Source organism: Pongo abelii, chromosome 6 (assembly GCF_028885655.2).
Source record: "Pongo abelii isolate AG06213 chromosome 6, NHGRI_mPonAbe1-v2.0_pri, whole genome shotgun sequence".
In the NCBI taxonomy this organism is placed as follows: Eukaryota; Metazoa; Chordata; class Mammalia; order Primates; family Hominidae; genus Pongo; species Pongo abelii.
The window spans coordinates 127743850-127987642 of record NC_071991.2 but is presented as its reverse complement, the minus strand read 5'-3'; the positions used below and the strand labels follow the sequence as shown (position 1 = coordinate 127987642).

The 243793-nt window shown below is 40.9% G+C and overlaps 3 protein-coding genes, 1 long non-coding RNA gene and 1 pseudogene across 16 annotated transcripts; 4 read left to right on the top strand and 1 right to left on the bottom strand.

Moving 5' to 3' along the window:
• Positions 1 to 788: 788 nt before the first annotated feature.
• TSGA13 (testis specific 13) lies at positions 789 to 25320 on the top strand. Of its 10 annotated transcripts, none has more exons than XM_054560648.2 (10): positions 815 to 887; positions 1064 to 1158; positions 7949 to 8060; positions 8962 to 9135; positions 10663 to 10741; positions 13303 to 13374; positions 14952 to 15164; positions 21415 to 21557; positions 22477 to 22604; positions 25062 to 25320. In XM_054560648.2, exons 4-10 carry the CDS (start codon positions 9113 to 9115, stop codon positions 25229 to 25231), a joined length of 828 nt encoding a protein of 275 aa, XP_054416623.1. In that variant the 5' UTR covers positions 815 to 887; positions 1064 to 1158; positions 7949 to 8060; positions 8962 to 9112; the 3' UTR covers positions 25232 to 25320. The 10 variants fall into 10 exon arrangements, with proteins under 10 accessions (XP_054416632.1, XP_063582236.1, XP_054416623.1 ...); XM_054560656.1 differs by having other exon boundaries at positions 839 to 887; positions 1033 to 1158; XM_054560657.1 differs by lacking the exon at positions 1064 to 1158 and having other exon boundaries at positions 789 to 887.
• A 158-nt stretch (positions 25321 to 25478) lies between these two features.
• On the top strand, positions 25479 to 188161 carry COPG2 (COPI coat complex subunit gamma 2). Of its 2 annotated transcripts, none has more exons than XM_024249541.3 (24): positions 25479 to 25613; positions 26714 to 26766; positions 27318 to 27398; positions 31248 to 31319; positions 39854 to 39933; positions 76000 to 76075; positions 79428 to 79520; positions 80820 to 80906; positions 81951 to 82108; positions 128619 to 128752; positions 129660 to 129727; positions 131754 to 131942; positions 139575 to 139670; positions 139982 to 140225; positions 142274 to 142349; positions 143356 to 143459; positions 144045 to 144170; positions 145323 to 145385; positions 146137 to 146276; positions 146834 to 147005; positions 185747 to 185844; positions 186582 to 186720; positions 187038 to 187136; positions 187592 to 188161. In XM_024249541.3, the coding sequence occupies exons 1-24, from the start codon at positions 25577 to 25579 to the stop codon at positions 187720 to 187722; spliced, it is 2616 nt and encodes an 871-aa protein (XP_024105309.1). In that variant the 5' UTR covers positions 25479 to 25576; the 3' UTR covers positions 187723 to 188161. The 2 variants fall into 2 exon arrangements, with proteins under 2 accessions (XP_024105309.1, XP_054416609.1); XM_054560634.2 differs by lacking the exon at positions 25479 to 25613 and adding an exon at positions 25935 to 26026.
• Positions 45454 to 61319, top strand: LOC129060680 (glutamyl-tRNA(Gln) amidotransferase subunit C, mitochondrial-like; annotated as a pseudogene).
• Positions 188107 to 208117, bottom strand: MEST (mesoderm specific transcript). 3 transcript variants are annotated; one of them, XM_024249542.3, is made up of 12 exons: positions 208009 to 208117; positions 198907 to 199061; positions 197184 to 197263; positions 196406 to 196483; positions 196146 to 196282; positions 195935 to 195993; positions 194495 to 194535; positions 193879 to 193949; positions 193521 to 193622; positions 191667 to 191743; positions 190397 to 190460; positions 188107 to 189459 (listed from the first exon to the last, which is right to left on the bottom strand). In XM_024249542.3, exons 2-12 carry the CDS (start codon positions 199058 to 199060, stop codon positions 189342 to 189344), a joined length of 981 nt encoding a protein of 326 aa, XP_024105310.1. In that variant the 5' UTR covers position 199061; positions 208009 to 208117; the 3' UTR covers positions 188107 to 189341. The 3 variants fall into 3 exon arrangements, with proteins under 3 accessions (XP_024105310.1, XP_054416619.1, XP_002818499.2); XM_054560644.2 differs by lacking the exon at positions 208009 to 208117 and adding an exon at positions 207885 to 207903; XM_002818453.5 differs by lacking the exon at positions 208009 to 208117 and adding an exon at positions 202081 to 202642.
• Positions 208118 to 215106: 6989 nt separating this feature from the next.
• On the top strand, positions 215107 to 220365 carry LOC129060681 (uncharacterized). The gene is made up of 3 exons (XR_008527587.2): positions 215107 to 215312; positions 216016 to 216225; positions 216610 to 220365. It is a non-coding gene; the product is annotated as an uncharacterized LOC129060681 (long non-coding RNA).
• The last annotated feature ends 23428 nt before the right edge of the window (positions 220366 to 243793 follow it).

Here is a 243793-nt window from a genome sequence, read left to right as displayed (position 1 = left end):
GAGGAGCAAGCCAAACCCATTTATATGAACTTTTAATAGATAGAGACTTCCCCCAAAGAACCAAAGCCCAAATAGTGATAAGAATTTCCTTCTTCAGAGAAAGCAAAGTGGGAGAGTGAGACAGAAGAGACTTCCTGAAGAGCTTCCTTCTCACCCCTAATCCCCATCACCCTAACTGATGTTTTTAAAGCTTTGGCCAGTATTATAATTCAATGTATAGTTTGGTGTGAAATTTTAATATATGGGAAGATATACAAGGTAGTACGATTATGTATGATCCTGTATTGCTATTGCTGGCTATCACATCATGCAGAGTCTGGAGCTATTTGGAAAAACTAGAAGGACCAAGAAAATTTAAAAAATGTGAGGATGATGGGTACAAAAACAATAGTTAGAAAGAATGAATAAGACCTTCTGTTTGCTAGCACAACAGGGTGACTATAGTCACTAATAACTTAATTGTACATTTTTAAATAACTAATAATGTAATTAGATTGTTTGTAACACAAAGGATAAGTGCTTGAGGGGGTGGATACCCCATTCCCCATGATGTGATTACTTACTATGCTTTGCATGCCTGTATCAAAACATTTCATGTACTTCATAAATATATATGCCTACTATGTACCCACAAGAATTAAAAATAAAAAATTTAAAGAAAAAGTATGAGGTTGGGGAGAAGCTTCAAGATCCCAATAAATTAGTGGTAGTTGCCGGGGTCTACCTTTTGTGGATAGACTCAATTATGACATTCAATTGTGACTCAGTTGTGACACTACATCTCCCCTATCAGGGTAGAAACCTGTAATATTAACAAACTGTCTTCTTTGTTAGACAGAGGCATCTGAATTGATCATATCTATTTTCCTAAATCAGTCTGTCTTACAGTTGAGTCCTTGATACTTGAACTTAAAAGCTAAGAATTTGCTACTTTTTTTTTCATATGATTATTGGCCATGTGTATGTTTTCTTTTGTGAAGTGTCTGTTCATGTCCTTTGTCCACCTTTTTTTTTTTTTTTTTTTTTTTTGAGATGGAATCTCGCTCTGTTGCTCTGTTGCCAGGCTGAAGTGCAGTGGCGCGGTCTCGGCTCACAACCTCCGACTCCCTGGTTCAAGCGATTCTCCTGCCTCAGCCTCCCGAGTAGCTGAGATTACAGGCACGTACCACCATGTCCAGCTAATGGGATTGTTTGTTTTTTCTTGTGTATTAAGTTCCTTACAGATTCTGGGTATTATGCCTTTGTCAGATGCATAGTTTGCAAAAATTTTCTCCCATTCTGTAGGTTGTCTGTTTACTAAATTCAACATCACTTAGCATTAGAGAAATGCAAATTAAAACCACAATGAGATATCATCTCACACCAGTCAGAATGGTTATTACTAAAAAGTCACAAAATAACAGATTCTGGCAAGATTGTGGAGAAAAAGGAATGCTTATACACTGTCCTCAAAGACCTAAAAACAGAAATACCATTTGACCCAGCAATGCCATTACCAGGTATATACCCAAAGGAATGTAAATTGTTCTATTATAAAGACACATGCACATACATGTTCATTGCAGCACTATTCATAATAGCAAAGACATGGAACCCACCTAAATGCCCATCAGTGATAGACTGGATAAAGAAAATGTGGTACATATACACCATGGAATATTATGTAGTCATAAAAAAGAATGGGATCATGTCCTTTGCAGGGAAATAGATGAGGCTGGAGGCCATTATCCTCAGGAAACTAACACAGAAACAGGAAACCAAAAACAGCATGTTCTCACTTACGAGTGGGAGCTAAATGATAAAAACACATGGACACACAGAGGTAAACAACACACACTGGGGCCTATCAGAGGGTGGAAGGTGGGAGAAGGGAGAGGATCAGGAAAAATAACTAATGGATACTAGGCTTAATATCTGGGTGATGAAATAATCTGTACAACAAACCCCCATGACACATGTTTACCTATGTAACAAGTCTGCACATCCTGCACATAGAAACTGTGCAGGAACTTCAAATAAAAGTTAAAAAAAAAGAGGAGGAGAAGACATGAGATTTCTCACTGCTGTCTGCAGAGAATGTCTGAATTGGGATGCATATCCACTGCTCCTTCATATATCATCCCACCATGTTGGAAACCTTCAGAAATTTGCCATGTTGGGCATCTTCAGTCCCAGAGTTTTTCCTGAGACCATCTTCTATCCCTTACTGTCCATCTTGTATATTTAAAACCTCATTCCCCACCCCAATTTTGGTTTCTCCTTTGGTCCCCATTTTCCTGACACTCCAGTGCTAAATTGAATGGAAGTACTGAGTGGAGGGACAGCTTCCACTTTCGTAAGTAGATTTCCCCACATTTTTAATAGATAAATCTACAAAAAAATTTCATGGCCTTGATTCCTAATTCCCAGATTCCCAGCCTCCTTCTCTTCTCTGTATTCCTCCACTTCTGGCAGCTTCTTAGCTCCCTATTCTTGCCAGAGCAGCTATTGCTGCTGCTACATTCTACTCCTCATAAAATGCATTAGCCCTAAAAATCATTTTCCATTCATTCATCTCTGAATAATGCTAGCTTTGTTGAGTCTTGGTGTTGGTCAATACATGAGATGAATGAATTTATAAACTCTGGTCCTGCTTTCTTACCAGAGACGGAGGGCAGGTTGCTAGGCAAACCTCCCTGCCCAGTCCACAGTTTCTATCTGGCTTTCATTTTTTGCTTTGCTGGGGAGATAACTTTCTCAAATTCCTACTTACATATTCTCTGGTATCTGAGTCTATGTAGACTATGGAAAATAACAGTTGTAGCATTCACTGTAGCCAGGATGTTGATTTAGGTTGGTGCAAAAGTAATATTTGAGGTGCCAATTACATCTCTTTCCCTTACTGGTTCTGAAGCAGTTAGTAAACACATGCAAAAATCTGGTAAGTTCAAAATATCAGCTTTTTGCTAGAAGTTGGTTTGGAGACTGGCTGGGGCCTGAACATAAATTGGGCTTTCTAACACATCCCCCTGAACTGGAAAGATTTACCCAGCCACTGATAAATAATAGGCCTCTCCTCAAGAAAGCAAGAGCTTCATGTGTTGCCAGCAGGCTGTTTAAGAAAGAAAGAGTGGGCCAGGCACAGTGGTTCATGCCTATAATCCCAGGACTTTGGGAGGCCGAGGAGGGCAGATCACGAGGTCAGGAGATCAAGACCATCCTGGCTAACACGGTGAAACCCCGTCTCTACTAAAAAAAATACAAAAAATTAGCCAGGCGTGGTAGCGGGTGCCTGTAGTCCCAGCTACTTGGGAGGCTGAGACAGGAGAATGGTGTGAACCCGGGAGGCAGAGCTTGCAGTGAGCCGAGATCACGCCACTGCACTCCAGCCTGGGTGACACAGCAAGACTTCATCAAAAAAAAAAAAAAAAGGAAAGAAAGAAAGAAAGAAGGAAAGAAAGAAAGAAAGAAAGAGAAAGAAAGAAAGAAAGAAAAAGAAAGAAAGAAAGAAAGAAAAAAGAAAAGAAGGAAGGAGAGAAAGGGAAGAAGGAAGGAAGAGTGGCTAGGTATAGTAGCTCATGACTGTAATCCCAGCACTTTGGGAGGCTGAGAGAGGAAGACTGTTTGAGGCCAGGATTTCAAGACCAGCCTGGGCAACATAGTGAGACCATGTCTCTTTAAAAAAAAAAAAAAAAAAAAAAAACTGGGCATGGTGGTGCATGCCTTTAGTCCTAGCTACTCAGGAGGCTGAGGTGGGTGGGTGCCTAAGCCCAGGAGTTTGAAGCTGCAGTGACCTATGATGATGCCACTGCACTTCAGCCTGGGTAACAGAATGAGACCCTGTCTCAAAATGCGAGAAAGAAAGACAGAAAGAGAGAGAGAGAGAAAGAGAAAGAAAGAGAGAGAGAGAAGGAAAGAAAGAAAGAAAGAAAAGAAAGAAGGAAAGAAAGAAGAAAGAAAGAAAGAAAGAAGGAGAGAAAGAAAGAAAGAAAGAAAGTAAGAAAGAAAAGAAAGAAAGAAGGAAAGAAAGAAAGAAAGAAAGAAAACAAAATGGGGCAAACTACCCTTGCTCAGCATTCTGTGCCACTACCTTTTTTCGTGAACGGTAGATGCTTCTTTCCACCCTTACCTACTTTCCATACCAATGCTTCCATAAACGTAGCTGTTTCTATTTTATAAACAGTTAGAAATGAGAAAAGAGGACAAAACTGTTCAAAAAAACAGTTCCTCCCATCTTGTACCCTTCCTCCTGCTCTTTGCTCCTGAGGTCACATCTCTCAGAATGCACTGTGTCACCCCAGCACCCTGTCCTCCCCGCCCAGCTGTTACCTGGGGTGTGAAGTCTCCATCTGAATGTGGAAAGTTATGTAGGTGAAGGGATAAGGAGGAGCTGTTCTTAAGCCCTGTCATAGATCAACACCCAAGGAGTGGTAGGAAGGGGGGATCTCCTTGAGTTTTGATCAATGCAGCCCCTGTATCTCTGAAAAAAGAAGACAACCAATGGGGATTCACATTCTCTTTTACCAGATGGTCTCTGTTTCTTCAAGCAAATCTTGGCATTTCCATGAACTCAAGCCTTGTAGGTTTTTTTCAGTCTAGATTTATCTGCCTTATAAATGGCAGCATTGGATTGCTTATTAAGCTTTTGGTCATTTTTGCAAGTTTTAATCTTTTTCTATACCTTCAAAAGTTGCTGCTTGAAGCTAAAAAGTTTGTTTCCTTTTTAATAATAGCATCCCTTCCAGTGATATCGTCCCACCTGTGGCCACTTCCTCCTAGTTCTCTTTCAATCTCTGGCCACTCCTTTTCCGTGTTCTTTACAAAATTCATTTATGATGCTCTTTTTTGGATGTTTGCATAGTCTGGGGCATGGTTCTATGCTTTAGTCTCTTGTTAGTCCACCATTTTTCCTACTTGATCTCATCTAGTCCAGTGGCTTCAATTAGCACATAATACTTGAGGCTGACTTCCAAATGCGTAATTCTACCCAAATGGCTTAGTCTGTTCAGGCTGCTATAACAAAATACCATAAACTGTGTGGCTTATAAACAACAGGAATTTATTTCTCACAGTTCCAGAGGCTGGGAAGTCCAAAATCAAGGTGCTGACACATTCAGTATCTGGTGAGGACTGGCTTTTTGTTTTGTCCTCACATGGCAGAAGGAGTAAAGATGTGCTTTTGAAGCCTCTTCTATAAGCGCACTAATTGCCCCCACAAAGGCTCCACATCCTAATACCCTCATAATTAGGGACTCAGTATCAACATATGAATTTAGGGAGGCAGAGGACATAAACATTCAATTTATAGTACCAAACCTGTCTCTCCTGAGCTCCAGACCCATATTTTAAACCACTTACTAGACAACATCCTCACCTCTGCCTCATACACAACTGACCAGAAACAAAATTCATCATTTATCCCCCAAACTTGCTCCATTCCCTTTGTTCTCTAATTTGGTAACTTGCACCTCCATTAACTCAGGTAACCAAGCTAAAAATGTGATTATATTCCTTATCTCATGTATTCAACTAGTTACCAAGTTCTATTAATTCTACCCTCCTAACATCTTTCAAGTATCCTTTTTTAACCCTCTTCACTGCCACTACCTTGCTTTAGAGCAAGCTTGTCCAACCCATGGCTCATGGGCCACATGTGGCCCAGGATGGCTTTGAATGCAGCCCAACACAAATTCAAAAACTTTCTTAAAACATTATGAGTTTTTTTTTTTTTTTCTGATTTGTTTTAGCTCATCAGCTATTGTTAGTGTTTGAGTATTTTATGTGTGGTCCAACACAATTCTTCCAACGTGGCCCAGGGAAGCCAAAAGATTGGACACCCTGCTTCAGAGCCCATATTAGGTTTTTCTTTTGGTCATAAACTGCAGAAATGAACCCTAAGAAAATAAAGGATTTATTTGAAAGAATATTAGGAAAGCTCACAGAACTGAAGGGAAAATTGTGTAGTCTTGCTTTAGGAAGGACTAGATCTGGGGCAGCTCCGGGGCCCTCAGCAGGTAGAGCTCAGAGCTCAGAGTCTTCCAGCCTGGGACACCACATGAGGTGGCTCAGATGCAATCATCTTTCAGCTCTGTGGGTCATTATCAAACTTTCAAATTCTTAGTATAACCTGGTTGGCCACCTTTGAATCAATCATCCAGGGCTAGGACGCAGGAGTGAATGGCACTAATTGGTGATGGCTATAGACCATTATAATTTCTCAACCCCTCCTCAGTACTGTCATAGACTTCTCAAGGACCTCTTTGCATCTTTCTAATCTATAGTTCTTCTGTCTTTCCAATCTATAGTTCACATATCACTATTTTTGTATTTCTAAAATATATATTGTTCAATAAGGAGATTATATCTCATTTAATATCTCTTGATAGCTCTTCATTACTCAGAATAACCCACAAACTTCCTATCAAATAGTTCATTTTAGGATTTGGATCCTGTCTACCTCTCTAGTCTTACCTCTCACTACCCTTCCTCTAAATCTTATGTTCCTGGCATACTGCAATTACAGTATTTTCAATTCCCCTAAATAAGCCAGGCTTTGTTGAATTCTCATGTTTTGCCTGTGCTTCCCCCTCTTTCTCAAACGTCTGTTCTCTCATCACCTGGTTAATTCACACTCATCTTCCCCAGCTCAGTTTAGGCAGTAGTTTCAAATCTCTCCCAGTCTCTTCTCAGTATGGGTTAAGCCCCCTTCCTCATTGCTTCCATAGTACCCTAAACTTAGATCTAATTTGGCATTCCACTCTGTTGCAATCCACTGTTTCTTTGTCTCTCTTCCTGGCTAAACTGTGAGCTCCTAAAGGAGCTCAAGAATTACATCTGATTTATGCTTTGTTCTCATCACCTAGGAGAGTGTCTAATATGTCATAAATGTTCAGCAAATATATTGAAATAAGCAAATACTAGTTTTGAATGCATAAGATACAAAGCACTTGGAGGGGGGCACAAATATGTTTAAAATTTACATTTCCACTTTTAAGGGACTCACAGCTTAAGAGGCAGACAAGACCCGCACATAAGAAAAGTGAAAACAGAACTACAAGACACTATACAATGACATGCACAAAACCCAGTGACTATAGTCTAGAGTTTGGGATTGCATTAATCTAGAAAATCTTCTCCTTAAAGGAATGACCTGAGTAGCAACATAAAGAAAGAAGATTCAGGGCTGGGCATGGTGGCTCACGCCTGTAATCCCAGCACTTTGGGAGGCTGAGGCGGGTGGATCACGAGGTCAAGAGATCGAGACCATCCTGGCCAACATGGTGAAACCCCGTCTCTACTAAAAATACAAAAATTAGCCGGGCATGGTGGTGGGCGCCTGTAGTCCCAGCTACTGTGGAGGCTGAGGCAGGAGAATCACTTGAACCAGGGAGACAGAGGTTGCAGTGAACTGAGGCTGCGCCACTGCATTCCAGCCTGGCGACAGTGCGAGGCTCCATCAGAAGAAGGAGAAGGAGAAGATTCAAATGGCTGAAGAGATTGGGGACAGCATTTTAAGTATAAGGAATAAGAAAAAATGCTCACTGTATTTGAAGAATGCAGTGAAAACATTGGCTTAGGTAGAGGTAGATTAAGAGATGATGAAGTTTATGTGTGTGTGTGTGTGTGCATGTGTGTGTGTGTGTGTGTGTAGGGAAGTCATTGGCTGACAAAATAAGAGATTGGTAGATTTTGTTTAAATATGCCTTTAAGTTTTGGCCTTTTCATTCTCTGTCTCCAACACAGAACACCTCAGCATTCTAGATTGCCTATTCATCACAAATTCCCTCTGTCTCCTCCAGAATCCAGAAAAGAATAATTAAGATATTTTCAAAATGGAAAGTTCCCATGCCAAAGATTTTGCCTTCTTCACCAAACTATGATTTCCTGATGTTCTTAAAGGTAGTGTACACCAGGTTTTTCCATTCTTATTTTGAAAGTAGTTTTAGTGTTTGTGTGATTTGTTTTTCAGCCTGGCCTGCAGATTAGCAACCCAAGACTTATACTGCCCAATTTGACAGCTCATTTTTATTTTAGTTTCAACATATACATGAACTGGACTTACAATTCCAGAAAAATTAAAGGTGAGAAAAGAGTGAAAAGCTTATTAGTCTATTTCCCTAGAAAGGAAATTTAAGGGTTTAGCTCAGTCTTGTCATAAACTCTAGAAATCATCTTTAGGGTTTGTCTAGACAATCGGGTTAGACATAAACCCTTGTCTATGGGCTTTCCACTAAATCTGTAGGCTTCAAAGGAACTTGGGCTGATGTAGGTCTTTTCAAAGTTCTACTTAATTGTCAAGGCCCCTATAATGTGACTCCATTCTACCTACCTACTTTTATTTCTTCCTACTTAACAACAACAAATAATCTTCCAATTACACTACTCATACACCATCCTGCGAGGTTCTGCTCAAGCTTCACATCCTTTAGGAAACATCCCAAGGCTTATTGACCTTTCTTTTCTCTAAATGATAGGTTCTACCTTATCAGCTTGTATCTTCCATTTCTAATTGTCTATATCAAAAAGTATAGCAATCCTCTCATCCCCAATATATACACAACACTTTTCCCAGCTTCTCAGGCCTAATCTATGAATGAGCATGGCTTTGTTGATAGGAGAAGAAAATTGAAAGATGGCTGCTTCTCCACCTTTAGCCTTCTACGGACATATGTGAATTAATTTTATTTCAGATCTTTTTATAGTTAAATTTCATCACTATCATGGAATTAGAATATCACCTTTAAATCATTTAGTTAATACTTTCCATTTTGCAGATAAGGAAATTGAGACCCCAAGAGATAAAGTGACTTACCTAATATATTAGCATGTATTTGTCATTATTGTTTTACATTGGATAATCGCTTTCTCCCACCTCCCCCGTTTGTCAAATAAACTTAACTTCTAAGAGCAAGCATCATCATGTCTTGTGCACTTTCTACATCTACAATACCACCTATCAGTCTTTTCTTGTTTCCCATACAGGCTCAAGAATGGGGCTTGAGTACACACTGTGTGCTAAGGAAAGAATATTTGGATTGAATTGAACCCCTGCAGAACGTGGACTATTCAGAGACATTGAATTTGGCCTTGGGTGAATACCTGCCTTGGGTTGGCCAAATAGTAGTCAACAGCAATGAGCCAAAAGAGACAAACCAAGTATGTAGTCTTGTTTGCCCAACTAAGTTATAAATACCACTTTATACTAACTTATTGCATAGCCCACAGCATTTTGAATGGTGCTGGTCACAGAGTAGACTCTCATTAAACATATTTTAATTGACTGATTGTCCCTGGATCAAAAACCAGATCTTGGTCTGTATTTCATGCAACAACTAGAGGAGCTTTTGTCAAAAAGAAAGCACCAGCTTGTTCCAGATGGACGCTGTTGGGCTAAAGAAGCGCTTTTCATATAGTTCTATGACTTAAATTGGCCCTGAAGAAGAGTATCTGGGATTCTGTGCTTCCTTTTAGGTATCAAAGAATCATTTTGAAAAGTGCTACAATAAATATTATACTGTATTACTAATTATTAGATAACTTAATGAAAGGGTACAAACTTTAAGAAGTTAAGTTGGGATGAATTTTGGTCTCTCCATCATGGGTCACCTACTCTACTTGGGACCGTTTTTAAGACCTCTGACCTGAGTTAATGGTGCAACTGGTGGCCAGAAACAGATGGAAGGTAGCCATCCTTGAATGGGATTTAATCATGGATTTGGGAATTATTTGTAGCACGCTATAGCCAGTTGACCTACAAACTACATAGCGTGGCTATTTCTACTTTTATTTTGGTCCTTATTCCGCTATCCTCATTTTTAAAGGAGAGAGGTCTAGTTGAGATATTTGCATAATTCTTCTTACTTTGAGCTAATTTAACCCCCCAATGGTACTATCTGCAAAGAAGAAGCAGGCCATTTATCTTAATCATTAACCAGATCTTACTGAGGAGCATTTTACATTATGTTCTGGCAGCAAATGGGTTTAAAAAGAATAGCAAAGAATAGAATCTGCTTCACCCTATTTTCTGCAAAGAGAATTGGTATTAGGGTGAGGGTAAAAGAGCAGAGTACAGAAATATTTGCCATTGTTGATTATTTTTACTACCCTAGTTCTAAGAAGAGAAGTCTTCAGAGATGTGGTTAGGAAGACATGAGAGCCAGTAATCCAAGCAAGGTCAACAAGAATTGGAAACTTAGTTGTGAGGTTCTATTAACTATATTCCTTCTCACAGATTCATTGGCTAATCATTGGCCAATCACTGGCAAAAACAGGGCAATTTCCATGTGGAAGAAGAATAGGCAGGTAAGTATTCAAAATAGCCGGTGGTTTTTAAGGGTATTGAGAGGATCTAACTTCCCAAAATAATTTCCTTAAGCAGTCATTAGAGCACTTCTGTGAATGGTCTAAAATCCTTATTTTAGAAGAAACCAACTCAATGGATGTCACTGAGTCATCCAAAGGTCCCACTTGTTTAACTCTCCAAACTGAAGTCTTGCTTTTCCCTAGCATGCAGGCTGGATAATGAGTCTGATTTTTTTGCTACTTAGTCAATCAGTGATGTGATCACCTAAATTGGACTTGTCTGAGTTAGGCTTCCAAACTTTGTTGAGGGAGACTGACAATACGCAGAAGGCCAGGCCTCTGAGCCAGAAAGTGCAACCAGATGTTATGCCTCTTTTTCAGGTTTCAAAATGGCAAATCAAAGACTTCAGAAAATAGCTCAGCTAAACGTGAGAAAGGAATGGTTGTCAATAGCAAAGAGGTAAGGAGCGTTAGTAAGTGTTCAATGTTTAATTTTTCTTTGGAGCTGCTTAGTGTACTTAATAAGCTGGATATCACAAACTTTCCTATTGAAAAGCAAAAAGGAGTAAAAATGTATATAGAAAACAAGGTTAACTTGTCAAATGTTATTGAAGAGAAATAGAGCACAGAAAAAGAAGGAAAAAGACACATCAGCAACAAATCAGGACATAAAACCCAGGAAGCAGAAACCTATCTTAGGGAGTAAGAGCGTGTCAAACCCTAACTTACGCAGACTTTACAACTACCTCTTGTAGCAAAACTCCATTGGGTATCTTGGTTGTTTTCCCATGTTTACCACATTCAAGTGAATTTTCCAGGCCAACTTTTATTTAATCAGCCACAGATAGTGAAATTCAACATAACAAAACTAAAAACACATTCCAATTTGGACAATCTTGTGGGTTTAGTCAACTGCTAGAGACTAATTTGGAACATATATGCAATACTTCAGAAAACTTCAGGAGTAAAAACATTTTCACCAGGGAATTTCCCCCTAAAATTATTTTTTAAAAAAAACTATAAGAGAAAGAGTCTTCATACCTTTCCCCCAAATAAGTTTTTCCTAACTTCTATGATTCTAAATATGTCATACATTTCATAGTTGTGAAGCAGGTTTTTCATAATATATTTCTGTTTTCAACAAATGAACTTCAGTTTTCCATAAGGTGGTAAAAATTAAATGATTGAGTCTTTGGGTCCATCCCACCATCTCATAGTTCATCCCACCCTCTCTAAAGGAATTTGTGGAGTGGCTTTGCTATGCTTCTTCCTTCTCCTTCTCCAACTGCCAAGAATTGCCAACTTCTGGCCTTTTCTTCCTGGAACATAGCAGGGCCTCCTCTTAACTCATAGTTCTGTCCCATTCTGACTGCTTCCCCCTTCTCCATTAGCCCTCTTGCTTTATTAACTTTTCAGTGCATGTTCCCTTTCCTCTGTACCCACTTTACCATACTGCCTCCTGATGGGGGAGGTATGGAAATCTTTAGAAATGCTGAGCCAGGCTGAGCGTGGTGGCTCATACCTGTAATCCCAGCACTTTGGGAGGCCAAGGTAGGAGGATCACTTGAGCCCAAGAGTTAGTCAACACAGTGAGACCCCCATCTCTACAAAAAATAAAAAATAGGCCAGGCATGGTGGCTCACACCTGTAATCGCAGCACTTTGGGAGGCCAAGGCGGGCGGATCATTGGAGGTCAGGAGCTTGAAACCAGCCTGGCCAATATGGCGAAACCCCATCTCTACTAAAAATACAAAAATTAGCCAGGCGTGGTGGTGGGAGCCTGTAATCCCAGCTACTCGGGAGGCTGAGGCAGGAGAATTGCTTGAACCTGGGAGGCAGAGGTTGCAGTGAGCCAAGATTATGCCATTGCACTCCAGCCTGGGCAACAGAGCGAGGCTCGATAGCAAAAAAAAAAAGAAAAATAAATAAATAAATAATAGCTGGGCACGGTGGCACGTGCCTGTAGACCCAGGTACTCGGGAGGCTGAGGGCGGGAGGATCACTTGAGCTTGGGAGTTCAAGGTTACGGTGACCTATGATTGCGCCAATGCCCTCCAGCCTGGGGGACACAGTGAGACCCTGTCTTTAAAAGAAAAAAGAAAAAAAGAAAAGAAAAAAGAAATGCTGATCCGAACACAGGATTATGATGCACTCTTCTTTTTTTCTGATTTCTGACAATGCCAAGCCAGAAGAAGATAGTTCAGAGCTTTTATCTCCTTGTGTTCCTATGTCCTTGATTCATCCTTAGGCAGGGCTATGCAAGAGGAGAAGCAAGAACACTAGGTCAGCAGAAAGGGAATGGAAAAGGCTCAGCTCCTCTACTTATCAGATACGACACTCAAATAATCCACTAACATCCAGGACTACCACCAGCAAAAAAAAAATAATAATAAAATAAAAAGCAAAGTGGTAGACAGAAGTGTTACCAAAATTCAATAATTTTTTGCAACATTTCTGGAAGAATTTCATACTGCAGAGATGTCCAAAATTGCAACATGCACTGCTCTTCTTCCTTTCTCTGTGAGTAGGTCGGCTCCCAGCTCAATTGGCAGAGTTGACCCTAGGGCCCCCTTGCACCCACAACTTTTAGGTTAATCCCCTTTTGAAACTTGCTTTTCTCCTTAAAGATTTGTCCTCCATGTTGATTTTCACCTCATTTCACTCCTATAGCTATGGAAAAGGCATAAGAAAGAAGTGACTCCTTGGAAAGATTTGTCCCAATCTGAACTGATGCTGCCCTTGTCTACTTCCCCTCCTAACGGCTTTCCCTGACATTTCATAACGCTGGCCCCATTTCCGCTGACAAGTGTCATGTTCAGGAGGTCTTAGAATCCAGGTCTCCTTGCTGGGGCCCTTGTTCCAGAAACCTACAGTACAAAATCTGAAGCACACTGTACTTCTCTAACTTACTTAGTGTAAGTTAGAGACCAGTTCTCCAGTGAGACTAAGGTGAGGTAAGGAATGGAATACTGTTTAGAATAGGTGCAACTTCAGACCACTAACTTTGATTATCCTCTTTAGATTTTTGATGCAGTCGGGCGATCAAAATTTGTTCTAGAGAACCTTCGGCATTACACAGTCCACCCAAATTTGGTAGGTAGAAAAAGCATTCCCCCAAGATCTCTAAGGGGAAGTTTCAGCAGTGGTGCAGATGCCCACTGCGAGTGTCCCTAATGCCTCCAAGTGTCCTCAGCTTCTGTGAGTGTGCGTACTCTTAGGACAGGCAGGCAGAGCTGCCTCTAGGTTATGATGCCAGAGGCAGTGCTGAGGATTGGGGTGGCAAAGTGGGAGACAAGAACTGGGAAGAAAGTGGGTCCCCACAGCTGATTTTTTTCAAGTTGAGAAAATATATTTATGATCAGGAAAAAAATATATTTGTAATCCATTTTCTCCCTTTCACTTCCTTCCCCCCAACCCTCTTCCTTTCTCCTATTGAGAGAGGGGCAAATTTAGTCGGACTGCCCCTTTCTCACCCACACCTTAAGTGACATGCTATCTTTTGTGGCTGCTTTTCCTTTTTTTTTTTTTTCCTGAGACGGAGTCTCGCTCTGTTGCCCAGGCTGGCGTGCAGTGGTGCGATCTCGGCTCACTGCAAGCTCCGCCCCCTGGGCTCATGACATTCTCCTGCCTCAGCTTCCTGAGTAGCTGGGAATATAGGCGCCCGCCACTACGCCCGGCTAATTTTTTGTATATTTAGTAGAGACGGGGTTTTACCATGTTAGCCAGGATGGTCTCGATCTCCTGACCTCGTGATCCACCCGCCTCGGCCTCCCAAAGTGCTGGGATTACAGGTGTGAGCCACCGCACCTGGCCTGCTTTTCCTTTTTTAACATTGTGCTTGTGAGTGCATGTCAATGTGGTTGTGCCTGAGAAATGTTGACGTAAATATGGAACATTACGTGGAAGACGTAAATATGGGAAGGTGTTGCATTTGGCTGTGCCAACTTCTGAAGAATTCCTTAAGCAAGATTTGGTCCCTGGTAGCTTTCCCCCGTACCTTAGAGAGAGTTGTAGAGACAAGGCCAATTAGGTTTAGCCATGTAGAAACTTCTCTGCTTGTCCCATTATATTGGAAGAATTAAGTTACCTGACTCCTTTTACCATGGAAACTTTTCCACCACATTGCCCCAGCCCCTTAGTGTATTTCCAGGGGAATGCACCAAGGGAAGAGAGGGACTGAGAGCTTCAGACAGTTTCTGATAAACACATTTTAGGGCTGCGTGTGATAACTCACTTCTGTAATCTCCACACTTTGGGAGGCTGAGACGGGTGCATCGTTTGAGCCCAGGAGTTTGAAACCAGCCTGGGCAACAAGGCAAAACTCCATCTCTACAAAACAAAAACAAAAAAACCCACAAAAATCAGCTGGACAGGGTGGCATGTGCCTGTAATCCCAGCTACTTAGGAGGCCAAGGTGGGAGAATCACTTGAGCCTGGGAGGTCTAGGTTGCAGTGAGTCATGATCATGCCACTGCGCTCCAACCTGGGCACCAGAGTGATACTCCGTCTCAAGAAAAACAAAAACAAAACCAAAAAACCCTACAGATTTTGCAGCAAGTCTGTCCAGCTTCTGTTCTTACCCCACAGAGGCTAAGTATTAGCCAACTGATTTGTTAACCTGCTCTTGGCCTAATCTCTTTTTCTCTCTGGAAACCTTTCTGTCTGTTCAGGCCCAGTACTATAAGCCTTTGAAGGCCACTGCCCTGCAGAAATTCCTGGCTCAAAACAGGAAAACCACCAGCTTCATGTTAAAAGTAACACAGTATGACCAGGATAAGACATTACTGATTATGACCAACAACCCACCTCCCTGCTCAATCACCCAGCAAGACAAGGAGAGTGCATCAAAATATTTTTCCAAGGAGTTACTGCTCAAGGTCATGGTAAGCAGAAGTCTCCTGGCACCCAAAATGTGAACCCTGAAGAATTAGGAGTTAGCATTGAGAAGGAAGTTAACTTAACATGGAGAATAGCAAACCTCTTAATTTTTTTGTTTGTTTGTTTGAGATAGGGTCTCACTCTGTTACCCAGGCTGGACTGCAGTGGCACAATCATGGTTCACTGCAGCCTCGACCTCTTGGGCTCAAACAATCTTCCCATCTCAGCCTCCTGAGTAGCTGGGGCTACAGGTGTGCACCACCATGCCCGACTAAACTTTTTTTATTATTTTGGTAGAGAAGGGGGGGTTCTCACTATGTTGCCCAGGCTAGTCTCAAACTCATGGCCTCACGTGATTCTCCAGCCTCGGTCTCCCAAAGTGCTGGGATTATAGGTGTGAGCCACTGCACTTGGTCTATCTCTTCCTTCTTATTCCTGATCCTACGCTTCACAAAACAGCATCTGGAGAACCTGGGAATCAGAATTCAATAAGCTTGGGTGCTGAAACTTCATTGCAGGGAGAAAATGGGGTCTTCGTTGGAAAGTGTTCTTCTTTGGCCAAAGATATTTAATTTGTAAGTAACAAAGGGTAGACTAGCTACTGACTTTCTAGTTGAGAATAAAGTCAGGAAATGAGGAATAAAAACAGGGATGAATATCTAAACAGGAAAGGAGTAAAGATGCTTTAGTACACATTACTTTCCAGTTTCAGAAGAGGGAATTTGCCATCACCGTAGCCAAACCTTTTTTTTTTTTTTTTTTTTGAGACGGATTCTCGCTCTGTCGCTCAGGCTGAAGTGCAGTGGCACGATCTCGGCTCACTGCAAGCTCCGCCTTCCGGGTTCATGGCATTCTCCTGCCTCAGCCTCCCGAGCAGCTAGGACTACAGGCGCCCGCCACCAAGCCCGGTTAATTTTTTGTATTTTTTAGTAGAGACAGGGTTTTACCGTGTTAACCAGGATGGTCTCAATCTTCTGACCTTGTGATCCACCCGCCTCGGCCTCCCAAAGTGCTGGGATTACAGGCGTGAGCCACCGCACCTGGCCTACACAGTAGCCAAACCTTTGAAACTCCTTTATAGACTAAGGAAGTTCAAATTCCATTCAACAAGCAATTGCTGAGGATATAGTAAGCTAAAAAACAGAATATAAAGATGATTACAGGACAGTTTCTGTCTTAAAGGAACTTGGAATCTAATAGGAGAAAGATCAATAAATGAGGTATGTTAAAGTAATAGAAGAATATACAAAATACAGAAGTAATGTAGAATACAGTATTTCTGTTGGGAAAAAGGGAGTGAGTAGGGAAGTGACCCATGACAAAAGAACAGGAAAATATCAAATCAGAGGAAAGAGCAAAAGCATGAAGACATGGGAAAATGAGGTACATTCAGGAAGATGTAAGAGAGTAAATGGCAGGGCCAGGCGCGGTGGCTCACGCCTGTAATCCCAGCACTTTGGGAGGCTGAGGCGGGCAGATCACTTGAGATAAGGAGTTTGACACCAGCTTGGCCAACATGGTGAAACCCCATCTCTCCTAAAAATACAAAAATTAGCCATGCGTGGTGGTGCATGCCTGTAGTCCCAGCTACTCAGGAGGCTGAGGGAGGAGAATCGCTTGAACCTGGGAGGTGGAGGTTGCAGTGAGCCAAGATAGCGCTACTGCATTCCAGCGTGGGCGACAGGGCCAGACTCTATCTCAAAAAAAAAAAAAAAAAAAAAGAAAAGAAAAAGAAAATAGAGTAAATGGCAGGAGACAAAAGGATGTAATCAAATTTGCATTTTAGGAAGACTGTTTTGGAGGTTGAAGAAAGGTGCATTAGTAGTTGTGAAAGAGACAAAACCCAGAAAGATAAGTTATAATGTTACTAAAATAGTCAAGGTGAGAGATATTGAAGACTTGAACTAAATCATTAGCGGAGGAAGTAGAGAAAATTGAATTAAGACATATTTAAGAATCAAAATCTGGCCGGGAGCGGTGGCTCACGCCTGTAATCCCATCACTTTGGGAGGCTGAGGCAGGCGGACCACGAGGTCAGGAGATTGAGACCATCCTGGCTAACCTAGTGAAACCCTGTCTCTACTAAAAATACAAAAAATTAGCCGGGCGTGGTAGCGGGCGCCTGTAGTCCCAGCTACTCTGGAGGCTGAGGCAGGAAAATGGCGTGAACGTGGGAGGCGGAGCTTGCAGTGAGCCGAGATCGCGCCACTGCACTCCAACCTGAGCAACAGAGGGAGACTCAGTCTCAAAAAAAAAAAAGAATCAAAATCTAAAAAAGGTCATGATAGCCTCAAGAGCGGGTCTAATCTAACAAGAACAAATTAAATAAATGAGTTAAGTGAAAGTGCAAAGAAACGATTCTAGTAGAAATTTTATGCCGGGCATGGGATTACCCAAGTGAGACCCTTATAATAAAATGTGGTGAATTTGGAGTTAGTGTTTCCATAGTTGCTAGATGGATGACAGTGAGAGATTCTCCTTCAAGTGGAAGATAAAATGCTAATATCCAATGGCATATACTAACAAAGGAGTTAATGAATTTACTGCAAGTGGTCTCTTGGGTCTCAGAATTTGTGCCCTTTGAAGGTAAGCTCAGTGGTAGTTTCTCATGGCAGTGGGTGGACCATACGTTGAGAAAGGGATAAATGCCAGGCCAGGATTGCCCTGCTTAATGTGCAGAAGGAAATACAAAGCTATCATGTAAACTGGGTGCGGGAAGAGCTTTCTTCCAACAGCCTGCACACTTTGTGAACCCTCCAGTTCAGGTGCAGAATCTAATCATATTGATGAGCAAATTGTGGTACCAGTTAAATTGTACTAATGGATAGAGTTAAGGCTCAAAGACTGGCACCATGGTAATTTTATGGGGCTATTGGACTGGAACAAGCCCAAGAAGATTGAAACGTGTGATATCTACAATGCCTCTTTAATATTCATGCAGCATCCTTTCCTTCCCTTGCTGGACAAATGTGATAATCTTTTGTAAACCTAGAATCATATACAAGAAAAGCATTCTTTGCTACGCCCAGGCATGCATCCAAAAAGAGTGTGAGTTCTAGTAGGCAAGTTGTAGAATGTACTAGATATATCTATTACAGTGATTGTCATACTAACAGCCCCTTCTAAGTGAAACTGACCCTACCACAGTCTCCTGAGTAAGGGAATATCCTGAGAAGTTCTATTTTGTACAACAGGACTCTGTCCCCACTCCTAGCTGAGACCAGAGGAGGATATCAGACCCAACAAAGCAAAATTCATAGGCTGGGTAGTGACCTGTGATGTGGATTGGTACCCTAAAACCAAAACAAACAAAAAACAAATCAAAACAAAAACCAACCAACCTACCAACACCCAGAATCCCTGAGCTAATCAGATTCTTGTTTCCAGGCCTCTGAATTGAGAAATGAAAAGATTGAAGCAGTAGGAATGAAAGCTAAAAGGACACATAGAGTAGGGCTAGAAGACTCAAACCGGCCTGGCGCAGTGGCTCAAGCCTGTAAGCCCAGCACTTTGGGAGGCTGAGGCGGGCAGATCACAAGGTCAGGAGATTGAGACCATCCTGGCTAACGTGGTGAAACCCTGTCTCTACTAAAAATACAAAAAATTAGCCAGGCGTGGTGGCACGTGCCTGCAGTCCTAGCTACTCGGGAGGCTAACACAGGAGAATTGCTTGAACCTGGGAGGTGGAGGTTGCAGTGAGTGGAGATTGCGCCACTGCAGTCCAGCCTGGGCAACAGAGTGAGATTCCATCCCCACCACCCCCCCCCCCCACAAAAAAAAAAAAAAGACTCAAACCGTGAGGAAGAAAGGTAGTGAAGAGGCCATGAAGTAGAGTATGGGAAGGCTGAAGTTATAGGGAAGTAGGAAGTAGACGTAAATAAGCAGAAGCTATAGGTAGAAAAAAACCATATATATATATATACGTATATATATATACACACACACACACACACGTTTATGGAGTAAAGGTGAGGAGTGAACAAGGTAGAGGGAGGAGAAGGAAGCAGATATGAAGAAAGTAGGAGAAACATGTGAGTGATATGTTTGCGTTAAGACAGTGGTCCTTCACTAGTGCTGTCTTGGATTCCAAATAACTTTTCAGTTACTGTTTTTCTGATATGAGGTCCAGCTCTCCTAGGGTTTTGCTTTTCTTATGGCTGGATAGTTATCTGTATCTTAGTTATTAGGCACATGTACTCTTACAGTAAAACACCTATTATTTAAGATAACTCAAATGGATTTCTTTTCCTTAAAATTATTAGGTTGGCGCAAAAGTAACTGCAGTTTTTGCCATTATAATTGCAAAACTGCAGTTACTTTTGCACCATCCTAATACAAGAGCTTAAAGAATAAGTTCAGAACTGAAAAGACATGGTTCAGAAGCAGCAAGTATTAAAGGACAAAAAGGCTTTAAGATTCTGATAGCAAAAGCTCAATATGTTAATTAGTTTGGTCATTTATTCATTCAACAAATATTTATTGAACATCTACTATGTGCCAGGCACTAGTAGGGGTGCTAGGGATATATTAATGACTAAGACCCAGTCTTTGCTCTAATGAAGCTTAATTCTAGTGACTTAGACCATAAACAAATGATCACACAGATAATGTATAATGTGATAAATGCCATGACAAAGCAGGATAAGAAGATGGAATGTGATGGATGTGAGGGGCAATGTTAGATAGTGTAGTTAAGAAGGCTTGGCTGGGCATGGCGGCTCGTGCCTGTAATCCCATCGCTTTGGGAGGCCAAGGCGGGAGGATCACGAGGTCAGGAGTTCGAGACCAGCCTGGCCAACATGGTGAAACCCCGTTTCTACTAAAAATACAAAAATTAGCCGGGCGTGGTGACATGCACCTGTAATCCTAGCTACTCGGGAGGCTGAGGCAGGAGAACCGCTAGAACCCAGGAGGCAGAGGTTGCAGTGAGCCGAGATCACGCCATAGCACTCCAGCTCTGGGCGACAGAGCGACTCTATCTCAAAAAAAAGAAGAAGGCTCTCAGAATTGACGACTTTTTGTTGTTGTTGTTGTTTTATTTAGATGGAGTCTCACTCTGCTGCCCAAGCTGGAGTGCAGTGGCGTGATCTCGGCTCATGGCAACCTCTGACTCCTGGGTTCAAGCGATTCTCCTGCCTCAGCCTCCCGAGTAGCTGGGAATATAGGCATGCGCCACCACGCCCAGCTGATTTTTTTGTATTTTTAGTAGAGACGGGGTTTCACCATGTTGGTCAGGCTGGTCTCAAACTCCTGACCTCAAATGATCCATCGCTTCGGCCTTCCAAAGTGCTGGGATTACAGGCATGAGCTACCGCGCCTGGTTGACTTTTGAATAGACACTTCCATGGGGCCAGGGGATATGCCATGCAGTTACTACACCTGGCATATTGTTTTCATTTCAGATTGCTGCACATTAGTTAGAATATGAACTGTAGCTTTCTCAAATGACATTAAAAAAAGAAAAAGGAACCCAACGCCATGTCATAAGAAAAAAAGTTCAAGACATTAGCAATGTTTAGCCTGGAAGAGACAGAGCTTAGGAGGAATGTGATGGATTCCTTCAAAATGTTTAAGGACTCTATGGAAGAAGGACTAGATTTGTTCCTTCTGGACTATAGGGTAAAAGTTACAGGGAGATATCTATTGGCTGATCAAAGGTGAAATCTTTTTTTTTTTAGGTATATAAAGATTGAGCACTTGATAGTGAGATTATGGAGGGTCTAGGAGGGTCAGACAAACAGACTGGATGACTTAAGATTCTTTCTGAAAGACTTTGATTCTATGACCTTTAGTAATGGTATAATTATTACTTCACAACATCCCATTCCATGGCCTTCTCATTAAGGAGAATGGAATGTGGATGAGGCAGCCATCTCCAAGAAAGGAAGGTAAAGTCCCATGGATCTATTTCCCAATTTATTGCCAAATGCTTAGTTTCCCAAGGACTTCTCTGGTTGAATCCTTCCCCAAACTGGGTAACTTTCTCTGCCATTCACTTCCAAGGGCCAGTAGGCAAATTTAATCAATTACTTAGGAAACTGAACAGGTTTTGGACAAGTAATCTGGCAATGAAAAGAGTGTTTTCCCTCCCAGGGAACGGCTTCCTCTGACTCTGGAAGTGGGAACTTCCCCCTCTGACAGGTTTTGTTGCATCATTGTAGGGGAATTGGAACTTAGTCCAGGAACTTGGTCCAAACTTAAAATCCCAAGGGACTCAGCTTACTCCCTCACTCTTCTTCCCTTGTTTCCCTACAGGAAAGTCATCAACAGCACAAACCCACTGAGAACCTCTGGCTGCCCTGCATGCCTCAGAAAAAAAAGTTAAGATCTAAGCTGAAACCAATCTTCCCTTTGATACTGTTGGACGATCCCACATCCAAGCGAGAACAATGGTTTAGGTGAAATCTTGCTTCTTCTTGTACTCGCTTTCTTTTGTATCTTTTCCCTATTCACGTTTCTGGTTCTTTGCCATACAATTTAATGACATACTCTTTGGTTGTACAAAGATAGTAAGACACGACTTTCCCTACATGACCCTAACCTCATTGACACGCGAATCAAAGAGAAACAGTCATGCAAAACTAAGGTTTTGCACTGGCAATGGTTTCAAGATTGAGGGGAAATATTCCAAGGTCTGTGCTTTGAAGAAACAGGAAAAAAAAAAAGTACCCTCAGTACAAGTTAGGCGCTATATCACAGGAACAATGTGCTATGAGAACACATTAGACAAAAGAGGTTTTATGTGAAACTACTTACAAGAGAAGCCTATGTGTAGTTTAAAGAGGAGAGAAGAGATTCTGGAGTTCCTCCAAAGGTTTACAGTTTTAAGTTCAGAAGCATCTCTTGCCACAGAACAATACTCCTACTTGGCACCAATCAACAGCCTCCTATCATTGTCTTGTCTTCTCTGAGAATGTAGCCAACTTTAAAGTGAATGGTGGGGCCGGGCACCGTGGCTCATGCCTGTAACCCCAGCACTTTGGGAGGCCAAGGTGGGCAGATCACTTGAGCTCAGGAGTTCGAGACCAGCCTGGCCAACATGGTGAAAACCGTCTCTACTAAAAATACAAAAATTAGCCAGGAGTGGTGGCAAGTGCCTGTAATCCCAGTTACTTGGGAGGCTGAGGCAGGAGAATCGCTTGAACCTAGGAGGCAGAGGTTGCAGTGAGCCAAGATCATGCCACTGCACTCCAGCTTGGGTGACAGAACAAGACTAGTGTCTTAAAATAAATACATAAAATAAAATAAAATAAAGTGAATGGTTCCACGAATCCCCCTGCCCTAGGATCTACTAAAAAAAGAACTTTCTTTGTTAAGGTTTTCCACTGACAATGATTTCAAGAGCGAAGGGAAGTATTCAAAAGTCTACACTTTGAGGACACAGAAGAAAATGTACCCTCAGCTCACCTTTGCTCCAGTCCATGAGAGAGATATGAGGAAAGATGGTAAGCTCCTCTCTTTCAAAGCAAAAGCTTACTGGACTGAGATTTGGGCTGGAGATACAATCCATGAGGATTATAGATGTGGCAAACTGGCTTCTCTCGTGGTAGTCCTGGAGACTATTTTTCCCTATAGCATGGAAGTTAACAACAAATAGAGGCTCAAAAGGTGCAAAGCTCTGGACCCTGTTTAAATCCTCAAATTTCAAGAAAGCTCTAGCAGTGTTTCCTAAGCTATATCACCCAGCACTTTAATAGTTTTTGCCATATTGATGTATTACTTGCTGTTAATTTACTTAGCATTTTTTAAAAAGGATTTTTAAAAAATCTTGTCCTAATTAATACTATATTATTGATATCATGGTTTTGATGTACAAATTATATGCTTTTCTGAAACACTTAAATCAAATTTATAATAATGAAATTTTAAAATGTTTACCTATGTACCACCTAGAACCACCCAGTGGTATGCATATTATACTTTGAAGAAAAAAACTGCTCTAAAAGGGCCAAAGGGTAAGTCTGTGTGTCTTAGAGGTACAAAAGTCTCTGGGATTAGGGTAGGGAATGGGGTAGAAGGGGCTTGGAATAAGGTTGTATGGCAGAGGGTACAATGAGAATCCTTCTCACATATTATCATTTATTTAACAGTATTTCAAGGGTTCCTATTAAGTGTTTGACACTTATCAAGCACCAAAAATAGCACTTTCAATATGTGAAAGCGATGAAACAGATCATAAAAGGCCTTGAGAGGCTGGGCGTGTCTGTAATCCTAGCAGTTTGGGAGGCCAGGGGCTTGACACTAGCCTGGGCAACATAGTGAGATCCTGTCGCTACAAAAAATAATTTAAAAAAATTTAACAGGGTGTGATGGCATGCACCTGTAGTCTGAGCTACTTGGGGGGCTTGAGGAAGGAGGACTGCTTGAGCCTAGGAGTTCAAGATTGCAGTTAGCTGTGATTATGCCATTGCACTCCAGCCTGGGTAACAGAGTGAGACCTTGTCTGAAAAACAAACAAACAACAACAATAACAAAAAATCAAAAATACCATAATGCCTTAAATATTATTTAAATAAAGGTTTGTGTTTTATCCAGTAGGCAGTTTGGACCCAGTGAAGAATTTCAGGGCACTGAGTACACATTTGTGTATTAGATATATATAATTGGTGGGTCCTCAGACTTCACCAGCTCATGGTTTTAAGATAAGGTCCATTTCTCCCACTGGGTTTCTCTCCTTAAACAATTTCTGAGACTAGGTCCCTAAAGTATCCTTGCCTGTCCCACAAAGCCATTGTAGTGATTGCTCAACCCCTTTGCCAGCCATCCTCAGTCCAAATAGTCCTGATACCAGAGGCTTCGGGTCATATTATACCATCCCTTAACTGGCTTCTTCAGGCTTCTCTGCTCCTGCTATACCTATTTGCCACCACACCCCATCCCATTTCCACCTACTGACACTCTTAACTCCGTAAATACTGCATAGCTAAAAACAACCTGTGGTATCAAACAAAACTTCATAGATATACAGAAAAGCTGAAGAACAGCAGAGAATGATTGATCTTGCTTTACAAGGGGCTAGTCTTAGGGTCAGCCCCAAATCTGAACTCAGGTCCTTCTACTTCCCAGCAGGTCTCCGGGGCATTACCCATCTTGGGAACCTCTGGGCCTATTATCTACACTGTCTCTGCTTAGGTTCCCAATACGCTTGGGCCAAGGAAGAGGAAGAGGATGTTTCCTTCCCTAAAGCCTGTTTATTTTCACCCCCAGAATAAATGAGTGCAGACTTCCATTTCCTTCAAGGAAAACTCCACCTACAAAGTATGACTTGAACTTTACAAGCCATATAAAGCAAACATAGTAGTTAATAGTACATTTAGTCAAGTCGGAGTTAAATCTTAAATGATACCATATGTAGGACATCAACAGTTCATCTTAAATCTATATTTCAGGGAAAGAATTTCTCTAGGATGTAGAATGTAATCTAGGTTAGAATTTCTCTAATTTTTCAGGGGCACAATCCTGTTGAGTATAGACCCAATTTACATTTCTAAACAAGTTATGCCAGTGAAGCCAAAGGCAGACAAAGTTTCTCAGCCACACTCTTAGACAAGAGAACAGAAAGCCAGCATACACTCTGAGAAAAAGAGGAACATGAGTTAGGAATGAATGCAGGTTAGTGAGTTTCTTAAGTGTCAATATGGTTTCAGATGGAATCATTGAAAGAAGTAGGCTTGAACAAGAAGACTCTAAACTGGCAATGAGTTTTCCACTGGGTTTGGATGAAATGAAGGAATCCAAAAATTATAAAATAGGTTGGGAATGGTATTACACGGTCCAAAATCTACCCTCTAAAGACCAGCCTCTGGTCCCTCCAAAGTGGGTCTCCTTCACGTCTCACATTAAGCATCCTTCGAGTACTTCTGAAAAGCCACATTCACCAGGGTGCCTGTGCTTTGTCGTAGCTTCCAAGAAGTCAGCGAGTGAAAGGCCGATTTCCAAAGTGATTCGGGAACCACTGACACTCGCATCGCTCTTGGAAGACATGCCCACCAGAACCGCGCCCGGGGAGAGCGCCTTCCGCAACGGGAGGGCCCCGCAGTGGATTATCAAAAAGGCCACGGTCATCGGGTGAACACAGATCCCTCAGTCCTCCTGCCTCGCTCTCCTGAGACTGAGGGGTCCGCAGAAGTCGCCAACCAAATAAAATCACATTCCTGCTGCTGCAGGCGTGGGCTCCCGGGTCGCAGGCCGGGAGGGTCGAGCCGAAACCTCCGGCGGGCCGCGGGAGGAGGAGAGGGCGTGGCTGCGTCCCGGGGGCCGAGGGCGGCCGGGGAGGGCGGGCCTTGGCCCCGAGTGACGGCGCGGCGGCCCAACCGGCGTGAGAGCGCGGGGCCGGCCTTCCTGCAGCCTCTTCCGCTCGCCGGCTGCGGCGCCTGGGACGGTTGCGGTGGGTCTGGGCGCTGGGAAGTCGTCCAAGATGATTAAAAAATTCGACAAGAAGGACGAGGAGTCTGGTACGCGCGGGGCTGCCGAGGCCCACCCTCAGCCGCGGGACGCCCCTTCCCCCGCCCGCCGCCACCTGCTTTCGGGCCGGCGGGGCTGGGGGCGTGGGCGCCGGCGTGCAAGGGGGCCGGAGCTGGAGCCGGCCCCTCCCCTCCCCTCCCCTCGCGGCCGCCGGTGGCCTGCCCGTAGCCCCTCCCCCGGGCGCCGGAGCCTCCCTTCGGGCCGCGCGCTCCCGCCCCGGCGCCCGCGCGCGCCCCGTTCCCGCCCCTCTTGCGGCGCAGCCCCTCCGAGCCGCCTGCGCCTCTGCGCGCGGGCCTCCGGCGGGGGCCGAGGGCGTGCGCGCGTCTCCGCGTCCAGGGGTGCTGGTAGGGTCGGACCCCGAGTGGGAGCACCCTGTTCCCGGGGCTGGGGTCGACGCCACAGGGTGTGTATGGAGGAACGTTCAGGTGCCTGGTACCTTATCGTTTTCCTGGGGGCCCCGGCTCTGTCCGGGTCCCCGGGGGCAAGACTGTCCCGTGGGACACAGCTCGTTGAATGCTCAGGCGTCCAGAAGTGACCTGCGTCTTGATACCCGTCTTTGGTCCAGAGCAAATGGGGAAGATGCCAAGCATCCTCAAAAAGAAAAAAATTCTCAGTGTTTGGTAGCATCTCCCACAGTGTGAGAGGGGATTGGGTTAGTCAGCCTTCATGGCCTCTTGCAGCTTTACGCCTGCATGATTCTCTGGGAAACTTCGTTTCTGCCTCTCCTTAAGTGTTAGAAACACATAAAATAGTGCTTACCTAAGGAAATCAAAAGCACCCTACCACAATCTCATTAATCTTCGTTGTTGTGGAAATGACACATTTTTAACATTCATGGAAAAAGAGGGCAGGGAAAGAAGACACTCATTTTGGAGAGGGTGGCTGCAAAAGAGAAGTCTCAGCTCTTCAAGTATGGCAGTGACAGAGCTGGGATCAAAATGATTTCATTCAGTTTGTATGCATATTAGCAATGATTATCACTGTGCCATCCAAGTGTTCACTTCCCAAGCATTCAGTACCCTTCTCTGGAAAGTATATAAGTTTGTGTAGAACAGCTATTCAGAACATTTTTTTTTTGTTTTATAAATAGGTAGTGGCTCCAATCCTTTCCAGCATCTGGAGAAGAGTGCTGTTTTACAGGAGGTATGACTGGGAAGTATCTTGTGCCCTTTCTTTTCTATTCTGTTTTAGAGTGATGAGCAGAGAATCCTTGGGCTACTGTGATCACGACATCCAAAACAAGAAACGTAACAGAGTTTAGGGAATACAGATTTGAGGGAAAAGAAAGAGGGGTTATTTGTCACAGGAGAATTTAGAGCTTATAGAAATGCAAAGACAAGACTGTCACAGGTTGGGAATTTTAAATGTAAGAACAGGTGTTTAGTGCAAGGTTATTGAAATCAGTTATCTGTATTAATCTCATTGTATTAGTATGATATAGATAAGTATTGTGATCCTTATTTAACTGGTATAGCCCATAAATCGAAGTAGTCAACCTAAGAGAATGAGTTAGAAAGTATAGGATGGGAAATCAAGGCCACATGTAATAATTTATCAGATACCTTAGTAAATTGAGAACTATAGACAGGTTCTTTGGATACCGTGATTAAAAATAGTCTGTATTAAAGTTGATTTGCTGTAATCTGTGATAGAAAAGGTAGAAAAGTAACAATGTTTTTTATGTTGTTTCATAGGCTCGTATATTCAATGAAACTCCAATCAATCCAAGAAGATGTTTGCATATTCTTACAAAGATTCTTTACTTACTGAACCAGGTAAATTATTTTTATTTTCCTCAGATAAGTGTGTTGTGGAATAGAAATACTGAAGATTCAATGAAATACTTTCTGGAAAGTATATTTATTTATTTTAAATTCACTTAATTTTAACATATACAACGTTTGGTTAACAAAATAATGTGTAAAACTTGAGTATGAGGACTATAACATATACAGGTTGAGTATACCTTATTTGCAATGCTCGGAATCAGAAGTGTTTTGGATTTCGGATTTTTTTGGATTTTGGAATATTTGCAGAATACATACTCACTGACTATTCCTAATCTGAGTATCTGAAATCCAGAATGCTCTGATGAGTGTCTACACTGAGTGTTATATTGGCACTCAAAAAGTTTCTGATTTTGGAGCATTTCAGATTTTGGATTTTGAGATTAGAGATGTTTAACCACCTGTACTTCTTTTTTATTCATGAGGTCCTAAACCAATGATGCGCATAGTAGATTCTCAATAAATCCTTTGGTTTCAATTTAATGAGTACTAGTTAGAACATGTTTACATGTGTTTGGAGATCTTCATGTTTTTCTGAAAATACAGTGCAAGATCAGGCAAATTCCAGATGTTTTCTTTTTTGTTTGTGTAATAATGATGTTTTAAAGCTTTGATTGTTAATATTCAGATTTTATATTTATTATCCCTATCCTACCATTACTAGCAAAATAATTCTGGGCAGTAGCTTAACCATTTTATGTGCCTTGATGTCCTTTTCTCTACATGGGGATTATGATAATACCTGTCACAGAGTTGTAATGACTAAATGAGATAATTAGTGTAAAGCACTGAGAATAGTACTGAACATACAGTAAGCATTCAGGGATAGTTTTCCTTCCGTCATTCAGCAAATATTTATTGCGTAGCTGCTGTGTGCTGTGCACTGTTTTAGGTGTTGGGGATATAGCAGACAAACCAGCACAAATATTGGCACTCATGAAATGTAGATTCTGTTTGCTGCTATTGTTATTAATTTTCCTTTTCTTTTTCTTTTTTTTTTTGCCCCAGTCTTAAAAAAAACTCATGAAATGTCTAGGGCCTTAGAAAATATGATTTTGTTTCATGGATTCATATTCCCTCAGTATCAGTGGGGAATTGGTTCCAGGACCTCCATTGGATACTGAAGTCCATAGATGCTCAAGTCCCTCATACAAATGGTGTAGTATTTGCATATAACCTACACATATCCTCCCGTATATGTTAAGTCATCTCTGTGATTATAATACCTAGATTATAATCTCTAGATTATAATACCTGGTGCAATGTTAGTGCTGTGTAAATAGTTATTGTGCTGTATTGTTTAGGGAATAATGACAAAAAACCATCTGTAAGTGTTCAGTACAAACACAGTTTTTTTTTTCCTTGAATATTTTCAATCCGAGGCTGGTTGAATCCACAGATTCAGAACTCATGGTTATGGAGGGCTGACTATATATGTCTATACACATACAGACAGACACATAAAACATACATATATACCATATACCTCAGGTGGTTTACATATGGTGTTAAGATAACCATGGTTTCCAATTTGAATTGTAAGAGAATATATTATCTTTGTTTTGTGACTGAAGACCTCATTCAGAGATTTAATAAAGTTTTCTTGTTTACAAATGAAGACTAAGCAACAAGCACATAGTTTTTTTTTTATTTTTTGAGATGGAGTCTCGCTCTGTCACCAGGCTGGAGTGCAGTGGCACGATCTCGGTTCACTACAACCTCCACCTCCCTGGTTCAAGCAATTCTACTTTAGCCTCCTGAGTAGCTGGGATTACAGGTGCGTGCCACCACGCCTGGCTAATTTTTATATTTTTAGTAGAGATGGGGTTTCACCGTATTGGCCAGTTGGGTCTCAAACTCCTGACCTTGGGTAATCCGCCCACCTCAGCTTCCCAAAGTCCTGGGATTACAGATGTGAGCTACTGTGCCCGATCATCAAGCACATAGCTTTAAATAAAATATATCTCTTCACAAGCAACATAATCCCTCTGTGTCAGCATATGAGAAATATTTAAAGCATAGTCAATTGGGTTTAACTTTTCATAGCATACATTGTGTCCAAGTTGGCTAAATCCATTGTATAAACAAAAGTTTTGAATAGTCAAAGTTGATTGAGAGTAACGTGTATTTTTATGTTGGTCATTACCTCTTCAATGAGGCAACTCATGTTGAAACATTTAATTATCTTGATAAGGAAATTACCAAGCACAGCATAAACACAATTAACTATATAAACAGGTTTGGGAACATAAATTTTATCTCTTTGCCTAGAACTTGGTAGAGCTTTATAGAAAGATACTTTTGAGTTTCTATGAGAGTTGACATATCCATGTGTTATCTGAGTTTCAAGTAAAAAAGTAGGATGTAAGGTTTTCCTGTATAACTAAAAAGCACACAGACTTCTGGGTATTCAGTAAATAGTTGTGAAAGAAAGAGAGGTAAATCTCTTGCTGATGAGCAGGCTGGATACGCTGATTTAAGTAAGTATAAACTTATTGTACTTTGTCTTTCATCCTAAACTGTCAGTATTTTTCACCAAAATTTATTCTTATACCTATGGCAAATAGATTGAAGACTAGTTATATTTTATGTGGAATCTGAAGCTCTGAAAAGTGATTGAGTGTAACATATTATATAGGATTGCTTTTAGTGAAGACATTAAATATTGAAATGGTAATATTTGAGGTAATCTATGATTTGAGATGTTTTGAAATACGTTATCTAACACTTTTTCACTGCTCAGAAAATGTAGTTCCCAGATCAGCAGCATTTGCATCACTTGTTAGAATCACTTGTTAGAAATGCCAAATCTCAGGCCAGGCGCAGTGTCTCAAGCCTGTAATCCCAGCATTTTGGGAGGCCGAGGCAGGTGAAATATATCTGAAACAGATATATTTCAGAGGTCAGGAGTTCAAGACCAGCCTGGCCAACATGGTGAAACCCTGTCTCTACTAAAGATAACAAAAAATTAGTTGGGCGTGGTAATGCACACCTGTAATTGCGGCTACTTGGGAGGCTGAGGCAGGAGAATCACTTGAACCCAGGAAGTGGAGGTTGCAGTGAGCCAAGATTGTGCCATTGCACTCCAACCTGGGCGACAGGGTGAGACTCCGTCTCAAAAAAAAAAAAAAAAAAAAAAAGAAAAGAAATGCAAAATCTCAGGCTTTACCCCAGAGCCACTGAATCAGACTCTGCATTTTGTCAAGATCCCAGGATGAATTGTCATGCACATTAAAGCGTTTGAAGCTCTGATCCAGAGCATGTTTTTAGGGGCTTGAACCAATATTGAGCTACATAGCAGCCCCTTAAGCCTAGTTTTTTAATATGATGAATCTGGTTCCTGCCCTTTTGGTTGGTCCCCTTCTTGCCATTTTGCTGAGATTCCTAATAGATAGTTCCTTATATTTTAAAATTTATTGTGCTCCTATGACATGTTAGGCATTGTGCTGGGCATTAGATTATAGATATGATTTCTGCTCTTAGGCAGTGTAATAATAATGTCCTATTGTGAGTGCTGTAATTTTCTGCCTCCTTGTAAACTACAGTACTTCAGGGAAATTTCAAATACTTTGTACTAAAAGGTTAGAGATCACCATGCCAGAACTTTTAAGCATGGTATGCAATACTGAATTATTTTAAATAAGGGGGGATAAATGGCTATGTGGGTTTATACATTGAAAGCCAGAAAAATTGCAGAGGCAGAATGTTTACAAAGAGATTCTTTTTTCTTGAGTTCTAAAGGATTTTTGCAGAAATAGAAAATCCTGTGTGTGTATATGTACATATATATGAATATATATTTTTTAAAGCTTAAAAATTGTTTTAAATTTTACTTAGGGTGAACACTTCGGAACAACGGAAGCTACAGAAGCCTTCTTTGCAATGACGCGATTGTTTCAATCTAATGATGTAAGTCTTTTTAAATTTTTTTAACGATGAAAAACCTCCTTTTATTTATTTTCCCCAGGGAACTAAGAGTGTTCTAAATTAGGGAGCATTGCTTGAAATATTTTAAATTATTTAACTGCTTATAAAACTTACAAATGTTCATTATAAGACGTGAAAATGGAAGAATTAAAGTATGCAGTATAAAACTTTTCCCTGCAGATCTACCGTGAAGTCATAAAGACTGTTAATACCTAGCTTCTGGCATGACACTGTGAAGGTGGACTGATAAAGAAGTCAGTGCACATAGCTACCACATTTGTCAGTTCTTAGTCAAGTTTCTGGTGGGCCTGGGATTGCTGTTAGTCAGCAGGGCTGGCAGTTGAGAAGAAGAGCTGGATGTGGAGTGGGGAAGGGGAATAAGGAATAGAATAAGGAAAAAGAAGTGGAATAAGGAAAAAGAAAAATGAGTACAAACTAAACCTGCCTCTCATTACCTTAGACCACCCTGACCTTCAGAACATATGGCTGCTGCTTTTTGTCTGTCTTCTAAGTGTTGTGTACATTTTTCTTTTGCCTAGCTCTAAGGCAGAACCATACAGGGAAGGCAATTCTGGGATATGTATTTTCCAGCTTTCCATTAACATAAATTGGCCAAATCTTGCAGTTTTTTGGTATGTATTGCATATCATCACATGTCACATTTTGTGTCAACCCCCAGAACCTCTTGAGATTTGAGTCTTGTTATGGATCTAAATAATGAGAGGTTTTAGGAGCAGATCTTCAGGAAGATCAGCAGCCCCCTGTAATGCAGCTGTTTCAGGGGAGGCCATTATATACTCTACAGGCAAAGGAAGACCAATTTCCTCACATATGGGATAAAGGACTGACACTTCTACTAGCAAAAGATGTCACAGAATTTAGGAGTTCGGGGTACTTGGCTTCATCAGAGTCTGCCCATATATCTTCATTCTACTTTTCAGGGCCCCATTCCTTGCCAGTCAAGGTCCTAACTTTAACGTAAGATGTCCTGCAAGAGTATGAATTGAATTTGCATTGTAACTGAGCCACCTGCAGGATATGCTTTGTAGAAATCTCAGCCCTGTAGCCACATGATATAAGGCTTTCTATGAAGGCAGTTATAGATTTCTGGCCCCCTTACCCAGATTTGAGTGGTGCTTTTAAAACTCTGAGCTCATAATTTTCTTTTCCTGAGAAAAGAATTCTCCAGTGTACCTAGAAACAACTAATTAACCCATTATACAACTTATTTTTACTAAAATCTTCTATGGCATCAACTACTTAGTTACCCAAAGCTTTGTCTTCTGTAGGTCCTTGTCTGCAGATGATGATTTTAAATATTTTGCCACTGCATGCCATGGACTACTAGTAGCCCCTTTACCATTGGAAACTGGTCTATTAATACCTTCAATCAAATCAGCGAAGCAACTTCAGGTTCATATCTTTAAGGTCTTCTTTCCTTTTAACCACTTCCTGTACCAGAAATTCAGGGTTCAAACAGGGAAACAGAACCACTATGAGTATTGTGGAATTAGGTGTTTATTAGAGGAATTAGACTAGAAAACTAGGCAGGTTGAGCTGCTGGAGTGGGGTTCAGAGGGTGGCTGTTACATAAGTCATGGAAGGCTATTGCCTCTTTTGTGGCTTTGTTTTTGCAGCCAGGTGTCTTCCCAAGGCTGCTGTTACTCAGAGGGCTGACAGTTGGGAAGAAAAGCTGGACATGTAGTGGAGAAAAGGAAGCAGAGTAAGAAAGAAACAGGATGAGGACAAACTTTTGAAGCCTGTAGCACAGAGGTTTATATTAAGAAAAGAAGATATGAAATTGTCTTCTAGGAAGTGGATTAGGGAAATGTAGGATTGTTCGATAGGACTAATAGCCTGTTGAAATTAGTGCTCATGAATTTAAAGTATTAGCAAGTAGCATGGTGAATGTTTTTCTTCAGCTACAGCCTGCAGGTTAAAGCACTGAAGGCTTAGAGATAGGATTTAATCAGGATTGAAGTTTTGCCAGGTTAGTGAACAGAGGGAGAAGCAAAAAAGTTGAGTGGTTGGAACATCGACTGTGGAATCTTCGGTTAGGAGGGAAGCAAGAACATGGGCTGACAGGGACGGCAAAAAGTTGGTAGGACCAGTGGATTGTAGGTAAAGAGAGAGTGAAAAGAATTTTGGAGTCAGGAGTGTGAGTGCTTGGAAATGAAATTAGAAAGGGATGCTGTTACTGATAGAGGCTGTGGCAGTGGGTGATCATTGTAGGAGGATGGCATCATTGGAGAAGAGGAGGTCGAGGAATGAAGAGGTCAGAGGTTTAGAGATACCATCTGTATGGATATTAAAATCACCAATACTTATTACTGGGATTGCATTGGAGAGACAGTGAACAAGGTACTGGTATTTTTTAAAAATAAGGAAGTGACATGGGGTTTAATGGACAACCAGCAATGGTAGCAGGTGACACAGTATAAAGGCATAAGCTTCCCCACCTGTAGGCCTGGTGGTATGAGGGTTATGGGAGAGAAAACAGCTGCTATTTCAGAGGGTTGCAGGAGGATCCCTGGGAGAGAGCCAGGTTTCAGTTAGAGAAAAAGATGGGAACATTCAGGGAAGAGTTTGAGAATATAGGGGATTTTGCTGATGAAAGTGTCAGAAAATATAATGGCGCTGATTAGAAGGGTGGAAAATGGAGTCAGACGAGGTGCTGTACCCAGATGCAAGGAATAAGTCTGCAGGTTATGAATAATGACCAGAATATTTTAGGCTTTTTGTAGTGACTGAGGTAAGTAGCCATGTACAGCATGATGTGATTAGTTTTAATGATTCCTTAGGCAAAAATACGGAATTGAGGGAGTGATTGTTTTGGGGCAAAGAGAGGTAGAGATTTTGCCAGAAATATGTGGAGCTCCTTCCATTACCAGCATTCCTTTACCAGAAGGTAATTACTGTCTTGAAGTTGGTATTCTTCTATCCTTGTTTATATTAATATATGAGGGTTACATAGTTTACATCTGTAATCAATACTTTGCATTTTTGTGTGTCTTAAAATATAAAAATAACATCATCTTCTTACTTTGCAATGTTGTTGTTGTTTTTGAGTTGTCGCCCAGGCTGAAGTGCAGTGGCGCGATCTTGGCTCACTGCAGCCTCCGCCTCCCGGGTTCGAGCGATTCTCCTGCCTCAGCCTCTGGAGTAGCTGGGACTATGGGCACGTGCCACCATGCCTGGCTAATTTTTGTATTTTTAGTAGAGACGGGGTTTCATCATGTTGGCCAGGATGGTCTCAATTTCCTGACCTCCTTATCTGCCCGCCTTGGTCTCCCAAAGTGCTGGGATTATAGGCCTGAGCCACCACACCCGGCCTGCAGTGTTTATAATTAATACATTTTTAAGATTTACTGGCTTGTTACATGTACTTCTACTTTATTTACTTTCACTACTATATGGAATTCCAATATGTGAATATACAGTAATTCTATTTATCCATTCTCCCATTGGTAGATATAAGTTGTTCCCACATTTTACCTATTACAAGTAATACTGCACATAATGTTTATGTACACAGTGAGGCTTTTTCTGGAGTAGATACCTACAAGTGGATTTCTAGATAATGCTTGTTTGTTGGTTTTTTTTTTTTTTTTTTTGAGACGGAGTCTCGCTCTGTCGCTCGGGCTGGAGTGCAATGGCATGATCTCGGCTCACTGCAACCTTTGCCTCCCAGGTTCACGCCATTCTCTTGCCTCAGCCTCCTGAGTAGCTTGGACTACAGGCGCCCGCCACCACACCTGGATAATTTTTTGTATTTTTAGTAGAGCCGGGGTTTCACCGTGTTAGCCAGGATGGTCTCGATCTCCTGACCTCATGATCCGCCCGTCTCAGCCTCCCAAAGTGCTGGGATTGCAGGCGTAAGCTACCGCTCCTGGCCTAAGCATATTTTCATGTACTTATTTGCCATCTGTATATCTGCTTTGATGAAGTGTCTGTTAAAATTTGTTACCACTTAAAAAAATCGGGTTGTCAGCTGGGTCCGGTGGCTCACGCCTGTAATCTCAGTGCTTTGGGAGGCTGAGGTGGGCAGATCATGAGGTCAAGAGTTTTAGACCAGCCTGGTCAACATAGTGAAACCCTGTCTCTACTAAAAATACAAAAAATTAGCTGGGTGTGCTGGCAGGCACCTGTAATCCCAGCTACTTGGGAGGCTGAGGCGGGAGAATCACTTGAACCCAGGAGGCGGAGATTGCAGTGAGCTGAGATCGTGCCACTGCACTCTATCCCAGGTAACAGTACAAGACTCCGTCTCAAAAAAAAAAAAAAAAAATCAGGTTGTCATGTTATTGAGTTATAAGTTTCTTTATATATTCTGGTTAGAAGTCCTTTATCAGACAGGTGTTTTGTAAATATTTCCTCCCCCTCTGTGGCTTGCCTTTTCATTTACTGGACTATTATTTTTTTTAAAGTGTAGTTTTTACATGCAGTAAAATTCATCCTTTTTAGGGTATCGTTCTATGAGCTTTGACAAACACATACAGTGGTGTTATCACCACCACAATTGAGGTTTAGAACGTTTCCATCTCCTTAAAAAGTTCCCTTGTGTCTTTATCATCTATTTTCTCCTTGCCTCCCTCAGCCCCTGGCAATCCGTTATCTCCTTTCTGTCCTTATAAATTTGCCTTTTCCAGGAAGTCACATGAATGATATCATACTGTATGAAGCCTTTTTTGAGTTTCTTTTCAGTTACTTAGCATAATGCATGTGAGATTCATCCATATTATTGTTTGTATCAGTAGTATTTTTATTTTGTCGTCGTATTCCATTGAATGGATGTACCTCTGTTTATCTGTTTGCCAGTTGAAGGATATTTGGCTTGTTACCAGTTTTTGGTGGTTATAAGCAACATTGCTATAAACATTCATGTTTTGATTTTTGGATGAACATACATTTTTATTTCTTTTGGATAAATGCCTGGGAGTGGGATTGCTGGGCCATATGTAGGTGTGGTATGTTTAACTTTGTGAGAAACTACCAACCCATTTTTCTAAAATATTTGTAATCATTCCCACCATCACTGTATGAGAGCGGCAGTTTGCTCTGCATTCTGGCACTTTGTATTGTCGTTTTTATTTTTGTTTTTAATTTTAGCCATTCTGATAGTGTATAATGGTATCCCTTTGTGGCTTAAATTTGCATTTTTCTAATGACTGATGATCTCAAACATCTTTTCATTTGTATTTTTACCTTCCATATATCTTCTGTTGGTGAAGGATTTGTTAATATCTTTTGTCCATTAAAAAAATTGGATTGTTTATTTTCTTATTATTGAGTTTTAAGAGGTCTTTACGCATTCTGGATACAAATCCTTTATCAGATATGTTTCACAAATATTGTCTCTCAGTATGTGGCTTATGTTTTTATTTTGTTAAAGTCTTTCAAAGGGCAGAAGTTTTAAATTTTGATGAAGTCCAGTTTATCAAATTTTTTTCTGTTACGGGTGATGCTTTTTATGTCATATCATAGAAATCTTTGCTTAACCGAAGGTGACAACGATTTTCTCCTGTGCTTTTTTTCTGGGTGTTTGTAGTTTCATATCAATTACCTTATGATCCATTTCATATTAATTTTTGTATATGGTATAAAGTAATGGTTGGTTTCTTTTCACCTCTTTTCTCTTCCTCCATCCACTGCCTCTTCCTTTTCTTCTTTCTTCATTTTCTCAACACATGATTCTGGAACAATTGAATATCCATATGGAAGGAGAAAGGGGAGGAGGGGGAGGAGATGATGAAGATGATTGAGTTACATTGGCACATTGGAACATTATTTTGTTTCATTGACCTATATGTCTGTTCTTACTTTAGCTCTATGCTGTCTTGATTAACTATAGGTTTAAAATCTATAGTAAGTTTTATAGTGCAAATCTTTCTATTTTTCAAAATTGTTTTGGCTCTTTTGGGCCCTTTGCATTTCCATATGGATTTTAAATATCTATATTATATATAGATAATATAGAAATATGTAGATATCTAGAAATAGACAAGGTTATATTATATATAATATAATCTTTTTATATAGATATAAAAATCCTGCTGGAACTTTGGTGGGGCTTGCATTAAATCTAAAGAGCAATTTTAGGAGAATGGATATTGTAGCACTATTGAGTTTTCTGCTTCACAAACATGGTATGTATCCCTTTATTCAAGTCTCTCTAACTTCTGTCTGCAGTATTTTATAATTTTCAGTGTACAAGTCTTGCACATATTTTGTGAAATTTATCCCTAAAGTAGATAGTATGTTTTGATGCTCTTGTATTTGTATTGTTTATTGGTAGTCTCTAGAATTAAATGAACTTTTATATATTGACCTTTTTCTTGTGATCTCCTTAAATGTTTGTTAGAGTTCACTATTGCAGCTGTCTTCTTAGTGGGAAGGCTTTTCGGGGTTAATTAACTTCATTAAAAAAATGTATATATGATGCCATTCAGGTTATTTGTCTTCTTGAGTGTACTCTGGTAGTTTGTATCTTTCAAGGAATTTCAGTTAAATTGTTGAACTTGGCATAAAGCTTTTCATAATATTCCTCCATTCTTTTAATGTCTGCAGAATCCTTAGTGGTGTCTCTTCCTTCATTCTGATACTGGTTAATTGTGTCTTCTCTCTTTTATTCCTAGGAAGCTTGTCTAGGGATTTATAAACTTGATTGATCTTGTCATAGAACCAGCTTTCTGTTTCATTGATTTTTAAAAAATTAATTATTTTTCTCTTCCAATCTAATTGTGCAAAAAGAAAAAAAAGCTAAAAAATCAAACCAAAAGAAGGGGAAAAAAAGAGGAGGAGAAACATAGACCAAAGAGGACAAACATAAATCTTATAATGACCTGGTAGATATAGACCCAAATATATGATTATCCACATTAAATGTAAATGAAGAGCACAAAGATCCTTTACAAAAAGTCGATTGTATATTGAGCCATAAAGCAAGACACAACAAATTTCAAAGGATTGAAATCATATAGACTGTGTTCTTTATTTACAATGGGATAGTGTTGGAAATTAATAATAAAAGAATAACTAGATAAATTGCCATTTATTTTGATAGTAAGAACATTTTTCTGTTTTGTTTACAGCCATGATAAAGTAAATGGGCTGGATTTACCCTGCTACTATAAATACCTAGAAAATCAAACAAAATTTATGACATAACAGTTTTCAGACGCTGGATAATAGGCATCCCAGGACTGTGATCTGAAGAAGGGAAACCCTAGGATTGTCAGCCCTAGGATTGTACTAGATCGTGGCCCAGAAAGAGATTACAGGCCTAGTTCTCTCTCAGAGTTGAGAAAACAAATGGAGGTTGGGAGCCAAGAAAGCTCGAATTTGTGAAGCAGAATACCAAAGAAGAAGGAGCCGGAGAGAAAAAGAGGGGCGGGGAGAGAAGGAAGGAGGAGAGGGAGGGATTCCATGATCTGTTGAGGACTATCCCTGGAGTCTTTGGTTAAGTAAAAACTGATCTGTGTGTGTAAAAAAGGAAACTACTCAAAGCTAAGGAAAGAATCCGAAAAACACGGAACTCAGAATAGTTTGTATTCCCACCAGTGAGAGCGGAAAGTGCAAACTCTGCACTTTCCTCAGTTCAATGTATACCAATGTTTCCTCCTGAACCCTAAATGAGATTTCTAGATGAATACCTGGATCCAAGTAAGAACTAAGCTAACAATGCTCCACCTACTCTCCCCGACTCAACTGGATCTCTGATTTATTCATACACTATGGATAAATGGGCAGCAGCCAGACACCAGGTTCCTCTAGTCTGTCCAGCCTCATCCCTTACTGAGTAACCTCAAATTTCTTTTAAGTAGAGAAACCCAAATACATCAGACGCAGCTCCAGAGTCCAAGCTATGGAGAAAACCTTGATACTACTGAACCCATTAAGGAAAGAGAAGAGAGTGAGGATCCTCGTGGTGATTAAACACAGGAAAAAAAAAAAAAACACACAGAAAAGAACTTAAAAAATATGTTTTCCAGGAATGAGCCTTTAATTAACACTGTACGCCATCTCTACTAAAAATACAAAAATTAGCCAGGCGTGGTGGCCAGCGCCTGTAATTCCAGCTACCTGGGAGGCTGAGGCAGGAGAATTGCTTGAACCCGGGAGGCGGAGGGTGTGGTGAGCCGTGATTGCGCCATTGCACTCCAGTCTAGGCAACAGAGCGTAACTCTTGTCTCAAAAAAACAAAACAAGACAAAACAAAAAACCTTTGTCTTTGGACTCAAGCTATCAGAGTCTAAGTTTGTATCTCTCAGTAGAAAGATCCATATAATTGAATTTTTAAGTTTTTACCTATTGTGTCAATGCATCAGTTGTGTTTAGGAAATACTAGTATTCTGAATAGTTTCTCACCCAGATATTAATTTTTTTTTTTTGGTAGATGAGACTCTTTTAAAGAATATCTTTCTAAAATATATATCTACTTGGGGTCCTCACTTCAAATAATTTAAAAAACCATTTCCTTATGAATAATCTGTTACCTTTTATAAATGATTTTTCAGCAAACATTGAGGAGAATGTGCTACCTTACCATCAAAGAAATGGCTACCATCTCTGAGGATGTGATAATTGTCACAAGCAGGTATGTGAATGGTCAAAATCTAGGATGAGATACTTATATATTTGCTGTTTGCTTTCTGTTGATTTCATTTTTTGACCATAAGAAAGCCAATAGGAATTTAAAAGAATATAATATCTTAAAGCATTCTTTTCTAAAATGAAGTTTTCATCAGTGAAAGCCATCCGTATCTGATAAAGCAAAGGAAGAAGTTACAAAAGATAATACTGATAGATTTGAGTGCATCAAAATTTTCATAAAAATGGATAAAACTAAAAAGTAAAAGATAACGTGCACTGAAATAAAATATTTACAACAAATACGTCAAAGGCTAGCATCTGTAATATATAAAGAACTTTTAAAAAGAAACAAGTGATAATTCATCAAATAACCAATATAAAGGATCTAAATGTCTTTAGATAGTCGTTCTCAATAGTAACCAAGAAACATAAATTAAAAATTCAAGAATGAGGTATAATATTTTTTACTCATCAAACTGGCAAAAAAGCAAAAAGGCAGCATTCAGTACTTGTGTAAGGGAGACATACTCTTGTACAAAGGAGACAGTAATAAATTGATTCAATTTTTCAATAGAAAGTAATTTAGCAACATTTGTTGAATAATTGAAAGGCTTTATCCCTTTGACCTAGTAAGGCCACAACTGTGGAACTATCCTTGGAAAATAATCAGACATAACACAGAAAAACTTATATATATTGATGTTTGTTGCAACACCATTTACAGTAGAAAAAAGGACCCACAACTTACGTGTCTACCATTGATAAAATTATTTAATTAACCATATCATCATATTATAAAATATTTTAAAATTTGGAGATATTTTTGAAACATCTGATATAAATAAGTCTTCATAAAGTGCTAAATGGGGGTTGGAGTCAATCTACGTATTCCATATAGTCTCACTTCAAAGAACATTTTATATGCCAGACGTGGTGGCTCACGCCTGTAATCCCAGCACTTTGGGAGGCCGACGCAGGTGGATCATCTGAGGTCAGCACAAGACCAACCTGGCCAACATGGTGAAACCCCATCTCTACTAAAAATACAAAAAAATTAGCCAGGCATTGGTGGCACGCTCCTGTAATTCCAGCTACTTGGGAGGCTGAGGCGGGAGAATCGCTGGAGCCTGGGAGGTGGAGATTGTGGTGAGCTGAGATTGTGCCACTGCACTCCAGCCTGGGTGATAGAGCGAGACTCAGTCTCAGAAAAAAAAAAAAGAACATTTTATGTATATATATAAAAAATACGGATAGAAGTTACACAGACTTATCTCTGGATGGTTGGGATTGTGGCTGATAGTTATTTTCTTTAAACTTTTTATAATTTGCAAATGTCCTAGAATAAGTATATATAATTTATAGTTATAATAAACATTTTAAAAATAGTTGCCTTTTTAATTACTGTAACTCATTGAAGTGAATCTGGTTTTGTATAACATAATAAATGTTTAGAGGAGGGTGCTTGTGTTTAACCAGTAGTAGTGTGGAATGTAGTTTCAATTAGGAAAGCTTTCAGCTGAAAATAACAGAAAAGCAGATGTAAACAGTGACATAAACAAGATGGGAGTTTATTTTTTCTCATATAACCGTAAGTCTAGAGGCTTAGAGTAGCTGGTGTTGGCTCAGTCATTCAGCAGTGTCAGGGTAGTGTCGCTTGAATTCTTTGGACATTTTCCATTATTGCAAAATAGATGCCCAAATTACTGGCAATGTACCACATTCAAGGCTAGAGGGGTACTGGGAAGGAAGCCAGGGAAGGCCACACCATCTGCCTCTTTTATCAGGAATGCAATATCTTTTCCCAAGGCAATTTTTAGATTTCACTTGGTACAACTGTGTTATATGACTACCCTTAGGAAGCCAGGAAAGTGAGTATTTAGTATTTTATAGCCCAAGTATTAGGGACAGAAAAAGGAGAAGGGGTTGAAAATGGGTGTTGGATTAGTTAACTAATGGTATCTACCACAAGTTAAAAAAATAAAAATAAAAAAAAACCCAGAAAACCTTCAGTTAGATTGCTAGATTCACTAATATTTTGAAAATTTTAAAATAAATTAGTCGTTGACTGAGAGTTTTTTGTTTGTTTCTTTTAGCTGTCAATACTTGCCTCTGAGTTTTGCTAGGCTACCTTGAATTATGGTGTATTTCTATTAATAGTTCATTTTAAGTGATTAGTAGTTGTGGTAGGCAGGATAATAGTGACCCAAAGATGTCCATGTCCCAATTCCTAGGACCTGTGAATATGTACATTACATGGCAAAAGGGAATTAAGATTGCTAAACAGCTGATAGGGAGATTATTCTGGATCATTCAGGTGGGCCCTTTAAGGACTACACTTCTTAAAAATGGAAGTGGGATGCAGAAAAGGTGTCAGTAAGAGATGTGATGATGGAAACAAGGTCAGAGATGCAGTGTTGCTGGATTTGGAGATGGGGGAAGAGGGCCATGAGTCAAGGAATGTGGTAACCTCTAGAAACTGGAAAAAGCAAGGATTCACCCTTCTAGCCTCCGGAAAGGACTGTAGCCCTACCGATATCTTGATTTTAGCCCAGTGAGACCAGTGTTGGACTTCTAACTTTTATAACTGTAAGATAAAGAAATGAATGTTGTATTTTCCTCTAAGTTTGTGGTACTTTGTTACAGCAGCAATAGAAGACTAATGCAGATTTTGGTACCTGGAAGTGGGGTGCTGCTGTAACAAATACCTAAAAATGTGGAAGTAGCTTTGGAATTATGCAGTGAGCACATCTGGAAGAATTTTGAGGTGCATGATAGAAAACACCTAGATTGCTATGACATTAGAAATATGGGTGTTAATGACTCTATTAGACTTAGAAAAAAGTGAGGCGCAGGATAGAGAAAACATTTATCATCTTAGAGAATACCTAAATCATTGTGAACAGATGGTGGAAATGCATTAAAGGTGCCGGCTCAGAGGAAAATGTTGGGAATTAGAGGAAAAGGGATCCCTGTTATAGTGGCAGAAAGCTCAGCAGGCTTGTGTACTACAATTACGTGGAAAGGAGGACTTACAAACAGTGAACTTGGATGTTTAACTGAAGAGATTTCCAAGCAAAGTGTTGAAGTTATGGCCTAGTTTCTTTTTGCCACTAATAGTAAAATTGAAAGTAGAGAAATAAATCAAAAAGAGACCTGTTAAACAAAAAGGAACCAGGGCTCGATGATTTTGGAAATTCTTAGTCTACCTAAGTGGCAAAGGGTGCTAAAGTCAGGAGTTTTACCGTCAGGAAAATGTGCTCTAAAGAAAAAGCCAAAGGAGTCACTGCGCAACCTTTTGCTGAAACCTCAGAAAGATAAAAAGGTCAGAGCATTCACTCACACAAAACACTGAAGAGATCAAGGGGTGTGACTCATAGATTCCCTTAGCATCCAAGTAGAAGCCAGAAATAGAGATGGGATTATCTAGGCAAGATCTGTGGAGGAGCCTCTTGTCTAATGGAGGGAGTCTCTGTACTTACACAGTAGACCCACAAGGTTTTTGAGAATTCTACGTCAGCAGCAACTCAGAGGGAGTGAGAGAGGATGAGGTGAAAGACTCAAAGAGGAGACAAAATTCCTCTTCATCTGTGGACCTGTGGAATTAGAAAAGAAATGAAAGGATGAAGTGAAAGAAGGCTGTCAGAGCCCCAAATTCTACAGGCAGGAAACAAGCTGATGAAACTACTCAGCTTTAAATACACTCTGGTTACCCTTTATGAAAAAGGAAGGAAGACTCTGAGGGCAAAAGGGCAGTCCTGTAGGGTGGAACTGAGAGCTTTACAGAATTCTGCCCATGCAGAGACCTATTCCAGGTTGCCTAACTGGATTTCAAAATTGCTTGCGACCAATGATGTCTTCCCTTTCACTTTCTTTCATTTTGAATGGGAATATCTGTAACTATATTCTATGGCAGTCCTGTCCTTGTATTTTGGGAGCAGGAGATTTCTTTTCTAATTCCGTAGGTCCAAAGATGGAGAGGAATTTTGCCTCAGGATGGATTATACCAAGAGTCTCACCCACACCAAATTTAGATTTTGATAAGATTGAGATTTTTGAGTCCATGAGATTTAGATGAGATTTTGGACTTTGAATTGATGCTGCAGTGTGTTGAGACTTTGGGGGGATCTTGGAAGGGGGTGAATGAATGTATTTTGCTTGTGCAATGGACACAGCCCTAATGACACAGTGATTTTAGCCCAGTGAGACTTATGTTGGACTTCTAATCTACAGAACTGAAAATAATAAATTCATGTTGTTTTAAGCCACTAATTGTGGTAATTTGTTACAGCAGGAATAGAAAACTAATATTATAGATGACCTTTCTGTATGCATAGAAAATTTGTTGGCTTGGCAAGAAACCATGGAGATTAAAAAAATCTGAAGGCACATACTTCACAAAAGAATATATGCAAATGGCCGGTAAGCACAATGTTCTCAACATTATTAGTCATCAGGGAAATGCAAATTAAAATCTTAATGAGATAGGCTGGGCGCGGTGGCTCATGCGTGTAATCCCAGCACTTTGGGAGGCCGAGGTGGGTGGATCACGAGGTCAGGAGATCAAGACCGTCCTGGCTAACACGGTGAAACCCTATCTCTACTAAAAATACAAAAAATTAGCTGGGCATGGTGGCAGGCACCTGTAGTCCCAGCTACTCAGGAGGCTGAGGCAGGAGAATTGCTTGAACCCAGGAGGCAGAGATTGCGGTAAGCCAAGATCATGCCACTGCACTCCAGCCTGGGTGACCGAGTGAGACTTCGTCTCAAAAAAAAAAAAAAAAAAATCTTAATGAGATACAGCATACCCACTAGAATGGTTAATACAAAAAAGCTTGACAATACCAAAATAAAAAAGCCTATTCCAATACTGAACATTTGGAACAATTGAAACTCCCATACACTGTAGATAGGAATGTAGAATGATACAACCACCTTAGAAAAGCTTTGGCAGTTTCTTATAAAGTTAATTATATACCTGCCCTGTGACCAGTAACACCTCTTCTAGGTATTTACTCAAGGAAAATGAATACATATATGGCCACAAAAAAGACTGTACAAGAATGTCATAACAGCCTTATGAGGGTTCTTCAAAAAGTTTATGGGAAATATGTGTTATGAAAAAATATCCATGGAGTTTGTATTAGTCCATTTTCATACTGCTCTAAAGATACTACCTGAGGCCGGGCACAGTGTCTCACACCTATAATCCCAGTACTTTGGGAGGCTGAGGTGGGGCAGATCACTTTAGGTCAGGAGTTCGAGACCAGCCTGGCCAACATGGGGAAACCCCATATAAAAATACAAAAATTAGCTTGATATGGTGGCACACACCTGTAGTCTCAGCTACTCAGGAAGCTGTGACAGGAGAATCGCTTGAACCTGGGAGGCAGAGATTGCAGTGAGCCAAGATCACACCACTGCACTCCAGCCTGGGCGACAGAGTGAGACTCCATCTTAAAAAAACACACACACACACACACACACACACACACACACACACACACAATCCAAGACTGGGTACACACACACACACACACACACACACACACACACACACACACACACACACACACACACACACACACACACACACACACACACACACACACACACACACACACACACACACACACACACACACACACACACACACACACACAATCCAAGACTGGGTAATTTATAAAGGAAAGGGGTGTAATTGACTCACAGTTCCTCCTGGCTGGGGAGGCCTCAGGAAACTTACAATCATGGCAGAAGGGGAAGCAGGCACATCTTACATGGCGGCAAGAGAGCGAAAACAGTGAAAGCACAGCAAAAGCTGCCATTTATAAAACTATCAGATCTCATGAGAACTCACTCACTATCACAAAAACAGCATGGGAGAAACTGCCCCCATGATCCAATCACCTACCTCCCTCAACACGTGGGGATTGCAATTCGAGATGAGATTTCGGTGGAGACAACAGAGCCAAACCATATCAGAGTTCAAAATTTTTTTGCACTAAAATATAAACTCATGACTAACTTGTTAATAACATGTCCGAACAGTATCTAGCTTGAGACACTAATACATCCGTTTGAAAATAATCCATTTCAGAGCAACATCAATTCTGCTAAAATTGAAACAAGAACAAACATTACATTTATGATGAACTTTGGGTAGAAGAATGGTGAAATTACAAAAAAACATGGCAATAGTGACCCAAAGAAATCAGCAGTTTACAAATGGATAAGTTGTATTAAGAAGGGATGAGACAGTGTTGACCATGAAGTCCTTCATCTTCAGCAGCAGACCATCTACATCAATTTGTAAAACTGATGATTAACAGCAGCAATAGCCAATGTATAGACACCTCATTTGGTTCAGCCTTACCCAATTCTGACTAATAAAATTAAAGTTGAGCAAACTATTTAATGGATGTCAAAATTATTGCATCTAGATTGGCTGCAGGCAAGAGCAGAGCTTTTAAGTGGAAGTTTTAAACAAATGAGATCAAGATTCTTAGATATTACCTTGAGGAATTGTAACGGGAGAAGAAATGTGGTTAGCAGTCCAATCCTGAAGACAAAGTATGATCAAAGCAATAGCTACCAAGAGGTGGAAGTAGTCCAGTCAAAGCAAAAGTGGACCTGTCAAAAACAGAAGTCATGGCAACAGTTTTTTGAGATGCTTGAGGGATTTTGCTTGTTGACTTTCTGGAGGGCCAAGTAATGATAATAGCTTATTATGAGAGTATTTAGAGAAAGTTGGCCAAAGCTTTAGTGGAAAAACACTTGGGAAAGTTTCACCAGAGAGTCCTTCTCCACCACGACAGTGTGTCTGTTCATTCCTGTCATCAAACAAGGGCAATTTTGCAAGAGTGTCCATAGCCTCCACCTTAGAGTTCTTATCTGGCTGCTTCTTTCTTTTGCTTCCTAATCTTGAAAAAAATCTCTAAAGGGTACCCATTTTTCTTCAGTTAATAATGGAAAAATGGTTGAGCGTGGGTGATGATGTGGCTGGGTGGGCGCCAGGGTTTCACCTTCAAGCCAGTGGCCGGATCATGACTGAGGTGATTGAGCCCCTGGAGCCTCTAGTGCCTGTGGACTTTGGCAGTCACGAGGCAGTGGTGCGGCTGGAGAGAGCCATCGTCTTCGCCCATGGGCTCCACCCCATGGACACCGACAGGTGGAGCCGATGGAGTCGGTCCTGGAGGGCAGATGTCTATACCTGAGATCTAACAATGTAGTAGAAGGCAACTGTGCTGAAGAATTACTACAAAACTCCCACTGCGTCGTGAAGGAGTATTTTGTGGCTCCCCAGGTAATATCTCTTTGCCAAAGCTGAATGAACAAGAGCCTTTCTCACACAGCCGAGTAGCTCATTCTGGAAAGGGGGTACTCTCTGAATACGTGGAAGCATGATGACAATATTTTCTTACTGTGAACACTAATTTTCCTGCTTTTTCCAGTCACCTGAAAAAATGGATGCTTAAACATTTCTTTTCTTTTCTTTTTTTTTTTTTTTTTTTTTGAGTTGAAGTCTCGCTCTTGTCCCCCAGGCTGGAGTGCAATGGTGCAATCTCGTCTCACTGCAGTTTCCGCCTCCTGGGTTCAAGCGATTCTCTTGCCTCAGCCTCCTGAGTAGCTGGGATTACAGGCACCTGCCACCATGCCGGGCTAATTTTTGTATTTTTAGTAGAGAAGGGCTTTTACCATATTGACCAGGTTGGTCTCGAACTTGTGACCTAAGGTGATCCGCCCGCCTCGGCCTCCCAAAGTGCTGGGATTACAGGCATGAGCCACTGCGCCTGGCCAGCATTTCTTAATAGCAGACTCTTCTGAAGACAGAATTGGGAAATATCTGACGCCAACAAGGCAGTGAGTTCCTGATGCTAACTGAAGTAAAAGGAAAGCAAAAGTCACCTTCCAAGGAAATAGCTTCCAAGGTATTCACTTAACAGGCCTGTTCAGTATGGAAGACACTATTTATCCCCCTTTAACTCTCTCCAAAGGACTATACCAACTGCATGAAAGTGAACTTTTACATCTACTTAAATGGTAGATGGAGCATCTTGATCACTATGTGACAACCTTGGTTGTCATTTTTAGTTGCTATTTGAATTGATTTGAGCAACCCTATCTTCACCGGACATACCTGAATTTGTTCCTAGTTACCCACTTTGTTCCTAGAAAAGGGCTAACTTTCTGCTATGGTCTGAAGAGTGTTCAAAGTAGACTAGAGCTTGGGAACTCCTAACCTAGAACCATCTGCCATCCCACAAAGTGATTAAATGCAAAAGGGATACTAGTCATACCTAGTGTTTCTCTTTCTGAAAAGAGAACTTATCCTAAAAGTAGCCGTGGGCCTGGGACAAAGTAGCCCTTCTCACCCCCAAAATGATTATTAAATTGACATGAGTCCAAGATTGTGGAGTTTTTTGTTTTAAAACAGATACCAAGGATAAATGAAACCTATTCAGGGATTCATTCTCTAATTAATAGATTCTAAGTAATAGAATCAGAGAGAGACTTTTTCCTCTAACCAAACTGCCAGAGTTGGTTTTGGCTAAGAATTTCCCAATGATCTTTGCGCTGCTGCTCATTTCTTTTATTTTTCTGAGATAGGGTCTCTGTCTGTCACCCAGGCTGGAGTGCAGTGGTGTGATCAGAGATCACTGCAGCCTCCAACTTATGGGCTCAAGTGATCCTCCCATCTCAGCCTCATAAGTAGCCAGGACTACAGGTGTGTATCACCACGTCCAGTTAATTTGTGTGTGTGTGTTTTTTTTAAGTAGAGATGGGATCTTGTTATGTTGCCTGTCTGGTCCTGAACTCCTGGCCTCAGAGGATCCTCTGACATGCTTTGGCCTCCCAAAGTGCTGGGATCACAGGTGTAAACCACAATGCCTAGCTTGTTGCTCATTCTTAAAAGTCTGTGTTTATTTTTCCCATTCCCTTCTTTTATCTGCAGTGCTTCTTTTTTCTTTAAGGCAGCTTAATTTACAAAGCTTGGCCTTGAATTAAAAGAGAACCCCGAACCTTGGAGTTGAAGTTCTCAAACCAATATCAGAGCAACTATCTTAATCCCCATATAAACAAAGTTATCTACTCCTGGCTCCTTAAAAAAAAAATAATAATGTAAAAATGACTGCATTGACATGCTTACATTCCCAGCAACTTAAGTTGTTTAGGGATGGACTAAATGACTGGTATCATCACTTTAAAATGTGTCTTGAACTTGATGGAGCTCTTTCGATAAATAAAATTTATAGTTTTTATGGGTTTTTTTTTTTTTTCCAGACAGAGTCTTGCTCTGTCGCCCAGACTGGAGTGCAGTGGCGCGATCTCGGCTCACTGCAAGCTCTGCCTCCCGGGTTCACGCCATCCTACTGCCTCAGCCTCCCGAGTAGCTGAGACTACAGGCGCCTGCCACCACGCCTGGCTAATATCTGTATTTTTAGTAGAGACGGGGTTTCACCATGTTAGCCAGGATGGTCTCGATCTCCTGACCTCGTGATCCGCCCGCCTCGGCCTCCCAAAGTGCTGGGAGCCACCGCGCCCGTTCTGTGGTTTTTGTTTTTGTTTTGAGACGGAGTCTTGTTCTGTCACACAGGCTGGAGTGGAATGGTGTGCTCTTGGCTCACTGCAGCCTCCGCCTCCCAGGCTTAAGCCTCCCAAGTAGCTGGGATTACAGTTGTGTGCCACGACGCCCAGCTAATTTTTGTACTTTTAGTAGAGATGCGCTTTCACCATGTTGGCCGGGCTGGTCTCAAACTCCTGACCTCAAGTGATCTGCCCATCTTGGCCTCCCAAAGTGCTAGGATTACAGGCGTGAGCTACTGTGCTCAGCCGTTAGGTTTATTTTTTAATTCCATTTTTCCACAGATTTTTTGAAGTCCCCTCGTATTTGTGATAGCCCTAAACTGGAAACAACCCAAATGCTCATCAAAGAAGAAGGAACAAATTGTGATATATTCATGCAATAGACTATTACTCAGCAATAAAAGGAAAATGCTGATTCAGGCAACAACATGGATAAACTTCTAAAACATTTATGTTGGAAAGAAAACAGACACAAAAGAATATTTTCTGGATGATTCTCTTCATATAAACTCCAAGAACAGCCCCCAAACTCATCTGTGGTGATAGAAGTCAGAAGTCTGCTGGGTTAGAGGAAATTGATTGGAAATGGACATGGGGGAACTTTCTGGGGTGATGGAAATGTTCAGTATTTTTATTTTGGATGGAGGTTACATAGATGATCACAATTGCCAAAACTGATTTAATGTAATATTTAAGTTGTCCATTTTATTGTATAAATTACAACTCAGTGAAAAAAAAGAGATTTAGTTAGTGTCTTAACTAACTAAATGTATATTGACAACCTGATTATACTGTTCTACTCGTTACAAGAAGGCATACCCTTATGTGATGGCACCCACCCAGTGAAAGTCTGGAATTGAGTCCTGAGAGAATTGAGGAATTGAGGAATTGAGAATTGAGAGAATTGAGAGAATTGAGGAATTGAGAATTGAGAGAATTGAGAATTCTGGAATTGAGTCCTGAGGAATGATCCATCAGTCACATTAGGGAGTACTCTGGGGAGTGGGCATCAGTATGTGATAAGTTACGTCCTGGTTTCAGAAAATCAAATGAAAAATTCAAAGACCTTGGTTTAGGAAGAAATAAATGGGTTGTAGAAACTGTTATCAGCCAGGCAGTTTTGAAATCAATTGTGGGGATAATGTGTGGATTCGGGTAGAGGGAGAAAAATACTTTGTGCTTCCTAAGGAAACTAAATGCTAAGTTCATCCACTTAGTAAGAAATATACAAGCCCGAAACAGCTTTTCTATTTGAATGGTGCAGCTGTTGCTGAATAATTACTTCTGAAGATTTACTGCCAGGACATGGTTTAGAACAAGAAAATGAGATACTATTATGACTTAACCACCACTGTAGTGAAACTCCTCTCAAAGATTTCCAGTAACTTCTTACTTAGTTAATTTTCAAAGTTAATTTTCTGTCCACATTTTACTGGACCTCTCTCCCAGTTTTAACATGGTTAAGTACTTCCTGGAGTTGTACCATCTTTGGCTTTCAGAAACCATAGTCCTGGATTTCCTCTCCTCTTTGATTTCTCCATTTTATTCTATGATACCTCAGAAGTGTCTGGTTTTCTTCTGCCTGTCATCTAAATATTGGTATTCCCTGGGGTTCATATCAGTGCTGTAGCTGTTTCCCAAACTCATCATGCTCTTTGATACCCTTTATATTTGTACATGCTTCTCCCTGTGCCTGGAATTATTCTGTTTCCTTTTCCACATAGCTCAAATACATGTCATTATAGGTACTGACTTCCTGCTTCTTCTTTCTTGACAGATTAGTCATTGTCTTCTCTGTTGTTCTTTTTTTTTTTTTTTTTTTTTTTTAAGAGATAGGGTCTTGCTATGTTGATTAGGATGGTCTTGAACTCCTGAACTCAAGCAGTCCTCTTAGCCTCCCAAAGTGCTGGAATTACAGGTGAGAGCCACTACACCCAGCCTCGGTTGTTCTAACGCTTCATTTTTTTTTAACCTCTGTTCTGGTATTTTAATATATTGTACTATAATTATTTGCATAGTTTTTCTGCCCTCTGAATTATTAATTCTTTGAGAGAAAGAAACACATATAACTTTGTATCATCAATACCTGGAAAAGTGCTTTGTATTATTAGACATGCAATAAAAGTGTTGCATGAGTTAAAAGATAATCCATTTTCTCTCTTCAAGCAAGGGAATTGGAATCAAAAGGATTATTTGTTTCCCTCTCTACCTCAGGAAAGCGCTGACATAGGCAGAAGTGGAGAAAGGTGTGTTAATGCATATTGAGAAACCTTTCTGTCTCCTACTTCCCTTCTCTTTTTCCTGCCCAGTGTGCAAGCCAACTTTCCTGGTTTATTTGGATTAACACTTATTTTATTTTAAAATGAAATCGTGGCAGACTTTTCAGGAAAGATGATGAAGTGATGCCAGGTCATAAAACTTCCTTCTCCAAAGCCTAGTGAAATGAACAACAGTGAATAAAAGTGAAAGCCAGGATACTTCTAATTCTAGCCAAGATAAAATAAAGCTACTGGAGCCCATCTTTCCCAGTGATTACAAATAATAATAATAATAATAATAATAATAATAATAAATAACAACAACCCTGGACAAAAAACCAAAAACAATTACCTGAAGCCTCCAAATAGTAAGTATAGTAGGTGAATTAGGGAGAGAAAACAATACTTAATGAACGACCAATATAGCAACAGTGAGTTTCATGGTTAATTTTCATCTTTATACCTTGAGTTTGACCCAAGGGCAGTCTGAATCAGGGAACTATATAGTAGGTGTGGTCAATAGAGACTCAGAAAGGAGCCCATCTCTCTGGCCTGAGCACAGTTTACAAAAAAAAAAAAAAAAAGGTTGGTGGTGACTGCAAGCTGGAGAGCTAGGGGAGAATCCTTGTTTGTTTGTTTGTGTTTTTCTCGTTTTCTTTCCCATCCTGAGGTCAGCCCTAGTTGTGGAACAACTTTACTAGGATACGACAGCAATGTTGTGAGCACTTAAAACCCTGAGAAGAAACCTACCACTGAGAAAAGGAACGGCTGTTGGGTGAAGAGTGGGGGAAAAGCCACATTATTATTTTTTCTTTCTATCTTTTCTTACCTCTTCATCATGAAGGTGGGCCCACTTGCATAGTACAGGGAACTGAAACTCTGAGAGAACCCAATATTTCTGGCTGACGACCTGGGAAAGGTGTCTTTGACAGCCGGATGGTATGGGAAAAAAGACATGAGGAAAGACATGGAGGAATGGATAACTTACCAAAGCACTACATGTATGGACTATTCCTAAAGAAGCATAGCAAAAGCTTTGAAGTATAAACTGACATTGGAACCAATATGCACAGAAGGCCAGGCAGAACTTGTAATCTGAAACTAACTGGGTTGATTCCTTGCTAAAACAAAAAAGTCAATAGTCCCCAGAGGCTTTTAATAGGATCCAGAGTCCCATGACATAATCAAAATGTCCAGGATACAATCCAAAACCAGTCAACCAGGAAAGGAAATCGGTTCCCTTGAACCAATGTTAATCCCTACAGCCGCGTCATTTTGGGGTTGGTATCTATTGATTAGAAAAAACTTGGAAATTTTCAAGGGAAAAGATAATTAATAGATACCCCCAAAATGACTCAGTTGTAGGGATTCTTAAATACTTTAAAGCAGCTAGTGCAACCGTGTACCATAAAGGTAGACACTCTTGAAATGAATGGAAAGAGGAATTCTCAGCAGTGAGCTATATATACAAAACCAAATGAAAATTCTAGAAATGACAGACTATAATCTGTAAAATAAAAAGATTCATTGGCTCAGACGTGGAGGTGTGGCTGGCAAGATGGCTGAATAGGAACAGCTCTGGTCTGCAGCTCCCAGCGAGATCAACATGGAAGGCGGGTGATTTCTGCATTTCTAACTGAGGTACCCAGCTCGTCTCACTGGGACTGGTTAGACAGTGGGTGCAGCCCCTGGAGGGCCAGTTCAAGCAGGGTGGGGTGTTAACTCACCGGGGAAGTGCAAGGGGTTGGGGAACTCCCTCCCCTAGTCAAGGGAAGCCGTAAGGGACTGTACCTTGAGGAATGGTGCACTCAAGCCCAGATACTACACTTTTCCCATGGTCTTCAAACCTGCAGCGACCAGGGCCCTGGGTTTCAGGGACAAAACTGAGCAGCCGTTTGGGCAGACACCAAGGTAGCTGCAGGAGTTTTTTTTCATACCTCAGTGGCACCTGGAATGCCAGCGAGATAGAACTGTTCACTCTTCTGGAAAGGGGGCTGAAGCCAGGGAGCCAAGTGGTTTAGCTCAGTGGATCTCACCCCCACGGAGCCCAGCAAGCTAAGATCCACTGGCTTGAAATTCTTGCTGCCAGTACAGCAGTCTGAAGTCCACCTGGGACACTTGAGCTTGGTGCGGGGGGAGGGGTGTCTGCCATTACTGAGACTTGAGTAGGTGGTTTTCTCCCCTCACATTATACACAAAGCTGCCCAGAAGTTCGAACCGGGCAGAGCCCACTGCAGCTCAGCAAAGCCTCTGTAGCCAGACTGCCTCTCTAGATTCCTCTTCTCTGGGCAGGGCATCTCTGAAAGAAAGGCAGCATCCCCAGTTAGGGGCTTATGGATAAAACTCCCATCTCCCTGGGACAGAGCACCTGGGGGAAGGGGCGGCTGTGGGTGCAGCTTCAGCAGACTTGAACATTCCTGCCTGCTGGCTCTGAAGAGAGTAGCAAATCTCCCAGAACAGCGCTCAAGCTCTCCTAAGGGTCAGACTACTTCCTCAAGTGGGTCCCTGACCCCTGTGCCTCCTGACTGGGAGATACCTCCCAGCAGGGGTCAACAGACACCTCATACAGGAGAGCTCCAGCTGGCATCTGGCGGGAGCCCCTCTGAGACAAAGCTTCCAGAGGAAGGAACAGGCAGCGATCTTTGCTGTTCTGCAGCCTCCGCTGGTGATACCCAGGCAAACAGGGTCTGGAGTGGACCTCCAGCAAACTCCAGCAGACCTGCAACAGAAGGGCCTGTTAGAAGGAAAACTAACAAACAGAAAGGAATAGCATCAACATCAACAAAAAGGACATCCACACAGAAACCCCATCTGAAGGTCACCAACATCAAAGACCAAAGATAGGTAAATCCACAAAGATGAGGAAAAACCAGTGCAAAAAGGCTGAAAATTCCAAAAACCAGAATGCCTCTTCTCCTCCAAAGGATCACAACTCCTTGCCAACAAGGGAACAAAACTGGACAGAGAACGAGTTTGACGAATTGACAGAAGTAGGCTTCAGAGGGTGGGTAATAACAAACTCCTCAGAGCTAAAGGAGCATGTTCTAACCCAATGCAAGGAAACTGAGAACCTTGAAAAAAGGTTAGAGGAATTGCTAACTAGAATAACCAGCTTAGAAAGAAAATAAATGACCTGATGTAGCTGAAAAACACAGCACAAGAACATCGTGAAGCATACACAAGTATCAATAGCCAAATTGATCAGGTGGAAGAAAGGATATCAGAGATTGAAGATAAATGTAATGAAATAAAGTGTGAAGACAAGATTAGAGAAAAAAGAATGAAAAGGAATGAAAAAAGCCTCCAAGAAATATGGGACTATGTGAAAAGACCAAACCTATGTTTGATTGGTGTACCTGAAAGTAATGGGGAGAATGGAACCAAGTTGGAAAACACACTTCAGGATATTATCCAGAAGAACTTCCCCAACCTAGCAAGACAGACCAACATTCAAATTCAGGAAACACAGAGAACGTCACAAAGATAATCCTCGAGAAGAGGAACCCCACGACACATAATCGTCAGATTCACCAACATGGAAATGAAGGAAAAAATGTTAAGGGCAGCCAGAGAGAAAGGTCGGGTTACTCACAAATGGAAGCCCATCAGACTAACAGCAGATCTCTCTGCAGAAACCCTACAAGCCAGAAGAGAGTGGGGGTCAATTTTCAACATTCTTAAAGAAAAGAATTTTCAACCCAGAATTTTATATCCAGACAAACTAAGCGTCATAAGTGAAGGAGAAATAAAATCCTTTACAGAGAAACAAATCCTGAGAGATTTTGTCACCACCAGGCCTACCTTTCAAGAGCTCCTGAAGGGAGCACCAAATATGGAAAGGAAAAACAAGTATCAGCCACTGCAAAAATATACCAAATGGTAAAGACTATTGACACTACGAAGAAACTACATCAACTAATGGGCAAAATAGCCAGCTAGCAGCATCATAATGAAAGGATGAAATGCACGTATAACAATACCAACCTTAAATGTAAACTGGCTAAATGCCCCAAATAAAAGGCACAGACTGGCAAATTGGATAAAGAGTCAAGACCTATTGGTGTACTGTGTTCAGGAGACCGATCTCACACGCAGAGACACATATAGGCTTAAAATAAAGGGATGGAAGAATATTTACCAAGCAAATGAAAGCAAAAAAAAAAAAAAAAAAAAGCAGGGGTTGCAATCCTAGTCTCTGATGAAACAGACTTTAAACCAACAAAGATCAAAAGAGACGAAGAAGGGCATTACATAATGGTAAAGGGATCAATGCAACAAGAAGAGCTAACTATCCTAAATATATGAAATATAAATACACCCAATACAGGAGCACCCAGATTCATAAAGCAAGTTCTTAGAGACCTACAAAGAGACCTAGACTCCCACACAATAATGACTCCCACACAATAATAGTAGGAGACTTTTAACACCCCACTGTCAGACAGATCAACGAGACAGAAAATTAACTAGGATATTCAGTACTTGAACTCAGCTCTGGACCAAGCAGACGATAGAAATCTACAGAACTCTCCACCCCAAATCAACAGAATATACATTCTTCTCCACACCACATTGGACTTATTCTAAAATTGACCACATAATTGGAAGTAAGACACTCCTCAGCAAATGCAAAAGAACAGAAATCATAAGAAACAGTTGCTCAGACCACAGTGCAATCCAATTAGAATTCAGGATTAAGAAACTCACTCAAACCACACAACTACATGGAAACTGAACAACCTGCCCCTGAATGATTACTGGGCAAATAATGAAATTAAGGCAGAAATAAATAAGTTCTTTGAAACCAATCAGATCAAAGACAGCGTAACATAATCTCTGGGACACAGCTAAAGCAGTGTTTAGAGGGAAATTTATAGCACTAAAATGCCCACAGGAGAAAGCAGGAAAGATCTAAAATCTACACCCTAACATCACAATTAAAAGAACTAGAGAAGCTAGAGCAAACAAATTCAAAAGCTAGCAGAAGACAAGAAATAACAGATCAGAGCAGAACTGAAGGAGATAGAGACACAAAAAACTCTTCAAAAAGTCAATGAATCCAGGAGCTGATTTTTTGAAAAGATTAACAAAATAGACTGCTAGACAGACTAATAAAGAAGAGAGAAGAATCAAATAGACACAATAAAAAATGATAAAAGAGATATCACCACTGATCCCACAGAAATACAAACTACCGTAACAGAATACTATAAACACCTCTATGCAAATAAACTAGAAAACCTAGAAGAAATGGATAAATTCCTGGACACATACACCCTCCCGAGACTAAATCAGGAAGAAGTCGAATCCCTGAATAGACCAATAACGAGTTCTGAAATTGTGGCAGTAATTAATAGCCTACCAACCAAAAAAAAGCCCAGGACCAGACAGATTCACAGCCAAATTCTACCAGAGGTACAAAAAGCAGCTGGTACTATTCCTTCTAAAACTACTACAACAATACAAAAAGAGGGACTCCTCCCTAACTCATTTTATGAGGCCAGCATCATCCTGATGCCAAAACCTGGCAGAGAGACAATAAAAAAAGAAAATTTCAGGCCAATAACCCTGATGAACATTGATGCGAAAATCCTCAATAAAATACGGACAAACCAAATCCAGCAGCACATCAAAAAGCTTATCTAGCACGATCAAGTTGGCTTCATCCCTGGGATGCAAGGCTGGTTCAGCATACACAAATCAGTAAGTGTAATCCATCACATAAACAAAGCCAATGACAAAAACCACATGATTATTTCAATAGATGCAGAAAAAGGCCTTCGATTAAATTAAACACCCCTTCATGCTAAAAATTCTCAAAAAACTAGGTGTTGTTGGAACGTATCTCAAAATAATAAGAGCTATTTACGACAAACCCACAGCCAATGTCGTACTGAATGGGCAAAAGCTGGCAGCATTCCCTTTGAAAACAGGCACAAGACAAGGATGCCCTCTCTCACCACTCCTATTCAGCATATTATTGGAAGTTCTGGCTAGGGCTATCAGGCAAGAGAAAGCAATAACGGGTATTCAGATAGGAAGAGAGGAAGTCAAATTTTCTCTGTTTGCAGATGACATGATTGTATATTTAGAAAACCCCATCATCTCAGCCCAAAATCTCCTTAAGCTGATAAGCAACTTCAGCAAAGTCTCAGGATATAAAATCAGTGTGCAAAAAATCACAGGCATTCCTATATACCAATAATAGACAAACAGAGAGCCAAATCATGAGTGAACTCCCATTCACAATTGCTACAGAGAATAAAATACCTAGGAATTCAACTTATAAGGGATGGGAAGGACCTCTTCAAGGAGAACTGTAAACCACTTCTCAAGGAAATAAGAGAGGACACAAACAAATGGAAAAACATTCCATGCTCATGGATAGGAAGAAACAATATTGTGAAAATGGCCATTCTGCCCAAATTAATTTATAGAATCAGTGCTATCCCCATCAAGCTCCCATTGGCTTTCTTCACATAATTAGAAAAAAACTACTTTAAATTTCATATGGAACCAAAAAAGATCCCACATAGCCAAAACAATCCTAAGCAAAAAGAACAAAGCTGGAGGCATCACACTACCTGACTTCAAACTATACTATAAGGATACAGTAACCAAAACAGCATGGTACTGGTACCAAAACAGATGTGTAGACCAATGGAAAAGAACAGAGGCCTCAGAAATAACACCACACATCTACAACCATCTGATATTTGACAAACGTGACAAAAACAAGCAATGGGGAAAGGATCCCCTATTTAATAAATGATGTTGGGAAAACTGTCTAGCTATATGCAGAAAACTCAGACTGGACCCCTTCCTTACACCTCATACAAAAATTAACTCAAGGTGGATTAAAGACTTAAACGTAAGACCTAAAACCATAAAAACCCTAGAAGAAAACCTAGGTAATACCATTCAGGACATAGGCATGGGCAAAGACTTCATGACTAAAACACCAAAAGCAATGGCAACAAAAGCCAAAATAGACAAATGAGATCTAATTAAACTAAAGAGCTTCTGCACAGTGAAAGAAAGTATCATCAGAGTGAACAGGCAACCTACAGAATGGGAGAAAATTTTTGCAGTCTATCCATCTGACAAAGGGCTGATATCTAGAATCTACAAACAACTTAAAATTGCAAGAAAAAAGCCACCCCATCAAAAACTGGGTGAAGGATATGAACAGACACTTCTCAAAAGAAGAGATTATGAAATAAAGCTCATCATCACTGGTCATTAGAGAAATGCAAATCAAAACCACCGTGAGATACCATCTCATGCCAGTTAGAATGGCGATCATTAAAAAGTCAAGAAACAGATGCTGGAGAGGATGTGGAGAAATAGGAATGCTTTTACACTGTTGGTGAGAGTGTAAATTAGTTCAACCATTGTGGAAGACAGTGTGGTGATTCCTCAAGGATCTAGAACCAGAAATACCTTTAGACCCAGTAATCCCATTACTGGGTATATATCCAAAGGATTATAAATCATTCTGCTATAAAGACACATGCACATGTATGTTTATTGCAGCACTGTTCACAATAGCAAACACTTGGAACCAGCCCAAATACCTGTCAATGATAGATTAGATAAAGAAAATGTGGCACATATACACCATGTAATACTATGCAGCCATAAAAAAGGATGAGTTCATGTCCTTTGCAGGGACATGGATAAAGCTGGAAACCATCATTCTCAGCAAGCTAACAGAAACAGAAAACCAAACGCTACATGTTCTCACTCATAAGTGGCAGTTGAACGATGAGAACACATGGACACAGGGAGAGGAACATCACACACCGGGGCCTGTCTTGGGGTGGGGGCTAGAGGAGGGATATCATTAGGAGAAATACCTAATGTAAATGACAGGTTGATGGGTGCAGCACGTGTATACCTGTGTAACAAACCTGCACGTTCCACACGTGTATCCCAGAACTTAAAGTATAATAATAATAAAAAAAACATTGGTTCATCTCAGTAGCAGAATGGAGATGTCAGAGGAACAGGTTAGTGAATTTAAAGATAAACCAGTAGAAATAATCCCAACTGAAAAGAGAGAGAGAAAAAAGAAAACAAAAATAAACAGCCTCACTGGCCTGTGAGACTATATCAAAGGGCCTAACATTCATGTCATTGAAGTCCCTGAAGAAGAGGAGAAAGGTATTGGTGTGAAAAAAAAATTTGGGAAAACAATAACTGAAAACTTCCAAATTTGGAGAAAGATAAATTTACAGATTCAAGAAAGTAAGTGAAATTTAGACAAGGTAAATTCAAAGGACTCTACTCTCAGACACTTAATGAAACTGCTGAGCACCAAAGATGAGGAAAACTGTTGAAAGCACCAAGAGGAACATGATTGATTACATATACACATCACTGTGGGTTTCTCATCAGAAAATCTGGAAGTCAAAACAGTGGAACACCATCTTTAAAGTCCTGAAAGAAAGGAGGTGATGACTCAGAATACCATATCCACTGAAAATATCTTCCAGGAATGAAGGTGAAATAAAACTTCCTCAGATGAAGGTAAACTAAAAGGTATTTGTCCCCATCAGACCTGCTGTACGGTAAATATTATAGTAAATGAAGTTTTTTCAGGCTGAAAGGAGATGACACTAGATTGATCCCACCAAAACAACATATGGATAGTACTTAAAGAAAACAACAGCTGAAAACAACTGTCAATCCAGAATTCGATACCCAGTGAAAATAACTTACAAAAGTGAAGGTGATAAAAAGGCAATTTCAGACTTAACGCTGAAAGAATGTATCTCTGACAGAGTCACATGTAATTATAAAAGGGATTTTTTCACCAGGATGAAAATGATAATGAAAATATGGATCTATGCAAAGAAATGAAGAATACTGGAAATGTTAAACTGAGTAGATAAACAAGAAAATTTTCTTGTTTAAGTAATTTTAAAAGTTAATTGACTGCTTAAAGAAAAATCTTAATTTAGTATGGGGGTTATAACATATGTAAAAATAAAATCTGTGACAAAAATAGCGTGAGGCAAAGAAGAGAAATAGTACTTTATTACTATAAAGTTTGTACCCTCTTTATGAAGTGTTTTAGCACTTGAAGAAAATCTAGTAAAAGATTTACAGTATAAAGCCACCACTAAAATAACAATGCAGAGTTATAGCTAATAAGCCAACGAAAGAGTTAAATAGAATTGTAACATATATTCCACCCAAAGGAAGGTTGGGGAGGAAAAGGGAACAAAATCCAGGCCAGGTACAGTGGCTCACACCTGTAATCCAAGCACATTGGGAGACTGAGGCAGGTGGATTGCCTGAGGTCAGCAGTTGGAGACCAGCCCGGCCAACATGGCGAAACCCCATCTCTGCTAAGAATACAAAAATTAGCCAGGTGTGGTGGCATGTGCCTGTAATCCCAGCTACTCGGAGAATCGTTTGAACCTGGGAGGTGGAGGTTGCAGTGAGCCCAGATGATGCCACTGCACTCCAGCCTGGGTGACAGAGCAAGTCTCCATCTCAAAAAAAAAAAAAAAGAAAAGAAAAGAAAAAGAAAAGGGAACAAAAACCAGATGAGATGAATAGAAAAGGAATAGCAAGATGACAGACTCCAACCCAACCATATCAATAATTACATTAAAGGCACCTATTCTAAACACTTCAATTAAAAGGCGAAGATGGCTAGATTGGATTTTTTAAAGAGATGGGGTCACTCAGTGCAGTGACATGATCATAGCTCACTGCATCCTCAAACCCCTGGGCTCAAGCGGTCCTTCCAAGTAGTTGGAACTACAGGCATTAGCCACTATGCCCAGCTCAGTTTGGATTTCTTAAAAAAGCCAAATCCAACTTTATGCTGCCTATAAAAACATACCTTAAATATAAAGAAACAAGTAGAATTAAAAAGATGAAGCAAGATATACCATGCTAACTGTAATCACAAGAAGCTGTATTCTTGTTAACATCAGATAATGTAGACTCCAGAATAAATAATATTACTAGGGATAAAGGGGTCAACTTACCAAGAGGACAAAGTAATACTAATTGTTTATGGAGCTAATAACAGAATTTCACAATGCTTGAAACAAAACTTGGTAGAATTGAAAGGAGAAATCAACAGATCCACAGTTAAAGCTGGAAATTTCAGTACCCATCTCTCAAAAACATAGAGCAAGTATACAGAAAAATTATTAAGGAAAAGCAATTTGAACAAGAAAACTGAGACTCTTTGTTTGCTGATGACATTGTCTGTGTAGGAAATCTGTGGAATCCAACAAAAGCTACAAGAAGTAATAAGTGAGCTTAGTAAATTTGCAGAATACAAGATCAATATGCAAAAATAAATTATGTTGTATATACTTGCCAAGAGCAGTTGTAAATTGCAATTAATCCTGTTTACAGTAGCATCAAAATATGAAATACTTTGGGGTAAATCTGATGAAAGATGTATAAGATATGTAGACTAAAAACTACAAAACATTGGTGATAGAAATTAAGACCTAAATAGGGGCCGGGTACAGTGGCTCACACCTGTAATCCCAGCACTTTGGGAGATCAAGGCAGGTGGATCATGAGGTCAAGAGAGCGAGACCATCCTGGCCAACCAACATGGTGAAACCCCATCTCTACTAAAAATACAAAAATTAGGCATGGTGGCGTGTGTCTGTAATCCCACTACTCGGGAGGCTGAGGCGACAGAATCACTTGAACCCAGGAGGCAGAGGTTGCTGTGAGCTGAGATTGCGCCATTGCACTACAGCCTGGGTGACAAGAGTGAAACTGTCTTTTTTTAAAAAAAAAGGAAAGAAAAGAAAGAAACAAATGGAAATGCTAGTAATTAAAAACAGTAGCAGAGATGAAGTTTGCTTTCAGATTCATTCGTAGACTTACCACAACCAAAGAAAGAATAAATGTACCTGAAGATAGGTCTATAAAAATGCCTAAACTGACCCACAAAAAGAATTCCTAAAAAAGAATTCCAAGAGCTGAGAGAATATCAAACAGATTAGCATATGTAGAATTCCAGGAGAAGGGCTAGGTGTGGTGGCGCACATTTGTAATCCCAGCACTTTGGGAGGCCGAGGTGGGTGGATCACCTGAGGTCAGGAGTTTGAGACCAGCCTGGCCAACTTGGCAAAACCCCCTCTCTACTAAAGATACAAAAAATTAGCCAGGCATGGTGGCATGTGTCTGTAGTCCCAGCTACTCGGAAGGCTGAGGCAGGAGAATTGCTTGAACCCAGGAGGCGGAGGTTGCAGTGAGCCGAGATCATGCCACTGCATTCCAGCCTGTATGACAGAGTGAGACTCTGTCTCAAAAAAAAAAATAAAAATAAAAAAATAATAATAATAAAATTCCAGAAGGAGAAAGGAGAGAGAAAGCATTTGAGGTAATAATGGCCATTTTTTTTCCAAAATCAATTACAGACAGCAAAATGCATGTCCAGAAAGCTCAAAGAACACCACATGGGACACACACACACACCTCTAGGCATATCAATGAAACTGCCAAAAAGAAAATTTAAAGAGAAAATTTTAAAAGTACCACCCCCCCCCACCAAAAAAAGACAAAACGTTATACAGATAGAAACAGATTATAGTAGACTTTTTTTCAGAAAACATGCAAGCTAGAAGACAATGGTGTGTCAACCGATAATTTTATACCCAGTGAGAATATCTTTAAAAGGTGATAGAAAAGTAAAGACTTACTAGTTTATGAGACAGCATCTTGCTCTGTTGTCCAGGCTGGAGTGCAGTGGCATGACTCCTGTGCTCAAGCAGTCTTCCTATCTCAGCCTCCTGAGTAGCTGGGACTACAGGCACACACTACTATGCCTGACAAATTTTTTATTTTTGTTTTTGTAGAGAGAGGTCTCATTACGATGCTCAGACTGGCCTTGAACTTTTGGCATCAAGTGATCCTCCTGCCTCGGCCTCCCAGAGTGCTGGGATTACTGGGATGAGCCACTGTGCCCAGCCTAAAGACTTTCTTACACAACAAAAACTGATAATTTATTGGTAGCTGTCTTACGCTGCAAGAAATGTTAAAGGATATTCTTCAGATAGAAGAATGTGATACCAAGCAGAAACTTGGAGCTACACAAAAAGAACACTGGAATCAAGCCAAGGCAAAATCACATTCACTTTTTTCTTTTTGAAAAATTATTCTGGAAAATAACTGTATGTCTAAAACAAAAAATAGTAGTGTAATGTGTTTAAAGCATATATAAAAGTAAAATATATTAGAACAATTGCACAAAGAATAGAAGGAAAGTATTGGGAATGTACTCTTGTGAGGTTCTTATTCTAGCCGTGAAGTGATACTCTGTTAGTTATTAAGTAAAGATATAAATTATAAACACGGGGGCAACAACTAAAAAAAGTTTAAAGAAGTATAAACAATAAACTAGTAAAGGAAATAAAATGGAATAATAAAAATAGTTGGTACCAAAGTTATTAAAAGAAAAAACTGTTCAGTTAACCCAAACTCAGGGAGAAAGGGGGCAGGGGCAGAGGAGGTGGGCAGAGAAACAAAGACCAGATGGAACAAATATAAAACTAACAAGACCACAGACTGATTTGAGTAATAATAAAACTCTAGTCTCCTGCAAAAAAACAACAATAAAAACAAAAAACAAACTAGCAAGACCACAGATTTCAATACAGTCATAGTCAGTAATTATATTAATAATGAATTGTCTAAGCACACCAGTTAAATGACATATGTGGATTTCTAGTTAGTTGAAGACAATGAAGGCTGTTGTATACTAATCAATGACTCAAAATCTCCCTAAATGATAAGAAACAATTTTACAACTATAGTTGTTCTTGGTAAAACTACACCCTCAGAGTTATTTCAATTCAGAGAATGCTCAAAAGTACAAAACCACTTTGAGTAAAAGAAAAACTGACAAATGCCAGTATGGTAATTCCTTATCTCTCCCCTGAACTGCACCCCCCGCTGCACCCCCAAAGTCTTTGGGGCAAGCAGTGGCCAACCACTGAAGTTGTAGATAGATAGAAGAGGGAGGTTAGCAACCACCAGGTGGGAACAACAACTAGAAAGATTAAAGTTGTTGCTGTGGGTAGTGACTATCTGGGGCTGGTGTCACAAAGACGGTAAAAAGAATTGACTAAGACAGTTGGAGGTAAAGAAAGACAGATTCTTTAAAAAAGTGAAAACATGTCGCTAGGGTGCAATGGCCCAGTCAGCAAGAGCGGAGCTGACTTCAGGGAGACAAAGGCTTGCCAGGGATTTTATAGGTTGGTGCTCTTGCTGTGCTGAAGAGGGCTTTGTGCAGTACTGGTAACGCCAAGGTTGCAGTTAGCTAACTTGCATTTTTCTATTAGCTGATGGTCTAGTGATAAGTTGGGCATAGGAAGATTGTGAGTTATTTGTGCAGGAGGGCTGTGTGTCCTAGACCATGAAGAAAGGCTGACTTAGAGCTTATCTATGTTCTCTTTTTGTTTTTCCTTGGTCCTGCCAGCCTGACCTCTTTTCCCTGATTAGGACTCCACAGTTGTAATTCAGAAAATACTAAAAAGTTAGTGGGGAAGATAAGAGCATTTACTATAGGAAACGGATTTCAAAGTATACTTGATTTTTTTTGTTGTTGTTTTGTTTTGTTTTTTTAAAAAATTTTTTATTATTATTATACTTTAAGTTTTAGGGTACATGTGCACAATGTGCAGGTTTGTTACATATGTATACATGTGCCATGTTGGTGTGCTGCATCCATTAACTCGTCATTTAGCATTAGGTATATCTCCTAATGCTATCCCTCCCCCCTCCCCCCACCCCACAACAGTCCCCAGAGTGTGATGTTCCCCTTCCTGTGTCCATGTGTTCTCATTGTTCAATTCCCACCTATGAGTGAGAACATGCGGTATTTGGTTTTTTGTCCTTGTGATATTTTGCTGAGAATGATGGTTTCCAGTTTCATCCATGTCCCTACAAAGGACATGAACTCATCTTTTTTTATGGCTGCATAGTATTCCATGGTGTATATGTGCCACATTTTCTTAATCCAGTCTATTGTTGTTGGACATTTAGGTTGGTCCCAAGTCTTTGCTATTGTGAATAGTGCTGCAATAAACATACGTGTGCATGTGTCTTTATAGCGGCATGATTTATAATCCTTTGGGTATATACCCAGTAATGGGATGGCTGGGTAAGTATACTTGATTTAAAGATTTAAGCACAATAGAAAAGCCTGGGCAACATGGTGAAACCCCATCTCTACCGAACAAGGAAAATACGTAAATTACGTGGGCATGGTGGGTGTGCTTGTGGTCCCAGCTACTCAGGAGGCTGAGATGAGAGAATTGCTTGAGCCTGGGAGGTGGAGGTTGCCATGAGCCAGTATCGTGCTACTGCACTGCAGCCTTGACAACAGAGCTACCCTGTCTCAGAGTCTAGACACACAGTTTAAAGAGAAATACTCAACATAAAAGGGCAAGTGTAATTTAAAAGGACCAGCACAACATAAAGGGACAACAGTGTTCCAAACATACACTTCTCCAGGAGAAAAAAGGCAAAAAGGAAAAAAGAAGTGCCTTTTGGCAATCAGGTGGTCAATGGGAAAAGGAAGGAAAGGTGGTTATTTAGGGTCCTTCAAGGTCTAAGTGTAAGAGTTAAAGAAAGAGGAAAGAAACATGAAAAGCAGCTCAACAGTCAAAGATAGGTTTATTTTGGAGAATAAACATGAGAGGGGCTTCTGGCTGATTTCGTTCAGGAGCACTCTCTCTTACAGACTAAGAGTATTTATTAGCCAGGCATGGTGGCTCACGCCTGTAATGCCAGCACTTTGGGAGGCCGAGTTGGGTGCATCATGAGGTCAGGCATTCGAGACCAGCCTGGCTAACAAAGTGAAACCCCGTCTCTACTAAAAAAAAAAAAAAAAATTAGCCGGGTGTGGTGGCAGGCGCCTGTAGTCGCAGCTACTTGGGAGGCTGACATCTCTCCGGCCGGAGGGGAGGTTGTCTTGGGGCTGGCATGTCTCTGGTCAGGGAGGGGTTTATTTTATGGTTGGAATGTTTCTGGTTGGAGATGTCATTTGTGATTTATGGTCATGCTGAATTTGGGGGAAAAAAAGGCAAATCACTACATAACTACATATCAGAATCTATAGACTGTATAGCTCTGCAAGGTGACTGTAGTTAACAATTATTTATTATGTATTTTCAAATAGCTCAGAGAGGATTTTGAATGTTCCCAGTAAAAGAAATGATAAATGTTTGAGGAGATGGATATGCTAATTACCCTTATGTGATAACTATGCATTGTATGTGTCAAAACATCACTGTGTACCCCATCAGTATATACAATTATTATGTCAATTAAAAATAAATTAATAAATCTACATGGTGAATTAAAGCAGTGATCAAAGAAAAACTCATTGCAGTAAATACCTTTTATCAATGAAAAGGAAGGAATAAAAAATTAATTAAATTCTTAGCTCAAAAAAACTAGGTAAAGAACAACAAAGTAATTCAAAAGAAAGCACATGATAGGAATTAGTATAGATAAAACAAATTAATGAGGAAAAAATAGAAAAACATACCTAATTATTAAATCAAAATCCTATTTTTGAAAAAATTAACAATATAAATAAACTCATAAGCTAAGTTGGTGAAAAAAAAGGAGAAAGCATAAATATGCAAAATAAATGACAAGAGAGAAACGGAAGAAATGTAAAAATCAAAAGACAAATTTGTAGTCTTTGAAATAAATTTGAAACCTAGATTTAACGGATAATTTTTTAGGCAAATACAGGTTGTCAAAAATGACCCTTTTTTTTTTTTTTAAATGGGGAAACACTAGAGGTATTTCCACTAAGATCAGGAACCATGGCAAGGATGTTCATTATCTTCACTGCTATTCAGCATTGTTCTGGAGGTATTTAACAATGCAGTTAGACAAGAGAAACCAAGTTGAAACATAAGAATGAGTTAACAAAGAAGTAAAGCTATCTGTTTTTAGATGATGTGATTGAATACCTAGGAACCCCAGATAATCAGTGATAAAATGAACTCAATAATTTAGTGGGACAGCAGGATATAAAATTCATATATAATAATCAATAGTCTTATTTCTCAAAAGAAGATATACAGACAGCCAACAAACATATGAAAAAATGCCCAACATCACTAATCATCTGGGAAAAGCAAATTAAAACCACAATGAGATACCACTTTATTTCTGCCAGAATGACCGTAATTAAAAAGTCAAAAAAAAATAGATGTTGGCATAGATGTGATAAAAAGGGAACATTGTTACACTGCTGATGGGAATGTAAATTAGTACAACCACTATGGAAACAGTATAGAGATTCTTTAAAGAATTAAAAGTACAGCTGCCATTCGACCCAGCAATTCCGCTACTGGGTATCTACTTGAAGGAAAAGAAGTCATTATATGAAAAAGACACATGCACATGCATGTTTATAGCAGCACAGTTCACAATAGCAAAGACGTGGAACCAACCTAAGTGCCCATCAGTCAACAGGTGGATAAAGAAAATGTGGTATGTATATACACCATGGAATACAGCCATAAAAAGGAACGAAAGAATGTCTTTTGCAGCAACTTGGATGGAACTGGAGGCCATTATTCTAAGTCAAGTAACTTGAATGGAAAACCAAGTATCATATGTTTTAACTTATAAGTGGGAACTAAGCTACAAGGACACAGAGGCAAAAGAATGACATAATGGACTTTGGGGCTTGGAAGAGGGGAAGGTTGGGAGGGGGTGAGGGATAAAAGACTACATATTGGGTACAGTGTACACTGCTTGGGTGATGGGTGCACTAAAAATCTCAGAAATCACCACTAGAGAACTTATCTATGTAACCAAAAACCACCTGTACCCCAAAAACTATTGAAATAAAAAAGTAAAAAAAATCAATAGTCTTTATAGAAACAGCACATAGAGGACATAATAGTAGACAGACAGAACCCCATTTACAATAACAACCAAAAAGATTAAACACTTAGGAATATATTTGACAATAAATGTACAAAACTTAGAAAAAATATTAAGCCCCTTACTCTTGTCTGAATGTTTGTGTCCCCCCAAGTATGTATTTTGAATTCCTAACCTCCAAGTTCATGGTGTTGGGAAATGGGGCCTTTGGGGGTGATTAGATTATGAGGATGGAGCCCTTGGGATTGGAATTAGTGCCCTTATGAAAAGACTGCAGAGAGCTACCTAGTCTCTTCTACCATGTGAAGACACAGCTAGAAGAGATGCCATCTGAACCAGGGAACAGGACCTTGCCAGTCACCACATTTGCCAGTATCTTGATCTGGGACTTCCTAGACTCCAGAATTGTGAAAAATAAATGTTTATTGTTTATAAGAAACCTAGTCTGTAATATTTTGTTATAGCAGCCCAAGTAGACTAAGATACTCCTGAAAGACTCAAAATATACTTAAACAAATGTAAAGATATCTTGTTTTTTGAAAAAAAAAAAATCGTTTTATTTTTCAATTTTTTTCCTTGAGACAAGGTCTCATTATGTTGCCCAGGCTGTCCTCAAACTCCTGGCTCAAGCAATCCTCCCACCTCAGCCTTCTGAGTAGCTGGGGCTGTAAGCATGCACCACCATGCCCAGAGTTATTGCCTGTTTTTTAATAGGCCAACTCAATGTTATAAAAATTTTATTCCTCCCTAAACTAATTTATAAATTCAATGGAATCCCAATGAAAATACCAACAGACCATATTATGGAGTTAGGCAGGTTAGTACTAAAGTTCACGTGGAAAATATAATGTAAGAATAGCTGGGAAATCACTGAAAAAGGAAAACCATGAGGGATGGGGTAGAGGGGAGAGGAAGCTAGCTCTACTAGTCAGTAAATCTAAGGCGTGTACAATTAAAACAGCATGGTACTGGCACATGAACAGACTGACAGACCGTGGAATAAAATTGTGTGGTGACTTTGTAATGTGGTCACCTTGGTCAGACTGATCTGCGTTTTTCAGATACAGTCTGATACAGATGGAAAGTACAGAATTAGACCCATGGAATAGACTAAGACAGCATCCCATCTGTACCCCAAATGTGAATTAGGCACCCTGGTTCCTGGGGCCAGTGTTTTTCAGGTGTGAAAAGACAGAAGCATTTAACTCATTGGCTCTTGATTCCTGTTGGTTGAGGATTATCTTTAGCACAGAAATACCCCACACTTCAGGATTATATATGTCTGAGTGACACGTTGGCAACCACAGGCAGCTGACACTCGCATGTCAGAGAAGTCAGGGCCACAAACTGAGCCAGTTTGCATATTTGGAATGATGATCACTGTTAGGTCACTTTGGATTCTTCATTCTAGTGAAGGTAAGGAAAGTGCTACCGTCCTCATAGAGGTCATTGACCTTGATTCCTATCAGGAGCTAGGATCATTTCTGTATAATGGTGGCAGAAAGGACTCTGTCTAGAATTCATGGTATTCACTTGAGTATATTTTGGTGCTTTCTTGCCTCTGACAGTGGTGGTAGGGATAGAGAACAATTAGTGGTTCAATCAGGGTACACCCAACACGGGGCTTACATCCTTTGGGATAAAGGTTTGAGTCAACTATTGGAGAAGTAGCCAAAACTAGATGAAGTGCTGGCCAGTGGGGAGGGAAATGTGGAATGGGTGGTTTTAGGAAGGAGATGATGAATATCAACTATGGCTTTGGAATTAGTTGTAGCAGCAAGGATTGAACTATGTTCCACTCACCTTCCTTTATTTAGTCTTTTGTAGAAATAGTGATTGCTACCGTCTTGAAGCCTCCATGATAGATTAGACTTAATGGAGGACATGAACAAATTTGAGGGATGGACAGGGTAGACTGTATTGGACACCTCTTTTGAGCCACTTCACATGGTCTCAGGTCTTATCTTTGATTCCAGCTGTGGCATCATGAGCAATTCTTTTGGGGCTCAGCTCACTGGCATTGTTACTGCCTTACTTCAAGTATGCACTGAGTGTTTTTTGCCTACTCAGATTCACTTGCAGCTCACATGTGTACTCCCCAGAAGTATGGGGGAATTAATACTCTGGGGTTAACATTCAGCCAGGCGCTAACAGTTAGTGGTTCTGAGATGTATTTCATAAGGCTCCTCAGAAGATTGCTCATTAAATAACCAGTTGCCAGCATCAGTGACCCACTCAAGGAAAGGTCTTTATATTGTTTTTACCTCCTTCCCTGTTCATTTCCCTGTCATTCACTTCTCCCTCTGAACACCTTCCTAAATAAACTACCTTTATGCAAGCCTTTGCTGTCAGGACAGCCAAAGCTATGACAGAGGTATAGAACATGGGTTGACAAGCTATGGTACATGGCCAAAACCATGTAAATAAAGTTTTTTTGTTGTCTTTTTTTTTTTTTTTTTTTGAGATGGAGTCTTGCTCTGTCTCCCAGGGTGGAGTATAGTAGCATGATCTTGGCTCCCTGCAACCGCCATCTCCTGGGTTCCAGTGATTCTCCCACCTCAGCCTCCCGAGTAGCTGGGATTACAGGTGTGCGCTGCCACACCCAGCTAATTTTTTGTATTTTTAGTTGGCCAGGCTGGTCGCGAACTCCTGACCTTGTGATACACCCGCTTCGGCCTCCCAAAGTGCTGGGATTACAGGTGTGAGCCACCGCGTCTGGCCAGTTTTTTGTATTTTTAGTAGAGACGAGGTTTCACCACGTTGGTCAGGCTGGTCTTGAACCCCTGACCTCAAGTGATCCGCCTGCCTTGGCCTCCCAAAATGCTGGGATTACAGGCGTGAGCACTGTTGCCCAGCTGTAAATAAAGTTTTGTTGGAACACAGCCACACTATTTCTTAGTGTATTGTGTATAACTGCCTTTGTGCTGCAGCTACAGAATTGAGTAGTTGTGAGGAGATCATATAACCTGTAAAGTCTAAAATATTTACAGAATAAATGTGCCATTCCTGTGCATTGATTTCCCAGTGCTGCTGGAACAAGTTACCACAAACTTAGTAACTTAACAAATCTAGTGGCCTAAAACAACACAAATTCTTTTACAGTTCTGGAGACTAGAAGTCTAAAATCAGTTTCACCAGTTTGATGTCAGAAGTATAGGCAGAGCAGGTTCCTTCTGCAGGCTCTAGGGCAAAATCTGTTTTCTTGCCTTTTTTAGCTTCTTGAGACTATCTGCATTCCTTGAATCCTAACTCCCCCTTCCCATCATTCCAGTCTCTTGATTCGTTGTCACATATGCTTCCTGTGTCAAATCTCCCTCTGCCTTGCTCTTATGGGGACACTTGTGATTACATTTAGGACTCACCCAAATAATTCAATATAATTTCCCCATCTCAGTGTCTTTAACTTAATCACATCTGCAAAGTACCTTTTGCCATATAAGGTGCATTTAAGGATCTAGGGAGTAGGACTTTGATGTCTTTGGGGGCTGCTATTTAGCTTACCACAGGCTTCCGTCTGGTCCCTAAAGATTCACATCCATCCTACATGCAAAACACATTCACCATATTGTAAAAATCTTCCAAAATCTAAACCCATTGCATTAACTCAGGTCTAAAATCTCATTAAATATTATAACTCAAAACTCCCAAATCTCATCATCTAATCATCTAACTCCAGTATAGGTGAGTTTCTGGGTATGATTCATCCCAAGACAGAATTCCTCTTTATCTATGGACCTGTGAAACTAGCAAACAAGTTATGTGCTGCTAAAATACTGTGGTGGGACAGGCATAGAATAACGATTATATACATTCCCATTCAGAAAGGGAGACAATGAGAGAAAGAAAAGAGTCACTAGCACCAGACAATTTTTAAATTTAATCAGGCAAACTTTTAGGTTTCAAGGGTTGGGAATAATCCCTGTGGCACCCAGCTCCACTCTATGGGCCAGAGGGTTGTGTATGTATTGGGTATGGCTGCTTTTATGTTACAGCAACCAAATCAAGTGGTTGTGGGGTAGTCATATAGCCTGCAAAGCCTGAAATATTTACTAGATTGTTCCCTGTCAGAATGTATGCTTGTTGAGGGCAGGAGTCTTTGTGTCTTTTGCTTGCTAAAGTATACTAAGTGTCTGGAACAGTGTCTGACACTTAACAGACACTCATTGAAATGCTGAACTGAAAGAAAAAAATGTAAGCAATTTAATACAGATGAGAGGGCAAAACTTTTGACATTGCTGAAGTAGTAACCCTATTTATAGATAAAACATTAAAAAAGAGAACTTTTAAAAACATAGCTACATATTAAAATAAATCTACATATTAAAATAGCATACTGTATTCCAACAAAAATTGTAACAGAATGACTGACACTAACATACATCTTGGTTAACTTGTACTGTGGAGAGAAACAAGTAATTTTTAAGACTTCTGGCAGAAAAAGCTAGTCATTTAAAAGTGAGAAAAACTAAGTCCAACTTCAGCCATTCATGGCAGTTTTCAGTGTCAGAAAAGAATGGGGACAGTGTCTGCAAAGTTTTAAGAAACAGAACATGTGATACAAGAATGATACAGCTAAGCGAATTGTCATTCAAGTACAGGGACAACAAGCAGACTTCCACACTGGAAAGAATTCAGGGACCATAACACCTGTGAGCTTTTCTTGAAAAATAAAATTAAGCATTGAAGTTATATTAAATCAAAAGAGTGAATTCTGTAATAGAGGGGCTACAGGAAATGAATTACCAGTGAGCATTGAATTTATTCAATTATAGAAGTAGGGTTAAACTACTATAGAAATTATGATTAAAGATAGAATATAAATGTTATAATCCATGGTAATACAAAAAGAATAATACTAACAAAAATTTAGAGATACACGGGAGGGCAGATGAGAGAGGAGAAAGCTTATGTGCATTAATTTTTTTGCTTTCATAGCTTAACTCTTTTATCTAAAGTTTTATGGCAGCGACAAAAAGAACTAGAATGTAAATCTCCCATATTTCAGGAGAAAACACACTCACTTAGGAAAACAAAAGACACTCTTACATCTGTATTGTCCAGTAAGATAGCCATTAGATACATATGGCTGTTATAGCGAACATTAATTGAACTTTTGTAAAATTAAAAATTCAGTTCATTAGTCACACTAGCTATATTTCAAGTGCTCATTAGACATATTTAGCTTGTGGCTACCATATTGAATGATGGAACATTTTCCATCATTGAAAAAAGTTCTGTTGGATAACACTGCCTTATAGGAAACAAAGAAAGTACTAAAAATAGAGATGTAACACAAAACAAATTGACAGAATTAACACCAGACATTGCCTATTAAAAGAAAATACAGATTAGTTTAAAAATAAAATACAACTAACTGTATGCTACATATTGTGATGTATATAAAACAAGGCAAAGCAAAATTTGAATGTAAAAGGAGGGGTGAAAGTATATAAGGCAAACACTAATGAAAGGAACCTTGGGTGAATGTATTAATAATTAGAAAATTGAATTAAATGCAAAAAGTTTTGAATGAGACAAGAATGAGGTACTTTATCCAAAATGAGGGGGAACTATCATGAATTATTTATTAATGTAACACCAAAGTACATAAGCCAAAAATCACAAAAAATGTAAATAGAAACAAAATAGTATCAGCCCTTGTTTTAAAAAGAAGGAAAAACCTAAGGGTAAAAAAGATATGAATAATATACTTGATACAGATTAATTAATTCTTATGAAAATCTTACCTTTATAATAGAAAAGTCATCTTTACAAGTATTCATGGAACACTTAACAAATTATTCTGCATTCAGCCCCTGAAAACCTGTTATTTCTAGAATGCGGAAATATAGTAGAGACTTATTCTGTCATTACAATACAATCAAATGATACATTTATTTTGAGAAGAAAATGAACAGATAGTACCCAGATATGTCAAAATGGAAAAATAAAAAGAAAACCTCAACTTTTGGGCCAGTATATAAGTAAAAATTGAAATTACAGAATATTTTTAAAATCTAATGATGAAAACCTATGATTTCAACTAAAGCTATGCTCAGAGGAAAATTCATAGTCCTTGGCACTTAAATTACTGAATGAGTGTATTGTTCAGGGCTCCCCATTGCTGACAGTAGAATCTAGTTCATAGATCCTCTTGGAAATCCGGAAAACCAAGCTTGCATCTGACAGAGCCAGAAAGAGTGCATCAGGGAAAAACACCCACACTACAAAATTTTTTAAGTGCAGGACACTTCCAAAAAAATGTCTTTTTTTTTTTTTTTTTGAGACAGGGTCTCACTCTGTCACCCAGGTTGGCGTACAGTGGTGCCATCTCAGCTCACTGCAACCTCTGCCTCCTGGGTTCAAGCAGTCCTCCCACCTCAACCTCCCAAGTAGCCGAGACTACAGGCACACCCCACCACACCAGTCTAATTTTTGTATTATCTGTAGAGGCGGGGTTTAGCCATGTTTCCCAGGCTGGTCTTACACTCCTGAGCTCAAGTGATCCTCCCCCCTTGACCTCCCAAAGTGCTGGGATTACAGACATGAGCCACCACACCCAGCCAAATTACTTTTTCAATTGAAAAAGAAATGAAGGACTATCAGTCAAAACTTCTTCCTCTTGGTTTCCTGATGGAAGAAGTCAGAGTTGTAGGTCATTTTGGATTATGTGAGAGGAGCTGAGGAAGTGGAGAGATTGATAGCGGTAGTATAAATGCATGGGGAGCTAAAGAGGGGAGGGTAAAAGGTTAAAAACCTCTTTAAAGCATGGACATGGAATTTTGTAGCTCAGTTCACACCTCTGCCTGTTTTTGAAGCTCAGCAGAAAGGTCTGAAGCCATTGATAATTTTAGAAAACCATGCCAAAGAGAGATACCTCATGAGTTAATTATTTTTGTTAACTTATTTTAAAAAGTTATGTCTAGTCTGATGAAATTTTAGGATTTGGGGGTATGTCAGACTAGGACTCTTTATACCATTGTCCTTAGTCTATTTTTTATGCCAATTATCAGTATCTAAAATTATGGGGAAGGGGTTGTTTTGTTTACGTGATTATCTTTCTTCCTCCTAGAATGGTAAGTTCCATGAAGGCAAAGGACTTTTTGCTTTTTACTAATTTTGCTCATTGCTTTATTCTTGAATTAGAACAGTCTTCTACTCAGTAGTCTTAGCACATATACAAACAATATGCTCCATAAATATTTGTTGAATTAGTAGCTGCATTAAGATAATTATGGGACAATTGGAAATTGGCTAGGGGTGAACTCCACGGGAGAGATTTTAATTGATCTTATGTTAACCAATTTGATTTTTCTTAGTCTGACTAAAGACATGACTGGAAAAGAGGATGTATACCGAGGCCCGGCCATCAGAGCTCTCTGCAGAATCACCGATGTAAGTTCTGTGTTTCACTGAGTTATCAAATGGAACACTATGTTTATCTGCAGGTGGCCACGTAGATTTAGTAGGATTTCCTAGTCTGACTTTGTGAATTTTCAGTATAAGAGAAACATGATCACCAGAAAGGCTTTTGTGGCTCCAGGCTTTCTTTTTTCTTCAGATTTTTTTCTTTTAATTTATTTATGTTAGTCCATTTTCTCTCTTTATTTGCCCTCTTGAACTGTTGTAGTGAGGGTACATTGCTTGCAGGAAACAAAAACCCATTCAAATTTATCTTAAAAGGCTTTATTATAGGACACAAATCTCTCAGAATTTGAGATGAGGCTTATAGGTAGACACCATGGCAAGAAATTGGGCAGCTTTAAGAATTCAACAGCAGATTTTTTTTCTTTTTTGAGTTGGAGTCTCGTGCTTTCGCCCAGGCCGGAGTGCAGTGGCATGATCTTGGCTCACTGCAACCTCCGCCTCCTGGGTTCAAGTAATTCTCCTGCCTCAGCCTCCTGAGTAGCTGGGATTTCAGGCACCCACCACCACACCTGGCTAATTTTTTTTTTGGTACCAGTTTGAACAAACTGAAAACTTTATTCTTCTGTGTGAGCTGAACTCAAGTTTCAGAATAATCATCACCATGTGGGAGGCTTTTTGTTAAAATGCAGAAGAAATCTCAAAATACTGTATCTATATCTGCCTTCCGCTGCTGCCAATATAGTAAGCATCTCCTAAACAATCAACAATAAACAGCAAATGATGCAGTTCATAGGGTATTTTGCACTTGGAAAAAATATATATATCTGAATTGTAAAAAGAAATGTTTGGATTTTGTATGTCTTTTTTATTATTGTTAAAATACTAAATGAAACTCCTCAGCCTGGCATCTTTTCCTCGTATCTCAATAGCTTATCCTAGAGCCAGAAAAAGCCTTGAGGAGACAATGTCTTCTGGCTTCAAGATAAAACTTATCCAAATTTTTTGGCAAGTCATCCTTAATGATTTTAAAATTTGAAAAGGCTTGTCTTTTTGTGTATCCTTAAAAGCAATATCAAGTATTATCTCCTAAGGGGGATCTAAGGAGTGGGGGAAATTCATTGTTCCTCCTCACCACAGTACAGTCCACAACCGCTGGCTGGCCCACAGGTGGCTCAGCACCTCCCTAATCAGGGTGTCCCACCTCTAGGAAAGCACCAGCACTGAAGGTCACCCAGTGTCATTCTTTGTATGCAGTACACTCTTGGCCACCAAATAGTATTGTGAAATACAGATCATTCAGCCGCTACCACCATCACTACTTCTACAGGGCACAAGAAAGCAATCTCCAATCTCTTTTATAAATGGACAGTCCTATCTTCTAGGCTCAGAGATGGTAGATAAAACTTAGCTGTTGCAATTATATAATTCCCTGACATGAAATTTTATTGGATTTAATATCTACATGATATAGCCATTTAAGAGTATAACTTGAGGAAAAAGGAAAAATCTACCTGATCAAAAAACATGTTGGGGTGGCCTATCAGAATCTTAAACTTCCCCTTTAGCATCTATAATGAAGATATAGATGAAGTGCATTCATTCCATAATTACTGAGCTCCTATTATATGCCAGGCAGTGAGCACCTGCTCATCAGCTTATTGACAATAGCCATGCTCAAGATCCACATTCCTCATGTAACTTTGTGATTATAATTGATCTTCCCAGATAAGATTTCCCCAACAGGAGCGATAATCCAGTTCACTTGGTGGCTATAAGTATAAAAGAATGCACTGGCATTCTGTTATGTACATAACTTCTTATGAGTTTGATTTAATGTGACAAAGCATGAATGCCTTTGTGAGAACTGACAAAATCCACTTCTAGAACTGCAAAGCCAAGGACCGTATCCATGACCTTCACACTGCACCAACTTGGAGCCATCCTTTTTGACTTCTCTCATAACTCACTTCTATTCCGAGAACAAGAAGTCTTCCTCCTTATTTCCTAGGACATTTGCTTTGGTGTCTCAAAATAATGGATAGTCAGGGACATTGGAGTTTGGATATGCCTATATTAAGAAGTCTTTCAAGTGGGGTAAATGAAGATTTTCCTAGTGTATGGTAAGACTGCAAGGAATACCCAGGCAATATCCTCAAATCTGTCTGAGGAGAGTTTTAAAGGAATAAATTTCCAGATCTTCAACTTCCCTATGAAATATTTTCTAAAACCAGGCCGATGCCCAGCTAATTTTTGTATTTTTAGTAGAAACAGGGTTTCACCATGTTGGCCAGGCTATTCACTGTGGTGATCCATCATGTACTAGACACAGGCCCTCTTGTTGAAACATTTAAGAGAGAGAATCTGATCAGCCAGCAATAGGCCAGTAGCTTGTATCCACCTGTGTCTGAGTCAGGTGTTTAACATTGATACAGTTCGTTATATCTGGAGGGATGAGATCATGTAGTATGTTAGGCTGTCTCTTTCTGGGAACTCTGAGTAGGAAGGGTAGGCCAGGCATTACCAAGCAAATTGAATAATAGCTATATACCCATGCTTGGGTATATTTTAGGTGTTTGTAACCTTCTTAAGTTGTAAAGGTTGAGCAGGACCAAATTATACATCTGATAAATCTGGATCCTAGAAGGAGTAATAGAAATGCTTTAATATTTTTTGGTGCATTGTTGTTCTGTTGTGATTGTTTTTTATTTTTTGTATTACATTGGTAGCAGCGTGAGACTTGACCATGCTAGTGCTAGCAATAAAACTCTTTTTTTCATCTGAATATTGTTCTCAGTCTTTTTACTCATCTTTATCTGCTACCACCTTCCCAGTGCTTTTTCCCAGTTAAAGTTAAAAAGAACTGTATTTCCAGAGGATTTTATGTTGAGGGCTCACTATAGTAGTACACTACACATTTAATTCTTTATGTATCTCAGATAATCAGGGATTACATTTGATTTCTAGGACTCTCTGGGATCTGTATATAATATGTGCGCTTCACGTAGAGGAATCTTCATAACTTCAAAAGCAGGCTTCATCTCCATATAGGAATTTCTTTATAACTTTCCTGATGGGTTCAGCCTCTACTTGTGTATTTCTTCCAAACTGAGATTCTCCATTTTGAGACAGTTTATTTCATTGTTGAACAGTTATTCTTCTTTATATATAATCTTAAATATTCTTTCTTAAAGCTTCAACTTCGTTGTTTGGGTTCTGCCCTTTGGGATATTATTACTATATTATCATCCTTTTAGTGCATTCTAAATATTTGCACAGAAACAAATATAAGATTGGTTTTTGAAAATTATTTTGAAGCATAAGAGTAATTTTGCATAAACTTGTTTTTCCTTAACAATGTTTTCTTTTTGAATGTTATTAGGGAACAATGTTGCAAGCCATTGAAAGATACATGAAGCAGGCCATTGTGGATAAAGTTTCCAGTGTATCCAGTTCAGCACTGGTGTCTTCCCTGGTAAGTGAACAAGCAGCTTCCTAGTTCTTAAGCATGATACAGTTTTGAGTTGCGAAAGCAAAGTATCACTATGATTCTCTCACAAATGAAACAGTTAAAAATATGTATACACCTCTATTACTTTATCCAAGTGTGTTTTATTTAGAGCAGGGGTCCCCACCCCAGGGCTTCAGACCAGTACTGGTCTGTGGCCTGTTAGGAACTGGGCTGCACAGCAGATGGTGAGTGGCAGGCAAGCGAGCATTACTGCCTGAGCTCCGCCTCCTGCCAGACCAGCAGCAGTGTTAGATTCTCATAGGAGTTCAAACCCTATTGTGAGTTGCGCATGCAGGGATCTACGTTGCCGGCCTCATATGAGAATCTAATGCCTAATGATCTGAGGTGGAACAGTTTCATCCAAAAACTATCCCCCTGCCCTCTGTCCATGGGAAAATTGTCTTCTGTAAAACCAATCCCTAATGCCAAAATGGTTGGAGATTGCTGATCTATAGGATCATTGAGCAATTAAAAACATAAAATTTTTGTATGTTTGAAAGGTTTTGGAAATCTGAAAGTTATGTTGTACACATAATAAAAGAGGGGTAAGTGTGGGGTATGGGACAGGGAAGAAACCTAGGGCCATTTTCTTTCATTTAATATCTTCTTTATGACCTGCCTTTATGACTTCTACTACTTGTCTCTTCGTCCTCTGCTTTTTCTGGTGCCCTTTGTCTACGTGTATCCTTCAATCCAAAGTTTCCTGTCCCACTTCTGAATTTCCTCCCAGGAAGTGGTCTTTTTTTAGTAATATATTTTTCTTTCTGTTTTTCAGCAGAACACAATTTATACATTAAAACCTATCACATTGCATTTGATTAACATCAGTTACCTATGTGTGAATGTGTAAGACATCTAAATACAAGAGTTCCTGATTCTGGAATATAATTGGCTGAGTTTTATAGCAGAGAATATACTAGTACTCTCTTTCTTCCAGGGGAGTTTCCTGGAAGTAAAGCTTGTTATGATAACGTTATTTAAACACCATTCTGTTGACTGTCCATCCCCATCCTGTTCTTCCTCTTTGATTACTTCCTTTTACACACCTCTCCTAGCTTACATATACTCACCTTTGTAACAGGTATGGGAGAAAATACTTCTGGTTTATCAGTTGCTCCAGGAGTAGAGACACAAAATAGACCAAGAGCTACATAGTTTTCTTCCTCTTGGGAAATGTCTGTGATTTTCAAAGAAAACTAACTCATGTTTCTAAGCTTCTAGTGACCATGCATTATTTATTCGCATTTTTTTTTCTGTATTTAGCACATGATGAAGATAAGCTATGATGTGGTTAAGCGCTGGATCAATGAAGCCCAAGAAGCTGCATCAAGTGATAATATTATGGTCCAGGTACTGTCATTGAATCACATTAGCTTGTCTCAGGATCAGCATTCTTTAAACCTGTATTGTAGGGGCAGTGTATTGATTCCCTACATAAACATTAACTACACGCAAATTAAGCAGCTACTAGTACGTATTCTGAAGTAGGAATCTTACTAATTATGATTACTGCCATTTGAATACTGCCCTTCAAGTGTTTCATAGAAGCTAGATGACCCTTTGTAGGAATATTTGGGAAAGATTGTTATATTCAGTAGTAGATTGAGATGCTCATTGCAGTCTTTTATTTGAAAAATAATTTGTGTAAAAAGATAATTCCAAGTTCTGAGGCCTTGATTATAGGCATTATAAAAATCATACAGAGCAGCTTTTACTTCATGAAACTTTGAAACCATTTTGTCAAAAAAGAGCTTCTTTTGATATTTATTAGGTTATTCTTAAGAGGAACAAGATTAAATTCTTCACTGGGAATTGTATGTAAAGTACCCCATTTTATTTGAGAGGGTGTTTATGCCCTTTTGTTGTTTATAACTTCTATGGTAGCATATTCAGTTATTAGGAAACAGAGTAGTCATTTTTCCCTTGGGAAACACTCTCGTTCTCCTGACTCTGATCATGTGTTTTTATACGAAGTGTCAAGATAATGACACTCTTGTAGCCTGCTTTAGGAGATTAATCCTTTAATTACTAAGGTGGCCACAGATGATGTAAAGCCACTCGTAGAGACATATAGCACCAGTAAAGCCCTGGACTTGAGAGCGTGTGTACTGAGGATGTGTGAGCCAGTGTTGAGCCTGCTAAAGCCATCTTCAGATTGTATGTCACCTCACTTATACCTGCCAGTCTGAATTGACAGCTTCTGGGGGGTAAATTAGAAATGTTTAATCTTTTTAGTCTTGCCTGTGTTTAGTTCAGTGTGAAAAAAATATTTGTTTACATGTGACCTGGGTATTTTAAAGAAATCTTTAATCTAGTTCCATGTAATTCTATTTTTGTGTAAATATTTTGACGTCTTTCTAATCCGTGTGCTACCTTCTTTTTCATGTTCTTTAGTACCATGCATTGGGAGTCCTGTATCACCTTAGAAAGAATGATCGACTTGCTGTTTCCAAGATGTTGAATAAGTTTACTAAATCTGGTCTCAAGTCACAGTTTGCTTACTGCATGCTGATCCGAATTGCCAGTCGCTTACTAAAAGAAACTGAGGATGGGTAAGTGTCTTCACCTAAAACTGGGTTGTTTTCCATTTGCAAAGTTAATATACCTTACAGTTTATTTCCTTTATGAATTTTTTTAGGGCAGTGCTGACTTTACAGATGACTTCGATGTTTTTCAATTTTTTTTAAAAATTATGGAATTTCAAGTCACACTTTTTTTTAACCTTAATGTATGCTCTTGTATATGTACTTAATTATTAATAGCACATTAACAAACTGATATTGAACAAAAAATGTATGCATTGATCATAAGATATATAGATAATTAAATATGAAAGTTGGCAGGGACATTAAGAATTATCCTATCTATCCCTTTTATTTTTATAAAAGAGAATGTTGAAGTACTGCATTTAGTGATTTGCCCAAGATCATTCCGCAAGTCTGAGGCACATAAGATGTGACCAGATATACTTTAGCAGTCTTTTGAAGGCTAGGGAAGGGCAGGAAAGAGAGATCTTTTGAGGTATAGTAAGCTGGGCATAGATCTAGGGAGCAAAGAAGACCCCTTCTGCAGCCTGAAGGCTTATGGCTGAGCTCTAAAACAAAGATTTCTTATGTGGCCTGGGAAACTGAGGTGTAACACAGAGAAAGATCTCTAGAATCTGCCACTACTACTAATGCCCTGCTGAAAGGGGAAGCCTGATCTGTTCCTTAGATCATTTGTAAACAGCAGATAACTGAATTTAATTAAAGCTGCAGCAAAGTCCTGACCCAGATCAACTTTAGCTGCTAAAAATGAAAAGCACTTTTCTAATGATAAGTATTATTTACATCAGTCTCTACTGCACCTTTATAAGCAGTGTCTAGCAAACAATCAAAAAACACAAAGAGGCAGGGACATGTAACCCATAAACAAAAGGAAAAAAAACAGTCAGTAGAAGCTGACTTACAGATGACCCACATACAGAAATTAGGAGGCAGTGACTTTAGAAATTACTAGGCAGTGACTTCTAAACAACTTTTGTAAAGTGAACACCAAAGGAGTTTTGTAAAGTGAACTTTTGTAACTTTTGTAAATTACGTCTTTCCACTAAAGAGTGGAAAAGATGGACAAAATGTGTAAATGGGTAAGGAATTCAATAGATAAATAGAAACTAGAAAAAAAAATCTTGAACCAAGAAATACAATATCAAAAATAAAAATTTATTTGAAGCACTTAATAGCAGATTGGACACAGTGGAAAAAAGATTAGAGAACTTAAAGACAAGTCAATAGAAATTGTCCAAACTGAAGCATAGGGAGAAAAATAAGAAAATAAAATAAAAGAATAGAACGTCTGAAGCCTAGGGAATATATCAAAAAGCCTAATACTTGTGTAACGAGTCTCAGAAGGAAAGGAAACAGAATGGAGCAGAATAAATCTTTGAAGAGATAATGGATATGTTAGTCTGTTTTCATGCTGCTGATAAAGACATACCCGAGACTGGGCAATTTACAAAAGGAAGAAGTTTAATGGACTTACAATTCCATGTGGCTGGGGAAGCCTCACAATCATGGTGGAAGGCAAGGAGGAACAAGTCACGTCTTGAATGGATGGCAGCAGGCAAAGAGAGAGAGCGCTTGTGCAGGGAAACTCCCATTTTTAAAACCATCAGATCTCATGAGACTTACTATCATGAGAACAGCACGGGAAGGACTTGCCCCCATGATTCAATTACCTCCCACTTGGTCCCTCCGATAACACGTGGAAATTCAAGATGAGATTTGGATGGGGACACAGGCAAATCATATCAATGGATGAGAATTTTCCAAAATGAATGAAAGGGGCTGGGTGCGGTGGCTCACGGCTGTAATCCTAGCACTTTGGGAGGCTGAGGCAGGTGAATTGCTTGAGCTCAGGAGTTCGAGACAAGCCTGAGTAACATGGCGAAACCCCATCTCTATCAGAAGAAAATACAAAAATTAGCCAGGCATGGTGACACAGGCCTGTGGTCCCAGCTACTCAGGAGGCTGAGGTGGGAGGATCGGTTGAGCATGGGAGGCTGGGAGGCGGAGGTTACAGTGACTTGAGATGTCACCACTGCACTCCAACCCAGGTGACAGAGTGAGATCCCCATCTCAAAAAATAACAACAAACCCAAAATGAATCCAAGATGGCCAGTGACACTCAAGTAGGATAAATAAAAGCCACACCTAATCATAACCTAGTCATATATATCACAAGTAAAAATTTGAAACCAAAAGAGAAAGAATCAAAGAAAAGCTTGAAAGTTGCCGTTTTTTTTAAAAAAGGCACATTAGATTCATTAGATTCAGGGAAACAAAAATAAGAATGGTTGACTTCTCATTAGAAAAATGGATACGAGAGGATAATGGACATCTTAAAATTGTTGAAACAAATAACTGAAAATCTAGAGTTCTGTACTCTAAAAGTATTCTTCCAAATGAAGGTGAAATTAAAACATTTTCAACCAGGAAGAAACAAAAACCCGAAAGGATTTGTGTCCGCATACCTGCATCATGAAGGATGCTAAAAGGAGTTTTTCCAGCTAAAAAGAAATGATAGTAGGTGGATGCCTGGATCTTCAGGAGGAATGAAGAACAAGAGAAAGGGTAAATGTGTAGGTAAATTAAAAGGTAAATATGTAGGTAAATTATAAATATATACAATTTTTACTAAAACCAGCAGCAAATTGTGGGGCTTATATATATGTAGAAGTGAAATATATGAAAATAGTAGTATAAAGGGCACGAGGGAGAAAAATGGACATTTGTAAAGTTTTTGTATCATTCATGCAGTAGTATATTGTTTGATGATACACTGTGATAAGGATGAATGTTGTAATCTCTTGAGGATGAATATTATAACTAACAAAAATCTTTGTAAAACGTATAGATCTTAAATGTCAACAGAGAAGATAAAATGGAATATTTAAAAATATTTGGTTGAGCTTCCTCCTTCCAATAATGGTGTAGCTTGGCCAGCTTAATCCTCCTGCAAATAATATTTGTCATTAGTACAAAGCTATGCCTTCCCAAAATGAAGATAACCCACAACAGTATGAAAATATTGGGGAGTGGTGAAAAGCAAGCAAAAACTGGAGGGAAGCAGTTGATGCCTGAAAGACAAAAGCTATACTGGGTGAAATTTGTGTTTTTTTTTTGCTATTCTCCTGAGGGCATTCTATAATTCCTCAGTGTAGGATGACAGAAAGCTACAGTATTTCTGGACAGAGTGGTCAAGACAGTTTGAGGTTGGAAGAGTAACTGAAAACTTAGAATGGAAAACCTGGAAAAGAGGGAGCCATAAAAGGAATGAGTCTCAAAATGAATTTTAAGCTCTGCAAAAATCACTGGCTGACCAACTGAACTTACATATATATAGGAGAATACTCTAGGAGACCTGCCAAAAGCAGTAGTTGTAAGATGAAAGAACTGAATGGAGAATTCAGCTGCAACTCACTATGGAGGAAATAAAGTTTGGAGTTTGATCCCAGCCAAGCTTCGTGCTAAAGAAACTCCATAAGTTCTAGAGTCTTTACAGTATATCATTACAAGGTTTAATGATGGTAAAAATTACCAGAAGTACAAAGAATTTGGAAAATGTGACTAGTAGCCAAGAGAAAAAGCAATCAATAGAAACTGACCCTGATATGATCCAGACATTGGAATTAGCAAACAAAAACTTTGTAGCATCTATTATAAATTTGTCCATGACTTTATTTATTTATTTATTTATTTATTTATTTATTTATTTATTTATTTATGACAGAGTCTCTCACTCTGTTGTGAAGCCTGGACTGCAGTGGCGTGATCCTGGCTCACTGCAACCTCTGCCTTCCACGTTCAAGCAATCCTCTCACCTCAGCCTCCCAAATAGCTGGGACTACAGGGATGCACCACCACACCTGGCTAATTTTTGTGCTTTTTGTAGAGATGGGGTTTCGCAGTGTTGCCTAGGCTGGTCTCAAACTCCTGAGCTCAAGCAATCAATCTGCCTCAGCCTCCCAAAGTGCTGGTATTATAGGTGTGCACCACTGCACCCAGCCTTGTCCATGACTTTAATGGTAAATAGTTATCATGAATGAACAGGGGAAATGGAAACTACAAAAAGAGCTAAGTAGAAATTCTAGAGCTTAAAAATACTCTGTCAGGATTCAACCAGAGAAGTAGAACCTGGAGGATATAAATAGTAGAGATTTGTTTATTGATTATGTAATTTGGGGGCCAGCTAAGCAAATCTAAAATTCATAGGATAGGCTGTCAGGAAGGGAAGATTGCAGGGAGGCTGGAACTCAGGGGCACAGGCCAAAGTTGCTCTCCATGGGTGAACTTTGTCATTTCACATTTTACTGTAAACAGCAAGATAAAACTGGGTCACATCTTCATTTTTGGAATTTTCCTCGAGTAAATATCCAACTTCGTCATTTACAAGTTCTGCTTCACAAATAACTACAGGGCACAAATTCACTAAACTCTCTGCCAATACATAATAACAAGGATCTACCTTACTCAAGTTTACATTAACATGTTTTTCACTTCCTTCTGAGCCCTCACTACAGCGTCTTTTAAGTCCAGATTTCTGTAGGCAGTTCATAAGCCCTGATCAGCAGTGTCCTTAAAAACCAGATCGATCGATCTTTCTTTCTCCTTCCTTCCTTCCTTCTCTTTCTTTTCTCTCCTCCTTTCTTTTCTTTTCTTTCTCTGTCTCTCTTTCTTTCTTTTTCTTTCTTTCTCTTTCTCTTTCTTTCTCTCTCTCTCTCTTTCTTTCTTTTTTTTTTTTCTTTTTTTATTTTAAAGTCTTCCTCTGCTGCCCAGGCTGGAGTACAGTGGCACAGTCTCAGCTCACTACAACCTCCGCTTCCTGGGTTCAAGCCATTCATATGCCTCAGCCTCCTGAGTAGCTGGGACTATAGGCATCCCAGCACTTTGGGAGGCTGAGGTTAAGATCAGATTTCTTATAAGTCTCTTCAAAACTAGGCTTTCTCCATCATGCTCCTCAAAATTCTTCCAAGCTTCCACCCAGTGCCTAATTCCAGTCAGTTCTACGATTTGAGGTATTTGTTGCAGTAACACTTCACTTACAGGTACCAAAATCTGTTAGTTTTTTTTATTGCTGCCATAACAAATTACCATTAAATGTAATGGCTTACAACAAGATCCATTTATTATCTCAGATCTGTAGATTAGAAGTCTGACACAGGCCTCATGGGGCTAAAGTGAAGATGTTGGTGGAGTGCTGTTGCTTACTGGAGGCTTTGAGGAAGAATCCACTTCCAATCTCGTTTAAGTCGTTGGCCAAATTCATTTCCTTGAGACTGTAGGTTGTAGGTCTCTGTTTCCTTGCTGGCTTTCAGCTGGAGGTTAGTCTGTGCCTCTAGAGGTTGCCTGTATTCCTTCTCATGCTTTCAGTGAACAACTAAAGGCCTCTCTTGAGTCCCTTGCATGTTGATTCATACATGTCAGAGCCAGCAATGGTGTGTTGAGCTGCACTTTGAATCTCTCTGATTTGCCTTTCTGCCACATTTCTTCTGCCGCCTCTTTCAGCACATCTGCTTTAAAGTGCTCATGTGATTAGATTGCACCTACCTGGGTAGTTTAGGTGACAGTTTTAATTATATCAGCACAGTTCCTTTGCCATGTTGTAACGTAACATATTCATCAGTTCTAGGAATGAAGACATAGACATCTCTGGGGGGGCCATTCTGCCCCAGCAAGTGCAATAACTGAATCAGATAATTTGTTGAATGGACTTAACAGCAGATTAGAGATGGCTGATGAGAGAGTCAAAGAGAGTTAGTGAGTTTGAAGATAGAGCAAGAGAAAGTAGCTAATTTGAAGAACAGAGAGAAAACAGATTAAAGAAAATAAAGAGCCTTGAAGAACTGTGTGATAAGATCAAGTGGCCTAACACATATGTAATTGGAATCCGGAAGCAAAGATGATAGAATGGAGCAAAAAAGATATATGAAGAAATAATGACCAATTTTTCCCAGTATGGGTTTATTCTAGTAGTATAAGGTTGATCTAACAGTAAAACATAGCATAATATACCTCATTTTAAAAATACAGAAGAGTCTTAATGCCTTAATGGGTGCAGAAAAAAGCAGTTGATAAAATTTAATGGCAATTCATGATTGAAATCTCTGTCACCAGGACTGGAAGGGAACATGATTATTCTGACAACAGTACAAAAAAACTCCATTAAACTTTATACTTATTGGTGGACTATTAAGAGCTTTCCCCTTGAGATTGTGGATGAGAGAGACAAAAATGCCTGCTATTTTTATTTTTTAAATAGTATTTTGCTAGAAGCCTTACTTTGTGCAATAAGTGAAGAAAATAAAATATCTAAAAATTTGAAAGGAGGACGTAACACTGTATTTGGAGACAATATGGCTGTATATATAGGAAATGCAAAATAACCTGTACATTATCTATTAGAGCTCATATGTAAATTTACCAGTGTTGCTGGTCAATATCCAAAGTCGTTTTATTTCTTATTCCAGCAACCCATCAAAAAGATGGTACAATTTATAATTATATTGAAATCAAATCCTTGGGAATGTATCTACTAAAATTTGTGTATATTTCTACACAGAAAATTACACAATATTAAAGTATGACCTAAGTAAATGAGGTATATAACATTTATGGAATATTCAATGTTGTAAAGATACATCTTCTTAAATTGACCTATAAATTCCACAAACCCCTAATTACAATCCCAATTGGCTTCTTATAAATAACCAAACAGAAATGCATACATTTGTGTGTTAAAAGACATACAGTTGAGATCCTTGAACAACATGGGTTTGAACTGCATGGGTCCACTTACACATGGATTTTCTTCCACCTCTGCCACCCTTGAGACATCAAGACCTCCTCTTCCATGCCATCCTACTCAATGTAAGATGATGAGGATGAAGACCTTTATGATGATCGACTTTCACTTAATGAATAGTTATATCTTCTCTTCCTTATGATTTTCTTAATATTTTCTTTTCTCTAGCTTACTTTATTGTAAGAATACAATATATATTACATATAACATAAAACGTGTTAATGAACTATTTTTGTTATCAACAAGATGATTAATAGTAGGTTATTAGTGATGTTTTGGGGGAGTCAAAAGTTACATGTGAATTTGCAGCTACATGGGGATTGGCATTGTTAACCCCATGTTGTTCGAGGATCAACTGTACAAGATGCCTACAGTACTGTTATTCATAATTGCCGCAAAATTTTTTTTTTTTTTTTTGAGACTGAGTTTTGCTCCTGTTGCCCAGGCCAGAGTGTAATGGTGCCATCTTGGCTTACTGCAACCTCTGCCTCCCAGGTTCAAGTGATTCTCCTGCCTCAGTCTCCCCAGCAGCTGGTATTGCAGGCATGCGCCACCAAGCCCTGCTAATTTTTTGTATTTTTAGTAGAGACGGAGTGTGACCATGTTTGCCAGGCTGGTCTTGAACTCCTGACCTCAGGTGATCCACCTGCCTCGGCCTCCCAAAGTGCTGGGATTACAGGCGTGAGCCACCATGCCCAGATTGCCACAAAATGGAAGCAGTCCAAATGTCTATCAGTGCTAGAATCAAAAAATAAATTGTGGTATATTCATATAGTCAAATAGTATACAATAATGGAAATGAACAATTACTGTTAAATATAATCACATAAATACATCTCACCAAGAAGTCATACACAAATGAATACATTTTATATAGTTCCATTTATGTTTATTTTAGACTTAACATAGGCACAACTAACCTATGTTATTGAAAGTTAGTATAATGATTATCTCTGAGGTAGGAGCACATTAATTTTGTAGTAATTCACGTATGATTTTCATACTGTCATGTGTAACACCAGATTAAAGGAATAGTAAATATTTATTTTTCCATATAATTTTTGCAGGTCAGGGGTTTGAGAGTGTCTTAGCTGGATGGTTCTTATTTGGGGTAGAAAAGTTGATAATTCTGAACTGATGTTTAAAAATAATTTTTTTTAAATTAGTAACAAGCTCTAAAATTCCAGAGGATGACAACATGATAAATAATGGTGTAGAAGATGGTATTAGTTTATGGCCATACCACCTTAAACAAGCCAGGTTTCATCTGATCTTGGAAGCTAAGCAAGGTTGGGCCTGGTTAGTACTTGGATGCGAGACTGTCTGGTAACACTGGATGCTGTAGGCTTTAAAAAAAAAAAAGGAAAGTGGTTGGCCGGGTGCAGTGGCTCACAGCTGTAGTCCCAGCACTTTGGGAGGCCGAGGCAGGAGGATCACTTGAGGTCAGGAGTTCGAGACCAGCCTGGCAAATATGGTGAAACCCCCGTCTCTACTGAAAATACAAAAATTAGCTGGGTGTGATGGTGTGTGCCTGTAATCCCAGCTATTCAGGAGGCTGAGCAGGAGAATTGCTTGAAACCAGGAGGCAGAGGTTGCAGTGAGCTGAGACTGTGCCACTATACTCCAGCCTGGGCAACAGAGCGAGACTTTGTCTCAACAAAAGTAAAAAAAGGAAGGTGGTATTAGATGGAAGTAAAAGTATGCTGTGTATGTGTGTTGTCATCTTGTATGGGAGGAAAATATGGTAATAATATAAAACTTTATTGTAATATTATAGATATAGCTAATATAATATTTAATTATATAAAGAACGTAAATTGAATGTAAAGCTTTCAAAATGTCAAAGAAAATGGAGTGAGGAAAAGTTGATTGAAAATTGATAAGGAGGGGGTGGAGCGAAGATGGCTGAATAGGAACAGCTCCGGTCTACAGCTCCCAGCCTGAGCGACGCAGAAGACAGATGATTTCTGCATTTCCATCTGAGGTACCGGGTTCATCTCACTAGGGGGTGCCAGACAGTGGGTGCAGGACAGTGGATGCAGCACACCGTGCGTGAGCTGAAGCAGGGCAAGGCATTGCCTCACTCGGGAAGTGCAAGGGGTCAGGGAGTTCCCTTTCCTAGTCAAAGAAAGGGGTGACAGACAGCACCTGGAAAATCAGGTCACTCCCACCCTAATACTGCGCTTTTCCAACGGGCTTATAAAACGGCGCACCAGGAGATTCTATCCCGCACCTGGCTCGGAGGGTCCTACGCCCACGGAGTCTCGCTGATTGCTAGCACAGCAGTCTGAGATCAAACTGCAAGGTGGCAGCAAGGCTGGGGGAGGGGCGCCTGCCATTGCCCAAGCTTGATTAGGTAAACAAAGCAGCTGGGAAGCTCGAACTGGGTGGAGCCCACCACAGCTCAAGGAGGCCTGCCTGCCTCTGTAGGCTCCACCTCTGGGGGCAGGGCATAGACAAACAAAAAGACAGCAGTAACCTCTGCAGACTTAAATGTCCCTGTCTGACAGCTTTGAAGAGAGTAGTGGTTCTCCCAGCACGCAGCTGGAGATCTGAGAACGGGCAGACTGCCTCCTCAAGTGGGTCCTTGACCCCCGAGCAGCCTAACTGGGAGGCACCCCCCAGTAGGGGCAGACTGACACCTCACACGGCTGGGTACTCCTCTGAGACAAAACTTCCAGAGGATTGATCAGGCAGCAGCATTTGCGGTTCACCAAGATCCGCTGTTCTACAGCCACCGCTGCTGCTACCCAGGCAAACAGGGTCTGGAGTGGACCTCTAGCAAACTCCAACAGACCTGCAGCTGAGGGTCCTGTCTGTTAGAAGGAAAACTAACAAACAGAAAGGCCATCCACACCAAAAACCCTTCTGTACGTCACCATCGTCAAAGACCAAAAGTAGATAAAACCACAAAGATGGGGAAAAAACAGAGCAGAAAAACTGGAAACTCTAAAAAGCAGGGCACCTCTCCTCCTCCAGAGGAACGCAGCTCCTCACCAGCAACGGAACAAAGCTGGACAGAAAATGACTTTGACAAGCTGAGAGAAGAAGGCTTCAGACAATCAAACTACTGTGAGCTGCAGAAGGAAATTGAAACCAATGGCAAAGAAGTTAAAAACTTTGAAAAAAAATTAGACGAATGGATAACTAGAATAACCAATGCAGGGAAGTCCTTAAAGGAGCTAATGGAGCTGAAAGCCAAGGCTCGAGAACTACGTGAAGAATGCAGAAGCCTCAGGAGCTGATGTGATCAACTGGAAGAAAGGGTATCAGTGATGGAACACGAAATGAATGAAATGAAGCGAGAAGGGAAGTTTAGAGAAAAAAGAATAAAAGCAAATGAACAAAGCCTCCAAGAAATATGGGACTGTGTGAAAAGACCAAATCTACATCTGATTGGTGTACCTGAAAATGACGGGGAGAATGGAACCAAGTTGGAAAACACTCTGCAGGATATTATCCAGGAGAACTTCCCCAATCTAGCAAGGCAGGCCAACATTCAGATTCAGGAAATACAGAGAACGCCACAAAGATACTCCTCGAGAAGAGCAACTCCAAGACACATAATTGTCAGATTCACCAAAGTTGAAATGAAGGCAAAAATGTTAAGGGCAGCCAGAGAGAAAGGTCGGGTTACCCACAAAGGGAAGCCCATCATATAACAGTGGATCTCTCAGCAGAAACTCTACAAGCCAGAAGAGAGTGGGGGCCAATATTCAACATTCTTAAAGAAAAGAATTTTCAACCCAGAATTTCATATCCAGCCAAACTAAGCTTCATAAGTGAAGGAGAAATAAAATCCTTTACAGACAAGCAAATGCTGAGAGATTTTGTCACCACCAGGCCTGCCCTAAAAGAGCTCCTGAAGGAAGCACTAAACATGGAAAGGAACAACTGGTACCAGCCACTGCAAAAACATGCCAAAATGTAAAGACCATCAAGGCTAGGAAGAAACTGCATCAACTAACGAGCAAAATAACCAGCTAACATCATAATGACAGGACCAAATACACACATAACAATATTAACTTTAAATGTAAATGGGCTAAATGCGCCAATTAAAAAGACACAGACTGGCAAATTGGATAAAGAGTCAAGACCCATCAGTGTGCAGTGTTCAGGAGACGCATCTCACGTGCAGAGACACACATAGGCTCAAAATAAAGGGATGGAGGAAGATGTACCAAGCAAATGGAAAACAAAAAAAAGGCAGGGGTTGCAATCCTAGTCTCTGATGAAACAGACTTTAAACCAACAAAGATGAAAAGAGACAAAGAAGGCCATTACATAATGGTAAAGGGATCAATTCAACAAGAAGAGTTAACTGTCCTAAATATATATGCACCCAATACAGGAGCACCCAGATTCATAAAGCAAGTCCTTAGAGACCTACAAAGAGACTTAGACTCCCACACAATAATAATGGGAGATTTTAACACCCCACTGTCAACATTAGACAGATCAATGAGACAGAAAGTCAACAAGGATACCCAGGAATTGAACTCAGCTCTGCACCAAGCGGATCTAATAGACATCTACAGAACTCTCCACCCCAAATCAACAGAATATACATTTTTTTCAGCACCACACCACACCTATTCCAAAATGGACCACAGAGTTGGAAGTAAAGCACACCTCAGCAAATGTAAAAGAACAGAAATTGTAACAAACTGTCTCTCAGACCACAGTGCAATCAAACTAGAACTCAGGACTAAGAAACTCACTCAAAACTGCTCAACTACGTGGAAACTGAACAACCTGCTCCTGAATGACTACTGGCTACATAACGAAGTGAAGGCAGAAATAAAGATGTTCTTTGAAACCAACAAGAAAAAAGACACAACATACCAGAATCTCTGGGACACATTCAAAGCAGTGTGTAGAGGGAAATTTATAGCACTAAATGCCCACAAGAGAAAGCAGGAAAGAATCCAAAATTGACACCCTAATGTCACAATTAAAAGAACTAGGAAAGCAAGAGCAAACACATTCAAAAGCTAGCAGAAGGCAAGAAATAACTAAAATCAGAGCAGAACTGAAGGAAATAGAGACACAAAAAACCCTTCAAAAAATTAATGAATCCAGGAGCTGGTTTTTTGAAAAGATCAACAAAATTGATAGACCGCTAGCAAGACTAATAAAGAAGAAAAGAGAGAAGAATCAAATAGATGCAATAAAAAATGATAAAGGGGATATCACCACCGATCCCACAGAAATACAAACTACCATCAGAGAATACTACAAACACCTCTATGCAAATAAACTAGAAAATCTAGAAGAAATGGATACATTCCTCGACACGTACACTTTCCCAAGACTAAACCAGGAAGAAGTTGAATCTCTGAATAGACCAATAACAGGCTCTGAAATTGTGGCAATAATCAGTAGCTTACCAACCAAAAAAAGTCCAGGACCAGATGGATGCACAGCCGAATTCTACCAGAGGTACAAGGAGGAGCTGGTACCATTCCTTCTGAAACTATTCCAATCAATAGAAAAAGAGGGAATCCTCCCTAACTCATATTATGAGGCCAGCATCATCCTGATATCAAAGCCTGGTAGAGACACAACCAAAAAAGAGAATTTTAGACCAATATCCTTGATGAACATTGATGCAAAAATCCTCAATAAAATACTGGCAAACCGAATCCAGCAGCACATCAAAAAGCTTATCCAGCATGATCAATTGGGCTTCATCCCTCGGATGCAAGGCTGGTTCAACATATGCAAATCAATAAATGTAATCCAGCATATAAACGGAACCAAAGACAAAAACCACATGATTATCTCAATAGATGCAGAAAAGGCCTTTGACAAAATTCAACGCTTCATGCTAAAAACTCTCAATAAATTAGGTATTGATGGGATGTATATCAAAATAATAAGAGCTATCTATGACAAACCCACAGCCAATATCATACTGAATGGGCAAAAACTGGAAGCATTCCCTTTGAAAACTGGCACAAGACAGGGATGCCCTCTCTCACCACTCCTATTCAACATAGTGTTGGAAGTTCTGGCCAGGGCAATTAGGCAGGAGAAGGAAATAAAGGGCATTCAATTAGGAAAAGAGGCAGTCAAATTGTCCCTGTTTGCAGATGACATGATTGTATATCTGGAAAACTCCATTGTCTCAGCCCAAAATCTCCTTAAGCTGATAAGCAACTTCAGCAAAGTCTCAGGATACAAAATCAGTGTACAAAAATCACAAGCATTCTTATACACCAATAACAGACAAACAGAGAGCCAAATCATGAGTGAACTCCCATTCACAATTGCTTCAAAGAGAATAAAATACCTAGGAATCCAACTTACAAGGGATGTGAAGGACCTCTTCAAGGAGAACTACAAACCACTGCTCAAGGAAATAAAAGAGGATACAAACAAATGGAAGAACATTCCATGCTCATGGGTAGGAAGAATCAATATCGTGAAAATGGCCATACTGCCCAAAGTAATTTATAGATCCAGTGCCATCCCCATCAAGCTACCAATGACTTTCTTCACGGAATTGGAAAAGACTACTTTAAAGTTCATATGGAACCAAAAAAGAGCTCGCATCGCCAAGTCAATCCTAAACCAAAAGAACAAAGCTGGAGGCATCACGCTACCTGACTTCAAACTATACTACAAGGCTACAGTAACCAAAACAGCATGGTACTGGTACCAAAACAGAGATATAGATCAATGGAACAGAACAGAGCCCTCAGAAATAATGCCACATATCTACAACCATCTGATCTTTGACAAACCTGACAAAAACAAGCAATGGGGAAAGGATTCCCTATTTAATAAATGGTGCTGGGAATACTGGCTAACCATATGTAGAAAGCTGAAACTGGATCCCTTCCTTACACCTTATACAAAAATTAATTCAAGATGGATTAAAGACTTAAATGTTAGACCTAAAACCATAAAAACCCTAGAAGAAAACCTAGGCAATACCATTCAGGACATAGGCATGGGCAAGGACTTCATGTCTAAAACACCAAAAGCAATGGCAACAAAAGCCAAAATTGACAAATGGGATCTAATTAAACTAAAGAGCTTCTGCACAGCAAAAGAAACTGCCATCAGAGTGAACAGGCAGCCTACAAAATGGGAGAAAATTTTCGCAACCTACTCATCTGACAAAGGGCTAATATCCAGAATCACAATGAACTCAAACAAATTTACAAGAAAAAAAACAACCCCATCAAAAAGTGGGCGAAGGATATGAACAGACACTTCTCAAGACATTCATGCAGCCAAAAAACACATGAATAAATGCTCATCATCACTGGGCATCTGAGAAATGCAAATCAAAACTGCAATGAGATACCATCTCACACCAGTTAGAATGGCGATCATTAAAAAGTCAGGAAACAACAGGTGCTGGAGAGGATGTGGAGAAATAGGAACACTTTTACACTGTTGGTGGGACTGTAAACTAGTTCAACCATTGTGGAAGTCAGTGTGGCGATTCCTCAGGGATCTAGAACTAGAAATTCCATTTGACCCAGCCATCCCATTACTGGGTATATACCCAAAGGATTATAAATCATGCTACTATAAAGACACATGCACACGTATGTTTATTGCGGCACTATTCACAATAGCAAAGACTTGGAACCAACCCAAATGTCCAACAATGATAGACTGGATTAAGAAAATGTGGCACATATACACCATGGAATACTATGCAGCCGTAAAAAAATGAAGAGTTCATGTCCTTTGTAGGGACATAGATGAAACTGGAAACCATCATTCTTAGCAAACTGTCGCAAGGACAAAAAACCAAACACTGCATGTTCTCACTCATAGGTGGGAATTAAACAATGAGAACACATGGACACAGGAAGGGAAACATCACACTCCGGGGACTGTTGTGGGGTGGAGGGAAGGGGGAGGGATAGCATTAGGAGATATACCTAATGCTAAATGACGAGTTAATGGGTGCAGCACACCAACATGGCACATGTATACATAGGTAACAAACCTGCACGTTGTGCACATGTACCCTAAAACTTAAAGTATAATAATAATTAAAAAATAAAGGAAAAAAAAAAGAAAATTGATCAGGAAAAAATTGATTGAGGTAAAGCCTTCAAATAGACAACAGGAAAGAAATCATGTAGAAGTAAGTGTAACTGTATGTGTTATCTCTTGCTATGTGGTATATTGGACCAAAAATTCACAGCTTATAAGTAATACTTATTATTCTCCAGTTGCTATGGTCAGGGATCTGAGAATCTGTCCAGTTTGATTCAAGGTCCCTCCCTCATATGAGTTTATAATCAAGTCGTTGGCCAAGCCTGCAGTCATCTGGGCCTGGAAGAACCACTTAGAATTTTACTTATATAGTTGTTGACAAGCCTCAGTTTCTCCCTGGCTGTTGGCCAGATGCTTTAGTTTCTCACTTTGAGAGCCTTCCCTCCTTCCTTTCCTTCCTTCCTTCCTTCTTTCCTTCCTTCCTTTTTTTATTATACTTTAAGTTCTGGGGTACATGTGCAGAATGTGTAGAACGTGCAGTTTTGTTGCATAGGTATACATGTGCCATGGTGGTTTGCTGCACCCATCAACCTGTCATCTACATTAGGTATTTCTCCTAATGCTATCCCTCCCCTGGCTTCCCACCCGCGACAGGCCCCGGTGTGTGATGTTCCTCTCCTTGTGTCCATGGGTTCTCATTGTTCAACTCCCACTTATGAGTGAGAACATGTGCGGTGTTTGGTTTTCTGTTCTTGTGTTAGTTTGTTGAGAATGATGGTTTCCAGTTTCATCCATGTCCCTGCAAAGGACATGAACTCATCCTTTTTTATGGCTGCATAGTATTCCATGGTGTATATGTGCCACATTATCTTTACCCAGTCTATCATTGATGGGCATTTGGGTTGGTTCCAAGTTTTTGCTATTGTGAATAGTGCCACAATAAACATACGTGTGCATGTGTCTTTATAGTAGAATGATTTATAATCCTTTGGGTATATACCCAATAATGGGATTGTTGGGTCAAATGGTATTTCTGGTTTAAATCCTTGAGGAATTGCCACACTGTCTTCCACAATGGTTGAACTAATTTACACTCCCACCAACAGTATAAAAGCGTTCCTATTTCTCCACATCCTCTCCAGCATCTGTTTCCTGACTTTTTAATGATTGACATTCTGAGTGGCGTGAGATGGTATCTCATTGTGGTTTTGATTTGCATTTCTCTAATGACCAGTTATGATGAGCTTTTTTCCTGCCTGAATGTTCTCACAGCATGGCAGCTGGCTTCTCCCAAAGCAAGGGAATTGAAAGAGTGAGCCATATATGGAAGTTGCAGTGTTTATAACCGAATCTCAAAAGTGACAGGCTATCACCTCTCATGTATTCCTTTGGTCACACACACTCTGGTGTATATAATGTCTACACAAGGATGTGGAATTGTAGAAGTGGATATTTTGGGGAGCCATCTTGGAGGCTGGCTAGAACACAAAATATAACATTTATCATAATGAATGTAATTGAATTTACATATTAAAAGAGGCTCAGATTGGGTAAACAAAATGAAACAAGAGACCTTTATGCCTTTGCAAAAGACACTTATAAACAAAATGACAGGAAACATTGAAAATAAATATATAAAAAATATATACTAACTATACACTCACACACATAAAAAATGCCATGTAACAATATTAATATAAGCCAAAATAGGAATCAGTGTGTAGAGCACTAAAAATGACAAAATGGGCCAGGCATAGTGGCTCACGCCTGTAATCCTAGCACTTTGGGAGGCCAAGGTGAGTGCATTGCCTGAGCCCAGGAGTTCGAGACCAGCCTGGGTAACATGGAAAAACCCTGTCTCTACTAAAAATACAAAAAAATTAGCCAGGTGTGGTGGCACGTTCCTGTAGTCCCAGCTACTTGGGAGGCTAAGGCATGAGAATCTCTTGAACCCGGGAGGCGGAGGTTGCAGTGAGCCAAGATTGTGCCACAACACTCCAGCCTGGGCGACAGCATCTCTGTCTCAAAAAGTAAATAAATAAATAAAAATGACAAAATGGAATTTTGTATTTTGACAAAAGTAATGGTCTAAAAAAATATAGCAGGAACGAACTTGTATACACTTAATATTAACAATATATAGTTTCAAAATATGCACATCAAAATCTTAATAGAGGAAACTAAGTCCTCTTGATCTCTTCATGGAGACTTTAACACAGCTATCTCAGAAACTGAGAAATCAAATATAACAATGTAAGACTGTAACTGATTTGCATGTTACTGATAACAAAATTGACCTCCTATTTAGAACCCTGCATCTAAGAGAGAATATACAGTATTAATTCTTTCTAAAATTTTAAATTGAAAACTGTACTTATAGAAAACTGCATAAAACTTAATAGGTGTGTGTCCAATATATACAGTTGCTATGAAACGCCCTTATAATGACCACATGCATTAGGAAGTAGCACATTTCTTTGTACCCCAGAAATGCTTTACATATCCTCCTTGATCATGATTATTTACCCCCAGAGGAAATTACTATCCTAATTTCATATCAAATTTTTCCTGGGTATGCATCCCAAAACAGTAAAGTTTAGTTTTGCCTTGTTTTGAACGCTCTGTCAATAGAATCATGTTATATTTTGTGTCGTCTTCTTTTTTCTTCTAGTGAAAGTATAGAGATTTACTGCAAAGAGAAATGTACAAACTCAAGAAAGGGGAGTGTGGGCATACTCAAGAGAGAGTTCCATACAAGGGGGGTTTGGGGCTGCTACCTTTATGGGTCGCTTTAACTAAGGGATAGAATATTTATGAAAATCTCTAGGAAAAGGTGGCGATGTCTCTGAACTGTAGTGCCACCCACTCATACCCAATGCGGGTGTTCTTGGAACTGTCATGGTGCCAATGGGTGTGTGACTTAGTATGTTAATGAGCATATAATGAGGTCCTAGGTGAAATCTAGGTCAAATCCAGTGCCATATTGGGTCTGGTTGGTCTTAGCCAGCTCTGTTCACCTGCTGTTTTTCAGGGACTTACCAGCCCATAGCCTCCAGTCATGTGAAACTGCTGCCTGGAGTTTTCTATACTCAGGTGACCACCCAGTATTATTCCTGTCTCATTTTATCCCCCTCAGAGACTTCCATCCCTTATTCTTTAGGGTTGATGAGGGAGGAGGACAGTTTTCTATACCTGCTTCCTGCTGATTAGGGGCTTTGGCCCTGCCTGGCACCAGCATGGAAACCTCTGGCTGCCTGCTCTAAGGGTCCCAAGGGTGGGTCATCAGAAGAGTCTGCATCTGAGGCAGGGATTGCTTGGAATCCTTGTATGACCATCATTTTGATGTGGAACTTTTGCAACCTAGAAGACATAACTTTACAAAGAGGTTAAACAAGCAAGGACTAAAAACCAATAATAAGAGGATAGCTACTAGAAGTCCTAGGGAAGGTAGGAACCGTGTCACACTAGGTAGGTAGCCTTTGATGGGGTCCCAGATGGCTTGCATGGTAGAGTTATTGAAATTGTTTAGCTGGATAGCCTGTTGGTAAATCTTTTGAACTTGTAGTTCAGCTAATACTGAATTGTTAGTATAAGAACAGAAGATGGGGTTTATTGCAGTGCAAGCCACTCCAAGCAGTTGATGCTTTGGCCCAGTTAGGGCCTCATGCAGTGGCTTAGTAATGAGCTGAAATCCTGGGATCCAAATCGTGCCATACCTGGGAAAGTTACGAGTTGCTTCTTCATTTGTGAAGGTCTCGTCTTTAAGATAGCCTCCTTTTGTTTGACAGACAAGATCCGGTTTCCTGGGCTCAGGATGTACCCCGGATATTTTATTTCCATTTTAGAAATCTGGGCCTTAGATGGAGAGACCTGATAATCTTCTTTCTCCCAGGAAGTTTAGGACTTGAATGGTATTCTTATCTGAGTTCTCTTTAGTGGAACTATATACAAGGATGTCATCCATATATTGGAGTACGGCTTCCCTTTCTAGCTCTAGCCCTTAATTCTCATGCCAAGGCATTGCTGAACAAGTAAGGGCTGTCCCTAAAGCCCTGAGGCAGTACTGTGCAGGTGTACTGCTGGGTAATAATAGTTTCAGGATTAGTCCACTCAAAAGCAAACAAATATTGAGAGTCAGTGCGCAGAGGGATTAAAAAAAAAAAAAAAGCATCCTTGAGATCTTATACCATGAACCAGCCCTTGCTCTAATGTCCCAGCTTCCTACACTAGAAGCGGCAACCATTTCCTCCTACAGGTTTGCTGTTAGGGCTGTTTGGTCCTTGGGCGAAGAATCCCCCTGTGTGTCATTTGGGCCTGCTGTCTGTCCCATTGTTTGCCGTGCTGAGTCCTTTCAGCCTCTTCAGCCCTATCCCTATTATTGAATACCCTAAAAGCTACATGAAACATGTGATTAATAGGCATTTGGGATCCCAAAGCCAATTTCTGCACTTTCCTCCTCATGTTCCTTCTGATGTCAGATGCTGATAGACTAATAAAAGTATGTCCTTAGAAAAATTTGGCCAGCATCAATATTGGGGTCAATGTTAGTATATATTTTTTAGGGCCTTCACAAGCCTCCCCTGGAACACAGCAGGGTTCTCATCTTTTCTTTGAGTTATTTCCCTTATTTTATCATAGCTCACAGGCTTAGTGGTACATTTTTTTCATTCCTTTCACTAAACAAGTCATCACGTGATTTTTTTTTTTCTTAGATAAGCCTGGCCCTGTTGATAATTCCAATTAGGGCCACTGTTAGGCACAGACATGGCCTTTACAGTATATTGTTCGGGGTCCCAAGCCAACAAGTTGTCAGCATAAGCCTGGGCCTGTGCCCAAATACACTGCTTTTCCTCAGGGGTACAACACGTGGACAAGATAATATGAATATGTCCCCAGGTTAACTCAGATGAGAGTGAAAGAGCCCAAAACCCCTCCATAACTTTAGTTAGGTCCTCTGAAAATTGGCCCAACCTCTGTCTGCAGTAGGCTAGATCAGACATCGAAAAAGGTATACACACCCAGATAGTCCCAGTGCCCCCACTGGCCACTACCCTAAGTGAGCATAACTTAGAATGGTCAAGAAGGTGGGAAATGCACTGTGGGCAACCCCAGCAGGGCTCTGCTCCTTCTGTAGAGAAGGGTGTGAAGGTTGGTAAGGAGATGGACTAGCAGGAGTCTGGGGGTACGTTTCCCAAAAGGGGGATCATGCAGGGTATCTGGTGTCCCATTTGGTTCCGCTGAAGGGCTATGAGCATAACAAAGGCAGCAATTCCTGCGAGGGTCAAGGTTCTCTGATAAAGAGCCATGAAGGCTTGTATTAATACATATACTATTTCAGTCCACTTCTTCTGGTGTTTACAAAAAAGATTTAATTCCAAGATGGTATTGCATTTTAGGGTCCTAGACTCTGACCATGGCACCCCATTTTCTAAAAGAGAGTTACCCATAGCCTTGACTTGTCCTCGGCACGACCTGAAAGAGAAAAGAACAGTATAGTTCCCTCTTCGGAGGGACTAGTTCCAGCATTTACAAAATGCCGGGTGAATGAGCTGGTGGTTCTAATGTGGCTGCTGATGCTCTGGGCTAGGTGGCCATAAAGATGATACTGGTGGACTGCAGTGGAGTCCCCAGATGCCAGTGGGACCTCAGCCCCAGCCAGTGTCCAGGCTCTTGACACCAGCTCCATGGTTAGGCCGGGGAGACAGTTGTCCATGTTCCCTTGGCTGGCTGCCTTGGTGTCCAGGTGTCCCTGGAGCCCTAATGTTGCCCAGGTGTCCATGGTCCCTGGGGCTTTGCTTTCAAGGTTGAGTAGGATGAGTGTGGACCTGGTTTGAAAGTAGCAAGCCTGCCAAAATCCATCTGAATATTTATTACCAAGTAAAACTTTGGAGTAGAGATAATTCAGCATGGCCAATTAATAGCCACCTTGAAGGGCCCCCTTAAAACAATAGGCCTAGATTTGGCATTCCAGCGGACCTATTTTGCTGTGTCCAGAGTTCACTAAACTTTTGTGTGAAGTATGAGAAAGAAGCATGAGAAGAGAAAACAGCAAAAGCAGGGTTTAAAGAGAGATGGGAAAGGGAAAACAGTTCCCAACCAAGGTCAGTGTCTTAACGTAGCTGGTCCCTTGGGAGAACAGAAGACTTCCCAGGAAAAAGTCATAATGCTCCTTGGCAGCTGTCCAGCCACTGGGACATGGGATTTTACCCTACTCACCCTCATTAGCCTCTTGTCCAGGAGGACCATGGCACCTCAGAGCTCAGGTGTAGGTCAAAGCCTTCCCACCTCCATTTGTCACTGTCATGGCGAACTGCGTTTTCCAGCTGGAGGGAGCAGAGGCGCTACAGCTGAGGGGAGTCAGGCTGTAGGAACAAGGAAGAAAGTAGCAGTAACTCCAGAGAACGAGAAGACTCCAATTAAGGCCCCAGTGGAACTTACCAACTGCTGATGGTTCTAATGTGGCTGATGATGCTCTGGGCTGGATGGCCATAAAGATGATACTGGTAGGCTGGAGGGGTGGTCCCCAAATGCCGATGGGACCTCAGCGCCAGCCGGTGTCCAGACTCTTGACACCATCATAAGAAGGAATTCAAGGATGAGTCAGAAAATAGTGAAAGTACAGAGATTTTATTTCAAAGCAAAAAGTGCACACTGAAGGGAGTGTGGAGGTACTCAAGAGAGTTGCATCTTGTTTTGTTCATTTAGTATTTTCTTCTAAGATTTCACCCTTGTTTTTGCTTATAGCTTTTGTTCACTTAAATTCTATTTTATATTTCCTTGATAATTTCCCAGCTTATAACTTTCGAGATATAACTCATAAACCATAAAACTCACCTTTTAAAAGTATATAGTTAATTTTTAGTATAGTCACAAAGCTGTGTAACCACCACCACTAATTCCAGACCATTTGCATCACCTCACAAAGAAAGCACCCAACCCATTAACAGTCACTCTTCATTCTCCTTTTCCATCTCCCCCTGGAAAATACAAATCCATTTTTTGTCTCTGGATTTGCCTATTCTGGACATCTCATATAAATGGAATCGCACAATATGTGGCCTTTTGTTTCTGGCTTCTTTCACTTAGTATAATGTTTTCAAGATTCATTTATATTGGAGAAGTATCAGTACTTCTCTTTATGACTGAATAATATTACATTGTATAAATATACCATATTTTATTTATCCATTCATCTGTAGATGGACATTTGGCTTGTATTCATTTTTTGGCTATTAATGAATAATGCTGCTATAAATGGTCATGCGTAATTTTTTATGTGACAATACATTTCAGTTCTTCGGGGTACATACCTAGGAGTAGAACTGCTAGGTCATAATATAACTCTGTGTTTAGCTTTTTGAGGACCTGCCAAACTGTTTTCCAAGGGGGCTGCACCATTTTCCATTTTATCAGCAGTGTTTGAGAGCCCAATTTCTCCACATCCTTACCAACACTTGTCATTGTCTGTCTTTTTTATTATGTCCACCCCAGTAGGTGTAAAGAGGTTGTGTGAATCTAATTGTAGTTTCGATTTGCATTACCCTAGTGACCAGTGATGTTGAACATCTTTTCATGTGTTTATTGCCAATCTCCATATCTTCTTTGGAGAGATGCCTATTTAAAATCTTTGCCCATTTAAAAAATTAGGTTGTCTTTTATTGTTCAATTGTATTAGTTCTTTGTGTATGTTGGATACTAAACCCTTATCAGATACATAATTTATAAATGTTTCCTCCGATTCTTTGGGTCGTCTCTTCACTTTCTTGATATAGTGTTCTTTCAAACACGAAAGTTTTACATTTTGATAAAGTCTAATTTATCTGTGTTTTATTTGCTTGTGCTTTTGGTATTACACCTAAGAAACCATTGCCTAATTCAAGATCACAAAGATTTACACCTGTTTTCTTCAAAGAGTTTATTATAGTTTTACATTTTACATTTGGGTCTTTGATCCATTTTGAGATCATTTTTGTATATGCTGTGGGATAGGGATTCAACTTAATTCTTTGCATTTGGCTATCCAGTTGTCTCAGCACCATTTCATGAAAAACGATTTGTTCTCCATTGAATTGTCTTGGTGTGCTTGTCAAATAATTGTGATTTTCATTTGTAGTTTCCTAATTACTAATGAGTTTGACACCTTTTTTGTATGTTTACTATCCATTTGGATATCCTTTCTATTGAAATACCTGTTTGAGTTTTACCCAGTTTTTAACTTGGTTTTCTGCGTCATTCCCATTGATTTTCTAGGAGTTCTTTATGTCTTCTAAATGTGAGTCCGATGTTGATTGTATGTGTTGCAAGTAGCTTTTCCCATACTCTAGCTTGTCTCTTCCCTTTCTTGGTGTCTTTTGATGAACAGAGCTCCGTAAGTGTAAGGTAGTCACATTTATCAATCTTTTACTTTAGAAATAATGTGTTTGGTGTCTTCCTTCTTTGGTAAGATAATGTGTTTGGTGTCTTTCCTTCTTTGGTAAGAAACATTTTCTTACCCCAAATTCACAAATATATCCTCTGTACTATTTTCCATAAGCATTATAGCTTCAACTTTCATATTTTAGGTTTGTAATCTACCTGGAATTGTTTCATTTTGTTTTTCTTTTTTGGATATGGTATAAGGTAGCAATTTAATTTCTTTGTTCTCCATATGAATACCCAATCATCTCAGCACCATTAGTTGAAATATGTGTCTATACCCACTACTGTGCAATATTAGCTTTGTTATAAATCAGGTGTCTTTATGTGGATTTGTCTATTTCTGGACTCATATTCACCACTGCTTTTTATTGCTGTTTATGTGCCAGCAACACTCCACCTTATTATAATAGCTTTCTTTATGTTAGTGTAGATGTATGCTAGAGAAAATCTTCCTCCCTTACTTTTCTGTAAGAGTATTTTCCAGCTCTTGTTTTGCATCATTACTTCTCTGTGTGTGTCTATATAATTTCATCAGGGATTACTTAACCTTCCCTTCAGTGGAGTTTGCCTCTTCCTAGGAGATTCTCACCAAGGCCATTAATAACAACCAAGGAGTTCCAACCTGGCCAGTCTTATTTTCCAGATATTTTATTCATTGGGACTTCAGGGCTATTTCCCAGTTGCAGTTAGTGATTAGCCATCCTGATGACTGGGCATGCTGCCAAAATGCCAAAATGAGTCTTTCACCTCTGGCCGTTTGCTTTACTTCCAGAAAACTGCAGTAGAAACCTGACCTGATGTCCAATTTTCTGTGACAGTTTTTATGTAATTAAGCACAAATGGCCAAGCAGAATTCATACAAGGCCTACTAGAGTAATATTCATTGGAGGAAAACTTACAGAGCCTGGAGTAATACCAGATGCACTTGTCCCCTCATTGCCCATTCTTGCTGTGTCAGTGTATAGAAGTCTAATGGCATTTTCATACTATGAGATAGGGCTTACAACCTTGGGCTCTATAGTTTTTAAACTGCATTAAGTACAGAAGCTGCAGCTACTCACTGTTGTGGTCAGGTGGGATACAAGAGCAGCATAATGTGGCATAGTTTTGGTGTAAGCCCAGTTTTGACAACCTAGCATAAATTTTGGAGGGAAGTAGCCCTTCCCTGGTATAATCAGAGACTGTGACCCAGATCTTACAGGTATATGACATGGCATGCCAGTAGCAGGAATCTTTGCCAGCATTCATGGTTAGGGAAGTATTTAATATCAGCCCTTCCCTTGGCATGATAAAAAGTCTGGCATGTTTGCTATATTTTTTTAAAAAGATATCGCTTATCAAATCATAAAAGTTCTTTTTATTCCTAGTTTATTGATTTTTTATGATGAATAGATTTTTTTTAATTTTATCATGCTTTTCCTGCCATTATGGAAAGAATCATTTGATTTTTCTTCTTTATTATTATAATATTGTTTAATTTTAATCTGTTCATGTTATTTTCTAGTTTTGTACTACCTTGAGAAATTTGGACTTTTACATTCATAAAAATAGGTTATAGATGGGGTAAAGGCTTAAATAAACAGAACCTCAAATTTTCATCTAGTTAAAACTAAACATAAGAAAAATACAGTCTTTTGATAGGAAAAAGAAAATATTGATAGTTTTTACAACAAAAATTTAACATCTTTTATGATTAAAAAACACATAAAGTTAGACAAAAATAGACTGGGAGAAAAATATTTGCTACACATATATTTGCTACTCATGGAGGACCAGTATCCAAATATACAAAGAACTCCTACAAATCAGGAGAAAAGATATCCTGATGGAAAAATTTGGGATTAACATACAGCTCCAGATGAGGAAATGCACCTGCCAATAAACAAAAACAAGCACCACCTCACTATTGATTAGAGAAATGCAGACTAAAACAAGATGACATTATTTTTTCATCTATCAGGTTGAAAAAATTTAAAATATTTTGTAGTATCTAATGTTGGCTAGAACATGGGTATTCTCGTACCACATTGCTGAGAGTATAAATTGGTAGAAATACTTTGTAAGGTAATTTGGTAGTGTCTATTAAAAAGTAAATATGGCCAGGTGCGGTGGCACACACCTATAGTTCCAGCTACTGGGGAGGCTGAAGTGGAAGGATTGCATGAGGCCAGGAGTTCAAGACTAGCCTGGCCAACATAGCAAGACCCTGTCTCTAAATTTTTTTTTTTAAGTTAGCCAGGTGTGGTGGTGAGCACCTATAGTACCAGCTACTTGGGAGCCTAAGGTGGGAGGATCACAGAAGGCCCTCGAGGTTGCAGTGAGTTGTGATCACATCTGTAAATTGCTACCGCACTGTAGCCTGGGTGACACAGTGAGACCCGACTCTTAAAAAAAAAAAACAAAAAACCTGTACAGTGTTTGGAATCCAGCAGTTTCTCCCCTGCATATCTGCTGCAGAGAAACACTTATACACTTTCTCAAGGAAACGTACACAGATATTTCAATTCCAATATTACTTGTAATATCAAAATATTGAGAGATGTCTTTAACATCCTTTGAATTAACGATTGGACAAAATGTTTAGTTGTATTATGGGATGTTATAAAATGTAATCAGGAATTAATCATTGTTTCATGAAAAAAAAAAACTATGTGAGGTAAATATACAGCCAATGCCATTTCTGTAAAAGAAAAAACTACACACTGAATATAGTTTCTCCTTGTGTGTATATGTGTGTGGCGGGGGTAAATATTTTTTTAAAGATCGGGAAAGATAAATAACAAATTCTCATTATAGTGATTATCTTTAGGGAGCTGGGAGAAGAGGACTGTCTCCATGTTCTAAGTTTTTTTTTTTTTATTATACTTTAAGTTTTAGGGTACACGTGCACAACATGCAGGTTTGTTACATATGTATACATGTGCCATGTTGGTGTGCTGCACCCATTAACTCGTCATTTAGCGTTAGGTATATCTCCTAATGCTATCCCTCCCCCCTCCCCCCACCCCACAACAGTCCCCAGTGTGTGATGTTCCCCTTCCTGTGTCCATGTGTTCTCATTGTTCAATTCCCACCTATGAGCGAGAACATGCGGTGTTTGGTTTTTTGTCCTTGCGATATTTTGCTGAGAATGATGGTTTCCACCTTCATCCATGTCCCTACAAAGGACATGAACTCATCATTTTTTATGGCTGCATAGTATTCCATGGTGTATATGTGCCACATTTTCTTAATCCAGTCTATCATTGTTGGACATTTGGGTTGGTTCCAAGTCTTTGCTATTGTGAATAGTGCCGCAATAAACATACGTGTGCATGTGTCTTTATAGTAGCATGATTTATAATCCTTTGGGTATATACCCAGTAATGGGATGGCTGGGTCAAATGGTATTTCTAGTTCTAGATCCCTGAGGAATCGCCACACTGACTTCCACAATGGTTGAACTAGTTTACAGTCGCACCAGCAGTGTAAAAGTGTTTCTATTTCTCCACATCCTCTCCAGCACCTGTTGTTTCCTGACTTTTTAATGATCGCCATTCTAACTGGTGTGAGATGGTATCTCATTGCAGTTTTGATTTGCATTTCTCTGATGTCCAGTGATGATGAGCATTTTTTCATGTGTTTTTTGGCTGCATAAATGTCTTCTTTTGAGAAGTGTCTGTTCATATCCTTTGCCAAATTTTTGATGGGGTTGTTTGTTTTTTTCTTGTAAATTTGTTTGAGTTCATTGTAGATTCTGGATATTAGCCCTTTGTCAGATGAGTAGGTTGCAAAAATTTTCTCCCAATTCTGTAGGTTGCCTATTCACTCCGATGGTGGTTTCTTTTGCTGTGCAGAAGCTCTTTAGTTTAATTAGATCCCATTTGTCAATTTTGGCTTTTGTTGCCATTGCTTTTGGTGTTTTAGACATGAAGTCCTTGCCCATGCCTATGTCCTGAATGGTATTGCCTAGGTTTTCTTCTAGGGTTTTTATGGTTTTAGGTCTAACATTTAAGTCTTTAATCCATCTTGAATTAATTTTTGTATAAGGTGCATGGAAGGGATCCAGTTTCAGCTTTCTCCATATGGCTAGCCAGTTTTCCCAGCACCATTTATTAAATAGGGAATCCATGTTCTAAGTTTTAAAAGAGGAATTTAAATTTAAAAATTTAAAGGTGAATATTGTGCAATTAAAATTTTTATTCAAAAGCAAGTATTATATTTTCATTTGCATTTAACATTAACAGAATGATTTTTGTAGTAACAATATCCAACTGGATATTGGAAAGCATTTTAGGACTATAGAGAATAGAGCCTTCTCTTAGTTTCTTGAATAGTATTTTTCTTTTCTTTTTCTTTTTCTTTTTTTTTTGAGATGGAGTCTCACTCTGTCGTCCAGGCTGGAGTGCAGTGGTGCCATCTTGGCTCACTGCAGCCTCTGCCTCCCGTGTTCCAGCGATTCTCCTTCCTTAGCCTCCCAGGTAGCTGGGATTGCAGGCATGTGCCACCATGCCTGGCTAATTTTTGTATTTTCAGTAGAGACGGGGTTTCATCATGCTGGCCAGGCTGTTCTCAAACTCCTGACCTCAGGCGATCTGCCTGCCTCGGCCTCCTAAAGTGCTAGGATTACAAGCGTGAGCCACCACGCCCGGCTGAGTGGTATTTTTTAATATAATAGAATTTATGATGGGTTAATATTAAAGTATAGGAATTATATGTAATTTATAAACTGCTGTTAAAATGCAAGAGTTTTTTAGTACTGTTAGAGTGTTGGCTAATAGCTATGGTTCTAATCAATCATAGTTTGTTGATTGGAATTGAAAGAAGTTACTTTTGGTGCCACTTAGGAAGGAAAAGATTCACATTTAGGATGCTGTAAATACTTATTTTTTAGAAAATTTTTCCATAAGTTGGCTGGGCGCGGTGACTCACGCCTGTAATCCCAGCACTTTGGGAGGCTGAGGCGGGCAGATGACGACGTCAGGAGATAGAGACCATCCTGGCTAACATGGTGAAACCCTGTCTCTACTAAAAATACAAAAAATTAGCCCGGTGTGGTGGTGGGTACCTGTAGTCCCAGCTACGCAGGAGGCTGAGGCAAGAGAATGGCATGAACCCGGAAGGCAGAGCTTACAGTGAGCCGAGATAGCGCCACTGCATTCCAGCCTGGGCAACACAGCGAGACTCTGTCTCAAAAAAAAAAAATTTTTTTTCCATAAATTATTGGGGTACAGGTGGTATTTGGTTACACCAGTAAGTTCTTTAGTGGTGATTTGTGAGATGTTGGTGCACCCATCACCTGAGCAGTATACACTCCACCATATTTGAAGCCTTTAACCCTTGCCCGCTTCCCACTCTTCCCCCAAGTCCCCAAAGTCCATTGTATCTTTCTCATGCCTTTGAGTCCTCGTAGCTTAGCTCCTAATTTAAGTGAGAGCATACAATGTTTGGTTTTCAATTCCTGAGTTACTTCACTTAGAATAATAGTCTCCAATCTCATCCAGGTCGCTGTGAATGCCGTTAATTCATTCCTTTTTTATGACTGAGTAGTATTCCATCATATAAATATACCACAGTTTCCTTATCCACTTGTTGATTGATGGGCATTTGGGTTGGTTTCATGATTTTGCAGTTGCAAATTGTACTGCTGTAAACATGTGTGTGAAGTATCTTTTTCATATAATGACTTCTTTTCCTCGAGTAGATACTGCATAGTGGGATTGCTGGATCAAATGGTAGTTCTACTTTTAGTTCTTTAAGGAATCTCCACACTGTTTTTCTATAGTGGTTGTACTAGTTTACATTCCCACCAGCAGTGTAGAAGTATTCCCTGTATACTTCTACAGGGATGCGGTAGAAGTATACCACATCCATGCCAGCATGTACTGTTTTTTGATTTTTTTGATTGTGGCCGTTCTTGCAGGAGTAAGGTGGTATCACATTGTGGTTTTGATTTGCATTTCCCTGATCATTAGTGATGTTGAGCATTTTTTTATATGTTCGTTGCCCGTTTGTATATCTTCTTTTGAGAATTGTCTATTCAGTTCCTTAGCCCACTTTTTGATGGAATTGTTTTTTTCTTACTGATTTGTTAGAGTTTGTTGTAGATTCTAGATATTAGTCCTTTGTCAGATGTATAGATTATGAAGATTTTCTCCCACTCTGCGGCGTTTTCTCTTTGCTCTGCTGACTGTTCCTTTTGCCGTGCAAAAGCTCTTTAGTTTAATAAAGTCCCAACTATTTAATCTCTGTTTTTATTGCATTTGCTTTTGGGTTCTTGATCATTAAATCCTTGCCTAAGCCAATGTGTAGAAGGGTTTTTCCAATGTTATCTTCTAGGATTTTTATAGTTTCAGGTCTTAGATTTAAGTCCTTAATCCTTCTTGAGTTGATTTTTGTATAAGGTGAGAGATGAGGATCCAGTTTCATTCTCCTACATGTGGCTAGCCAATTATCACAGCAACATTAGTTGAAAAGGGTGTCCTTTCTCAGCTTTATAGTTTTGCTTGCTTTGTCAAAGATCAGTTGGCTGTAACTATTTGGGTATATTTCTGGGTTCTCTATTCTGTTACATTGGCCTATGTGCCTGTTTTTATACCAGTACCATGCTGTTTTGGTGACTGTGGCCTTGTAGTGTAATTTGAAATCAGGTAATGTGGTGCCTCCAGATTTGTTCTTTTTGCTTAGTCTTGCTTTGGCTATGGGCTCTTTTTTGGTTCCATATGAATTTTAGAATTGTTTTTTCTAATTCTGTGAAGAATGATGGTGGTGTTTTGATGGTTTTGATGGGGATTGCATTGAATTTGTAGATTGCTTTTGGCAGTATGGTCATTTTCACAGTATTGATTCTACCCATCCATGAGCATGGGATGTGTTTCCATTTGTTTGTGTCATGTATGATTTCTTTCAGCAGTGTTTTGTAGTTTTCCTTGTAGAGGTCTTTCACCTCCTTGGTTAGATATATTCCTAAGTATTTTTTTTTTTTTGCAGCTATTGTAAAAGGGGTTGAGTTCTTTATTTGATTCTCCGCTTAGTTGCTATTGGTGTATACAAGAGCTACTGATTTGTGAACATTAATCTTGTATTCGGAAACTTTGCTGAATTCTTTTATCAGTTCTAAGAGATTTCTGGAGGAGTCTTTAGGGTTTTCAAGGTAAATGATCATATCGTCAGCAAACAGTGACAGTTTGACTTCCTCTTTATCGATTTGGATGCCCTTTATTTCTTGGGCATCCTTATCTGATTGCTCTGGCTACAACTTCTATGTTGAAGAGGCATGGTGAGAGTGGGCATCGTTGTCTTGTTTCAGTTCTCAGAGGGAATGCTTTCAACTTTTCCCCCATTCAATATAATGTTGGCTGTGGGTTTGTCATAGATGGCTTTTGTTACATTGAGGTATGTCCCTTGTATACCAATTTTGCTGAAAGTTTTAATCATAAAGGGATGCTGGATTTTGTCAAATGCTTTTTCTGCATCTATTGCGATGATCATGTGACTTTTGTTTTTAATTCTGTTTATGTGATGTATCACATTTATTGACTTGTGTGTGTTAAACCATCCCTGCATCCCTGGTATGAAACCCACTTGATCATGGTGGATTATCCTTGATATCTTGTTGGATTCAGTTAGCTAGTATTTTGTTAAGGATTTTAGCATCTATGTTCATCAAGGATATCAGTCTGTAGTTTTCTTTTTTTGTTATGTCCTTTCCTGGTTTTGGTATTAGGGCAATGCTGGCTTCATAGAATGAATTAGGGAGGGTTGCTTCTTTCTCTGTCTTGTGGAATAGTTTCAAAAGGATTGGTACCAATTCTTCGAATGTCTGGTAGAATTCTTCTGTGAATCCGTCTGGTCCTGGACTTTTTTTTTTTTTTTTTTTTTTTTGAGATGGAGTCTCGGTCTGTCGCCAGTCTGGAGTGCAGTGGTGCGATCTTGGCTCACTGCAACCTCTGCCTCCTGGGGGTTCAAGCGATTCCCTTGCCTCAGCCTCCCAAGTAGCTGGGACTACAGGCGTGCGCCAGCACGCCTGGCTAATTTTTTGTATTTTAGTAGAGACAAAGCTTCACCATGTTGGCCAGGATGGTCTCAATCTCCTGAACTCATGATCCGCCCGCCTCAGCCTACCAAAGTGCTGGGATTACAGGCGTGAGCCACCTTACCAGGCCTGGACTTTTTTTTTTGTTGGTAATTTTTAAATTACCATTTCAGTCTCACTGCTTGTTATTGGTCTGTTCAGGGGATCTAATTCTTCCTGATTTTAGCTAGGAGAGTTGTATTTTTCCAGCAATTTATTAATCTCTTCCAGGTTTTCTAGTTTATGTGTGTAAAGATGTTCATCGTAGCTTTGAATGATCATTTGTATTTCAGTGGTGTCAGTTGTAATATCTTCTGTTTCGTTTCTTAATGAAGTTATTTGGATTTTCTCTCTTCTTTTCTTGGTTAATCTTGCTAATGGTCTATCAGTTTTATTTATCTTTTTGAAGAACCAGCTTTTTGTTTTATTTACCTTTGGTATTTGTTTGTTTGTTTGTTTGTTTCAATTTCATTTAGTTTTGCTCTGATCTTAGTTATTTCCTTTCTTCTGCTAGGTTTGGGTTTGGTTTGTTCTTGTTTTTCTAGTTCCTTCAGGTGTATCCTTATAATGTCAGTTTGTGCTCTTTCAGTCTTTTTGATGTAGGCACTTGAACTTTTTGAGCTTTTGAACTTTTGAGCTTTTGATGTAGGGCTATGAACTTTCCTCTTAGCACTGCCTTTGCTGTATTCCAGAGGTTCTGATAGGTTCTGTCATTATTGTTCAGTTCGAAGAATTCTTTGATTTCCATCTTGATTTCGTTTTTGACCCAATGCTTACTCAGGAGCAGGTTATTTAATTTCCATGTATTTGCACGGTTTTGAAGGTTCCTTTTGGAGTTGATTTCCAGTTTTATTTAACTGTGGTCTCAGAGAGTTCTTGATATAATTTCAATTTTCTTAAATTTATTGAGGCTCGTTTTATGGCCTGTCATATGGCCTGTCTTGGAGAAAGTTCCATACACTGTTGAATAGAATGTGTATTCGGTGGTTGTTGGATGAGATGTTCTATATATTTGTTAAGTCCATTTGTTCCAAGGTATAGTTTAAATCCATTATTTCTTTGTTGACTTTCTGTCTTGATGACCTGTCTAGTGCTGTCAGTGGAGTATTGAAGTCCCCCACTATTATTGTGTTGCCATCTATCTCATTTCTTAGGTCTAGTAATAATTGTTTTATAAATTTGGGAGCTCAGGTGTTAGGTGGATATATGTTTAGGATTGTGATATTTTCCTGTTGGACAAGGCCTTTTACTGTTATCTAATGTACCCCTTTGTCTCTTTTAACTGCTGTTGCTTTAAAGTTTGTTTTGTCTGATATAAGAATAGCTACCCCTCCTTGCTTTTGGTGTCCATTTGCATGAGGCATTTCATAAAGGCACTCCTGTACTTTATGAGAGTCTTTATGTGTTAGGTGAGTCTTCTGAAGGCAGCAGATAGTTGGTTGGTGAGTTGTTATCCATTTTGCAGTTCTGTATCTTTTAAGTGGAGCATTTAAGCTATTTACACTCAGTATTGAGGTGTGAGGTACTGTTGCATTCATCATGCTATTTGTTGCCTGTGTACTTTGGTTTTTTTGTTTTTTGTTTTTGCTTTTTAACTTATATTTTTGTTTTATAGGTCCTTTGTGATTTATGCTTTAAAGAGGTTCTGTTTTGATGTATTTCCAGGATTTGTTTCAAGATTTAGGGCTCCTTTTAGTAGTCCTTGTGGTGGTGGCTTGGTAGTGGCAAATTCTCTCAGCATTTGTTTGTCTGAAAAAGACTGTATCTTTCCTTTATATATGATGCTTAGTTTCGCTGGATACCAAGTTCTTGGCTGGTAATTGTTTTGTTTGAGGAGACCGAAGATAGGACCCAATCCCTTCTAGCTTGTAGGGTTTCTGCTGAGAAATCTGCTGTTAATCTGATAAGTTTTCCTTGATAGGTTATCTGGTGCATCTGTCTCACAACTCTTAAGATTCTTTCCTTTGTCTTAACTTTAGATAACCTGATGACAGTGTGCCTAGGTGATGATCTTTTTGCGATGAATTTCCCAGGTGTTCTTTGTGCTTCTTGTATTTGGATGTCTAGGTCTCTTGCAAGGCCGGGGAAGTTTTCCTTAGTTATTCCCCCAAATACATTTTCCAAACTTTCAGATTTCTCTTCTTCCTCAGGAACATCAATGATTCTTAGGTTTGGTCGTTTAACATAATCCCAGACTACTTGGAGTCTTTGTTCATATTTTCTTATTCCTTTTTCTTGTCTTTATTGGATTGGGTTAATTTGAAGGCCTTGTCTTTGAGCTCTGAATTTCTTTCTTCTACTTGTTCAATTCTGTTGGTGAGACTTTCCAGAGCATTTTGCATTTCTGTAAGTGTGTCCAATGCTTCCTGAATTTTTGATTGTTTTTTTCTTTAAGCAGTCTATTTCCTTGAATATTTCTCCCTTCACTTCTTGTATCATTTTTTGGATTTCCTTGTGTTGGGCTTTGCCTTTCTCTGGTGCCTCTCTGATTAGCTTAATACCTAACCTCCTGAATTCTTTTACAGGTAAATCAAGGATTTCTTCTTGGCTTAGATCCATTGCTGGTGAACTAGTGTGATTTTTTGGGTGGGGGGTGTTAAAGAGCCTTGTTTTGTCATATTACCAGAGTTGGTTTTCTGGTTCCTTCTCATTTGGGTAGGCTCTGTCAGAGGGAAGGTCTAGGCGGAAGGCTGTTGCTCTGATTCTTTTGTCTCATTGGGTGTTCCTTGGATGTAGTACTCTCCCCCTTTTCCTATGGACGTGGCTTCCTATGAGCCAAACTGCAGTGATTGTTGTCTCTCTTCTGGGTCTAGACACCCAGCAAGTCTACCCAGCTCCAAGCTGGTACCAGGGATTGTCTGCAGAGTCCTGTGATGTGAACTCCTGATCCCAGGTGATCCACCTGCCTCAGCCTTCCAAAGTGCTGGGATTACAGGCATGAGCCACTGTACCTTGCCTCACTTCTTTAACTTTATGCTCTTTCACTTAATATAATATTTTTGAGGTTCACTGTGTTGTAGCATGCATCAGTACTTCATTCCTTTTTATGACTGAATACTCTTCTATGGTATGGCTAGACCAAATTTTGTTTACTTGTTCATTAATTGATGGGCACTTGGTTTTTTCATTAATTGATGGGCACTTGTTTTTTTTTCCCATTTTTATCTATTATGAATAATGCTGCTGTGAACATTCATGTATAAAGCTTTATGTGTACATATATTTTTCCATTTTCTTGCAAAGATTTCTATAAATAGAATAACGGGGTCATATGATAAGTTTATATTTAACTTTTAAAGAAATTGCCAAACTGTTTTCCAAAATAGCCATACTATTTCTATTATGTATGAGAATTTCAGTTTTCTATGTCTTTATCAACACACTTATACATTGTTGGTGTGAGTGTAAATTAGTTCAACCATTGTGGTTGAACTTACCTATGTAACATGTACCATTACCTATGAACAAACCTTCACATGTACCCCTGAACCTAAAATTAAAAGTTTTTTAAAAATCATGCATGGGTGTTAAATTTTGTCAATTGATTTTTGTTCATCTATGAAGATGATTATGTTGTTTTTGTCCTTTATATTATTAATGTAATATATAATGTGATTTTCTGGTGTTAAACCACCTTTACGTTCCTGTGATTAATACCACTTAATTATGTATATAATTCTTTTTACATATTACTGGATTCAGTTTGCTGATATTTGTTAAGAATTTTTGTTTTTGGTAGAAGAGATTGTACTGTAATTTTCTTGTGAAATATTTGTCATGCTTTTTTATCTGAGTAGTACTAGCTTCATAGAATTAGTTGGGTAGTAAATGTTCTTTTCTCATTTATTTTCTGAAAGAGTTGTGAGGAATTGGTATTATTATTATTTTAAATATCTGATAAAATTAACTGGTGAGACCATCTGGATCTGTGTGTTTTTTTTTTTTTTTTGAGGTGTGATTTTTAATAACCAACTCATTAGAAATTATTTAGATTTTCTGTTTCTTTTTGAGTCAGTTTTAGTAGTTTGGTATTTCTAGGAATTTTTCCATTTCATCTAAGTTATCTAATTTGTTGTCATACAATTGTTCGTAATAGTTCCTCATAATTCTTTTCATTTCTTTAGTGTCAATAGTGATGTGTTCCCTTTTTCATCCCTGGTTTTGGTAATTTGTGTCTTTCCTCTTTTTTTCTTGGTTACTTTAGATGAAGGTTTGTGAATTTTGTTGATCTTTTCAAAGAACCAACTTTGGGTGTCACTGATTTTTTTTATTATTATTTTTCTGTATTCTAGTCAATTAACCTGTGCTCTAATATTTATTATTTCCTTTCTTTTGCTTGCTGCAGGCTTAGTTTACTCTTCCTAATTTCTTCATGTGGAAGCCTAGGTTATTGATTTGAGACCCTTTTTTGTTTTTGATATAGGTTTCTAAAATAAATTTTTCTCCAAGCATTGCTTTAGTTGAGTCCTATACATTTTGATTTGTTGTGTTTTCATTTTCATTCAACTTCAAATATTTTCTCATTTCCCATTTGATTTCTTCTTGATCCCTGAGTTACTTGGAAGTGTGGTGTTTAATTTAGAAATATTTAAGGATTTCCCTGGTTTCTTTTCTTTTGTTGATTTATAATTTAATACAGTTCTGGTTGAAAAACATACTTTGTATGATTTCTGTCATTTTAAATGTATTGAGATTTGTTTTGTGACTTGGTATTTAATTTGTTCTTGGAAGTGATTAGCACTGAAAAAGAATTTGTATTTTTACAGTTACTGGGTTGAATGTTTTCTATAATCAGTTAGCTTGAGTTGGTTGATCATGTTGTTCAAGTCTTCTACATCCTTGATGATTTTCTGCTTAGTTGTTCTATCAGTTATTGGGTGGGACTAGACATCTCCAACTATTATTTTTATTTTTATTTATTTTATTTCAATAGGCTTTTGGGGAACAGGTGGTGTTTGGTTACATGGATAAGTTCTTCAGAGGTGATTTCTGAGATTTTGGTGTACCCATCACCAAAGTAGTGTACACTATACCCAATGTGTAGTCTTTTATCCCTTACTCCCCTCCCTCTCTTCCCCCCAAGTCCCCAAAATCCATTGTATCATTCTTATGCCTTTGTGTCCTCATAGCTTAGCTCCCACCTTTAAGTGAGAACATGTGATGTTTGGTTTTCCTTTCCTGAGTTACTTCACTTAGAATAATGGTCTCCAACTGCACCCTGGTTGCTGCAAATGCCATTATTTCATTCCTTTTAATGGCTGAGTAGTATTCCATGGTGTATATACGTGCACACGCATGTGTGTGTGTGTATATATATATATAGAGAGAGAGAGAGAGAGCGCATTTTCTTTATTCACTTATTGATTGATGGGCATTTGGGCCGGTTCCATATTTTTGCAATTGTGAACTGTGCTGCTATAAACATGCGTGTGCAAGTGCCTTTTTCATATAATGACTTCTTTTCCTCTGGGTAGATACCCAGTAGTGGGTTTGCTGGATGATGGTAGATCTACTTTTAGTTCTTTAAGTAATCTCCACACTGTTTTCCATAGTGGTTGTCCTAGTTCACATTCCCACCAGCAGTGTAGAAGTGTTCCCTTTTCACCATCTCCACACCAACATCTATCTTTTTATTTTTTAATTATGGCCATTCTTGCAGGAGTAAGGTGGTACCACATTGTGGTTTTAATTTGCATTTCCCTGATCATTAGTGATGTTGAGCATTTTTTTCATATGTTTGTTGGCCATTTTTATATCTTCTTTTGAGAATTGTCTATTCATGTCCTTAACCCACTTTTTGATGGGATTATTTGTTTTTTTCTTGCTGATTTGTTTGAGGTCCTTGTAGTTTCTGGGTATCAGTCCTTTATTAGATGCACCGTTTGCAAAGCTTTTCTCCCGCTCTGTGGGTTGTCTGTTTACTATGCCGATTATTTCTTTCGCTGTACAGAAGCTTTTTAGTTTAATTAAGTCCCATCTATTTATCTTTGCTTTTCTTGCATTTGCTTTTGGGTTCTTGGTCATGAAGTCTTTGCCTAAGCAAATGTGTAGAAGGGTTTTTCCAGTGTTCTAGGATTTTAATGGTTTCAGGTCTTAGATTTAAGTCTTTGATCCATCTTGAGTTGATTTTTATATAAGGCGAGAGATGAGGATCCAATTTCATTCTGCTACGCATGGCTAGCCAATTATCCCAGCATCATTTGTTGAGTAGGATGTCCTTTCCCCGCTTTATGTTTTGCTTTCTTTGTTGAAGATCAGTTGGCTATAAGTAGTTGGGTTTATTTCTGGGTTCTCTATTCTGTTACATTGGTCTGTTTGCCTATTTTTATACCAGTGCCATGCTGTTTTGGTGACTGTGGCCTTATAGTATAGTTTGAAGTCAGGTAATGTGATGCCTCCAGATTTGTTCTTTTTGCTTAGTCTTGCTTTGGCTATGTGGGCTCTTTTTTTGGTTCCATATGAATTTTAAGATTTTTGTGTGTGTGTGGTTCTGTGAAGAATGATGGTGGTATTTTGATGGGAATTATGTTGAATTTGTAGATTTCTTTTGGCATTGTGATCATTTCACAATATTGATTCTACTCATCCATGAGCGTGGGAGGTGTTTCCATTTGTTTGCGTTGTGTATGATTTCTTTCAGCAGTGTTTTGCAGTTTTCCTTGTAGAAGTCTTTCACCTCCTTGGTTAGATATATTCCTAAGTATTTTATTTTATTGCAGCTATTGTAAAAGGGGTTGAGTTCTTGATTTGATTCTCTGCTGGCTCACTGTTGCTGTATAGCAGTGCTACTGATTTGTGTACATTGATTTTGTAACCTGAAACTACTGAATTCATTTATCAGATCTAGGAGCTTTTTGGATGAGTTTTTAGGGTTTTCTAGGTAGACAATCATATCATCAGTGAACAGCAACAGTTTAACTTCCTCTTTACCAATTTGGATGCCCTTTATTTCTTTCTCTTGTCTGATTGCTCTGGTTAGGACTTCCAGCACTATGTTGAATAGAAGTGATGAAAGTGGGCATCCTTGTCTTGTTCCAGTTCTCGGGGAATGCTTTCAACTTTTTCCTATTCAGTATAATGCCGACTGTGGGTTTCTCATAGATGGCTTTTATTACTTTAAGGCACATCCCCTCTGTGCTGGTTTTGCTGAGGGTTTTAATCATAAAGGTATGCTGGATTTTGTCGAATGCTTTTTTGGCATCCATTGAGATGATGATGTGATTTTTGTTTTTAATTCTGTTTATGTGGTGTATCACATTTATTGACTTGCATATGTTAAACCATCCCTGCATCACTGGTATGAAACCCACTTGGTCATGGTGGATTATCTTTTTGATATGCTGTTGAATTTGGTTAGCTATATTTTGTTGAGGATTTTTGTGTGTGTGTTCATCAGGGATATTGGTCTGTAGTTTTCTTTTTTTGTTATGTCCTTTCCTGGTTTTGGTATTAGGGTTATACTGGCTTCTTAGAATGATTTAGGGAGGATTCACTCTTTCTCTATCTTTTGGAATAGTTTCAATAAGATTAGTACCAATTCTTCTTTGAATGTCTGATATAATTCAGCTGTGAGTTTATCTGGTCAGACTTTTTTTTGTTGGAAACTTTTTATTACCATTTCAATCTTGCTGCTTGTTATTGGTCTGTTCAGAGTTTCTGTTTCCTCCTGGTTTGATCTAGGAGGGTTTGTATATTTCCAGGAATTTATCCATCACCTCTAGATTTTCTAGTTTGTGTGTAAAAAGGTGTTCATAGTAGCCTTGAATGATCTTTTATATTTCTGTATTATTGGTTTTAATATCTCCCGATTCCTTTTTAATTGAGCTTACTTGGATCTTCTCTCTTCTTGGTTAATCTTGCTAATGGTCTATCAGTTTTGTTTATCTTCAAAGAACTAGCTTTTTGTTTCATTTATCTTTTGTATTTTTGTTGTTGTTTCGGTTTCATTTAATTGTGCTCTGATCTTGGTTATTTCATTTCTCTTGCTGAGTTTAGGTTTGGTTTGTTCTTGTTTCTCTAGTTCCTGGAGGTTTGACCTTAGATTATCTATTTGTGCTCTTTCAGACATTTTGGTGTAGGCATTTAGTAGTATGAACTTGCCTCTTAGCACCTTTTTTGCTGTATCTCAGAGGTCTGTATACACTATTATTGTTCAGTTCAAAGAATTTTTTAATTTCCATCTTGATTTCATTGATGACCCGACAGTCATTCAGGAGCAGATTATTTAATTTCCATGTATTTGCCTGGTTTTCAAGGTTCCTTTTGGAGTTGATTTCCAATTTTATTCTACTGTGGTCTGAGAGCATACTTGGTATAATTTTAATTTTCTTAAATTTATTGAGACTTGTTTTGTGGCCTGTCATATGGTTTATCTTGGAGAATGTTCCATGTGCTAATGAATAGAATGTATATTCTGCAGTTGTTGGGTAGAACGTTCTGTAAATATCTGTTAAGTCCATGTGTTGTAGGGTATAGTTTAAGTCCATCGTTTCTTTGTTGACTTTCTGTCTTGATGACCTGTCTCGTGCTGTCAGTGGAGTATTGAAGTCCCCCACTATTATTGTGTTGCCGTCTATCTCATTTCTTAGGTCTAGTAGTAATTGTTTTATAAATTTGGGAGCTCCAGTGTTAGGTGCATATATATTTAGGATTGTGATATTTTCCTGTTGGACTAATGCTTTTATCATTATATAATGTCCATCTTTGTTTTTTAAACTATTGTTGCTTTAAAGTCCGTTTTGTCTGATATAATAGCTACTCCTGCTCACTTTTGGTGTCCATTTGCATGGAATACCTTTTTCCGCCCCTTTACCTTAAGTTCATGTGAGTCCTTATGTGTTAGATGAGTCTCTTTAAGACAGCAGACTTGGTTGGTGGATTCTTTTTTTTGAGACTTTGCTCTTGTTGCCCAGGCTGGAGTGCAATGGCGCGATCTCGGCTCACCACAACGTCCGTCTCCCAGGTTCAAGTGATTCTCCTGTGTCAGCCTCCCGAGTAGCTGGGACTACAGGCACCCGCCACCATGTCCAGCTAATTTTTGTATTTTTAGTAGAGACGGGGCACCATGTTGGCCAGGCTGGTCTCAAACTCCTGACCTCGTGATCTGCCTGCCTCGGCCTCCCAAAGTGCTGGGATTACAGATGTGAGTCATCTCACCTGGCCCTTTTACATTCAGTGTTATTACTGAGATGTGAGTGAGGTACTATTCTATTCATCATGCTAGTTGTAGCCTGAATGCCTTGTTTTTTTTCATTGTGTTATTGTTTTATAGGCCCTGTGAGATTTTTTTCTTTAAGGAGGTTCTGTTTTGGTGTATTTCAACGTTTCGTTTCAAGATTTAGAACTCTTTCTAGCAGTTATTGTAGTGCTGGCTTGGTGGTGGCGAATTCTCTCAGCATCTGTTTATCTGAAAAGAACTTTATCTTTCCTTCATTTATGAAGCTTAGTTTCATAGCTTCATTTATGAAGCTTCATTTATGAAGCTTAGATACAAAATTCTTGGCTGATAATTATTTTTTTTAAGGAGGCTATCGATAGGACCCCAATCCCTTCTAGTTTGTAGGGTTTCTGCTGAGAAATCTGCTGTTAATCTGGTAGGTTTTCCTTTATAGCTTACCTGATGCTTGTGCCTCACAGCTCTTAAGATTCTTTCCTTCATCTTGACTTTAGATAATCTAATGACTAAATGCCTAGGTGATGATCTTTTTGTGATGAATTTTCCGGCTGTTCTTTGAGCTTCTTGTATTTGGATGTCTAGGTCTCTTGCGAGGCCGGGGAAGTTTTCCTTGATTATTCCTTCAAATAAGTTTTCCAAACTTTTAGATTTATCTTCTTCCTTGGGAACACCAGTTCTTCTTAGGTTTGGTCATTTAGCATAATCCCAAACTTCTTGGAGGCTTTATTCATTTCTTTTGTTGTGTTTTGTTTTTTTAAGATTCTTTTTTCTTTGTCCTTGTTGGATTGGGTTAATTTGAAAGCCTCATCTTTGAGTGCTGAAGTTTTTTTCTTCTACTTGTTCGATGCTATTATTGAAACTTTCCAGTGTATTTGTCATTTCTCTAAATGTGTCTTTCATTTCCAGAAGTTGTGAAGGGAGTGAAGAGGACTCTGTGAGGGTCCTTGGTTGTAGTTTTGTTTAGTGCGCTGGTTTTCTCAAATGCTGGTTGTGCTAGCAGTGAAGTTGTCATGTGTACTGACTCTGGACCTCTGGTTAGCCAGGATGTTACAAGCAGTTGAATTAGCTGTTGTTTTCTGTTTTCTTGGATCAAGGTTGTTCTTTCATTAGTTGCTGCAGTGGCTTGAATTGGTTGGCCTCCAGCCAGTAGGTGGCGCCTTCAAGAGAGCATCAGCTGCAGTAGTATGGGGGGATACAAGCTTGCTCTGAGGTCACTTGGGTAAGTATTTGGGTTTCTCAAGGGACGGTTGGGGCCAAAGAGCACCCAAGAGATTATGCTTTTTGTCTTCAGCTACCAGGGCAGGTAGGGAAAGACCATCAGCAGGGGGCAGGGTTAGGCATGTCTGAGCTCAGACTGTCCTTGGGTGGGGCTTGCTTGCAGCTGGTGTGGGAGATGGGGGTATGGTTCTCAGGCCCGTGGAGTTATGTACCCAGGGGGATTATGGTGCTTCTGCTGCAACATACAGGTTACCATGAAAGTGGGGGAAAGCTGCCAGTGACAGGTCTAACCCAGCTACCACACAGCCAACAAGGCAAGTCTCTCTCCCACCGTGCCCCACTAATACCACCGAGTTTATATCCAGGCAGCTGGTGAGCAGGGCTGAGATCTTGTCCCCCAACAATTATTTTTGTTTATTTTGAGACGGAGTCTCACGTTGTCGCCCAGACTGGAGTGCAGTGGTGAGATCTCAGCTCACGGCAACCTCCACCTCCCAGGTTCAAGCAGTTCTCCTGCCTCTGCCTCCCGAGTAGCAGGGATTACAGGCACGTGCCACCATGCCTGGCTAATTTTTGTATTTTTAGTAGAAACGGGGTTTTGCCACGTTGGCCAGGCTGGTCTCGAACTCCTGGCCTCAGGTGATCCGCCTGCCTCAGCCTCCCAAAGTGCTGGGATTACAGTCGTGAGCCACAGCTCCTGGCCTGTTGTTTTTAAATTATATATTTCTCTTTCTTTTTGTCAAGTTTTGCCTTATGTATTTTGTGGTTCTATTTTATGAGTATGTTTATCATTGTTAAATCTTCCTGATGCATTCACCTCTTTAACATTGTGTAATGTCTCTCCTTGTTGCATAACATTTTTGTCTTAAACTCTTATTTTGTCTGCTATTAATATAGCCGTTCATGATCTCTTACACTTACTGTTTGTATGGCATGCATTTTCCTGTCTTTTTAATTTCATCCTATTTGTGTCTTTGAATCTAAAGTGTATCTCTTAGACATCATGTAGTTGGATCTTGCTTTTTAAACCTGTCTAGCAGTTTGTCTTTTAGTTAGAGTATTTAGTATATTCAAATGTAATATAATTATTGTTGGGTTTACCTTTGCCATTTTGCTATTTGTTCTGTGTTAATTTCCTGTCTTTTTTGTTTCTCTCTTCTTCTTTGATTGCTTTTGAGTTAAAAAATGTTTAGTATATTATTTTAATACCTTCATCTATATTTTAACTTTAAAAAAAGTTTTTTCATAGGTGTTCCTCTAGGAATCATAATAAGCATTTTAATTTACCACAGTCTACTTCAGATAATACTAACTTAATTTCAGTAAAATTTAGAATCTTTGCTCCAATATAGTTCTGTTCCTTCTCTCCTATTTGCTATTATTGGCATGTGTGTTATCTGTGTATATGTTAAGAACTCGACAATATAGTGTTACAATTATTGCTTTATACAATTTTATGTTCTTCACAGTAGTTAAGAAATGAGAAAAATTGTAGACTCTTTCATATCAATTAATATATTTACACTTTGTGATGCTCTTTATTTCTCCCTGATGATTCATGTCACTGTCTACAGTCAGTCTTTCAGTCTATTCTTTTAGTATTTTTACAAGGCAAGTCTGTTAGCAATGAATTCTCTCAGTCTTTGCTTATCTGGGAATGTCATTTTTAGCTTTCAGTTTTGGAGGAGAGTTTTGTTGGATTATAGAATTCTTGTTTTTTCATTTTAGCACTTTGAATATGACATTTTACTGTCTCTGTCTTCCATTGTTTCAGATGAGAAATCAGCCATTAATCATACTGATTTTTTCCCTGTACAGTGTGATAAGTAGTTTTTTTCTTGCTGCTGTCAAGATTTTATCTTTATCTTATGCTTTCTTTGTTGTTGTTTATATATTTATTTATTATTTTTTCTTTCCAACTTTTATTTTAGGTTCGGGGTGCATGTGCAGGTTTGTTATACAGGTAAATTGCATGTCATGGGGGTTTGGTGTACAGATTATTTTGTCACCCAGGTGATGAGCGTCGTACCACCCAGTTGGTAGTTTTTTTATCCTCATCCTCTCCCACCCTACACCCTCAAGTAGGCTCCAGTGCCTATTGTTCCCTTCTTTGTGCCTGTGTGCACTCAATGTTTAGCTTCCCTTATAAGTGAAAACATGCAGTATTTGGTTTTCTGTCCCTGTGTTAATTTGCTTAGGATAATGGCCTCCAGCTCCATCCATGTGGCTGCAATGGACATAATCTCATTCTTTTTTATGGCTGCATAGTATTCCATGGTGTATATGTACTACGTTTTCTTCATCCAGTCCACTGTTGTTGGGTATCTAGGTTGACTCCATGTCTTTGCTATTGTGTGTAGTGGTGCAATGAACATATGAGGGCATGTGTCTTTATGGTAGAACTGTTAGTCCAAACTGTACCATTTTGTAAGCCCCTTGTCATTTCACAGACCTTGATCAAAGTGAAACATTCCTTGGGGGACTGGGCCGTGAGAAACATCCTGCCCGACTGCCTGACTTTCTTATCACATTCTGCTGGGAAAAAGTCCACTGTCACATCCTGCCAGAACAAGGGCCAAACCACCTCATCATGGGAACGTCTTATCAATATCCTCCCGGGCAGCAAGCCATAACCCTCAGACCCCTCCCTCCCAGGCCTAAAATTGCCCCAGCCTGTAAGCAGAGGTGGGCCCTGGCATTAAGCTGGTGCCCCGCCTCTGCAGGTCTTATGCTGGACATAAAACCTGCATTGCTGTAGAGCCGCCAACTCTCTCTCAGTCTTTCTTTAATCCTCGCCTTCTCATCAAAACCTAAGAAGAACAGTTCATATTCCTTTGGGTTTGTATTTAGTAATGGGATTGCTGGATTGAATGGTAGTTCTAAGTTCTTTGAGAAATCTCCAAACTGCTTTCCACAGTGGCTGAACTAATTTGCATTCCCAACAGCAGTGTGTAAGCATTCCCTTTTCTCTGCAACCTCACCAGTATCTGTTATTTTTTGACTTTTTAATAATAGCTATTCTGACTGGTACAAAATGGTATCAAGCATATGAAAAAATGGTCAACATCACTAATCATTAGAGAAATGCAAATCAAAACCACAATGAGATACAATTTCACACCAGTCAGAATGACTATTTTTATGCTTTCAACAGTTTCACTCTGATGTGTATATATGTGAATATTTTTGTATTTATTCTGCTTGAGACTTTTTGAGCCTCTTGGGTACATAAATTAATGTTTTTTTTAAAATCAGACTTATGAGGTTTTCGGCCATGGTTTCTTCTTATGTTCTTTTTCCCCTTTGTGCATCCAAAATGTTGGTACCCTTGGTCATGTTACACAGGTCTCCAAAGCACTGTTCATTTTTCTTCCTTCTTTTTTTATTTTCATCAGCTGGTTTATCTCAGTAGATCTACCAGTTTTCTTATTCTTTCATCTGCCTGTGCAAGTCTGCTATTGAACTTTTTCTGGTGAATTTTTCATTCCAGTCATTGCACTTTGCAAATCTAGAATTTCTATTTGGTTTCTTAAAAAAAAAAATCATTTCTGTCACTTTATTGGTAGTCTCTCTTTCATGAGACATCTTGTTGTACTTCCCTTTAATTTAAATGTTTTAGTTTCCTTTAGTTCTTTGAACATATTTATATTAGCTGATTTACAGTTTTTGCCTAGTAAGTTCAACATCTGGGCTTCCTCAGGAATAAATTCTATTGACTACTTTTTTTTCCCCATAGATGGGTCATACTTAAGTATTTCTTTGTGTGTCTCATAATTATTTTGTCAAAAACATTATATTTTAAATATCATAATGTGACAACACTGGTAATCAGACTTTCCCTTTCCCTATCCCTGGGGTTTGTTATTTTTGTTGTTGTTTGTGACCTTCCTGGACTATTTCTGTAGTCTTTATTCTGTATCTTGTATAGACACTGAAGTCTTTGTTTGATTAGCTGACCCACAAATAATGATTTGACAGATTTTCTTAAATGCTTTAAACCATCATTTTCCAATGGGTGCTGTGTATGTTGGGGCATGCTTTCCATGCCCCGGGAGTTCACAGCTCTGCCTTAGCCTTCACTTCCTGCTTTGTGCAGAGCCTCAGAATCAAGCAAAGGTTAGAGAGTGGAGCTCTGTCAGGTCTTTAGTAGCTGTTTGCTTAGCCCTGCACATGCACATGACCTTCTGTATCCCCAGAAGTATTTTAGAAATTTTCAAAGCCCCCTAAGGACATCTCATTTCCCAAATTTTCCTTTTAAGTTTTTTGGCCAGCCTCTTGTTTGCCCCTGCTAAAATTGCTTCTTCTGGCAGCTGCAAGATTAACCAAATACTACTGATTTTTTTGGACAAACTCCCTGGGCATAGGGCTTTTCACGCTGAATGAGCTCTTGAGTCAGGTGAAATAAAGATTAGCCTGTGAATAGGGCTTTTCTAGGAGCACCAGACAGGTCACATAGTGACAGTTCTCTGGGGATGAGGTTTTGGCCCAGAGCTGCTTTTGTAGCTAGGCTGCTGGCATTCACAGTTACTGTGGTTCTGAGGCTGCTGGTTTCCAAGGCTACTATGGAACTGGGAAGAGGTGCATGGAAATTGAGAATGAGTAGGTTAAAACACCAGAAAGCTCACCATTTTTACTAAGATTCAGCTACTTTTCTTAAATAGATGTTGGGATTGTTGCAAATCTTTGATTAATTTCTTAGAATTCTGCAAAAGTTGATTTTGACAATTTTGCCAGTGTTCTAATTGCTTTGTGATGAAATGAAGTTTTAGAAATCCCTCATCCACCATTCCAGAAGTGCCTCTCAATCTGCCTGTGCTTTTAATCTCTATGCATATTGCCTCTCTATTTGATATCTAAATAATGGCCTATAAATATTTATTGGCAGCCATGAAAGTCCACTGTTTGATTTCATTGAGAGCTGCTTGCGAAATAAACATGAAATGGTTATTTATGAAGCTGCTTCAGCTATCATCCATCTTCCTAACTGCACTGCAAGAGAGTTGGCACCTGCTGTTTCAGGTTTGTTTTATATTTGATGGCTGGCTTTTATGTTCCTAAGTTTTTGCTTTAAGTTTCATAGATCTGCAAAATAGGTATTAAGAATGTTTTTTGAACACTAGCTCTGTGTATAAATAGCCTTTGCATTCTGATAGCTTATATGTAGATAGTTTATTTTAGTTGTTCCTTACTTTATTACTTTTTTTAATGTTTCTATTTCTCTATATAAAACTTTTGAAAGAATTTTATTTATATGTACATAGTTTATTAATAATAGTTCTTTATTGCTTTTTTTTAAAGTTTCTGTTTCCTCGTATGAAACTTTTGAAAACATTTTACAGTTTTCATTGGTGTTTAAAAAGCCCATTTGTTTTCAGAACTGTCAATATTTCTACCATTTAGTTCAGGTATTAATGGATATTCTGATTTTTTTTAAAAAAGAGCAAACTTTGTTTCCTATTTAAGTTTTTATAACTGACCAAAAGTGCTTTTTCTTTTTTTTTTTTTTTTTTGAGATGGAGTCTCGCTCTGTCACTGAGGCAGGAGTGCAGTGGCGCGATAGCTCGGCTTACTGCAAGCTCTGCCTCCTGGGTTCATGCCATTCTTCTGCCTCAGCCTCCCGAGTAGCTGGGACTACAGGCGCCCCAAAAGTGCTTTTTCTATTTTGATGTTACATTTTTCATGTAAATTTTTGATGCTGTGATGAAATTTATGCATGTTTTGAATGTGATTCATTATGTACTGTATTTTCAGCTATATGGTATATGATGAGATGAGGAATATTCACAGCATATATAGGTAATATTCACTGTATCTATATCTGTATTTTACTTCTTCAACTTTTCTGTAGTTCTCCTAAGCCAGGCGTATTCACAGTATGTATATGTAATATTACTTAATGTTACATATTATTATTATTATTTTTTAGTTCTTCAACTTTTCTGTAGTTCTCCTAAGCCAGCCTTGAGATATGCAGCTGTGAGGACCTTGAACAAGGTAGGTGTTTCTTTGCTAACTATTGACTTATATCAATATTTAATTGAGAAACATTAAATGTGAAGTATTTGGTTTTCTCTCCAAGGTTAGTATATATGATTTATGGGCTTCACCTCTACAACACTTCACTTGTATTTGTGGCCTTGGGTGTGCTCATTTTTATTATTATTTAGCTGAAGATTATAACTCATTTCTGACTTCTAAGCATTTTATATTCAAGAGCCACACTGTCCAATATGGTGGCCATTAGCCACCAGTGGCTATTTCAATTTAAATTAATTAAAATAAAAAATTCAGCCCTCAGTCACATGAGTCACACTTCTTGTACTCACAGCCACATGTGGTCAGTGGCTATTGGACAGTGCAGATCTTGAACATTTCTGTCATTGAAGAAAGTTCTCTTGCTCAGTGCTGGTCTACAGCAGCCCTGTCCAGTAGAAACCCAATGTGAATCACATATATAATTTTAAATTTTATAATAACCACATTAAAATTTTTAAGGTAAAATTAATTTTAATAGTATATTTTATCATAATACATATGTCATCTCAACATGTAATAGATATTTTTACATATCTCAAGTTTTTGACATCCAGTACATTTACATTTACAGCGTACTCAGTTTAGATTAACCACCTTTCAAATGCCTGGTAGTCACATGTTGCTGTTGGCTACGTTATTAGACAGTATAGATTTAGAGGATATAATACAGAAACACAGAATAAATTAAATAAGCATAGAAAATGTAAATGAAAGTTAAATGTAATAGAAGACTTGTCATAGGCAATACATAATTATAAATTAATTGTGTAAACAGTTGAAGAAAAGAGAAGTTTAGAGCAGCCATGGAAGAAATCTTTATAGAACAACAATTTAAATTGTTTTTTATTTATTTATTTTTTTTGGAGACAGAGTCTCACATTGTCTCCCAGGCTGGAGTGCAGTGGCGCGATCTCGGCACACTGCAACCTCCGCCTCCCGGGTTCAAGCGATTCTCATGCCTCAGCCTCTGAAATAGCAGGGATCACAGGCACCTGCCACCATGCCCGGCTAACTTTTGTATTTTTAGTAGAGACAGGGTTTCGCCATGTTGGCCAGGCTGGTCTCAAACTCGTGACCTCAGGTAATCTGCCCACCTTGGCCTCCCAGAGTGCTGGGATTACAGGTATGAGCCACCAGGCCCAGCCTAAATTGTTTTTAAAGAGTTGATACAGGTCTACAATCCCTCATCTCTAATCTTGGGGCCAGGTGTGTCTCAGAATTTGCTTTTAGTTAAATTTTAGGAAGGTTATATGGTGTTATCTCTTATTTACTAACCCCAGTGGGCCTGGGGCAGCATCCCACCATTAAAAAACATTAATATTTTTGCACAAAACATATGACTATCCTTGTCAAGTGGTATAAATTAAGAATTAAAGAGTTTTGCATTAGTTTGTGTCATATTTTGCTGTTAAATGGATTTTCATCCCAATGCTTTGCTTTCCAGAGTGTTTTCGGATTTTCCAAATTGTGGGTAAGGGATTCCATACCAATATTGGGATAGACAAAGAGGTGGGACAACATCAACAAAAACAAGGATGCAGGAGAATGGCAGACCATGTAGTAACCATAGATAATGCAGTTTGGCTGGAGTTTGCATCTTGAAATGCAGCAGTATTTTTTAACTGATAAGTCTTTGTCGAGCACTGTCTACTATGCTAGATCCTGTTGTCAGTGCTGCTAACATCTAATAGAATAGACATATATGAACACATGTACTATAAAGAAATACAGGCCAATTATAATTTTTTTAAAATGGTAATGTTAGAAAGGTTAGAGGAACCTAACAAAAGAGAGTACGATGCTATACTCTGGCCATTGATCATTTATTAAAAGATATACCTTGTTAACTGGAGCCATTCTTTTTGAAACAATTACTTTTAACTTATCCTGTCCTCTTTGGATTGCCACTTACCTCAATTAAAATTTAAGTTCTGGCCTTTATCAAAAGCAATTTGCTTAATTTTTTTTCTTGCCCTTCCACAAGGTGGCAATGAAGCACCCCTCTGCTGTTACTGCCTGCAATCTGGACTTAGAAAACTTAATCACAGACTCAAACAGAAGCATTGCTACCTTAGCCATTACCACACTCCTCAAAACAGGAAGTGAGAGCAGTGTGGACAGGCTCATGAAGCAGATATCTTCTTTTGTGTCTGAAATCTCAGATGAGTTCAAGGTAAGAGTTTAAACATGATCATATTTTCTCCCAGTCTGTTGGGTGCCTATTTATTTTCTTAACAGTGTCATTTGAGAAGCAGAAGTTTTAAATTTTTGTGAAGTCTAATTTATCAGTTTTTTTCTTTCATGGTTATTACTGTCCCCTAAGAAACCTTTATCTACTTATTTTCTCATGCTTTAGGCTAAATGCTTTATGGTTTTAGATTTTACATTTTAGGCAATGATCCAACTTGAATTACTGTTTGTTGAGTTCAGTATTTTTTCCATACTGATATCTACTGTATTCCACCATAATTTGTTGGAAATACTTCTTTTTCCCTGTTGGAGTGCTTTGGCACCTTTGTCTACAAAGCAAATACCCATATAATTTTAGGTATATTTTTGGGCTTTGTATTATGTTACTAAACTGTTTGTCAATCCAGTACCAGTACCACACTAATATTGGTTAATGTAGCATTATGGTACATCTTAAGTAGTGTGGTCTTCCAACTTCTTCTTTTTTAATATTCTGGTTCCTTTGCATTTCCTATGAAATTTAGGACCAATTTATCCATTTCTACTAAACAAGCCTGCTAGGATTATGACTGGGATTGTGTTGAATCTGTAAATCAATTTGGGGAGAACTGACATCTTAACATTATTTTTCTATTTCATGAATATGGTATATCTCTCCCTTTAGATCTTCTTTAATTTCTCTGAGCAGTGTTTTGTAGGGTTTAGAGGTCTTGCAAATCTCTTGTTAAATTTATATCTAAATATTTTATGCTTTTGATATTTTATTAAAATTTTTATTTTATTGTTTACTACTAATGAAAAACTTTTAAAAAATACTTTTCCATATTGACTTTGTATCCTGTAACCTTGCTGAGTACCTTTACTGGTTCTAGTCATCATTATACATATTCCTTGAGATTATCTATATAAATAATTGTGCCATTTGTGAATAGAGACAGTTTTACTTCTTTATATCCAATCCAAATGCCTTTCCTTTCTTTTTCTTGCCTAATTAAAAAAGTACTTCCAGAATGGGGTTGAATAGAACTGGTGAGAGTATGTCAGAGATGATTTTAAAAAATAAATAAATAAATTTCAGTTAAAAGAATAAAAGTAGAAACATTTTATTGCTTCATTCTTTCTTTATACTCAGTCAAGTAATATAACTAACCCTATTTACTCTCTACTTAGTATGCATCCAGACTTTTAAAAAACAAACTTTACCCGTGTATTCAAGCAGACAGTTTTGTGCATCTGGTGTAGCAGTTGCTGTTCTAGTTTTTTCAAATTGCATTTGTAGGAGTGAGTTTTTTCCTAAAGACGTGTATTTGTTATTAAGATACCTTGGCTTTGATTTTGAGTGCCTGTGGTAGTGAGATCTTTGTATGACCTCTTGAGCAGTACACAGGATCAGTGGTCTCTGTGATTCCTCAGTGACTTAGGGTACAGGCATTAATTGAGGTTGTGGTGAAGTTTAGCTGGGGATCTGGACACATAGTCAGTCTTTGGGCTCCAGTGGCAGCAGCACACCAAGTGTGCCTATTTTTAGGCCCAGCTTACACTGGCTCCAGTGTTTGTGGGTACTAGAGGGCTATGCTTGGACCTCCAGGTGGCTTGCTAGAAAGAGATACTGAGAGCAGTGAGCTCAGTGTGTGAGTGGGTTCTCCGGCCCCTGGCAGCTGGGGTGATGTGGGTGATGGGCCGTAGTGGTGTTGGAGCAACCCACAGGGACACAAGCAGTCTATGTTGGTGTTGGCAGAAGCTGTGATGGGTTGGGTAGGCTAGGCCCCAGTCCCACAGCTGCCTGTAGCAGGGTGGTGGGTATTATGCTGAGTGTGTTCAGGAGAGCTTGTTATCCCATGTCCCTCCCCCAGTTGGATGACAGCTGCTGCCACATCACCTCAAACTCAGCCTGAGGGTGGGGCATAGCCCAGCTTTAAACTCTCAAAATGGTGCCAGCTGTGGGCTTGTGGCCAGAGACGATGGGGACCCTTCAGGTGAGCAGCATGGGGAAGAAGCTGTGAGGAGTGTGGTTCCCTTGGGTCTGAGTCTCACAGCAGCCCATTGGAGAGCACTGGATATTGTCCTAAGTATGTGTAGGGGAACCTGGCTTCCCTGTCCCTCCTTGACCAAGTGGTGGCTGCAGCCACATCATCTTGAACTCAACCCAGGGTGGGGCACAGCCCAGCATTAAACCCTCAAAATGGTGCCATGGACCTGGGAGCAGAGAGGGAGGGGTCCCTCCCAGGTTTGCAGTATGGGCAAGAAGCCGTGAGAAGTGTGGTCTGGTCACATGTCAGTCTGACAGCTCCCTGCTGCGGAGCAGTGGGTATGATCCTAGATATGTGTAGGATAGCCTGGTGTCCCTGCCCTCCTTGGCCAGGTAGCAGCTGCAACTGCATCATCCCTAACTCAGGTTGAGAGCAGGGCACAGCCCAGTGTTAAACTCTCAAAATGGCACCTTGGGGCTGGGACCAGAGAGGGTAGGGCACCTCCCAGGCAACCAGTATGGGCAAGAAACCATGAAGAGAGCAGCCTGCTCATGTCTCAGTCTCACGGCATCCTGCTGCAGGGCAGTAGGTATTGTCCTAATGATGCATAGGATAGCAGATTTATCCTAATGCGTATCCTAATTTATCCTATGCATATCCTAATGATGCACAGGATGGCATATTTAGGACAATACCTACTGTCCTGCAGCAGGATGCTGTGAGACTGAGATCTCCCTGTCCCTCCTTGGCCAGGCAGTGGTTGCAGCTGTGCACAAGACTAATTAAAAATGTCAGGCGAAGGAGTTAGAAGTTTTGGAGGCAGTCTTTGTGGTGGTGAAGAGAATGACCTTTAGAATCAAAATCCCTGGGTTTAAATCCTGATTCTACCACTTATTAGATATGTGACCTCAGGTGGGTCACATAAATTCTTACTGCCTCAGCTTCCTTAGCTGTACAATGGAGATAATAATAGTACTTACCTCATAGAGTTATTGTGAAGTATAAATGAAATAATAGTTAAGAATAATATATGTGTCTGTTATTACTGTTGTTTTATGTATGTATAGTATGGAAAGAACTGCTAGTTTATAATTGATCTTTTAACATCTGCACACAGAATAGTTGAATATTGACTAAGTGGGTTATTTCTTCTTTTTTTTCAGTGCAGTTATATAAATCTCTTGAAATACAGATAGATTCATTTCAGTTTGCTTTCAGTTTTGTATTTTACCCCTTCCCATCTTTTTTTTTTTTTTTTTTTTTTTTTTGAGACAGGATCTCACCCTGTCACTCAGGCTGGAGTACAGTTGCATAATCATAGCTCATTGCAGCCTCAACCTTCCTGGGCTCAGGTGATCTTCCTGCCTTAGCCTCCCAAGTAGCTGAGACTACAGGCATAAGCCACCATGCCTGACTAATTTTGCTTTTTTTGTAGAGAGAGGGTTTCACCATTGGGAGAAAGGCAAAAGGATTGATTGCCCAGGCTGGTCTTGAACTCCTGAGCTCAGGCAGTTCACCCACCTCAGCCTCCGAAAGTGCTGGGATTATAGGCATGAGCCACCATGCCCACCTGCATTTTCCCCATTTTCTTTAGGATTTTTAGTCTTTTGTTTCCTTAATTTTTTTGTATATTCAGGATATTAGCTCTTTATCTGTGAAAGATATTATGAATATTTTCTCCCAGTTTGTCATTTGTCTTTTGACTTTTCTTATGATGTCTTTTGACATGCAAAAGTGTTATTTTTTTTAGGTAGTCATATTTGCCAACCTTTTATTTTATTTGACTTTGAGTCATAATTAAAAATTATATTCCCTTCAAATTTTAGAGTAATTCACTCATGTTCTCTTCTAATACATTTATAGTTTCATATTTTACACTTAGATCTCTGGTCCGTTGAATTTTTTTATTATATATGCTATAAACAGATTCAATCTTATCCTTTTCCATTGACTACACAGTTAGTTGCCCCCCAGAATTTTATTTAAGGCCAGGTGTGGTAGCTCACACCTTTAATCCCAGCACTTTGGGACGCCGAGGCAGAGGCCTCGCTTGAGTCCAGGAGTTCAAGACCAGCCTGGGCAACATAGTGAGACCCTGTCTCTACAAAAAAATACAAAAATTAGTCAGACATGGTGGTGCACACCTATAATCCCAGTTACTTGGGAGGCTGAAGTGGGAGGATCACTTGAGCCTGGGAGGTTGGGGCTGCAGTGAGCTGTGATCATGCCACTGCACTCTGTCCTGGGCAACAGAGCAAGATCTTGTGTATTAGTCTGTTGTCACACTACTATAAAGAAACACCTGAGACTGGGTAATTTATAAAGAAAAGAGGTTTAATTGGCTCACAGTTCTGCAGGCTGAACAGGAAGCATGGCAGCATCTGCTTCTGGGGCAGCCTTTTACTCACAGTGGAAGGCAAAACAGGAGCAGACGTCTTACATGGCAGGAGCATGACCAAGGGGGGTGCAGAGCAGTGTCACACACTTTTAAATGACCAGGTCTCACAAGAACTTACTATCACAAGAACAGCACCAGCAGGGAAATCTGCCCCCATGATCCAGTCACCTCCCACCAGGCCCCACCTCCAACACTGGCGATTACAATTCAACATGAGATTTGGGTGGGGGCACAGATCCAAACCACATTACCTTATCTAAAAAAAAAATTATTTTAATTTTTTCTATAGACGGGAAAGCTGAAAGAAAATTTTTAAGACCATCTTTGCCCCAATAATTTGAGACATCATCTTTATCATATGTACTTGAGTTTGTATGTTCATACAAACTCAAAAAAGTTGCATATATACTTGAGTCTGTTTCTGGAGTGTCTTTTCTACTTATACATTGGTCTGTTTATTCATATACTACTGCTACACTCTGTTCTAAATATAGAAGCTTTGTAGGATGCTTAGCCCTCCATCATAGTTCTTTATTTTCATTGTTTTCCTGGCTATTCTTGCATGTTTCTTTTTTTTTTGAGATGGAATTTCATTCTTGCTGCCCAGGCTGGAGTGCAATGGCGTGATCTCGGCTCACTCTGCAACCTCCCCCTCCCAGGTTCAAGCGATTATCCTGCCTCAGCCTCCCAAGTAGCTGGGATTACAGGCACCCGCCACCACGCCCAGCTAATTTTTTGTATCTTTAGTGGAGACGAGGTTTCACCATGTTGGCCAGGCTGTTCTCGAGCTCCTGACCTCAGGTGATCCACCCGCCTCGACCTCCCAAAGTGCTGGGATTACAGGTGTGAGCCACCATGCCCAGCCACATGTTTATTTTTCTAATGAACTTTAGTATCAAGTTGTCTAGCTTCATAAAAAACCTTGTTGACATTTTCTGTTGGGATCACATTAAATTCATAAGTTAGGGGAGAATACATATCCTGATGATGTTGGAACATCCTAAGAACAAGGATGTCTTAATTTGTTCAAATCTGCTTTTATGCCTTTCAAGAATGTTTTTTAAAAAATATTTTTATATTAGTTTTGAATGGCTTTAAAATGCTTATTTCTAAATGACTTACCTTTTTCATTGCTATTATAAATGTTTTTTATTCCATTTTATCTTCTACCTGGTTATCATTTATGTATATGAATATTACTGGTTTTGCATGTTAATTTTATATCCTGCTGCCTTGGTGAATTATCAAGTTAGTTTTATTATTCATTCTCTAGGGTTTTCATATATACCATCATGTCATCTAAAAATAAAGATATTTTTGTTTGTTTTGTCTTCTCCAATTCTTGTTTCTTTGTTTTCCCTTATCTAACTGCATTGGCTAATATCTCCAGAATAATGCTAAATAATTGTGGAGATAGTGGCATCCTTGCAACACTTCTGACCTCAATGGGAATGCCTCTCAGGGTTCCATATTAAGTAATATGCTGGCATTAGGATTGAAGTATATATGTTTATGTTATGGACATATCCATCTATTCCTTTTTTTTTTCAAGAATGTTTATTAGGAATGGATGTTGGATTTTGTCAAAGGCTTTTCAGCATTTTGGATATAATCCTTTGACTCATGAATGTGATGTTATTTTATCAATTTTCTAATGCCGAACCATCTTTACATTCTTGATAAACCCCATTTCATCACGGTGCATTATTTCTTTAATGTAGTGTTAGAATCTATTAACTAATATTATTTCTTAGAATTTTTACATCAGTATTTATAAATGATTTTAGTCTGTAATTTTTCTTTCTGTATATATATACCATCTTTATTAGGCTTAAGTATCATTGCTTCATACAAACATTATGGAGATTTTCTTTCATTTTCTATGCTCTGAAACTGTATATATGGATTTGGGGTTATCCGATTGTTGGTAGACAATTCTAAATTCTACATGAGTCTCTTCTCATTTCTGCACATCTTGCAAGTTAGGCGCTAACTGCCCTCTGTTTCCTGCTACCATAACTGTATTCCCTTTCTATAATACAAGACATCTTCTGGCCTTAGAAGATAAGAGATCTTGTCTCCCTCTAAAGGAAAGGGAAGATTTCCTTGCAGCCCCAGGAAATACTAATAGTATTTGGGCAAAAATCCCTCTGGGGCAAAAAAGCAAACATGTTTATGGTCCAATGTAATAATGTTTTCCTTCAGAAAAAAGGACAGGCGTGCTTACTCCTCACTGTAAAATGTTCAAGTTCCATCCTTAGGGTTCTTATTTGGTAATGCAGCCTACTGCAAGACCAGGTATTATCTGGCTCTCTTTGCATTGCACTTTGGGAATTGGGGCTCAGGAGACCCACCCCAAAATGCTCATCCTCTGGCTACTGCTACTGCTGTGAGTAGTTAACTGTCTTTCATCGCTGAGCCAGGAGTCTCGTGTTTTCTACCAGCATCCATGAAATTGTGACAGGTTAACTTGTTAGCCACAAGTATCACATTCTTCACACATCTTGACACTGGTCTTTTATTTTATTTTATTTTATTTATTTTTTGAGACAGAGTCTCTCTCTGTCACCCAGGCTGGAGTGCAGTGGTGCAATCTCAGCTCACTGCAACCTCCGCCTCCTAGGTTCAAGCAATTCTCATGTCTCAGCCTCTCCGAGTAGCTGGGACTGCAGGCCCACGCCACCACACCCGGCTAATATTTGTATTTTTTTAATAGAGACGGTTTTTCAGCATATAGGTCAGGCTGGTCTCGAACTCCTGACCTTTGGTGATCCACCCACCTTAGCGTCCCAAAGTGCTGGGATTACAGGCATGAGCCACCATGCCTGGCTGACACTGGTCTTTAAAATTGTGGTAAAATTCCCCTAGAAACCATTTTGTGAAGTAGTTCCTTGATAGCTTTCTCTATTCTTCTATGGAAATCAGTCTGTTCAAGCTTTTTATCTTTATGGTTCACTTTAAAATCTTTGATGTGATTATTTGTTTGAGGCAGAGGGAAGGGATCTCTTGAATGAACTTTATTTTTACATTGCTTTGTATTTTCCTTTGTGGTCTCCTTGGTTATCTTCCATGAGGAACAATTATTGTCATTTTAGGCAACTACAGTATCTTCTTAGCTTGTAGTGAGTAAGTAGGAAAATATGTTTAGTAGCCAAAGTTATAAAGATGAATGTCTTTTCTGTGTTTGCTTTTTATAGGTGGTGGTTGTACAGTCATAAAAGTGAATATTCTTTTTGTTTTTCTACAGGTGGTGGTTGTACAGGCAATTAGTGCTCTCTGTCAGAAATACCCTCGAAAGCACAGTGTCATGATGACTTTCCTCTCCAACATGCTCCGAGATGATGTAGGTAGACTACTTTTTAATCATAGGAAGTTGCTGTCTTAAATTCTTAGGATTGCCATGAAATACCATAGTGTTTTAAGATTTCTTTATCATCTCAGTATGCCTCTCAAGTAGTACACTAAGTCTGGTTACCGTCTTATTACTAAACATGCCATTGCTTTGCTTTCCCCACTTGGAGAAAAAACACTTTTGTTTCTCTCATAAAAGGTGGGAAATGAAATTTGAATATTATAAGCATAAACCTTGGAGTGTAAGCATTTCTCCAAAATGTGTCCCTAGAATGAATGGCATTTTATCTTCTTTTTTGCCAGGGAGGCTTTGAGTACAAGCGGGCCATTGTGGACTGCATAATCAGCATTGTGGAAGAGAACCCTGAGAGTAAAGAAGCAGGCCTAGCCCACCTTTGTGAATTCATTGAGGACTGTGAACACACTGTTCTGGCTACTAAGATTCTACACTTGTTGGGCAAAGAGGGCCCTAGAACGCCTGTCCCCTCCAAATATATCCGCTTTATTTTTAATAGGGTTGTCCTGGAGAATGAGGCTGTCAGAGCTGGTGAGTCATTGGGACATTGATATTGACGATGCTGATCTTTTGAAATACTTAAGAGAGTGATAATGAAATTGGAAAATGAAGGTGCAGGATTTGTTGGATGGTGGGATTTTAGAGCATGCTTAGGGCCCAGATATCTTTCTTTGTACTCAGTTTCCATCCTCATTTTTGCCTTAGATTAGACAAATAACCTTTTGCTTTCAGTATGATAGGAATACTATGATGGCTCATCCGTTTTTTCAGTTATAGCCGTAAGTATGAATGTTTGTAGAATTTGTTTATATGTTTCTATATATATATTTTTAAGTGACTTTTCCTCCCTAATCTTTCTTTCCCTTAGCATATGAATAGATCCAAATCTCTCCCATTAAAGATGTAAACTATCTATGAGCCTTTCACTAGCTACTGACTATACTTTCCTTCCCCTCGGAGATAAACTTGAAGTAGCCATTATTAGCTGCCTGCATGAATTCATTATTCATTTTTCTCTTTAACTCAGTATAATGTAGCTCTCCCTTAAAAATCCTCTGAAGTAATTTTATTGAAAATTACTTATAAACTAGTTGTAAAATCAAGTTAGATACTTTAATGTTCTTACCTTTGTTTACACTCAGTCCACTTGATGTGCTATTGACTGAACACTTCGTGAAACCCCGTAGCGTTGGTTTCCACAATAGCCTACATGTTTCCATCACTCGTCACTCTTATTTATAGAGCTCCTCTTTCCAGCCTCATTCCTTAAAATATTAGTTCTCTGTAAGATTTTGACTTCTGAACATCTGCATTCCTCTTGGTGATCATTTTCAGAGCTCTACTGATAGGCTGTGACATTCCAATCATGTCTCTTTCCTGAACTTGTTTGTCCAAATAACTTAAAGCACTTCAAACTCAACCTGAAATTCAAACTAACCTCACATTCATCATCCACTCAGTTATCAAGATAGAATCTTGTTCTGCTGCCTTACAGCCCCTATCTGTTCTTTAGCAAAGTGCTTTCAATTGTGTCTCCTTAATATTTCTTCATTCTCTCTTCTATTTTCATGGTGCTGATTAAGGATCTCATCCATTTCAGATGCCTAGCTATCTGACTGCTTCTAGACTCGCATATATCCAGCCTATTCTTTACACTCTGCTAAAAAAAAAAAGGTGGGGGGGACTTTCAAATATACAAATTTGTCTCATATTTAATATCCTTTAATAATAATGTTGAGATTAAACCATACCCTAATTTTGTTTTATTGCCAGTCTCTCCCTTGTCTCTTCTTGCTCTCCAGCATGGGTCCTATGCTCAGCCTTGCCCAACTGTCCAGTAATATACCACACTTTCTTCTCTGGGCAGGGGCCATTCGAACTTGTTATTTTCTCTGCCTCTAATACTCTTATCCTGCCTCTTTCCTCTGGCTAACAGTACTTGTTCTTCAGATTTTAGCTCAAGTAATATGTGTTAACTCTTTGTCTTAGTTTTCCACCACCAATTCGGATTTAGTTCCTTTCTGTGTATTCACATAGCGTCCTGGATATATTTCTTCCATGGACTTACTTATGATGTGTTGTAATTCTTTCTCTACATACCTATCTTTCCCACTAGAGTGTAGCTCCTTGAGATCAGGGACATGTCTTTTATCTGTCCCAGTACCTGGCACAATTCCTGACAAAAGTTTGGTGAACAATGAATCTTTGTTGAATGAGAGGAATTTTAATAATAGAATTTCTTTTTATGCTTGGGGCTGGTTGTTTGAGATTAGAGCTTAATCACATCAGTGTGATATATAAGGGGTTGTGGTGGGGTGGAGATACAGCTCCTACAGAAAATCTGTATGAATCTTTTTCCTCAATTTTTGGAAGATTTTCCTATTCAGAGCTCTCTTGGGCTTGCAGAATTCTATTTATGCTTAACAGTATCAAAGAAATAAGATCAAGAAACACTCAATAAAACAAGAGAGTTTATCTCCATTGAACATGGGGACACTTTTCTATTTTTTTTTCAAATGGTTATTGGTTAACTCTGAGAAACCAATATTTATGTAGCATAATTGTATGCTTCATTATAGCTGCTGTGAGTGCTTTGGCTAAATTTGGGGCTCAGAATGAGAGTCTTCTCCCAAGCATCCTTGTACTCTTACAGAGGTAAGTTAAATAATGTCTTTTTTAAAAAAAATAAGAATTTTATATCGTTAAATAGTGAAATCCTCATTCTACCATAGGGCGGATGCACTCTAAGCCCTAAGAGTAGAGCTATTGGAGCAAGTCAGGAGCAAATGGCAATTCCTTTCTCTTTTTAGTAATTTTGTATACCTCTCAATCAATTTGATGTACTATTGACTGATCACTTCATGAAAGCCCCTAGCCTTGGTTTACACAATAGCCTACATGTTTCCATCACTCCTCACTCTTATTTATAGAGCTTCTCTTCCCAGCCCCATTCCCTAAAATATTAGTTCTCCATAGGGTTTTATTTGCTAGGTACATGTCACATTTGATTTTGGCTTTCTCTCACATGATTTTGAGAAAGTGACTTAAATACATGTGCCTCAATTTGTACAACAGGGGCTTACTTAAAAAAACTATTAGGTAATTCACTATGCAGAGTTAAAAATAATAGTTTTTCATTGTCTTCATGACTCTATTTGATGAGGAAAAGACTTGCTTTAGCAAACTGTGATTGCATCTTATAATTGAAGCAGATAAATTACAAGCCAAAGGTTGGCTAGTTTACGTAAAACAAATTGTCATTTGAGCAATAACAATGGCTGGATTTTGAATTTATCTTTTTAGTATCCTTGGAAAGTATAATACTCCCATTTCCTAATTACAGAGAAGTCTAAGTCTTCAACAGGGTCATGTGGTTACAGATGGAAGAAAAGACTCCAGACTGGTATTTCATGTTCTTGTGCTCGTTATTTTAATGCCTACTTATGTAGTGCTTGTGATTCACAGTAACAGTATTTCTTTAGTAATTCAGAGCAGTACCCAAGGTTTGTGGAGACTTTAGGAGCCACTGTTGGCTATTGTTGAGCACTTTTTTAAAGATAGTATCAAATGACGACCTGAGCTGTGTCCTTTAGATTTGGTAGTAGAGCTATTGGAAGTCTTTGGGGTACTGTGACATGACTATTCTGTTTCCCCTGGACAGGTGTATGATGGATACTGATGATGAGGTACGAGACAGAGCTACCTTCTATCTGAATGTGCTGCAGCAGAGGCAGATGGCACTAAATGCCACATATATCTTTAATGGTCAGTGAAAGCCAAGGATGTACACTTTTGTTCCTCAAATGGTGTCTTGGAAGCATATTTCATGATTTGCATATGAGCTAACTTCACTAGGCAAATGCTTGGTTTTTGTCTTTGAGTGCACTTCCATTTCTAGAGAAACCTGTGTTTATAGGATATTTTCTAATTTGGTGATGGTAATTCCTATGCAACAATCTATAAGAATATAGATTGGGCCCTTACATTTTTTAAGAACGTTGCTCACTTATTCCTGGTTCTCCTTGAACTCTCTCTTGGATGGGTTTACGTTTTTCCCGTTTTCTTATGCTATCATTATTCCCATATAGCTAAGTTGCTTTCTTTTCTGGGAGGTACATACATTTTGTTGAAAATGTGTATGCTATGCTCCCATGTTTCCTGGAATGAAATAAGTCAGTTTATAAGTTTATAAGGTAATTTCAAGAATATCCTTTATATTTAGGTTATAAAGCTTTTGGTTATATTTTTCTCTTCCTTCAGAAAGCTTACATAAATATTACAAACCTGGGCCTATTTGGATTCGAGGATTGGCAAGAGGTTATAATGCTGAGATTTCTCTGTGTTTCACAGGTTTGACGGTCTCTGTACCAGGGATGGAAAAAGCCTTACACCAGTACACGTTGGAGCCTTCAGAAAAACCATTTGACATGAAATCAATTCCTCTTGCTATGGCTCCTGTCTTCGAACAGAAAGCAGGTTAACTCTATTCGTTTTTCTGTGTATAAGTAGTTTTGCAAAACTAAAAAATATTAGCATATTTTCTCTAATACTCATTTAATTGTCACTCTTTTTTTTTTTTTTTTTTTTTTTTTTTGAGATCGAGTCTCGCTCCCGTCACACAGGCTGGAGCACAGCGGTGCGATCTCTAGTCGCCACAACCTTTACCTCCCGGGTTCAAGCGAGTCTGCTTCCTCAGCCTCCCGAGTAGGTGGGATTACAGGCATGCGCCACCACGCCTGGCTAATTTTTCTATTTTTAGTAGAGACTGGATTTCACCATGTTGGCCAGGTTGGTCTTGAACTCCTGACCTCAGGTGATCCACCCGCCTCGGCCTCCCACAGTGCTAGGATTACAGGCGGGAGCCACCGTGCTCGGCCAATTGTCACCCCTTCTAAATCTTTTAGATTTAAGACATATTTTTATTAGAGTTTAAAAAAAACTCCTGGTTTTTACGTAAAAGCAGTAATATGAAATGCACTCCAAGATGAAGGGTTTTTTTTTTAATGCAAAGCATTACAGTATCTGAAGTCAGTTGCCACTGTGCATCTCAGAGCAGTAATAGTGCTGTCGCCTCCTATTTTTATTTTCTGAAGTTGATAATCTCTAAGTTAATTGATTTTGTTATTGGAGGTTCGTCTTAAAAGAATTTATGGGACACAATCATAAAAAATATTCCCAAAGAAAATCTAACTTTAAAACTTAAAAAAAAAACCAAAAACAAAAGAAGACATAAATGTTTAGTGGTGAGAACACAAAACTGGGAAGAAACAATTTTATGCTTCTTTTCAACATTTTCAGTTTTTCTGTTGATATAATTTTTCCTATTTTGATCATGAGAAGATTTTTAAAATAAATTGTTTTTCCTTTTATGAGTAATTTTTGTACATTCCAGTCCATTTAAATCAAATTCTATATTTTTAGGGCTTACTTTATGATTCCACAACATATGTTCACTAAATACATTTTGAGTGTCCCCCCACCAGAAGTGATAGATAACCTATAAGTATGATTTAGTAATAGCTCATTATACATCTGCTAGAAATGTCTGCTCTCCTGTCTTTCTGTCTGCATTGCTAGCTTGATAGTAGGGGGAGAAGTTCACTTACTTGCTCATATCTGTCTTTATAGAAATCACACTTGTGGCTACTAAGCCAGAGAAGTTGGCTCCTTCCAGGCAAGACATTTTCCAAGGTATGATGATTTGATGATTAGATGTAATAATCTTGCCCCTAGGTGTTGTAAATATAATAAAGTCCACCAGTCTTACTCAAATTGATCAGTTCTCAGTATAGGAAATCTTCGTGTGGCTGAACACCATAGGGTATAGTTGCTGAGGCTACCCGGAGTCCATGAACTTTCCAGTTTGTGATTGCTAATTGGGAATGTTTTTCTTTTCTGTATCTCGTTGGTTAACAGGGAACTCATTGTAAAATAAGTATTTACTTTCTTTTTTTTTTTTTGCTTTTTGCTTTCATTAATGTATAAGCTCACTTACTTGAAAGATCACTAAAACTTGGGGACATATTAGTTGAATGTTCAACTATTAGTAAGGCTATGGAAACTAAAGCATTTTTTTTTTTTTGAGACAGAGTCTCGCTCTGTCACCCAGGCTGGAGTGCAGTGGTGCGATATCGGCTCGCTGCAAGCTCTGCCTCCTGGGTTCACACCATTCTCCTGCCTCAGCCTCCCGAGTAGCTGGGAGTACAGGCGTCCGCCACCATGCCTGACTAATTTTTTTTTATTTTTAGTAGAGGCGAGGTTTCACAATGTTAGCCAGGATGGTCTCGATCTCCTGACCTCGTGATCCGCCCGCCTCAGCCTCCCAAAGTGCTGGGATTACAGGCGTGAGCCACTGCACCTGGCCAACTAAAGCATTTTTTAAGCATCCAGACTAAAGTCTTTCCCTGTCTTCTTCATAGCCTACGTTCTTTTTTCTTGATAGAACAATTGGCTGCCATTCCTGAGTTTCTGAATATAGGACCCTTGTTCAAGTCTTCTGAGCCTGTTCAACTTACAGAAGCAGAGACAGAATATTTTGTTCGATGTATCAAGCACATGTTTACCAATCACATCGTGTTCCAGGTAAGATAATGCCCTTGACTCCTGTAGAGATTTAGTATAAACTGGTATGCTTTGAGACAAATACCCTTTACCTATAATTCTAGTTTCTTTTATAGAGAATTAATTTGGCAGAATTTCTGGTTTTCTTGCTTAACACCAGAGCTATAGAGATCCCTTCATGTGATGGGTAACTTTTGATGGTTAAAATCTAAAGGACATAAAACTGAAATGTGTGAAGAAGTTGGACAACATAAAGTATAACCAATTTTCTAAAATCATCATTTAACATCAGGGTAGATTAAGTGGGCTATTCTGAGAACTTAGATTTGACAGCCATCAGACTTCTGCCATCTTGTTTGGTACAGCAGTCTCAGGAAAGAGAAAAAACTGATGAATAATATAAACAAAAGACCTCAAGAATAAGGCTCTCCCTGTTGCCAAAAGAAGAATCTTAGGAGGAGACCTACCCTGCTCTTTAGAGATAGAAGGTATAGTGGGTTCCAGAGCTGAGTAGTGGGTTATGAGTAGGAAGGATAACTTGTTATCCTTCACAACTTTTCCATTTACTGACTTTTCAGTTTGACTGCACCAACACTCTCAATGACCAGCTGCTGGAAAAAGTGACAGTGCAGATGGAGCCATCAGATTCCTATGAAGTGCTGTCTTGTATCCCAGCCCCCAGCCTTCCTTATAACCAACCAGGAATATGTTACACTCTTGTTCGTTTGCCTGATGATGACCCTACAGCAGGTACTAACCCTCAGAAGGGAGGAGATACGTGATTCAGAATGCATTTCCTTGTGAGCTCTTCAACTCTTCAAATGCTCAGTTTAAGAATGTGGTGCTTTTCTAGAATTTAATGTAATGATAATGAGTGTGTGTGTGTATGTGTTTGTGTGTGTGTGAATATATATTTATAAAATTGGTTACTGCTGCAGAAATATTAATTTTAAAACTAAATCTCTGAGTAAAATTTGCTGAACACTTAAAAGAGAAACTGAGTGTGTATAGCAGTAGCACAAAAAGGAACTCAAGCTTTCTGTTCGAATAATGTGACCACTTGTGAGAGTTCATATACCTGATGTCTCCTGTGAAGAATCTTGACCTGCTTCTCCTCGAAGTTTCTATCTAGTTAGATAGAACTTGGTTATGTAGTAGATTGTTGGCATTTTAAAATACATCATTTTCGAAGGTCCTGTAGCATAAGGTTGCTGTCTGAGAGCATGTCTCAGCCTAGTGAGTGGCTTAGCCAACCATATGTGTCCACATTAAGAGGGGCTTTTAATTCCCTGCTTGACCCATATGCAGTCTTTGCAGGGCGGAAAAATAGCCCCTAAAAGACAGCCAACTAGTGCCAATAGTAGTATTTACTTATTTGGAGACTTGAGAAGGTGAATGTCAAGTATTTATTCTACTTGATTCCCCCCCCCACTGTCATTTTCCTCCTTGATTTCTTCTCTTCTCATGTTCAGTGCACAATATTTGTAACTGTTACCCAGTTTTCACAGAAATAAGCACACACATCACATTTATGTTTTGAACAAATTTTACTGCTCGTAAGTACAGGAGAAACAGAAGTTAAAAAATTAACAAATACTGGGAAAGTTATAGAGTTACAAGAAATCATAAAAGCACTAGTAAATAGTTATCCCTGGTCATCATTCAGTTACATTTGGGGCTTAACCTGCTTTCTTTTAGCCCCTCTCCAAACTCCCTTCTTAGATGTTGGTTCCTGGGAGCCCCTGTCCAGTCTTATCTGTGTTGGGTGATAGACCAGGCTAATCAGACTCTAGCACGAGGTAGATTCACGTTGGCACCACTGCTGTGTCTGAATCCCAGATTGTTCCCTCTGACCCTGGGTGGAACTCTACCTCTATTCTTTAGCCACCCTGGATCCATAACCCCCTGAGTAGGAAGGCACTTTCCTATCTGGCCTCCAATATTTCTCCTTTGAGCTCAAGGCTATCTGGCTTTAACCTTTAATACCTCCTTTATCCCTTTGTGAGGTTTCTCTAGTTCCATTTCCTTATAACTTCGCTTTCTCTCCTGGTCTGTTTTTCTCTCCAGTTAGATTTGTCTGAAATATGTCCACTAGCCAGTAATTAAGCTGGCTGTACTCTTAAGTAAAGCTAGTTTTATTTACCTTTTTCTAAACTAGTATTTGGGCCCAATCTTAATGTAGTCCTGCGGTTTCTACCATTGTCTGGGGAGACTCTGCACTTCATCAGTTCTTTTCCAGTAGCCATCCCTCCATGTTTCAAAATTCCTCCCACTATTCTGCCTCTCACCAACGTTCTGTTTTTTAAGGGATGCTATCACTTTGCCACTTAATTTCAGAGGGAAGTGAAATGCTGAACCCATTGAAGAATCAATCCCTTGCCAATTGAGAATACTAGCTCTTCCCACTTCCCCAGGTTCATTTTGCTAACTGATAACTCAGGTGGCTCACACCCCAGGAAGTATTCTTAACAGAATCTAAGAAGTACAATTTTATAATACCAAAATACACAAAACAACAATATACAAATTACATATAGTATAGGAAGAAACCAACAACAACAACAGAAAACATTTCCACCAAGAGAGGAAAAAGAGGAGAGGTTTTCTTGCCCCTCTTCACTAAGGAGTTTTAAAACATAGATCTTACAAATTAGCCCAGAGATTTCAACATTTGGTCTGCTGGCTATGGACTCTTTTGCTTGATGGTTTGTTTGATTTTTGTTTATAAAAGTTTGGCATTTAGGGAATTGTTTAAAGTTTTGTTAGTAGTAAGTTTATATTTGACCTATCATATACCTACTTAAAAAACAAACTCCTTTCTATTTAGTTTTTTGTCACAATTCTCAAATTTTTAATCCATGGCCAATCTAAAGTCTATGCTGTGCAATGGAAGAAGTGAAATACCAGGGCATAGATGGTAATAGGTATCTTTTACCCATTCCTTCCTTTTTGCATTTTCCCATCACAGATATTCCAAATTTTACCTATCACCTCAAGGTCTTAAACATCAATATGTCTCATTTCAGAAAAATAATATTTTTCCTTATAATCACAGTGAAAAAACAGAAATTCTTGGTTTGATTTCCTTCAACTTGAAAACAGTATAGCATAATAGAAAGGAATATGGGTTTGATAGACAGATGAGGATTTGAATTCTGGCCCTGCTGCATACTGACTGTGTGATCTTGGACAAATTATTTGATCTCTTAGGACTGTGAATAGGATGAAATTAAATGAAATGAAATAATAGGTAAGTTGCTTCACATTGTGCCAGACACATAGAACCTTTTGGTGTTTAATTCTAGAATTATCCACTTTCTTCCTTTATCCTCTCTAAAATCAAGTCTTCCAGAGTTCAAAAGACACATACCCTCTAATCTCTTCCAGAAAGTTGTTCCATCAATTATTCCTTTCTTTGATCTATCTTTAATCTTTCCTACTCCCCTTTACTTTATAAATGTATAAAAATCTACCCTATCTGAAAAAATTTGCTTTAACCTAACATCAATATATTACAACATAACACTTTCTTGCAAAGGTTGGGCAATTTCTTGAAAGACTATGGACATCCTAAGTCTCTATGTAACTAGTCCTACTTATTATCTTTCATCCTCCCAGAATTTGTCCTTTACCTAAAAAGTTTTAGAAAAGCCTTTAAGGCAACATTCCTTCTAAGCATTCATTCTCTTTCAGCAGCTCTGTTTCCCCTGAATATTTATTGCACCCGTTAACAGTATATATTATATACACCCAACATTCTACCAATTATTCCCAATGTTGGACCTTTTTAATGCCGCTACCAACTTAACTTTTTATTCCACTACCTATTCAGAACCATTCTAATCTTTATATTGCTTTTATTTATCAGGTTTTATTGCATCATATTTCTTGTTATCTGGAACCATTTCAACAAATATTAATAACTTATTTTAAAACAGTCTTTAATAGAAAATATTCGTACTAAGATCAGCTGTAACAGTACATGTATGTGAGTTTATTTTCTCTGATTTTCATTGGAAATATTGCCTGCCATATAATGATTCATAATTATTTTAATTTCTTGACTTTCTGCCTACATTTCCTTAAAGTGCCAGCTTAAGCTACTGTAGTCGCCCTTCCATTATTTTTTGTTCGGTATTAACCATATTCACTTGGCATTCTGTACTAAAAACACAACTTCAGTTAAGTAAGATTTGCCTCAGAGTTTTTTACTTTAACTCACCTCCACTCACCCACTGGGATCCATATTAATGAGGCTCAGTGAAACTTTGCATTCTTCTAAGCCAAGCATTTAATCTGAATTTTAACTCAAATACTAAAAAAAGCAGGATTGGTAGAACATTATGATTCAGCCACCCTTTCCCCTTCCTTTATCACTAGAATTTGCTTCAGCCTGGCTTTAAAATCAATATTCCTGCAGTCTAACCCATTGAAAGATCTGCCAGGATTCTCAGTCTGAGATCTCCTTATTTACCCACTCATTTGTCACATACCCAGTCTGCCATTCCTCAAACTCACTGAAATTTCCCTCATTTCCTTTCAAGCCATCTTTCTAACCTATTTGATATCCCTTTTCTACCCCATCATCTTCAATGTCTCTAATTTTTGTTGCTGACTTTACTTAAATGATCCTATCTCTACAGAATGCAGTTTAATCATGGTATACCCACTCATTTCTGCCTTTTGCCTTAGGGGAAAAACAAAACAAAACCCTGTTCTATTGGTACCGCCCAGTCTTTGTTCATCTGTCCTTGAAATTGATTCACAATGTGAATATGTATAAGCTTCCTCATGACCCACCTCCAGTGTTCAAAACATTTCCTTCCTGTTCTCTTGTTGTCCACCATACTTACCTGCATCCTTGGCTAGTAGAACTGATGTTCTGAGGATTGCTGATGAAGCTCATCCTTCAGACTCCACTTCATAAACCCATCTCTATATGGGACCATTTATTCTCCTGACTCTAAGCATTCATCAAGTGTTTCCCTCAAGGAGCTTTAAGGAAGCCACCAAATTCCCTAATGACAAGTTCTTTCTATATACTTTTCCTCTTTGCCATTATTCCATACTGTGGATCAAGGGGCAACAATACCCACCCTACCAACTCTGACATTCCTAAATCCCAAAGTGGTTTAAACTGTATACTGTCCCCTTAATTTCAATCTTGTTAAACAGAGTAATACTTCCTTCTCATTTTGGCTCTACTAATTTTGTTGGAGACCACGTTAAACACATAGTAACCTATGTCCAACCCCCACACTTGCAAATTTTACATTGTTAATTGTTTGCTTTCAAAATCCTGACCTTCAGTGATTGCCAACACTGCCTTCCATATCGGTTGGGGTTGCTTTACCATCACCGTCTATAAGGTTTCTTCTTTTTCTGTTATCCTATTCAATGAAGTAGTTACCATGACAGGTAAAGTGTTGTTACCCCACTCCCTTGTCGTCTAGGATTTAACTTCTATTCCCTAAAATGCTCCTACACTCAGCCATGATACCGAACATACCACCGACTTGCCCCTGAGATTTGCCAGTGCCCCCACTTTGGGAACTCTGCATTCCACCTTCCCCTATTCCATGTCGGCCCTTTTACTGATGCTAAGCCCTGCACAAATTCATAAGGTTATCTCCCCTCCTACCTGCCTCCTGTCCCTTCTTTTACCATAAACTTCCGTCATCCAATTTACATCCCAATAACTGCCTTAGAATGGCTGCCAGACTCTCTCATTCCATGCGGTATGCCAACGTAAATTTGCACAGTCTACACACAGTGTTGCCTCCCACTGTCATCTTCCAGAAACTCCTTTTCATCTTCAACATCCAGTCCTGCGTGCCCTGCCACTTCCAAGTCAATCCACAGACTCAGGAATCTTTCCTGAACTCTGACCGCTTCCTGCCCTGCCCCAACTGATGACACCACTGCCAGCTTCCATGTCCTCAACCTGCTGTACTGAGTCCATCTGCTGTCTCAGTTCACCCCTAACCATCCTATATTCTCAGCTCTGCCTCTAAGGAACAGCGGTTTCCTCTCTCTGTTGTGTCCTCTGGCCTTTCATCATCTCGCCATGCCCTTTATTGACACACGGTCCTCAATGTTTCCAAGGTGCCAACACCTCTACACCCTGTTTCTGTGGCCTCATCTCACCTCTCCTTCATTCCTCCCTTGTCTTACCCACACCATGCTTTCTCCTCCATGACCTGCATCAAACACTTTGCCCCTTTTGGGCAAAAAGGAGGATTCTCTACATTCACACCCACACTCTTGCTCTTGGCATGCCTCCCTTGCTGCAACACATTCCCTGATCCTTTCAACAAGCTCACCTCTGTAAGCTGCTGGCCTCCATAACCTGCTCCAACTCATTCTTCTTGCCCATTGGGGAACACCTCTCCTCTGTCCTGCTCTCCCATATGCTGCAAACTCACCTTCTGCTCTCCCAGCTCCTGGGCCAGGTTGGTCGTTTCTCCTGTTTTCCTCCTCTAGTGCATAGCACGGTACTGTCCCACCTGCACCATCCTGCGTTCTCTAAGCACCACCTGTGATTCTGCCACTGGCCTAATTCGTGTTCTCAGGTGTGTCCTCCCTTCTTGACCTGGCCCCGCACCCACTGCACCACCAGATGCAGTCCTCTCTGTGTCACACGTACTGCACTGAATCCACATGCTCTGCTGTCCAAGCTCACGTCCCAGTGGCCCAGGCTATGAGTCCTTTCCAGGGCCCCACAACCCTGACTCCCTTAAACCTTCATGATTCCTTTCACGTTCTTTCTTTCACACTGTGTAAAAACACTCTGGGGAACATCTGCCTCTGAATCTCCTACCTTGTTCCTATCACCATAGCAGTTTTGTCTTTGTCACTCACTCGTGTCTCGCTCTCTGCCCATCCTCATCCCCCCCCATACACACCCAGTCTCAACCTGACTCTCCTGCCCTGCCTGAGACCCAGCTCCTCCGCTCCTCCTGGGTGCTGCTATCAGTCCCACCCTCCTCCTGCCTCCTCCCTCCTTAGCACCCATGTCTTCAAGACGCTCTTCTTCCACACTGTCTCCATTTCCCTTTGCACCTTCCCTCCCCGTGACAACAGATCCCCTGCTCTCTGCTCTCACCCACACAGCCCACATCCTCTTTGTCACTAGGCCCTTCTCTAGGCCTCACTCCTCCACCTGAGTCCTTGAGTCTGGGACCGAGGCATTGGAAATCCCAGCTCCACCACCAGGGTACCCGGTGCCTTTTCGGCTACATCCATTTGCTCGCTGTCATCTTTGTCCTGATCTGTCGGGGACTGTGTTCCCACACCTGACAGTCTTGACCCTGATGCCTCCATCAGCCCCACTGCACGTGCGTCTTCCCCTCGCACTCCACGTGTCTGCCCGGCTCTCTATCCTCCCGCATCCACCAGTGATTCTCACCCGAGAATGCAGGACCCCAAGGCGGCCTATCAGAAGCATCTTTTGGGCTTGGTTTCTTCTTTTGCTATTATCTGTGTTCCTTTTAAAGACTGCTTTTTTTTCCCCCTTACTTTTACTGAGCTGAACACTGCTCACCCCTCGGATGATTGGATAGCCCTGCCTGGGATTCCATGTCCAGAGACCTCCCTCCAGGTGAAATTTACCCCCTACCCCAGATAAGAATCACTGCTATGGACGGCCACCTTGACTCCCTGACATTACTCCCTCATTTCACACCTAGACCATTGTAGTGCTTGCCATTTAACTTCCCACTCAACACATCTCATCTTTTGCCTCCCCACCCCCATTAGGCCTGGAACTCTCTGCTTGGAACCACCTCATTCCTTCCCTGTTTGCCCTTTAACACACCTCTGACCCCAAACACCAGTCTGCATTGGAAACTTGTTCTTCTAATGCCTCCCCACCTGATACTTCTTGTCCTCCCACCTGATAGGACTCTTAGGCACTGTGTCAGTATCTTCGGCCTCAACCTGTTTCTTATGGGTGCTTACTATTGTCAGTTTTCCTTAATCCCCACCCCTTTGTTCAGATCCCTTACAAGATCGGCCTGCAGAAACTTCCCCCTTTGTTTCCTGAGTTCTCAGTTGTTTCCTAAAAACCAGCCATTTACCTTGACCTTTCAACCTACAACAAACCACTTTCATGTACTTCTTTCGGTGGATTTAGATGGCTTCCCCAGCCTGTATTCATCACCCGCAACATTAGATATGTAACCCACCAGCTCAGTTAAGTAAGAAAGTTTCCTCCAACTAGAACTTGGCTCGATTCTCCCCATCTGGTTCCCTACCTCCTCTCCCACTCACACCCCACTTTTCCCAATCCTTCCCTCCTTTCCAACCCAGTCAATCCCAGCCCAAATCCATCCCAAACTCCATCCCCTTCACCCAACCCACCCTTCCCCACTGCATCCATAGCAAAGACCCTGGCCCAAGATTCACACTTTTGCAACAAAGTTCAAGGCTTTAAGAGCAGCCATTCCTTCCTGCCCATTGCTGTCCACCCCTTTTACACTTTCCCTTCCCCATGCCGAACCTTGCAGGCTTCCCTGAGCACTCCAAATTCCTTTGTTCCTACTCTGGGACTTCCCCTTTCACCTCGTTCCACCTATAGCTGTCCTGCCTGTGGCTGTCCTGCCCAGCTCCCTTCCACCACACTTTCTGCCTTCCATCCTTCCCTGGGGGCCCCTCCACCCTGTCTTCTGTAGGTGACTCCCCCATTGCGCTGCCTCATCGTCCCACTTCCACATTCTTTCTTGCAGCCTTTCCCCTTGTGATATATTTCTTCTCTTTGCTTCCTTGGCCAAAGGAAGACATTTACCTCTCTGTGGCCCATATTTCTCTCAATCACCCAGGGCCTGTCACTTCATCAGACTCAGTCATCTCTTCTCCATAGGGATGTGCTCACTACTTTGACCTGCTCTCCTCACCACTCAAACTTTTCCATCCTCTCTCTATCCCACCTTCTCTTCAAGAACTGTTTTCTGTTGCTCCTCCGGATCTTCCACTGATTCAGGCCAGTGCCTTCCCTCAGGCTGCCTTTTCCTTCCCCTCTTCCACTCCAGCCTTGTTTCCTCTTTTCTCTTTCTGTTCCATGAAGTGAGTTCCTACAAAACTCTACAGCCAGTCCCGCCACTTCCTCCTCTCTTCATCTCCATTATTTCCATTTACCTTGGATAGGGCCCCAGTGAGCCCATGTACCCCTGCCCATCATGCCTGATCTTGCAGTACCCATTGAAGCTATCTGGATCCACCATTTCTTCTTTCCCTCTTGGCCACACTACCTTTACTATACCCTTGTTTAGAATTTAAGACCTTCTTCTTACACAGGTCCTGCCATCCCATCCTGTTCTGCCTTTCCTCCTCTCTGCCCTCTGGAAAAAGTTTCCAAAAATGAAGCCCCCGTATCAGCACCCAAACCTTCATCCTAGCCAACCTCTGGGCATGCCCACTGTGCCCATTTACTACTGACCTAATCTCCCACTAAATCTAAGATGCTACCTGTGTTTGAAGGCCCCCGCCTCCTACTTCACTGCACCTCTGTAGTGAAGTGTGGTGTAGTGCATATTTTCAGTTGCAAGCTACACCTCCATCCTCTCAGGCTCCCTTGACAACAGAAGTTCAGACTCAGTGGTCACTGGGAATTGTCTTCTCTCCATTAGTTCCCTCTAACACTTGCAAGTATCTTTCTGCCCACATACTAGACTCAAAACACATGAGTCCATCCCCAGGCCCCCAGCCCCCAAGTTTTACCTGCCAGTACGTTCCATGCAGGTGCAGTCTGAATGTGCAGTGATGCCCCATTTCCTCCATTTACCCTGAGTGACTTAGGCACCTTCCCCCTACTTTCCTTTCCTAAGGATCCACTTCGGAAACGCCTGGGATTTTGCCTCCCTACCGTAGTCCTACGGGTTGGCCTTGGTAAGAGGCATGATACCAACTTGCCTGAGATCTGATAAAACCCCATTTGGGGAACTCTGATTTCCTCCTTCCCCTTTTCTGCATTGGACCCTGTACGGGCACTAAGCTCCCCACAAGTTCATGATGTTCTTTCCCCTCCTGCACCACAAATCTCTTTCTTTTCCCATCAACTTCCCTGACCCCACTCACATCACACCACCTCCATGTGGCTGCTCCACTCCAATGTCTCACTTTTTCCACACAAGGTTCACACTTAATTCCTGCACCACTGTTTCCTCCTACTTTCATCTTCCAGACACGCTCTACCTCCTCTTCAACATCCAGTCCTGTGTGCCCTGCCACCGCCAGGTCAATCCACAGACTCAGGAATCTTTCCTGAACTCTGACCCCTTCCTGCCCTGCCCCAACTGATGACACCACTGCCAGCTTCCATGTCCTCAACCTGCTGTACTGAGTCCATCTGCTGTCTCAGTTCACCCCTAACCATCCTATATTCTCAGTTCTGCCTCTAAGGAACAGCGGTTTCCTCTCTCTGTTGTGTCCTCTGGCTTTTCGTCGTCTCGCCATGCCCTTTATTGACACACGGTCCTCAATGTTTCCAAGGTGCCAACACCTCTACACCCTGTTTCTGTGGCCTCATCTCACCTCTCCTTCATTCCTCCCTTGTCTTACCCACACCATGCTTTCTCCTCCATGACCTGCATCAAACACTTTGCCCCTTTTGGGCAAAAAGGAGGATTCTCTACATTCACACCCACACTCTTGCTCTTGGCATGCCTCCCTTGCTGCAACACATTCCCTGATCCTTTCAACAAGCTCACCTCTGTAAGCTGCTGGCCTCCATAACCTGCTCCAACTCATTCTTCTTGCCCATTGGGGAACACCTCTCCTCTGTCCTGCTCTCCCATATGCTGCAAACTCACCCTCTGCTCTCCCAGCTCCTGGGCCAGGTTGGTCGTTTCTCCTGTTTTCCTCCTCTAGTGCATAGCACGGTACTGTCCCACCTGCACCATCCTGCGTTCTCTAAGCACCACCTGTGATTCTGCCACTGGCCTAATTCGTGTTCTCAGGTGTGTCCTCCCTTCTTGACCTGGCCCCGCACCCACTGCTCCACCAGATGCAGTCCTCTCTGTGTCACACGTACTGCACTGAATCCACATGCTCTGCTGTCCAAGCTCACGTCCCAGTGGCCCAGGCTATGAGTCCTTTCCAGGGCCCCACAACCCTGACTCCCTTAAACCTTCATGATTCCTTTCACGTTCTTTCTTTCACACTGTGTAAAAACACTCTGGGGAACATCTGCCTCTGAATCTCCTACCTTGTTCCTATCACCATAGCAGTTTTGTCTTTGTCACTCACTCGTGTCTCGCTCTCTGCCCATCCTCATCCCCCCCCATACACACCCAGTCTCAACCTGACTCTCCTGCCCTGCCTGAGACCCAGCTCCTCCGCTCCTCCTGGGTGCTCCTGTCAGTCCCACCCTCCTCCTGCCTCCTCCCTCCTTAAGGCCCATGTCTTCAAGATGTTCTCCTTCCACACTGTCTCCATTTCCCTTTGCATCTTCCCTCCCTGTGACAACAGATCCCCTGCTCTCTGCTCTCACCCGCACAGCCCACTTCCTCTGTGTCACTGGGCCCCTGTCTTGGCCTCACTCCTCCACCTGAGTCCTCAAGTCTCGGACCGAGGCGCTGGAAATCCCAGCTCCACCACCATGGTCCCGGTGCCTTTTCGGCTACATCCATTTGCTCGCTGTCATCCTTGTCCTGGTCTGTCGGGAACTGTGTTTCCACACCTAACAGTCTTGACCCTGATGCCTCCATCAGCCCTGCTGCACGTGCATCTTCCCCTCACATTCTACATGTCTGCCTGGCTCTCCATCCTCCCGCGTCCACCAGTGATTCTCACCCAAGGATGCAGGACCCCGAGGAAGCCTATCAGAAGCATCTTTTGGGCTGGGTTTCTTCTTTTGCTATTATCTGTGTTCCTTTTAGAGATTGGTTTTTTTCCCCTTACTTTTTCTGAGCTGAACACTGCTCACCCCTCTGATGATTGGATAGGTCTGTCTGGGGGTCCATGTCCCCAGCCCTCCCTCGGGTGAAACCGACCCCTCAACCCCAGATAAGAATCACTGCTGTGGACGGCCACCTTGACTCCCTGGCCTTTACTCTCCCATTTCTAGCATTTAGTATTTTGGTATTTCCAGATACACTTCCTACTCATAAAGACCAGCATTTCCCTCCCCCTGCCCAACAGTCCTGGCACTCTCCACTTGGAACCACCTCATTGTCTTCCCCATTTACCCCTTAACACACATGGTGCCCAAAAGCCCAGTCTGCATGAGAGAGTTGGGCTTCTGACACCTTCACACCCTACCCTTTATGCCCTGACCCATCTAATAAGACTCCCAGGCACTCAGTTAATACCTTTGGCCTCAATCTAATTTTCGTAGGCCCTTACTACTGACATTTTTCCTTCATCATCCCTCCTCTTTTCAGATCAATGACAGGGTGCCCCCAGAGAGACTTCCCATTTGGTGGTCATCATCCTGTTTGTTTCCCAGAAACCAGCCCTTTACCTTAACCTTTTACCCTTCCTGAGCTACTCTGTTTGTTCTTCTTTTGCCGGACTCAGATGTCTTCTCTAGCCTGTATTCATCAACCTCAACACTCAACATGTAATTGTCCACCAGCTCAGATGAATAAGATGGTGTTCTCAATGCCTACAGCTTGGCTCACTTCACCCCACCCCAACCCCTCCCCCAGTCCCAGTCCCACTGCCCCTAACCCTGCCCCACCCATTCATCCCCTACCCAAACCCCACCCCAAACCCCATCCCCTCCACCCAGCCCACCCTTCCCCGCCGGATCCGTAGTAAAGAGCCTGGCCCAAGATTCACACCTTTGCAACAAAGTTCAAGGCTTTAAGAGCAGCCATTCCTTCCTGCCCATTGCTGTCCACCCCTTTTACACTCTCCCTTCCCCATGCCGAACCTTGCAGGCTGCCCTGAGCACTCCAAATTCCTTTGTTCCTACTCTGGGACCTCCCCCTTCACCTCACTTCACCTGTGGCTGTCCTGCCTGTGGCTGTCCTGCCCAGCTCCCTTCCACCACGCTGTCTGCCCTCCATCCTTCCCTGGGGGCCCCTCCACCCTGTCTTCTGTAGGTGACTCCCCTGTTGCGCTGCCTCATCGTCCCACTTCCACATTCTTTCTTGCAGCCTTTCCCCTTGTGATACATTTCTTCTCTTTGCTTCCTTGGCCAAGGGAAGGTACCTGCCTGTCTGTGGCCCATATTTCTCTCAGCCACCCAGGGCCTGTCGCTTCATCGGACTCAGTCATCTCTTCTCCATAGGGATGTGCTCACTACTTTGACCTGCTCTCCTCACCACTCAAACTTTTCCATCCTCTCTCTATCCCACCTTCTCTTCAAGAACTGTTTTCTGTTGCTCCTCTGGATCTTCCACTGATTCAGGCCAGCGCCTTCCCTTAGGCTGCCTTTTCCTTCCCCTCTTCCACTCCAGCCTTGTTTTCTCTTTTCTCTTTCTGTTCCATGAAGTGAGTTCCTACAAAACTCTACAGCCAGTCCCACCACTTCCTCCTCTTCCTCCTTTCTTCATCTCCATTATTTCCATTTACCTTGGATAGAGCCCCAGTGAGCCCATGCACCCCTGCCCATATTGCTTGCTATTGCAGCTGTCCAGATCCACAGTTTCCTCTTTCCCTCTTGGCCACACTACCTTCACTACACCTGTGTTTAGGATTTAAGACCTTCTTACACAGGTTCTGGCCTCTGTCCTGTTCTACCTTTCCTCCACTCTTGCCTCCCAAGAAAGAATTACCCTTGCCTCTACCCATCTCTGCCACCCTGACTACCACTGGCTTTACTCTGTATTGCTGCATCCCCATTTGCTACCGACCTACTTTTCCCACTAATCCTATGATGCTCCACTAGGTATGAAGCCTGTGCCCCCCACCCCCATTGGAGCCTCATGACAACTGTGGATATTTTGCTTCGAAAGCTGCACCTCCATATCTTTCTCCCACTCTTGGATAGCAAAACCAAGGATTAAGTGATCACTGCAAATTGTCTCCTGTGCATTGCTTAGCAGTCCCTCCTCTGCCATTTTATAAGCATCTTTCTGCACACATACTGGACTCAAACCACATGAGTCCATCACCGAGTTCCTGAGTTCCCTGCCAGTGGTTTCTGTGGAGGTGCTGTCTTCATGTGCAGTGTTTCCTGATGCCCTTTCTGTAACCCCAGTTACTTTGGCCCTTTCCCCCATTTTCTCCTAAGGGCTTCAATTTGCAAAAATGCCCAGGCTCTTGCTTCTTCGATCTGCTCTGCTCTTATGGTCTGGCTTTAATACTGCTTATTTCAACAATTTGCACCATGAGGTCTGGCGCAGCCCCCATTTTAGGAATTCTTTGTTCCATCTTCCTGTTTTCCATGTTGGCTCCTCTATCAAAGCTCAACTCTGCTCCACCACCCCCCCCGCCCCCACAAATTCATGAGGTTATTTCTCCTCTTACGCCCCTCCTGTCCCTTTCTTTTTCCATCAACATCACTGACCCATCTCACGACCCACATAGTGCCTTATGACTCCAGACTGGATAAAGTGTGGACCCTTTCACCAGCCATCCTCTGCCTTTTCTTACACTGTTGTCTTTCTGAAACCCTCTGATTGGTCTTCAGCATCTAGTCTACGTTCCCTACCACCTCAGGATCAGTCAATGCACTCAGGAGTCTTTTCCTTAAGGTCTGCTCCCAGCCTGACCTGCCCTCACTGTTGTTGCCACTGCCAGCTTCTTTGTCCCTAACATGCTGTATTCATTCATCTGCTGTCTGATTTGAGCTCTGATCATTCTACCTTCTCCGTTCTGCCACTAGGGAGACACTGGTTTCCTCTCTAGATGGCATCCGCCCGACCTTCCTTCCTCTCACCTTCTCCCTCACTGATAACATTGTCCCAACATTTCTGAGGTGCCAAAACCGCTGCACCCTCCTTCCACTTTGGTCTCCTCCCACCTCTCTTTCATTCTTTGCTTGTCTTTCCTGTACCATGATTTCTCCTCCATGGGCTTCTTCATAGACTTTGTAAAGTCTATGGATTTCCCATGTCTCTCCCTCCTTATTGGTCCTTGGCATAGGACCCCCCACCCCCACCCTTGTGCCCCAACCCCTACACCTTAGAGCTTCAGGCTGTCTCTTTCTCCTTGTGAATATTTTGCTTCACAAGCTACACCTCCATTCATTTCTGCCACTCCTAAACAGCAAAACCAAGGATTTTGATGCAAATTCTCCCTTGCTGGAACATATTCCCTGATCCTCTCAACAAGCTCACCTCTCTAAGCTGCTCGGCTCCATAACCTGCTCCAACTCATTCTTCCTGCTCATTGGGAAACACCTCTCTTCTGTCCTGCTTTTCCACATGCTGCAAACTCACCCTCTGCTCTCCAAGCTCCCAGCTCCTGGGCCTAGGTTGGTCATTTCTCCTGCTTTCCTCCTCTACTGCATAGCACGGTACTGTCCCACCTGCATCATCCTGCATTCTCTCAGCACGATCTGTGATTCTGCCACTGGCCTAATTCGTGTTCTCAGGTGTGTCCTCCCTTCTTGACCTGGCCCCGCACCCACTGCTCCGCCAGATGCAGTCATCTCTGTATCACACGTACTGCATCGAATCCACCTCCTCTGCTGTCCATGCTCACGTCTCAGTGGCCAAGGCTATGGGACTTTTCCAGCACCCCACAACCCTGACTCCCAGAAGCCTTCCCAATTCCTTTCACACCCTTTTCTCTCACACCATGTGAAAACATTCTGGGGAGCCTCTGCCTCTGAATCCCCTGCCTTCTTCCTGTCACCACAGCAGTTTTGTCATCAGCACTCACTCTTATCTCCCCCCACCCTCCTCCTTACATCCACACAAATGCACCCAGTCTCAACCTGACTCTCCTGCCCTGCCTGAGACCCGGCTCCTCCGCTCCTCCTGGGTGCTGCTGCCAGTCCCACCCTCCTCCTGCCTCCTCCCTCCATAGCGCCCATGTCTTCAAGATGCTCTCCTTCCACGCTGTCTCCATTCCCCTTTGTGCCTTCCCTCCCCATGACAACAGATCCCCTGCTCTCTGCTCTCACCCGCACAGCCCACATCCTCTGTGTCACTGGGCCCTGCTCTGGGCCTCACTCCTCCACCTGAGTCCTCGAGTCTGGGACCGAGGCATTGGAAACCCCAGCTCCATCACCATGGTCCCGGTGGCTTTTCTGCTACATCCATTTGCTCGCTGTCATCCTTGTCCTGGTCTGTCGGGAACTGTGTTCCCACACCTGACACTCCTGATCCTGATGCCTCCATCAGCCCTGCTGCATGTGCATCTTCCCCTCACTCCACATGTCTGCCCAGCTCTCCATCCTCCCGCATCCACCAGTGATTCTCACCCGAGGATGCAGGACCCCAAGGCGGCCTATCAGAAGCATCTTTTGGGCTCGGTTTTCTCTTTTGCTATTGTCTGCATTCATTTTAGAGATTGCTTTTTTTCCTTACTTTTTCTGAGCTGAACACTGCTCACTGTTCAGATGACTGGATAGGCCTGCCTGGGGGTCCATGCCCCCAGCCCTCCCTCGGGTGAAACCCACCCCCCACCCCAGATAAGAATCACTGCTGTGGACGGCCACCTTGACTCCCTGTGATCACCTTGGTTCCCTGCACTTCAGTCTCTCCAGTTTCAGGCCTGGAGCATTCTAGTGCTTTCCTTTAACTTCTTAATCAAAGATCTCAGCATTTCCTCCTCTGACCCTCTCAAATAGGCCTGGCACTCTCCACGTGGAACTACCCCATTCCCTTCCTTATTTTCTCTCTGAAATACAACATAGGTGGAATCCCACTCTCTGTGAGAGTTGTTCTTTCAATGCCTCCCACCCCACCCTTTGTGCCCCTCCCTGCCACCTGATAGGACTCTCGGGTACTCTGTCCTTACCTTTGGCCTCCATCTGTTCTTCTGGGTGTTGACTATTGTCCCTTTTCCTTAATCACCACTTTTGTGGTAAGGTGCCCCCCTCCAAGAGACTTCCCTTTTGATCCACATAATCCTTTTTGTTTGTAAGAATCCAGCCCCTTACCTTGACCTTGCACCCTACGTGAGGCTACTTTCTTTTTTCCCTGGATTCAGGGTCTTCCCTAGCCTGAATTCATCACCCTCAACCCTGAACATATATCATCTATCAGTTAAATACAGTGGTGTTCTCAATGCTGGGAGCTTGGCTCAACATACCCCACCCTCCACCCCCCACCCACCCCGATTCCCTCTCCCCATGCCCTGCCCCACTCCCACCATTCCCAACCCTGCCCTCCCATGCAACCCCCACCCAAACCCCATCCCCAACCCAGACCCAAACCCCACCCCGAACCCCATCCCCACCACCCACCCTTCCCCGCCGGATCCGTAGTAAAGAGCCTGGCCCAAGATTCACACCTTTGCAACAAAGTTCAAGGCTTTAAAAACAGCCATTCCTTCCTGTCTATTGCTGTCCACCCCTTTTACACTTTCCGTTCCCTATGCCGAACCTCGCAGGCTGCTCTGAGCACTCCAGGTTCCTTTGTTCCTACTCTGGGACCTGCCCCTTCACCTCACTTCACCTGTGGCTGTCCTGCCCAGCTCCCTTCCATCACGCTCTCTGCCCTCCATCCTTCCCTGGGGGCCCCTCCACCCTGTCTTCTGTAGGTGACTCCCCTGTTGCGCTGCCTCATCATCCCACTTCCACATTCTTTCTTGAAGCCTTTCCCCTTGCGTCCACATTTCTTCTCTTTGCTTCCTTGGCCAAGGGAAGGTACCTGCCTGTCTGTGGCCCATATTTCTCTCAGCCACCCAGGGCCTGTTGCTTCATCTGACTCAGTCATCTCTTCTCCATAGGGATGTGCTCACTACTTTGACCTGCTGTCCTCACCGCTCAAACTTTTCCATTCTCTCTATCCCACCTTCTCTTCAAGAACTGTTTTCTCTTGCTCCTCCGGATCTTCCACTGATTCAGGCCAGCGCCTTCCCTTAGGCTGCCTTTTCCTTCCCTTCTTCCACTCCAGCCTTTTCTCCTCTTCTTTCTTTCTGTTCCATCAAGAAGGCTCCCACAAAACTCCACAGCCAGTCCCGCCACTTCCTTCTTTTCCTCATTTCCTCACCTCCTTTATTTCCATTTACCTCGGATGCAGCCCCAGTGAGCCGATGCACCCCTGCCATCGTGCCTGCCCATCTGCTCCCCATCAAGCCCATCTGGATCCATTTCCTCTTAGCCACACTACCCTCACTACACCCGTGTTTACAGTTTAAGACTTCTTCTTACACAGGTCCTGCCCTCCATCCTGTTCTACCTTTCCTCCTCTCTTGCTCTCTACCTTGAGCTTCCAAACATGAAGCCCTCATCCCAGCACCCAACACCCTGACCCTCTCCAAACCCTGGGCGTACTCTCTCCCGCTGGGCCCATTTGCTACTAACCTAAACATATCCCACTTAACTTTTGAAGGCCCTCCTCCTCAGCTTCACTATGAACCTCTGCGTATATTTTGCATTACAAGCTATACCTCCATCCTTTCAGCCACCCTTAAACAGCAGAAACGTGGATTCTGTGATTGTTGCAAATTGTCTCCTTCGCATTGTTTCCTAACAGCTCCTCTGGCCTTTGCAAACACACTTCTACCTACAATCTGGGATCAGTCTGCTTGAGTCCACTGTGAAGTCCCTAAAGTTACCTGTCTGTGGTTTTTATGCAGGTGCCATGTTAGTGTGCAGTGCTGACCAGCTTCCTTTGTTTAACCAATCACTTTGGCCCTTAACCCACTTTCTCCTAAAGGCTGCCGGAGCTATTGCTTCATTCTGCCTCTGTGGTCTGGTCTTAATACCAGGCATACCACCAACGTATCCTGAGATCTGCGGACACTCCAGTTTGGGACTCTGAATTCTGCCTCCCGTCTATTCACTTGGCCCCTTTACCAATGTTGAGACCTTCAAATTCATGAGATTCTCCCCCTATCATGTACCTTCTGTCCTTTTTTATGTCCATCAACTTCCTGGACCCATCTTGAGTCCGACATCATGCCTTGAGGACTTGAGAGCAGTTTCTGTTTTTCTAGTTAAGATGTACTGCACATCCCCCTACTGTTATTTTCCAGAGACCCTCAGCTTCATCTTCAGCATCCACTCCCTCCTCTGCCACTTCTAAGTCAATGACTGCACGCTGCAGTCATTTCCTTGATGTCAGCTCCCTTCCTGCCCTGCCCTTGCTACTGCCAACATTGCCATCCTTGCTGCATTGGATCCATCTGCTATCTAAAGTCACCCTTAAACGTCCTACATTTTTCGTTCTACCATGCTGGAGACAGCTGTTTCCTGTCTCAAAGTCAATCCACCTGACCTTTCATCAATTCCCATGCCCTTCATTGACACTGTGGTGTCCAGCTTTTCCAAGGTGCCAGCATCTTCTACATCCTCCTTTTCTCTTGCCATCCTCCCTCCTGTCCTTTATTCCTTGCTTGTCTTACCCACACTATGCTTCGTCATCCATGAACTGCTTCACACACTTTGCCCCATCTGGGGTAAATTCCCTGGATTCTCTGCATCCGCTCCCTCCCTCTTGGCACCTGGCATGCCCCTTTACTGCAGCGCATCCCTCCTGCTTTCAACAAGCTCTCCTCTCTTAGCTGCTGGGCTCCATTGCCTGCTCCGACTCATTCTTCTTGCCCATTAGGGAACGCCTCTCCTCTATCCTCCTCTCCCATGTGTTGCATACTCATCCCCTGATGTCCCAGCAGTCAACCCCTGGGGCGCAGGTTGGTCGTTTCTCCTGCTTTCCTCCTCTACTGCATAGCACGGTACTGTCCCACCTGCACCCTCCTGCATTCTCTCAGCACGATCTGTGATTCCCACACTGGCCTAATTCGTGATCTCAGGTGCCTCCTCCCTTCTTGACCTGGCCCCGCACCCGCTGCTCTGCCAGATGCAGTCATCTCTGCGTCACACGTACTGCACTGAATCCACCTGCTCTGCCCAGCTCTCAGTGTCCACATCCCAGTGGCCCAGGCTATGGGTACCTTCCAGCACCCCACAACCCTGACTCCCCAAAACCTTCTCAATTCCCTTTGCATCCTTTCTTTCACATTCTTGTGAAAACACTCTGGGGAACATGCACCTCTGAATTTCCTACCTTCTTCCTGTCACCACAGCAGTTTTGTCATCAGCGCTCACTCCTGTCCCCACTCCACCCGCCCACCCTCGTCCCCCACATCCCACGGGTACAAACGCACCCAGTCTCAACCTGACTCTCCTGCCCTGCCTGAAACCCGGCTCCTCCACTCCTCCTGGGTGCTCCTGTCAGTCCCACCCTCCTCCTGCCTCCTCCCTCCTTAGCACCCAGGCGTTGGAAAACCCAGCTGCACCACCGTGGTCCCGGTGCCTTTTCAGCTACATCCATTTGCTCGCTGTCATCCTTGTCCTGGTCTGTCGGGAACTGTGTTCCCACAGCTGACAGTCCTGACCCTGATGCCTCCATCAGCCCCACCACACGTCCATCTTCCCCTCTAACTCCACATGTCTGCCCGACTCTCCATCCTCCCGCGTCCACCAGTGATTCTCACCCGAGGATGCAGGACCCCAAGGCGGCCTATCAGAAGCATCTTTTGGGCTCGGTTTCTTCTTTTGCTATTGTCTATGTTCCTTTTAGAGATTGCTTTTTTTTTCCCTTACTTTTTCTGAGCTGAACACTGCTCACCGTTCAGATGATTGGATAGGCCTGCCTGGGGGTCCATGCCCCCAGCCCTCCCTCGGGTGAAACCCACCCCCCCACCCCAGATAAGAATCACTGCTGTGGACGGCCACCTTGACTCCCTGGCCTTTACTCTGCCATCTCCAGCATTTATTACTTTGCAGTTCCAGCTACACTTCCTACTCAAAGACCTTAGCATTTCCCTCCCTCACCCCCATGTATGCCAGGCACACTCTGCTTGAAATCACCTTGTTCTCCTCCCTGTCTACTCATTGAAACACACATGTCTCAAAATCCACTCTGTATGAGAGATTTGTTCTTTAAAATCCCTACAGACACACTTGTGGCCCCACTTACCCATATGACCGTTAGGTGTTATGGACACCCATCAGGTCCTTCCAGGGGCTTCCTGTTTGCTTGTTTCCTTAATCACTCCTCCTATTTTCAGATCCTTAACAGGGTAGTCCTGCAGAGACTTCCCTCTTTGTGTCTCATGTACCTGTTTGTTTCCCAAAAACCATCTCTTTACTTTGAACTTCCACCCTACCTGAAGCTACTCTACTGGATTCAGAGGTCTTCTCCAGCCAGTATCCATCACCCCCAGTAGTCAACATGTAATAGTCCACCAGCTCAATTAAGTAAGATGGTTTTTCAAATGCCTAGAGTTTGGTTTGCCTCCCCCTACCCCCATTCCCACCCCCACCCATATCCCCACCCCTTTCCCACTTGCAATCCCACTGCTCCCAACCCAGTCAACCCCCACCCAACCCCCACCCAAACCCCACCCAAACCCAATCCCAAACCCAATCCCAAATCCCACCCCGAACCCCATCCCCACCACCCACCCTTCCCCGCCGGATCCGTAGTAAAGAGCCTGGCCCAAGATTCACACCTTTGCAACAAAGTTCAAGGCTTTAAGAACAGTCATTCCTTCCTGCCCATTGCTGTCCACCCCTTTTACACTTTCCCTTCCCCATGCCGAACCTTGCAGGCTGCTCTGGGCACTCCAGATTCCTTTATTCATACTCTGGGACCTGCCCCTTCACCTCACTTCACCTGTGGCTGTCCTGCCTGTGGCTGTCCTGCCCAGCTCCCTTCCATCACGCTCTCTGCCCTCCATCCTTCCCTGGGGGCCCCTCCACCCTGTCTTCTGTAGGTGACTCCCCCGTTGCGCTGCCTCATTGTCCCACTTCCACATTCTTTCTTGAAGCCTTTCCCCTTGTGATACATTTCTTCTCTTTGCTTCCTTGGCCAAGGGAAGGTACCTGCCTGTCTGTGGCCCATATTTCTGTCAACCACCCAGGGCCTATTGCTTCATCGGACTCAGTCATCTCTTCTCCATAGGGATGTGCTCACTACTTTGACCTGCTGTCCTCACCGCTCAAACTTTTCCATCCTCTCTCTATCCCACCTTCTCTTCAAGAACTGTTTTCTGTTGCTCCTCCGGATCTTCCACTGATTCAGGCCAGCGCCTTCCCTTAGGCTGCCTTTTCCTTCCCCTCTTCCACTCCAGCCTTTTCTCCTCTTTTTTCTTTCTGTTCCATGAAGAAGGCTCCCACAAAACTCCACAGCCAGTCCTGCCACTTCCTTCTCTTCCTCCTTTCCTCACCTCCTTTATTTCCATTTACCTCAGATGAAGCCCCAATGAGCTGATGCATCCCTGCCCATCACATCTACCCTTTCGTTACCCATTCAGGCTGTCCAGGTCACTCATTTCTTCTTTCCCTCTTGGTTGCACTACCTTCACAACACCCGTGTGTAGAATTTAAGACCTTCTTACATAGGTCCCACTCTCTGTCCTCCTCTGCTTTTCCTCCTGTTTTCCTCTAGATGAAGTTTTCCATAAATGAAGTCCACATTCCAGCACCAAACACCCCAGCTCTCTCCAGTCCTTGGCCATACTCTGTCCCATGTACCCAGCTGATACTGATCTAAACTCCCATTACAACTACAAGACCCGCTGTGTCTGAGACTCTCCCTTGCCTACTTTATTTCATCTCTATGTACATACTTTCAGCTGTAAGCTATACCTCTATCCTTTTAGCCTTCCGTGACAGCAGAAGCTCAGATTCAGTGATCATTCTGAATTGCTTCCTCTGTATTGGTTCCTAACTACTCCTCCACTATTTGCAAGCATCTTTCTACCTACACAGTAGACTCAAACCACGAGTCCATTGCCAAGTCCCTGAGGTTACCATGCCTAGTGCCATCTTACCATGCAGTGATGCTATTTCCTTCATTTAACCTGAGTCATTTGTCCCCATCCCCCACATTCTCCTGTGGACCTAGTTCTGCATATTCCTGGGCTCTTGCGTCTGCTCTGATCCTACAGTCTGGCCTTGATGACGGTCATGAAACCAACTTTCCACATGAGATCTGTCAATGCCCCAGTTTGAGAACTCTGCATTCCCCTTCACCTTTCCACCTTGGCCCCTTGACCAGCATTCGTCACCGCCACAGATTTGTGAGGTTGTCTCCTGTTACATGCTTTCAGTCCCTTTCTTTTCCTATTCACTTACCTGACCCAACATGCATCCCATACGCCACCTCACATGGCTGCCCCACTCCCACGTCTCTCTTTTTCTCCTCAGGATTCACATTAAAACCTTGCATCACTCATCCACGCATTTTCTCCCACTGTTGTCTTCCAGATACTCTCCACTTCATCTTCAGCATCCAATCCTTCCTTCCCTACCCTCACTGCTGCCACCATTGCCACAGCCTCTTTATCCCCAGCATGCTGTACTGAGTCCATCTGCTGTCTGAAACCATCCTACCTTGTCTGTTCCACCATGTCGGACACAGTCCTTTCCTCTGTCGAACTCAATCCACCTGATCTTTCATCATCTCACCACACCATTCATTGACACGTGGTCCCCTGTGTTTCCAAGGTGGCAGCACTTATGCCCTGCTTCTCCCTTGGCCTCCTCGCACCTCTCTTTCATTCCTTGCTTGTCTTACCCACACTATGCTTCGTCATCCATGAACTGTGTCACACACTTTGCCCCATCTGGGGTAAGTTCCCTGGATTCTCTGCATCTGCTTCCTCCCTCTTGGCGCCTGGCATGCCTCCTTTACTGCAGCGCATCCCTCCTGCTCTCAACAAGCTCTCCTCTCTTAGCTGCTGGGCTCCATTGCCTGCTCCGACTCATTCTTCTTGCCCATTAGGGAACACCTCTCCTCTATCCTCCTCTCCCACGTGTTGCAAACTCATCCCCTGATGTCCCAGCAGTCAGCCCCTGGGGCGCAGGTTGGTCGTTTCTCCTGCTTTCCTCCTCTACGGCATAGCACGGTACTATCCCACCTGCACCCTCCTGCATTCTCTCAGCACGATCTGTGATTCCCACACTGGCCTAATTCGTGATCTCAGGTGCCTCCTCCCTTCTTGACCCGGCCCCGCACCCGCTGCTCTGCCAGATGCAGTCATCTCTGCGTCACACGTACTGCACTGAATCCACCTGCTCTGCCCAGCTCTCAGTGTCCACATCCCAGTGGCCCAGGCTATGGGTACCTTCCAGCACCCCACAACCCTGACTCCCCAAAACCTTCTCAATTCCCTTTGCATCCTTTCTTTCACATTCTTGTGAAAACACTCTGGGGAACATGCACCTCTGAATTTCCTACCTTCTTCCTGTCACCACAGCAGTTTTGTCATCAGTGCTCACTCCTGTCCCCACTCCACCCGCCCACCCTCGTCCCCCACATCCCACGGGTACAAACGCACCCAGTCTCAACCTGACTCTCCTGCCCTGCCTGAAACCCGGCTCCTCCACTCCTCCTGGGTGCTCCTGTCAGTCCCACCCTCCTCCTGCCTCCTCCCTCCTTAGCACCCATGTCTTCAAGATGCTTTCTTTTCCATGCCGTCTCCATTCCCCTTTGTGCCTTCCCTCCCCGTGACAACAGATCCCCTGCACTCTGCTCTCACCCACACAGCCCACTTCCTCTGAGTCACTGGGCCCTTCTCTGGGCCTCACTCCTCCACCTAGTCCTTGGGTCTGGGACCGAGGCATTGGAAACCCCAGCTGCACCACCATGGTCCCGGTGCCTTTTCAGCTACATCCATTTGCTCGCTGTCATCCTTGTCCTGGTCTGTCGGGAACTGTGTTCCCACAGCTGACAGTCTTGACCCTGATGCCTCCATCAGCCCCGCCACACGTCCATCTTCCCCTCTAACTCCACATGTCTGCCCGACTCTCCATCCTCCCGCGTCCACCAGTGATTCTCACCCGAGGATGCAGGACCCCAAGGCGGCCTATCAGAAGCATCTTTTGGGCTCGGTTTCTTCTTTTGCTATTGTCTATGTTCCTTTTAGAGATTGCTTTTTTCTTCCCTCACTTTTTCTGAGCTGAACACTGCTCACCCTTCAGATGATTGGATAGGCCTGCCTGGGGGTCCATGCCCCCAGCCCTCCCTCGGGTGAAACCCACCCCCCACCTCAGATAAGAATCACTGATGTGGACGGCCACCTTGACTCCCTATGGCCACCGGGACTCCCTGCACTTCAGTCTCCCGAGTTTGAGGCCTGGAGTCTTCTTTTTTTTTTTTGTGAGACAAGAGTTTCACTCTGTCGCCCGAGGCTGGAGTGCAGTGGTGCGATCTCGGCTCACTGCACCCTCACCTCTGGAGTTCAAGCAATTCTCCTGCCTCAGCCTCCCGAGTAGCTGGGATTACAGGCATCCACCACCATGTCCAGCTAATTTTTTTCTTTTTAAGTAGAGACAGGGTTTCGCCATGTTGGCCAGGCTGGTCTCGAACTCCTGTCCTCAAGCGATCCACCCACCTTGGCCTCCCAAGCCTGGAGCCTTCTTATGCTTGCATTTACTGTTGAAGATCATTGTTTTGAAGGGCCAGAATGCCCCTTTCTACCTGTTTCTGTTTGTTCGTTTTTTTACTACTTCTTTCATGTGCTTTTTATACTTCTTTCTTAGCATTTTTCGTGTTTTTTGCATTCTAACTAACCTGGTAGTCTTCCCATGGAAGCACTTTCTTTTGCACATTTCCTTTTCTTCCTTTGGCATCCTTCCACCCCATTCTTCCCACCCCTTGTTTCTCTACTCCATACTCACCCTCCAGCTCTTAAAAGGATTTCTCTTAAAGATCTACATTGAAACTTTGACCCTTCAGTACATGAAAGCGACCTATACTCTAAACCCCCTTCATATCGGCCTGATAGCTTCCACACCCGTACAATATTTTCTGTTCTTATTTTAATATTTCCTATCCTTGAAGTTTACCTACTGTGACACAGGTGGCAAGATTCCACCTTTAGGACTGCCTCCAGTTACTCCCCACTCCTCTTATCCCCATCATGCATTCTTTTTACTGTACTATAGTATTTTCATTATCTTCATTCATACTGTTAATCCATGCATCTTTCCTGTCTTTTCATTATTATTCAGGATGTTTTCATCTCATTTTTGGATTTTCTTAAAGACTCTTTTAGTCCTACCTGGAAGCTCATTTGGCAATCCATTCTGCACCTCTTTTTCTCTTCTTTGACACTTTGAAGCCCCTGTGCCACTATAATCTGTTTACCACTGTCTTTCTGGTGCAGTGAGCAGCCCTTTCCAGATGTGGATGTGCACCCTTCAATTCCATTTCCTGGTGCCCTTTCCCCTGTCTCAGCTCAGTTCCTCTTTACTCATTTCTGAACTTCTTTCCTCCTTTTTGGAATCACATTTAAGTATACTACTCAATCTACGGTGCCTCTCCACCTTTTTTGTTTTTTGCCTTTTTCTAATATTCTACTCTGATGCATATAGTTGTCTTCTGACTTGCTTCTTTTCTACTTCACCCTTTTTCCCTTCCGTATCTTTGGTCCATCTTTAATCACATAACTCTTTTCTTAATTTATGCTCTTGTTCTTCTGACCTCATTGTTTCTGGGTTTCCTTATTGTGAAGCTGATTTGCCCTGTGTTTACTTAAGTTACTCTGAAATGTTGCCAAATCCATGCAGTGCTCTTTTTATTTAGTGTCCATCACTTGTTTTCTTCCTTATTCCATATGATATGATTATAGTGGCAAATCTTATTTTTTAGTATGTCATCCCTCGCATGACTTTCCCATCCTAAGGTAAATTTTAAATGCCTTTTCCCTTTATTTTGTTGTTTTTCTTTTTCTGCCTTGGAAGAGCACATTGTTAATCACTCATACACTGTGTGTCACTCCTGTGCATTCACTAAGATCTTGCTGTCAGGCACCTCCTTCTGTTCGCCATTCACTGCTCAGTCCCTTTCGGTATTTCTTCTTTCCAGCATACTATGCTGAACTGCTTTAGTTCTCTGTTTGTTCCTTGGTAGGATCCCTGCCACTTGCCTTGTTTTATGTCCACTTCACTGAATGTGTCGCTAATCTTTCTGTCAATTGCACTTTTTAATGCAAATGTACTTTCCTGGACACTGTCTCTCTTATGTCCAATTTTTAGTTATCATTTTATCTTGTCCCTTTCTTTCTCCCTTTAAGAACTGCCTACACAGTCTTCTTCCTGACTCGACTTTTTAAGTACAAGCAATTTTCATTATCCTGTGTGCTTGAATAATAATTTTTGGTAGCAAACACTTATATTGCATTATCTTAAATTTGAAAAAGCTCTTATCCATCTCCCTTTAAAAAAACTCAACCTATTTTCTCAATCATCACTAAAACACTATGATAAAAAAAAAACTTTTAAGTATTTTTCATAATATACACCATTTTAAAGGATAATGACCTAATTATTTAACATATCATCAGTTCATTAGCAGACATGTTTGTGTGTAGTACAAAATGGTCTCATACTGTAATAAAGACTATAATTGCATTTGCGTTTTATACTGCAAGGAACAATGGAATGTTTTCAATATAAATAACAAATGCATATACATTTTTAAATAAAATATAAAAACAAGAAGTTTTTTGGAAATATTTACTTACCACCTGATGAGTTGCTTGAATTGTCCCACTCATATCATGGGGAAGATGACAGGAATAATGCATAACACATTTAACATCCTTCAGCATAGGGAATGAGCCTATCAGCACAAGAGCCACGGCAAAAATATGCCATCTCAAGTAGGCTTGGGTGCAAGCTAAAAGTTTTTGTTAGCACAAGAATGCTAACTCACTGTACCAGATTTTCTAAGTACATGGTGAGAGGTATATATAATCTAAATCTTTTCATATTAACAAGTATTTAGTCTGTATGAGCAGATAGCTGGTGATATCTGAATTCCTCATTCCGGTCTCAATAATATTTGCTGTTTCATACCTTGCATATTCCAAACCCAGACTAATTCATACATTTTTTTCCTCCAACCAAGCATCTTCTCCTCTCCCTTTTCCTTTTTCTTTTTTATATACACAAGTCTTCTCAGTTGCTTAACTTTCAGCCAATCCTAACATTATTTCTTAACTTCTTGGCCAATTTAACATCATACTTACTGCTATGTCCTTTTGTAACTCCCTTTGAATATCTGCCCTGCCATATCGTAAATATTGTACAAATCATTTACCCACTGACTCTATAATAAGTGAATGCTGGATTATTCTCTGGATGTTAACCTTATCATGATTCCCAACCAGTCCTCAAGCAATAGCATTCATTTGTTCTACAAAGAATCCCGATCTATACCTGTCAATCCTCATGTTTTTAAGGTTTCCACCAATGGCTTCTTATCAGGGTTTATCTTAATTCATCTGCTTCTAACCTTCCCTAGCAAGCAGTCACTTAAGAAATAAATTTCCCACTAAGACTTCAAGTGCCAGCCTATCCAACTTCTATTCTTTTTCAGACTCCTGATCTTTTTTCATTCTGTATACGGTTCTTCTGCAATCTGACAGTTCTGTTTCTTTAATTTATACTTAATCTGTCTTCTTGTTTTTCCACCTACTCAAAACTGCTTTCTAATTCATACAACGTCCCATTTATTGACTTGCTATCCTCTGTTTCTTTTTTCTATCATGAGCTTTGGCTTAAGTATAGAGCAACAGCCATTTTTCCTATCAATATCTGTGACTATTCAAATAATGTCTTTCCATTTACAAACAACCTGAACATTTCCCTTCTACTCCTTTTCTCCTTTTTCTCTTTCTCCTTTGGCTGCAAACTCCTTACATTTTCTCCAGCATTCTTTCTTCATTCAGCTGTATCATTTAGTGGATATAACCATCTCTTTTGGATGATATGTACACTCTTGATATTCAGCACTATTCAACCATCTTCCATCTTCCTCACTTTGTACTTAATCTCTTTCCACCCTCCATTCAGTCTAGACATCCTGGGATCCCTGCTCTGACCCATTTTAAGTCCATCACATTAATCTTTCTCTAACCTCCCATTCTGTTGACTCCACCAATTGCTTCAAATCTTTTTCCAACAAAGCTTTCTGGGCAGCAACATATACTCCAGTTCTTATTTGCTATGTTCTCACTCCCTTCTTTTCTCCCATGGTTGGTATCTAGCTTAACATACAACTCCACTGAACTTGTAATTCTGATTCTTAGTGCTCCTCATCCCGGCCCTCCTTATACCCTTCCCTGTTTAACATTTTGCAAAATTGCATTGCATGCTCAGCACCCCAACCTAAATCTAACATGCCTTCTCCTTCCTTAATTTTAGCTTCAATTTTTCTTCACTTTTTCCTTCTCTACTCTTTTTTTTTGTTTTTGTTTTTGGAGACAGAGTCTTGCTCTGTTGCCCAGGCTGGAGTGCAGTGGTGCCATGTCGGCTCACTGCAGCCTCCACCTCCCGGGTTCAAGCAATTCTCCTGCCTCAGCCTCCCGAGTAGCCGGGATTACAGGCATGTGCCACCACGCCCGGCTAATTTTTTTGTATTTTTAGTAGAGACAGGGTTTCTCCATGTTGGCCAGGCTGGTCTTGAACTGACCTCAGGTGATCTGCCCCCCTCGGCCTCCCAGAGTGTTGGGATTACAGGCATGAGCCACTGTGCCCAGCCTACTCACTCTTTTTTATACATATCTTAATAGTTGCTCTTATAGCCAGTTCTAACATAATATTTCTTTTCTGAACAAATCTTAATATCCTGCTTCAGCAAGTTCTTCCTAATTTCTTTTATTTGCACTGTCATATATATTAACATCAGTATTATCAGCCTCCATCGATAATCACAGTGATGGCTACATCATTCTTCTCAAGGTATACTCTTGAGGTATACTCCCTCAATGCCACCCACCTGCTCCATACCAAATACAGATCATCTTCTCACCAAATAAACCACTCACCCATGCTCTCCAGTTGCTCTCTCAAACCAGTCTTTCAGGTGCTATCAGTGGCTTTGAATCAAGATTCACCCTGATCTTCCCCCTCTACTCTTTCTTATCAACAAAGCTCTTTAATTAAAACTTTTCATTCCCCTAAAATTAATACACCCACTTCTTCCTATCTTGATGTTGTATTTGTTTCAGATCTTTTTTAAAGAAACCAAATATTGCACATATAGTTGAGATTCCTCGGTATCACTCCCCAAAATCATTTACCTCTCTCCCTTCCAAGAGAAAATCACTACATGAATCTGATACTTATCCTCATACATATTTTCATAATTTTACTACATATCCATAAATAATATGTAGTGCTGTGTTTGCAATGCTGTATAAATGTATGTGTGTGTTCTCAATAGAAAAAACTTCCCATCAAGACTTGAAGAGCTAGTCTGCTTTCTGGCTCCTGCTCGTATTCAGGCCTTCGCTGCTCTTCACCATCTACACCACTCATTGCAATCTTCAACAACACACATTTAACCCATTAGACCCCTTCTGAGATTTGACAGATTTCTCCATTCCAGTTCTTTTTAGTCCACAGCTTATTTGTCTTTTTGCAACTTGACCACTCAGAACCCTGCTCTAATTAACACAGTGCTCCCATTACTTAGATGAAAACTCCTTTCTTCTTATTCTGTTATGCTCTATCATATCTTACCTATCCATTTTGGCTACTAGCGCTCTATCATATCTTACCTATCCATTTTGGCTACTAGCGCTCTGTCATATCTTACCTATCCATTTTGGCTACTAGCATTAAATTATCATAGCAATGGATATAGCATTATACTCTTGAGGTTTACTTCCCTCAAGATTCCCTACCAGTCCTCAAGAAATACAATTAATTTCCTCTACAGACAAACTACTCACCCACCCTCCCTAAATGGTCAATACCGATGTATTTAAAAGTTGCTAGCAGTACCTTTTTAGGAGAATTCATCTTAATAAAACTCCCTTAAACTTTCTTATTAACCAAGTTTTTAACCAAAAATGTCTACCTACAGCATCAAGAGCTAATCTACTAATTCCCATTCCTGCCTGGGTCCCTGAAGCTCTGTTAGATGCACCATTCATTACCATTGGGCCTTCCCACCCAATTTGACCACTTGGGCCCATTTTGAGATCTTAGCAGTTTCCCCTTTTAAAAATACATCTGATCTGCCTAGTTGCCACTCCATCTACTCTTAACTTTTGTCTGTTTTATACGATGGTCCTTTACTCAGCTAGCCAGCTCTCTCTTCCTTCTTATTCCATCATAACCTTGGTCCAAGAATGATTCCTTTACCCCCCAGTCAATATCTGCCATTCCTTCAGTCATCCCCTCACATCAGCAGGAACTCTTCACTTTCTTCTTCCATTCCTTTCTTCCTCATTTTGCCCCAGAGAATCATGCTGCTGTATCTTCTATGTCCCTCCTTCTTTCAGCTGTCACCTGTGTGTCATTCTTATGGACTCAATGGGTTCTTCTGGATACTCCCCTCCCCTTGGGCACTCGCTGCTCAGCCCACTGCCCTCTGGCCTGTGCCACATTCTCCACTGCATTTGTCTGTGCTCTCAGATCTGCCTACACTTTCATAGGATTCTTGCCACTGGCCTGCCTTTTATGCCCATCCCACTTAGCCTCTCTCACCTCTCACCATACTGACCAAACCCATTACTTCTAACATTTTTCCAACAAAGCTTCCTGGACAGCAAAACCTTATACCCTGGTTCTTACTTTGCCACCGTCTTACCTTATTCTCTCCTTGTTAATACACAACTCTGACAAATTTCCAACTCTCATTTCCTAATATTCCCATTTAGCCCTCTTTAATGCCCTTCCATATCTGTTGTTTTTCTGCACTGCATGTTCTGCCCCCTACCTCATTCACACGTTCTCTCTATTTAGCATCCAGCCTCCATCTTTTGTTCTCTCCTTCTTTGCGATTTTTGCATATAAGTCTCCTCAGTTGCTTCTCTCACTTTTGGCAAGTCCTAATATGTTTTCTTAATTTCTGAGTACATCCTTAATGTCCCTCTCAGAACATTTTTCCAAATTTCCCTTTGGAGGCTTCCCCTGTATAGCCTAACCTTTCATAGTGATGGATACATATTCTTTTTGAGGTTTCCTCCCCTCATATCCCCACTCTCTCCCTCATTCAAAACCAGTTTTCTACTCTTCAGATAAGCCTTCCCTTCCCCTTAGATAGCATCTAACCTAGCTTCTTTCTTTTTCATCATGACCTTTCGCCCAAGTATGGTGCCAAATACCTCCAGTTAGTATCATTGACACTTTTTTTGGTCAATACTAAGTGATGCCTTCTCGTCTGGAAGCAATTTTAACTTCACTATTGTACACCTTTTTATTTTGCCTTATAAAAACTATATTCAGTATCCCTTCTTCATTCAGAGACTCTGTATATGTCAGTTCCATAGATTCAGTACTGTCTTTGGATAAACAGACCCCTCACACTCAACACTCACTGTTCAGACCGCACACTGGATCTGAGGTCCAAAGCTTCCTGAACAGTGACCCCTCATAACCTCAATTCTTACCTAGCCACATTCTCTCCTTCTTCTGTCTTCTTGAGTGGCTGTGACTGGATTAACATAAAATCACTCTACCAGAGTGGCTACTCTCCCCGTCCCAGTATTCCTCATCCCGTCATGCTTCAGTGCCCTTCCTCACTGGCCCGCTTACTGTGCTGCAAGTTCAGCCTCCAGTCTCATTCATTTATCCCTTCCCTTTTGTACCCTCCATCACCTCCATTCTCTCCATCTCTTCTCTCCTTTCATTTAAGTCTCTTCAGTTGCTTCTTTTAATTTTCAGCTAACCCTAACACGACAGTTGCTAGAAGAGGCTCTTTATCAGAATTGTTCCTAGCCTGCCTTTGTCTAAAGCAGTGGTTCTCCAACTGCAGCTGGTTAAAACAAGCTGCAGGGCCTTACCCCATGATGTGGTTTGGATCTGTGTCCCCACTCAAATCTCATGTCGAATTGTCATCCACAGTGTTGGAGGTAGGGCCTAGTGGGAGGTGATTGGATGATGAGGCCAGTTTCTCATAAATGGTTTAGCACCATCCCCTTGGTGCTGTTCTTGTGATAGAGTTCTTACACGATCTGACTGTTTTAAGTGTGTCGTACCTCCTCCCACTCTCTATCTTTCTCCTGTGAACTGCTGGCTCCCCACCATTCACCTGCCGCCATGATTGTAAGTTTCCTGAGGCTTCCTCAGCCATGCTTCCTGTACAGCCTGTGGAACCTTGAGCCAATTAGACTTCTTTTCTTTATAAGTTACCCAGTCCCAGGTATTTCTTTATAGCAATGTGAGAACAGATTAATGCACCCTGAGTTTCTGACTAGGTCTGGGGGAGGGGAGAAGAATTCATATTTCTAACAGATTCCTAGATAGTGCCATGTAACACATTCTAAGAAGCATTGCTCTCAACTTCTCCCTCAACCAAGCCCTTTAATTAAAAATCTCCCACTAAGGCATCAAGAGCAAGTCTACTGACTCATTCCTATTCAGGTCTTTCCTTCTCTCCCATATACTAGTCACTGCAATCTGGCCTTACACCCACTGAATTTGGCCAGCTGGGCCCATTCTGAGATCTGGCAGGATTCTCTGGGCATCTTTATGGCGCTGTGGTCTTTCTTATTACCACGCTACCTTTTCAGAATCATTATCTAGTTTATATAATGCTCCCCTTAGCTTTAACCCCTCTTCATGTCTTTTGGCCCAAATATGGGACTGTCTCTCCAGTCAGTCCTGCCATTCTTCAAATGACCTTTTCATCTGGAGGCAACTTTAATGTTTTCTCCTATTCCTTTTCTCCTTGTTACCTATCTTGCCCTAAAGATGTACACTACCTTATCTTCAGCCTCCCTTCTTTTAGCTGCCATCCATATTTCATTCAGATGGACTCTGTCTCCTCCTGAATGGCACTTCCTAGCCAGATTCTCTCTAGTGTCTGTCTCTCATCTGTAGAAAATCTTCACATGACAGAGTAACTTCTAAGAGTAACTTTAATACAGCACTTACATGATATTCATTTGTTTTTCCCCTTTGGTGATTTGCCCTCCCTTAATTATATAGAGTATAATTTCATCTACCATCTGTACCTGGAAACAAAGAAGTTTTACCCTTGAGATGTGTTTCCAACACGATCTCCAGCCACTCCTCTTCCAATATTAGTCGTCCATTCTACAAACTACTCAAAGATCTATCCTGGTGTCTTTAAGTGCTGCCCTATTAGGGCTCATCTTAATCCATCTCCTTCTAATCCTTCTCATTAAACTTCTCACAAAAGCTTCCCATTACTTTTCAAGCACTTGTTCTTCTTCCATTGTATCTACTGCTTTTCAAAGTCTGCAATTAAGAGCCAACATTTGACCAAATAAACCCACATTTTAAGGGTTTACAAGATTTCCCATTCTGGGAAACGATTTTCCTCATTTTACCTGTCCATGCCACTCCACCTACGCTTACCTACTCTTTGTATAGTTCTCCCTTTACACAGTTTTCAGTCTCTCCTTATTTAATCTTACACTTATGGGGCCATATCCCTCCTGTCAATACCTGCCAATCTTCAAATGACTCCGTCTCTTCTGTCTGTTCTGCAGGCTCTTCCATTATTTTCCCCAGTTGGCCCTAGTAAAACAACTGTTACTTAGTCACTTGTTTTTTCAGCTATCATCTTGTGTATCATTCTCATGGATTTAGTCTTTTCTTCCTCGTCACCTCCACACTACTCTGAAAACACTTGCACTTTCAGTTCATTCCAGACCTTCATAGGGTTCATGCCACTGCCTATGGCAAGACTCCATCTCATTTAAACTCCTTGACCTTTCACTCTATTGGTCACACTTGTTGCTTCAAACATCATTCAAGCAAAGATTCCCAGATGGCACTTCCTCATGACACCAGTTCTTATTTATCTGCTTACTCTTTGCATTCTCTTTTCTTCTTTGGTTGTAACCCAGCTTAACTCATATCTCTACTGCATATGCAGCTCTGCCATCTTCTGGTGTTCCTCATTCTGGCCCTCTTTAATGCCCTTCCCTACCCATACTTATATATATAATTTTTTTTTTTTTTTTTGGAGACAGAATTTCACTCTTGTCACCCAGGCTGGAGTACAGTGTGGCCTGATCTCGGCTCACTGCATCCTCCATCTCCCGGGCTCAAGTGATTCTGCTGCCTCAGCCTCCCAAGTAGCTGGGATCACAGGCACCTGCCACCACGCCCGGCTACTTTTTGCATTTTTAGTAGAGACGGGGTTTCACCATGTTGGCCAGGCTGGTCTCGAACTCCTGACCTCAAATGATCCACCTGTCTCAGACCCCCAAAGTGCTGGGATTACAGGCGTGAGCCACCGTGCCCAGCCCCTACCCACACTTTATATTCCACACTCCATCCTAAATCCTACATCTTCTCGTCTTTTAGCTTCCAGCCTCCATCTTCTCTTTTTTTTCCCCTGTGATATTTTCATTCATGTTTCCCTAGGAAATGTCTGTCACTTTTAGCCAATCCTCACATAGCAGAGTAAGTTCTAGGCAACTTCAGTGGAACACTATGCAATAGTCTACGATATCTTAACTGTCAGTCAACCTTTCACTTGCCATCTCTCTTTCTTTTTGTGAGATGGAGTCTCACTCTGTCACCCAGGTTAGGGTGCAGTGGCATGATTTTGGCTCACTGAAACCTCCAGGATTACAGGCATGTGCCACTACGCCCAGCTAATTTTTGTATTTTACAAAAAGTTTTAGTAGAGACAGGGTTTCACCATCTTGGCCAGGCTGGTCTCAAACTCCTGACCTCAAGTGATCTGCCAGCCTTGGCCTCCCAAAATGCTGGAATTACAAGCGTGAGCCGCTGCACCCGGCCCTACCGTCTCTACAGAAATAGATACAGACTTTTTTACTTCACTCTTCATTATCACCCATTCCCCATCTAGTAGCAATAATCCATTCTCTGGACAAACTACATGTTCACACTCTCTTGATAAATCAAGCCTAATATTTCTAAAGTTGCCATGTATAGCTTTTTTTTTTTTTTTTTGAGATGGAGTTTTGCTCTTGTTGCCCAGGCTGGAGTGCAGTGGTGCGATCTCGGCTCACCACAACCTCCGCCTCCTGGGTTCAAGTGATTCTCCTACCTCAGCCTCCCAAGTAGCTGGGATTACAAGCGTGAGCCACCACGCCTGGCTAATTTTTTTTTTTTTTTTTTTTTTTTAGAAGAGACAGTGTTTCACCATGTTGGCCAGGCTGGTCTTGAACTCCCAACCTCAGGTGATCCACCCGCCTCAGCCTCCCAAAGTGCTGGGAGTACAGGCGTGAGCCACCGCACCTGGCCCATCTATAGCTTTTTATCAGCATTCATCAGTTTATAACTTTCCTATCAAGCAAGTCCTTTAATTAGCCATTCCCTCAAAAGCTTCAAGAGCTAGTCTGCTGCTGCCTCCTACTGAATTCCTTGCTCCTTAACCCTTTCTGTGTATTTCCCATCCAGCCGACCATTTAGACCTAGACAGGATACCCCATTCTAAATCTTTATTCCACACCTGCTCTGCCAGTAGGCCCTTCCTTATGTAATATTTTCTTTCCTTTGCTTCCAGTCTCTTATTTCATACTCTCTTATGACGTTTGGCCCAGCAATGCTGTCTTACCTTCCTGTTGATGTGTGTCATTCCTTAGTGACCAACTCCTTTTCATCTGAGGACAACTCTAATGTTGCTTTCCAGTACCATTCCTCCTTCCCTTTCTGACTTTGTCCTAGAGAAAAACCCTCCCACCATTTGTACAGCATTCCAAGAGACTCAACACGATTTTCCAGGTAGGTGTGTACTGCTTATTTTGGCAGTCACTGCCCAGCTTTCCTCGATGTCCTACACGCTATGCTGCACCCATTCCTTCTCAGTTCAGTCCAGACCTGCATAGACTGCTGCAATTAGCCTGTACAGATCCATCTCTTTTGCCCCCTTTCTAATCTTTTGCCCTAGTGACATACCCTTTTCTTTAATTATTATTCTAACAAAGCTTTCTGGAAATACCTCGTAAGTGTCTCTTACTTTGTCATGGTCTCCCCCAGGTGGTTGAGACCTGGCAGCTCCCTCCCACCTTTCCCACCCTGCCCTTTGCCATACTGCATGTTCTGTACCCTGGCCCAACTCACATGTCCCTCTCCTGTCTTAGCTGCCAGCATCCATCTTTTCTCTAATTCGCTGGGTTCTTTTCATACAAATCTCCTTAGTGGCTGACTCTCATTTTCAGTGAATCCTCACAAGACAAGCCTAATTTCAGAGAACAGTTTTAATGCAGATCTTCAGGGCATTCTTTCCTGATTCCCTTTGGTAATTTGCCTTGCTTTGTCTGTGTAACTCTCATATTTACATTATGGCAGTGCATTCAATATTTTCTTGCCATGGAAAGGCCCCCCCCCCTTTGCCTCCTCGCCCCACTTCTTCATCCTCTCTAGCAGCTTCGATAGATTACTGCCTGGACTTCCTTAGATCCCTGTAACCTCTCATTGTATCAATCAAACCATTTAAGTAAAAAAATTCCCACTAAGGTGTCAGGAACATTATCTCTACTAACACCATTCCTATTTACTTCGTTAATCTCTTTCTCTGTATCAGGTCCTTATATGTAAGTGTCTTCTGTCTTTACCTCCACATAAAACCCAGCCCCTGTGCCCAGTCTGTGATCTGCCTTCATACTTGATGTTGTCTCTTTGTCCTCCTCATTTGCTGTAGCCTCTCTGCTTAATTGGAACCGCACTGGGTTGCTATAATCTACTGCTTAATGTCTCTCCTGACTCTTCATTCTAACTTGATCATGACCTTTTCCCCTACCATATCCTGTATCTCTTTCATGGTTTCAAAAAAATGCCTCACCTGACCTGTTCTGGCCTTGTGTTAACTTTCACTTCTTTCCCCTTCTCTCTGAAGAAAATCCTATCTTAATTAAACCACAGTCGTTCTTTCCTCAACTCCTAATGGCATTGAAATGGATTCTGCAGGCTTGATAGGTTCATTCTTTCCTATATGGGTCAACCCGCTGCCATCGTTTGTTTTCAGCATATTGTGTTGAATCCATCTGCTCTCTGAATTCAGACCCATTCTTCATAGTCCCCACCAGTGGCTTAAATTAGGCACATCTTATCTAGCTTATCTCTAACCTTTCAATCTCTTGACTGCCTCAGCTCACCAGAGCCTGTTGGAAAATCATTTGAAATACAAGGTATTTTACAATTTATTCCTAAACAAATTATCTTCTCAGCACCTAGGCATTAGCATGCCGCTTACTGTTCCCAGCTGCCCCGTGGACTTTCTGGCCTCTTTCGTACATCTTCCTCTGCTTGCCAAACCTCTTTTGCATCTTTTGAGAGCCAGTTAAACTATTGTATCGTTTCACATTTTTTGCAGTTTTTCCAGGCTGTTTGTTAATCCTGCACCCTCACATGGCACTCACTTAAAACTTAGAGGATCTGTGGCATTGAGTTGTAAAGTCATAGATAGATCGCACACACACAGCCCACACACTTATTTAACTCCTAGACAGCTCCTAGAGACAGAGATCATGTCTCAGTCATCTTTTTATCCAAGTGTCTGGCACATAAGCTTATACCTTTACATGTAATATCAACATGTATTGACAGTCACTACATGTGTGGATGGATGAATGGATGGAATTTAAAGTCAAGACTGAGCAGATGAAAGTCTTATTACCCAATCTGTCATATAAGGTCTTCACATCTGAGCCTGTTCTTTCCTCTCCTTGCCTATCCCCCAAATAACTTTTTAACTCTCCCAATATCTAATATTTTTTGTACCTATAAGCTTTTTCCAGACCACAGACAAGATCCTAAATGCCTTTTCTTCATCCCTGCTTGCTAAATCCCCTCCTTCAAAAATTTCAGAAAATCCTGTCTTTACTTTATAAAGACTTCACTTTCCAAAAATGTACCCCCACCTCCATTTCTTATTACTTAACACCACTTGTGTGAAAACATACAACTGCCCACTTGCTTTTCCATTTAAGACACTGACTTCACCAATACTAGAAACTCATTACTGACCTACTCACTTTAGGCTGAAGGTTGACCAATAAAGCAAGTTCTCTCTGGTGATCTGTGGACCCGCCATCAGTCCACAATCTAAAGATGGTATTGAGATGCTGATGAGATTGGTCAATGTTAATCTGATGATCTGTATGCTTTTTACCATCAGTATTTTTTTTTTGGTCAGGTCCTACAGCAGTGGTTCTCAAAATATTTATTTTTCAACATTTAGGCCCCTTTGATAGGCATGGCAAAAAGCCCCCAAAAGTACCTCTCTGCTGCTTTCTTCATACCAATAGAGAAACAGTCTGCCCATGTTATCATTTCTGTACTGGTGTAACCCACAGTGTTGAATAGACTTTACATTCATGCTTTGTGAGACTGCCTTTCTGACCCGCTTGTAGGCTGCTTTTGAGAACCACTACCCTAGAAAACAGGGCATGTGTGTTTAACTGGAAAATGTGGAACACAGTGCTGAGTACAGATGGCACTTCCTAAGAAATGATGGAAACGTCTCGCTTGCACTCCCCACTGATGCAGGTTTGCCTTCCTTCTCCTCCAGTTGCAGGCACCTTTAGCTGCACCATGAAGTTTACAGTCCGGGACTGTGACCCTAACACTGGAGTTCCAGATGAGGATGGGTATGATGATGAGTATGTGGTGAGTCTTCCCAGCATAGAGACTTTCTTTGACACCTTCAAAACACTAAGTGACTTCTGCCTTGAGAGAACATTTTTCTAGGAGCATCTGACATAAACTTAAGGGATTTCTATTCTTCTGAAACAGATGACAACTTAGGAGGACCTGGACTAACCCTCTTCTGTAACTGGACAGCATCAGGCCAGAGAGAATTGAGATTTACCACTTCATCATTAAAACAAACTCACCCTTTTTTTCTTTATAATAGGGATAATTAAGAGATGAAAATAATGACATGATTTTCATTGAGATCAGTTTTGTTTAAAATGATTTGGGGAGGGGGGTTGGTTTTGTTTTTTGTTTTGTTTTTGCTTCAGCAGCTGTTAGTTTATAGCCAGATCATGGATTTAAAAACCTTCACAGAATGGAGGGAAAACTTTTTAAGAAATACCAACCTCTTAGTGAATGATCAGAGGGTACCGTGTGCCCAGAACTCAGTGGTCAAGTGTGGGTGCAACATGACTACTCTGTACCTCAGGGCTACAGATGTTGATCTGAGGCTCTTGCCAGATGTTCTGTTTTCTTGCTTTCCTTTGCTAAGGGCTACAACATTAGATTTATCCAGACTACAGAACTTAAACTATTTTGGTGGTAGAGTTTTCTCTAGGCTCCAGAGGACCATATTGATTAGTTCCTTTATCTTTGCCCTATAACAGAAAGGACTTTTCTTTACTGACTGCTTGCTTGTCACCCACTAGCTGGAAGATCTCGAAGTGACTGTGTCTGACCATATTCAGAAAGTACTGAAGCCTAACTTTGCTGCTGCTTGGGAAGAGGTGGGAGATACCTTTGAGAAAGAGGAAACCTTTGCCCTCAGTTCTACCAAAACCCTTGAAGGTGAGACCGATTTTGCTATCAGTATATCGCCTGATAACAGTATAACACCTAACAGGCATATTTGTTACTCCAGAAGAACTGCTTTAAAAAAAAAAAAAAACAACTTCATAAATCTCTTACTTAAAAGGCCAGCACCCTGTCTTCATCATCTAATTGATCAGCCATTTTCTAGTCCAGTAGTAGCCTCCCTCTGCACATCACCAACAACCCCTTTCACCAACAGCCCCTTCCACCCCAGCTCCCAGCATACACTGGTGCAGAGGGAGATCCCTGTGCTTTACTTTCCTAATACTGTCTCATACATCATCTCAACACAGAGGCTGTCAACAATATCATCACATTTCTGGGCATGCAGCCATGTGAGAGGTCCGATAAAGTACCTGAGAACAAGAATTCCCATTCGCTCTATCTGGCAGGTAAGAAGATTCCATCAGATTTTCCTTCCATTTTCTTGCAAAGCTTAATAGGATGTAGAGGGGCATCTTATGCTTTGCTGTTGTGCCATCATCCCATTATATGAGTAACAATTTGATACCCAGTCAAAATGAATAACTTGTTTTGCATGCTATTCTTAGTTTTTCTTTTAAGATGTACATTTGGCCTAAAACAAATCTCTCCAACAGATACCAAGGCCACCACCAACATTCCTTTTGAGTACTCCAAGTTGGTATTTTTGAATACCTTCTATGTACCTGGTTTCATGGGAATATAAAAATATACATATTTGGAATTTATGCGTAGGATTCAATTTCCACAAGTCTCTGGAAAAGCTAAACTAATAGAAAGGAGATGCAGGAACAGCATGATAAATTTCATTATCCAGTGCTTGTTTTCGGTTCTTAATATGGTTTTCCTCACTTTTTTCTCTCAGGTATATTCAGAGGTGGCTATGATTTATTGGTGAGGTCCAGGCTGGCCTTAGCCGATGGAGTGACCATGCAGGTGACTGTCAGAAGCAAAGAGAGAACACCTGTAGATGTTATCTTAGCTTCTGTTGGATAAATGCTTACTGGACAAGAGGAAACTGATGCACACTTCATGGTCAGTGGGCTTTTAGGCTAGTGGCATCAGTTTCCCAGAATCAGACTTTTGAAGATGAATGACTTTGGAGAAGCAAATTAAACATTTGGCCCTGAGCCAGCAGATCAAGCAAATGTCTATCTTTGCGCATGGGTTGTTTTTTTTTTCTTTTTATTCTACTTGGTCAGCTTTGGGACGATAGGTGCAGCTTCGGGTGATCTTGAAAATCAAATACTATCCTATACTGCAGCTGCTTAACTTCATTTTATTCTTTAATGTGTACCTGAAAGCTCCTGGCAATGCTGGAAAATTTTTATCCCAGAGGGGTGGGGTGGGGGGGGGGGAGGGGGGGAAGCCAGAGTCCACTTTTGTCACAATTCATTTTTATTAATAGAAAATAAACACTTAATCCAGTTTCAAAGTTGTTATACTTGAAGTTGCTAATTTAAAAAAAAGTGAATTTTAAATAATCACTTAATAATCCTGCTTTGACTAAGACAATGAAATGTGGCTTTAAAAAAAAGAGTATTCAGCACCATTTGCTCATAGGTCTTTCAGAGTTTGTTCTTAAAGTTTTTGGAACTTTCCTGTCTGTAAAGTACAGGAATTACTGAGCTACATTGGAAAGCCTCTCTGGGACAGGCAGTGGGGAGTTAAGCAGTCATCATAAAGGAATCAGTGTACATTCAGCATGGTGACTTGGACTACACAACAATCCTTTCCCCTCTACAGTAGCTCAAGAGAGACATGCTTCTAACCACTGAGGTATGAGGAGTCTCAGACTGTTATTTGCTGTTAGAATTGGTCTTCCCAGCTAATAACAGTACATTTCTGGCACAGATGCTATTGGTCCTTAATGTCCTGTGATTTTAGGAAATAGTTTGGATTTAGTTCAATTTATTCAGAAATCAAACATGTTTAATTAGCTTCACTACTCTGGCAGAGTAAGGGTATGCTGGTTTAGTATCTTTATAAAATATATATAATGTATAGGTAAATCATAGTCTTAAATCATACCTAAAATACTATGTCATTTAAACCAATATCTATTTTAACAAAATGTTTATAACTAAAAACAGCTGATGAAACACTAAATCCAAAGGTATGACAAAGAGGACTCAGCTCTGTGTTGCTTAAAGAACTTTTAAAAGGCATGTGCCCATAACGTCATTCAAGGAGAGGGAAGGAGGCCCCCTTCTCCTCCTCCTTACTATAGAATTCCTGTTGGGGGTGGGCCAGAAATTAGCACTTCTAAATATTTCAGAGAAGTCCAAAGTGTTAAAAAAGTCTTTTTGCAAAAGAACGTCTTTCTGCATCAGTGAATAGTAATGCTCATCAGAATTTCCTAATAGCACAAAAACAAAGCCAAGTCTATACATTTGATCAGATGTCAAAGTAATGGGAGGTGGACTATTATGTCAACCTTAGTCAGAGCTCCTGCTGGCTTCTTCCTATGCACTGTTCACCAATTTGAGTAAAGTGGACTTTGTGAGAGAATAATGTTTGATGGCCAGGACCTCTTTTGGGCATTTCTTCCTAAGTGGAATACACAACAGATAAGGGAGTAGGGGAGGTAATACAGGGAAGCTACTCTTTCCAGCTCAGAAGGAGTTGATGAAGCCCATATATGCATTCAAGAAGCCCATGGGATCCTCTAGCTGTGGATAGTGGCTAATGTGGTCATCCAGAATCGACACTGTGGACCGCGGCAGCGTTTTCCTAGTGGAAGAGAACAGCACGCAGGTGAACTTGAGGCTGGAGGGGGAGGGATGTAAGCCAGTGGGAAGCCCCAGTAAATGACCCTGTGGACACACCACACTGGAAGGAGCCACCAAAGAGCTTATTCACCTTCTACTCTGAAATTGTATCTTAGGCAGATAAACTTGCCAATTCCATTTATACAAACTAGTTTTTAAATGTTCATAATCCAACAAACAGCAGCTTGAAAATATAACACTTTTGCAACGATTGTCAAAGCAAGATGACTTTCAGCTCCTTAGAGAAGGATGAAGCATCAAACAAGTGGATCACACAGCAACTCACTGCCCAAGCAGAGATAACCAAGGATCTTCCCTTAATCCCAGGAGGAGATGAGAGGGGGTATTTTATTTAAAATTATATGCAAGCTGTTTACTACTAGCTTGTATCCAGTAGGCCACAGGAAGGTATGGAACATTCTTATGTGACATAATCAAGATTTCATATTCTGATACCTTCCAAATAAGTACCTAGAGAGAATAGCAACCAATGAGAAGGCACTTTTCCACAATGAGCTCTTCTCAATCTCTCCTTGCCATCTGCTCAGCCTAAATCAATGAATTGGCTTTACAATCAGACTAAAACAAACACTTCGTAGGATATATCCACTTTCAACCTTTGACTCACATGAGAGCTTTTTGTACACCAAGGAATATGTAGCAGTCATGACAGTAAAAACAGACTATGTATAAATCAAGAGAATGTATAACTGAATGTCTTGATACTACAATTATGTTAGAATAAGATTCCTCAACTCAATATTTTTATTGTTTCCTGGATGAACAGCCAGTGAGGTTAGAGACAATGGCTAGAGCCAATAGCCCTCAACAGGCAATTCTGTTTACCACTGTCAGGATGAGATACTAACGAAACATAGACCTCTCTCGGGGAGACTCACCTGTACAGCTCCAAAAACTCTGGATAGGGATTTACAGGATCCAATGGCCCATAGATAAAATGAACTAGAAAAGAGAAAAGGAATGAAATACTTAACAGCTCTCACATCTGTCCTACTCCCACCCTAAAATTAACTCCTCTCCAAAAAAAAATGTTTTCTTCTTCCTTTTTTTATTATAATAGGCAAGGTCTCTCTCTGTTGCTCAGGCTGGAGTGCAGTGGTGCAGTCATAGCTCACTGTAACCTCAAACTCGTTGGCCCAAGTGATCCTCCCACCTCAGTGTCCTCAGTAGCTGAGACTACATACAGGTGTGCAACACCACACTTGGCTAACTTTTAAATTTATCTGTAGAGAAAAATTGTTCTCACTGTGTTGCCCAGAGTGGTGCCAAACTCCTGGGCTCAAGCAGTCCTCCCGCCTCAGCCTCCCAAAGAGCTAGGATTACAGACGTGAGCCTCCTCACCCAGCCGAAGAAAATATTTTCTATAAATAATTTTTTGTGTGATAGAAAACCTAGCTTGTTTTATTAGGTAACCTCTAAAGAACTGCTAGGCACGCACCAGTTCATTCATTGGACACATCTCCTCCTACAGACAACCATTTGGTCCCTCATCCAGCTCTCCTGCACCCTGGACCAAATGGAATATGCCCAACTTTCAACATTCTCTAAGTCCAGGATACTATCATTCTTTAAGGCTCTCTTCAGTTATAACAGACCCTTGACATTTGAAATCAACCAATAATTTCCTGAGCACTATCACTATGTGTGAAACACTAATTTTTTTTTTAATCTGTAAGACTGAAAAGACAAATAAGCACAAACCACCTATAGCCTCTTGATTAGTAATCCAAACAGCCTTCCATCCGAGCAATTCAGCATGTAATGTGGCAGTCACTGACAATGCACACCACAGAAATCAGTAATACCGACTACCTTTACAGTAATGTCTCAGCTTTTTATATACTTCACTCTACACACACATCACTGTTCCAGATGTCATGAGTACAGTCGCCAGTAAAATAAAGGATACCCAGATAAATTTGAATTTCAGATGAAAAATGATTTTTTTTGGTGTAAGTAGGTCCCAAATATTGTACAACATATACTTAAATACTAAAAAAGCATTTGTTGTTCATCTAAAATTCAAATTTAACTGGATATCTTATATTTTTATTTGCTAAATCTGGTAACCCTAATTGTATAAAGGAGTTGCAATTATTTTAACCCTATAGTCCTTCAGTTTCCTATCAATAATATAAAAATACTCACTGGGGATAGTTACAGAGGCAAGAGCTCCCACCCAGCGCCTTCTGAACTTCTTCCTCTGATTGATGTACTGTAAGAGACTGTAGGACAGGTAAGTCAGCATGTGCAGAACAAGAAACCTTTACTGTTACAGGGATTCAAGGGCATAACAACAGCCACAAGGAACACAAGATACAATTTCTTAATCCAGAAGCAGTTTAGCATTCCTGGAAATCTCCCACTTAATCTATCCATTTCTGTTAACCTCTAGAGTTAACCACCATGTAGCTCTAGTAGTGATTATGCCTACTATCAATATAAGAATTAGTGGTTTTGTGTATTTATTAAGCAGGGAATGAGATCTAGAAAGGCTGATAGTTGGTTTGGATTTTATGTAACTAAAAAGCCCAGGTCTAAGGTTCCAATTTAGGCTCCACCACTACCTACCTCTCTGACTCAAATATATAACACAGATATTTCAACTCGGTTTCCTCATTTGTTGGTTTGTTTTTTAAAAGACAGGGTCTCCCTATGTTACCCAGGCTGGAGTGCAGTGGCTATTCACAGGTGCAATCATAGCTCACTACAGCTATAACTCCTGACCTCAAGAGATCCTCCCACCTCAGCCTCCCAAGTAGCTGGGAGTATAGGCATGTGCCAAAGGACCTGACTAGCCTCCCCATTTTTAAAATAAGAGGATTGTAACACATGATCTTCTGTGTTAACATCTTCTACTTTTTTTTTTTTTTTTTCTTTTTTTTTTTTGAGACGGAGCCTCACTCTGTGCCCAGGCTGAAGTGCAGTGGCATGATCTCAGTTCACTGCAACCTCCGCTTCCTGGGCTCAAGCAATTCTTGTGCCTCAGCCTCCTGAGTAGCTGGAATTACAGACGTGTGCCACCACACCTGGCTAATTTTTGTATTTTTAGTAGACACGGGGTTTCATGATGTTGGCCAGGCTGGTCTCGAACTCCTGACCTCATGTGATCCGTCCACCTTGGCCTCCCAAAGTGCTCAAATTACAGGCGTGAGCCACTGTGGCCAGCCAACATCTACTTCAAAATTCTAAGTGTAGATGTTGATGAGCACAAAGCTTCATCTGACCACAGATAAAATGGAGAGGATTCCTCTTTCTCCAGTGTAAGACACCACTGCCACATTTTAGAACTCAAACTCATGTATTCTTCTCATTCTGCCTGGCAACTCCAGGACAGTTATTTTTGTGAACCTCAAATATCTCATCTTAGAAATAGTATTTACTTTTTGGAAAGGAAAATATAATTTTAAAAGACAGTCTTAATTGTTCTTCAGTTTTTTAATACTAAAATGAAATGTTCAGGGATCCCGTTGGGGGTTAGGAGAGGGTGGGAGGATTGGCTCCCTCTGACACACAATTCCCAGCAAAGCCATCAGTAAAAACACTGGAACCTACACTGAGCCAGGTGGCTAGAAGACAGAGCCTTATCCCAAGTAGTTACAGCTATCACCACCTCTGGGTCCCTTGTGAAAGTGTCTACATTCTCATTTGAACCAAGGCATGGGAATTCTTTGTACAAGACAGAGAAAGAGAAGTCTGCCCTCTTACTCCCCGTTGCTGCAGAAAGACAGGCAAAAGGAAGAGCCTTGTACCTTGAGGGAGGCACTAGGCTACTTTCACGACCATGATTCAATACTTTGAAGCATTTAATACTAACAAGGAGTCCAGTTTCACTCTGTTTTCTATTTCTTTCTTCATATAGACCATGACTTTTTGGTTTGCCCCATAGGTTATCATCAGCCTTCCTGTGATAGGGAATAAGCCAGCAAGGAACAGAACAAGCAATCCCCACTCTCCACAAAAACACTTCTCTGGAAACCAAAGCAAAGGGTAATTTCTTACCTGTCAATGACTAAGTTCCCGTCATTGTTGCGGATCCCTGCCCACATGTCCCACAGCTCACTCTCAGAGGGCCGAGTATACGGCCCAAAGACTGGGGTGAGACTGAAAGAGTCCAAAACACAGGAAGGTAAGTGTGAGGAGAACTCAGAATGTTCAATATGGCTGGAACCTCAGAGGCCATGCAGTCTGGGCCATGCAGTCTGACCCATAAGTGATTTATGAATTCCTTCTACTTCCCTGGCAAGCGGCCAACACCTTTGCTGTAAAATATCAAGCCTTAGGATTTGGCCCAGAACTGTAATGGCAGCGACTTTTCACAACATTGCTCTAGGCCACAATCTTTGACAGTGACACTTACCCTCGGGAGAATACAAAGAAGTTCATCAGTCGTGTGAGGATAGGTGACAGCACACCTCCATCTTTGAGTAGCTGGAGGGGAATAAGTGGAAGTAAAGCTCAAGAACCCAGAGGAAGATCCTCACCGGGGCAAAAGGTTTTATACTAGGAACTAAATCTTTAGCCAAATCTCCTGCTACTGAATGGTTTGGTACTTGGCATTTTGTTTTGCCTACCCGCATTCTTCTCTCAAAGAAGACAAATCTATTTCTAATTCCATCTAAGATTACTTTTCTACAATTCACTAAATCCCTAAAACTTTAACTCTGATATATTCAAGTTTAGAGTAGGATCCTAATTTGTTCAAACATCAAGCTTGTGAACACAGATCTTTCCATAGCTGTTATTTCTCCAAATATTTGTTGATCTCTTATCTTAGGATTGGTTTTGGGTTTATGTAGGGGCCACTGCCTCTGCTTTAGTTGCCTAAGAAGGGAAAAAGTAACTTCATTAATATAAATTCACAAGGAAGAGGATTTCACTACTGCCGATTACAGGAGCTATGGCCCTTAAAAGGTCCCAGCATTATTTACGTCAGTACAAATCCTAAAACTAAAGTCTATCAGTGAAGTACCAACCTTTTGGAGAAGGAGTGGACGGTGAGTCTCAGGAAAGATACCTGTAGAAGAGACTTATCTTAGTCATTTACCTACAGCTTTAATTTTTTTTCTTTTTTTAGAGAGACGGGATCTCACTGGGTTGCCCAGCTGGTCTCGAGCTCAAGCAGTCCTCCCACCTCAGCCTCCCAAAGTGCTGGGATTACAGGTGCAAGCCACCTCGCCCAGCCTACCTACATTTAGGTCAAAGGCAAGCCCATTATCAGAAACTACCCACCCTATTCACCATCACCTCTGCAACCTTTACTACCAAAACAGAATTACAAATAACAATTTAAAACTGTCATCTAATTACTTCTCCAGGAATTCTGTGTTTAACTGGTCACAATAAATCCCACTGGAATTACTTTTCCCATCTTAAAGATAGTGAAACAGGGAGAAAATATATGGTCATCCAAAATGCTGATAACCAGGCTCTGACTCCCCTTAGCATTTCCCCCTATCACTCAGAACACAAGGGTTAATGATTTGGGCTGCAAGAATAAAACAAGAAGTTTTTAAATAAGTATAGGTCCTTTAAAAAAACCTAGAGTTTTTCCTTTTCCCTTTCTCTTCAGAGTCAGTGGAAGAAAGCCATGAGCATAAGTGATAAAGGGAGAGACGGATTTCTCTCCCAGTCTGCTCTTAAGGCATTCAGGAGACATTTGGGTATACATGAACTTGCAAGCTGGCTGCCCAGAAAGTCTAATCAGGGGTTCGGTATTTTCTAACTGAAACTTGGCACTGCCATCAGTTAGGAGTTGGGGAATCTCATACAATTAAGTCCTCACTTAACATCAGGATAGGTTCTTGGAAACTTCGGCTTTAAGCAGAATGAGGTACAGCAGGTCCTTGAATAACATCCTTTCTTTAAAACATTGATGAGAAAAAAAATTGGTTCCATTATAACGTTTCATTTAAAGTCACAGTTTCCAAGAACCCTTGATGACATTAAGTAAGGATTTTCTACACTAACATCATAGTAGTATAGAAACACTTGTGGCTTTTTTCTGTATCTTCAGTCCTATACTCTCATAACCTATTGCAGTTGTTTCAGATATGGCAAACAGTCTTTACACTCCTCATTCCTTCTGATATAGCTGTTACTAGGTCCTCCACTAGAACTTGCTATCTAATGCATTGAAAAAGCACATATGACTATAATGCAGCTTTTTATTGACTATGTAAGTAAAGTCACTATCCTTTGTAATGCTGTTTGTTTCTTTATGTAAAAACATTCAGAGAAAGGGTCCATAAATCTTGTCAGACCACCAAAGGAGTTGATGGCACAGAAGAGGTAGAGATCCCATAGTTTAATTATGTCTACTTGAAACATTATCAGATTACCATTTAGGTGCCGCTGTATCTAAAGATGGCCCTTCTAGACTACACCCACTTTCTACCTACCGCCAAGGCAATTACCTCCATTTGACAGACAGAGACTCTTTATGGTAAGCCGACCAGATCGATTCTGCTTGTACCTAGAAGGGAGATGAGGGAACACACATGTAGCTGAGCAGACTTAAACCAGTGCACCGCTGAAGACAACTCCCAAGAGAGAAAAAGGATACAAAGAGTCCAGAAACAATGTACTCTCCTAGCATCATAAGCTGAAGTCTGAAGCTCCACTGACCTGTAGAGAAGCTCCTGAGCAACAATATCTCCATAGTCATGAGAAAGAAGGTTGATCCTGCGGTTCTGGAGCCCCAGATGCCGCAAAAGCGCTTCCACGATGCTGGCCTGCTCAAATATGGAATAGTGATGTGGTCTCTGAGGAAAGGAAAGCCCACATACACAGGATGAAGTCATGAGGACAGCTCTCTGCCAGCCTGACCCTCACAGTCTGCGTCTGCCCCCACACCCCATCACCAGCCCCAGATAGGTGCCGCTTACCGGTTTGTCACTGAAGCCAAAGCCTAAGAAATCAAGGGCAATCACCCGATGAAACCTCAAGGTCAGACCTTCCCAAATCTACAAGAAAGAAAGGATGATTTGGGCTTTCTGCTCCTGCCCCTCCCTTTCACCAGACCTACAGTAGCACAGGCGCTTCAGCCCTATCTTGGCTTAACAGACTTCCATAAAGAGAAAATGCCATGAAACTACCACAGGTCCCACAGATGATCCTCTTGGAAAATGCTTTATTCCTGGTGATTAATCCCTGTTGAGGGAGGGTAACTTGGCAGTGATCCCTTCCAGAGTGCCAAGGAGTTTATTATTCCCTTCAGTAAATAAGGAACAGTTCAACATTTAATATTCTTTTAAAAGCAATTCAAATGTGCAAGAGCCTTCTAGTGCTGACAACAAAATCCTTGAGGTCATTTTAATTTTTATTAAAAAAAATTTTTTTTTTGATGCAGACTCTCGCTCTGTCACCCAGGCCGAAGTGCAGTGGTGCAATCTCGGCTCACTGCAACCTCTGCCTCCCGGGTTCAAGTGATTCTCCTGCCTCAGCCTCCCAAGTAGCTGGGATTACAGGCTTGTGCCACTATGCCTGGCTAATTTTTATACTTTTAGTAGAGATGGGGTTTTGCCATGTTGGCCTGGCTGGTCTCAAACTCCTGACCTCAGGTCATCCTCCCACCTCAGCCTCCCAAAGTGCTAGGATTTGAGCCACCGCGCCTGGCCGAGGTTTTTTAAGACATAGTAGGACGTAGAAGTCTGACTTCATTACCTTGTACCAATCGTAGCTGGATGTTGGAAAACCGTGTAAAAGCACAACTATCTCTGGACTTCCAACCACACCCACAGAGTCTAGGAAGAAGGAAAGTACAATCAATTATGCCAAATCCCTATAAAAATAACCTCGAAGATGTTAAAATCTAAGTAATCTGATACAAAGGACAAGAAACTGTGACCAAATTGACATTAAAATGACACAATTATTTTTAAAATGTAAGCTTAACTGCGTTAGGTGAGAACAGGCCTTTTCTCCTTTTAATCTGTATATTAAAACACTGTAAAAATCATGCTATGTGAAAATACTTGAAGGCACCTTGTTTACTTTCACCTCGGTGTTTTTAAAAAGCATCTCCCCATTTCTCCTTTTGTTCTGTAATATGCAAATTTTTTCACAGCAAAAAGTAAATTTTCACAGTTAAAAGCATATGATCACAACACATAAACTACAAATTCTTTGTACTTTACCATGAATGGCCTCACAGAAATTTTCTAAGATATAGCAACTATTCCCAAGGAACACCTTTAGCTTATGCTGTTTGCTCAGCACTTTTTATTCAGCAGGAGACCCAATCTAACATCAAAAACATAATAAACTATTACAAAATCCTGTCAGCTATATAAAGGGCTTAATCAACATAAACATGAACTTTTTTAATGCATATGACAATATGGAAGCATTCAGCATCATCTAAATTAGGTAAATATTTAGACAATATTAACCTTGCTAATAGTATTGGATTAAAACTGGTATATTCATGTACTGCCAGTGACATGAAAATTTGGTAATAAGGTTTTCAAAAATAATTTAGAAGCAGTTAAAAATTGTATATACTTTAGCCTAAGAGTTTTGTTCTTGAGAATCTGTGCAAATAAAATCATTCCATTTATACAAGTAATATAGTTTGAAAATGTAAGGAAAAAATAAACTGTACGGACATGAAGCTTTTCCTTCAACAATAGTTTTTTAAAACAGTAAAACTGGAAATAACCCAAGCCAACATAATAAAAATTGTATACTTACTTAATTGAATATAGCAAATGAGAGGAGGTCAGGAGCAATAATGAAAAACGGTTTATGACAAACATTTTTCGTTATTGCTCTTGACCCCCGCTCAAAATAAATCATTTCCAATCTGTTTCTCAGTTTCTTCACCTATAAAATGAGGTTAATGGCACCTATCTCCAAATGCTGTTGTGAAGATTAAACAATGAAGGTTGAAAACATAACTCAGTGCCTGGCATATGGTAATTACTTGATAAGTAGTGGTCATAATAATCACTAGCAAATTAATTTATATAATGGTATTAAGACTTAAATCACAGTTACACTACAAATAATCTACAGAAAAAGATAAAATGAAATCAGGGATGGTAAGGAGAGAGAACCAATGGTGGTTACATCTATTAATATTTTACATATTACCTGACACTAAGGTTGCTCAAAAAAAAAAAAAAAACTAATATTGGAATATATATCAAGCTACAAAGAAAACTTATACTAAAAGGTAAGGTCTGCAGGTTGGAATCTCAGTCCCAACCCCCATTCTCCCAGCAGTTTTCTGCGCTTCTCTGTAAGCACACTACACAGAAAAAGAGAGAGAGATACTCTTCTCCATCATTAAGGGGCAACAAGAGACCAATAGCCACAAAATAAATACCTCAGCTGGGACTTATGTGACCGATACACGCAGGTGTTCCAATAGTCCACTTCTTACCTTGGTAGAAGATACGCAGTCCCTTGTAAGTGAAAAACTTGCCTGAAGACTTCCATGAGTGAAGCGCAGGGGAGAGCTGAGGGGGTGGGATGTGCAGGTACGCAGCAAGCAGGGGAACGGCCAGCAGCCCCACCTGGACCCACCACTCCCTCATCCTGTAGGAAAAGCAGAGACCCACTGTAAGCAGTCAGGTAACATTGTCCACTCATCTACAAACCAAAACCTGGTAAGATGGGGTGGGAGATTGCTGTTACTATGCAATGATTACATTGCCCTTCACATAGGCACAAAGCTGACCGAGACTATAATCAAACCTCTGTCTGCCATAGCACTCGCCATATTTGTTCATCATTCTAATCTTAAGGACAAAAAATACATTATTTCAACATATAATCTTCTGCCTCTGCTCCCTGACTTTAACCCCTTAGCCCCTGCCCTTGTGGTCTTCCCAATACCTGCTGAAGAGGACTTCATATAAATAAAAGGGACATGACTTAAATGCTGGACACTCTTTCATTGACTTTTATCAAGGCTTCCCAGGAAAAAAATAACTTCTTTCTTATTTACTCCAAAAGCTCTACCATCTACCCACTAGCCCCCACCAGTAAAATGTTCAAAAAATATATATGTGCTATATCTCAGGTTTTAAAGAGTGTGTGTGTGTAGTAACTTATCACATGTCCTCAAGCAGAGAGCTGCTCCTGATTTTCAGCCCTCCTGCCTAAATGAAGCCCCATTTAGTACTCCTTTCTGGATTTGGGCTGAGAAACTGCTCAGGGTAAACAGTCTGTGAAAGTAAGATAGCTGCACTGTGTATTCCAACATAAGCAGCTTTGTCATGACCCTGAATATCTAATCTCTTGAGAGGTCAAGGCGGTAGATTACATTTCTGCTTTTCTTAGCAGACTCTTTAAGTTTCCATTTAATTTCCTAAGACGCTCCCCCACCCCCAGATAAGGCATAACTCATACCCAGCGTGTAAGAATTGATTTTGTCTTTGGAAAAAGAGCACTGGTTGGTACACCCAACCCTCCCATGCCCAGGACTTCAAAGGCACAAGTCAGTTTATCCACATTGACAAGGAGTGCCAAACAGGAATTATCAACAGTTCTGTCTCAAGTCTATGACTTCTGATGGTCAACAGATCAAGAATTGTCAGTAGAATGGAAGTTCTCTCAAAACAGCCAGAATGGAAAAAATACCCTCCAAAACTAAAATTAGAGTTGTCATAGAGCTGAAATAAATTAATTGCTAAAGCCCTGGGGGAAATGGCTTTCCGTCTGTACACACATTCTTCCCTATTGCCTGTAATCTACCTACCCGTTCGCTAACTTCAACTTACAAGATACTTTTTCCCCCCAAATCCCCGATACTTTTTGCTAAACTCTAAAAACAAGCCTGTGGTTTTACAGTGGTAAAATAACCATGTTTCTTAAAGAATGTCAGCTCCCCAGGCTATTTTTTAGGCATTACTAGGGCAGTCATTTCCTTTTTTCTCCAAAGTACCTGTCCATAAGACGGAGAGAACCATTTGGTCCTACTTCTCAAGATAATACTAGAAATGGTTCAAAAAAGTGCCAGAACATGATGGTTATATCACAGTTTTCACCCCACAACAATAGCAGGCTATATCCCAATATCCTTGAAAGGTCAGATGACAAAAAGCATTAGGTTTTGACGATTATTTGCCCAGCCCTATCTGTCCTGTACTTTAATGTATACATTTTCATGTGCGGATTTCATTACTCCCTTCCCCCAGTGCTTCTCATCGCATTCATCCACCGGGTTCCCTGAATCTCTGCAGTGACTCAGCAGAGAGCCCCGGGAGGGGCGGCCAGAGCGGCAAATGGGGATGCTTCCCCGCCGGTGCTTAGGAAAGTGGGGGTTAAAAAACGAAGCGATCGACCAACATACTCCACTCCTGGACACCCCCCTCCACACCCTCCTCCTCTTACTCCAAGAAAGCAAAGAGGCAACCTCTCAGGGGGCCGTTTTTTTGTCTTATTACCTCAGTAAAAATGCCCCCATGACCTTTTAGGATTTTTAGAAGTGAAGCAACCTAGCAGTCAGTAGGCAAAATGGGTTAAGCAAACATTTTTTGGCCAAAATCCCAACTATTTGATGAGCCATGAGCGGACACAATAAGCAAACTCCAGTAACAAACTTTCCAGAAATTTCTGAGCCTTGATTTCTTCATCTTGTAAACAGAAAAACACACTCCCGTAAAAATACCACCCAACCTGCCGCCCACCTGATGGCGTCGCCGCGAGACGAACCACTTTGAAAACCCGCGAAACCAAGGTGAACAATCCCTGCGCAACATGAGTTTGGTCACATCGCCGTTCTCACTCGCGCTTGTTACTGAAATCTGAAAAATACTTAAGGCGGCTGACGGGCACTGCGAGTTCTAGTCACTCTGCGGTGACTCCCGCCACCGTGATATCTGGGTCTTGAAATCCTAAGCTGCACCACGGCGATCTCGGCACTGCGATTATCCTGTTCTTGAAATCCTAAGGTGCGCCACGGAGATACCGGGGTTCTAAAAATTCTAAATCGCACCAGGGCGATGCTGGGGTCTATCCTTTAAGTCGCACCACGGCAATGGCGGGGTCTAAAAATCCTACATTGCACCAGGGTTTTGCCGGGATCTATAAATCCTAAATCGCGCCACGGCAACGGCGGAGTCTAAAAATCCTGAATCGCACCAGAGGGAAGCCGGAGTCTAAATATCCTAAATCAAACCAGGGCGATGCTGGGGTTTAGAAATCCTAAATCATGCTGCAGCAATGGCTGAGTATAAAAATCCTAAATCGCGCCAGGGTGATGCCAGGATCTAAAAATCCCAATTCGCATCAGGGTGAGACCAGGGTCATTATGGATCCTAAGTCATATCAAGATGACGCTGGGGTCCAGAAGTCCTAAATCTCACCAAGGCGATCCCGGGGTCTAGAAATCCTAACCCAAGGAGGTCCCGCGTTCTGAACATTCCATTGCGGACAGGAGTGACACCCCCTCCTCAAGTACGCAGAGCGGGCGCGGAATGCGTGCCGCCTGTCGGTAGAGTGTTCGCCCAGAGGCAGCCCCAGCTCGGACACGGGCACACAGTCCTCGGCTCGCCCGCGCCCTAGTCCCAGGGCGGCCAGCCACACCCCCTCGTTCCCACCGCACACCCACCTGCGGAGGCGATCTCGGCGCACCATGGCCGCGTTATCCCATGCCGCCCGCCGCAGCGTTGCAGAGCACCGGGCGCCGCGGAGCCCGCAGCCGTGCAGGGCCGGCCGCCAGCGGGGGCGCAGCCCGCAGCCCACAGCCCGCGCAGGGCGGCGCCGCGCCGGGCAGCTACAGCCACTCCGGCGTGCGCTGCGGCACTGCGCTTGCGAGGCGCAGCTGCCGCAGAGGAGGTGCCGGGGTGTGCTGGTTGCCGCGGCAGCGCAGAGCGAGTGGGCACCGACTTTTAGAGCCCACCCGCGCCCCGCCCCTAGCCCGCCCATCGCCGCAGAACCCCTACCGCCTGCTCCCCTGCTCGCCGCAGAGCCCCTCCCAGCCGCTCTACCACCGCCATGGCCACAGAGATGGGGTGCTCCTCTAACAGTGGCTCCTTTAGGGGGCACCTTCAGGGGTGTCGAGCCCCCTCCCCAAGACCCCGCTGCTCCTTCGTGAACCGCCAACCCTGAGCCCGAGATTCTGCTGCAGAAACCCTCCCCGAGTTAGGCCATGGGCAAAAACAGCAGAGCCCTGAGTGCCCCAACTCTTTCCTTAGACCACCACAAACCCCACAGGCCGCCCACAAACCCCACAGGCTGCCCACAAGCCCCACAGGAGGATGGCCGCTCAAACTAAGGGGCAGCAGGGCTCTGGGGTGCCGTCCGTGGCGCCTGCTCCCATCCCTCGTTTGAAGCGTGGGTACTGAACCGTGAGAGGTGGCGAGCCACGAGGGCCCTATGCGCCCTCAGCTTAACTACCGGTAACCACCAAGGGCACGAGCAAGCGGCTAGGGAGCAACAAGCTCTGTTGGACCCACCACCAAGCTAGTAAACAGATTCATGGGATGGCCACTATGGCCAAAGTTGCACAAAGTCCGGTTTCTCCCACTCCAGCCACCGCCACTGCGCGGGACAGGTTTCCTTTACAGCAGCGCGACGTGGTCAGCATGCCAGACGCCTGGCCACAGCAGCGCCCTCGCGGCCCCGCTCTCTGCATGCGCCGGTCCGCGCTGCCCAGAACAGTGGGCACAATTAGGAGAGCAAAGCCCCCTTTATTTACGTAAGATAGAATCACAATGCAAGGGCCCAGAGGCACAAGAAAGAGGGAGGAATTTTTCTAATCCATAATCCTTTAAAAGGCATCCCTTACGCCTTTGAAAAGTGTAGAGTATCACGAAGTGTCTGTGTTCATTTTCTGACCGTAAACTGAAATACTGGTGAACAAACGTGGGGTGCGAGCGGGTGAGCGGGGCGGCCGGCCGGTGCCCGCTGCATCCAGAGGGGGCGCTGCAGGACTCCCTTCGGTTGCGCACGGCCCAGGCCCTCCGCGGCTCTGCAACTCTGCACCCCGAAAGGTTCGGCGCTGGACCGCGGGGCATCCAACCCGGGACCGGGGGCGACCCACGGACACTGAGGAAACTACCGCCTATGAGCCTATCATCAGAACCTGTGGCACAACACAGGTACACTTCTGCAGGGGTCTGGTTGCCCCCAGTAAAAGCACTCATGAAACAAATGCTGATTTAGCACCTACAGGGCGCTGAGAACCGGGGGTGCGAAATAAATGAGAAATAGCCGCGACCCGAGAGCAAGACATGGGCCATCTGGAGGGGAAGACAGACAAGAACTGCCACTTTTTAAAATTTTCCTTTTAATTTCCTAGCAACGTTTGTGGCAGTTGACCCACTCCTCCCTAACGTGTAAGGCCCTCAGAGGCCGAGCCCAAGTATTATTCACCTTTTGTATCCCCAGAGCCCGCCACGGTGCCGGCCACAAAGCTGGCCCCTAATAAATACTGCTTGAATGAGTACAAGAATTTGAGGGCGCACAGGGGAGGAAGTAATTAAGGGGAGGGGGAAGGGTGGTCTTGAATGATGAATAGACATTTACCAAAGAGACAAAGAACATTCCAGCCGGAGGGGACGGCTTTCGCAAAGCACCGGAGGCTCAGGGCCGCGTGTTTGGGGAAAACGGGAAGTCCTTTTAGCCGGCAAAAAATTAGGCTAGCAAGAGAATTTCATCGTAGGGAATTAGGAATTTGTTCTAGAGAAAATGAGAAGCCACAGATGGATTTAAACTCTTTATGGCCTTAATTGGTTACTTAACAAAATTTAAATTAGTCTCTTTACAAGTCAAAGATTACCTATTTTAACTACCACTACCTTTTAAAGACTGAATTACTCTGCAAAATCTAAATCGGTTCTTCCAAAAAGGTAAAGACTTTCCTATTTTAATAATAACAATAACAAAAGCCTTTGTATTATATATTTTTCATATTTATTGTTCATGGAAACTTTGAGTCCTACAAACAATTCCACACTTTCATTCTCACCAGGCCAGAAACACCAGCACCCAAGATGAAGGCAATTTTCTGTTTATGGACTGAGTGCCCCATAAAGGACCTTATTCTGAAGGCCATGGAATATGTCTACCCACATGGATCAAGTGGGCAGACTGGAGGAGGAACAGTTTAAAGGCCCTGGGGGAAGCGGGGGGCGCCACGGAGAGCTCCTGAAGACAACAGGAATTCCAAGTCTGGCACTCGGGAAAAATCCTCCCTTCAGACATTATTGATGTCTGGCCGAGTAGTTAGGAAAAACTTCCTTGAAGGAGGGATTGAGGTTGAGATGGGCATGGAACCCAGGTCTTAGGCAGAGAAAGCATATTCCTGTTTGGAAGAACCCTGAGTACAGAAGTCAGCTCAAAGATATCAGCTTGGCCCAACCAGGAATTCGCTGTGGGAAGTCTAAGAGAGAAAATGCTGGCCATAATCCCCCAGCAGCCAAAGAGTTAACAAATCTTCTAAATGTGCCTGATTTACTTCCAGAAAGGAGCTTCCTCCGCAGGGGGAGAATTTGACCCAAGGTATAAAACACTCGGAGCCCTGAGAAAACACACAGCCACACATAAATTCAAAGTCGACTCTGGCTTGCTCGAAGTTGCACCCTTTCAGTTCCTCTGGACAGATGCTATCCTGGACTGTGCAGGATATCTCATGCAGTAGTACTCCCTCACCCAGTGGCTTATCACACATTCTTGTCACATTCCAAGTCTAACACAGTTCCGCCTCATGATAAGACCTCAGATTTGTGCAAAAATTCATGTAGAAAGCTCTGCATTTATTATCTCGCTGATTCACAACAGTGGTATGGGATCAGCAGAGATGGTACCACAGATTCAAGAACCATATTTTTCTAACCCCAGTTTGAGATCCATAATATGACAAGTGCAGGATATTTATGGAGACAGCAAGACACAACCAGGACTGCCACTTTCAAAAGCCATCATTGTAGATTCAAATCAACTAAAACACTTCATAATGGGAGAAACTTGGTTGAACAGCAGCACATGTTAACGAAGGGGTTTTGGTTGAGAAACTTACCGAATCAGTAAGACAGGACCCTAAAAAAGGCTACTGTGACTGCAGACTGAGGGGAAGTACCAAAAATAAGCTAATCCTACTCTATTCTGCTGGTTAGAACTCACAGAAAGCATTTTATTCTGTTCTACATAGCAGATAGATATTGAAACAGACACAAATAGGAATGTATTCAGAGAAGATCAACTAAATGAACTGCAAACTGAAGGTGTAACAGCTCTCGTATTTTAAGCTCCTACCATGAGCATGGATCTTCACCCAACATATCCCTGATCCTCACAGTAGCCTGGCTAGATGAGTATTTTCACTCACAGATTTCAGAGAGAGATACGGCAGCTCGGAACGCTAAGTGTTAGGATGTGAAGGGGCTGGGAACTGAACGCAGATGTGCCTGGCTCCAAAGTTGGCCTTCTTTCCACTACTCCACACTGCCTCCCTGTTTGAAATAGCTGGGCATGTTTAGTTTGAAGAAAAGAAGCCTTGTGGAGTAAGTAGAAGAAGGAAATGTGTTAGCAGTCCTCAAATATTTGTGGAAGCAGCATTAGACATTTTATTCTGTATGGCTCCAATGAGTGCAAATTGTAGAGAAACAGATGTCCATTCAACATAAAGAATTTTCCAACAGTAGGGGCTGTCTAGAGGGATTGGATGGCTCAGCCATTTTGGGATGGGACAAATTCTCTGTTCACTGGGGGCTGGGTAACCCTGTGGCAGGTATGCAAGCTCTGCATGTAAGACTGAATGAATGACCTGCAAGGTCTTTTCCCATCTGATGTAAAATAAGGCTCTAAGACGAACTGGAATTTGGCCAGGGTGATCCTCTACTGACGGGACAAATCCACAACTCAGTCTTCCCTAGTTATGTCCCTCAGCCCAGAACCCTTAGTACAACAGGCTGCTTCGTACTGAGGGCAAAGCAAATTGAAGACATTATCATCAATAAAATCACATCGACCTCGCTCTCAACCAAATTAACCAATGTGGCCGGGCGCAGTGGCTCACGCCTGTAATCCCAGCACTTTGAGAGGCTGAAGCAGGTGGATCACTTCAGGTCAGGAGTTCGAGACCAGCCTGGCCAACATGGTGAAACCCCGTCTCTACCAAAAATACAAAAATTAGCTATGTGTAGTGGTGTGTGCCTGTAGTCCCAGCTCCTCGGAAGGCTAAGGCAGGAGAATAGCTTGAGCCCCGGAGGCGGAAGTTGCAGTGAGATGAGATGGCGCCACTGCACTCCAGCCTGGGCAACAGAGCGAGACTTCATCTCAAAAACAAAACAAAACAACAACAAATTAACCAATATATCCCTGAAGCGACTGGTGTGTTCCTCTTCAGGCCCATTTTTGAGTAAAAGTGTTTGGCTGTAAAAAGCTCAAAAGATGAGTGGTAGACGAGGGAAGCAGTGGAACTGAATAATCTCTTACCCAAATAAGATGACCCTAAATGACAGACGGTTGTTTCTCCAGGTGACAGTATTAGTGGGCACCCCTAAACTATCTTCACACACCCTCTGCATTACTCCACACATCCCATTATCCCACAGCTGGTACTTCTTTACCAGGTACTCCTGCCCCACTATCCCGCACCTAGAGGACATTTTATCCACTCAAACAGATAAATAGGCTGAAGGATTCTAATTAAGTAACAGAATCTTGCATTTTTATAGCTCTTTACCCTTTCACATATATCATCTCATTTGTCGCTCACCACAGTCCCCTAAGGAAAACAGCTACTTTCTTTCAGACAGGCAATTTCCTAGCTGCCTGGGGAGGAAAGGGCTTCAGCACAAGCACAGTCGCTCTTTCTCGTTTTTGTTTTTTTTTTTCCTTTTACTACTTTACCACATTAGATTATGCCTCCAGCCAGAATGAGTCAACCAGGAGCAGGTGCTTCCGTTTTCCTCGATTGCTCTCCTCACCTCACACCTTCTTCAGCTGTCCCCCTCCCTGAACCAGGCCCCCAGCCGCGCCACTACTGCCGCTCTCCGCCCTGGTGACCCCAGCGCCTGGACCGGCACCTGCAGCTCCGACCCCGAACAGCCGCGCCCTCTACCACTCGGTCACACCCGTGTGCCTGCGACCTTTCCTACCTCCAAGGCTGGCTGTCCCACAAGTAGGAAGGCGCAGCCTCCCAAGAAATCGAGTCCCCACGCCCAGGAGGGCGGGTGGAGCCAGCTAACGGAATGACTAAACGCTGTCGCGGGGGTCAAGCCTCGGCAAGGGTTGTGTGACTTTTGTGTTCTCTACGACCCCGAGGTGCTGGGAGACGACGACCGAGGCTCTCGCCCACGTGGCCCTCTTCTGGACCCGCGGCGGCGCACCTCGTGCGGGGACCCACGCGCCCCGGGAGCCCTTCCCTCGCCAGCACAGCCTCACGCCTCCTGGGCCACGCGCACTTACCTGCCCCCAAGACTGGTGTGGCCCACGCACACGAGCCACACCCCCAAGGAGGACTAGTCCCACTCCTGGAGCGGGCTGCGAGGGTGCACGTGGAGGCTCCACTCCTTCCCCGCCCGCCTCTTACCTGATTCAGGTAAGACCTGGGCTACAGGACTCCATGTTTGGGAGAACCGGTTGCGCATGCGCTTCCTGAGGCCAGAGGTTCTCGGCCTTCACCCTGTTCCCAAGGAGGACCCGGCCACGAATACGCGGCTCGGGGCTAGAGCGTCGCCAGGTCCGCGCACAAGCCCATCGCCCCCGAGCCCAGCATGTGCTGCCGCCTTCTCCCTGCCAGGCGTCAGCGCCACCTATTGCAAAGGGTATGAAATGGCAGGCCGTGGCTTCGACAATAGCCTCCGGCATTGGATAGAGAATAAAATTGTATTCGGCCTGATCTGAGTACTTTTACATAATAAAAGTGAAGGCCAAAGAAGTGACATTTTGATAGTTATTAGCTACCTAGAGATCTTTGGCGAGCCTTCCGTATTTCAGCCATTCCCCTAATTTCGCAATTACCCTAAAGATGGTCTCCATCGCCAGCCCTCCCTCTACCCCGTGCTCTAGATCCTTATATTTGCCTGCTTTCTGCTGTTCACATGGCGAACACAGACATCACATACTCAACAAGGGCTAGGTGAAATTCACTACCCTTTCTCTACCTCCTCTTTCCCACACTACAAACTGACCCCTGTCCTAAGAACTGATGCTTCCTTTTCTAGTCTGTATCTTGGTTAATGCACTTCCATCCACCCCTGCCTCCCACACACTGTCACCAACCGCTGTGGAACAGAGGAATGAGGCCAAGGGGTCGGGTACCCTTGGATACAGATCCCAACAAGTTCCCTCCTCCCCATCCTTTTCATCTTACCTCCCAAGGGTCTCTTGAATTCATCTTGCTCCCCTCCATTCCTAATGCCATTTGCCCTTGTTCGGGGCATTATTTCTCACCTGGACTACTGCCTCCTAATTGGCTTCCAAGTCTCCACCATCACACCTTTCTGGTCCATCATTCACAAACCTGCCAAAGTGATTTTTCTAAAATGCAAATCTGATCACATCTCTCTTCTAAAACTCTTTACTGATACCCTATTGCTGGTGCTAAATTCAAGCTCTTTAGCTCTGCATGCAAAACACTTCAAAATCTGGTCCTTGCCTTGACTTCCTCTAGAATCTTCTATCTTACCACCTCCATCTTACCCACCCCCACCAAAACCTCATGATCTGACCAAACATTACTAATTATACTTCCTCCCAAAACACCATGCGGTTTCCTTTCTCCGTGCCTTTACACATGTTCTCCAGGACCAGCTATGTCCTGTCCCACTTGGGCTACCTAAAAAATTCCTCTTCATTCTTTAAAAATCAATGTAATTTTCACATCCTCTTGCAAGCCTTCCATGAAACTTTCCTATGGAAATGATCCCTCCCTCCTCTGTGCTTTCCCTGTCCCTCAGTTGCCTTATCACATTGTTTTGTGATGATGTTTGCAGACCTGTCTTGTCTCTCCTACCACAGAGCTGAGCTTCTTGAGGACAAGGACAGCATCTTACTCATTTCTATGTCCCTTTTGCCAACCCAACATTTTAATTTTCTTTTTATAGACAAGAGATCTCACCCTGTCTCCCAGGTTGGAGTGCAGTGGTGTGATCATAGCTTGCTGCAGCCTCAAACTCCTGAGCTCAAGAAATCCTCCTGCTTCAGCCTCTCGAATAGCTGGTATTACAGGCATGCACCATCATGCCCAGCTCAACCCAACATTTTATAATAATGATGATAAGAATGAATAACAGCAAACATTTGTTCATTGCTTTGTGCCAGACGCTGTGCTGAATTTCTCATATGTACATTTTTAACTTCTGATGATTACCCTATGAAGAACTATTATTATCCTAATTTTACTAATGAGAAAACAGGCTTTGAAAGATTAAGGAGCTTCCCATGGTTGCAGAGCTGGTAAATTGTGGAATCAAGATTTAAATCCAGATCTATCTGCTCATGTTTATCTATTCATCAGTTTGATAGAACTAAAATATTTGAAAAACCACTAGTCATTTTTTAAAGTATTAATGCTTACAGAGTTAATTTATCTTTTAAAGGGAAAACACATAGCTATTCTACTCTAGTGGATGGAAATAGAGTGTTCTAATTTAAACTAATGGTATAGAAAGCCAAATAAATACTCTTGATGTCAGGCTAAATGAGAAAATTATCCTACTTTTATCCCATATAATCCATTCTTATTATATGAATGTTATGAGTATTTTTGCTTAGAGATTGATATATTACAAACCAGTAATAGATTTTTCTCAAAAACTCCTTTTGAAGAAGAGAGATCTAAATTGAAAGACAACCATAGAATGTTTAATGAGTTGTGAGAGATGAAGATACCAAGATATTGTGAGGGACATGTGAGGTCTAAAGGAGTTAATATGTGTAAAGCACTTGGTGGAGTGCCTGGCACAGAGGAAGCACTGTGTTATTGCTGCCGCTGTTCTTATTAAGAACTTCAAGTAGCTTGCAATCCAGTGGTAGAGATAAACGCATAAGCTGACAACAAGTAATGTGATAAATGATGTAATTCAGCTATGATCAAAATTCTGTGGGCGTTCCAAGGGGACAGGGTCTGCCAGGGAATAGGGAGAGTGGCAGGAAAACAAGATGGCATCCAGAGATCCCACAACTGCAGAGTGAGCACGTTGCTAGAACTAGAGCAATGCAACCTTTTTCAGAAACACTTTATTTGTTGGCAAATATTTTACTACTAAAGGCTTTACTTCTTAGAATCCACAATGTTTAAAGTTTCCACAGTTTCAAGCACTCCTTTGCCTCTGGTGGTTGGGGGAAGGGGGCCACTGGGCGGAAGAGCAAGGCTTTCACCAAGATGATATGAGAATGGGGAACAGGGGGAAGAGGTCTCTGAAGCTTATGAAGATGTGGCCCAGTACTCAAAGGAAGTTCTGGCCTCACCTAGAAGTCCAACTAGGATGTTCAGACTCCAGGAGGGGAAGACAGATTCCCATCCCCCAGGCTCCTGTCCCTTTCTAGCAGAGGAGAAACAGTGGAGCACAGACTTGATGATGTGTATATTGAGCAAGAGGGAAGGGGTAGGCGGTGGAGCTGTGGCCCAACTTGGCAGGCATTGCCCGAGAAAGCCCACCTTTTTCCTCCAAACCCATGCCAGGTGTCTAGCACACTAACTCAGTGTTTCCTAAGCCAAATGACATGGAAGGCTGCTTAAAAGTCTACATTCTTTACTACAGGCCATTAACTTTATGTAGGCAAAACATATTTATGTTCCTCCGGTTCTTCAATAAACAGAGTAAAGAAACTTTCTGTGGGTAGTTCACTCTGGACCGGTGAAAAGAGGGCAGCTGTTCTGATGTGAATAACTAATAAAACATATACAGAGAAAAAAAGTTCAAAATTAAACAGCGGAACACTGTTGGTAGAATTAAATAGATACAACTTTTTGGGAAGGCATTTTGGCAATAGCTATCAAACTTGACCCAGCTATTCCACTGTTTCACATTTATACTTTATGTATACTCCCTGACACATGTCTAAGAACAAACAATGCTGTATTATTTGGAAAAAAAAATTCAAACTGGAAACAAATGTCCATCTGCAGGGTGCTAGTTATGAGGTTGTCTAACGTGTAAAGCTTCCCAATGTTACATGAAAGAGCAAAGTTCAAAATAGTGTGTATATTGTAATCCTAGTTGTCTAACATATATGTACCATGTATCTAAACATCTATAGTTACATTTATAATATTGGTATAGATGTATATGTATTAGAAATGCTGGAAAGATCTAGGTGGGGCAAATTGGCAGCACAGGAACAAATTTAATCTGCAGGAAGATTTGTTTGTTGGTTGTTGTTGTTTTTTCACTTAAATTAGAATGCCTTTAGGAGAGGCTCCCATATCAGTTCCTATTTATTCCTCAATGTATTCCCTGTTATCTTACACTGTCTGCTTCCCTCAGTTCCTTCTGGCCCTCAGAGGCAAATGAGGAAAGAAATCATGGTGGTGGGGGCAGCTGAAGGGATGCTTTAGTCTTTCCTTTCCGTTTCAACACTAAGCAAACATTACTTCATAACTTAAGGGAGGGTAGACTAGGAACTGCCATCATTTCACATCCATGAGAAGAAGGAATAGAGGAAAATAAGGATTCTGGAAGAAGAGGCACTGAGTGGGAAGTGATTGCTATAGTCTAGATAAGGAGCAAGGAGAGTTCGAACTAGCCAGTGACAGCAAGGATAAATTGTGAAACCCAGGTTTAAAGCCTCTTTCTGAATCCCTTCTTGGCTACTACAGTTAAAGGAATGCACAAGCTCCCTCATTCCTTCTTTCTCCACCATGAAAAATTGCAGCCTGTGGTTGATCACATGGGCTGCTGGGCAGAGCTTGATCACATGGGCTGTTGTGCTCTATGGGAGTCTAACTCTGCCCATAGCACACCCAGAAAGTCTCATTCTCCTGCCCCTGCAAGTTAAGTTCTCACTCTTCACAGTGCTGGCACCAGCTGTGTAGGAAGCAGGAGCTGTCAGCACCAAAGGTACTATGGAAATCAAACCCGAATGTACCGGAGCCAAGGTCTACCAGAGAGTACTGTCCTGACCCATGTCTACAACATGGGATCGGTGGTTTCCCCAGTTAACATCAAGATAATATTGAAAACTCTACAGTCTGCAAAGTAAAGATTTACCTTAAAAGAAGAACAAGGAACGCTTCCAAGTGAAACATTCTTTTGTTTTTGGCAGCAGCTAAAAGTCAGACTGGTGCAAGAGTCCTGGAGGCCATATTTTATCTATTTTATCTACTGAAAATTCTTCAGTTGAATGAAATTATTTATTTAGAAAGGTTTCACTGAATTTAGGCTGGTATTTCAGAGACTTTCTCCTCTGTGATCTAAGCAGTGGGGAATGGAATATGGTACTAAAGTGGGGAGATTGAACCATGAATAAAGTCAGATCCATAAATTACTCCTCTCTTTGGCCTGTTCATTTCTCAAAAAAAAAAAAAAAAAAGAACAAAGAAAGGAACAAAACCCAGAATTTCTAAAACCATAGATGGGGTGCCTTCCCATCTGTAACCCACCTACCCCCATTTCCACTATCTCCATCCTACAACACTCTGCTTATCATAGTTGTTCAAGCACTTTAAGGCAAATCCACTGAGTTCACACAAGTATCCCAAATGTCCATCAACTGATGAAGGGATAAAAATAAAATGTGGCATATCTGTACAATGGAATATTATTAATCAATAAAAGGGATTGAAGGACTAATCCATGCTACAACATGGGTGAACCTTGAAAAGTAAAAGAAACCAGTCACAAAAGAACATATATTGTATGATTCCATTTATATAAAATGTCCAGAATAGGCAAATCTATAAAGACACAAAGTAGATTAGTGGTTGCCTAGGACTGGAATGGGGAACAGTGAAGGGGAGTGATTGCTAATGGGTACAGGGTTTTCTAGGGAGGTGATGAAAATATTCTAAAATTGGTAGTCGTGATGGTTACACAACTCTGTAAATAACAGAAAGCCATATGATTGTATACTTTAAGTAGGTGAGTTATATGGCATGTAAATTATATCTCAATAAAGTTATTTAAAAAGATGTATACCAAGAAAATATTAATTTAAAAAGCTGAAGTGGCATAATTTTGATGCTACTTCAATAATGATACATTCCTTCTTCTAAAAAAATTTAGAACAAAGATTATATCATGAGTAAAGAAAGACTTCACAATGAAAAAGGGATCAATTTATCAAAACAATAAAAAAATCCTAAAAGCATATGCATATGATAGTAAAGCTTCAAAATAACTGAAGCAAAAACTGATGATAATTTGTGGAGAAATAGACACATCCACAATTATAACTGGGGATAAATACTCTTTTCTCAATAACATAAAGGGGAAGTAGAGAGAATCAGGATATAGAATGCTTGAGCAACATAATAATCAACTTGAACTAATTGCTATAAAGAAAGCTTCACACAACAAAAGTAGAACACATTCTTTTCAACTACACATGAAATATTCACCAAGATAGATCATATTATGAACCATAAAATAGGTCTCAACAAATTTTGAATTCATATGACATATGTTCTCTAACCACAGTAGAATTAAATTATAAATCAGTAACAGAAAAATACATGGAAGTCCTCAAATATTTGAAAATTAAACAATAGACTTATATGGGTGGGCATGGTGGCCCATGCCTGTAATCCCAGCACTTTGGGAAGCCAAGGTGGGTGGATCACTTGGGTCCAGGAGTTTGAGACCAGCCTGGGCAACATGGCAAGACCTCGTCTCTACAAAAAATAAACAAAACAAAAAAAAAGTAGCCAGGCACGATGGCACATGCCTGTAGTTCCAGCTACTTGGGTAGCTGAGGTGGGAGCATTGCTTGAGCCTGGGAGGTCAAGCCTGCAGTAAGCTGTGATGGCACCACTGCACTCCAGTCTGGGTGACAGAGTGAGACCCTGTTTAAAAAAAAAAAAAAGAAAGAAAAAAAAAGTCTCCAAGCCTAGATGACTTTACTTGGTAGCTCTTCCAAACATTTCAGGAAAAAATGATCCCAATTTTTCATAAAATCTTCTAGAAATAGAAGAAGCAGGACATTTCCCAACTTATGAGGCCAGCATTATTCACTTGCCAAAAGCAGACAAAGGCATTACAAGAAGAAAAAAACTACACACTAGTATCGTCATGAACACAGATGCAGGAATTCTCAGCAAATTTGTGGCAAGTTGAATCTAGCAATATATAAATGGATGACCTATTATAAACAAATGGTGTTCATCCCAGGGATCTTGAAATTGTTTTAACATTCAAAAATCAATTAATATAGCTCACCATATTAACAGACCGAAAAAGAAAAAGCAATCTCAATAGATTCAGGAAAGCATTTGGCAAAATTCAAACTCCATTCTTGATCAAAACTCTCAGGTGATGCATATACAAAAAGCCCAGACTTCACCCCTACACAATATATTCATGTAAGAACACTGCACTTTACCCCCTTTATTTATAAAAATTAAAAAAAATTTTAAACTCTCAGCAAACTGAAAATAGAAGAAATCTTCCTCAATCTGATAAAGGACATGTATTAAAAACCTACAACTAACATTATTCTTGATACCTTCTCCCCTAATACAGAGAACATGGCAAGAATTGAATCTGAATAGAATCTTCACAATTCTATTCAGCATTGTACTGGAGGCCTTAGCCAATGGAATAGTGCAAGACAAAGAAATAAAAGGCATACACACTGGAAAGGAAGAAGTAAAACTCCTCCTGCTTACATACGACAAGATTGCATATGTTGAAAATCCTAAGGAACTTACAAAAAAGCCACCAGAACCAATAAGTAAGTTTGGCAAGATTGTAGAACACAAGGTTAATATACAAAATCAATTGTATCTCTATTTACTAACAATGAATAATTAGAAATTGTATTTTAAACAATACCACTTACAATAACATCAAAAAATATGCAATACTTATAGAAAAATTAAATAAAATGTTACAAAATCTGTACACTGAGAACATTACTGAGAAAAATCAAAGAAGATCTAAATAAGTGAAGAGTTACACCATGTTCATGGATTGGAAAGCTCAATACTGTTAAAATATCCATTCTTTCAAAATTGATCTGTAGATTCAACATAATCACAATGAAAATCTGGGCAGGCTTTTTTTGTAGAAAATAACAAGCTGAGTCTAAAGTTTATGTGAAAATGCAAATGAGTAGGTGGGACTATAGGCTCAGACCACCATGTCCAGATAATTCTGGACTGACTCTAAATGGACTTGCTTGGACATATACCCTTCCCTGAACACTGGAACTCTAATGACTAGGCCTGGGTCACAGGAACCATGCTTGGAGCTGAGTAGCAACAGGGTGGTATCAGCTTCACACTGAATAGTGGTTCCTAAAAAGAGAAAAGAAAAAGGAGAAAAAAAAAGAGGGCCTGATAGAATAAAGGCACTGACAAGCAAACACAGCTGATGACTATTATGATGCACTACTTTGGGAATCAGGACAAAAATATGTTTTTTTAAATCTTTAGAATAACTGAGCCCAAGGCAACATGCTTTGGTGCTCTTTTAACAGAGCATAACATAAAGGAAGAGAGATGCATTCCTTGGTCCACATATCAGTGTCCTCTGAGATGGACTGGAGAAGAGCTAAGAAGATGCTACCCAAGAGCTAAGAAGAGCTACAAAGATGCCACTCCTTCCTTGCCAAAACAGAACGTAACCTGTAGAATGAGGTGGAGGTAAGATTGGGCTTGGAGGGGATTGGTAAAGTCCCTTAAAAAGAAATGGCATAGGAAGTTGGCTAAAGATGAGTAAAGGATTTCTGAGCCAAGTCAAGCTGCAGGACGGAACCATTCTAGGGCATGGGGTTGGCTGAAACTCTTGTGGGGTCACTTTGTGCACCATGAGTACTTGAGCTCCTGGATGGAGACATTGCATTTCTGAAGTGGCAGACTCATTTTGCCTGATGGTAAATAATTTTAAACATTTTAATATCAATACAAAAGGAATCTATTATAAAGTAGAATGCAAACACTGAATGCACTTTTAACACAAAATACACATTTCTTGCTTGCAATGATCCCTTCAGACTGCTTTCATTTTTCTCCTTTGTATGTTTTCAGTCTTCGCCACTGTTAGGAATACTTCGTTGGAAAAAATTTGACAAATCCCTCCTTAAAAAATAAGGGCTGGGATCAGGGATTTTCTTGAGATTTTTGCAGTGTCCAGACACTTTGCCAGAAGAGGAAACCAGGCAAGTATTCAGAATGGAAAGGTTTGGGATTCTGAGGACAAGGCTAACACCTGGTGGGGTTGGCAGAACCGATGTAAGCCTATGCATGAGGGACTGAGGTTTGGAGGCTGCTCACACAAACCTTAAGAGCAGCTGCGTTCCTGGGAAACATCTCATGTGCAAAGTATGGGATCCTGCCCTGGCTTGAGGTCTGCACTAGCATCTCTTGGTAAGAGTAGGAATCTAGTGTTCTTGGAGAGGCAGATTCATCTCTGGGGTCAGGGGAAGTTCATCTTAAAACCAGCTCTAGTCAGCCAGCTTTTAGCTTCAGAATTGGTGGAAGAGAGAGATAAAACCCACAGGTTTCGAGTTCACAGGTATAATAAAACACAAGAGCTAAAGAAAGGGCCATAAAAATAAAAAGACATTTTAATACCACAAAAGCGAGAAGGGCAAAATAGAAATGACAACGCTTCCCCAGAAAAAGTTCATTCACTGGCACCTGGCCTTATTTTTTTCCCTTTCATTACGGGCCAGAAAAAAACTTCCTCACAGACTACATCATCCGAGGGACCAGGAACCACTGAAGAACAGGCTGGGTGCTCCTCTCATGCATTCTAGGATGACATGAAAATGACTCCAGGATGACTTTATTCAAAGATGGGCTGAAAGAACAGCTTCTGGCCATCAGCACAAAACCTGCAGCCTGACCACAAGAGGTCCAAAGACACTCCCGTGTCTGTCTCTCCTGTTTGGGGCCCTCTGGAAATTTTAATCAATAAGTCTTGATTATCATAGTGGTTTTTAAAGGACAGAAAATAAGGCAGGTGGAGTGAAGTGGGAGAATTAAATTGGCAATATAGCTTCTTCCACTGAAGTGGTTGAAAAAATTTAATAATTACAATGCCAAAGGCAAAGAAAAAAAAAAGAAAAAGGAAAAAAAAAGACAATCAGCCTACACCTGGAGCATTAGGTTCTGAAAATCCAATTTGCACATAAAAAGTCGAAGGGTCTTTGCCGAGGGGGCAGGGGCTGAGGACTCACTAGGGAGCAGAGGACCGTTGCCCTGGAGACAGGTCTTAGCTTGGAAATGGCAAATAGGAAAATTACAAGGGCTTAAGGGAGAAAGAGGGAAAAAAAGGCACTACTTAGGATGGTTGAAATCTTAGAAAGCAGACGAGACTACATGAAAGCAATGTACTTAAAAGGACGAATACAGATTTAACTGCTCTAATAAATGAAGATAGGAATGAGGAGGCTATTTTAGTTAATATTTGGTGGTTAAAATGGGTGATCAGGCACTTAAGGGCTTTAACAGAAGAGAGAAGGGAAATTTGTTAGGAGCAGAAACCGGGACACACTTGCCTGTTTCCTCGCTACCCAAGAGGGTACTATTGAAATGCACCTTCAGACAGCCATTGATAGAGAAATAAGAGTAAATATTATTTCACAGAGCATCCTCCTTAGTGCCTCTGACAATAATCTGAGGTGGCAGATGCAAGAGGGGGGAAGTCTGGAGCTATTAGTGCAAAATGCACCGATATTAATTGGCCAGTTGCAAGGCAAGCCAATGATTGAGGGGGAATGGCTTGGGAAACTATGGCTAGGAGGTTTCAGGGTTAAGACTTTGCAAGAGTTGGTCTGGACACCACCCCCTGCAAGGTGGTTAAGAGTTTTGGTACTGAATTTGGATCCCCAAGAGGCCAGAGCTAGAGAAGGGACTCCTGCCTGGGTGACATGGAGCATGAAGAGCCAGTGAGATAGGGTCAAAGGACTCAGAGATAAGAGAAAACCAAGGAGGGCCGGGTGCGGTGGCTCATGCCTGTAATCCCAGCACTTTGGGAAGCTGAGGCAGGCAGATTACTTGAGATCAGGACTTCGAGACAGCCTGGCCAACATGTTGAAACCCTATCTCTACACTAAAAATACAAAAATTAGCCGGGTGTGGTGGTGCACGCATGTAATCCCAGCTAATTGGGAAGCTGAGGTAGGAGAATCTTTTCAACCTGGGAGGCAGAGGTTGCAGTGAGCCAAGATCACGCCACTGCACTCCAGCCTGGACGACAGAGCAAGACTCTGTCTCAGAAAAAAATAAATAAATAAATAAATAAATAAATAAAGAGAAAACCAAGGAGAACCAAGCCCAAGAGGATGAACACAAAGGACAAACGTGGAGCTAAAAACAGTAGCCAACAACAAAGGAAAAATAAATGGGATCATTGGATAACACATGGAGACAGACCCTGGACAATTGCTGACTGTGGACCAACACAGGGTTCCCAGTCAGCAGTGCTGGCCTCTGATCTGCAGCATCGGCATCACCTGAGGATTTGGTAATTTGCAAATGCTCCATCTTCCCAAATCAGCAACTCTGGGGATGGAGCAATTTGTGTCTCAACAAGCCCTCAAAGTGATCCCGATGCACGCTAAAGTTTGAGAACCACCCCAAAAAAGCATCCCTGACTTGCTTCTCATGGCCGCTGAGTAGAAGCTTGCTGGGGAGCAGGGCTCCCTTGAAACCACTAGGTCAGCCTAGACAGGTAGACAAGTGGCACGACTCACTCAAGGGGAGACACAAGAAACCAAGTCTGGGTTTCACAGAGGCGTTGGACTGATGGTGGGAGAGATTTTAAGCAAGATTACCCAGCCCATAGAAGAGAGGTAGACAGGACTGGTTTAAGTAATAAGGCTCTGGGAAGAATCAGAATTCACTGATAATCTCTTCCCTATAGGAAAACTAGTTCTGGAAAACTACAAGTTTGTAAATGGAAGAATTAGCAAACTCGAGAACAAAAAAACAAACAAATATGACCTCATGATCTTAATAGCGAGCATGTCTACATATCAGAAAGCCCCCAGAAAATGGAAAAGGAACATTTTCAGCTTGGAGAGATCAGATAGTAAAGCAACAAGAAGCTTCAGACATCAGGAACCAAAAACATGCAGACATAGCTGGATGGGGTCAGGGCACTAATGGAGAAGATTGCAAATGACTGTAATTTGCAGAACTGTGAAGCCGTAAATTGCTCTGGGAGAACTGCCTGCTATGAGTACAGCACTCTCCGCTCTCAAGATGAAGCAGCTGAAAGCTGTGGAATTGGTTAAAATGACTCCTGGAAAAAGAAACAAAATTGTATATGAAGGCTAAGAGGTGGGGCCCAAAGCCATGAATATAGGCGCCTGGACCATGATCAGAGGTGAGACTGTCTTCATGTTTCCGCAGTCCAGGGATGGAGTTTTACAGCTAAAAATTCAAGGGCATTAAAAACAAGCAAACAAACAAACTACCAATTCTTGTCACCATTAAATTGTTAAAACTGTTATATAGAGACAGTGGAAGGACCTCAGCCTATTAGGTGAGGGACTATATACAAGATACAGAGAGGGAACAAAAATTGTTGCTCTGGAAATGTTCTTAGTTTTGGAAATGATCAAAGGCAAACTAGGGACATAATAGAGGCTTAAGAAAAGAGTAAAGAGACCCAGTACCCTCTCCAAGTTCTAACCCCACAAACTGTTGACACAGCAATAGGAAATAAAAGTGAACATGCACAGCCAAAATGAGGAAGAATAGAGGCACAGGAAATCCAAAAATGAGAACAAGGCAAGTAGGGGAGGCAGAGATAAATGACTGCCAGAGACCAACATCCACTTAAAGCTGTCCTCAGCCCTCTCTGCATTTTTCATTTCTGGTGAGTTTTTAACAGCTTTATTGAGCTATAACTGATGTACAGTAAACCACAGATATTTAAAGTGTGTAATTTCATGAATTTTGACATATGCGTATACCCCTGAAATCATCACCATAATCAAAATAATAAACATAGCCATTACCCACTCCGCAAATTTCTTCATGCTCTTCTGTAATCCATCTGTCTTCCTTTTTCACAATCTGCTATTTGCTTCCCCCATCCCCAGGTAATCATTGATCTAATTTCTATCACTATAGGTTAGTTTGTCTTTTCTAGAATTTTATATAAATGGAACCATGCAGTATGTATTCTGTTTTGATTGGCCTCTTTGACTCAACATGATTTTGAGATCCATCATGTTGCTGTGTGTATAGATAGTTTATTATTTGTTACTGCTGAGTAGTATTCCTTATATGGAATCAACTATGTAGCCATCAACTACTTATTTATTCATTTATCTAGTGACTTACAGGTAGACATTTGGGTTGCTTCCATTTTGGATTACTATAAATAAAGTTATTATGAACATTTGTGTACAAAGCTTTGTGTGGACATATTTCTCTTAGGTAAATACCGATGACATACTTTTTATTTATTTTTAGTTTTAATTGACATTTAATAACTTACATATTCATGGGGTATGTAGTGATGTTTCAATGCGTATAATGTGTAGTGATCCAATTAGGGTAATTAGCATATGCATCATCTCAAACATTTATCATTTCTTAATGTTGGGAACATTCAATATCCTCCTCTTAGCATTTAATACTACATAATAGGCCAGGCACAGTGGCCCATGCCTGTAATCCTAGCGCTTTGGGAGGCCGATGCAAGAGAATGGCTTGAGACCAGGAGTTTGAGACTTCCCTGAGCAACATAGTGAGACCCCTGTTTTTACAAAAAAAAAAAAAATTTTTTTAATTAGCCAGGTATGATGGCATGTACCTGTAGTCCTAACTATTTGGAAAGCTGAGGTGGGAGGATTGTTTGAGCCCAGGAGTTTGAGGCTGCAGTGAGCTATGATCACACCATGCATTCCAGCCTGGGTGACAAAGTGAGACCCTATCTCTAAGAAAAAGGGAAGGAAGAAAGGAAGGGAGGGAGGAAGGGAAGGATAAAAACTACATATTATTGTTAACTATGGTCACCTACAGTGGAATACAACAGTGGAATTTACTCTTTCTATCTAGCTATAATTTTGTGTTCTTTAACAAATTTCTTCCTATTCCCTCCTTCCACCTGCCCTTCCCAGCCTCTAATATCCCCTGTCCTACTTTTCACTTCTATGAGATCAACTGTTTTTTAGCTTCCACATATGAGTGAGAACGTGTGGTGTTTAACTTTCCATGTCTGGCTTATTTCACTTAACATAACGTCCTCCAGTTGCATCCGTGTTGCCACGAGTGACAGGATTTCATTCTCTTTATGGCTGAATAATATTCCACTGTGTATATATTACCATGTTTTCTTTTCTTCCTTTTATTTTTTAACTCCTGGCAAGCTGTGAAACTACGTTTTGTTTATCCATTCATCTATTGCTAGACAACCAGGTATGATGATGTATTATGATTTGGGTTTGATTTGTTAAACTTTTGTTAAGATTCTGTCTATGTTCATGAAATATATTGGAATATAGTTTTCTTTCTTATAATGCCTTTGTCCAATACTAGTATCAAGGTAATGCTGACCTAACAAGATGAGTTGGGAAATGTTTCTTCCTCTTCCATTTTTCAGAAAAATGTGTATAGCATTGGTATTATTACTCCCTTAAATTTTGGTGGAATTTATCAGTGAAGTTATCTTTCCCTGGAGGGGTTTGTTTTGTTGGCTAGTTAATGTTATGGGGGAAGAGGGTTTTTAGTCTATAAATCTAATTACTTTAATACATATAGGACAATTCAGGTAAGCTATTTCTTCTTGAGTGAGATGGTGGTTTGTATCATTGTCAAATTTATTGGCATGTATTTTTTTTCATAATTGGTATTATCTTTTTAATGCCTATAGGTACTGTGGTAATATCCGCATTATATCTCCTATAATATTTATTCCTGATATTGGTAGTTTGTGCCTTCTCTCTTTTCTTCCTGATTAGTATACTACATATTATCAACTTTATTGATATTCCCAAAGAACCAGCTTTTAGCCATCTAAAAAGAATGAGCTTTTGAAATGCCTGCAGTGGCTTACTCCTAGAATCCCAGCTACTTGGGAGGCTGAGGTGGGAAGATCACTTAGGCCCAGTAGTTCAAGGCTGCAGTGATCTATGATCATGCCATTGTACTCCAGCCTGGGCAACAGCAATACCCCCACCCAAAAAAAAAAAAAAAAAGTTCCAGGACCTTGGACCATTAGTTAATGTCTTATCATGAGATCATTCCAATCTAATGTCTAAAAAGACACAACTATTGGTGCAACTAAAGTATCTCAGGTTGCTAAGGAATTATGCTTGAACATAAATTCACCCTCCATCTGGATATATGAGTCCCCAGCAGGATCAGCAGGCTGGGCTTCCTGATACTACAAAATCCAATTTTTCATTGACAATCAAAAACCTGCTGATGTTCTTAGACCAATGCTTGAGTCAACTGTGTCCCTATATAATTTTCTAGGCAAGTTTGTGGCTCCCTAAATGCTGCCCTCTCTGTTGAAAACCTAAGATTAGCATGACTAAACGAGAAGGGAGAAGATACAAATTGCCAATATTAGAAATAAAAGGAGAGAGATCTGACAAATATTAAAAAGGATACTAAGGCAATGTTACAAACAACTCTATGCCCCCAAATTCAAAATTCAAAAGCTTTGATAAAATGAACCAATTCCTTAAAAGATACAAACTACAGAAGGAATAGATAAGAATAGTTCTGATAACCCTACATTTATTAAATAAATTAAATTTGTAGTTAAAAACTTTCTCAAAAAACTCATGGCAAGATGTTTTTACTGTGAACTCTACTAAATATTTAAGGAAAAAACCAGCACATTCTCTATACATTCTCTTCCACAAAATAGAAAAGGACAGACCACTTCCTGACTTATTTTATGAGGTCAGCACTACCCTAAATACAAAAATCAGACAACAGAAAACTACAGACTAGTATAACTCATAGACAAAAAAATTATTCACCAAATATTAGTGCATTTAATTCATCAATACATAAAACGGACAATACATATGACCAAGTGGGGTTCATATTAGGAATATAAGTCTACATCAACATTCAAAAGTCAATCAATGTAATTCACCATATTAATAGACTAAAGTGAGAAAAACTATATGACCAACTCAGTAGATACAGAAAAAAGCTTCTGATAAAATTTAACATCAATTCATGGTCAAAATTTTTGGCAAACTAGAAATAGAAGAGAACTTCTTTAACCTAATAAATGGTATCTACAAAAAAAACCCTATTACTAACATCATAATTAATGGTGAGAGATTGAATGCTTTTCCTCTAAGGTCCAGAAAAAGGCAACAATGTCCTCTTTACGATTCCAAGTAAACATTATACTTGAGGTCCTAGTAGTGCAATCAGGTAAGAAAAATAAATAAAAGGTATGTAGATTAGAATAAATAAATGTAACTTTCTTCAATCACATGCAATATGATGGCTTATGTAGAAAATCCCAAAGAATCTACACTAACAAATATCTTGGAAGTAATCAATGAGTTTAGCAAGGTTGCAGGATACCAGGTTAACAGACGAAAGTTGATTGTATTCCTATATACAAGCAATGACCAACTGCAACCTGAAACAAAGAAACAAAAACAACAACAAAATGCCCTTTCCAATAGCACCTCTCACACTGCAAAAGAAAGAAAAAAAGACAGGTATAAATCTAACAAAATATGTCCAAGATCTGTACTTGGAAATCTAAAAAAACACTGATGAAAACAATAAAAGATCTAAATAAATGGAAAGATATATCATGCTTGCAGACTGGAAGACTCATATTTTGTTAAGATGTCAATTCTACCAAATATGGTCTATAGATTTAATGCAATACCAATCAAAATCCCAGCCAACTTTTTTTTTTTTTTTGAGACACTCTATCACCCAGGCCGGATGCAGTGGCACGATCTAGGCTTACTGCAACCTCTGCCTCCCGAATACAAGCAATTTTCCTGCCTCAGCTTCCCAAGTAGCTGGGATTACAGGCACACACCACCACACCTGGATAACTTTTTGTATTTTTAGTAGAGAGAGGGTTTCACCACATTGGCCAGGCTTGTCTCAAACTCCTGACCTCAAGTGATCTGCCCACCTCATTCTCCCAAAGTGCTGACATTACAGGCATGAGCCACCACACCCAGCCCCCACCAACTTTTTTGTAGACATTTCCAAGCTTATTCTAAAATTCACATGGAAAGGCAAAGGAATTAGAATTGCCAAATAATTCTGAAAAAGAACATTACCTGATTTCAAGATATACTATTACTATAACACTACAGTAATCATGACAGTGATTATTGATATAGATCAAGCAGGATGTCAGGGGAAATCCCAGGATGGAATGTAAACTATGACAAATAAATCTAACTTTATTTTGTACTAAAATTATAATCACACTTAAGGGTGTGGAAGAAAAGGAACTGAACTAAGTAACTTTGGAAAGTGCATAAGTGGAAGCTTTAAGGCTAAAGGCAAAAGAAACTGTATATCAACACTGTATTCTATTTCGTAAATTTGCTTCTCATTGGCGTATAGGTGAACAATTCTGAAATTGCTTTACATGTATATGGGCGATGGGCAATTAAGTAGGTGAAGGGTGAATGGTGGGAGCCAGGTTCCCACTGTTGGGGAGGAAAGTGACAGAAAAGCAAGAAACGTGGGCTAGAATGAGCTCTGTGGGACTGAATTGGAGTCAGAGGCATCAGTATGAATGTATGCGTGTGTGTGTGTGTGTACTATGCACACACACTTACATGGAGAAACAATCTTTGAGTTAGTATACTTACATGTATTACCTAGCTCTGTCTGCTGAGAGGAACTAAGCAATGACATCCTGGTAGTAATGAACAAAACCAGTGCCTAGATTTCGGGTTCTGCCAAAATCTAGGACAATTTGAGCAACAAAATAAATAACATTATTGGATTATAATCCAAATTACAAAGTAAATATACATGAGTCCCTACTGATATAAATAAGTGATTGAATAAACAATTTAACAAGTAAATAAATAAAAGCGGGGAGACAAATCTTTACATAAGAACCAAAAAATATAGGTAGATACTCTCCACTCTATCAGACAGAATTTAATTCCTTCTTCCTTTACTTAGTGACTCACTTCTAAAGAATAAAGTGTGGAAAGGGAGAAATATTAACTATACCATGAAGAAACCTGGCAAATCCTACTTTAACCAAATGGTCAAGGTAAATGTCACCAATGATGCCATATAGCCATGATGTACTTCCTTATATGATGTGATGAGAAGGGCATTTTACCTCTGTGGCCTTCCTTCCAAAACCCCATACCCCTAATCTAATCATGAGAACAACATAAAAAAAACTCACATTGAAGAATGTTTTATAAAATACCCGACCAGCATCCCTCAAAACTCTCAAGGTCATGCAAAGACTGAGACAGTATCATACATCAAAGAAGACTAAGGATACATGATTTAAAAAAAAAAAAAAAAAAGCAATGTTGTACCCTGGATAGGATCTGGGAACAGAAAGAAAACATTAATGGAAAAACTGCTGAAACCCAAATAAAATCTGAAGTTCAGTTAATAGAAATGTACCAACGTAGGTTTCTTAGTTTTGACAGATGCCCCATGGTAATGTAAGATGTTAATAATAGGGAATATGCTGGGCATGGTGGCTCACACCTAGTAATCCCAGCACTTTGGGAAGCCAAGGCAGACAGATCACCTGAGGTCAGGAGTTCAAGACCAGCCTGGCAACATGGTGAAACCCTGTCTCTACTAAAAATACAAAAATTAGCTGGGCACAGTGGCGTGTGACTATAATCCCAGCTACTCAGGAGGCTGAGGTGGGAGAATCACTTGAACACGGGAGGCAGAGGTTGCGGTTAGTGGAGATGGCTCCACTGCACTCCAGCCTGGGCAACAGAGCGAGACTCCATCTCAAAAAATAAATAAATAAAAAATAGAGAAAATGGTGAAGGACTTATGAGAATTCTGTTATCTTTGTAACTTTTCTGTAAATCTAAATTTATTTCAAAATTAAACCTGTATTTTTTAAAAATAAAGGTGATATGAAGACATTTTCAGGATGTGTGCAGTGGCTCACACCTGTAACCCCAGCACTTTGAGAGGCCAATGCGGGCAGATCACTCGAGCTCACGAGTTCAAGGCCAGCCTAGGCAACATGGTGAAACCCTGTTTCTACCAAAAATACCCCCAAAAAATTAGCCAGGCATGGTGGTATGCGCTTATAGTCCCAGTTGCTTGGGGGAAGAGGATTGCTTGAGCCCGGGAGGTGGAGGCTGCAGTGAGCCATATTCATGCTACTGCACTCCAGCCTGCATGACAAAGCAAGACGCTGTCTCAGGGGAAAAAAAAAAAAAAGACTTTCAGATAAACACAAAACTGAAATCATTTGTGTCTGGCACTATTATACTATAAGAAATGTTAATGAAATTTTTCAGTCTGAAGGAAAATGATACCTGAAGGAAAATTATTCCTTCTTGAAGATAAGAAACTTAGATCTCCACCCCCCCACACACACAAATCAGAAATGGTAAATATGTGGGTTAAAATAAATAAATTTTTCTTATTTTTGTAATCCCTTGAAAGTATAATTGTTTAAATACCAATAATAACAATGCATTGTGGGATTTAATATGTAGAAGGAAAATGGCAAGAGCACAAAGGTCAGGAGGGGAATATAGACAGATACAGTGGCATACTTAATGGGACAGAATATGATTTATATCATGGTGTAATAAGGTAAAGATGGATATTATTATACATAGAACAGCCACAGAAAAATCAAAGAGCCATAGCTAGTAATGCAATAGAGGAGATAAAATGAAACACTAAAAAAAAGCAATTAAAACAAAAAAGGGTGAAAAAGGAGAAAAAGAACAAAAATAAGATAAACAAATAGTAATAGCAAAGTGGTAGACATAAGCTAAACCATATATGTAATAAAATATAAAGAAATAAAAATATTCAATTATAAGGCAGAAATTATCACAGTGAATAAAAATACCAGACCCAACTCTGTGATGGCTGCAAGAAACACACTTGACATAGACAGAAAGAGACTAAAATAGAAAGATGGAAAGAGAAATAACATGCAAAAACTAATTATAAGAAATCTAGGGTGACTATATATCAAATTAAGTATACTTCAGAATGAGGAGTATTGACAGAGATAAAGAAGGATTGTATCAATTTTCTATTGCTGCATAACAAATTACCAAAGCCTAGCAGCTTAAAACAATCCCATGTATTAATTTGTAGTTTTGTATATTGCAAGTCCAGTATGGCATGTATCAGCCAGGTTGAATTCTCACCTGGAAGTTCTGGGGGAACATCTGCTTCCAAGTTAACTCTTGTTCTTGAAAGAATTCAATTCCTTGTGGTAGTAGGACTGAGTTCCTCTCTCTCTCTTTTTTTTTTTTTTTTTTTTTTTTTTTTTTTTTTTTTTTGAACAGGGTCTCAATCCCGTTTCTCAGGCTGGAGTGCAGGAATACAATCATGGCTCACTGCAGTCTCGACTTCCTGGGCTCAGGTGATTCTCCTGCTTCAGCCTCTTGAGTAGCTCCAACTACAGGCATGTGCCACCATGCCTGGCTAATTTTTTGTACTTTTAGTAGAGATGGGGATTTGCCATGTTGCTCAGGCTGGTCTCAAACTCCTGGGCTAATGCAGTCTGCCTGCCTCGGCCTGCCAAAGTGCTGGGATTACAGGCATGAGCCACCGCCCCCAGCCAAGTAGTTCATTTCTTTGCTGGCTGTCAAGGAGGAGTAGCTCTCAGTTCCTAGAGGCTACCAACAGTCCTCCACACGTGGTCCCTTCCATCTTCAAGCCATCAACAGGGCATTGAATCCTCAAGCTCCAAAGTTTTGACTCTTGTTTTGTGACCAGCTGCAGAAAACTCTGCTTTGATATACTTAGGACAGACCTATCCAGATAATTATTTCAATTTTTTTTTTTTTTTTTTTTTGAGACGGAGTCTCACTCTGTCGCCCAGGCTGGAGTGCAGTGGCACGATCTCAGCTCACTGCAAGCTCCGCGTCCTGGGTTCACACCATTCTCCTTCCTCAGCCTCCCAAGTAGCTGGGATTACAGGCACACACAACCATGCCCGGCTAATTTGTTTGTATTTTTAGTAGAGATGGGGTTTCACCATGTTAGCCAGGATGGTCTCGATCTCCTGACCTCGTGATCCGCCCACCTCGGCCTCCCAAAGTGCTGGGATTACAGGCATGAGCCACTGTTCCCGGCCAATTATTTCAATCTTAAGATCACTAGTGCCCATATAACGTAACCTAATCCTGGAAATAAACTCCATCATATTGAAAGTCCTGGAGATTATTCAGTTCATGTACCCTAGAGACGAAGGACATTTTGTGGGTCATTCTAGAATTCATCCTGCTGAAAGGATGTTTCAAAATGATAAAATAATCAGTTCATCTAGACACAGCAAAACTGATGTATTTGCACCTAATAACAGAGCTTCAAGATATATGAAGCAAATATTAATGGAACTAAAAGAATTAGAGAAATTCATGATTATAGTTGGAGATCTCAGCCTTTCTCAGGAATTAATAGAACATATAGACAGAAAAGAAGTTAAGATATAAAATACTTGAACAACGTTATTAACCAAATTGACCTAATTGACATTTGTAGAGAATATTCCCAATTACTTTAGAATGCCCTTTTTTTTTTTTTTCAAGTTCACATGGTACATTCATCACTACAAACTCTATGTTGGGCCACAGAACAAGTTTTGATAAATGTAAAAGGATGGAAATCATACAGAGTGTATTCTCTGACCACAAAGACATTAAAATAGAACTCACAAAACTTGTTATAGCAATTCCACATGGCATAGAGACACTCCAATTTTATGCTTGGATGTCAACATGACAGTAATTCTGTGGTATGATCAAATAAATATGAATTACTCACATAGGAGTAGAAGTCCCAAAGTGAGTGGTGGAGAGGATGGCTCTCTCTGGGACATAGTCCAGAATACAGACAGAGTGAATAGCAAATGTGTAATGGTTTATAAAAAGAAAGTCCTGCTACCATGAGATTTAAAAGAGGTTCCACCTAGCATGAAATTTCAAAGAGGCAGCAAGAGGGCACATGTGCTTATGAGACCTGAGGGTGAGTGAGCTTTATCAGGGTACTGCAGGAGGCAATAAACACAGGCAGGAACGAAGACTTAAAGCTATCTAGCACTGAATCAAATGCCAACTGGAGTTCAAGTTTCTTTTGTATAATCTTCATAACACCATATAAAAGGAAATTAAACAAACATAAATAATTCGGGATCAAGGATAAAATCATGAGGAGAATGAAAACATATTTTGAATTAAATGACAAGGAAAATACAATACTGCATATGAAAATTTCTGGGATGCAGCCAACGAAGTGCTCATAGGGAAGCTTATACCTCATCCAAGGGAAAAAGATCTGAAATCATTAACCTAAGCTTCCACCTTCAAAAACTGGAGAGAGAAGGGCAAATAAGCTCATAATCCATAAAAGTAAAGAGATAACAAAGAGCAGAAATTAACAAAGGAGAAAAGAGACAGATAATGAAAACAATAAAGTAAAAAGATACTTCGTTGAAAGCATCAAAAAACCCAACAAACCCTTAACTAGATTGATCAAGGGAAAAAGAACACATATCACTAATAACAGGAGTGAAGAAGAGTTACCACCACAGATCCCACAGACATTAAAAGGATAATAAAAAGACATTATGAGGCCAGGCGCAGTGGCTCACGCCTGTAATCCCAGCACTTTGGGAGGCTGAGGCGGGTGGATCACTTGAGGCCAGGAGTTCGAGACCAGCCTGGCCAACATGGAGAAACCCCATCTCTACTAAAAATATAAAAATTAGTCAGGTGTGGTGGCATGTGCCTGTAATCCCAGCTACTTGGGAGGCTGAGGTAGGAGAAATGCTTGAAAGCAGGAGGCAGAGGTTGTGGTGAACTAAGATCACGCCACTGCACTCCAGCCTGGTGACAGAGTGAGATGCTGTCTCAAAAAAAAAAAAAAAAAAAGACATTATGAATAATTTTATGCTGGTAAATTTGAAAACCTAGATGAAATGGAGAAAGTCCTTGAAAAATACAACTTATAATAACTGATACCCCAAAAAAGCAAGTATTCACAACATGTATCAAACAAACGACTTGTATTCAGAATATATGTGGAACTCTTAAACCTCATGAATTAAAAAACAAACTGCCCAACTAAAAATGGCCAAAGGGTTTGAAGAGATCTTCACAAAATAGGATGCACAGCCAACAAACACACAAAAAGATGTACGATATCATAAGTCATCAGAGAAATGCAAACTGAAGCCACAATAATTTACTACTACACACCCACTAGAATGACTACAATTTTTAAAAATGAGAATACTGAGTGTTGGAGAAGGTGTTGAGAAACTGGCTCCAATATATTGTGGATGGGAATATAAAATAGTACAGCCACTTTAGAAAACAGTTTGGCAATTTCTTACAAAGCTAAATGTATATTTACCATACAACCCAACAGTTCCATTCCTATTTACACTAGAGAAATAAAAACATATGTCCACACAAAGGCTTGTACATATATATTCATAGTAGCTTTATTAATAGCTAAAATCTGAAGTCAGCCCAATGGTCAATTAATAGGTAATAGATACACAGATTGTAGTATGTCCACACTTAGCAATAAAAAGTAACTAAGTACTAATACCTACAACAACATGGATAAGTCTTAAAAACAGTATGATGAACCACAATAACCATACCATATGATTTCATATAAATGAAATTCTAGAAAATGCAAGTCTAATCCACGGTGACATAAGCAGATCAGTGGTAGCCTAGGACCAGGGTAATGTATATTGCCTGGACCAGAGCATAGGGGAACTTATAAGGATGACAGAATTGATTGTAGTTGTGGTTACACGGGTATATACATTTATCAACATTCATTGGATGATATGCTTAAAATGGGTACAATTTAAGGGTGTAAATTCTCAATAAAGTCAAGTGTAAACAATATTCCTATAAGAGAAACTCCAGACAGGAGAGAAGTTTCCCTGATTTCTATTAAATATTCAAGGAAAAAATAATACCAAGCTTACACAAATTGTTTCAGAAAACAGAGGTGGGAAAACATTCATTTTATGAGACCAATAATACAGTGATACTGAAACCAAGAACATTACAAGAAAATAAAACTCCAGGCCAATATCCCTTATGAACATACATATATAAACATAGACAAAATATTAATAAATTGAATGCAACAATAAATAAAACTGACCAAGTGGGATTATCCCAAAAATGGAAGATTGGCTTAACATTTTAAAGTCAGTTGATGTAATTCAATACATCAATGAAATAAGAGAGAAAAAAACATAAATGAGGCAATTTTGTAGGTACTCTGAAAATACCTTTTAAACAAGTCTCCCTCCAGGTGAATCTAGTTCAACACAGGCTTATGATGAGTAGCTTGACCCTACCTGCTGATTTGTCCCACACCTAATCACAGCTTTTTTTTTGAAAGAGCTGTGCACTCATCAACAAATTTCCTGCCTATCATTGGCCTATGCCTGCATAATTGCATGTGAGGGCGAGAACAGGCATTCAGAGGAAAACATCGCCCTTGCTTCGTGACTACTTTGTTGAAACATTCCTTTCATAGAAAGGGTTTACATTGCTATGGTGATCATACTGGATTCTGGGATTTGTTGTGTTTTATTTTCTCAGTGAGCAACATCTACATATTTGCCCCACATGTGGAGAATGCTTGCCTGGTGTTCCCCTCCTCCAAAAACTTAAGGAAAGCTAGTGAAACGTGCTTCCTGTCTTCAGCCTACCCAAAAGAATCCAAAGAAGGCTCTTGATCATGCCAAACCTTGCATTTAACAGTCACCCTGAATCCTTAGAACCTCATCTTCCTAATCTGTAGGCAGCAAGACTTACCTGTTTGTCTCTCTCTGATCACTCACCTAAATCCTTGAAGTTGATGAGTCTTTTCCCCCGAACCTCCAAAGCAGTTTCAGCCAAGATGCAGACACCAGGAAGACCATCACAGAGCATCTTCTTCAACCAGAGAACTCAGTACCACAAATTCCAAGCCATATCTTGGCCCAAGGAGCCCAGAAAGGGATTGTCATGTGGCTGCTCTTACCAATGATAAATGGAAAATATCTGCAAGAGCCTGGAGGTGGGCCTTAATTCCTCTGCTAGCCAGAGCAGGTGGGAAGAGGATCTAGTGATTGCCTTATAGTAACACAAGAGGAATCAGCTTGAACTAAGAACTCCCCTGAGACAAGAATCCAAGCGATACCTGAGACACTGTTGGGGGAAACCTCTACGCATTTGTTGAGGAGCCATGCTCAGTCCTTTCGACTGTCATCCCTACATCCACTCTTAATCCTAGACTGGCTCCCCAAGTTTTCCATTCTTGCAGTAGTTCCTGAGTCATCTGCTGCTGCTGTCAATAACTAAGGTGGCCATAAAATTCATTGTCCAAATTGGGACCCTTTTGAGAATGCAAAGTGGATGCTTTTAATTATTACACTGTGACAACAGGTATAAATTGGGATTGTCCCAGGAAACCAGCATATGGTCACCCTAACAATTACCCCTCCATCCCAAGGAGCTCTCTCTCTCAAAACTAACTGGAGTGTCACAGTCACTACACTGTTCTGTTTGCTGTCCCCACAAACATGCAGATAAACTTCTCACTTGAAAGGCTTTACTTCTAGTTGTTACAGGTAAATTGACAGTGATCACTGAAGTAACCAATCAGGGAAAGTTAAATGAATGTTTCTAGTGTATGGTCCCTGGTCTGACCAGCCAGATTTACTCTGAAATGGCAACTAAAGTTTCATGGACTTTAGTTTTAGATTTTATTTCTTTTACTTTATGTAGATGACCATGTATTATTGCAGACATATCACATGGATATTGTGGAAAATTAGAACATTGAGACCAACCAGTATTACAAAATAAATTGCTACATGACCATCACCAAGAAATTATTACTGCTGAATGATATTAGCAAGAATAGTAGACTAAGAACCTCAAAATCTTCTCCTCCATGAAAGCAATGGGAAAACTGGAAAAATGGCCAGAATCAACCCTTTCAGAACTCTGGAAATTAACCAAAGGCTTACAGCATTCAGAGAGCATTTATTCAAGAAAAACACCTAAGGCCAGGAGTGCAGTGGCTCCAAGGCAGGAAGATTGCTTGAGGCCAGGAGTTTGAGGCCATTCTGGGCAACATAGTAAGACTCTGTCTCTACAAAAAAAAAATAAAGGATTAAAAATTAGCTGGGCATGGTGGTGCATACCTGTAGTTCCAGCTATGTGGGAGGCTGAGGTGAGAGGATGGCTTGGGCCCAGGAGTTCAAGGCTGCAGTGAACTATAATTGCATCACTACACTCCAGACTGGTGATAGAACAAGACCCCATCTCTTAAAAAAAAAGAAAAACAGCTGAATCTCAGTAAAATAATGAGTTTTGTGATAATTTAACTTTCCCTATTCCCATGCTCCTCTTTCTAGATCCACAGAAGCCTTGAAAACAAAGAGCTCACAATTGCAGTAAAAAGCAGCAGCCCGGCAGCCACCAGAGAGGACAGAGTCCCGCAACCTCCCACCACTTTGAAGGAGCTGGAGCTCCTTCAAAGCCTCATTCAAAAGAAATTGTCATTATTTTACCTATCTGGTGTTTCCTGGGAACCCTACTTGCAAGGCTGGCTTTATTTGATTAAAGTTCATCAGTGCAAAAAAACCTTTTCCCTAGGATGTTTGTCAAAAACAATTAAAGGTAATTGTTTAACTTCATGGCTGCTTGAGTTCATGAATAACAGTTGGAGCAAATAATAGACAAGCAAAAAGCTTAACAGAAAAATATGGGAATGGAATGTCCACAGGAACTTTTAAAAAATCTGCATATTCCTTAAACTCTAGAAGTCTACATGCATACATAGGACATATTTGTGCCCAGGGCTGTGCAAAGACCATAAGAGCTTACTTCTACTGACACAAAAGAAATTCAAGATTTGTATGGTGAAAATTATAGAACATTGTTGAAATAAGTGAAAGAAGACCTAAATAAATGGGAAGATATATAGCTCATAGGTTGGAAGATTTATAATGGTTAAGATGGCAATACTCTGCAGATTGATCTACAGAATCAATGCAATCCTTATCAAAATCTCAAATGCCTTTTTTTTTTTTTTCTGCAGAAATTGACAAGCTGATTCTAAAAATCAAACGGAAATGGTAGGGACACACAAGAGCCCAGCAACCTTGGAAAATAATAAAGTTGAAAGACTCACACTTCCACTTTCCAATATCAAAACTTACTAAAGCTACAATACAGTCGTCCCCCTTTAACCATGGGGAGTACGTTCCCAGCCCCCCCAGTGGATACTGAACCATATATATAGCTCTCTCTCTCTCTCTATATATATATATATATATACGTATATATACACACACACACTATGTTTTTTTCTATGCATACAGACCTATGATAAAGTTTAATTTGTGAATTAGGCAAAATAAGCAATTAACAACAATAGGCAATAAAATAGAAGAATTATAATAATAAACTGTAATAAAAGTTATGTGAATGTGTGCTCTCACTCTCTCAAAATTTCTTAATAGTTTAGACCACGGTTGACTGTGGGTAACTGAAACCACGAATGGAAAGTGAAACCTCAAATAAGGGAGGACTACTATATTCAAGACTGTATGATTCTGCCAGAAGGGTAGACATATAGATAAATGGAATAGACTTGAGAGTTCAGAAATAAGCCCATACATTTATGGTCAACTGATTTTTGACAAGGGTGCCAAGACAATTCAGTAGGGAGAAAACAGTCCTTTCAACAAATGTTTCTGGGGCAAGCAGTTACCCCCATACAAAAGAAAGAAGTTGGACTCCTACCTCATACTAAATACAAAAATTAACCCAAAGTGGATCAAAGACCTAACTGTAGGAGGTAAAACTATAAAACTCTTAGAATAAAATATAGGGGTAAATCTTCATAAATTTAGGTTAAGCATTGTTTCTTAGATATGACACAAGAAACAAAAGAAACCAAGCAAATATAGATAAACTGGACTTCATCAAAATTAAATACTCTTGTACTTCAAAGGACATGACCCATAAAGTGAGAAAACGACCCACAAAATGGGAGAAAATATTGGCAAATCACATGTCTGATAAGAGTCTAGTGTCCAGAAAATATAAAAGAATTCTTTTAGCTTAACAATTAGAAAACAAGAATGAATTAATTTTAATGTTGGCAAAGGACTTGAATAAACATTTCTTCAAGGCTGGGCTCAGTGGCTTATGCTTGTAACTCCAACACTTTGGAAGGCTGAGAAGGGAAGATTACTTGAGCCCAGGTGTTTGAGACGAGCCTGGGCAAAATAGCAGGACTTCATCTCTACAAAAATTTTTAAATTAGCCGGGTGTAGTGCCATGTGCCTGTAGTCCCAAGTACTTGGGAGGCTGAGGTGAGAGAATTGCTTGAGCGTGAGAAGTGGAGGCTGCAATGAGCCATGGTCATGCCACTGCACTCCAACCTGGGTAACAGAGCAGGTCCCTATCCCAAAACAAAATAAAACAAACAAAAAATTATTTTCAAAGAAGATATAAAAATGACCAATAAGCACATGAAAAGATGCTCAACATCATTAGCCAACAGGTAAGGAAAACCAAAACCACAGTAAGATACCACCTCATACACAGTAGGAAGGTTTTAATTATTATTATTATTTTTTGAGACGGAGTCTCAGTCTGTCACCCAGGCTAGAGTGCAATGGTTCGATCTCAGCTCACCGCAACCTCCATCTCCTGAGTTCAAGTGATTCTCCTGCCTCAGCCTCCCAAGTACCTGGGATTACAGGTACGCACCACTGTACGTGGCTAACTTTTTCGTATTTTTAGTAGAGACAGGGTTTCGCCATGTTGGCCAGGCTGGCCTTGAACTCCTGACCTCAGGTGATCCAGCCACCTCTGCCTCCCAAAGTGCTGAGATTACAGGCATGAGCCACCGCGCCTGGCCAGGAAGGTTATTATTTTTTAAATGGACAATAGCAAGTGTTGGAGAGGATTGGAGAAATTGGAACCCTCATACATTGCTGGTGGAAATGTAAACTGGTGCAGCTGCTTTGGAAAACAGTTTGGCTTTTCTTTTTTTTTTTTTTAGAGACAGGGTCTCGCTCTGTCCCCCAGGTCAGAGTGTGGTGGCACAATCACGGCTCACTGCAGCCTCAATCTCCTGGGTTCAAGTGATTCTCCCACCTCAACCTCCTGGGTAGCTGGGACCACAGGCATGCGCCACCACACCTGGCTAATTTTTTATATCTTTTGTAGATATAGAGTCTTGCCATGTTACCCAGAGTTGTCTGGAACTCCTGGGCTCAAGCAATCCTCCTGTCTCAGCCTCCCAAAAGTGCTGGGATTACAGGCATGAGCCATCATGCCCAGCCTTGCAGTTTGGCTTTTCCTCAGAAAGTTAAACATAAAGTTACCATGCGGCAAAATTCCACTCTTAGGCATATACCCAAGAGAACTGAAAACATGTGTTCACACAAAAACCTGTAAATGGATGTTCATAGCAGCATTATTCAAAATAGTCAAAAAGCAGTGGCTCACGCCTATAATCCCAGCACTTTGGGAGGCAGAGACGGGTGGATCACTTGAAGTCAGGAGTTCAAGACCAGCCTGACCAACATGGTGAAACCCTGTCTCTACTAAAAATACAAAAATTAGCTGGGTGTGGTGGTTGGCACATGCCTGTAATCCCAGCTACTTGGGAGGCTGAGGCAGGAGAATCCCTTGAATCCAGAAGGCAGAGGTCGCAGTGAGCCAAGACTGCGCCATTGCACTACAGTCTGGGCAACAAGAGCAAAATTCTGTCTGAAAAGAAAAAAAAAGGTCAAACCAACCCAGTGTTCATCAACTAATAAATGGATCAACAAAATTTAGTATATCCATACAATGTGATATTATTCAACCACAAAAAGGAATGAGGTAATCATACATACCATAACATGGATGAAGTTTAAAAACATTATATTAAATGAAAGAAGCCAGCTACAAAAGGCCACATATTATATGATTCCATGTACATGCACTGTCCATAATAGGAAAATCCATAGAGACAAAGTAAATTATTGTTTCCTGGGGTGGAGAAAGGGGAGATGGGGTACCAATATATAAGTGGCTTCTTTTTGGGGTGATAAAAATAATTTGGAATTATATAGTGGAGATGGTGCCACAACCTTGTAAAATATGGTATGTAAATATATGGTATGTATGGGTGAGTTTACAGTATGTAAATTTTATCTCAATAAAAAAGGGAATATACAATTGCTAAGCCCCACATTAATATCTTTTTGCCTCTTTCTTTATGTTTATATGTAACGTTTTAACCAAATGACATATTACTAAATATACTCTTTGGAAACTTCAGTTGCCTTTCCATTTCTGTAAGTTTCTATTTCAACTAACCCTCAATCATATTCAAATTTCTCCATTTGCTTAAAAATTTTTCTTTACAGTTAGTTTGCCCTAATGGATGGCCAATCTAGGACCATGTATTGCATCTTGTTTTGATGTCCCTTTAATCTCTTTGAACCTAGCACAGTACCTTTTCCATGAGTTTGGCCTGCTGAAGAGGCCAGGTCAGTTATCTTGCAGAATGTCCTTCTGATTTTTCTGATTGCTTCTTCATGACACCATTCAGCTTGTTCCTCCATCTCTTGTTTTCCCATAAAAGTTATATCTGAACTATATGTTTCAGTTCAATACATTTTGCTAGAACATACTATAAATTATATTGTATGCTCCATCAAGTTACATCAGGGGACACATAATATCTAGCTGACTATCTGATATGGTTTGGCTGTGTCCCCACCCAAATCTCATCTTGAATTGTAACTCCCACAATTCCCACATGTTGTGGGAGGGACCCAGTGGGAGGTAATTGAATCATTGGGGTGGATCTTTCCCGTGCTGTTCTAGTGAAAGTGAGTAAATCTCAAGAGATCTGATGGCTTTATAAGGTAGAGTTCCCCTGTACAAACTCTCTGTCTGTTTGCCTGTTGCCATTCATGTAAGATGTGATTTGTTCCTCCTTGCCTTCTGCCATGATTGTGAGGCTTCCCCAGCCACGTGGAACTGTAAGTCCATCAAACCTCTTTCATCTGTAAATTGCCCAGTCTTGGATATGTCTTTATCAGCAGCATGAAAATAGACTAATACACTACCCATTAGTAAAACTAAGATTGACCCCCGCCCCCAGATATGAGGATGCTGACAACCTGACTCCTTCATTGTATGTTTTTTCCTCCTTGCCACTGAGAAGCTGTCTGGGATGTGTTTGTTTGGCACTATACAAATATCTAGCTCCCCAGCATTTTTTTTTAACAACAATTGAAGCTTTTTGCCTGAATCAGTAATTTTATTTGGGCTTCCAAAATTTTGCTTTTCTTATTTTATAATTCCTTCTGCATTTATTTGATGGCATTCTTCTAACAGAGCTTTTCCTCACCAATTGGGGACTATTCGCTTACCCTGAAATCAGTTCCTGCTAGAAAGGAAGAATAAATGCTTAATTTCCTCCAGTTAACTACAAATTTTCAGGTTTTTTTTTCTTTTCTTAGAATAGGGTTCACCAACCCCATCTTCCTTCTCTCTACTTTCTACAGATCTTCCTTTCAACCTGAAAATGTATACAAGACCTCTCTCCAGCCCAACAACAATCCATTTGGCATTTCCTCTCAGTAATTCCATTAACTTAGCTCCTAAATTTTTCCAGAACTCAAAGCATCCCATCAAGATATAGCACCCCAGAATAGCCACAGCACTACCAAAACGTTGGTGGAGGCCTTAGGACCAACAGAAATTATCCAAGCATCCATCCCAACAGGATTAACTCAACCAGGGTAGAGGCTGGCCATCTCCTTCTCCTTCCTCCATTCCACTTGTGCCTGAGTCCTTGACAGGGTGAACCACAGCCAGACTCATCTCAACATCAGCTGTGTTCTCTGGAAGTGTTTTTTCCTAATCCCTGACCTTTAAAAATTATTGCTAAGGTGCATGAATGTATTGGCACAGGAAGATAGAACTGTATCATGATAAAGAAAATGTACATATACACCCTGGAATACTACACAGCCATTAAAAAAAAATGAAATCATGTCCTTTGCAGCAATGTGGATGCAGCTGGGGGCCATTACCCTAAGTGAATTAACACAGAAACAGAAAATCAAATACCACATGTCCCCACTTATAAGTGGGAGCTAAACATTCGGTACACACAGACATAAAGATGGAAACAACAGACACTGAGCACTCTAAAAGGAAGGAGGGAAGGAGGGGGCAAGGGTTGAAAACTACCTATTGGGTACTATGTTCACCATTTGGATGACAATTTCCATAGAAGCTCAAGTCTCGGCATCACGAAATATATCAATATAACAAACCTGCACATGTACCCCCTGAATCTTAAAAACAAAACACTATATCATGAGCAGAGACCAGGCTTCTGAAGAGGAAAAACCCTGCGGGAAGGTCCTGCCCATCAACACTGACTGTGGGTCCAACGCCCTTTACCTCTATGAGGAAGAGGTAAGCCCAAAGCAAAATGGGTTTATACCTGGAGGAGCTGTGGCTGATTCCTCATACTTTGTCCTCAGCCCACACTGGCTGGGTAAGGGTGCAAACAAAGGGGAGCAGGACCTTGCTGGCAGTCCTAGCAAGAGCTGGAAGAAGGAGCACCTCTGCAGACCCTGGGGTATATAAACTGACTGATATAGAAACCAGAACACCAATGCATTCGTATACAAAGAGAACGCTCCTTGCCAAATGGACCAGATGTTCATGTTGACTGGTCAGCGCATTCTCTCCTGTTGGAAAATCTACATGGGAAGCCAAATTATAATCAGGAGGTTGTTTGTGAGCATGAAATCAGAACAAAGGGAGGGAATTGGATGAGCTCTGTGGCATCCATAGGGATATAGGGTGGACTGCATACTTGTGCCTAATGGTCAAAAAACAACTCTTTCCCTTGACAGGGCTAGAGACATCATGACAAATGTTTGTTCCTTGGCTCCACTTTTCAGCACTCCCTATAGACCACCCCCCTTCTGCTCACATATTCTTTCTTCAGCTGTTAAGGCCATTGATTAGGTTACAGCTTTCCTTCACATTCCGTCATGCTTTGATTAGGTTTCCAGGCACTGTTGCATCCTGTTTCTTAGGATGATATTTGCAGACATTTATTCACATCCATCGTGTGTGGATTTCACCAGTTTAACAATCAAAAGATACTATTTATCAGATTGGGAGATACTTCACATTATGCCCTATATACTGATTCACTAGATAGTAGAAAAAAAGGTGGTGAATGACCAGTATGCTAAAGGGGGAAGCTTCCCATGTCCTGGTCTTCCATGTCCCTTCACGAGCATTGTCCCATAATTATATTAATTTGACAACTATTGATTGAGTGCCTGCCATACACCAGACACCATACCAGGTACTAGGAATATAAAGAATGAGACATGATATCCCTGCCTTCAAGGAGCTGATAGGGTAGTGAAGAAGGCAGACAAGAAAGTCGCCTATCACAGTACAGCATGGCAGCCCACAGATGCATTTAAAAAGAGCGCCTCCCAAAGTCTGGGATGAGGGTTGGTGGTCGCCCAGGAAGCCTTCCAGAAGGAGGTGATTTCCATCTTTATCCTAAAGCACAAGTAGAAGGTAACCAGATGACGAGTGGGAGAACTTATCAAACAGAAGGACAAGCAGGCGCAAAGACTCGGGGCAGAGACAACACGGCACATTTGAAGAGCTGTCCTTAGAATGGCAAGAACTCTTGGTATGGTAAAAGACTGAGTGGAAGTGATTGGTAGAGGACAGGATTTCAAAGGCCTCATTGTGGAGGTTCACTGCAGGGTTCTAAAGCCTACTCTGAAATTAATATAGCTGGTATAGCTTTGGTTGTGTGCTGTCTGTTTTTATTGTAGTAAAACGTGTATAACATGAAGTTTACCACTTTAAACATTTAGATCTGCAATTGAGTGGCATTAAGTACATTCATAATATTGCATAACCATCTATTTCCAAAACTTTAACTCTGTAACTTTAAAACTCTGTAACTTTGTTTTTTTGTTTTTGTTGTTGTTGTTGTTTTTAAGTTTTTGTTTTTTGAGAGGGAGTCTTGCTCTGTCACCCAGGCTGGAGTGCAGTGGCACGATCTTGGCTCACTGCAACCTCTGCCTCCCGGGTTCAAGCAATTCTCTCGCCTCAGCCTCCCAAGTAGCTGGGATTACAGGCACCTGCCACCCCGCCTGGCTAATTTTTGTATTTTTAGTAGAGACAGAGTTTCGCCATGTTGCCAGGCTGGTCTAGAACTCCTGACCTCAGATGATTCGCCCGCCTCAGCCTCCCAAAGTGCTGGGATTACAGGCATGAGCCACCGCACCTGGCCGAAACTCTGTAACTTTAAAGCAATAACTCCCCACTCTCCACTCTCCCCTCCCCTCAGCCCCTGGTAACTTCTACTCTACTTTCTATCTCTGAATGACTTTGCCTATTCTAGATAACTCGCATAAGTAAAATCACACATTTTCCCTTTTCCGTTTGGCTTATGTAATGTAGCATGTTTTTAAGGTTCATGCAAGTTACAGCATGTTTCAGAGCTTCATTCCTTTTTATGTCTGAATAATGTTCATTATACATATATACTATATTTTGCTTATCCATTCATCAGTTGATAGACACGGGTTGGTTCCACCTTTAACTAGTATGAATAATGCTGCTATGAACATTGGTGGACAAGTTTCTGTTTGAGTCTCTGTTTTCAAGTATTTTGAGTATATACCATTGAGGAATGAAATTGCTGGGTCATCTAGTAAGTCTATATTTAAGTTTTTGAGGAACCACCAAACTGTTTTCCACAGCATCCCACCATTTTATATTCCCACCAGCAATGCCGATGGGTTCCAACTTCTCCACATTCTAACCAACACTGGTTTTCTTTCTTTCTTTCTTTCTTTTAAATAATAACATAATAACCATCCTACCGGATATGAAGTGGTAGCTCATTGCGGTTTTCATTTGCATTTCTTTTTCTTTCTTTTTTTTTTTTTTTTTTTGAGACAGAGTCTCGCTCTTGTCGCCAAGGCTGGAGTGCAATGATGCAATCTCGACTCACTGCAACCTCCAACTCCCAGATTCAAGCGATTCTCCTGTCTCAGCCTCATGAGTAGCTGGGATTACAGGCACCCGCCACCATGCCGGGCTAATTTTTGTATTTTTAATAGAGATGGGGTTTCACCATGTTGCCCAGGCTGGTCTCAAACTCCTGACCTCAGGTGATCCACCTGCCTTGGCCTCCCAAAGTGCTGGGATTACAGGGGTGAGCCACCGTGCCTGGCCTCATTTGCATTTCTTGAATAACTATGATGAGTATCTTTTCATGTGCTTATTGGTCATATTTATATCTTCTGTGGAGACATGTCTATTCAAGTCCTTTGCTCATTTCTTATTTGGGTTTTGTTCTTGTTGAGTTTTAGAAGTGCTTTATATATTCTGGATATTAATTGCTTATCAGATAAATGATTTGCAAATATTTTCTCATATTCTGTGGGTTATCTTTTCACTCTCTTGAGGGCGTTCTTCAAAGCATAAGCATTTTAAATTTTTATTATGTCCCATTCATCTATTTTTTTCTTTCTTGCCTGTGTTTCTGGTGTCATATTTAAGAATTCATTGCAAAATTCAGTGTTGTAAAGATTTCTCCTTATGTTTTCTAGTTTTAGTTCTTACATTTAGGTTTTTTATCCATTTTGAGTTATTTATTTATTTTTTTTTTTGAGACAGAGTCTCGCTCTGTTGCCCAGGCTGGAGTGCAATGGTGGGATCTTGGCTCACTGTAACCTCCACCTCCCAGGTTCAAGTGATTCTCCTGCCTCAGCCTCCCAAGTAACTGGGGCTACAGATGCCCGCCACCACATCTGGCTAGTTTTTGTATTTTTAGTAGAGATGGGGTTTTACTATGTTGGCCAGGCTGGTCTCGAACTCCTGACCTCAAGTGATCCACCCGCCTCTGCCTCCTAAAGTGCAGAGATTACAGGCTTGAGCCACCCTGCCCGGCCAAGTTATGCCTCTTTTTTAAGAACTGGTTG

Excerpts from the sequence above, each read along its gene's own strand:
- TSGA13 (XM_054560657.1), top strand. The coding sequence starts at position 9,113 with ATGAGCCAAAAGAGACAAACCAA. Across the intron at positions 13,375-14,951 it reads ACACAGTCCACCCAAATTTG|GCCCAGTACTATAAGCCTTT; the intron begins GTAGGTAGAAAA and ends CTGTCTGTTCAG. Across the intron at positions 15,165-21,414 it reads AGTTACTGCTCAAGGTCATG|GAAAGTCATCAACAGCACAA; the intron begins GTAAGCAGAAGT and ends GTTTCCCTACAG.
- MEST (XM_002818453.5), bottom strand. The coding sequence starts at position 202,397 with ATGGGCGGGCTAGGGGCGGGGCGCGGGTGGGCTCTAAAAGTCGGTGCC. Across the intron at positions 196,484-197,183 it reads CCAGCTACGATTGGTACAAG|ATTTGGGAAGGTCTGACCTT; the intron begins GTAATGAAGTCA and ends TCTTTCTTGTAG. Across the intron at positions 196,283-196,405 it reads TTGGCTTCAGTGACAAACCG|AGACCACATCACTATTCCAT; the intron begins GTAAGCGGCACC and ends TCCTTTCCTCAG.
- COPG2 (XM_024249541.3), top strand. The coding sequence starts at position 25,577 with ATGATTAAAAAATTCGACAAGAAGGACGAGGAGTCTG. Across the intron at positions 31,320-39,853 it reads GATTGTTTCAATCTAATGAT|CAAACATTGAGGAGAATGTG; the intron begins GTAAGTCTTTTT and ends ATGATTTTTCAG. Across the intron at positions 79,521-80,819 it reads CAGCACTGGTGTCTTCCCTG|CACATGATGAAGATAAGCTA; the intron begins GTAAGTGAACAA and ends TTCTGTATTTAG.